Here is a 213690-nt window from a genome sequence, read left to right on the forward strand (position 1 = left end):
GGGGCGCTGCAGATGATAATGGCTCTGAGTGGGGCACAGGGCTGCGGACCCCTAAATAAGCGCGCTTCTCTCTGGGGGGGGCGCCAGCAGCAGCTCCTTCTCCTGTGCCAGGCTGTCCAGCTGGTCCTCCTGCCGGTGGCCGCGGTACACCCTCAGGAAGGCCAGCACCGTGAGGCCCAGCCAGCTCAACCAGGACGCCCACAGGCCGAACTGCAGGGGTGAGGAGGGTCCAGGCTGGGGCCAGCCCCTCCTGTGGCTCCTCATCCCTGGCAGAGGCCAGGACACCGCCCCCACCAGGGTGAGAAGTCTTGGGGAGAAGCAGGGTTGGGGGGAGCATGCTCTCTGCACAGCTGGGCCTTGTATCTGTGTGGGCAGCCGGACAGAGACTCCTGGGAACTGCCAGAAGCCAAGGGCCGACGCAGGTGGGGGGCGCTGGGGTGTCAGGGCACAGCCCTGCTCACTAGCCAGTGTCGCCTCCGCAAGTGTCCCCTCCAGCCCAATGTCCCAGCTAGTTCACACTTACAACCTCTCCAAGGAAGACCCGCCCACAGTGTAGCCCCGCCCACCTGTCATCCTCCCCAGGGGAGGCCCCGCCCACACCTGCCTATAACCTGCCCATAACCTGCCCGCACCTGCGCTGCTGAGAGCTGGTCATAGAAGGCCGAGCTGTCCCCGTCCAGCTCCAGGTCCACGTCCTGCAGCTCTTTGCAGCTATAACGCAGGAGGAGGAGAGGCTGACTGCGGGCAACGGGGCCCCACTTCACCCTCAGGAGGAGGGGGTGCCTGCCGCCTCAGGCCCACCCCTCCGCGTCCTGGAGGGGACCCTGCCCCCTCTGTCCTCTGCATGCTGACCCCCTCCCCACCGCTGGGGGCCGGTGTGTGAGCAGCCAGGGTGATGGGTGGCAGGGGGCGCACCTGTGGGGCACAGTGCCCTTCTCAGTGACAGCATCACACCACATGGTGAAGCCCACGCTCACGATGGTGCTGGCGATGAAGACCACGAAGACCACAGACGCGCTGGCCAGCAGGGTGAGCAGGGCCTGCAGCAGGGTGCTAGGAGAGGGCTGCGTGGGTACAGCAGGCCCCCCGGACCCCCACAGATCCCCAGGACCCTCTGCCCCCCCCAGGGCCCTGGCCCACCAGCACCCCTGGACCCTCTGCAGACCTCTTTCAGCTCAGAGACCCCTTTCCTCCCCTGCCTGCTCTGGGGACAGGCCCAAGTGGCATCTAGAACACGGGGACACCGGCTGGGGTGCAGGGCCCCACACAGCAGGTTCTGGGATGAGCGGTCATAGCACCCGCCCCCATGGGCATGGCTTCCCCCGTCCCCCAGGCCCAGCCCCCAACCAGATGGAATGTCCCCCGGGGCGGCCATGCATAGGGTCAGCATCTCCGGGGTCCTGCCAGCCTGACGAGGGGACCGCGACCTGCGTGGGGCGCACTCACCCGTGGAGGCCCCGGCAGAGCAGGAAGAGCGCGCGCCAGGCCAGCGCAGCGGCAAGCAGCAAGGACAGCGCGCCGGCCAGCAGGCCCCAGCGGCAGGCGGAGGGGGGCCCCCACTCCTGCACCCAGAAGCGCTGGCGCCCGGGCTCGGTCAGGTTGGCGCTGAGCCACAGCCCGGCGGTGAAGAGCAGGCAGCGGCCGCGCAGGCCCTGGACGTGCTCGGACAGAGGCACCAGCACCAGCGCGCTGGACAAGAAGCCCAGGAGGCTGCAGACGCACTGCGCCAGCAGGAGGGCGCGGGGCGCCATGGGGGATGGGCCGGGGGCCGGGGGGACAGGGAGGCTGGGGACGGGGCGGGGGCCCGGGGTGGCGGAGAGGCGATGGGGGACAGGGTGGAGGGGTGGAGCGAGGGACAGCGGACCAGGGGCGGGGTCACTGGGGCTGGGGGGCCGCGGCGCAGGCTGGGGGAGGGGCGCGGATGGGGGCTGGAGGGCCGCGGTCCGAGCGGGGTGGGGGGAGGTAGGGGCGCAGCCCGGCCGGTGGGGGCCCGAGGGTTGAGGCCCAGCACCCAGAGTCCCGGCGGCAGCGGTGGTGGAGCGGAGGCTGCGAGGCTGCGCAGTGGCGGTGCGTGGGGTCGGGAGGGGGGCGCGACGCCGGGACGCGTGCGTGGGGTGGTGAGTGGTCAGCGCGGCCGCGCTGGTGGCCCTGGGGTCCCCATCGCTAGGTGGTGGTGGGAGGAGGCCGTGTTGGCGCCCAGGGCTTCCAGGCTGCGTGTATCCCCACCCCTCACCCACCCCCCCAGGTGAGGGTTCAGGACGAGAATGGCCCAGAATGGGGGTCCTGGAGAGTGAGCCTGGGGAGGGGGTGGAGCGGAGGAGGCAGGGCCCTGGAGGGGGACAGAGTGAGGGCGTGTCCTGGCCGGAGGGCTGGTGCTTACGGCTGAACCACCTTTTTAAAAAATATTTATTTATTTCCTTTTGCCCTTGTTGTTTTATTGTTGTTGTTACTGATGTCTTTGTTGTTGGATAGGACAGAGAGAAATGGAGAGAGGAGGGAAAGACAGGAGGCGAGAAAGACAGACACCTGCAGACCTGCTTCACGGCTTGTGAAGCGACTCCCTGCAGGTGTGGAGCCGGGGGCTTGAACCAGGATTTTTATGCCAGTCCTTGCGCTGCCACGTTTGTTTTATTGCCAAAGCCAGCAAGCTTGTCCCCAGGAACCTAAACTGAGGTCGCCATGGCCTCTGCAAGCTGAGAGCTGTACACTGGTCTCAGGGTGCCTCTCCCACTCAGAAAACTGGGATCCCTGTCACCTCAGATGACATCTCTTCTACAGCTAAACTTTTATCACCTGCAGGTGTCACACCCACACTGACCATCATCACAGGAACTCAGGAAGTCCAGCCTCTCCCCCAGAGTGAGCAAAGATGGGACCCCCACCCAGTGGGAGGACTGAGCACATGTGGGGGTGTCACACTTGGAGGATTTGGCCAAATATGAGAGACTGTGGACAGTGAGAGGCAGATCACCCACAAGAAAAGTCCAGAGAAGCTGGGGAGAGCTTATACTTGGAGCCCCAAGGGCAGGGCCCCCAGCCCAGGTGGGCACAGAACCCGGAGACAGAAGGTGCCCGCAGCCTGAAGGTGCCCGCAGTCTTGGCTTCCCGCTCTGCAGATGAGCTGGGTATGTTACAGCCAGGACACCAGACAAACACAGAGCAGAAGTTTGCAGAGAGACAACTAAGTGCATGCACACAGTTCGGGAAGAGAGACCCTTCTGAGGGGACAAGGAAGTCAGGTGACAAGAAAGCAAAGGAGAACAAGGCCTGGCCACGGTCCCCACACAGCCATGTGACAGGGCTGAGCATGCTCTGCTCTCTCTCTTTCTCTCACTATAACACAAACATGCTCAAGAAAGGCCACCAGCTCTCCACAGCAAAATAAGGTGGACTGGTGGGTCATCTGACAGACAGCGAACATGGAGGCGCGGCCTCTGACCACCAGACATGGAGGCCATGACTCCCCAGATGAGAGAGCTCATGAAGTGACCAGCGGGCAGAGGAGTGGAGACAGCAGGAGTCAGGCGGTAGCGCAGCGGGTTAAGTGCAGGTGGCGCAAAGCGCGAGGAGGGCAGAAGGATCCCAGTTCGAGCCCCGTGGGGAGTCGCTTCACAGGCAGTGAAGCAGGTTTGCAGGTGTCTATCTTTCTCTCCCTGTCTCTGTCTTCCCCTCCTCTCTCTATTTCTCTCTGTCCTATCCAACAATGACATCAATAACAACAACAATAACAGTAATTACAACAATAAAACAAGGGCAACAAAAAGGGAATAAATAAATATTAAAATATTTTTTTAAAAAGGAGTGGAGACAGCAGGCAGCAGAGAACTCTCCGCAGAGACCTCTCCATAAAGACAAAAACACAGAGGTGCTCTATGGGGGAGGGGGGCTCCTGGTGCAAGCAGTCCCCAGAAGCTGGAGGCCAGGAGGGGGTAGGGAGACCCACAGGCAGGCAGGTTCCTGAGCCCCACACAGACCAAGCGTCTGGTATTTGTGACACGTGAGTCCCACACGAGCATAAATAAATAACGGGGTGTGCAGAGAGGTGTGAATTATTAAACAGAACAGAGAAAGCTGTGTCATTAAAATTCGGGAGAGCCATGGGTAAAGGCTGGACGGGCCCCAGGGGAGACACTGAGGACACCACCAGGGAAGGTTCCAGAAGCCAGAGCTGCCTCACCTGGACCAGGACACCGGAGGGGCCCCAGGACCATCCCCAAGCCAGCCTGATCTTCATAAGGTGGAGGCAGTAGTCGGGGAAGTGGGAGGGGACAGTGCTGCCCCTCAGCTCCCCCTGCCCACTTTCCTCTCTGAAGCTGAGATGCCTCCAGGTGCCCATCCACCCCCCACTTTGCGTGTCACCTTGTTCCAGCCTCCCCCACCCATGGGAGAGAGGATGTGCTACCAATTCACTGGGAAATGCACCAGCCCTTGCTGGAGCCCAGAGAAGGGCCAGGGGGTCCCCATGTCCATGGAGGTGTCCTGCCTGCTCCCTGTCCCAGGTCACCAAGTCTGGAGCTGGGGACACCCGTATCATGGGGAAGGTCCTGTGGTCTTCTATGGCTGTGTGGCCAGTGGCTGAGGCTGGCCTGCAACACCACAGAGGCTCCCCACACCCCTGCCCCTCCCCAAAGCCACCAAGTTCCTAGAGTCTAAGGAACAGCTCTGTGCTGTCCCCTGGCCAGCCTGCTGGCTTTGGTGTCCCCTGCCACATCCTGGTGTCCCAAGTGCCACCTCTGTGGTGGGGCTCCTCTCTCCTCCCGGCCTTATCACCAGCTGGCTTGCTTTATTTTTGCCCCTCACCAAACCCCCGGAGGTGACAGGGGCTCACAGCCTCACCTCTCTATGAACCCCTGTTACTTTCCTTTTAATTTTTTTTAGAGAGACACATAGGGCCCCTCTGTAAGAACTCCCAAGCCCAACAGAGGTGCTCCATGAAGGGTGCAGGATGGGGGGGGGTGTCTCTGAGTCCCTGAGCCCCACAGCAGTGGCCCCTCTGCCTGACCCACCCCCCCACCATCCCACAACCCCGACCCCTGGGCACAGGCAAGGGGAGGGGTCGTCTTCTGCACCCCAGTCTCAGGCAGGCCTGGTGGGAGAGCGAAGCAGTCTCCTGGCATGAATGTTTAATTAGGATTAATATTGATGAGCTGCAGTGCTGGGCCAGCCTGCTGAATATTAATACCCCCATCCGCTGCGTGCCTCCCCCCCACTTTCAGGGCTGGGGAGGGGCTCTGGAAGGGTCATTCCTGAGAGGAAGTGCTGGTCAGACCCCCAGAGCCCCCCAGACTACAGGAGCCCATAGTCTTTCTGCTCCCCATCAACCCCAGCACACCCCCTCCTTGAAAACCTCTTGTCTGCAAGCAGGGAGTGAGAGGGGCAGCAGACCTGCCTCCCCTGGGGCCCAGCTACAACCACTGCGGGTACCCGGGAGGTGCGGCCCCGCGGTGGAGCGCGGGCGCCCTCGTGTGGCCACGGCCGGCATGACTGAAGGAGGCCAGTTCGGGATGGGAAGCGGCCGGGTGGGGCGCACCGGGCTCAGCCCACACCTCACTTTACACAAAATAACCCAAGTTTCAGCCCTCCTCCCCTCTGCAGGGGGAAGCCTCAGCAGTGTTGATACAGGGATGCAGATGTCTTTCTCCCTCCCCCTCCAGTCTCAATTTCTGTCCTATCCAATAAAAGAAAAAAGAAAACTTTTTAAAAAGTGGGGGGTGGGCTATGGTTCATCATCCAGGCTCTGAGCCCAGTGCTAACCCTGGCGGCAAGTTTAAGAAGAGAGAAAGAGAGAAATAAAGATGAAAATTTCTCTAATTCGGAAAATAAAGGAATTTGTTCCTGGCTGCATCTACCTCAGATGTTAAAGACAGCGGCAGGAATCATCCTTAAAAGAAAACAAGGGGGGTCGGGCGGTAGCGCAGCGAGTTAAGCGCAGCGCAAGGACCGGCATAAGGATCCGGGTTCGAGCCCCCGGCTTCCCACCTTCAGGGGAGTTGCTTCACAGGTGGTGAAGCAGGTCTGCAGGTGTCTGTCTTTCTCTCCCCCTCAATAACATCAATAACAACAACAATAATAACTACAACAATAAAAAAACAAGGGCAACAAAAGGGAATTTTTAAATAAATATATTTTTAAAAGATAATAATCTTTTAAAATATTTATTCCCTTTTGTTGCCCTTGTTTTATTGTTGTAGTTATTATTGTTGTTATTGATGTCGTCGTTGTTGGATAGGACAGAGAGAAATGGAGAGAGGAGGGGAAGACAGAGAGGGGGAGAGAAAGACAGACACCTGCAGACCTGCTTCACCGCTTGTGAAGTGACTCCCCTGCAGGTGAGGAGTTGGGGGCTCAAACCCGGATCCTTATGCTGGTCCTTGTGCTTTGTGCCACCTGCGCTTAACCCACTGCACTACCGTGCAACTACCTTAAATATATTTTTTTAAAAGCCTCTGACTGAAATAAAAAAAAAAAAGATTGAGTGGAGGTAGATAGCATAATGGTTATGCACAGAGTCTCATGCCTGATGCTTCAAAGTCCCAGGTTCAATCCCCCACATCACCATCAACCAGAGCTGAGCAGTGCACTGGTGTAAAAATAAAATAATTTAAAAGTAGGGAGTCAGGCAGTAGCGCAGCAGGTTAAGCGCACATGGCACACAGCGCAAGGACCAGCATAAGGGTCCAGGTTTGAGCCCCCGGCAGGGGAGTCGCTTCACAGGCAGTGAAGCAGGTCTGCAGGTGTCTATCTTTCTGTGCCCCTCTCTGTCTTCCCCTCCTCTCTCCATTTCTCTCTGTCCTATCCAACAACGACATCAATAATAACTACAATAACAAGGGCAACAAAAAGGAATGAGTAAATGAGGAACTAGAGCATTGCTCTGACACATGTGGTATTGGGTTGAGCTCAGGAAATCATGCGTGAGAGTCCAAAATTCCAGCTACTGCACCATGCCCTGGACCATGTGGACAGGACATTTAGAGGTCCCATGTCACCATGCCTGAGGACCCAGGTTCAAGCCCCTGCTCCTCACCTGAAGGGGGAAACTTCTGGAGCAGGAAGCAGGGCAGCAGATGTCTCTCTTTCTCTCCCTGTCTCACCATCTGTTTAAAAAAATGACTGTTGGGAACAGTGGAGACACACAGGCACTGAGCCCCAGCAGTAACTTTAGTGACAGAGAGAGACACAGAGAGAGAGAGGTTTGGGGAAAAAATGATAAAATGTGAATTCCATTGTGCCATGTCTAGAAGAGCGAACTTGGAAGCAAGAGATCCTGAGTTAGATCCCAGCGGCACAAGTGCCAGAATGATGCTCTGGTCTCTCTCTTGTTAGGGTGTCAATAATCAGGCCCCAGGGGGTGACACACCTGCTAGAGTGCACACATTGCCATGTTCAAAAACCCAGGTTTGAATCCCAGTCCCCACCTGCAGGGGGGAAGCTTCACAAGCTATGGAACCCAAGAGACAGGTGTCTTTCTGTCCGTCTCTCTCCCTCTCTACCTCCCCTCCCCCCTCAATCTCTCTGTCTCTATCCAATAATAAATAAAATTTAAAAATTAGGGAGCTGGGCAGTAGTGCAGCAGGTTAAGTGCACATGGCACAAAATGCAAGGGCCGATGTAAAGACCCCGGTTCGAGCCCCCAGTTCCCCACCTGCAGGGGGGTCGATTCATAGGCGGTGAGGCAGGTCTGCAGGTGTCTATCTTTCTCTCCCCTCTTTGTCTTCCTCTCCTCTTTCCATTTCTCTCTGTCCTTCCTATCCAACAACAACAGCAGCTATGACAACAATAACAACAACAAGGGCAACAAAATGGGAAAATGGCCTCCAGGAGAAGTGGATTCATAGTGCACTCACTGAGCCTCAGTGATAACCCTGGAGAAAAAAAATAAAAATTGGGAGTCAGGCGGTAGCGCAGCGGTTTAAGCACATGAGGCGCAAAGCACAAGGACCAGCCTAAAGATCCCAGTTCAAGCCCCTGGCTCCCCACCTGCAAGGGAGTCACTTCACAGGTGGTGAAGCAGGTCTGCAGGTGTCTATCTTTCTCTCCCCCTCTCTGTCTTCCCCTCCTCTCTCCATTTCTCTCTGTCCTATCCAACAACGATGACATCAACAACAATAATAACTACAACAATAAAACAACAAGGGCAACAAAAGGGGATAAATAAACATTTTTTAAAAACTAAGTGTCCACCAGCTTTTTAAAAAAAAATTAAAATTAAAATTAATAATAACTGAGACAGACTAAGGGGATGTGCTGAGAACAAGCTGACCCCTCACCCACACAGGAAGAACTTCTTACTCGTACCTGCACTGGACACACATGACCAGAAATATCTCTGAATAGACCACAAATCCCAACTCTTATCACGCCAGAGGTATACCCTGGGCCAAGACCCTATCTAAGGACCTGCCTGTCCCAGGGCAGGCTCCTCGGCTCCCCGCAGCTATAGTTAAGCTCCTCAAGCCCTCCCCCGGCTATGACATTAAATCTTTCCTTTCTCTACACAGCTGACTCTACTTGCCTCATTCCTAACAATCACCGGGACTGCAGGTTGGGGGGGGGGGGGGGGGCTCTGTCACCACTGTGGAAACATGGGCGGCAGTGACCATTCTGGCCACCAGAGGGCACACTCACCCCAAACCACATGGGGGTCCCCGCCCCTGAGCCGATGGAGACCATGGAGACCAGGGCTCCCCCCCACCCCTACTGCCAGGGACTGTGGGGGACACAGGGACAGGGGACCCCGATGCCTGATATGGGGGTCCAAGGGTCCCCCCACTACCTAAGACAGTGTGGGGGGACAGAGGTACAGGGCCCCCGCTGTGTGAAATTACCTGAGATGCTGTGGTGGGCAGGGCGACATAGGACCCACTTGAAATGGGGACTGGGGGGTCCCTACTCCCCTCCCTCTCTCCATTGAGCCCCCCAGCCCAGTGCTCCCCCAGCTCTGCCCTCCCCCTTCCCCGCTCCCTCCACATCCAGCCCCCCAGTGCTGCCCTCCTCCTCCCCCTCCAGCCTTCCCCCAGCCCTGCCCTACCCTTCTCCCCCCCACCCCAGACAGATGGCTGGAAGGCCTCCTTCTCATTCCTTCCGGAGCGTGACTCAGACCTGCTCTGCGTCCTGCAGCACCGCCCCCCCCCCAGCATTCCTGGGGGGCCGGAAGTCACCCTGGGCCCTGCTGGGTGCCGGCTGGCTCCAGAGCCCTGTAAACCCCTTGACCCCTCCTCTGAAAACCCCACTTGTGTAGTGCAAGAGGGCAGGTCTGCGGGTGCTGGGCCAGATGGGGATCTAGGAACACACCCGCTGGACCTCATTGCCGCTGTGTCCCCACACACCGGGTACCCGCCAGCCCCAGCATCTAAAATCATTAGGCCTGCTCAGCACCCCAGCTCGGGCCCCACCCAAGTCTGGGGACCAGTTTTCAGCGTCCAGGTCGCCAGCCCAGGGCTCCCCGCCCTTGGGAATGTGGAGGGAGGCACCCGCCCCGCCCCCGCCCCACCCCCGGGCTCTGACTCAGGCCCGCACGCCTAGGAAGGACCCGCCTCTGGGGGGCTGCGCAGAAAGGCCTGGTCTGAATCAGCAGGGCACCTCCAGGACTGGCCTGTCACACTGCTGAGGGGATGTCAGCTGGGGCCAGCAGGGCCCCCCCAGGACTGGCCCAATCACCAGGGAAAGGTCTGAGCTCCCGGGCTGAAGTCACCCATAGGCCTCTCCAGCTAGGTACTGGGTGCAGATCACATGCTCATCACTGGGCTCGGGCCCAGTCCCCGTGGGCTGTTCCCAGACAACCCTGCAGGGAGCCTTTAGAGCCCGGCATGCTGCACCCCTAGACCTGGCCACAGTTGGGGGGAGCCAGCTAGCAAGACAGCCCAGGAGGACTCCTCCTGCACCCTTGGCAGGGCCTGGCACACAGCAGGTGATGGGTTGGGCTGCTCCAGAGTCTTGGGCCACGTTCCAGGGGACAAAGGAGCAGAGATGCAAGGGCCATGGAGGTCCCGGGATCCATGGAGAGTGGGGGGTGAGAGGAGCCCTGGGGTGCTGACCTCTGCCCTCTGGGGGGAGGGAGTTTGTGGGGAGGGCTATCTGTGGGGCTGGGGGACACAGGATACCCTTCCACCTCCGGCCAGCATTCTGGAAACTTCTGGGGAAGGAGCGCTGTGATCACAGGGCTTCTTGTTGGGTGTAGGGTGAACCCCCACACCTCTGCCTAGCAGACAAATCTCCACCGAGGCCCCAGAGAGAGCAAGTGGAAAGAGGGAAAGAGTGGCCAGTGGGAGTCGGCGCTAGGGGATAGGAGCAATGGGCAGGGGCATTCTGGCTGTCCAGAAGCGGGGCAGGGGACAAGGAGTGGCCGGAAGGCAGGCAAGCCTCTGCCCTCAGACGGGTTTCTTTAGCGAGATGCTGTTCCTGACTCAGGGCCCTGCCAGCTGCCCACCTCCAGGCCACATGGCCTCAGGTTCCAGGTCCTGCCTCTCCATCCAGTCACCTGGGTGGGGGGAGGACCAGTGTTTCCAGCTCCACCCTGAGCTGGGGGCCCGATCTGGAATTTCCAGGAAGACAAGCTGAGACCTCCTTCTAGAATGGTTGAGACAGCCCAGGAATGGCTTCCATGAGGGCGGTTGGGGCCAGCAGTGTTCTGAACAGGGGAACAGTCCACCATCCACGAAGCCCCAGCAAGAACCCTGGGGTTCCATCCTTGGATGGGTGTCCTTCCATGGGGGGGAGCCACCCGCCTGCCAGCACCCTCTCCCCGTCTCCTCTCAGCATGAGAGCCAAGGGCAGGGTGATGGAAGTGCTGGCCGTGCAGGCCCAGCCACTGCCCCCACCCCCAAGCCCCCCGTGCACCCAGTGACCACACTCACAACCACCTTGTCCCTGCCACCAGCACCGGGCCAGGTCAGCTGCCTGAGGGGAGAGCTGGCCTCAGAATGGGTGGGCGGATGGCTGGATGGGTGTGTGTGTCTCTGGGTTGGTACTGGGTGGGTGGGTGGTAGAGGGAGGGATAGATGGAGGAAGGGGAGGAAAGGAAGGATAGAGGATGGATAGAGGAGTCGGGTAGTAGCGCAGCAGGTTAAGCGCAGGTGGCACAAAGCACAAGAAGGATGGATAGATGTGGATAGATGGTAGATGGGTGGGGGGTCTCCAGGGTGGTCACAGGGGGTGGGTGATGGTTGGAGGACAGATGGACACTGCATGGTGGGGGGCAGCAGCTAGGGCTGGGGTGCTTTCACGTCCCTCCACTCAGCTCAGAGGTGTCTGGGCAGCCCAGGGTGTGTGTTAGAGAAGAGGTTCAGGAACTGAAACCCAGGCCAGGCCACCCTGGGCCACTGAGGCAGTTCCCTTCTGCCCCACCCCCACCCCTGGTGGCCCACACCCTGCAGTCAGCCCAGCCCCCCCCCCATCTGACTTGGGATACTGGAGGGGAGGTATGGGTGTGGACAGGGGACAGTGGTTGGGAGGTTATCTGAGCTGGGGGAAGGATGTGGGGTAGGTCCAGGCAGCTTCCAGAATGTCTCTCAGAGTCAGAGGGGCTGGGCACGCTCAGGAGGCAGAGAAGGAGGGCTTCCTGGGGGCCAGGCTGCACCCCCCCCCCCCAGCTCTGCATCCAGCTCACTTACCTCCCCACCACCCTCCGCCTGTGCCTCGGAGCCCTGTCACCTCCGTGTCACCTCCCTTTAAAGGTCTCATTTGTCGTTTACAGATGGGGAAACTGAGGCTGGACAGGACCCATGCAGGGGCCAGGGAGAGGGTTTCCTCCAAGACTGGACAGTGGGCTCCCAGGTGAGAGGTCAGAAGGGGGCTGTCCATCCAGCCTCCTGGGACAGCTCCTTTGCTGGCGAGTGTGGGGGTCCTGCAGGATTGGGGGTACAGAGTCCACAGTTCGCAGGTTTGATGGAGCTGGGCTACGGAAGGGCACGGCCATCCCTGTGTAGGTAAGGCTGCTGGAGGCCAGGGGACAGGACAGGCCATCAGGGACCCTAGGGAATGAGTGAAGGGAGCTATCTCTGTATCCCTGGGGTTTGTACGGAGGAGGGGTGAGGGCCTCATCAGGCGGGGGCTGCTGGCGGAGCGTCCTAGCGGAGGCCACCCAGCACTGGGGGAGGTGGCCCTGTGATAGCGCTCCACCCCTCCTATGCGGGCCGGGAACCCCCTCCCAGCTCCACCCCTCCCCAGAAGCTCCGCCCATCCCCCAGCACCTCCCCTTCCTCCCGGCGCCCTGAGCCCGAGCGGAGCTGTAGCCTGAGCCCAACCGGGAGCCCGAGCCCAAGGCTGCTGCCCAGCGCTGCCCGGTGAGTCCGCGTCTGAAGTCCGGTGGAGCAGAAAGGGGGGGCACGGGCGCAGGGGACTGTCCCCTCCTGGACTCAGCCGACAGGTGATGTCGGAAAACTCACTCCACCTCCCTGGCACCTGGACAGCAGGGCCCCCCACGGCTGCACCCCCAGACTTTGGGGAGCCGGTCCTCTCCTGCCCTGCACACCAGCCCGAGGTGGAGACTGTGCCGGATCCCCTGTCCCAAGACCCCTTCCAGGAGGGAGGCCTCAGGGATGTGGGGGAGGGGGCTGTCATGGGCATTCCTCCTGGCCCTGGGGTGTGCTGACCACTCACGCAGGTGGGGGGTGGCCTCAGTGCCCCCCCCCCACCTCCTGGGTCCCGGATGCAGTGACAGTCTGCCGGGAAGTAGCAGTGGGCCAGAGGTCACTGCTGGCCTGGAGTGGGTATGTCCCTCTTTGGGGCCCTCCCTCAGCCCCCAGGTGGGTGCGCCTGGGCCTCTCAGTACTTCCACCCTGTGCTCTGAAGGTGGGCCCCCTCCACAAAGAGCCCCAGACCCCTGCTGTGGCCACAGCACTGGGAATTGGTGGCATTTGGTCAGCAGCCAGTGAAGAGGCTGCAGCTCTAAAGTCCCAGGTTCAGGCCCTGGAGCCGCCAGAGCCGGGCAGCACCTGGGTGAGAGAGAACGGTGGCAGGGCAAAGGCCAAGTGGCACTGCCCTGTTCCCCCTGCTTGGGTGGCCTGGGAGGGGCACCCCGTAACCCTCTAGGCAGCGTTGGGGTCGGCTCTGCTCCTCCTGCTGGATGGATGTCAAGTGAACCCCCACTTTGTGGGGGTGCCGACAGGCACGCTGTTAATTGCCCCACCTCTGATGCCTGTCTTAAATAGAGGTGCATTGTTCTCCCGGCTGGGACTTGGGGTGGTGTGGTAACTGCAGTGGGCGGTAATTGGGGGTGCAGCACCGTGGGTGCAGCTCTGGGGGTGGGCATGCTTCCACATAGGCCCCAGGTTCCCAGCACCCTGACACTGCCTTGCCCTCACCTCAGGCTCTTGCCGGGAGTCTAGGGTACCCCACTTCAGGCCAGGGCAGGCAGCCAGGCCTGGGCTGGTGGTAAAGTCAGGTCACCCCACACGGGACCAGGCTGAGGGCTGCCCGGGGACTCCCAGCCTCACATGAGGGGAGGCTCCCATCATCTTGCAAGGGGCATGGAAGCAGGAGGCAGGTAGATTGTCCCCCAGGGTACCTCCCTGGGGTGAATAAGTGGGGAGGGGCTCCCCTAGCCTGACCAGAGCCCTGTGTACTGAGGAATGAGTGAGTGACCACAGGAGGGCCACCAGCATGGAGACAGCCAGCCCTGGACACCCTGAGCCTCCGGTGGGTCCCCTGGTTAGCGGTGTTGGGGTGTGGGGGACAAGAGAGCAGGGCCGAGGCCGCATTCCCTGCCTGTGCCTCACCCCTGCAGCTTGCCTTGGCGGGGACCTGCCCCAGCCTGCCTAGGCCCCGGGGGCTGTGTGCCTTGGTTTCCCCCCACCCAGGAGGTGCCCCTGTGCTGCCCGCCTCCCCCCGCCACCCCATCCCTGTGTCCCCATTTCTGCTCCAAGCACAGCTCAGCAGTGCTATCCCCACCTGCTGCCACCCTGGGCCACCCTGCCTGCCGTGGGCCATGCAGCAAGATGGGGAGCCAGGCCGGGTGGCGGGGGGCCCTGTGCGTAGGCAGTGCTGGCCAGAGCTCAGCCCCAGAGCAGCTGGGGTTTCGTGTTGAGAGAAGAGTCCAGTCCAGTGGCCTGGCTCCGCTGATCTGGCTTAGAGCTCACTCCCCACCCACCCCCACCCCATGCTGCCCCAGGGACACTGGGGGGGAGGCAGGGATGGTGGCAGTTTTGGGGTGCAGCATGACATCCTGCTGCCCAGGCCAGTAGCCAGTGGGCTGTCCCCTGCCCTACCCTAGTGGCAGCCCCTGGCACTGCTAGGCTGTGCCAGCTCCCCCCACCCCCCAGTCAATGCTCAGCTTTGTTCTCTGCCCACCCTCAAACACACAAAGGCAGCCTCCAGCTGGGCCTGGGGGTCTTGGGGCAGGTGGGGGCTGGGCTGGGGGCCCCCTGGGCAGACACCTCCCCTCCTGCCTACTCACAACTGCGGGCACACAGCAGCTACCTCTCATTTCTGGTCCCCTCTCTCAGAATGGAGCCAGGCCGAATGAGGGTTTTGGGGTTAGCCTAAGGTTTGCGGGCACTGCTGGGGGGCTGTGGGCAGTGCCTGGCTCCAACCCCTGCCATCCACCTGCAGGCTGCTGGCTCTTCCCTCCACACCCACCACAGTGCCACACCTAGCGCTCCCCAGGCCACAGTGGAGGGAGGTGACAGCCACAGCAGCCACTGGGCCACCAACCTCCTGGGTCCCCATGCTGGGCCAGGTAGTCAGGCCCCTAGAGGTGCCCCAGAGCCATCTTTGTGGGCAGGGAGACTGGGAGACCTGGCAGGGCAGCTCTATAGCTCTGTGAGGCAGGAACAGGCCCCTGAAGCCAGGTGGAAGTGAAAGCCTGGCTTCCTGGTGGTGCCGCCACCCTTCCTGCCCCCCCCCCTGCCCAGCAGCCATGCGGGGGAGGATAGGCCCAGGATCCTCTGGGTCTGTACATGCTCCCCCAGCAGGGCGGCCTTCCTGTGCCCTGGCTGCCTTCCCCACCCACCCTACCCCCCACCCCCACCCCCACCCCGCCAAGCCCCTGCCTCCACTTCCTGCACTTCTGTTCTTGAGATGGAGGCCCAGCCTGGACCCTCCCAGCCAGATGGCCAGTCACAGGCCCTGTCTGAAGCTGAGGGAGACTGGGGCGCTCACTCGCACCCCATCACTATGTTGTGCCTGGCTCCCCCAAGAGCCCCCAGTACCTCATGAACATCTGGGGGGGGCATCTACGTCTGGGGGACTATTCCATCCTGGGCCCTCTGCCCAAGTGGGCTCACAAGGACCTCTGGGTCGCTGCTGAGAAGATGCACCCCCCCCCCAGGGACATACTCTCACCACCCCAGCCCCCAGCTCCTGCACTGCCAGCAGCACAGTGTGGGGTTGCCAGGCAGTGGGAAATGTGGGTTCCTGCAGGAGCCAGAAATAGAGTGCAGCCCCACCCCCAGTTCCGGAATCCCGCCCACCTGCCAAGCTGTCTGTGCAGCCCCCTCACCCCACTGACGCAGCTACCCCCAGGTGCCCTAGTCCCCGGCTGCCCCTGAGGTGGAGGGATGGGGGACACTGCACCCCCAGGAGAGCAGGAAATGGTGCCCTGCCAGAGCTGTCCTCCTGGGACCTTGGCCCCCACCAGCCCCTCCAGGCAGCCCCACATGCCTATGGGAAGAGCTCAGTGTGAGGTGAGCCTGGGGACTTCCTCAACATGTGTCTGGGGGCTTCCTCACCTGAGTCTGGGGGCTTCCTCTTTGTGAGTCTGGGGTCCTCCTCAGCTTGGGTCTGGGGGCTTCCTCATTGCAAACCCCTGTGCTGGGTCAATGGGACACTGAGGTGTGTTGCCCCCTCAGCCATCAGAAGTCTCCAGAAGCCTCCTCCCACTCCCCAATGTCCACAGAAGAGTTCTGTGAATCTCAGGCACAGGCTCTGCCCCTGGGCCTGAGCTTCTGGAACATTCCTGAGCTTCCATCCTGCCCCTCCCCCCAGGCTGCCCTGCCCACACTGAGAGACAGTGCAGTGGATGCTCAGGCTAAGGGCTGCGGGCAGCACCTACATTCCTGAGCTCTCCAGGCCTCCCGAGGGCCTTTTCTGCACCCTGCTGGGCTACTGTCACATAGGGAGGATCTGGGACAGTCACCCCCAGGGCTGGGGTGGGGCCAGACTGTGACCAGGTGGCTGTGTGCTATCAGCTGCCTGCCGTCCCTCTGTGCTCAGTGGGCCCCGGGCACCTGCCACCTGGGCTGACAGGGCAGTGTCTCCCCACAGAAAAACGGGGCTCAGTGGGAGTGGGAAGCTGGGGACCTGCAGATGGGGGGAGTGAGTGAGGTGGGGAGTGAGTGGGGTAGGCCTGCAGGAGGTGGAGGGACCCCTGTGGATAGCAGCGGATGCCCATGGACACTGGGGGGCAGCAGTGCAGCCCGGCCCCAGGGGTCTTGTCCTCTTCCACAGCCCAGGGCCAGAAGGGCCCCACAGACAGAGTTGGGGGGATTTCCTTTAGGAAATTCAGTGGATGGTCAGCGGCAGGGGGGGCAGGGAGGAGCACTGGAAGCTCTTGGGAGGCAGTTCTCTGCAACTCTTGTAGCGGGGCGGGGAGGGGTGGGAGCTCCTGGAAAGCTTGTGGTGAGTCTACCCCATGACCACTGGGGGTGGGGCGAGAGGGCCAGCCCATCTTAAGTTGCGTCACCCATGGAGGGCGGTATCTACTGAGGCTGGGGACCCTTGGCAGTGTTGGGGGCAGCCCCTCCATTTGGAGGCCGCAGAGGGCTGAGCCGGGTCTGTCGGGCAGTACTCAATGATGAGAGACCAGCAGCGCACAGGGGCCAGTCAGAGGCCAGGCCTTGAAGGGGTGGGAAGAGGCAGTAGGAAGGTCCTGAGCGTCTGGGTGAGTGGACAATGGGGACCAGGTGGCCAGCGCCTGGGCCTTGGGACCACTGGGAGCCTCTGGTCCTCCACCAGCTAGTCCCCACGTGGGACCCCAGCTGTGGACACCACTGCCCTCAGGGTGGCCCACAGCTTAGTGCCAGAGGGGCAGCAGGAGGGGGAACTGTGGCCCAGGCTGGTCACGCGGGCCAGTGAGGCAGGGCTGTGTGCACAGGCAGGGGCCTGCCCACTACGCACCTGGTGCCCCCTCCAGCCTGTTCAGCCTTTCCTGCAGGGCCTGGGGCCTGACTCTGCTCTCACTCCCCTGGGTGACCCCAGCCCCATCTCCTGCCTGCAGGGGGGAAGCGGAGGCAGGACCCCTGCTGGGCTATGAAGGCAAGGTGGGCACAAGGTGATGTGGGTGCCCTGCCTTGCCCCAGCTCTGCTGCCTTCCCCTCACACACACAAAACAGAAGAGCAAGCCTTACATGGTCGCAGACGGCGGCCCCCAGGGGCTGCACTGGACCGTGTCCAGGCAGGGCTCCTGAGGGCATGAGCAGAGAGCCTGCCTGCCCACTTGGAGGGCAGTTGTGAGATGGGGGCCCTTCCGGGCTACTCCTCCTAGCAGGCCTCTGGGCAGGGCCACACCTGGCAGCCTGCCCCTATGGGACTCCAATCCTGCCCCCCAAGTGGGCAGCACTAGCCCAGCCCTGCAGCCAGCCTCTCTCTCTGCTGCACCCCAGCCCTCCAATACTGGCTGGAAGAGCCCTCACTTGCACTGGCCAGGGGTGTTCCTGCCAGTGTGCCTCCTCAGTTGCTATGGTGATGGGGGGGCAGCGGGCACAGGGCTCAGGGACAGGCCCTACAGGCTGAGCGCCTGTGCCACCAGTTTGGCAGGATGTCGGTGAAGGATGGCGCCCAGCGCAAGTGGGCGGCACTGAAGGAAAGGCTGGGCCCCGCGGATGCGGACCCTGCAGAGGCCAACCTGGAGAGCGCGGGCCCGGAGCTCTGCATCCGGCTGCTGCAGATGCCGTCTGTGGTCAACTACTCGGGGCTGCGCAAGCGTCTGGAGAGCAGCGACGGCGACTGGATGGTGCAGTTCCTGGAGCAGAGTGGCCTGGACCTGCTGCTCGAGGCCCTGGCGCGCCTGTCGGGCCGGGGTGTGGCCCGCATCTCGGATGCGCTGCTCCAGCTCACGTGCATCAGCTGCGTGCGTGCCGTCATGAACTCCCAGCCCGGCATCCAGTACATCCTCAGCAACCAGGCCTACGTGCGCCAGCTGTCCCAGGGTGAGGCTCCCCTACCCAGACCTCCTGGAATCCCCTGGAGCCAGAAACAGGAGTCCAGCAGCTGAGTGGGCCCTGGGCATGGCCCCAGTTGGCAGAGCCCCACCACTTCAATCAGTTCTGGCCCTCACCTGCAGAGGGCACGCTCCACCTGCCCCAGACACCTCAGGGGTTCCTGCTAAAGTGGGGTGTTCAGGTGGGAGGGAGTGAAGGTGGGAGCAGCCTGGACAGGGAGGGGCAGCTGACAGGGGACGGTGACCCCGTTGAACCTCCTGGCCCTGCCCGGCAGCCCTGGACACATCCAACGTGATGGTGAAGAAGCAGGTATTCGAGCTGCTGGCGGCCCTCTGCATCTACTCCCCCGAGGGCCACACCCTGGCCCTGGACGCCTTGGACCACTACAAGGTGAGCTGGGGCTCTAGCCACGCCCATCACATACTGAGCCCCCCACCCTCTGGTAATGCCCACCCTCCCATTGGCTCTGCCCCTGCGGTCATGCCCATCTGTGCTGGCTCCGCTCACTCCGTGCTGGTCACGCCCACTGCAGACCGTCTGCAGCCAGCAGTATCGCTTCAGCGTGATCATGAATGAACTGGGCGACAGCGACAATGTGCCCTACGTGGTCACCCTGCTCAGTGTGGTCAACGCCATCATCTTGGGCCCCGAGGACCTGCGTACCCGCACCCAGCTGCGCAGCGAGTTCGTGGGTAATCACCATTGCCAGCCTGAGGGGCGGGGTGACTGCCCTGGGCCCCCACCTGCTGCAGGACCCTGGACATTAGCTGCTGTTAGGGCAAGCTGGCTGGGCAGCCCCGCTCCCCGCCCCCGTCCCCGCAGCCTTCCACCCCAGGAAATGACAGACTGTTTTGGGTGGTGGAAGGGGCCCAGGGGACTCCAAGGGTCTGAGCCATGTCGACCCCACTGTCCCTTCCTAGGGCTGCAGCTGCTGGACATGCTGACGCGGCTACGGTGAGTCCACCCACCTCCTGCACATGGGTGGACGGACTGGCTGGGTACCCTCACCCCCTGACCAGTCCCCTGGGAGGGTACAGGCAGTAGACAGGCCCTGCGAGCCTGAGCCCACCCATCAGCCTGCATGGTGCACCCGGGTGGAACCAGAGATTCCCATCCATATTCTCTGAAATACAAATTCAGCAGGGTGTCTGGGGACCCACAGGCCCACAGCTCAGGGTGGGGCCTTCCAGGGCTGTGGGGCACCCAACTGAGCCCCCCTCCCCACAGAGACCTGGGGGACGCGGACCTGCTGATCCAACTGGAGGCCTTCGAGGAGGCCAAGGCTGAGGACGAGGAGGAGCTGCTGCAGGCGTGTGGGGGCGTCAACATGAACAGCCATCAGGAGGTCTTTGCCTCTCTGTTCCACAAGGTGGGCTGGGCAGACCCCAGGCCTGCAGGGGTGGGGGCAGGGGGGCGCTGCAGGGCTGAGGGCTGCCCAGGGCAGAGGCACTGACCCTGCCTGGCCCCCAGGTGAGCTGCTCCCCAGCTTCTGCGCAGCTGCTGTCAGTGCTGCAGGGGTTGCTGCACCTGGAGCCGGGTCTGCGGGGCGGCCAGCTGCTGTGGGAGGCCCTGGAGGGGCTGGTGAATCGCGCAGTCCTCCTGGCTTCTGACGGTGAGTAGCCACGGCGCTGACTCAGACCCCAGCTCAAACTGCACTCTCCCCCCCAACACCACCAGCCCACTGCAAGCCTTGTCCCTGACCCGCCTTCCCCACAGCCCAGGACTGCAGCCAAGAGGACCTGCTGGAGCGACTACTGGCCAGCAGGGGGCGGCAGCGGCCCAGAGCCCTGGGCAGGGTCCACAGGAGCGTCCAGGCTGACATGGGCCAGCACCCAAGAGACAAACCCCCTGCCAGCACAGACACTCTGAGGGCTGGAGGGACAGCACCATCCCCTCCACCACTGCCAGGCCAGGGGGTCTCACTGCCCCCAGCACCCCCACCCCCTCCACCACTGCCAGGCCAGGGGGTCTCACTGCCCCCAGCACCCCCACCCCCTCCACCACTGCCAGGCCAGGGGGTCTCACTGCCCCCAGCACCACCACCCCCTCCACCACTGCCAAGCCAGGGGGTCTCACTGCCCCCAGCACCCCCACCCCCTCCACCACTGCCAGGCCAGGGGGTCTCACTGCCCCCAGCACCCCCACCCCCTCCACCACTGCCAGGCCAGGGGGTCTCACTGCCCCCAGCACCCCCACCCCCTCCACCACTGCCAGGCCAGGGGGTCTCACTGCCCCCAGCACCCCCACCCCCTCCACCACTGCCAGGCCAGGGGGTCTCACTGCCCCCAGCACCCCCACCCCCTCCACCACTGCCAGGCTCAGGGTGCACAGTCCCACCCCCACCTGGCCCCCCTGCCCTGGGCAGCGTGGAGGACATTATAGTGGCCCAGGTAGACAGCGGTCTAGGCTCTGTGTGCACTCCCAGCCACCGGCTGGTGCACCCCCCCACCCTGCGCATGAAGAAGCTCAACTGGCAGAAACTGCCTTCCAGCGTGGCACGAGGTGGGCCAGAGGGACAGTGGGGACCCCAGGCTCCCCCACATGAGGGGGGTGGGAACCCTGGATGCCCCAGGAGAAAGGGGAATGGACCCTGGAACAGATGGGGGTGGGGTCCCTGGGTACCTCAGGAGGGAGGGGATAGGGATCCAAATTTCCCCTGATGGAGGGCAGGGACCTTGGGTGCCCATGAAAGGGAGGTGGGTGGCAACCCGAGCTTCCCTGGACAGAGGGCAGTGGAGACCCCAGGCTCCTCCAGATCGGAGGGGAGTGGGGTCAGTGGGGTGGGAGGCAGGGAAAGGGCAGAGGTCAGTTCTGAGGCACTGCTCGGATGGGGGTAGGCATCTGCACTTCAGGGTGAAAGTGCAGCTTGGGTGCGTGTAGGGCTCCCAGGAGCATTTGCTGTGTACCCACCCTGTCCCCCAAGACTGACCACCCACTGCCCCTCAGAGCACAGCTCCATGTGGGCCTCGAGAGGAGGCCAGCCCCTGGAGCCAGATCTCAGCAGCATCGAACGCCTTTTCTCCCTGCCGGCCGCCAAGCCCCGGGAGCCTGCAGCCCCCACCAGGAGAGAACCCCGAGAGGTAAGGAGGGGACCCCACAGCCTGGAGAAGCCCCAATGTGAGGAGAGGAGATTCCAGGTGGTGGGGATGGAGGGGACCCCACAGCCAGGAGGGTGCCCTAGGTTGGGGGGGGCTTGCATGAGGACGGGGGAACACTGGCGGCCCCGTGTCTTCTAGATCACCTTCCTGGACTCCAAGAAGAGCCTGAACCTCAACATCTTCCTCAAGCAGTTCAAGTGGTGAGGACTGACCCCGCCTGCTCCTGGGACCCATCCACCTCACTGTCCCTTTGCTGCTGCCCCTGGGAAGTGCAGGTCCCATCCCTGGGTGGTGCCAGGGTCTGTCCCTTTGGGCCCTGAGAACCCACCCACCCCACCCCACCCCACCCCCGCCCCACCCAGAAACTGAGCCCCAAATATGGCCAGGCCCATAAAGCCAAAGACAGCTGAACTCCCCTTTGTCCCGAGTCCTGGCTGAGTCAGGCCAGCCCCCTCCCTGTGCCTGGAGGATGCCCAGAAAGTCAGAGGCTGGGGAGTCGGGCGGTAGCACAGCGGGTTAAGCACATGTGGCGTGAAGCACAAGGACCGGCATAAGAATCCCAGTTCAAGCCCCCGGCTCCCCACCTGTTGAAAGAATAATGCAAACCAGGGGGCCAGGTGGTGGCACATCTGGTTAAGCACACATATTACCAAGCCCAAGGACCTGGGTTTGAGTCCCCACTCCCCACCTGCAGAGGGAAAGCTTAACAAGTGATGAAGCAAGTACGCAGGCGTCTCTCTTTCTTTCTCTCTATCTTCCTGTCCTCTCGTCCTCTCTTAGTTTCTCTCTGTCCTATCTAATAAAAATTAGGAAAAAGAAAGAAAGAAAAGAAATGGCTGCCAGGAGCAATGGGTTCTTAGCACCTGCCACAAGCCCCAGCAAATAACCTGGTGACAATAAAAAAAAAAAATGCAAACCATATAATTTTTAATCCTGATCCAAGACTCCCCAATTTTTTTTTTGTACTTTTTTGTTGGTATCTCTCTCTCTCTTTCCCCAAGTACTGCTCAGCTCTGGCTTATGGTGGTTCTGGAGACTGAACCTGGAGCCTTTGGTGCTTCAGGCATGGAAGTCTTTTTGTATAACCCCTATGCTATCTCCCAAGTCCCCAGCATATATTTTTTATACCTTTACATACACCACACACACACACACACACACACACACACATTTTTCCCCCTTTGAGTTATTTAAAAGTAAATTTCAAAACTGACTCTCCTTTACTTCTAAAAACTTGAGTGTGTGCTTCTGAAAATCAGAGATACTCTGAATACAAGCTCAGTGCTATGATTAAACTTGGGACATTTACATTGCAGGGCGCCATCATCTACAGGCCTTATTCAGCTATACCTGCAGCCTCACTAGTTGAGTGCACATGTTACAATAAGCAAGGACCCAAATTTGAGCCCCCCAGTCCCCACCTGCAGAGGGAGAGCTTTGCGAGTGATGAAGCAGGGTTGCGGGTGTCTTTCTCTATCTCTCTCCCTCCCTATCTCCCCCTTCCCTCTCAATTTCTGGCTGTCTATATCCAGTAAATAAAGATTTAAAAAATTATGAAATAGGGAGTTGGGCGGTAGCGCAGTGGGTTAAGTGCAGGTGGTGAGAAGTGCAAGAACCAGCATAAGGATCTGGGTTTGAGCCCCCGGCTCCACACCTGCAGGGGAGTCGCTTCACAGGTGGTGAAGCAGGTCTGCAGGTGTCTATCTTTCTCCTCTTGTCTCTGTCTTCCCCTCCTCTCTCCATTTCTCTCTAACAATGATGACATCATTAACAACAACAATAACTACAAAAATAATAAAAAAACAAGAGTAAAAAAAGGGAAAATAATAAAAAAAAAGTTTTAAAAGGGCAGAGGTGGAGCAGGATGGGACTGTGCTTATGCCTGAGGCCAAGGGGGGCCCAGCAGGATGGTCAGGGTGGGGGGCCCAGTAAGGACTCACCACCACCCCCATCCCAAACCTTGCAGCTCCCATGAGGAGCTCACAGCCATGATCCAGGCAGGGGACACATCCCGATTTGATGTGGAGATTCTCAAGCAGCTCCTCAAGCTACTACCAGAGAAGCATGAGGTGTGCTGGGTACTGGGTGCTGGGATCAGCCAGGGACACCCGGGTGCTGGGGGTCAACCAGGGAGACCTGGGGTGCTGGGAATCAGCCAGGGAGGACCTGGAGTACTGGAGTGCAGCCAAGGGGGGACAGAGACAGGAAGCTGTAACCCACACCTGCCCCCCACCAGACCGAGAACCTGCGAGCCTTCACGGGAGAGCAGAGCAAGCTGGCCAGTGCTGACCGCTTCTACCTTCTGCTGCTGGCCATTCCCTGGTGAGCTGGGCACCTCGGACTCAGGGCCACATGGGGCCAGCTTGTACAGTCTGGCCCCCTGATGTCCTGGAGGGCCCCTCTGTCCATCCCACCTGTTCCAGGAGGGGGGTGCCCCACAGGAAGCCTGCTGTCCCCACAGCTTGTCAGCATCCTCCAGGAGCTCCCCTAAAGCCCCCTGCCAGGGCCCCCTAGGGCCCTCCAAGATCCCCCAGTAGGACTCTCAGTCCCCCTTTCCAGGACCCCTGGAGCCCACCCCCGACACTCGTTGCTAGGGTCCTGGGAGAGCCCAGCTCACCTGGCCACCCTGCCCCTCCCCCCAGTCACCAGCTGCGGGTGGAGTGCATGCTGCTGTGTGAGGCCTCCTCTGTCTTGTTGGACACGGTGCAGCCCAAGGCCCAGCTGCTGCTGGCCGCTTGTGACAGTGAGTAGGGGGGGGGCGGGAGGGAGCAGGGCGACCGGCTGCCTGGAAAAGGCCACAGAGGCCGCAAGCCACACGCTGCAGACACTAGTCTCACCTGTCAGCTCACACACACCTGTGCACACTCACCTGCACACAGCTGGGCACTCACCTTTGCACACCTGCACACATCCATGGCCCACACACTGAGTAGTCACAGTCAAGGGACTGGGACACAGCCAGACTTGGGGAGTGGTTCAGGGGAGGAATGAGCGGGACTGAGCCCCTCAGCTCCCTCCCCTGCCCACAGGCCTGCTCACTAGCCAGCAGCTGCCCATGTTCTGCCAGCTCATCCTGAAAATTGGGAACTTCCTCAACTACGTAAGCGCACTGCCCTGCCCGCAGGAACCCCTACTCCTGACTCCCCATCCCTGAATCCCCACCCACCCCCACCCCCACCTCAGGGCAGCCACACAGGGGACGCCGAAGGCTTCAAGATCAGCACACTGCTTAAGCTCACAGAGACCAAGTCCCAGCAGAGCCGGGTGACGCTGCTGCACCATGTGCTGGAGGTGGGACGGGCGTGGGGGGGTGGTCACCAGGAGAGCAGACTCCTGAGCACAGGGAGTGGGCTCAGGGAACTGGGGGTGCACAGGGCAGCAGGGGTGCAGGAGAGGTCGGGCACACGGATACGCAGCGGTTCTCATGGTCACGCACATCCCAGGAGGTGGAAGAGAGCCACCCGGCCCTGCTGCAGCTGCCCGAGGACTTGACGCTGCCCTCTCAGGCCGCAGGGTAGGTCCCCCCACCTGCCCCCCATCCCTGTTCCCCATCCCCGCCCCTACAGACCAGCTACTGGTGGGGGGACTTGTGCCCAGCAGACCCAACCTGTGATTCAGAGGGGAAACAGGTCTCCAAGAAGCAGGGGAGCAGGCTGCCCCCCCCCAGGAAGCAAGCTGGAGTCCCCCGGTGTGTGAGCTAGGGTCCAGTTGGGGTGCAGGTTGGGGTTCCCCCAACATGGTCCAGGCCTAATCCCCCCCCCTCAGGATCCACCTGGAGTCCCTGCGTTCTGAGCTGGACACCCACCTGCAGAAGCTAAGGCAGATGGTGCGTAGGGTGGGAACCTCTGAGCCTGAGGTGCAGGAGCAGTACACCCAGCGTCTGCAGGCGAGTAGGGTCTGCTCCCCTTACCCCTACACCGGGGCCAACAGGTTAGCCCCCCTGCAGGCCCCTGCCTCCCCCAGCCTATACCCCCATAAAGCCAGCCCCTCACAGCCTCTGACCCCCCTCACAGCCTGTGCCCCCCTCAAGGCCAGTCCCCTCTCACAGCCTCTGTCTCCCCAAGGCAGCCTGAAGGCCCCCTTGCAGGCTTTCTGCCCTCCTCACACCCTGTGCCCCCCCAGCCTGCCCCCTCACACTCCGTGTCCCCCCCCCCCAGGCCAGCCTGGAAGCCTCCCAGAAGCTGGCCATGCTGTTCGAGGCTATTGAGCAGAAGAGGCTGGAGCTGGCTGCCTATCTATGCGAGGACCCCAGGCAGCTGTCCCTGGAGGACACCTTCAGCACTATGAAGGCCTTCCGCGACCTCTTCACCCGGGCCCTGAAGGTGGGCCTACACCAGGTGAGGGATAGGAGTGGTGTCCACCCTGTCACTCACAGGCCTTGTCCCCCAGGAGAACAAGGACCGGAAGGAGCAGATGGCCAGGGCTGAGCGCAGGAAGAAGCAGCTGGCTGAGGAGGAGGCACGGAGGCCACGGGGCAAGGACGGGAAGCCGGGTAAGGGGAGCAGGCCAGGGACCCAGGGATGCAGACTAGGGGCCCAGGAGAGCAGGACTGTGACCTGGTGACTTGGGAGATGGGACTCCTGGGGGCCTGTGGACAGAGGGTGCCCTGGGGTGGGTAGGCCTCTGTGATCTGGCCCCTTTCGGTCCCGGAGGCCCCTGGGCTTGGAGCTGCCCACTGAGCTCCAGCCCTCAGTCAGGAAGGACGTCGGGAAACAGGAGGAGGTGTGTGTCATCGATGCACTGCTGGCTGACATCAGGAAGGGCTTCCAGCTGAGGAAGACAGCCCGTGGGCGCGGTGACACAGAGGGGGCCAGCAAGATGGCCGCGGCAGAGCCCCTCAGAGACACTGCTCCTGGTGAGGCCCAGCTTCTGCTCTGGATTCCCCAGGAAGGCCCAGGGGAGGGGTGCCAGCAGACAGAGATGGGCCCCTTCCCCTGACACCCCTGCATCCACAGCAGCTACCTGTGATCCTGGAGGAGCTCCCAGGGGCCACAACCTGGATGCCACTACGGACAGGGAGCCCTGGGACTGGGACCTGGCAGACGCTGCAGCCCCCAGCCCCCAGCCCAGTGGGGACTCCTCAGATAGGCGGTCCTCCTGGTATGAGGATGCCAGTGAGGTCCTGGTTCCTGAAGACGCCTGGCCAGTGATACTGGGCAGTGACCAGGCCCTGAGAAACCTCAGCTTCTCCCAAGACAAGCCCCCCACAGCCCCACGGGGTGTCTCCCAGCCAGACACGGATGGCACTGGCCAAGACCCTGAGGACACCAATGCCACAGGCCCCAGCAGGAACGAAGATGAGGATACTGCCCCAGATTCAGCGTTCGACATATCCCTGGACCAGTCCCTCTCTGAGGACGCAGTGACTGACTCCTCAGGGTCTGGCACGCTCCCCAGGTCCCGGGGCCGGGGCTCCAAGGGGACAGGCAAGCGGAAAAAGAAAAGGCCCTTGAGGTCCCAAGAAGGTAACCACACAGGGGAACAGAGACGTGGGGGGCTCCCAGGACCCTGCCTACTGCACGAGGACAGTAGTCCTTGCCTGGGGGGTCACCCCTGCCCCCCACCTGCCCTGGGGCAAGCAGGGTGGGCTGTGGATGAGTGGCTTCTTCTGTCCGGAGCAGAAGTGGTGCCCGCTCCTGCGGCCCGTCAGACAGACAGACAGTGTGTGACCCAGTGAGGTAGGTGGGTGACACTAACAGCCCGTGCTAACCCTCCTGCTGGTGGTGGCCCCGCCTCCCTCTCGCTTGCTGGGGCTCCTCTGAGGGTCTCCCTGGGACACCCTGGGATGGGTAGTGAGTGGGTATGGCCAGGGCTGGCAGCCTCCTTGGTGACCATGGCCAGTCAGGACTTACCGGGACCCCTCCAGAGGGGCTGGTGTCCGCGCCACTCTCTATAGCCCAGGTGCACCAGCAAACCCTCTTGGGTGAGGGCTGCCAACCACAGCTGTGTGCCCGCTGCCAGTGCGAGGTGGCCAGAGCTCCGCTGGGCTCTGACACTTGGTGGGGCTGGGGAAAGAACTGGGGGCCTTTCCAGCCCCCTTTCATGTGGAAGAACTTCCGGCTGAGGAAACTCCAGGTCAGGGACCCCCCCCCAAGAAGCAGGGAAGCCCCAGAACTGCACACCAGCTACTTGAGGATGCAGTGTCTCGCCTCCCAGGCCTGCCCCCAGCACCTCCACATCAGGAAGACCTCACTGCGGGTCCCCCACTACCCACCAGTGGGTCCTGGCCAGAGTGGGGGCCCACAGACCTGTGGCTGGCGGGGGGTGACTAGGGTGACGGGAACAGTGGGGATGGGGGCTGGATGAAGTATGTGAGCTGGAACAGTGGGCCTTGGAATCAGAGCCTGGGGTCAGAGGGTCCCCACACTGGAGCTCGGAGGCAGTGCCAGGACCACAGCTGAGCTTAGGGATAGGATCCTGGCACTGTCCCCAAGGCCACCCTCAGTTTGTCCCCTCCTCCCCCACAGGCTGCAAGCCCAAGCCCAGAGCCCAGTGAACAGCCCTGCTGGGTGGCAGGGCCGGATTCCACACTTGGTGCCTTACTGCGGGAACCTCCGGAGCAGGCACCTCTGCCCCTCCACAGGCGCCCCTCCACCCCTGCACACCCGCTGCTCTCCCCATGCCCCTCCTGCCTCAGCACCCACACTGAGGGGCAGACCCTGCCCCCCACCCTCAGAGCTGTGTCCCACCCTTCTGGGTGGCTGAGGAACCTCTGAGAGCCTTCTTTGGGGTGCAGTGGGAAGCAGGGCCCTGAGAGGGGGCAGACTAGCAGCCCCCCCATACCCCCGCAGGCCATCTCTCCACCATGACCTGACTCAGCACTGGCCATCAAGCTGTCCCACTCTAGGGGCCAGCTGCCCCAAACAGAGGGCTGCATCCTGTCCTCACTCTCCATGGGTGTCCCACTGGTCACAGTGAATAAAGAGCTGACCTGAGCTGGCCTGAGTGTGTTGTGGTGGGTGGTGTGGGTGGGCTGCATACGCTGGGCTGGGCTCCCAGCCCCTGAGGGGGTATGTGGCTGGACAGCACAGGGTGGTGCAGGGTGTGAGGGTAGGGCTGAGGAGCTTTGGGAGAGGAAGCCCCTGCCTGTGCTCCATGCCACTCACAATGGGAGCAGCTGTGGGCCTCAATGACCTCCACCAGCATGTTGTGACTTCTCATAGTTTATCACTCATCACCCCTGCGCCCCTCCCCACACCCCTCCCAGGCTGCCTCTATGGAGCCTCTGTGGGAATCTCCCCCAGATGGAGCCCAGTGGTAGCATTACTGCTTCACCTGAGTGAGACCCTGGGTCACCAATTGGGTCCTGACCTGGGACTTCGTGGGGCTGCTCTAGTCACCTGCCATGGGATGGTGTGTGGGTGTGTGGTGTATGTAGTTTTGGGGACCAGCACAGGGTTTCTGGCCTTCTGCAAGCAGATGAGTGGAGACCCTGGGTTGCTGTGGTCCCCCAAGGGTGGAGAGCCAGGCAGTGGTCTGAGGGCTCCGGGGACCCCAGGGTAAGTGGCTACAGTGCCTCCACCACCCTGGGGGCAGGCCGTTCTAACTATGGCTGAGCCTTGTGACTGGCGGGTCCCCAGCTGTTCACCTGGCCACCAGCAGGCTCTGGCCACTGCTAAGGGGGCAGAGTTTGGGCCTTCAGGCCCCCTCTTTCCCTCGCAGAGCCCTCACTCCTCCTAGGCCCCCCAGCTCCTGCAGAGCCCCTCTGTCCCCCTGGGGCCCAAGGAGCCTCTCAGTATCCACTGCCCTCCTAGAGCCCCTCAGTCCTCCCCTGGGCCCCCTAGAGCCCCTCAGTCCCCCATGGATCCCACAAAGCCCCTCAGGCTCCCCTGCTTCCAAGAGTCCCTCAGCCCCTTCTGGTTCCCCAGAGCAACTCTCACCACCCCTCAACCCCCAAGTCCCTGCAGAGCCCCTCAGTCCCCCTGGTCCCCCAGTCTGTCTCTCCCTTTGGGCCACCCTGAGAGCCTCTTCCCTGGGCCCCCCATGAGCCCCTCAACCCCCCATGGCTCCCAACCCCTGCAGAGCCCCTCTGTGACCCCATTCCCTGAGCCCCCCCCCCCAGCTCCCTCTACTCCTCCTGCCACACACTTGGGCTCCAGTATCTGAGCTGGTCTCCCTGCCCCCCCTGCTGGTTGTGCCTGGGAAGAGAGGCGCACTCTCCCCAACAGCTCAACCCAAGGGCCCCTGGCTCAGAGTTGGCTCCCACAGAGGGGGGTGCACCCCAGGGGGTGAGATCTTGGTTCCAACTGCTGTCCAGGCCAACACCCCTACCTAGCCCACATCCACATGGGGGTGGGGCTCTGCTCCCCCAGCTGGGATCCCCTAGATCCTGCCCAACCCCCACCCCTGCCAGGTGAAAACCACAGTTCTGCCTCCTCCTCAGATCAGACCACCACCACCACCACCATCCCCTCCAGGCTGGCTGGTCCACAAGGGCAGAGGCATCAGAAGCAAGGACACAGGGACTGGCTTCACAGCTCCCCTCTGCAAGGGACCTGAGAGACCCCAATTCTGAACTGAGGCTCTGGAAGCACCCACAGTTGCCACTCTGACCAGGCAGGAAGAGCTGAGCTGGGTGCCAGGCTCCTGAGGTCACCCTGCGTCACTGGGCCCGCCCCCACCAGCCCCTTTTAAGGCGGCTCCCGGCACTGGGCCGAGAGCACAGCCAGCGCCATGTCTGGGGCCCGAGCTTCCAACGACCGGCCCCCGGGCTCCGGAGGCGTCAAGCGGGGGCGGCTGCAGCAGGAGGCGGCGGCCACCGGCTCCCGGGTGACCGTGGTGCTGGGCGCGCAGTGGGGGGACGAGGGCAAAGGCAAGGTGGTGGACCTGCTGGCCACGGACGCCGACATCGTCAGCCGTTGCCAGGTGGGGCTGGGTGTGGGACCCCCACCCTGGCCAGCCAGAGGGACCCCCGCCCTGGCCAGCCAGAGGGACCCTGACCCCAGCCAGCTCCCCCAGCCAAGGCCCCAACTCCCAGCCAGCACCCTTTGATGGGACCCCCACCCCCTATCAGCCCCCCAGTCAGGATCACCACCCTAGTCAGCCTCACCCTCAGTAAGGACACCACCCTCAGCCGGCCATCTCCCACCTCCAGCCTTGGCCAGCCCTCTAGACAGGACCCTCCCCACCATGGGTCAGCCCAGGACCCCCCTCACTGGCCAGCTCCCCCATCCCAACTAGGAGCCTCCCCATCAGTCAGCCCCCTGCCCCTCCCTCACTCCAAACCGGGGATCCTGCCCTCACTGCCACCTACCCCAGCCAGCCTACCCCACAGCCACCCCAGATAGGGACACCCCCCCCTTGGAGACACCCTGCCACACAACCACCCCAGCTAGGGACAACCCCTTGGGGACTCCCTGCCCCACAGCCACCCCAGCCGTTGACACCTCCCCCCCAGAACACTGGTTCTCATGCACACACCCTTCCAAGTACACAGCCCACACCCCCATCCCCCCACCCCTTCCATGCACACAGCCCATACCCCCACTCATACCCTAACAGGCACCTGACACCCCCACCCCTGCCCCAGAGGGCCCCCCTTCTCCCCCGCCCCCAGCAGTGGCTGGGGCCAAGCTAAAAATACATCTGCTGAGCTAGAGACATCGGATCTTCGGGGCACAGTGCCCTGAGTGTGACACTGAGCCCTCCTCCAGTGGTCGGGGGCCCGTACCCTCTTCCTCATTGGCAGAGACCACCAGCCTGAGGTCCCACGAAGGGGGTGTGCAGCCAGGGCTGAGAGCCAGGGGCCAGAGATGAGTGCCGTGGGACGGGTGACAGACGGGCAACTGCGTCAGTGGAAGGGGGCAGGACAGTCTGGGTCCTGAGAGCAGGCGGGGCATCCTGGGCTCACACAGGGCATCTGACAACCTGAGGCTACTCTGTCCCCTGAGGGAGGGGAGCAGCCCCTTGGAGCCAGAGTCACCAGGCCACACCTGCCACCTGTAACCAGCTGGTTGGCAGGTGCAAAGGTCAGCTTTGGGGTGCCACTGCCAGGCTGAGGGACATGGGGCACTCTGAGCCCCTCCTTCCTGGTCCCAAACCCGGCCTGACAGGGCCACCCAGCCTTCTGCCCCTGTCCCCTGAGCCAGGCCTGTGGGCTGGCCCCTCCCTACCCAGCACCCCCTTCCCTACATCCAGCTCGTGAGCAGCCTCGGTCACGGCCACCTCCGGTCCTAAAGTGATGGCACCTGACAGCCAGCTGAGTGTTCTCTCCCTGTGCCACTCTGCTTCCCATAGATGCCTGGAACAGGATGAATGATGGATGGATGAGTGGATGGGTGGGTGGGTGGGTGGATGGATGGATGGATGAGTGGATGGACAGATGAACAAATTATTGAATGGGTGGATGATGGGTGCATGGGTGGATGGATGGATGGATGCAATGATGGATAGATGGATGTGATGGATGGATGGATGGATGGATGGATGGATGGATGAGTGGATGGGTGGGTGGGTGGGTGGATGGATGGATGGATGAGTGGATGGACAGATGAACAAATTATTGAATGGGTGGATGATGGGTGCATGGGTGGATGGATGGATGGATGCAATGATGGATAGATGGATGTGATGGATGGATGGATGGATGGATGGATGGATGGATGGAATGATGGGTAGATGGATGAACAATTTATTGAGTGGATGGATGATGGGTGCGTGGGTGGATGGATGCAATGATGGATAGATGGATGTGATGGACGGATGGTTGGTGGGATGGATAGAATGATGGATGGATGGATGGGTGGGATGATGGATAGATGGATGTGATGGATAGATGGATGGATAGATGGGATGATGGATGGATGGATGGATAGATGGATGGATGGGTGGAATGATGGATGAACAAATTATTGAGTAGACGGATGATGGGTGGGTGGTTCGGTGCGTGGATGCATGGGTGAAGAAATTAGCTAATGAATGGGTGGGTGAAAGTATGGTATTAAGAGCTGTGAGCAGCAGCAGGGTGGGTGTGGTGGGGTGTCACGAAGGAGACAGTCCCATGTACAGGCTCACTGGGGTCCCTGCTCGCTGAGGAGCTAGATGCATAGGGGGTAATGGGGGGGCACAGAGGCAGATGGGGAAGACTCAGTCCCATCCCTTTGTCTTTGGGGGCCTGCCAGGATGCTCTGGGTGCTATTGGGGCAGTGGGGGTTTTAGCCAGCAGGCAGCTGACTCTGGGGTACCCTCAAGGGCTCAACACTTCAACAAGGAGGTACTGTTCCCCCTCACAGAGGCTACCCCCTCCAGCAGGTAAAGCCTAGGGTGACAGTAGGGCTCAGGACACCCACCTTGCCTAGCACCCAGCTGGCTCATGCCCCCATAGTGGGGGGGCAGACCTGCTACCTGGGCCCCTATGACTGGGTCACCTGCCACCCACAGTCCCACAGTTGCTCGTCGGCTCTCCTATTCCTTCTAAACTCTGGCAGCACCATCTGCACCCTGGACACAGAGGGAGAGCACTGGAGAGACAGAAGACCCCCACATATCCCCACCCAGCCTGCCACCACCCGTGGGTCTCCGGGATTGCCTGCCAGCTGGGCAGACCCAATCATGGGTGTGCCCACAGCAACCCCAGGGATCCCAGCCACCAGCCCTGACTCCACACTGCGCCCAATGTCTGTGGAGACCCCCAGCCCCTATCTCCACAGAGGCAGGTCTGCAAAGGACAGTCATGCCACCTAGAAAGGTGATGTAGTAGAGCCCCCGACTGACTATGCCCCCAGCCTAGGACCCCAGAGCTCCTGGGCCACGGGGATCCCCAATGCGTTGAGTCTGAGAGGGAGAGGATGTATCACGGGGGCCTGTGCTGGCCGGGGGGAAAGGGGGCAGGTCAGCTCTGGATGCGGCAATTCTCTCCAGGGCGGCAACAATGCGGGCCACACAGTGGTGGTGGACGGCCAAGAGTATGACTTCCACCTGCTGCCCAGCGGGATCATCCACACCAAAGCCCTCTCCTTCATCGGTGAGTGGGACACCGGAGCTGGGCTGGGCGGGAGATACAGGGAGCCAGGGCCAGGATGGGAGACAGGGACCCGGGGCTGGGGTCGGGGGTGTGGGAGGCAGGGACCCCAACTCGGTGCCCTGCAGGGGTGACCTGCTCAGCCTAACCCGAGGTTTGGCTCCAGCTGCCATGGGACCCCAAACTCCCCAATTCTCTGTGTGTGTCCCCATGGAGGGTAAGTGTGGATGGAGCCATTCTGTCCCCCACAAAGTGGTTTCCATGGCCCTTACTCCCTCACCTGCTGGCCTCTGGGGTCCCTGAGGCCCAAGCTTGCCCATTTTGTCCCCCAGGCCCTCCCTGCAAGGTGTCTCCTCCCCACGCCCCCAACTCTGTGCCTCTCACATTCTCCCAATGCTTCTGTCTCTGTCCCCTGCGTCCTGCCCTGTGCTGACCGTCCTCCCAGGTCAGGCTGTGGCTCCAGCAACTGGCCTCTTCCCACTCTCCCACAGACGGGGTGTCCAGTGTGTCCCCACAGGCCCATCAGCCAGGCCATGGGGAGGGGGGGGCAGCAGGACTCAGGGCCAGGAGGCCTGCTGATGGGAGAGTGCTCTTCAGCCCCCTGGGGTGGGTCAGGGACAGCTCCAAGTCAGGGCAGCCAGACGGCGCCGAGCTAGGTGGCCGTGCCAGGCCCGCAGCTGCCCCCAGCCCAGCCACGTGGTCCCCGCAGGACACCGTGGCATTTAGGTGACCTTTCATGCTCTGTGACCGTCACCATGAGTCATTCTCGTCTGGACCTGTGGCTGCACTGCGGGCCCAGCAGACATGGCCAGGGGTGTCCAGGAGGTTGAGCCATCTCCGAGAGCACACCCAGCCTGTCACTCCCATCTGCTGAGGCCCTGTCCCTGTGATAGGCTCAAACCCCTGCCCCCATGCACGTCCCCTGGGACTGTGCCCTTTGTCCTTCACGTGTGGCTGCTGTCCTCAACACATGTCGAGGCCCCTCAGGTGGCAGCCCGTGGCAGAGTTACCCCCAATAGCAGGGTGAAGCCAGGGGGCCAGACTTGATCTCTGACCCCAGGGACAAAGGCCCTCGGTCCTGGTGACAGGTGACTCCATATCCCCGACCCCTGCCTTGTATCGCAGGCAATGGCGTGGTGGTGCACCTGCCCGGGCTGTTTGAGGAGGCGGAGAAGAATGAGAAGAAAGGTGGGTCCTGCTGCCTGAGTTCTGGGGGGCAGCCCCTACGTGGCGCTCAAGGAAGAGCAGCAGGCGAGGAGTGTGGCATCCAGCCAGGAGGGGCCCAGTGCAGGGAGGTGGGGTGCTGAGGCGCAGGCCAGGCTCCACACTGGGCTCTAGGAGGCAGCAGGCAGCCAGCTGGGGTCACAAGGGGGCCAGTAGCTGGCAGGTAGACAGGTCCCAGAGAGGCAGGGCCCTGGGGCAGGCCAGCCTGGGCAGGGGTGCCATGATGAAGGGGGGACATGGCTGCCTGCTGAGCTGAGTCCTTTGCCTGTCCAGGACTGAAGGACTGGGAGAAGCGGCTCATCATCTCCGACCGGGCCCACCTGGGTGAGTGTCCCTCCAGACCTGGGGGAGGCCACACTGTTCATCTGTCCATCCTGGCAGCACGGCTATGCTAACTGCTCTTACCACCCATCTGCCCAGTGTTCGACTTCCACCAGGCGGTGGATGGGCTGCAGGAGGTCCAGCGGCAGGCCCAGGAGGGCAAGAAGTGAGTGCTGGCTGGGTAGATGGCTCTCCGAGGCCTGTCCCCCGTCCCTCACCTAAGCCCCTCTACCTCCTACTCACACACACCCTGCATGGGCACCATCTGCATGCCCCCACCCCCCCCTGCCTACATCCCTGCCCTCTGCCCAAACCCCTGCCTATATCTCTGTTTCCCTGCCCCCTGCCCATGGCTCCTGCTCACACCCCCTGTTCATCCATGCCCGTGCCACCATCCACTCTGCCCACTTCCCTGCCCCCTTGTCCACCCCCCTACCCCCTAGTATTGGCACCACCCGGAAGGGCATTGGCCCTGCCTACTCGTCCAAAGCCTCTCGCACAGGCCTGCGTATCTGTGACCTGCTGGCTGACTTTGATGAGTTCTCCACCAGGTATGGGGGGGCCAGGAGTGGGGGGGAGGAGCCGCCGGGCAGGTGGTGACGGTAACTCCCCAAGGTTCAGGAACCTGGCTCGCCAGCACCAGTCCATGTTCCCTACCCTGGAGGTTGACGTGGAGGCTCAGCTCAAGAAACTCAAGGTATGTGAGGCTGCCGGGGGTGGGGATGGGATGGGGGGATGCTCCTGGGTCACTGTCCACACACATAAGTCACCCTGGCCCAGAGAGCAGGGCCAGGAGCACTGAGGGTCCCTAGCTCTATGTGACAGAGACCAGTCTCACAGCTGGTGCTGTGGGGGGCTCCCTCATTTCCTAGGGGCCTAGTCTTAAACCTGGAATCCCAAATACCCACCGCTCTGCATGGGATCTGGAACTGCTGTATCTTCTGGGGGCAGGGCGGGTGGCTGGGAGACAGCCCAGCTTCCCCCTCCCTGGGGAGGGTGGGAGGCCTTAGCCTCCTGCTCCCAGGGCTTCGCTGAGAGGATCCGGCCCATGGTGCGGGACGGGGTGTACTTCATGTATGAGGCACTGCATGGCCCCCCCAAGAAGATCCTGGTGGAGGGTGCCAATGCCGCACTCCTGGACATCGACTTCGGTAGGTGGGGCGGGGGGGGGGGCGCTGGGCTCAGTCCCTGGCTTCAGCAGACAGGAGGAGACAGAGCTGAGCCGGGGTGGACTTTCACCCTAAATCTTAGGCACCGCCTAGAGTACGGCAGCCCTATGCCCCACACCCCTGAAACCAGCCCTCATCCCCCGCAGCCAGCCCTCACCCTACAGCTACACTGCTCTTCATCCCTAGCTAGTCCATGGGGTCCTGGGAGGCAGTCAGTGAGCCGGGCCCCCATCCCTGCAGGGACCTACCCCTTCGTGACATCCTCCAACTGCACGGTGGGCGGCGTGTGCACGGGCCTGGGCATTCCCCCCCAGAATGTGGGTGAGGTCTACGGCGTGGTCAAGGCCTACACCACTCGAGTGGGCATCGGTGCCTTCCCCACAGAGCAAATCAATGTGAGTGTGGGGGCGGGGCAGGTGTGGGTTGGGGCCAGATGCCCCCAGGCAGGCAGGGGCAGGGGCAGGGTGGGGGCTGGGTACCCATGCTCTGTGCCCAGGAGGCCTCACCTGTGAGCATATCCCAGCAGCTGGGGTGGGGGGTGCAGGGGTGAACCCACAGGAGGCAGGTACCTTCTTGGTTCCCCTGGATGGCAAGCCACATTCCCCCTTCTGGCACAGGAGATCGGGGACCTGCTGCAGAACCGGGGGCATGAGTGGGGGGTGACTACGGGCCGGAAGCGGCGCTGCGGCTGGCTGGACCTGGTGATCCTGAGACATGCCCACATGGTCAATGGCTTCACGGCGTGAGTGCCCAGCCCAGGAGTCCCCCCCATGCCACAGAGACCCCTGAGCACAGCCATGGGGTCTCCAGGGGGCTCTAGGGGCATCTGTAGGCATGCGCTCTGGCCGCTGAGACCCCAACAGCCCCATAGAGGCAAACATGGCCAGATTCCCAGGGCAGGGGGGGCGGGCTGGCAGTCCCCGGACCACTGGCCCTCAGTGGAGCTGGCCCTGGCAGGCTGGCCTTGACCAAGCTGGACATTCTGGATGCCCTGGACGAGGTCAAGGTGGGTGTCTCCTACAAGCTCAACGGAAAGAGGATCCCTCACTTCCCAGGTGCGTGGGGCTCCCCACTAGGGGATGGATAGGGTGGTGGGCCCTGTGCCTGGGGACCAAGAAGAATGGGGCAGGAGGGTGCTGAGGGACTGCAAACTGGGGGAGTAGAGAGGCAGGGGCAGCACCCCAAACCTGGGCCCAAACAGAGGTCTCAGGGATCCTACTTCAAGCACCCCCTTTGAAAAAGCATTAAGGCTACATCCCCCTAACTTCCAATTGCTCTGCTTTCGGGGGCACCTCCTCCCTGTAGCCAGGGGTGGCTGCCTGAAACCCCCTAGTGACAGTGGGTGCTTGCTCTGCAACCTTCTGACTCCACTGACCCATGACTTCTGTAACCCACTATCAAGCAGGGTGGTGGCTCTGCCTCGAGGGTTCAGTTCCTTAGGGTCCCTGAGCACTTCCCAGCAGCCCGCAGGGCCACCCTGCTGGTCACTCAGAACCTTCCAGCAGCTCATCCAGGAAGCCCAGCTGGAGGAGAGCCCCACCAGAGGATGGGGCCCAGCTGCTGTCCTTGAGACTGGCCTTCCCTGCCACCAAGCCCCAGGCCACGGGGACAGACACCCATGTTCATGGGTGTCTCCACAGCAAACCAGGAGATCCTGCAAAAGGTGGAGGTGGAATATGAGACGCTGCCCGGCTGGAAGGCCGACACCACGGGCGCACGGAAGTGGGAGGACCTGCCTGTCCAGGCCCAGAGCTACATCCGCTTTGTGGAGAACCACGTGGGCGTGGCGGGTGGGTTTCTTCCCCCATATACACTGCCCCTGCCCACACCCCACCCCCACCAGCGGAGCTTACCTGCCTCTCCCCTGCAGTCAAGTGGGTCGGTGTCGGCAAGTCCCGGGAGTCCATCATCCAGCTGTTCTAGCCTGGACAGTGGTCCAGCTCTGCCTGAGGACCAGCACCTCTGACTGCTGAGCCAGATGGAGAGAACCCAGAAAAACTCGGTGCTGGGATCCAGACCCTGGTGTGAGCAGGTCCACAATAAACATACCGTGGCCTCCAGACCATGGTGTCAGCATCATTCTTTGCTGCCCTTCTCCTTGCTGCTTAGTTAGGACCAGGGTAGGGGCTTGGGGCTGAGTGCCAGGCTGGCTGTGTTCACAGGGCAGCACGGAGTGTGTGGAGTCTGGGCTGGCGGCTGCTAGCGACCCTGGCAGAGCAGTGCATGCATGAGGCCCCCTGCTCACACCCCCAGAGCCAGGAGACAGCTGCTGGGAAGGGTGCAGGACTTAGAAGCATGACTCCCGCTTGCTGGAGGCTCTGCCATAGTTGTCCAGCAGAAAGTCCAAGGCACCCACCACTGCCTCTGGAGCCCCGAGAAGCCCCACCAGCCACTCTGTGAGTCCTGGGCCGCCTGCAGTCACTCCCCTATCTGGGGGTCCATCCAGAGAGCGATCGCCTATTGGTTCCATTTCTAAGAGGAGGGAGCCATGGGCTGGCCCAAAGACAGGCCAGCTCTGACCATGTCGTCCAGAGAAGGGCCCAGTGCCAGAGGCTTGGACAGTGGCCGGAGGGGGCCTGTGACTGCAGGCGCTAGTACAGTGTTCCCAGCAGCCACCAGGCTTCAGGGACTCAGATTCAGGCTTTATTTCTATTGTAGTTTGGGTTTTCTTTGGAGTCCTGCTGGCTCTGTTCCCTGTCCCATAGGCTGGTGGCTCCTGTCCCCATCCCATAGGCACAGCTGTCACATTAAAAAAAAAAAAAAAAAAAAAGGAGTCAAGTCTTTGACAGCGAGCTCCATCCATAGTTGGTGGCAGCTGTCCTGGTGGGCCGTCCAAGCTCCTGCCTTCCTGGTCAGAGGGGCAGCCCCCTTAGGGGCACTCAGGCCGCAGAGCCCGTGGCTCCTAGGTCTGTTAGACGTCAAATGGTGACGTGGTCTGTTGTGTCCTCTGGAAACCGTCCTTTGCTCTAGAGCCAGTGATGTCACATCCGAAGTGACATTATGTGAGGACATAGCTTCATGCACGTGCGCACACCACATTTCCAGAGACATCGTGCTGTGCGGCTCTTGACATCACACTCCCAGGGCTGACGAGTCAGTGAGTCACGTGCGTGTGGGCAGGGACTGTGCACGCCGGCCCAGTGCACTGGTTGCGTTGCCAGGACGTGCAGCGGCTTTCTCTGCAACCCCTAGAGCTATGAGGATGCTTTCGAATTAGACACTAGTCACCAACGACACAGCCACGGACAGAGGCGACTTTGGACGGACGCCGCGAGTCGCTCGCAGAGACGCAGGGCTCAGCGCCGGGCCCCGCCCCGCCCCGCCCCCGCGAGCCGCCAGCCTATCGCGCGCCGCTGCCGAACGCTGGGCCCCGCCCCCAGCCTCATTTTTGGCCTATTGCGTGCCGTTCCGTAGTCCCGCCACCACGCTGCTTCCCGCCGCCGGTCACGCACCGCGCCCCCCGCCAGCCCCGCCCCCAAACACAGCCTCAGCCTATCACACGCCGCATGCTTCTAGGCTCGCCCACCGATCTGCTCCGCCCGCCTATCACACGCCTGGCCGCGCCCCGAGCAGTTCCCGCGCCGCGCCGCGCACGAGCCCCGCCCCCGGCGTCGCCGACCTATCCCGCGCGGCGCCAGGCGGGCGCGCGAATGTGACATCAGCGGTCCGCGCCGCTGCCGGCCGCGGCCATGCCCAAGCGGGGCTGCCCGTTCGCGGACGCCGCCCCGCTGCAGCTCAAGGTCCGCGTGGGCCCTCGGGAGCTGAGCCGCGGCGTGTGCGCCGAGCGCTACTCACGGGAAATCTTCGGTGGGTGTGCGTCGGTCTCCCCGCCGCCGCTCGCCCTTGCGGGCTGCTCAGCACAGAGCTCCGGTACCGGACACGGGCCGGGCGGGGCAGGGACAGCAGGCCTCGGGAGTGCCCCGGACCCCGGCGTCCGTGCGGAGGGTCCCCTGACTCCTGTGAAGGACGGACCCTGTGTCTGGGGGGACTGGCTTCATGGGCTCCCCGCAGGAGTGGTCGCAAGAGCAGCGGCTCTGCGGGAGTCGAGTGTGAAAGTGTGAGGGGTCGGGGGGCAGGGCAGGGACGGCTGGAGCAGAGGCCGGAGAGCAGGCAGTCGGGCCGGAATGTCCGCCGATGGGTAAGGGGCTGGAGCCCTGTGTGTGGTCGCCCGGGGGGCCGCGAAACCCAGGCTGCTACCACTGAGCGTTGCCTGCGGGTGTCGGCCTCTTCCTCTCCGGCGACAGCTGCCACTACTCCCACCCTCGAGCCCACTCAGGGCAGGAGTGAGCGAGCTGTGGCTGTGAAGACGGGTGCAGGGCCTGAGCCAGGGCAGTGAGCGCCGCTCCATCACAGGGTCGAGTCGGGGTGTGCCGCAGAGGTCAGGAAGGTGCAGGTCTACTTGGGTCGGGGTGGGGGGGGCGCGCGCGGCTGCAAGGTGACCAGAAGTCTGGCTTGCCTTCCAGAGAAGACCAGGCAGCTGCTGTTCCGGGGAGCCCAGGCCTACACAGACCACGCGTGGGAGGAGGGCTGTGCTGTCGTCCAGCTGCCAGGGTCCCCGAAGCCTGGCCCCACCGAGACCCCACGGGCCGCACGAGGCCAGATGCTTATCGGCCCGGACGGCCGCCTGACCAGGGCCAGAGCCCAGGCTTCTGAAGTGGGTGAGTGTGCTGGGTGGTTACCACCCCTTCTGTCGGGATGTCCTGCTCGGGCCCCCATGTGTGGGTGTCCCCATCCCTACCCTCTCCAAGGCCCACTCTTTGGGGCACACGTGTTGCATGGGACATGCATGCCGGTGACGGGGGTACCTTTCCTGCAGAGCCATTGAGGGTACACAGACCCTGCTCCTCTTGTGTGCGGGCTGCCGACGGGAACGCCGCGTGCAGTCAGTGTGAGCGCGCCCTTTGTGGACGGTGTCTGCGCACCTGCAGAAGCTGTGGGGCCCCTGCCTGTGCCATGTGTGCCCTTGTGGAGTAAGTGACCCCCCCCCCAGACCCTCGGGTCCTCACCTGGCCTTCCCCATGGAGCTGCTCAGGTTCCAGGAGGTGTGTCTCCCCGGGGGGGGGGGGGCAGCAGGCACCGCCCCATCTTTTGGCCACTCTGGGGTCGGAGGGAGAACTGAGCCACACAGTAAAGCACATGGCGGGGACCCAGGGGGGGCTCTGCTGATACAGTTGATAGACTCACTGTGCGCAGCAAGGAGCACCTTGGCATGAGAGTGGGGGTCAGGCGTGGGAGTTGGTGCGGTGGCTGGAGCATTGCCCCTGTGAGGTCCCAGGTTTGATTTCGTGTGCCTGTGTGCCAGAGTGGTGCTCTGGTTCACTCTCTCCTCTCTCACAAATCAATCTGAGAAGAATAGGAAATATGGTGTCATGGGCCAGTGAGATAAGTCCCGTGTACAGTGCACTGACCTTGGCCCCACTACACTAAAGGAAGCTTCCCTGTTGTGGTCTGTCTCTTTAAAGAGAGAAAGTTTGGGTCAGCTGAGTCCTGCCTCCAAGAGCAAGCATCGAGGGCCCAGTGTACAGGGTGATTCTGTCATCCAGCCCAGCCGAGTCCAGTAAGGGTTCAGGACACAGGATGAGGTGCTACCTCTAGGGCAAGAGCTCCAGGAGCCCCTGCCTGCGGGCACTTCGCTGCTCTGACCCTGCCTTCTCTCCCTACCCACAGCTGCACTGAATTCCACGAGAAGGTTCTGTGTGCCAGCTGTGCCGTGCTGGAAGCCTGAGCGCCCTGAAGAATTGGTGGGAGGGGGGTAGTTGTCTTCCCGAGGGCAGAAAGAATAAACCTTTATATTTGGACACAAGCACTCACTTTTTCCAGGGCGGACCTCTGGGTGGGAGGATGGGGAGAGTTGGCCCAGAGACAAGGATCATCTGGGGCCACTCATCTGTTGCAGACCAGTGGCGTCTCCTGTGGGGGCTGTATCTGTCACCTGCATGAGCAGCACCCCAGGGGCATACCCTGTCCCCTCCACTGGATGGGTATCTGAAGGTCTCACCACCAGTGTCCCTGAGTTACCGTAGGGAGCCAGGCCCGCCCACCCACTCACACTCCCCCCAGGACCGGAGCAGCCTCACACTGGGTCACCTGCCACCCAGTAAGACCAGCCACAAGGTTGAAAAGCCACTTTTATTGAGAATTTGGAGGGAGGGGCTCGTCAGAGTAAAAATACTAGAGTGGAACGTTGTAGAAAAATGCTGCAGCTTGGCGGCGGGGCGGGGGGCACCCCCAGAGGGCAGAGAGAAGCGCTGGGAGGAGGACAGGTGCTGGAGCCTGAGCTGGGGACAGCCGGCTGGCGCCCTTCACTGAAATGAACCCGGAAATAGGACAGCCCAGAGGGTGATGGGCCACCTGGCTGTGGGGGTACCCGGACCCCAGGCCCAGCTTGGGGCCAGCATCCTCTGGGGGGCCAGACCAGGGGCCAGCTGGCCAGGGGGGAGGGTCACCAGCCCGAGTGCACGTGGGTGGCAGCTGGATGAAATAAATAAACCTGGCCGGCTGCAGCTTCTGTCCCGCAGGCCCGGCCTCCCGCTTAGTCCGGACAGGCTTCCTCACCCGCTGCCCTTCTCAGTCCTGGGTCCTGTGCCTCAGGCTGTGCCGCTGGCTGAGTAGGAGAACTGGGGGAAGTGGGGTCTCCGCTCGCTGTCCCCACACTCCATGCTGTCCTCTGCAGGCAAGAGGCACTCAGGCGGGGAGACCGAGGCAGATGGGCCCAGCCCTCACTCCCGTCCCCACAGCTGGCCCCGGCCCTTAGCCCGGCCCCCACCTTGGTCCGGCGGTGTGATGGTGATCATCTGTGCTGTGAACTCCTCGTCAAAATAGCGCGTGTCTGTCTCCGAGGTCACCTGTGGCTTGAAGGGTGGGCTGAGCTGTGGGGAGACAGGGCGGTGGGTGACCACTCAGCGCATGGGCACGGCCGCCCAGGGCACCCAGGTCTGAGCAGGCTGGACACTGGCAGCCTGCTGACCAAGTGGGCAGCAACCCAGGGCTTCAGGCTGCAGTATGTCCTGTCCCGCCCCCAGCCCGCCAGGCCCACCTTCTTCTCGTACACGTCCTGCCACACGATGCTGGCGAAGAAACGGTGCTGCATGATCTCCTTGGCGTCCTCGGAACCGCCGCCCAGCCTGGGGACATGCCAGGGGACTGTGACCTGCTGCCAGCCTCCCCGGGACTGTGGGGCTATGGGGGTCCAGCCTGGGTGGGTACTGGCTGGAGTGTAGCGACAGCAGGGGCCATCTCTGCTCAGACACCCCCACAGGCGCACCTCTGCTTGGGGTCCTTCTTGAGCAGCCCGGCCAGCAGGGACTTGGCCTCGGGGCCGAGCGTGCGGGGGAAGCGGATCTCCTCCATGAGGATGAGCTCGAAGAGCTTCTCGTGGTCCTGGTTGTAGAAGGGCAGGCGGCCGCACAGCATCTCGTACATGACCACGCCCAGCCCCCACCAGTCCACGGCCCGGCCGTAGTCGTTGTCCTCCAGAACCTGGGGAGAGATGGTCATGGCACAACGGGTGGGGTACTCAGGGTGGGGGGACAAGAGAAGGCGGGACGGGGTCAGAGGGCATAAGGGAACGGGAACGGGGCTGTAAGATTCAGGAGGACGCGTGCAGGGGGCGGGAGACACAGGCTGGAGCCTCAGGGTTGGGGAGACAGTGGGACAGGCAGACACCTCGGGGGCCAGGTACTCGGGGGTGCCACAGAAGGTCTTCATGGTGGCCCCATCCTTGATGCCCTCCTTGCACAGCCCGAAGTCGGTGATCTTGATGTGGCCGTCCTTGTCCAGCATGAGATTCTCCAGCTGTGGGGTGGGGATATGTGTGTGTCAGCGGCCCGGACCCCCATCCCACGCTGGCCCCCAGCTCAACTCAATCTCCCCACCTTGAGGTCCCGATAGACCACGTTCTTCTCTGAGTGCAGGTAGTCCAGGGCCGACACGATCTCGGCGCCATAGAAGCGGGCTCGGTCCTCCGGGAACACACGCTCCCGGGACAGGTGGAAGAACAGCTGGGGGAGAAGGGTGGGAGGAGCCTGACCCCTCGCCCCAGAGCCCTGCTGGGGCACAGACACGGCCCCGCCCATCCGAGGCTCCTACTCTGGCACAGGCACAGCCAAGCCCCCTGAGGCCCTGCCCACCCTGGCATAGACACGGCTGCCCTGAGGCCTTGCCTCCATCACACACCTCACCCCCGTTGGCATACTCCATGACAAAGCAGAGGCGGTCGTGGGTCTGGAAGGAATATTTGAGGGCCTGCAGGGAGAGACGTGTGGGTAGGTCCCCCATAAGGACTGGGCTCCAGCACCTGCATCCGTGGCCGCGGGGCCAAGTCACCTCACCTAGTCACCACAGATGGGGGGGACCCCAGGACCCCGCCCAGCAAGAGGGCAGTGGGCACTAAGGACACAGGCCATGACTGCAATAGATCCCATGGCCTCTGCCCCTAGGGAGGGAGCAGGAGCAGAGGGCCGAGGAGTGGAGACTGGGGAGGGAGGCAGGACCCTGGGCATCTTGGGCTCAGAAGGGTCCTCAGCCCTAGATATCCAGCAGCCCAGCACTCACAGTCAAGAAAGGGTGGCGGGAGTTCTGCAGGACCCGGTTCTCCGTCAGTGTGTGGGCCACCTCGTCCTGCATAGCAGACAGTCAGTGGCCAGCCCAGCTTCCACCTGACCCCTGGCCCCTCAATCTGCCCTTGCTCACCTTGGCCACGATGACTTCCTTTTTGAGGATCTTCATGGCGTAGTAGCGGCCGGTGGCCTTCTCCTTGACCAGGATCACCTTCCCAAAGGTGCCTTTTCCCAGCAGCTTGAGGTACTCAAACTCATTCATGGTCTGCGGGGGGAAAGAGGGATGTAAGGACAGTGGGCAGGAAGGGGCTCGAGACAGTGGACAGGGAAGGCTCAGGGAACAGTGGACAGGGAGGGCTCAGGGGACAGTGGACAGGGTGGACTTAGGAGACAGTGGGCAGGGAGAGCAGAGCTGGAGAGGACATAGGCCTGCCTTGCCACCCTAAGCACTGTGGTCTGGTCCTTGGGGCCCTCAGAGGCACAAGGCTGTGATTCCAGGTCTGAGTGTGTCTTGTAGATACCCCCCAACCCTCAGGGCCTCACCACGCGGTGTTTGGGCTTGGCCAAGGCCACCTCCATCTCCTCAGCCCCTGAGTTGTCACTGGGTGAGCCGGAGTGGAAGTCCATCATCTCTTCCTCCTGCTTCTTGAGCCTGTCGGCTACCATCTGGATGGCTGTGGTCCACTCCTCCCTGGGGGTCAAGGGGTTATAGCTCAGGCCCAGGAAGCTAGAGGGGTACCCACATGCTGCAGCCCCACTGGACACCCCCATGCACAATCCTCCCGCACCGCTCCTCGGGTGTCTCCACGTGGAAGGTCCTCTCGATGACCGTGGTCCACTGCAGGCAGCGAATGATGAAGGTATTGGGGCGTGGCCGCTCAGTTTTCATCAACTGGCACTCTGGGGGGAGGAGGTGTCACAGATGAGCACCCCTGGGTGCCTCCATGGGGGAGGCCACGTCCCGTCCCTGCTCAGAGGCCAACCCGCCTCCCCGTCCCTCCCTCCCAGAGAGGAGCTGGGCCCAGGGAGCTAGCACAAAGAAGCAGTGTTCTGAGTAGGGGGCCCTCCTAGGACCACTCAGCTGCCCCCCAGCCTCAGGGCTTGGAGCTGGGGTGCACAGGGACCCTGAGTATGGGCCATCTTGCCTGGGGCGCACCTAGAATAAGCACACTGGGAGCATATACACCTGGGACACCGCACACCCGAGACACGCCTACCGGCACATCTACACCTGGCAAGAGGCGCGCCCAGAGGACGTGCTCCTGGAACCAAGTAACACCTGGGGCACAAGTTTCTGCAGCATCCCTACCTAGAGCATGGGAACCCCCGACACACACCTGGAGCACCCACACCTGGGACACTCCACACTGGAGCCATGGCAGTCAGCACATCTACACCTGGGGAGAGGCACACACACACACACACACACACACACACACACACACACACACACAGCTAGAGGCCCCACTGGGAGGCCAGGCTGAGGGCAAGAGCAGGCTGTAGGCTCATCTGCTGGGCCTGCCCTCAGATGACCAGTGGCCAAACGGTGTCCAGGGGGTAGCGTCCAACCCGTCACATCCAGGCACTGAGAGGTGGGAGGAGGATACTGGGTCCAGGGCTGGCAGGACGGACGGCGTGCAGACCAGCAGCCGCCCCAGGGAAGGGGCTTGGCCAGCCTCCCTCTGCCCTGGGCTGGCAGGACGGACGGCATGCAGACCAGCAGCCACCCCAGGGAAGGGGCTTGGCCAGCCTCCCTCTGCCCTGGCCCGAGTACTCAAGTTAGTCAGCCCCAGGCAGGGGATACTCACGGGCCACAGAGAAGTTATTGAGGGGACACTCTCGCTGCTCTGTGTCCTGCGGCCGCTCCTTGTAGCCAATGAAGGTCCCATCGTTCTTGAGCAGGAAGTACCTTGGCCGCCACGTCTTGATGTACTCTCCTGAGAATGGAGGGCTGAGATGGATCGCAGGGCCGAGACCCTGCCCTGCAGACCCCAGACGTCACAGAGCCCCCTCTCTGACTGTCCTGGCACAACAGGGAGGCACCTGGGGGACACCTAACCGGTGGGGAGTGAAGTGGATGAGAGGCCCTCCAGTAGGGAGCCTCCCTGGAGGCAGCAGCAAGGGCCTGTGGGCCCTGGCAGGTGCAACAGCCACCACACAGCCTTGCTGAAACAGAGACCCCCCCCATCCCAGGTGACCATGGCAGCTGGTGGCCCACCCACCGGCCTTGGGCCCCCAGCCCTCCCATCCCGGCCGCCATGGGGCGCCTGGGAAGCGGCCCTGGGTTCCGCTCCAGCAGCCTCAGCCGGGGAGGAACAGCAGCTGTCGCCGCGGATCCCGGCGCCATCATTTTTCACACTGACACCCAGAAAAAATGCTCCATTTACATTTTGCAGAGCAAGGGCTTTACACAACAGCCCAAATTTCAGAATCAGGCCACCGCTTCTAGGGGGTCCTGCCATGTTCCCCAAATCGGGTCCGGCTCTGACCACTGAGAGTGCCAGCGGCCAGCTCCCCCCGCTGGGCTGACGAGGGCAGGCGCAGGTCACCTTCCCACCCCGGTGGCCTCCACAGACCCAGTGGCTGCCCCCAAAGCCCCACCCACCCTCCCCAGAGGCCCCAGCACAGCAGTGCAGGCAGCGGCCAGCGGGTGGGGTAGGGGCTGGGCCCCCCTCCGCTGCACAGTCTGGTGCTGTCGGGCCTGATGGAGTGCCTCCCAGCCCACCAGCTGCCGCTCCCCAGGAGCTGACTGAAGGGAGACGGATGAGGCCTCAAGCCTCCCTCCCTCCCTCCCCAGCACTGGGCACAGGCCACACCCACTACCTCAGCTTCCCAGGGGGTAGGGGGCCAGGGACAGAGAAGGATCCCCAGCTGGGTAGGACGCACCCCCACAGCCAAGTGACTACAGCTGTGGTACCCCACCCACACACAGGGTGACGGCCCTGCAGACCCTAGCACAAATCCCACTGGCCTGGTCCGCATCCCTGATGGTCCCCTCTGTTGCCCAGGACCTGGGGGTGTGGGCTGGAGGCTCCCTCCCCCCTACTCCACCCACAGCCCGGATCTCCAAGACAGTCTGCAGGGCCAGGGACAGTTGGTCCAGGCCCACTTCTGCGCCTCAGGCCGTATGCCCCAGCCACGGTGTGGGCACCCAGGGTGTCAGCCAGCACTCCCACAGACACCCAGCTACATACTGCAGCTCCTGTTTCTCCGACAGAGACAGAGAATCAGGGAGAAGCTCACGGTCCCTTCACCATGGTGGGACACATGGCCGACCTTCAGCTCTACCCGTCCCCGGCACCCTGTCCCTGGTACCCCGTCGGTGGTAGGCACAGCAGTGGGTAACAGGCGGCTGGCATGGCGCCAGTGGCAGGCAGCTTCTCCACAGCAGAGCGCACCCAGCACCCAGGAGACAGCTGACGGCCACCTCAGGCCCCACACATCTATCGCCCAGACAGCTGCAGCCTGCGCACGGCCACCCGCCCACACTCGGAGGGGCAGCCCTATCCCCAACCAGCAGCATCCCCTGCCCAGCCCAGCCTAGCCCTTGTGCACAGCCTCTGTCCCCTACCCAGTCAGTACCTCCAATCCAGCACTGTCCCCAGCCCAGCAGCCTGTGTCCTTGTCCCCATACCCGCTGGGGCACTGACTAAAGTAATGGCAAAGTCCTGAGATTGTGGGACCCAGTGCCAGGCTGTGGGGGTACCCCACTCAAGCCAACCGGGGCCCTCTGGTGACCAGTCAGCACTGACCCCCTCCCACCTGCAGTGACTCTCCTGAGGGGCCGTAGTCCTCCCAGTCCAGAGGCTGTCTGCAGTCTGGAACACCCCAGGGCCATGGGGAAACTGAGGCCAGCTCAGGGGCCAGCCAGGCTCTTGCCAGCTGACCAGTTCTGCCACCTGGTGCAGGGCCAAGGCCACTGGAAAGGACCCTGAGGGCACAGCCAGCATGATACTCTTTCCTGCCAGGCCAGGACAGCTCCTGTGTAGATCTGAGTCCCACCCCCCACCCACGGCTGCCTGTGGGTCACCTGGCTGCCACAGGTACTGGGGTCCCCGCACCCCAGTCCTGCCCCCCCCCGGCATATTCAAGCTGTGGGTCTCAGAGCACCTTCCTGGGGACACAGCTCTGTCCCGAGTCCTGGCCCAGACACAGGGGCCCCCACACCTCCAGCTGGACCTTGCCCACCAGCCTGAAACTGAGCTGAAGTCTGAATGGGTAGATAGGCCTGGCTGCACCCAAGAGCTGGTCCTGAGGCCCTGAGGCAACCATGCCTGGCCTGGTGATAGAGGCTTCCTGGAAGCAGGTCCTGCCCTGCGGGCTCCCCTCCTCCCCACCAGGGGCCAGCCCTGGCTAGCAGGACCCTGGCCCCGGAAGCCGCTGGGGGGCGGCAGTGACCCCTGGCCCTAGCTCAAGGCCAGCTTCCTCTTTTGTTGTTTGTTTAAATGAAGCTCAAGGCGCCTGAGAAACAGGAAACAGCCTGGCCGCTACCAACACGGCCACTGCCCGAGCGAGCCCAGCTCAGTTCACTGAGACCTGCCCTCAGGGGCAGCTAGGCCTCCCCCATCCCCATGGGAGGGCACCCCCAAACCAGAGCCCTCCCCAGGTCCAACAGACACCTGGGGACAAAGAGGATGAACAGACAGAAGCCAGAGTGGCAAAAGTGGCCAGGGACAGCCTGGGGGGGGGGGCAGGGGTGACAGGCCGGCTGGGCACCAGGAAGGCTGTGCCTGACCAGGTCTTCACACCCGCTCCCACAGCCAGAGCTCAGGGACCCACACGGGGGTCCAGGCACCCGCAGAGCAGCCTGGACCAGCACAAGCTTCTGTCACCAGCCCGGGGCGGGGCAGGCACGGTCACGGGAACGGACAAGGAGACTGAAAGGGCCTGGTTGGGGGCACCGGACACAAAAGTGGGATGCCCCAAGGCAGGAGACCACAGCCACTCAAGACTCAGCACTGTCCCGTGTATGCCCGTGTAGCTGCCCACAGCCATGCCCTGTCAGCCCTCGCCTCCTCCAAGTCCTGAAGCTTGCTCTGCTGGGGAGCTCCTGTGCACCCCACAAAACCCATGTGTGGTGTGCTAGCCTAGCCCTCCAGCCAAATCCACCTTAGGAGGGGTGTCCCCAGGAATCTACTGGATGATGGGGTGGAACCTGTACCCACCTGTACCCACCTCTCCGCTCTTCCACAGGAAGCTGGGCACACCTAGGTTCAGGGTCTGAGCTCTGCAGCCTGGCCAAGAGGCCTTCCCTGGGGATCGTGGAGGGCCTTGGGGGTCTTGGGGTACATACAGTGCCAGCCTGTGCCCATGGCCCCTCCTGAAAGAGCAGGCTGGGAGCTAGCAGTGTAGTGCCCCCTACCCACCTGGCACTCACCTCGTTTGTGAAGCCAGCCTTCCTTGACCACAGCCACGTCGTCTGCCATGGCACCCAAGGCACTCAGCGGGCAGTGCCCCCGCCCCGCCGGCCGCCCGCAGCCTCTGCAAGAAGCAAGCACAGTGAGGTCCCTGGCCCCTACTCCCCCCCCCACCCCATCACTCCCATCTGAGGCCCCTTCTCCAGGCAGCACCCAGGGTATGGGCCCACCTGGTGAAGGTGCCTGTCTGAACAGGCATCCCACCACAGGGGCCCCGAGGGGACAAGAGGTTCAGACAGGGGGGCTGAGGAAGGGGAGGGCAGGTAGCCAGCTGGGACAGGAACCCCAGGGCCCTTAACCACAGCAATGTGCCCCCCCCCCATCCTGCCCATTCATTCAGCAGCCTCCAGCTACTCAGGGCACAAAGAGGCTCAGAACCGGTAGGTGTGTGCCCCCCCACACACACACCCCGTGGTCACGGACCCACAACCACACATCCTGGGGGGCCCCATGGGGGAGGGGACGGCGGTGGTGTATGTAAGACCCTAGCACCCTCACATGGGCCGGGACAGACTCCCAGACATCCCTCAAAACCCCAGAGTACCCAGGAAACAGCATTGGGGCAGGGGGCTTAGTTGGGGGAGGGGGGAGCTATGTCTGCTGTGAGCCCCTGGGACAGGACCCAGACAAGGAGTTCCCCCAAGACAAACCCCAAACGAGGAGTACCCCTCAAGACAGGCCCCAAAGCCCCCAGGGCAGGATGGAGAACTGGGATGCCCCAGGACAGGCCCTCCTCCAGGCCACCAGGACTTGCAGTGGCATGAGGTCCCTGGGTTGGGGGGGGCGTGTTCTGGGGGACCCCGTTGGGCAGCTGGCACATGGGACAGCTGTTTGGGGCCGCGTGTAAAATGCACCCGCTCAGGAAGCCGCCACACCAGCTCCCAGGCTGCCCCGGGCTCACGGGCAGGGGCGGGGACCCGGGGAACCCCATTTCCCGGCCCCTGCACCCCGAGGGCCTTGGCCATGGCCCTGGAGCTCGCCGACACGCCGCTCCGGCCCGTCCAGCTGCAGGCCGCAGGTCCCCGGGCCCAGGCCAGCAGGCGCCGAGCGGTGGCCGGGGCACAACGGTGTCCGGCCCGCGCCCTCCCGCCACTAGGCCCTCCAGGAAGCGCGGCCACCGCGCCCTCCGGCCCCCCCGCCGCCAGCCGGGAAGCGGGGTGTCCGCCGGCTGCGCCCAGGCCCCCGCCCGCGCCAAGGTCACGCAGGCCGCGCCCGCCGCTTCCTGGGGGGACAAAGGGCGGCGGCCACTCACCGGGCGCGTCGGGGCGCGAGGCGGGCCTGGCCGGGCCGCTGCCCCCGCGCCGCCCGCTCCGCATGCCCGGGCCCCCGCCTGGAGGCCGCGCGGCCTGTGCTGCGTGTCGCCTCGCTCCCCGCCGCCCGCGCCCCGGCCGCCTGGCCCCGCCCACATCCGCCTCCGCCGGCAGGAGGGGGCGGGGCGGGGCGGGGCGGGGCATGGAGGGGACTTGGCCAGGCATGGACGCGGGGCGGGGGGACGGCTGGGCAGGAGCGGGTATGGATGCATGGCCACGCATCGATAGGGCAGGGGCAGGAGTGGGCAAGGAAGGGGGCATGACCGGGCATGGTCAGAGGGGAGGAAGGAGTGGGTATGGAGAGAGGGTCATGGCCGTGCATGGACGGGGCGGGGGCAGGGGCAGGAGTAGGTACAGAGGGGCGCATGGCCGTGCATGGACACTGGTGGGGCGTGGGGGTGGGGGGTTAGCAGGACTCTGGGGACGGGGCATGTGGGGAGAGGAGGCTTGGTTGGGGCACAGGACTTCAGTCATGTGAGGCATGGTCAGGAGCTCACAGGGTGCAGAGTGGGGGTGATGAGGGCTGGAGTGCAGGGAGGATGGCGACTGCGTGTGGTGCTAAGGGGTACAAGGTGTGGGAACAACCCGGTGACATTGGGGTGGTAGTGTTGGGGGTATTCAAGCAGAAAGGCTAGGTGGGGGAAATCCCGGGGTGAGGGTGCAGGGATTCAGGGTGGGAGATCAGGGAGGACTGGGGTGCAGACCAGGAGAGGAAGGGGTACTTGTAAAGCGGGTGCAGGGACATAGTGAGATAGGCTAGGGGACACAGCAGGGGGGCAGACATGGGGGAGCATTATACAGGGTCATGGGGGGTGCTGCACCAGGGCTGCCTGATACACAGAGGTACCCACCACATAAAAACCCAGGTCAGACTCCTCCCTCAGTTTCCCCAATGCCCCCTTTGCCTGGTCCATCCCACAGGTTCTGTTTACACATCTCCTCCAGGCCACTGTTGGGGGTGAGAGGGGGGCTCTGAGTCTGCCCTGGGGACCCAGCCCAGGACTCTGCCCTGCACCCCACAGCCACATGCCAGTCCCCCACCCCCTGTCTTGCTTGCCATATGGTAGAAGGACTTGGTTCCTGGGGAGCCTTTGTGTCCTGCTTGCAGACTCAGAGGCCAGCCCCCCCACACACACAGGGGTCCTTCCCTGCCCTGTCCTTCGTGAGGGTTCCCAGCTATGGCCTCTGCTGCTCCTAATGACCCCAGCTCTGCTTCCGGGGACCTAGTGAAGTGCCCAACTGGACACAGGCCTGTGGGCCACCCTATCCAGAAAAAGCTGTCCCTCAGTCACCCCAGAGCCTTCCCTAGCATGCCCAGCCCCCTACTGGAAGGCTGGGGGGGGGTTGTCCTGCACACGGCAGAATGGCCAGGATGGACATGCCCCTGCTGCAGCCAGGTCCAGGCTCATCATGTGGGGCTCCCTGCCATCCCGCTTGTACCTGGGGTGCCCAGACTGTCTGCAGTCATGCCCCCCAGACTGTCCTCCCAGGGCTGGGCCGGCCTCTGCCTGTGGGGCCTCCTGCCCTTGAAAACCCCCCCGCAAACAGATGGTCCATTGTCCCCACCACCACCACGGGGATCCCCTGGCCAGATGTTCCAACAAAAAGTGCTACAGCCTGTTGCCTACTACAGCTGGCAGGCAGGAACAGGGCACCAGCTCAGGGGCAGCTGCAGGGCAGGGCAAAGGCCACATTGGCCCCAGGTCCCAATCTTGTCCCTCTACCTGTCACCTCCCAGGCTGATCAGGTGGGTCTCAGGACTGCTCAGGCAGGGTCCCCAGAATTTAACTCAGATCAGGCATCCCCCCTACGTCCCAACCCAGCAGGCCCAGGGGTCCTTGGACACCAGCCCAGGGGACACGTCTGGGGAGGTGGGACAGGGAGGATCCATGGGCTCAACCCCTGCCCAACGCAGGGACTTCAGGGTTGTGGGCAGCACGGTTGCATGCTGTGTGACAAGAATGGGCTTGGGGACCAGTGAGTAATTGCCCTACTTGGCTCCCAGAGGTCAAAGGTCACATCCAGGCAGGCCCTGGGCCAGGAGCTGGGGCTGAATCATTATGAGTGGTGGTGGTGGGTGGGGGGACTTGGCCCCCCAGATTTCAAGAGCACCAGAACCAGGGTGCCCACAGCCAGGGTGTCCAGGCTCCAGCAGGAACATCTTGCTCCAAGCATGTGCTCCCGTGAGTAATCTGTTGCACCCGGCAACCCCCACCTCTTCAAAGGGCTCTGGAGGCCTGGGTCTGGCCCTCAACCCCTGTTGGCAGGTCCCTTCAATCTCCCTACTTCTGAGATGTGGGCTTCCAGACCCTTGGCACCTCAGCTGTCTCCCAGAGGAGTCGGGGAGCCCAGCCAAGGATCTAAACAGCCTACAGGCTCCAGGCGCCCACCTCCCACAACACCCAATACAATACCCTCAGTTGCGAGGCCAATCCTCAGACACCTCACAGCCTGCTCTGGGCTCCCAGGATGCCAGGACCCCACCCCACCCGACCCCCGTGGTATTCCCCACAACAGCTAGTCCTGGGTTCCAGGGTCCCTGGGAGCTCCAGATGAGGGGTGTCTTCCAGGGCCAGTGGGGAGGGGGGTTGTGCGCCTGCAAGGCGTAGCTCAGCAGCCAGCCCACTCGGGACCCTTATGGGGGCTCCTTCGCGAGGGGAGTGTCAGAGCGGCCCCCACCCGGGCGACTCAGCTGGTGCAGCGGTGGGATGACCTCAGATGTGCTGTGGCTCTGGGGTGTCGCCTATGCCCCCCTCCTCCCAGACCCTCCTAACACTTCCATCCCCATTGGATCCTCTCCCTCCGACCCCCCACTCATTCTGCGCCCGCTGGGCGGGGCGCCCTGGCCAAGGCAGGAGGCGCGGAGCTCAGAGCCTAGCGGCCCGAGGGGGCGGATGGGGGGCGCGGGTGGGGGGCGGGCCTGGCTCCCCGGCTCCGCCTGCACTGTCTTAAATGCAGCCGCGCAGTGTCTGGCTGCTGGCCCTACAACGCGGATCAGGGTGCGGGGTGAAGTGGAGAACCTAGGCCGGTGCGGTGAGACGCGGCTTGGTGTGGAATTCCTGGATGTATGCTGGGCGGCATGGAGATCCCAAGTCATTGCGGGGCGATGCGGGGCGGCTTGGAGCCCCCAGCACACTGGGGGGCGGGGCGGGGAGGTGTGGAGTTCCCGGGCCTAGGAAGAGCGGTGCCGGGCAGCATGCAGCCCCCGGGTGTATGCGGGGCGGTGCGGGGAGGCATGGAGCCCCCGAGTCAATGCGGGGCGGCGCGGGGCGGCGTGGAGCCCCCGAGTCAATGTGGGGCGGCGCGGGGTGGCGTGGAGGTCCCGGGCCACGGCGGGCGTGTGCTGGGCCGCCTGCGGGCACAGCGGGAGCGCGGGTTCCTGTGCGACTGCTGGGTGCAGGTGGGCCCCGCGCGCTTCCCCGCGCACCGCGCCGTGCTGGCCGCCTGCAGCGGCTACTTCCAGCTCTGCTACCGCGACCGGCCGGCGGGCGCCCGCGATGCCCTTCGGCTCAACTGCGACGTGGTGACCGCTCCTGCCTTCGGCCGCCTGCTGGACTTCATGTACCGCGGCCGCCTGGATCTGCGCCGCGTGCCGCTGGAGGACGTACTGGCTGCCGCCAGCTTCCTGCACATGCACGACGTCGTCCAGGTGTGCAGGGGCCGGCTGCACGCGGGCAGCCCGCCCCAGCCCCGCCCGGGCGCCCCAGCCCCGCCACCGCCATCGCCACCGCCCAGGTCCAACCCGCTGGACCTGTCCCTGAAACCTGGCCGGAGTGGGGCCCCGGGGACGCCCCGTGGGCAGGACGCGCCGGGACACGAAGACCCCGCGGGGCCTCGCAGCCCACCGCGGGCACCCCTGCTTCCCGCAGCGGCGCGCGGGCCCTCCGGGCTGTGCCGGCTGTCCCCGGCTGCCCAGGACATGCAGCCGCACCCCCGCAGCCGGAGACCACCCGACGGCGCGGCGCCCACCTGCGCTCGGTGCGGGAAGGCTTTCTCCTGCGCCTATACGCTGCGGCGGCACGAGCGCACGCACTCCGGCGAGAAGCCGCACACCTGCCCCCGCTGCGGGCGCGCCTTCCAGTACGCGCACAATCTCCGCCGCCACGCCGTGGTGCACACCCGCGAGAAGCCTCATGCCTGCCGCTGGTGCCCGCGCCGCTTCACGCAGTCCGGGGACCTCCACCGCCACGAGCGCAAGTTCCACAGCGGCCTGGCCACCGCCCCGCTGGCCTGAGCCCCAACCACGGACTGGGTGGACTGTTCCGGAGCATCTCTGCCGCACGGTCCCTAGGGGACCCTGGCTCCGCGGGGTGCTGGTGTGTGACCCCGCCCACGCCCCGAGAGGCTGCCGGTCGGTCCCCAGTTCAGGCTGCGCTGCCCCGTGCGTCTCCGTTGGGGGGCGTGGAGGAACGGCCCTCCCACCGGGTCCCCGGCTGCCAGTGCCAGCAGGACCTCACGCACAGCTGCCGGCGCGGGTGCGTCCCCAGCGGGGACCGCAGCAGGAGCGGGACAGCAGGAAGCTGAGAGGCTGAGGGGGAGGGGTCCGGACCCACTGTGACCAGGGCCAAGCAGGGGCTCTTGGGAAGGGTACTCCGAGGACCCTGTGGTGCTGAAGGTCCCCTGGCAAGGGATGCAGGTGCCCTGTACCAGGAGATGTGGCGTTTGTGGGATCTCCTTCCCTCACCCGCAGGGGCTGCCTTGTCCTCAGGGGCTGGGTTGTGTCTTGTGAAAAGGGAGGAGGCTGCCCCATCCAGCGGGGTTGTGGGGTGTCACAGGGCTGGGAACACAGCTCTTCCTCCTCCCCTTAGATGCGGTGTCCTGTTCCCTCAGCTCCCTGGGCCCCTGAGACCCTGACCAGGGGTGTTAGTGTGTGACCCCACCCATGCTCTTCTGGGGTGGCTCGTGGGGGTGCTTAGGATGAGGGCCACCCCCCCCCCACACACACACACCGCTGGTCTGAGTGTGCTCCATGACCTGGTGTCCCTGTTTGAGGCAAAGGTCTTCCTGGGGCATGATACCAGGTGTTACATGGTCCCTGTCTTTGCTCAGCAGGGAAGCAGTCACTGATGCTGTCCCCTCTCTGTGTGGTGGGGATGTGTATATTGTATCCAATGATATAGAAGCGAGAAGCAGCGGTGGGACAGTGTGGGGACGCTGCCATATTGGTCCCCTGTCACCCTGCCCCGTGATAGTTTGTATGTGAGTCCCTGTCCTCACCCTCTTTAAGTGGCAGTGGTGACAATAAAGCCCACCCAGGTGGACTGTGTGATTATTGCCAAGGACAGGTGCATGGGGGTGGGCACTGCTGGGGGCAGTGAGAGTAACTGGCAGCTCTGTCCCGTGGTCACCACCAGCTGTGTCCATGGGGGCTGTGGCAGGTGGTCTTTTGCCCGCAGGGTCAGTAGGACCCCCCCTTGCCTTGGGTCCTTGAAAGTCACATCAGCTTAGGCATGGTGGGCAGGAGGGGGCTCACTCAGGGTCCCCAATGACTCCTGGCGGCCCTTAAGCCTCCTCAGACCACTCTGAGTACCCTAGGTCTTGCCATTCTGGCCCAGCCCACTAGACCAAAGCTGCTGTTGCGTAGGGCAGTCCTCCCCCCCCCTTGGGCTCCAGTAACCAGGCCAGCTCATAGTAGGGGGGACATCAGGGGGCTGGGGGGTCACTTCGGGGACCTTACCTGCTCACACTCAACTCTGCAGCAGTCACCAAAGCTGTGGCCTTCCCTATGCTGCATGGTAAACTGAGGCACATGAGAGGAGCTGCACTGGCCAGGCTGCAGAGTCAGCTGGTGGCCACCCCGGGATTCCTTCCCAAACCTCAGGGACATATTGCCTGGCCCTCGATGCCAGGCATGGTCCCCATACTAGACCTGGGCCTACCTGAAGGCGGTAGTACTGTGGGGTGGAAAGAAGCAGGGGCCCACAGATGATTCTGGAAGGTCCACGGTTGAGACCGCAGGGTGGCAGCATGATGATGGGTACCCCAACACCTCCACCACCTTTCCCCCACCACCTTCATCATCCCCACACAGGGTAGGGGTCAGGTGTGGCATCACCTGGGGGCCATTCTTCTGTTTGCATACTCGCCACATGACCTCTCTCACCTTTCTCTGCGGGCATTGTCTCAATCCATCATGGCCATCAAAGGACACTCTGAATCGGGCTTGTGTTGCTGCCACACTTGTCCCACCTCTGGCTGCCACCATCACATGTCCCGCAGAGACCCAGCCAGCACTGCTTTTCACAGATGCAGCTCTCACTCCTTGTCCACAACAGCAGGGGCGGGGGTGGGGGGTAGACTGGACCGGTGTCGGCTCCCTGCAGATGAAGCTCAGAGCACAAAGCACATGCAGCCCTTTGAAGGACGCTGCCCCAGAGCCAGTGTTCCCAGTGCCACCCAGCCAAGCAGACTTGGGATGGCCACAGTGAGGGAGGACAAAGGACCCTGCTTCCCCCTTTCCAGGTCCCAGAGGGAGACAGAGACTATACCCGGGTGCCCCTCAGGGCCAGAGACAGAGCCCAGGTCCTCAAGCACGGTGAAGCCCACTCTAGCAGGTGGCCCTGGTTTACTGTGTGTGTGTGTAGGGGGGACCAGGGCAGGCGGGCAAGGCTCACGTCCTGCCACCAGTCTACTGCCCTTCCTGCCCCCTGGCCGCAGACCACCTGGGCAGCAGCTTCTGAGACTGTCCCCTTCCCCTTCTTGACCCTGTGTGCGGGGGTGTGGGGGTCTCCACTGCAAAGTCGGACAGTCCCCCCATCTTCTGGACCATTCCCGCAGATTTGCATGGAGGATCACTGAATGAATGTGCACGGGCTCCAGCCGGGGGCCCATCAATCACACCAGCTCACATTCCAGCCTCTATTTCACTGTGGAGCGGCCACACCAAGGCATCACTCCACCTGTGTCCTCAGTGTCATGGGGTTCCCGTGTGGTGATGGGGCTTGAACCTGCAGCCTCACACCGGGTCAGCTATGCTCTGCCGGGTAGACCAACCCCCCCCCCTCGTCCGCCTTTTAGACTTGCTTGTTTGTGCTCCTTTTTAAAAAAATTTTTTTTCAATTATATTTATTTTTTATTTACTGGTTAGAGACAGCCAGAAATCGAGAGGGAAGGGATTGATAGAGACGGAGAGACAGAGAGACACCTGCAACACTGCTTCACCGCTTGCAAAGCTTTCCCTCTGCAGGTGGGGACTGGGGGCTCAAACCTGGGTCCTTGTGCACTGTAACATGTGCGCTCAACTGGGTGCACCACCACCCAGCCCCTCTTTTTTTTTTTAAATTATTTATTGGATGAAAACAGAAACTGAGAGGGGGAGATAGATCCCTGCAGCCCTGATCCACCATTTGCAAAGCTTCCACCATGCAGGTGAGGAGTGGGGGCTCGAACCTGGGCACTGTGCATGGTGTCGTGTGTGCACTCAACTAGGTGAGCCACTTGCCTGGCCTCTTCTTTCTTTAAAAGGCTGCGTCCATGTTCCCTCCCCTATGCCCATATCCCCTCTTTTCAGGTCCTCTGCATCCATGTTCCCTCTCCCGTACCTAGGTCCCTGCTGCCCACGTCTTTCCCCATGTCCAAGTCCCCTGGGCCCATGTCCCCCCCTTCATCCAGGTCCTGTGTCCAGGTTCCTTCTATCCAGGTCCACTCCCCAATGTCCAGGTCTCCCCACACACCCAGTTCCCTGCTGTCCAGGTCTTCCCCCATGTCCATGTCCCTACCTTGTGCCCAGGTCCCCCTGTGTCCAGGTATTGGTTGTCCAGCCTCCAACCCCGTGTCCAGGTCTCTCCCCTCCAGGTACTTGCTGTCCAGCACACCCCCCTGACCAGGTTCCCCACATCCAGGTCCCTGCTGTCCAGCCCCCTGCCCTGTGTCCAGGTCACCCTTGTTCCACGTCCAGGGACCACTGTGTCCATGCCCCCATGTCCAGGTCTCTGCTTTCCAAGCCTCCCTCCATGTCCAGATCCCTGTGACCACGTGCTCTGCGTTCAGGTTCCCTTCATGTCCCCTATGTCCAGCACTCCGTGTGTCCCTGTGTCCATGTCCCCCCATGTCCAGGACCCAGCTGTCGAGTCCCCCACCCCCGTGTCCACCCACCTCCCCAGCCGTGTCCATGCCCCCTTTGTCCTGTCGCCCCCCCCGGGTGTCCATGCCCCCCGTGTCCACGTCCCTCATGTCCAGGACCCCCCATGTCCAGGTGCCCCTTATCTCCAGGTCCCCTCCTGCGGCCACAGCTGCCCTCCTGACGGTTCTGCCCCCCATCCCCACGCCACGAGATCCGAGGGACATAGAGCAGAAACGCTGCCGGGGTCCTCAGTCCCGTCGCCGCCCACGGCCACTCCCACCCCGGCCCCCAGCAGCCCCCAGGAAGGTGCAAGACCCAAGACCCCACCCTCCGACAGACAGAAACCACCCACCGGAAGTGACATGTGCCACCTTTGCAGGGCTCTCGAGTCACGTGAAACGGAGGCCTGCGCCCACCGGTCCGCCGCAAATGGTAGCCGCGGCGCCGCAGGTTCCGGCCGCGCAGGTTCCGCCGCCGCGCACGCGCGCTGGGTCTCCTCGGGTCCCGCTGTCTGCGCGCTCGCGGGCGCCGCCTTGTGGTCGGTGTGTACCTGCCTCCCGCCACCGGTGCAGGAGGGATGGACCGACGTGGCAATTTAACAAAGGGCTCAGCTGGGAGCTCATCTACCTGGGGTCTCGCCTGTTCAACTCAACCCAACCTCCCCGGTCCCCCGCCTCTAGTGTCACAGCAGGGATCCCTGTCCCCCTCCCTAGGACCCCCACTGTCTCTAGCTCCTCCATCTGTAGGTGGGTCTGATGGGCAGCCTGAGAACATCCTTGGGTGTTCCTCAGCTGGGCTCAGCCTGGCCACCACTAGGTCAGGGCTGGTCACTCACATGCAGTGACCCCCAAGTGGTTTTCTCTCCAGAGCCCTGCTCAACTCTGGCTCATGGCCGTGCTGAGGGTGAAACCTGGAACCTCTGGTGCCTCAGGCACGGAAGTCTGCCCATCCTTTCAAAAGATTTGTTTGTATTTGGTCCTCTCTGGGGCTTCACCGATTGGACTGACTTTCTGAGATGGAGACACAGAGAGGGGAAAGGCACACACGACTCTCCCTCCAGTGCAGTGGGGGCCAGGCTTGAACCTGGGCCTCCCACATGGCAAAACAGCACACTGCCCAAGGGAGTTACTTTGTCAGCCCCAATCCTTTACTTACTTATTTAACCAGAGCCCTGCTCGCTCTGGCATATGGTGGTACGGGAGGTTGAACCTGGGACTTTGGAGCCCCTGGCATTCAAGTTGCTTTGCATAATCATTATACTATCTACTCCATCCTTTCTTTTTCTTTCTTTTTTTTTTTTTTTTGTGACTGGAGAGAGAGCTCCTCTAGCTGGGTGCATACATTGCCCTGCATGCAGTCTCAACTTAAGCCCTGAAGGCATGCAGGGGGTCCCTCCTGCCCTCTCCCTCTCTCTCCTTTCTCCCCCTCTCCCTCCCTCCCCACCAACAGCACCAGTAGCAGCAGCAGTATAAATTAAAAGGAAGGGGAGCCGAGCAGTGGTATGCTGGGTTAAGAGGGACCCGCACAAGGGTCTGGGTTCTAGACCCTGGTCCCCACCTGCAGGGAAGAAGCTTCACAAGTGGTGACGCAGGTCTGCAGGTGTCTATCTCTCTCCCTTTCTATCTCCCCCTCCTCTCTCAATTTCTCTCTGGCCTACAAAAGAAGAAGAAGGAGGAGGAGGAGGAGGAGAAGAAGAAAAAGAAGAAAGTAGTGGAGGAGGAGGAGGAGGAGGGGGAGGAGGAGGAGGAGGAAGAAGAAGAAGAAGAAGAAGAAGAAGAAGAAGAAGAAGAAGAAGAAGAAGCCACCAAGAGCAGTGGATTTGTAGTGCCAGAACCAAGCTCCAGCAATAACCCTAGAGGCAAATAAATAAATTAATTAATTAAAAGGAAGTGGCTGAGAGCAGTGCACAAAACTTGCATTGTGAGGTTGCAGGTTCAACTCCCAGGACAGCACAGGTAGAGAGGCACTATGTGTTTGCTTAAAATATAAAATAAATCATTTTTAGAAAAAAAACTCTGGGTGTTGAAGCAACTGATTGAGTGCACACATTACATTCAGTGTACAAAGACCCGGGTTCAAGCCCCCAGTCCTTACCTGCAGGGGAAAGCTTCACAAGTGGTGAAGCAGTGCTGCAGATGTCTCTTTTTAAATTTTTTAAATACTTATTTAGTTTCCCTTTTGTTGCCCTTGCTTTTCATTGTTGTTGTAGTTATTATTGTTGTTATTTATGTCACTGTTGTTGGATAGGACAGAGAGAAATGGAGAGAGGAGGGGAAGACAGAAAGGGGGAGGGAAAGACAGACACCTGCAGACCTGCTTCACCACCTGTGAAGCGACTCCCCTGCAGGTGGGGAGCCGGGGCCTCGAATTGGGATCCTGACTCCGGTCCTTGCGCTTTGCACCACCTGTGCTTAACCTTGTGCTTAACTGCCCGACTCCAACTCCCAGGTATCTCTTTTTATCTATCCAGCTCCCTCTTTGTTTTCAACTTGTTTCTATCCAAAATAAATAAACATGGGTGAGGGAGACAACATAATGGCCTTGCAAAAGACCCTCCTGCCTGAAGCTCTAAGGTCCCAGGTTCAATCCATAGCACCACCATCAGCCAGAGCTGAGCAGGGCTCTGGTCTCTCTGCCTCTTCTTCCCTCCCTCCCTCCCTCCCTCCCTCTTTCTCTCCCATTAAAATAAATAAACTGAATTTTTAAAAATTCTTTTTTCAATTATTCATTTTATTTTTATTACTAGAGCACTACTCAGTTCTGGCTTACAGTGGTACAGGGGATTGAACCTGGGACTTCAGAGCCTCAGGCCTGATGGTCTCTTTGCATAACCATTGTGCTGTCTACCCTGCCCAATGAAATATATATTTTTATTTTTTTAATTTTATTTATTTTCCCTTTTGTTGCCCTTGTCTTTTTATTGTTGCTGTAGTTATTGTTGTTGTTATTGATGTCATCGTTGTTGGATAGGACAGAGAGAAAAGAGAGAGGAGGGGAAGACAGAGAGTGGGAGAGAAAGACAGACATCTGCAGACCTGCTTCACCGCCTGTGAAGCGACTCCCCTCCAGGTGGTGAGCTGGGGGCTCCAACCGGGATCCTCATGCCGTCTTTGCGCTTGGCGCTGCGTTGCCGCCTGACTCCCCCAATGAAATATTTTTAAATAAATAATAAAATAAAATAAAATAAAATAGGAGCCAGGTGGTGGTGCATCTGGTTAAGCACACATATTACAGTGTGCAAGGACCTAGTTCAAGCACTTGGTCCTCACCTGCAGGGGGAAAAGCTTCACGAGTGGTGAAACAGGGCTGCAGGACTCTCTCTGTCTCCCTCTCTATCACCTCCTCTCTCTATTTCTCTCTCTCTATCTAATAATAAATAAATAAAGATTAAAAAGAAAAAAATAATAAAGAGAGGCCCCAATGGCCCCCGCCGCTTAGACGGGGAGAGGCTTCCTCCCATGGGCGTGGTGGGGTCCCTGCAATTCATTGCATATTCTGCTCTGCACTCCCTCCGCATGCCGGCATGCCCCACCTACCTACCTGTATCCCGAGCCTGCTCACCTGGCCCCCCGGGGCCCGCACGCCCCCTGGTGGCAAAAGGGGAGGTGCGGTGAGTGAGTGAGTGAGTGAGTGAGTGAGTGAGGAGTGTGTGAGTGAGTGAGTGAGGAGTGAGTGAGGAGTGTGTGAGTGAGTGAGGAGTGAGTGAGGAGTGAGTGAGTGAGTGTGTGAGTGAGTGAGTGTGTGAGTGAGTGTGAGTGAGTGAGTGTGTGAGTGAGTGTGTGAGTGAGTGTGAGTGAGTGAGTGTGTGAGTGAGTGTGAGTGAGTGAGTGTGTGAGTGAGTGTGTGAGTGAGTGAGTGAGTGAGTGAGTGAGTGTGAGTGAGTGAGTGTGTGAGTGAGTGTGTGAGTGAGTGAGGAGTGAGGAGTGTGTGAGTGAGTGAGGAGTGAGTGAGGAGTGTGTGAGTGAGTGAGTGAGTGTGTGAGTGAGTGTGTGAGTGAGTGAGTGTGTGAGTGAGTGTGTGAGTGAGTGAGTGTGTGAGTGAGTGAGTGAGTGAGTGTGTGAGTGAGTGTGTGAGTGAGTGTGAGTGAGTGAGTGTGTGAGTGAGGAGTGAGTGAGGAGTGTGTGAGTGAGTGAGTGAGTGAGTGTGTGAGTGAGTGTGTGAGTGAGTGTGAGTGAGTGAGTGTGTGAGTGAGTGTGAGTGAGTGAGTGAGGAGTGAGTGAGGAGTGTGTGAGTGAGTGAGGAGTGAGTGAGGAGTGTGTGAGTGAGTGAGTGTGTGAGTGAGTGTGTGAGTGAGTGAGTGTGTGAGTGAGTGTGTGAGTGAGTGAGTGAGTGTGTGAGTGAGTGAGTGAGTGAGTGTGAGTGAGTGTGTGAGTGTGAGTGAGTGAGTGTGTGAGTGAGTGAGTGAGTGAGTGTGAGTGAGTGAGTGTGTGAGTGAGTGTGTGAGTGAGTGTGTGAGTGAGTGTGTGAGTGAGTGAGTGTGAGTGAGTGAGTGTGTGAGTGTGTGAGTGTGTGAGTGAGTGAGTGAGTGTGAGTGAGTGAGTGTGTGAGTGAGTGAGTGTGTGAGTGAGTGTGTGAGTGAGTGAATGAGTGAGTGTGTGAGTGAGTGAGTGAGTGTGTGAGTGTGTGAGTGAGTGAGTGAGTGTGAGTGAGTGAGTGAGTGTGTGAGTGTGTGAGTGAGTGAGTGTGAGTGAGTGTGAGTGAGTGAGTGTGTGAGTGAGTGTCTGTCTGGGGAGGGGGTGGTGGCTGTGCGAGGGGCCAGGCGTGCGCCCTGCTTGGCGACCTCTTGCTTTGTCCTGCCTTTGCTTCTGGCTCACACATGGAATCTGCGACCTTCCCTCTGGGTTGATCTCCCAAGCCGACCACCACACGGTCTGTTCCTAATGTGTTTTAACTCATGCACATGAGCTCTGTCCAATTCCTAAAATTTAAAAGAATAAGACAGTGATTTTAGGGGGAGTCGGGCGGTAGCGCAGTGGGTTAAGCGCTGGTGGCACAAAGCGCAAGGACTGGCCTAAGAATACGGGTTCGAGCACCAGGCCCCCCACCTGTTGGAGAGTCCTTTCACAAGCAGTAAAGCAGGTCAGTAGGTGTCATTCTCTCCTCCTCTCTGTCTTTCCCTCCTCTTTCGATTTGATTTCTCTCTGTCTTGTCCAACAACACATCAATAATAACTACAACAATAAAACAACAAGGGCAACAAAAGGGAATAAACAAAAATAAATATAAAAAATTAAAAAGTGCTTTTAAGTCTATTTATTTTCATTTAATTTTGATAGGACAGGAGAAATTGAGAGGGGCAGGAGAGAGACAGACACCCACAGACCTGCTTCACCGCTCCTGAAGCTTCTCCCCTGCAAGTGGGGAGCGGGGGCTTGAGGGAGGGTCTTTTTGTACATACTGTAATGTGTTTGCCCAGCCAGGGGAGGCACCACCAGCCTCAATAATTGATGATTTAAATTTTTTTTTGATTATTTAAAATTAAAATTTAATTTAAATTTATTTATTCCCTTTTGTTGCCCTTGTTGTTTTATTGTTGTAGTTATTATTGATGTCATCCTTGTTGGATTGGAGAGAAGAGTGGAAGACAGAGGGGGAGAGAAAGCTAGACACCTGCAGACCTGCTTCACCACCTGTGAAGGGACTCCCCTGCAGGTGGGGGGCCAGGGGCTCGAACAGGGATCCTTGCGCCAGTCCTTGCACTTTGCACCACGTGTGCTTAACCTGCTGCGCTACTGCAAGACTCCCGATTATTTTTAAATTTAACTCTCACTGCTCAGCTATGGTACATGTGGTGCTGGGGGTCAGGCCCGAAACATCATGCATGCAAGTCCTGTGATCTGATGCTGAGCCGTCTCCTGGGTCCTCACAGGTTTCTGGTGCCTTCCAAAGGGATTTATGCCAGGGCCGTGTGGTAGCCTGCCAGGGAAGCAGGCAGGAACTCAGCACATGCTGTGCCAGAGAGGGGCAGCCCCCCCCCACGCCTGCCTGCCACCCCGAGTCCCAGCTTGCTTTACAGCCCAGCAGAGATCAAAATCATCTTGGAAGTGTGCTGTGCTCCAAGCAGGCTGTGAGACTGGTTTCTCCAGGTTCTGTGGCTCAGAGTCTCAGACGGGGAAGTCATAAGCCCAACATAGCAGGGCCCTGGGGTGGGGGCGTGGGGCTTCCTGGCGCAAAGCAGCTGAGAAGTGAGGATTATCCAAGAGAGATGGGGCTGCCAGGCCTGGAGTAGACCCCAGGGTGCAGAGCAGGGTGTGGAGCTGCCAGCCGGCTTTGCAGCAAGAACCTGGGTCTTTCAGAATGTTCCTGAATGGGCAGGGCTAAGCCAGGTACATTCCCCGCCACAGCTGAGTCACACAGGTTTGTGTAAGCTTCCTCTCACACAGGTCAGGTGTCAAGAGAAAAAAAAAGAAAAGAAACCCTGTGTCTGGAGATGCCCGCTCTCTCGGGGTGGTTCTGCCTAGTTGGACGGAACTGGCTCTCCTGCCTTGCTCGCTAGTGTCCCATGAGGGGCAGAGCCCAGCGGACTCCTGCTGCCACTGTGCTATTTTTTCCACCCACCCTGCAAGTCCACAGTAGGCATCACAGCTCATTAGACCATCTGATTTTGAAATTCTTGAAGATTTATTTTATTATTTAGAATATTTGAGATGAAGGGCCAGGGAGATGGCAAAGACTCTCCTGCCTGAGGCTCCGAGGTGCCAGGTTCAATCCCTAGCACCACTGTCAGCCAGAGCTGGGCAGATGTCTGGGGCCGGGGGTGGGGCATAAAATAAAACTGTATGGGGAGTTGGGTGGTGGCGCAGTGGGTTAAGCGCACGTGGCGCAAAGCGCAGGGACCGGCGTAAGGATCCCGGTTCGAGCCCCCGGCTGGCTCCCCACCTGCAGGGAAGTCGCTTCACGGGCGGTCAAGCAGGTCTGCAGGTGTCTGTCTTTCTCTCCTCCTCTCTGTCTTCCCCTCCTCTCTCCATTTCTCTCTGTCCTATCCAACAACAAAGCAACGTCAACAACGGCAATAATAACCGCAACGAGGCTGCAACAACTAGGGCAACAAAAAGGGGAAAAAATGGCCTCCAGGAGCGGTGGATTCATGGTGCAGGCACCGAGCCCAGCAATAACCCTGGAGGAAAAAAAAAAAAAAGAAAAAAAGAAAAGGCGAGGTGTTGTGGTCTAGGAGGTGGTGCAGTGGTAAAGCTTTGGACTCTCAAACATGAGGTCCTGAGTTTGATCCCTGGCAGCACATGTGCCAGAGAGATGTCTGCTTAAAATAAATAAAAATAAAAAAATAAAACTGTATGAGAGGAGAGATTCATGGGAGAGAGCGAGAAGCCAGGAGGCCAGGTGGCAGTACATGTGGCTGAGCACACATATCACTGTGTGCAAGGCCCTCAAACCACCCTTCCTGCCCCAGATGCACTGGGTCCTGGGCTAGAGGTGCAGGCTGAGGCAGGGAAGGCCCAGAGATGCCTGGGAAGGGCAGATGCCCTGAGGGTTCTGAGCACAGCAGCACTTCACCTGTCTGCCCAGGGGGCGTCCTGAGAAAGAGAAACTTAAAAAAATTTATTTATTTATTTATTTATTCATTCCTTTTTATTGCCCTTGTTGTTTTATTGTTGTAGTTATTATTGTTGTCATCATTGTCGGATAGGACAGAGAGAAATGGAGAGGAGGGGAAGACAGAGAGGGGAAGAGAAAGACAGACACCTGCAGACCTGCTTCACTGCTTGTGAAGCGACTCTCCTTCAGGTGGGGAGCCAGCTGGGGGCTCGAACCGGGATCCTTACACTGGTCCCTGTGCTTTGTGCCATGGGACTTAATCCTCTGCGCTACTGACTCCCGAGGAGGCACTTTAAAAAAAAACAAGGGCAACAAAAGGGAATATATATACAGGAATAGACTTCTCTCCAAGTAGCTGTTTTGGCCTTTCTCGAATTACCCCCTCAGGCAGCTTCCTACCGTCCACTCTCAGCGCTGGGAGGGGCAGAGGGCAGGTCCAGAATGGTTGTTCTCAGAGCCTGGTACCTCCCCCCCACACAGCCCAGGGGCCCTGGAGGCTTAGCTTCAGCCCAACGGGTCTGAACACTCAGGTCCTACTGTCCCTGATGGTGACCCACAGACTCTCAAGAGGCCTGGTTAGGAATGGGAGGCTGGCTGGCCATGAAGCTCTGGTGGGGAGGGCTGGGGGACTGGGCTGTCCTGTGAGCCGGCCCCTCCTTTCAAGACTCCCAGCACTGGGGTGAGATGCATGCGTGGGGGATGCTGACCTCCAGGGGAGAGCTGGGAGTGGGCTCCCCAGGCTGTGGCCACCCTTAAGGCTTATCTACACAGTGTGTTGTCATTTGTAACCTCCTCCTACTTGGCACATTCTCACTGCGTCTGGCCTTGTGTGCCCTGAGCCAGGGTTTGGGCCTAGACTGTGAGAGGGTGGCTTGTCTGTACTCAGTGCTGTGGGCTCCAGGGTTTACATGGGGTTTACTGTAGTGACAGGCAGGGGCCCATGGCCATGGCTTTGTCCAGTGCCATTTATTTATTATTATTATTATTTTATTTATTTATTTTTTTACCAGAGCACTGCTCAGCTCTGGCTTATGGTGATGCAGGGGATTGAACCTGGGACTTTGGAGCCTCAGGCATGAGTGTCTCTTTGCATAACTATTATGCTATCTACCCCTGCCCTATTTATTTTTCAAGATTCATTTTGTTTATTATATATGTGAGAGGTCCCCATGAGATCGAGAGGAGAGAGAGGGAGAAGTCAGAGCACCCCAAATGTGTACAGTGCTGGGTATCAAGCTGGAATCCTGTTATCACCTACCCCGCAGCCACCTCCCCAGCTGCCCCAAAGCCCTTTATCAACAGAACCTTTTCCTGTGTGGATTTCAGAAGCCCAGGTGATCAATGACCACACCTATCTGTGACAGCGGGATGTTCTAGTCAGTTCTGGGACGGCGTCAGACCCTGACAGGGTTAGGCCCTGTGGTGCTCTGCATTCCCCCGTTTCTGTCCAGAGCAGTCGGCTCGGCTCATGATGGAGCAGGGACAGATGTGCAAGCCCATGTATGGCCGCTGGGCCAGCCCAACACCCCTGTGGCTCACCACTATCAGTGTTGTCTTTTTCCCCAAAAGATTGTTACTTATTTATCAGTGAGAGAGAGAAAGGAAGAAAGGGGACAGTCACTGGCACATTCAATGCCAGGGCTGAGCTCAGGCCTCATGTCCTCCCCCCTTCCCCAGGTTGCTTGAATTGGTTTCTTTTCTTTTTTAATATTTTTATTTTATTTATTTAATAGAGACAGCCAAAAATCAAGAGGGAGGGGGGATAGAGAGGGAGAGAGACAGACACCTGCTTCACCACTTGAAAAGCTTTCTCCTGGGGAGTCTGGTGGTAGCGCAGCAGGTTAAGTGTATGTGGCACCAAGCGCAAAGACCGGCGTAAGGATCCCGGTTCGAGGCCCCGGCTCCCCACCTGCAGGGGAGTCGCTTCACAGGCGGTGAAGCAGGTCTGCAGGTGTCTGTCTTTCTCTCCCCCTCTCTGTCTTACCCTCCTCTCTCCATTTCTCTCTGTCCTATCCAACGACGACGACGACATCAATAACAACAACAATAAAACAACAAGGGCAACAGAAGGGAGGAAGAAGCAAAAAAAAATTTTTTTTAAAAAAGCTTTCCTCCTTCAGGTGGTGACTGGAGTCTTGAACCCAGGTCCTTGCTCATTTTAACATGTGTGCTCAACCAAATGCACCATCACCAGGCCCTTCTTTTTTCTTCTCTCTCTCTCTCTCTCTCTCTCTTTCTTTTAATGGAGAAAGACCACGGCACCACAACTTCCTCTAGTGTGGTGGGGGCCAGGTTTGAACTTGGTCACACATGACTCAGAATCAAACTGTCAGGAGTCCGGAGGTAGCACAGTGGGTTAAGTGCACATGGTCCGAAGCGCAAGGACTGGTGTAAGGATCCTGGTTTGAGCCTCTGACTCCCCACGTGGAGGGGAGTCACTTCACAAGCGGTGAAGCAGGTCTGCAGGTGTGTCTTTCTCTCCCCTCTGTCTTCACCTTCTCTCTCCATTTCTCTGTCCTATCCAACAACGACGACATCAATAACTACAACAATAAAACAACAAGGACAACAAAAGGAAATAAATAAAAATAACAACAACAACAACAAAAAGAAGCAAACTGTCCAGGTGAGCCATCCGCCAGCCTGAAGCAGCGTTTTCACTGGGCAGAGGGTCCAGACCACCCAGCATCGTGAGGCACCCACTCCTGCATCCTTCCAGACACCCCTATGCTTCTCATGCTGACCCTCTGTCCCCATGGCCCCCAACCCTTTGTCCTGCCTGCCTGTGACCCTCCTGGGCCACTCGTGTCCTTCCACTGTGGCCACTGACCCCTGTCCAGCGCCATGCTGTGAGCTTAAGCCAGGGAGCCCAGGAGGGAATTCTGGGGTGGGGGGCAATTTCTGCTTCCAGAGTCACCAGCCCCAGCACCCAGTCACCTCCGCTGCAGCCCTTTGCTGGGAAAGTCCCCAAACTCTAGCTGGAGGTCACCAGGAGATGGGCTGGGGGGAGGCAGGTTTGGACAGTCTCAGCCCCTCCAGCTCCCCGCCTCCTGCCTCCACTCCCACAGCCCTGGGGCCTCCCCAGCTTTGGGAACCACCCGAACTGCTTCTCCCCCGGGCACCCGGGACCCCACCCCGCACTTTGCCAAGAGTCTAGAGTGGGGGCGGGGAGCGAAGACAGTGGTCTCGATGGAAGAAGCCCAGAGGTCAAGGTCCCCATTGGGGGAAGGCCTCACCGGCGCACCCCCACCGCCGCCGCCCAGCTCGGGGACAGGGAACCCAAGGCAGTGAGCGCCCAGCCCCAGTCCAGCGCCCACCCAGCAAGGCGCCCAGCCTCCACTCCTACCCTGCACCCCTTCTTTGGGCGCGCGGGTCAAAGGTCGCGGGCTCCCGGGGAAGTTAGGCATTAACCCGCGGGCACTGAGCCAGAATGCACCAGTGGCGGGGGGGACCCCAGTCAGAGGGGGCGGGGCCCCCGGAGTGGAGGGCGGAGGACTCTCATTCAGAAGGGTCTCAGCTTAGCGGGACCTACAGGGGCGTCCCCGACAGTAGAGGGAGACCCTACCTACAGGGAGCCCCAAGAGTAGAGGGGGGACCCCCAGAATAAAGCGGGCAAGACCCCCCCACCTACGGGGGACCCCGAGAGTAGAGGGGACCCACACCTACGGGGAGGCGCCGAGAGGAGGGGACCACTCGAAGCAGAACTAGGAGACCCCAGCAGGGGCGGGGGCTTTGGGGGCTCCCCCTAGCCGCTCACCTGGCCCCGCCCGCACTAACCTGGCTTCCGGGGCGGGGGCGTTGCGGGAGGCGGGTGTTGCGGGGGGCGGGCAGGGGCGGGGCCTGGTCGGGCGGGGTGGCCGCCGTAGACGTCAGGGACCCGCGGAGGCCGCCGGGCTCGGGCTCGGGCTCGGGTCTCGGGGGGTCGGGGCCCGGGGGGCCCGGGGCTGGGGGCGCCGAGCAGGTAGGACGTGAGGCCGGGAGGCACCTGCGGGGACCGGGCGCGGGGGACACAGGGGACGCACCTGGCGGGGAGGGCTGCGGCCGCGGCGTCTACACGGCCGTGGCTGGGGGCGGGCAACAAGGAGGGGAAGCCCGCGAGCGCGGTCGCTGAGACGGGGGTCGCGGATCCCGGGCCTCCCCCCACCCCAGCCGGCCTGCTCTAGCCTCCCGGCCCTCCCTCTGCCCTCTTCCCCCTCCTCCCTCTCTCTTTCTCCTCCTCCCGCCCTGCGCCGGCCTGTGCGGCCTCTGATCTGCCTGCGCCGAGGCCCGGCCGGCCCCTGCCCGGCCCTGCCCATATCTGGCCGGCCCTGCGCACCCCTGCCCGGCCCTGCCCGCCTGCCACAGGCTGCTGCTTGCCCCCAACCCACTCCTGATGGCCCTTCCTCACTCCTGTCACCCCTGCCCCTCCCTGCCCATCCTTGACCATCTCTGTCACCCCGTCCCTTCATCCCACCCCTAGTGGTTCTTATCTGCCCCGGTCATCTCTGTCCATCTGTGCCCACCTCTGTCCTTCAAGGCCACCTAACACCCCAGTCCATCCCTGTCACCCCTGGTGACCCTTACTCACTCCTGTCACCTGGTCTGCCCCACCCTTGCTGCCCTGTCCCCTCACATACAGGCCGGTGACTCTGGCTGGACCAGGAGGGACAGGTTTGGGGGGTTGTTATTCTCCATCCTAGCAGCCAGGCCAGGCTGTGAGGGGGCATCCAGGGCTCCCAGGGTTGGCCTGGGGGATGGCACTGACTAAAGGGCAGGGCTTGTGGGTGGGGCTCCCTCTGGTGATTGCTGAGAGAGACTGTGTATAGGGGGTGCTGGCTGGGGTGTCACCGTGACACGCTGTGTGTGTCCTCAGCAGGACCCAGAGCAGGGCTGCCTTCTGGGCTGGCCCTGGTGCAGGGGGGTGGCTCCCTGTGGAGGGGCTCACATTGGCTGAGCACCCCCTGCAGGAAGGAAGCTGAGGCCCCTGGAGGCCCCTGTCCTTGGCCTGCATGGGCCCTGTCACCTCCCCACGCTTCGTCAGCAGGCCCCTGCCCATGGTGGCTGCTATTCCAGGGCCCTGGGCAGGACTCTGCTCCCACCTGCTCTCTGAGATCCCCTGCCCCCAAATTCAGGGCCAGGCTTGCTGACCCAGTCATGCTGTGTAGCCTGCCTGGGCTTGTGTGGGCCTGGGCTACGCGTCTGTCTATCCTGTGTGTATTTCTGGGCTGTATGTAGGCCTGAATATTTTTTTCTAATTTTATTATCTTGATAGGCTAGAGAGAAATTAAGGGGGAGGGGGAGATAAAGAGGGAGAGAGAGACCTACAGTCCTGCTTCACTGCTCATGAAGCTTCCTCTCTGCAGGTGAGGACCAGGGGGCTTGAACCTGGGTCCTTGTGCATGGTAACATGTGTGCTCAATTGGATGTGCCACCACCTGACCTCCATGTGAGCCTGACTTGCTTGTATATCTGGGCTGAACGTGTCAGAGCTGTATGTGTGTTTGTATCTCCGTCCTGCTTGTGTGTGTCAGGGCTTCTTGTATGCCTGGCTGGCCTGTGTGTGCCTGGCCTGTATGTGTCTGCCTTGTATATGTGTCTGTCTTGCATGTGTGCCTGGTGTGTGTTTGTCTGTCCTGTGTGTGTGTCCATGTGAGAGTGTGGACACACGCTACACAGCCTGAGTTGTCCTGGGTCCTGACTGTCCTTGGCTCCTTGGCCTTCTGTTCTGGACCCCAGAATCTTGAGTTCCACAGAGCCCACTTACCTGGGCGCCCCGAGGCTGCCTGACTCCTGCCCACTCACCTGCTTTCCTGGCTTTGTAGCGTAGCACCCAGTGGGGGATGTGACCACTCAGCCACCTGGCTCGGCCTGAACCTCTCCCCCAGCATCCAAAGTGTCCCTGTCCCACAGTGTGTGTGTCCCTGAGCTGAGAGAGAAGGCAAGTGGCCACCCAGGGCAGGTGGGGATGCTCTGACCACTGCCCCCCCCCAGGGCAGGCTGGACCAGAGCCAAAATGAGCGTCACCTCCTGGTTCTTGGTGAGCAGCGGTGGCACCCGGCACCGGCTCCCACGGGAGCTCATCTTCGTGGGGCGAGACGAGTGTGAGCTGATGCTGCAGGTGGGTGCATGCACCTCAGGCTGAAGTAGAAGCTTCTGGAAAGCTTGTCCATCCCCATTCTCTCCGTCTGGGGCCGACCTGATGGCCGACCTCTGGAGGTGGCCCCTAGCTGCCCCTCTAGGCCCAACCCCGTCTGTCATTGAACTGTTTCCTCAGCTACCTGAGCCCTGTGCAGGAAGCCAGCCGGACCCCACCTCGGGTCTGTGGGCTTGCTGGGGGGCCTCCTGGGGGCAGGGGTTTTGGGGGCCAACTTGTTCCCATAGCCAGGGATTCCTGAGGGGGTGGTGGCATGGGCGTAGCTATTGGAGGGTCCTTGGGGGAGAAGGTGACAGTACGGGAGGGGGGACAGGGGCTGTCAGGAGATACCAGGCCTGGCCACAGGATACAGGCCTAGCAAGGATGTGGCCCCCCAGGGGGGCTGCCTACCAGGCTATGAGGTGCTGTGTCCCAGAGCACATGCACCCTAGGGTGGCATGACCTGATGGGCGCCTTCGCAGCCAGCTTCCTCTGGGGACAGTGATGTGGGTGTGAAGTGGGGCAGGTATGCCAGCTGCTCTGGGTGTGTGGGGGGGGCACTGGTTTGGGTGACTGCAGGTGGGCAGAACTGGTTCAGAGCTGAGTGCCATGCTGTGCCTGAACTGTGCCCAGCTGGCCAGACCCTTTCCCTTCCGCCTGGGCAGCAGGGACCTGTCCGCAGTGCTGTCCCTGGCCCTGTAGTCCCATGGTCCCTGGCCTGGGCAGCAGGGTGGGCAGTTCTGGAGCCAAGCTGCAGGCTGAGAGGGAACATGCTGGTGAGGAGTTGTGTGCGTGTGTGTATGGGGCGTCCAGCGTGCCAGAAGCTAGGCACAGGGGCCTGTCTGTCCCTTGCCCTGTCTATCTCCAGGGCTGTCTGTCCCCAGGGCTGTGTGTCCCCAGGTCTGTTTGTCCCCACAGCTGGATAGAGGTTGTGAAAGGTTTGGCTGTGGTCTTTCATCTTGACCAGCTGGGGGCTGGTGACCCCGGAAAGTGTGATGTGAGGGTGCCCAGGTGCTCAGCCAGGGGTGTGGGATGGGCAGATGCTCATGCCCCTTAGGGAGGGTGTGTGCCTGGAGGGGGTCTGGAGGGGCAGCCTGTTCCTGCCACTGGCTCTGCTCCAGCCTAACCGTGGGGTACATGACCCCATGATCCGAGGGCCCAGGAGTGGGAATGTGGAGGAGGCCCTGCGGCCTGACTCTGAGGCCACCGTCTGTCCAGTCCCGCAGTGTGGACAAGCAACACGCCGTCATCAACTATGACCATGGCAGGGACGAGCACTGGCTCAAGGACCTGGGCAGTCTCAATGGGGTGAGGCCCCCCAGGACCTCTGTCCAGGGCTGTGGGTGTGGGGTGTGGAGGTCCTTCAGAGAGACTGTGGGGCCTGGGGTAGTATCAGCCTGGGGGATCTGGGGGAGCAGCCTCAGCCTGGGGGTCGGGGGCCACAGCAGCAGCCTGGCTATTTCCTGGTAGACCTTTGTGAACGACACCCGCATCCCGGACCAGAAGTATGTGACCCTGAAGCTCAATGATGTCATCCGCTTTGGCTATGATATCCTTTCTTCCTCTGCTCCCCCTCCCTGGCTAGTGCTGGGGGGCCCGACCGCCTGTTGAGGTGCTCCTAGCTCTAACTCTGGTTTTGGGGCCATCCTGCCCTTGTCCACAGGGCCTGGTCCTGCCTGAGCCCCAGGAGTAAGGGGCTGGTGGGTTGAGGGGTAGTGGGATAGACACTCGGCCTGGCCTCTGGAGGTCCTGTCGAGCTCTGAGCTCTGGCTGCCGTGTGCTGCCCCCAGGACAGCATACCCAGCCCCCTGTGGTGTGGACACAGCTGCCCATGGGGTGTGGAGGCCACCAGGCTTCCAGGCCCCTGTGAGTCAGGCCTCCTTTGGGTTGAGGTTCTGTAAGGCCACCATCCATGTCCACTCGCTGACCGAGTCCTCCTTAACATGGCACATCCCAACATGTATGTGCTGGAGCGTGTGGAGCACCGGGTCCCTGAGGAAGCACTGAGGGTCAGTGCCTGGCCCAGTGGGGTTGGGGGGAGCCAAGCATGGCTAGGGCCGGGGATGGTTAGGGCCAGCATGGGGGTGGGCTTCCTCTTGGGAGGCTGCTGGTCCCCATCTGCATTGACCTGTGGGCCACCCAGGGAGCAGGGTGGCCCGGCCAGAGTCCACATGGAACAGTACCCAACACACATGTGAATCCTCAAATGCGAGCACACACATGCGCAACACACAGACCCATACACAATGCAGATCAGTGCACACACGTTCAGACCCATGTACTCACATGCACGCACACACACATACCTCATGGCACAGCATATACACGTGCACACAGAAGCATCAGTGCAGTGTTCTGATGTGTGTGTTGCCTACATGTGCATGTGTGTTACACGGAGCCACACATGCTGACATGCACTGGCATGGCAGTGCTGCTGCAGCAGATGTGAGCTCCCAGCTCCCGGCTGTGCTGACTCTCCAAGGCCTATCCACTTGGGGGTAGAGCAGATTCCCCTGGGCTTGTGGCTGCACCCCCAAGAAGCTCTCCCCAGCCTAGGGTGGCCCACAGGTGTGGGTGTGGATCCCTGATTCCAGCTGTTCATAAGTGAGACTGTCTGGACAGGAGCCCTCACCTGCCCACTGCCTGCTTCCCCCAGCACGAGAAATACAGCAGCCAGCTGCAGGGGAGCCTCCGGGGTCCTGTGCCCAAGCAGGGGGAGACCCTGTCTGAGCACACGCCTTACTGTGAGTCCTCAAACCCCAGGCCAGAGAGAGGGGACCGGAAGCCTGGAGCAGGTAGGCAGTATTCCCTCAGGGCTGTGAGGGAGGGGCAGGGGACATACCCCCCCCCACACACACACACCTGCCATGCTCCCTTGTTGGCCCCAAGCCCAGGCACACCTGCATACACAGACATGCCCTCTGCCATTTGCAGAGCCAAATGTGGGCACCTGTTCCTCTAGGGGCAGGTTCTGGCGGCAGAGGGTCAGACAGGGTGGCAGGGTCCCTTGTTCCAGGACAGTGCTTCCCAGGGTCAAGCCTTCCTAGACAGCACCTGGTCAGGGCTGGAGGGTTCTGTGAGTGTCTGGGGTCAGAGTGCTTGCCTCACTGGGTCCTGGGGGGCCCCCCAGCCCAGTATGCGCCAGCTCTGGCTCCCCCGGGTGCTGGGGCCATGCAGGCAGCCTGGCCGTCTCCCCTGCAGACCCCATGGCCTTCCGCACGCCCCTGTATGGGCAACCGTCCTGGTGGGGCGAAGACGACAGTGGCCTCCCACCTGAGGACCGGCGCCCCGAGGAGCCCTTCCCAGGTGGGTTCCAGGGGCCTGCCCCGGGGGCGGCGGGACGGGTGGGTAGATGGAGTGGCTCTGCTGAGGACATCTCCTGCCCTAGAGCGCCCCCGGGAGCCAGGTCAGCAGGAACGGGGCCCCTCTGGCCCCCCAACCACCGCGGAGCCTCAAGGCTGCGCCTTCCGCCGGGAGCCCAGCTACTTCGAGATCCCCACCAAGGAGGTGCCTGCAGCTGCACCCCCAGCACCGTTGGGGACACCCCCTGGGGACGGGGCGCCTGTGGTGCAGAGCCACGCCTCCTTTACCATTGAGTTCGATGCGGGCAGCCCCGGCCAGGTGAAGATCAAGGACCACGTCACCAAGTTCTCTCTGCGTCGGCCGCCGGGCAGGGAGACTGCGCCCGTGGAGGCCGTGTCGGCCGAGACCAAAGTGGCCGACTGGCTGGTGCAGAATGTGCCAGGGCTGCTGCGGCGACCCGGGCCAGGGGATGACCTGGTTAGCACCAAGAGCGACCTGCCCACCCAGGCCCGCACACTGCGGGGTGAGAGCCCGGGCAGAATGGGGTGCATCATGCATGAGGTCGGGGGGCATGGGGAGGCTCCAGGCCCCAGGGATCCCCAGCCTCGGGTCAGTGGAGGGTGGGGAGGCCACAGGCCCTGGGAGGGAGGTCCCCAGTCTTGGAGTCAGATGAGTATGGGCATGGGGAAGCCACAGGCCCCAAGGGTCCCCCGCCACGGGTCATTGGGGGGGGATCACAGCTGAGAGTGGGTTCCCACCACCAGGCCACCAGCACCAAGATGGCACGCAGAGCGACTCAGAGGGCCCGGCAGCTGCAGGGGTGACGCCCACTGTGTCCACGGCGGGGGAGGCCATTGGGGAGCAGGCACGGCTGCAGCGGCAGATCCGACGGGACCCCCAGGAGCTGCTGCACAACCAGCAAGCCTTCGTCATTGAGTTCTTCGAGGACACACCACGCAAGAAGCGCTCACAGTCCTTCACGCACATGCCCGCTGGGGACCCCAAGGCTGAGCGGCGCCGTGGGCCAGGGCCAGGTCCCCCGACTCCATCTCGGGGTGCTGGTGGCCCTGGGCCACAGCGGGCCAGCTCCCTGAAGCGGGAGAAACCTGAGGAGCGTGGGGGGGGCCCCACCCCGGCTCCCCGAGCTACCACCCGCCCCTTTGGCAGTGTGGGGCGCCGCTCCCGTCTGACACAGGACTTTGTGGCCCAGGCCCCACGGGAGAACTCCCCTGCTGCACGCACTGGACCCGAGAGGGGCCCCCCCGTGCCACCTGACCCCCCACCGCCCCGCGGGGTTAGCCCTGAGGACCCCCCGGCCCCACCACCACCTGCTGCCCCTCAGCTGGCCAAGGCACGTGGTCAGGATGAGGAGGATAGCCTGAGTGACGCGGGCACCTACACCATTGAGACGGATGCCCAGGACGCGGAGGTGGACGAGGCCCGCAGGATGATTGACCAGGTGCCCTTCACACCCTGCCCCCCGCTTCTGCTTCAGGTCCTCATGTGCTGACCAGCCCCCCTCCCCTGGCAGGTCTTTGGAGTGCTCGAGTCCCCGGAGCTCTCCAGGGTGTCTGCAGCCACCTTCCGCCCAGTCATCAGAGGGGACAGAGAAGAGGCCGGAGCTGGAGCTGTGGCCCAGCGCCTGGCCCTGCTGCAGGAGTTTGCTGCCCGGCCGGTGGGTGGCGCCCTCCAGGGGTCACTGCAGGTATGTTCTGGGGCCTGAGGGCTCACCCCGCAGCATGTAGGGGGCTTCCAGGGAGGCTGCAGGTATGTCCAGAGGGCTGGGGCTCACACATCACCTGGTGTTGGGACCTGAAGCCAGTAGTGGGTGGGGGTCACCTGTTGGCTACGCAGCTGTGTCAAGGCCTGACCACAGGGCCTGCAGACAATCCCTTCCTGCCCTGGCAGAACCTCCCAGTGCCTGGCTCCCCTGCAGCTCAGAAGTGGGTGTCCCGCTGGGCCAGCCTGGCTGACAGCTACTCAGACCCAGACCCGGCAGGTGAGCAGCAGCCATGTGGGAAGACCTGGCCGAGGGCAGTGAGAGCCACTAAGCCCCAGCTGATCACACCCTTGTTCTGCAGAGGATGGCACAGGGCAGCGGGCGGCCGAGCTAGACGGGGCCCCGCCTGCACGCCAGCGCCGCCTGCTCCCCCAGCTGCCAGGTGACCGAGCAGCCAGCCCCTCCAGCCCTGAGGCCACAGGGAGGAGTGGGCCTGGCCCACCAGTGCCCAGTGGGGAACTGGCCAGCAGTCCAGCAGGTCAGGAGGACCTGGAGCCAGACAGCCTCAGTGACGCCAGTGGGTCGGACGGCGGGCGCCAGGATGACTCTGGGAAGAGTCCCCGGGAGGGACCTGCATGGACGCGGCCCCAGCACCCTCCCCGTTCCCTCTGCCCTGGAGACCAGAATGGGCCAGCCGCCGGCCACCAGCAACCTGGGATGGCCGCTGTGGGGGATGCCACCCAGCCCAGTCCTTCGACCAGGGATGGCCTGTATGTGAGCTCCAACGGCAGGATGGTCATTCAGCTGCGGGCGGCGCGCTCCCCTGAGGCCCCAGCCTGTGCCCCCCAACTGCCTATCCCCAGCCACCCGCTGCTGCAGGACCTGGCCGCGGCCCGAGCCTCCCGCATGGAGCCACACACGCAAGACACACACTTGATCCTGAAGGACACTGAGATTGCGCTGGCTGCCCTGGAGGCACGGCTGCGTGGCCGAGCAGCGGAGGACCCTGAGCCTGTGGGGGCCATCCCACCCCGGCGGCCTGAGGACTCCCTGTCTGGGGACTCAGATGTAGACACGGCCAGCACGGTCAGCCTGCTCAGTGGTCAGAATGGGCCCACCCCCCCCACACCTGGGGACCCTGGTGGTGCCCGGCTCCCTGAGAAGCAGCTGCGCCCACTTGGCACCCCAGACCTCGGTAGACGTGCTGGTGAGCACCACAGCCACGTGTCCCGGGGGTCCTCAGACTGCCCGGAGGAGGAGCAGGGCCCTGGCACTGCCCGCCTGCCCAGCTCAGATGCTGCAGCTTCTGACCTGGAGGCCCCCGTGGGGCGGCCAGGCTCCCGGCGCAAGCCCTCAGCCCTGTTGCCAGCTGGCAGGGAGGAGCAGGGCCGCGGTGTCCAGAGGGTACAGCAGGCCCTTACCCGCTCCAATAGCCTCTCCACCCCAAGGCCTACCAGGGCATCCCGGCTGCGCCGTGCCCGGCTAGGTGATTCCTCTGACCCTGAGGCCCTGGATGGCGAGCGGCCACCTCCTGCCCAGCCCGAGCCAGGGCGGCCGGGTGTGGATCAGGGCCGCAGGCTGACTCGTCTGGACATCCTGGCCATGCCCCGCCGGCGGGCCGGCTCATTCACGGGGGCCAGTGACTCGGAGCCCACCACCCGTTCCGGCTTCTCAGGCCGCAGCATGGAGTCCTTCTGCACCAACCGCAAGCCCACCATGGCTGAGGCACGGGCGGCTGCTAGGAAGACTGCCAGCTCCTCCAGTCCCCGCCAGCCCTTCAGCCGGGCTCGGCCGGGGAGTGCACGGTACTCCTCATCCAGTGAGTATTCAGGGAGGCTGGGCCGCTTCCTGAAGCAGCACAGCACAGGGCCACGCCAGCCTAGGAGCCTCTGTCCCTGGGGGGTCTCCCCGCTCAGGCTGACAGCTTTCCCCAGGCCCTCGCAGGGTCAGAGATGCTGGTACCCCTTGGCTCTGGCCACTGGGTGACTGATACTGGGGAGGCAGGCGTTGACCAGTCTTGGTCCTGGCGTCTGGGTTGGGCCATGTGGCTTTCTAGGTGGGCTGGTGCACCCTATGTCCCATCAGAGGCCCCAAGTGGCCCCTGGATGCTGCCCTCCCTCCTCTTGTGGTAGACATGGACGGCACTGGCCTCCCTCTTCCCCCCACACCCAGCAGTCGCCTTCCCAGCAGGTTTGTGCTCAGGGTGCTGCTGCCAGGTACTGTTGCCACCCAGGTGCTGCTGCTCTTGCCCCAGCACCCAGCCCTGGCCCTCCGCACCCAGCTCCCCAGCCTCTGGTCATCCAGCCCTGGCCTGCACACCCAGCCCCTGGACCTTGGCCCTCCGGCCCCTGAACCTACCCCAGCCCCAAACCCCAGCCCAGACCTACACCCCTGGCTCCTTTCCCTGTCCCCAGCCCCCATCCCCCCAGCCCCCTTCTCCCCAACTACCCTTGGTATCTGGACCCCTGGACCTGGATCCCACCCCCTACACCCCGGCCCTCATCTGTCACCCTTGTTTCCCAGCCCCTGGCCCTCAGTGGTCCCATTTTCAGGGCCTCATCCCTGCAGGTCCCCTGGGGCTGGGTGCAGGTGCGACTGGGGAGGCTGCTCAGCCTCTTCCTGGGCTGCAGCTTCAGGTCATGGCTTTTAGGTGGGGGAGCTGGGCTGACAGACAGGGTAGAGTAGGGGCTGTAGGCCCCCCCCCCCAGGGCCCCCTGCACTCAGGCCTTGGCCACGTGGGCAGCTGAACTTCGGGGCATCTGCTGGAGTCCCCTCCTTGTCCTCCTGGCGCTCGGCTGCAGGCTCGGGGGTGTCTCCAGCCAGACTTAGGCACTGAGCGCTTCTCCTGTTCTTGCTTGGGAACTGATTTGCTGGCTGCAGCTGCCCGGCGCCGCCAGCACGGCTCAGATTGCACGTCCACGTCTGAGGAGGAGTACGGCTCCCACCACGACTCCCCCAAACACACCCGCTCCCACGCCTCCACAGCCACGCAGACCCCCCGACCCCGGGCTCCTGGCCCCCAGGACTCGGATGGCGAGGAGCAGCCGAACCCCTATGGCTTCATCGTGCAGACAGCTGAGATCGCTGAGATTACCAGGTGGAGGCAGCTGGGATTCCCCTGCCAGGGTGGGCAGATAAACAGATGGGTGGGTAGCTAGAAGGGTGAGTGCGTAGACAGCTAGGTAGATGGACAGATGGCTGGGTGCTGAAGTGGATGGATGGGTGGTGGGTGCATATTAGGTGGGTGGCTAGTTTGTGGGGTGTATGTTTGCCCTTTGGGGGTGCTATCTGTGAACTCCTCGTGTGCTTGTGTCCTGTGGCTGCAGGCTGAGCCAGACACTGGTGAAGGACGTGGCTATCCTCGCCCAGGAAATCCATGATGTGGCCGGAGACAGTGATTCCCTGGGCACCCTGGGGCCCGGCCGCAGCCCCTCCCTCAATCATGTGCCCAGTTCCCCGGCCTCCACCATCTCCGCCCATGAGGAGGTGAGGGGTTGCCACCAAGGGGGTTGCGGGGGGCAGGGGGCTGGGAGCCGAGCTGCCCACACTGCCTGCCCACATTGCCCACCTCTGCCTACAACGCCACCCCAAGCACACCACCCTCCCAACACTGCCCGTTCACCCTGCCTTCTGCAGCTGGTACAGCGCATCCCCGAGGCCAGCCTCAACTTCCAGAAGGTTCCTCCGGGCTCACGGCAGGCTCGGGACCTGGACCAGAACATGAACAGCCGCCGTGAAGATGCCCCAACCAACAAGGCCCGGCCCCGGAACCGTGAGGAGGCAGGTGCCCAGCGGGAAGTGCCCTGAGCCTGGGGGGTGGGGTGAGGTCCCAAGCTCATGCTCTCTTTCAGGTGATCTTTGACAACCTGATGCTGAACCCTGTGTCCCAACTGTCCCAGGCCATTCGCGAGGACACAGAGCAGCTGGCTCAGAAGATGAAGTGAGGCCTGGCTGGCGGGTGGGGTGGGGGTTGGTAGGAGGGTGGGAGCAGCTCTGGGTTAGGTCCCAGGGGTGGGGGCTGGAGATGGGGATCCTGGGGAGAGTGCTCCAGGTGGGTGCCCAGGGTGGGGTCTCCCCACCTTCTGACACCCCTGGCTGCTTATGGAGCCCACACCTGTGAGGTCACCCACCTGTGCTGTGCTGTGCCATGGGGTGGGGGGGGGGCGGTGGTGGTTGTGGGGTCAAGGTGCCTTGCCGTTTGTGTCAGTACCCACACTTTCCCCAACTCCAGCCCCTGAGCCCACTTCTGCCTGAGTCCCTGTGGCATGGAGTAGGGTGCCCGGTGTCTGGGATGCCCATTGTCATATCCTACCCTCTAACCCCCCCTCCCAGAATCCTCTTCCAGAACACAGGGCGGACTTGGGAGGACCTGGAGGCCAGGATCAATGCTGAGAACGAGGTGCCCATCCTGAAGACCTCCAACAAGGTGGGCTGCACCCCCACCCAGGAAGCCCCTCTGCCCACCCACATCCCCCAGGGAATATTTCTCCCCCAGCCCCAGATAAGCCCCTTCCTCTGTCCTCGGCCCCACCCTAGCCCCAGGGACGCCCCCCTACTCTTCTTACCCCTGTCCTCCAGGAGATCAGCTCCATCCTGAAAGAGCTCCGGCGTGTGCAGAAGCAACTGGAAGGTGGGTACAGGTGGGGGGCAGGGTGGCCCTGCAGCCAGTTACCCCCCCCAAGTCCCTATGCAGGTAGGGGCCTGTACCCCACTAGCCCCCTAAGTTCCCAGGCAGATGGGAACCTGCACCCCATTAACACCCTAGGCTAGGCTGTTGGGGGCCTATACCCTGTTAGCCCCCCGAGTCCCCATGCTGGTGGGTCCTGCAGCCTGGCCGGGAGGGTGGGGACCTGTACCGTTAGACCCCCAGGCAGGGTGGGTGGGGACCTGAACCCATTAGCTACCCAGCTGCCTGGATGAGTCAGGCACTGACACAGCACCCCCCTCCCAAGTCATCAATGCCATCGTGGACCCCAGTGTGAACCTGGACCTGCTTACTGGGAACCGGGGCTCCGTGGGCACCACCCTGGGGAAGAGCCGGCCTGTCCAGAGCCCGTCCTCACCCCCCACAGGGAGACTGCTGCCCCTGAACAGCTTCTCGAACACCCATTGTGGCTCCCCCGGGCTCCCCGACCCAGCTTTCCTCCCTGAGGCCGAGAGGTTCCTGATATAGGGGCACCCCCTGCAGGCACCCCAAAACCCCCATGTGCCATACACCTGGGCACTCTGCCCTTCCCAGACACTGCCCCCCCCACTCCGCTCCACCATCTATCAGCCTCGACTAGGGTGCTGAGTGTCCACCCTCCTCGCTGTCCCTTCTGTCTTCAGTTTACAGAGTGCCCCTGTGCCATGTGTCCCCATGCCATGTGTCCCTGTGCCCCCAGGGGACCCTCCCTGGCTCCTGGCCCACCCATCACTGCCCTGCCCATGTCCCTGGGCATGGGGTCCTTAGTGCCAAACTTGGAGCTGGGCTGGAGGGCAAGGCATGACCAGGTTCCCGGGGCCCTAGCTGTCGCTGCCTGTGGAGAGGGGGTATGTGGCGCTCATGGGGGTGTTGGGGCAGGACCCCTATGGCCTGAGCCCCCTCTCCAGGCTGTGGGCCAGGCCATGCTGCCTGAGGCAGCTGACACTGGACACTGCTGCTCCCTGCCAGAAGGGCTCCCCTGGAGTGACCAAGCCCTAGCTTCCAGAAGCCCTGCCTCCTCCCCCAGGCCTGGCTGTGGGCATTCTCTGGTGCCCAGCCTGGGTGCAGGGCAGCTGGATTCTCAGGGGTCCCTTGGCTGGAGCCCCCTGAAAGGCCACTGGACATGGAGACAAAGAGCTGCAGAATGTGGGGGTACAGGGTGTCCTGCCAGGGTCCTGGGGCAGCAGAGCTGACAGTGGGCAGGGCAGTGGGCCCTGCCCCCACCCCATGATGGATAGAGAGGTGCTAGCCACCCCCCTGCCTGTCTGAGAGGCCTGCCCCTGCAGCAGCCACTGCCCTGCCCGCCGTGGTGACCCCCTAAGTATCCTACCCCCCACCTATAACTTTCTTTCAGCACCCCCACCCCCCAGCCTTGGTGGTTTGTTGTGTCTTTAAGAAAATGGTTATTTTATATGATTTATCATAGATTTGTTCTATTAAATCATTCTATCATGTCACAACTGTCCTCTGGTGCCTGGCCTGCTTTCTCCCTGTTGATGTTTGGGGGGGCTGGGTCCCCTGAGGCCCACAGGAGGACATGCCCCCAGGGCATCATGAGGCTTGCGTGCTGTGGACACAGCATGCTCTGGCTGGTGTCCATGGCACTCTGCCTGTCCCAGATGTCCTGGGGGGGACCCCAGAGGACTGAGACAGGCAGGTGCCCAACAGAGCCTTTTCTGACCCAGCCTTGAGCCCCCAATGACCCTGGGCAGCGCCTCTGGCCAGAACAGTCTGTGTTCACCCCACCCCAGCCCTGTCCCAGCTGCCTGTCCATGACCCGCTCTGAGATGCTGTCAGGCAGCCTTTTGTCTGAAAGCACGTCGGCCCTGTGCCTGAACTCCTGCTGACCAGGGGAGCTCCGTCCAGTGCTGACCCCTTCCTGTGCCAATCCCCTGAGTTGGGCACATCTGAGTGGCCTGCACGCTGGTGTCCGATTGTGGGGAAATCATGTCTGTTCATAAAAGTATACTTTGGGGCCAGGTGGTGGCGCACCTGGTTGAGCTGAGCGCACGTGTTACAATGCGCAAGGACCCAGGTTCGAGCCCCTGGTCCCCCACTGCAGGGGGAAAGCTTCACAAGTGGTGAAGCAGGGCTGCAGGTGTCTCTGTCTCTCACCCGCTCTATTGCTCCCTTCCCTCTCGATTTCTGACTGTATCTATTCAATAAATAAAGATAATAAAAATTTTTTTAAAAAGTGTACCTCAGAGACTGGGGAGACAGCATAATGGTGATGAAAAAGCCCTTGTGCCTGAGGCTCTGAGGTACTAGGTTCAATCCACCACACAATCCATCAGAGCTAAGTAGGGCTCTGGGGAAATAAATAAATAAATAAATATATACATATATATATAAAATATCAATGCCTTACCAGTTAAGACTTTTCTTCAGTCACTGAAGCCTTTGGATATCTATCTATCTGTCTGTCTATCTATCTATCTATCTATCTATCTATCATTACAATGTACAAGGACCTGGGTTCAAACCCCCAGTTGCCACATGCAGGGAGGAAGCTTCATGAGTGGTGAAGCAGTGCTGGCATCTCTATCTCCCTCTCCCATCTCAATTTCTCTCTGTCCTATCAAATATAAGAAAAAATAAGATAAAACATATGTGTCTGAAGACCTGAGAGGTGGTACAAAAGAGAAAGCACTGGACTCACAAGCACAAGGTTCAGAGTTCCATCCCTGGCATTGCATGTGCCAGAGTGATGTTCTGCTTCTCGCTGGGAGTAGGGATTGACCTGCCAATGCCCTTGTTCAGTGGCAAAACAATTACAGAAGCCAGACCTTCCACCTTTGGCACTCCATAATGATCCTGGGTCCGTGGTTCCAGAGGGGTAAAGAATAGTAAAGCTTTCAAGGGAGTGGATGAGATACGGAGTTCTGGTGGTGGAAATGTTATGGAATTGTACCTCTCTTATCTTATGGTCTTGTCAATATTTCCATTTTATTTTTTATATTTATTTATTCTCCCTTTTGTTGCCCTTTTTGTATTGTTGTTATTGATATTGTCGTTGTTGGATAGGACAGAGAAATGGAGAGAGGAGGGGAAGACAGAGGGGGAGAGAAAGATAGACACCTGCAGACCTGCTTCACTGCCTATGAAGCAACTCCCCTGCAGGTGGGGAGCTGGGGGCTTGAACCCAGATCCTTAAGCTGGTCCTTGCACCTCTCGCCACATGCGCTTACCTTGCTGTGCTACCGCCCGACTCCCTCAATATTTCCACTTTATAAATAAATTTAAAAAACTGAATAGCACCAAAATTGAAATAAAATAACATAAACAAATTCCTTGTGGAGATAGCCTCCCTCTGTAGGTTGCATGGCTGAAAGCTTCTGCCCCCAAGCCCCAGATCAGAGCCCCCACTGTGAACAGAGCTGTGACTCACCCAGACCTGTCCCTTGTTGTTGGGGACAGGAACCAGAGTGACAGCCTGGCTCCCTGGCTGCTGTGTTGGGAACCTCTCTGGGCCTGGGTTCAATCATTGATGGGCATGGTGGCTCTCATAAAGCCCTGTGATGTTAGTGAGGGAGGTGGAGAGTTGCCCAGAGGTGGACGGTAGCATCCCTGCGCTGTGGGCATTACACCAGCTACTCCCGTCACCACCCACTGTGGAACCTGCCCTGAGGGACAGGCCCACAGAGGCTCCAGTCAGCTGCAGCCCAACCCCCAGGCACTGGTTACCTCTTAGAGGGCAGTGTGAGCTCTGCTTGGAGCTCTGCACACTCTGCATGCAAGGCAGTGTGAACCTTTTTTTTTTTTTTTAATACTTTTTAATTAAGTTATTATTGGATAGAGACAGACAGAAATTGAGAGGGGAGGGGGATATAGAGAGGGGGAGAGACAGAGAGAGACATCTGCAGCCCTGCTTCACCACTCATGAAGCTTTCCCCCTGCAGATGGCAACCAGGGGCTTGAACCTGGGTCCTTGTGCACTGCAGTGTGTGCGCTCAACCAGGTGCGCCACCACCAGGCCCTAGTGTGAACCTTCTTGTCCTGCCCACATAGCTGAGGGGACAGCCACACCTCGGTCTTATAATAGCTCAGGACTTGAACTCAGGGTCCCAGGCTTGCCAAATGCTTTTTCTTCGGGGATGCTTCCTGAAACATAGCAAGTGAGGCCCTAGGATGGAGCCAGGTAGGGGGAAGGGGGCTGAGCCATGCTGGGGGCCATGCCAGGCCTGTGGGGTCAGGACCTGGACTCTGTCCCTCCCCCCACTGGGCAGGGCTTCTACTAGGGGTGGAGTAGGGGTGCGGGGGTGGGGGGGGAGGGCAGGGGGCTGAGGCAGGACCAAGAGGAAGTGCTCAGAAGGAGAAGTGGGCAGACTGGGTGCTGAGCCTGAGAAGGAAAGTGCCAGCTGCAGTGTTTGGCTGCATGCAGGAGAATGGACGCCAAGACAGGCCGTGCAGAGGTGAGTGCTGGGTGGTGTGTGTGCCGGGGCTGCATGTCGGCTTCCCCTGCCTGCAGCCTGCCCTTCCTGCTTGGGCCTCCCCGTGCACAGGCAGACCATGTGTCCAGCCTGGGCTGGGTCCTAAGCTCCCACCGGAGGGCAGACGTGCCCCTCCACCCCGTGCCCTTGGCAGGGATGCCTCCGTGTGAGTGACCAGGTGGATGCCCAACTCCAGTCCTTCCTAGGGGCCACCAGAAAGGGAAGCTCCAGGCTGTTCCAGGAGAGGTTGGCTGTAGACTTGGTCCAAGATGAGCTGAGGGCCACGGCAGCCGTGCCTACACCTGTGAGCCAGGGCACAGAGGACTTTGGGTGGGGGGTACTGGGCCTAGCTGCTCCTCAGAGTTGGGTGGGCTGTCTCATGCTGCTGGCCTTAGTGACCCTCCTCAGGCTGCTTCCTTTGGGTGTCTCTGTGGGACACTATGGCCAGTTGATCCAGCTAGGGAGCACATGCCCTGCGTGGGAAGGCCATGAAGACCCAGGATCCCCCTTGGTGGCACATGAGTGCTTCCAGTGCCCGAGAACACAAGCCCTCATCCCCTGCAGAGGGGATGCAGAGACCACCTCACCTCCACCTACTGCCACCTCCTGCCACCCACCGGCATCCACAGTTACCCCATAGGCACTGGAGCCTCTGGACCCAGGCACGAGGGCCCTGCCATGCCTGCTGAGTGGACAGCATGGGGTGGACAGTATGGGGCGCTCTTTAGGTAGAAATGGTAGGGCTGAAAGAGTAAGCAGAACCATCTCCAGGGCTCCTGGAGTCACTGAAACAGGAACTGAGACAGAACGACAGGGACAGCCTGACAGGAACCGCCAGTTTCACACATGCTCTGGGCCACTCTCACTCGCACAGATCTCACACACACACACACACACACACACACACACACACACACGCACAGTGCATGCTCAAAAACACGTGTACTCATAGGTCACGTGCTGACATGCACAATGCATGTATGTGGGCACACTCACAGGTACACACACTGACATGCACACTGGTGACCCATGGGCAGAGTGGTCAGCATGTAAGAGAGGGGCCCTGGGCACAGCCAGCCACAGAGGGCCTGGGGTCAGTACTTTAGTGAGCTACTCTGTGCCTGTCTTTGGGGGACCCGGGAGGAAAGCCACAGCTGTGACCATGGCCCAGTGTAACCCCAAGATGCCTGGTCCCCAGCTGACCATAGCCCAGGGTGGTCCAGGACACCAGCACATAGGCTCACCACCACTCCCTCTGTCTCTCCCCTGCCCCCCCAACTGCACAGGCCTCCCCCTAAGATGGGGGTCACTGGGAGCAGGAATGTAGCCCCCACTGCCCGGGACCCACACTCCTCTCACTGCAGGTGCTGGGGACAGTGGTCTTGCTGCTGGGAGCCCTAGCTGTCACCTACATCCTGTGGCCGGTGCCCCCACCAGCCCCCCATGGCCAGGGGCAGCAGAGCGACTCCTGCCAGTATGTATGGCGTGGGGTCTGGGGGTGGGGGACACTCTGCCCCAAGTTGCGGGGGACACAGGGCAGGGCTGCTAGCAGGCATGGGCCGGGGGCCTGCACAGCCCTCCCCACATCTCTTCCCAGGCTGGCTGGGCAGGGAGAGGTGCCGGGCTGCCCCTCAGCTTGCCGCTCCCGCTCCCCATTCCCACAGGCTGGTCCTGGTGGAGAGCATTCCCCAGGACCTGCAGGTGGCTAGCAGCCCTGCACAGCCCCTGCCTCAGGCCTGGCTGCAGCTGCTGGATGCTGCCCGTGAGAGTGTACACGTGGCCTCCTTCTACTGGTCACTCACGGGTGCCGATATTGGGGTCAATGACTCGTCCTCCCAGCAGGTTTGTTCCTTATTCAGCAACTGCCCACCCCAAGACCCGCCCACCCCTGAATGGCCCTCCACCCCTGGACAGCTGTCCACCCTGGGGCGGGCGGGTCTGGGGGTGGGCACTTGCTGGGCCTGTCTCATGCAGCCGCCCCCAGGGAGAGGCTCTTCTGCAAAAACTGGAGCAGCTACCTGGTAGAAACGTGTCTTTGGCCGTGGTCACAAGCGAGCCCACACTGGCCAGCAACTCTACCGACCTGCGGCTGCTGGTCGCCCACGGTGGGTCCCATGAGAGGGTGGTGAGGGTCAGGGAGCCTGGATCTGAGAGAGGCTGGGGGTGTGTTCGGGGAGTGACCAGGGTCAGGGTCAGGAGTGCCAGGCTGGTGGCCCAGGGGGACCCTAGCTTTTGATCCTGGCCAATCCCTGTTTGGCCACCTACAACATGGGGGCAACAGCATCCACTGGGTGGGGCTCGGAGCACAAAAGGAAGGTCGAGATGTGCCCAAAAATCTGTGGTTGAGTCCAGCAAGCTTACCTGCGCACCCTCCGCCAGGAGCCCAGGTACGGCAGGTGCCCATGCGGCAGCTCACCGGGGGCGTCCTGCACACCAAGTTCTGGGTGGTGGACCAGCGGCACCTCTATGTGGGCAGTGCCAACATGGACTGGCGGTCTCTGACACAGGTGAGGTTGGGCGCCTACACCTGGGGGCTCTTCACCCTGTACCTAGGCCGCAGCACCCAGCACCCCGGGACCCACCACCCTGTATCTAGGGTCTCTTCACTCTGCACCTCAGGCCCCAGCACCTTCCACCTGGACCCCAGTTGGACAGGTTCAGAAGGGCTCGTCCCTGGGCTTCTCTGCATGTCCCATGGCCTTTTGGTGATCAAAACACCTGGCTTTTTGCCTGACAAGGTTCAGGGAAAACAGCCCCCCCCCCATGTCTTCTTTATGGACTCCTGCACCTGTGGGCATCCCTGCAGGTCAAGGAGCTGGGTGTGGTCATCTACAACTGCAGCCAACTAGCCCGGGACCTGGAGAAAACCTTCCAGACCTACTGGGTGCTAGGGGCGCCCCATGCTACGCTCCCCAAACACTGGCCTGGAAACTACTCCACCCACATCAACCGCTTCCACCCACTTCAGGACAGTTTCTCTGGGCTACCCACCACTGCCTACCTCTCGGTACTGGACAGAGGGACCCTGGGGTCCCCAGGTGGGGGGCAGGGCAGCTAGCCAGTGATTACGATTTGGGAAGGAAGCTAGGGGAGGTGTCTTGCCAATCCTGCCCATGCCAGGGGTGTGTGTGCCCACCGGGATGCCCAGGAGAGGGGTGGTCGCATCAGCCAGGAACAAGCCCCTAGGTGTGGACCCCTAGCACACGGCCCTGTCCTTCCCCTGCAGCCAGGCCATCTTGGAGCGGGAGGTGGCTGTCCCTCCCAGAATGCAGGCTGCCCTGACCTGCAACGACTACCCGCTCCTCTTACCGAGCAGCCCTACTCTCCTGGTTTTGGGTCAGGGAGGGCAGGTGCGCGGAAGTACAGGATCTGACCAAAGGTGGCAGGCCCTCAGGGACCCCTTCCACACAGGCCTCCCCGCCTGCCCTCTGCCCCTACGGCCGCACCGGAGACCTGGACGCACTGCTGGCTGTAATGGGGGGCGCCAGGGAGTTCCTCTACGTCTCGGTGATGGAGTACTTCCCCACCACCCGTTTCAGGCATCCCACCAGGTGCACAGCTGGGCAGGGCTGGGGTGGCATGACACCTGGGTCGGGGCAGGACCTAGCAGGAGCCTGATCCTGGGGGCGGGGAGCCTGGATCTGGAGGAGGAGCCTATGGTCCTGGGGAAGAGCCTGGATCTGGGGGTTGAGCTGGGGCCAGGGGGCGGAGCCTAGACTTGGAGACAGAGCCTGGATCTGGGGGAAAGGCGGGGACCTGGGTAGGGCTCCGCCCTCCTGGTGACTTAGTGATGAGCAGCTTCTGGGGCGTCTACTCTTCTGTTGGGAGCCCCCTTTCCTGGCCTTGGCCAAGCCCCCGACTCTGTCCCCAGGTACTGGCCAGTGCTGGACTCAGCGCTTCGAGAGGCTGCGGTCAGCAGGGGTGTGCATGTGCGTCTGCTGGTCAGCTGCTGGCTCAACACCGACCCCCGCATGTTCCCTTTCCTGCGGTCACTGCAGGCCCTCAGTGACCCTGCCGCCAGCATCTCGGTGGATGTGGTGAGACAGGCTGCCAGCGGGCTGGGGCTGGGAGGGGGCGGGGGCTTTCCTGTCTCACAGCTTGTGTCCCCAGAAAGTCTACATCGTGCCGGTAGGAAACCACTCGAACATCCCATTCGGCAGGGTGAACCACAGCAAGTTCATGGTCACCGAGCGGGCAGCCTATATCGGTGAGTGTGGCAGACAGTGGCCTGCGGGAGGGGCCTGGCAGTGGCACCCGGCTCTGAGGGGCTGCAGCCCCAGCCCGCTTCCCCCTAGTGGACAGTCACCAATGCCCCTTCCCCACCCCCTGCAGGCACCTCCAACTGGTCGGAGGATTACTTCAGCAGCACAGCTGGAGTGGGGCTGGTGGTCAGACAGGACCCACCTCACAGCTCCCCCGGTCCGGCCCCTGTGCAGGAGCAGCTGCGGCAGGTGTTCGAGCGGGACTGGGGGTCCCCGTACACTGTGAGCCTGGATGGACAAGCCCAGGGCCAAGACTGCGCATGGCAGGTCTGAGGGGCAGCCAGCCCTTCCTGGCTCCCCAGAGCTCCCCACCTCCTGTCCACCATCCTAGGACCCCCTTTGGACTGCCCACAGATCCACGGGGACATGCTCTGCTTCCCCTCTGTGTGCAGGTGAAGCCCTCCTATGCTACCTCCTCCAGGGAGCCCTCCAGCTATCCTTCCTTGGCAGCAATAACAGAACATTGGCTCAAAGCAGCTGCTGGAATCCAGTGGCCTCCCTGTCTGTTTCTGTACCTTCTCTGTCCCCAGGCTGCAGTTCACCTGGACTGTCAGGGCTCTGCCCATGTGTCTACCTCGCCTAGCCCCACTTGGGCAAAGGACAAGGGTGGGCACAGCAATTGACAGCCCTACCTGGGGGCCCTAACCCAGGCTTTTGACAGGGGCAGGGGCAAAGGGGGCAGGTCTGGATGTGGCTAAGGGCTGGGGATGAATCCAGGGCTAAAGGGGGGAGTCCAGGGCTGAGGGGGGTTGTGGTTTCTGGGGGCTGGACTGTGTGAGTGGAGTCAGAGGCCTGGCTTGACAGAGGGGGGATGGCACAGGTTGAGAAGAGCCTCCTACAGGCCTCACCTGCCCCAGGCTAACACTCTCAGTGGGCAGTCTCCAGGGGTCTCTCCAGGGCCACTGCGCATGAGGGAGCTGAGAATGACCTATCCCTGGGCATGGTGCCTCTTCCCTGCCCCACCCCCAAGCATGTTCTCGGTGTGGGGCGCACAGCCCCTTGGGGATGGAGGCTGTGCATGAGGGGAGTGGGGCCTTGGCTGGTCCTGACCTTGGCAGACCTCTCCCCAGCTCAGAGGTCTGGAGGGTTCTGTGCCCCTGTGTGGGAGGCTGCCCGCTACCCCCAGAGGATCCAGAGTCTGGTAGCCCAGGCTGGGATGTGGCTACCCGCTGGGGGTCTCACACCCTTGCCAGCCATTTCTGAGGACAAAGCATGGTCTCCTGGGGGGCATGCCTGAGGTGGCAAGGCCCCAGGCTTCTCTGCCATCCTACTGAGACTGTTGGTGCCTGTGGTCCCTGTGGCCCACATGCCTGAACCCCATCTCCTGCTGTCCAGCTGCTGGCTCAAAGACCCTCCCCGTACCCCAACTCTGCTTTGCAGAGTGAGCCAGGAGGGAGGAGAAGGGGACCCCCAGACACCACACAGGATGCAGCCCTGGAGGGGAGAGACTTTATTGCACATCCAGGGGACAGCAGGGTCTCCAGTGCCACCAGCTCCCCAGACCTGGGTCACACCCCAGAGCACCCTGAAGCTTGCCCATGAGAAAGAAAGGGGTGAACGGGCTATAAGTGGGTAGGGGTGGGGTGTCCGGGATGCAGGGGTACAGAGGTGAGGGGAACACAGAAGCAGCGGCGTATCCTGTCCCCATGAGCATTGGGCAGGGACACTGTGGGACACCCCTCTTCATGGAAGCTCCTATGGTGGGGTTCTTCAGGGCTTGCTGGGGTCCCCAAGACCTGCTGCATGTGGCTGACACTGGTGGGCTCCTGGGTCCTGCATGACATGTGGGGTGGGGGCTGGGAGCCCTGCAGACCTGCTGGCAGTCACAGCTCCTGGCCCCTGGGTGCCCCAGGCTTGGCTGTGGGTGCAGACTGGGCTGTGGGGTCTTCCTCCTGCAGTCTCCCAGCCTCCCCTTCTCCCAGGGAGAGGCTCTCTTGGGTGTCATAAAAGGTGACAACCTCCTCAGGGGGCTCAGGTGGACCCTTCTTGGGTGAAGAAAAGCCCAGCCTGGGCAGGCGGAACCAGCTGGCCCGTTGTGCCTCAGGCTGTGTGAGCACTGGGCCTGGCCCAGGGGGGTGCTGAGGGGGCTGAGTGAGCACTGGGTCTGGCCCAGGGGGGTGCTGGGGGGGCTGAGTGAGTACTGGGTCTGGCTCAGGGGGGTGCTGAGGGGGCTGAGTGAGCACTGGGTCTGGCTCAGGGGGGTGCTGGGGGGGCTCAGCACCCTGGACCTCCGTGGAAGATGAGAACCCGATGTTGGGGAGCCAGAGCTGGAACAGGCCAGACACCCTCTTGCTTTGGGCCTTCTCTTGAGGGCCCTGGCTGGCCACTGCCTGGGCTATGGTTACATCCTCCAGGGGAAAGTCGAGAATCTCTGGGGGTTCATCCTCAGAGCAGCTGTCAGAGTGCTGCCCACCCGAGGGGGCCCCCAGCTCCCCGGCGCTAGAGGAGAACACTTCAGAGGGCTCCCTGGGGCTGACTCTGGGGGGTAGCTGGGGGGCTTCTGGCCACTCCCTGCTCTCCCTTTCATCCAGGCTGACCAGGCACTCAGGCACTTGCAGGGGAGGCTCCTGGATGCTCTCCCTGAGCAGGGAGAAGCCGTAGGAGGGGGTCAGCACATGGGACGTGGAGATCTCGGCTGCCCGGACCACCTGAGAGACCACAGCAGGGGGTGCTGGGGGGCCCCTCATGCCTGCTTGGGCCTGGCTGCACACGGCCACCTCCTGACTTTGCACCCGGACCCTGGAGATGGGGAGGGCTTCCAGGCTGAGGGTCAATACACCTGGGGGCTCTCTGGGGCAACCCTGTGGCTGAAGCCCACTCTGGAGCCCCCATACCTCCCCTGCTGTGGCCGGGGTGAAAATGGAGGCCTCAGGGCTGGGTGCAGGGAAGGTGAACCGTGGGAACCTCAGTTGGGGGAACCTCACCTTGACCACAGGGTCCACCCAGGCTGCCTCCACAGCCACCAGGGTTACAGACCTGGGATCCTCCATAGGGAGGGAATCCTCAGTGCCCCCCGCATCCCTGCCCAGCTCCCCCCAGGGGACCTCTGCTTCTGAGCGGCTAAGAAAGCCTTCTGTGGGGCGGCTACCATCCTGAGCGAGCTGGGTATCCGTCATGGGCTGGCAGCTGCCCACATCCAGATTCCTGTGCAGAACATTTGCATATGGGTCGATCCCCCCCTGCACATCTGCCTCAGGGGGCACTGGCAAGGAGGGAGCCTCCCCATCCGGGGGTGCACAGGCAGTCGACCCTGACACCCTGGCCACACCCCGCTGCTTGGAGGAAGAAGAGGAGGAGGAGCGCCTCAGGCTGGGCAGGGGCCACGACGGCATCCAGAACCATCCAGCAGGGCCCCCCACCTCTGGGGGGCGGGTTGAGCTGCCCCCAACCCCCTCAGGAGGTGGGACCCCAGTGAATACACACATATCCACCACACTCTTGCTCGGGGTAAGGTCATTTCTTGCCATGTCCACATTGGCAGGTGGACCCTTGGCCACTTCCACATCCACACTGAGGTCTGTGTCCTCTGGGTAGGATGTGGGGTCCACTTTGGTCCCGGCTGCCTTCTTTGGGGACCTCCGGAAGGATGGAAGCTTGATCCTGGGCATCCGCAGGGGGCCGCCCTTGCTGTCTCGCTCAGTGCCTTCATCCCCAGCTGCAGGGTCCTCAGGGATCCCATCCTTTCCTGGGGCTGGTGGGTGCTCAGAGTTGGGGCCAAGCTCAGGGTGTCCAGGATACAGTGAGGGTTCGTGGAGGGCACTGGCCTCATCACTGGGTTCAAGAAACCTGAACTTGGGTCGATGGAACTTGGGGAAGGTCACGGGGCCAAAGTTGGCAGGAAGAAGGAGCTCCTTGGGCCCAGAGGTTGGTTCAGGAGGGGGCCCCACAGAGGCAGCAGGGCCTGGGAAGGTCACGTGAGTGAGCAGGCCATTCTCACTGTTTGAGAGAGAGAAGCGCTCAAGCACAGTGGATGGAGGAGTAGGCAAGCCTGGGGTAGATACCCCAACAGACCAGTCATAATAGGCAGCCTGGGGGTCAGCACCTGCCAAGTAGGACCCTGTAACAGCAGGGCAGGGAGGCTGAGGACCCCCAGAACCCTCCTCCACAGAGGCAGGAGCTGAAAGCATTTGTGGCATTTTAAAGCAGGGCTTCTGAATCTTCCCATTGTCACCAAAAGACGCTGAGGTCAGACTGCCTTTCATGCCAGCTTCAAAATGACAGACACCCACAGGGGGCTTGGGTGCAGCAGGACAGAGAGAAGATGAGGGAACTGAAGCAAGATCAGCCTGAGGAAAGAAGGGCAAATCCTCTACCAATGGAGGACTAAACACAGCCATAGACACAGTAGGCATTTTGAACTTGCTGTCCTTGGGGGCCAGCTCCTTGTCTGCCAGGGAAATGTCTGCCTCCAGTGTGGCTCCTGGGACCTGGGCATCCACCTCTACACCCAGTATTGTCACCTCTTGGTTGGGCAGAGTCACCTCACTCTTCTGTCCCTTCAGGTCCACCTGGGGGCCCTCGATGTCCACCTTGGGGGCCTTGATGTCCACCTTGGGGGTCTTGATATCCACCTGGGGACCCTTGGGTACCTTGAAGCTTGGCATCTGCACCTTGGGCAGATGGGCCTTGACTTTAGCCCCCTCTGCCTTGCCCTTCAGTTCAGGCCCCTCTTCCTCAGGCAGGGCCACCTCCAGCTCAGCACCTGGCAGAGTCACATCTACAGAGGGAACTTGGATGTGGCCCTCAGGGACACTGACCTCTCCTGTCACAGAGGGCAGGCTGGCCTCCAAGCTCACCTTGGGTGAGGGCACGTCCATGGTGCTGCCCAAGGCCTTGGTGCCGGCAGATATGCCAAAGGAGGGCATCTTGAACTTGGGCATTTTGAATTTGCTGTCCTTGGAGGCCAGCTCCTTGTCTCCCAGGGAGATGTCAGCCTCTAGTGTAGCTCCTGGGACCTGTGCATCAATCTCCACACCTGGTATTGTTACCTCTTGACTGGGCAGAGTCACTTCCCTTTTATGGCTCTTCAGGTCCACTTGGTGACCCTTGATATCCATCTTGGGGGCCTTGATGTCTACCTGGGGTTCCTTGATATCCATTTTGGGCACCTTGAAGCTGGGGGCCTTCACTTTGGGCAGGTGGCCTTTGAATGTTGCACCCATGTCCACATCCTGCAGCTCCACCTTGGGAACTGTACCCTGGGCCTGCTTCACGTCCACCTGGGCTGTCTTCAGGTCTACATCTGCAGATGGGAGGGGCATGGAGAGGTCCCTGCCCTGCAAATCAGCCTGGACCCCAGGAAGTTTCATGTCTGCATCAACTGAGGCCTCTGTGTGCTTGCTGGATGCAGACATGCCAAAGGAGGGCATCTTGAACTTGGGCATTTTGAACTTGCTGTCCTTGGAGGCCAGCTCCTTGTCTCCCAGGGAGATGTCTGCCTCCAGTGTGGCTCCTGGGACCTGGACATCCACCTCCACACCCGGTATTGTCACCTCTTGGCTGGGCAGAGTCACCTCACTCTTCTGTCCCTTCAGGTCCACCTGGGGGCTCTCGATGTCCACCTTGGGGGCCTTGATATCCACCTGGGGACCCTTGACATCCACCTTGGGTACCTTGAAGCTTGGCATCTGCACCTTGGACAGATGGGCCTTGACTTTAGCTCCCTCTGCCTTGCCCTTCAGTTCAGGCCCCTCTCCCTCAGACAGGGCCACCTCCAGCTCAGCCCCTGGCAGAGTCACAGCTACAGAGGGAACTTGGATATGGCCCTCTGGGACACTGACCTCTCCTGTCACAGAGGGCAGGCTGGCCTCCAAGCTCACCCTGGGTAAGGGCACATCTACGGAGCTGCCCAAGTCCTTGGTGCTGGCAGACATGCCAAAGGAGGGCATCTTAAACTTGTGCATTTTGAACTTGCTGTCCTTGGAGGCCAGCTCCCTGTCTCTCAGGGAGATATCAGCCTCCTGTGTGGCTTCTGGGATCTGACTGTCCATCGCTGCAGCAGGCATTGTCACCTCTCGGCTGGGCAGAGTCACCTCACCTTTGTGACCCTTTAGGTCAACGCCTATGTCCGTCTTGGGGGCTTTAAGATCTACTTGTGGGCCCTTAATGTCCATCTTGGGGGCCTTGATCTCCACCTGGGGGCCCTTGATGTCCACCTTTGGGGCCTTGATATCCACCTGGGGACCTTTGACGTCCACCTTGGGTACCTTGAAGCTTGGCATCTGCACCTTGGGCAGATGGGCCTTGACTTTAGCCCCCTCTGCCTTGCCCTTCAGTTCAGCCCCCTCTCCCTCAGACAGGGCCACCTCCAGCTCAGCCCCTGGCAGAGTCACATCTACAGAGGGAACTTGGATGTGGCCCTCTGGGACACTGACCTCTCCTGTCACAGAGGGCAGGCTGGCCTCTAAGCTCATCTCAGGTGAGGGTACTTCAACAGAGCTGCCCAAGTCCTTGGTGCGGGCAGACATGCCAAAGGAGGGCATCTTGAACTTGGGCATTTTGAACTTGCTGTCCTTGGAGGCCAGCTCCCTGTCTCCCAGGGAAATGTCTGCCTCCAATGTGGCTCCTGGGACCTGTGCATCTACCTCCACACCTGGTATTGTCACCTCTTGGCTGGGCAGAATCACCTCACTCTTCTGTTCCTTTGAATCCACCTGGGGGCGCTCAATGTCCACCTTAGGGGCCCTGATGTCCACCTGGGGACCCTTGATGTCCACCTTTGGGGCCTTGATATCCACCTGGGGACCCCTGAGATCCACCTTGGGTACCTTGAAGCTTGGCATCTGCACCTTGGGCAGATGGGCCTTGACTTTAGCCCCCTCTGCCTTGCCCTTCAGTTGAGGCCCCTCTTCCTCAGGCAGGGCCACCTCCAGCTCAGCTCCTGGCAGAGTCACATCTACAGAAGGAACATGGATGTGGCCCTCTGGGACACTGACCTCTCCTGTCACAGAGGGCAGGCTGGCCTCCAAGCTCACCTTGGGTGAGGTCACGTCCATGGTGCTACCCAAGTCCTTGGTGCCGGCAGACATGCCAAAGGAGGGCATCTTGAACTTGGGCATTTTGAATTTGCTGTCCTTGGAGGCCACCTCCTTGTCTCCCAGGGAGATGTCAGCCTCCAATGTGGCTCCTGGGACCTGTGCATCAACCTCCACACCTGGTATTGTCACCTCTTGGCTGGGCAGAGTCACTTCCCTTTTATGGCTCTTCAGGTCCACTTGGAGACCCTCGATGTCCATCTTGGGGGCCTTGATGTCTACCTGGGGTTCCTTGATATCCATTTTGGGCACCTTGAAGCTGGGGGCCTTCACTTTGGGCAGGTGGCTTTTGAATGTTGCACCCATGTCCACATCCTGCAGCTCTACCTTGGGAACTGTACCCTGGGCCTGCTTCACGTCCACCTGGGCTGTCTTCAGGTCTACGTCTGCAGATGGGAGGGGCATGGAGAGGTCCCTGCCCTGCAAATCAGCCTGGACCCCAGGAAGTTTCATGTCTGCATCAACTGAGGCCTCTGTGTGCTTGCTGGATGCAGACATGCCAAAGGAAGGCATCTTGAACTTGGGCATTTTGAACTTACTGTCCTTGGAGGCCAGCTCCTTGTCTCCCAGGGAAATGTCTGCCTTCAGTGTGGCTCCTGGGACCTGGGCAGCCACCTCCACACCCGGTATTGTCACCTCTTGGCTGGGCAGAGTCACCTCACTCTTCTGTCCCTTCAGGTCCACCTGGGGGCTCTCGATGTCCACCTTGGGGGCCTTGATATCCACCTGGGGACCCTTGACGTCCACCTTGGGTACCTTGAAGCTTGGCATCTGCACCTTGGGCAGATGGGCCTTGACTTTAGCCCCCTCTGCCTTGCCCTTCAGTTCAGCCCCCTCTCCCTCAGACAGGGCCACCTCCAGCTCAGCCCCTGGCAGAGTCACATCTACAGAGGGAACTTGGATATGGCCCTCTGGGACACTGACCTCTCCTGTCACAGAGGGCAGGCTGGCCTCCAAGCTCACCCTGGGTGAGGGCACATCTACGGAGCTGCCCATGTCCTTGGTGCTGGCAGACATGCCAAAGGAGGGCATCTTAAACTTGTGCATTTTGAACTTGCTGTCCTTGGAGGCCAGCTCCCTGTCTCTCAGGGAGATATCAGCCTCCTGTGTGGCTACTGGGATCTGACTGTCCATCGCTGCAGCAGGCATTGTCACCTCTCGGCTGGGCAGAGTCACCTCACCTTTGTAACCCTTTAGGTCAATGCCTATGTCCATCTTGGGGGCTTTAAGATCTACTTGTGGGCCCTTAATGTCCATTTTGGGGGCCTTGATGTCCACCTTGGGAGCCTTGATGTCTACCTTGGGGGCCTTGATATCCACCTGGGGACCCTTGACGTCCACTTTGGGGGCCTTGAAGCTTGGCATCTGCACCTTGGGCAGATGGGCCTTGACTTTAGCCCCCTCTGCCTTGCCCTTCAGTTCAGCCCCCTCTCCCTCAGGAAGGGCCACCTCCAGCTCAGCCCCTGGCAGAGTCACATCTACAGAGGGAACATGGATGTGGCCCTCTGGGACACTGACTTCTCCTGTCACAGAGGGCAGGCTGGCCTCTAAGCTCATCTCAGGTGAGGGTACTTCAACAGAGCTGCCCAAGTCCTTGGTGCGGGCAGACATGCCAAAGGAGGGCATCTTGAACTTGGGCATTCTGAACTTGCTGTCCTTGGAGGCCAGCTCCCTGTCTCCCAGGGAAATGTCTGCCTCCAATGTGGCTCCTGGGACCTGTGCATCTACCTCCACACCTGGTATTGTCACCTCTTGGCTGGGCAGAATCACTTCACTCTTCTGTTCCTTTAGATCCACCTGGGGTCCCTCAATGTCCACCTTGGGGGCCTTGATCTCCACCTGGGGGCCCTTGATGTCCACCTTTGGGGCCTTGATATCCACCTGGGGACCCTTGACATCCACCTTGGGTACCTTGAAGCTTGGCATCTGCACCTTGGGCAGATGGGCCTTGACTTTAGCCCCCTCTGCCTTGCCCTTCAGTTCAGGCCCCTCTCCCTCAGGCAGGGCCACCTCCAGCTCAGCCCCTGGCAGAGTCACATCTACAGAAGGAACATGGATGTGGCCCTCTGGGACACTGACCTCTCCTGTCACAGAGGGCAGGCTGGACTCAAAGCTCATCTCAGGTGAGGGTACTTCAACAGAGCTGCCCAAATCCTTGGTGCCGACAGACATGCCAAAGGAGGGCATCTTGAACTTGGGCATTTTGAACTTGCTGTCCTTGGAGGCCAGCTCCCTGTCTCCCAGGGAAATGTCTGCCTCCAATGTGGCTCCTGGGACCTGTGCATCTACCTCCACACCTGGTATTGTCACCTCTTGGCTGGGCAGAGTCACCTCACTCTTCTGTCCCTTTAGGTCCACCTGGGGGCCCTCGATGTCCACCTTGGGGGCCTTGATATCCACCTGGGGACCCTTGACATCCACCTTGGGTACCTTGAAGCTTGGCATCTGCACCTTGGGCAGATGGGCCTTGACTTTAGCCCCCTCTGCCTTGCCCTTCAGTTGAGGCCCCTCTTCCTCAGGCAGGGCCACCTCCAGCTCAGCCCCTGGCAGAGTCACATCTACAGAGGGAACTTGGATGTGGCCCTCTGGGACACTGACTTCTCCTGTCACAGAGGGCAGGCTGGCCTCCCAGCTCACCTTGGGTGAGGGCACGTCCATGGTGCTACCCAAGGCCTTGGTGCCGGCAGACATGCCAAAGGAGGGCATCTTGAACTTGGGCATTTTGAACTTACTGTCCTTGGAGGCCAGCTCCCTGTCTCTCAGGGAAATGTCTGCCTCCAGTGTGGCTCCTGGGACCTGGGCATCCACCTCCACACCCGGTATTGTCACCTCTTGGCTGGGCAGAGTCAACTCACTCTTCTGTCCCTTCAGGTCCACCTGGGGGCCCTCGATGTCCACCTTAGGGGCCTTGATCTCCACCTGGGGACCCTTGACATCCACCTTGGGTACCTTGAAGCTTGGCATCTGCACCTTGGGCAAATGGGCCTTGACTTTAGCCCCCTCTGCCTTGCCCTTCAGTTCAGGCCCCTCTCCCTCAGGCAGGGCCACCTCCAGCTCAGCCCCTGGCAGAGTCACATCTACAGAGGGAACTTGGATGTGGCCCTCTGGGACACTGACCTCTCCTGTCACAGAGGGCAGGCTGGCCTCTAAGCTCATCTCAGGTGAGGGTACTTCAACAGAGCTGCCCAAGTCCTTGGTGCCGACAGACATGCCAAAGGAGGGCATCTTGAACTTGGGCATTCTGAACTTACTGTCCTTGGGGGCCAGCTCCCTGTCTCCCAGGGAAATGTCTGCCTCCAGTGTGGCTCCTGGGACCTGTGCATCTACCTCCACACCTGGTATTGTCACCTCTTGGCTGGGCAGAATCACCTCACTCTTCTGTTCCTTTAAGTCCACCTGGGGACCCTTGATGTCCACCTTGGGGGCCTTGACATCCACCTTGGGCGCCTTGAAGCTTGGCATCTGCACCTTGGGCAAATGGGCCTTGACTTTATCCCCCTCTGCCTTGCCCTTCAGTTCAGCCCCCTCTCCCTCAGGAAGGGCCACCTCCAGCTCAGCCCCTGGAAGAGTCACATCTACAGAGGGAACTTGGATGTGGCCCTCTGGGACACTGACCTCTCCTGTCACAGAGGGCAGGCTGGCCTCCAAGCTCACCTTGGGTGAGGACACATCCATGGTGCTGCCCAAGGCCTTGGTGCCGGCAGACATGCCAAAGGAGGGCATCTTGAACTTGGGCATTTTGAACTTGCTGTCCTTGGAGGCCAGCTCCTTGTCTCCCAGGGAAATGTCTGACTCCAATGTGGCTCCTGGGACCTGGGCATCCACCTCCACACCTGGTATTGTCACCTCTTGGCTGGGCAGAGTCACTTCCCTTTTATGGCTCTTCAGGTCCACTTGGAGACCCTCGATGTCCATCTTGGGGGCCTTGATGTCTACCTGGGGTTCCTTGATATCCATTTTGGGCACCTTGAAGCTGGGGGCCTTCACTTTGGGCAGGTGGCCTTTGAATGTTGCACCCATGTCCACATCCTGCAGCTCTACCTTGGGAACTGTACCCTGGGCCTGCTTCACGTCCACCTGGGCTGTCTTCAGGTCTACGTCTGCAGATGGGAGGGGCATGGAGAGGTCCCTGCCCTGCAAATCAGCCTGGACCCCAGGAAGTTTCATGTCTGCATCAACTGAGGCCTCTGTGTGCTTGCTGGATGCAGACATGCCAAAGGAGGGCATCTTGAACTTGGGCATTTTGAACTTGCTGTCCTTGGAGGCCAGCTCCTTGTCTCCCAGGGAGATGTCTGCCTCCAGTGTGGCTCCTGGGACCTGGACATCCACCTCCACACCTGGTATTGTCACTTCTTGGCTGGGCAGAGTCACCTCACTCTTCTGTCCCTTTAGGTCCACCTGGGGGCCCTCGATGTCCACCTTGGGGGCCTTGATATCCACCTGGTGACCCTTGATGTCCACCTTGGGTACCTTGAAGCTTGGCATCTGCACCTTGGACAGATGGGCCTTGACTTTAGCCCCCTCTGCCTTGCCCTTCAGTTCAGGCCCCTCTCCCTCAGGCAGGGCCACCTCCAGCTCAGCCCCTGGCAGAGTCACATCTACAGAGGGAACTTGGATGTGGCCCTCTGGGACACTGACCTCTCCTGTCACAGAGGGCAGGCTGGCTTCCAAGCTCACCTTGGGTGAGGGCACATCCATGGAGCTGCCCAAGGCCTTGGTGCCGGCAGACATGCCAAAGGAGGGCATCTTGAACTTGGGCATTCTGAACTTACTGTCCTTGGAAGCCAGCTCCTTGTCTCCCAGGGAAATGTCCTCCTCCAGTGTGGCTCCTGGGACCTGGACATCCACCTCCACACCCGGTATTGTCACCTCTTGGCTGGGCAGAGTCACCTCACTCTTCTGTCCCTTCAGGTCCACCTGGGGGCCCTCGATGTCCACCTTGGGCGCCTTGATATCCACCTGGGGACCCTTGACATCCACCTTGGGTACCTTGAAGCTTGGCATCTGCACCTTGGGCAGATGGGCCTTGACTTTAGCCCCCTCTGCCTTGCCCTTCAGTTCAGCCCCCTCTCCCTCAGACAGGGCCACCTCCAGCTCAGCCCCTGGCAGAGTCACATCTACAGAGGGAACTTGAATGTGGCCCTTTGGGACACTGACCTCTCCTGTCACAGAGGGCAGGCTGGCCTCCAAGCTCATCTCAGGTGAGGGTACTTCAACTGAGCTGCCCAAATCCTTGGTGCCGACAGACATGCCAAAGGAGGGCATCTTGAACTTGGGCATTTTGAACTTGCTGTCCTTGGGGGCCAGCTCCTTGTCTCCCAGGGAAATGTCTGCCTCCAGTGTGGCTCCTGGGACCTGTGCATCTACCTCCACACCTGGTATTGTCACCTCTTGGCTGGGCAGAATCACCTCACTCTTCTGTTCCTTTAAGTCCACCAGGGGACCCTTGATGTCCACCTTGGGGGCCTTGATGTCCACCTTGGCTACCTTGAAGCTTGGCATCTGCACCTTGGGCAGATGGGCCTTGACTTTAGCCCCCTCTGCCTTGCCCTTCAGTTCAGGCCCCTCTTCCTCAGACAGGGCCACCTCCAGCTCAGCCCCTGGCAGAGTCACATCTACAGAGGGAACTTGGATGTGGCCCTCTGGGACACTGACCTCTCCTGTCACAGAGGGCAGGCTGGCCTCCAAGCTCACCTTGGGTGAGGGCACGTCCATGGTGCTGCCCAAGGCCTTGGTGCCGGCAGACATGCCAAAGGAGGGCATCTTGAACTTGGGCATTTTGAACTTGCTGTCCTTGGAGACCAGCTCCCTGTCTCCCAGGGAGATGTCGTCCTCTAGCATGGCTCCTGGCACCTGGGCGTCCATTTCCACAGAAGGCATTGTCACTGCTTGGCTGGGCAGAGTCACCTCACCTTTGTGGCCCTTCATGTCCACCTTAGGAACCTCGATCTCCATCTTAGAAGTCTTGATATCTACTTGAGGACACTTGATATATATTTGGGGTGCTCTGATGTCTATCTGGTTACCCTTGATGTCCACTTTGGGTACCTTGAAGCCCGGCATCTCTACTTTTGGTAGCTGGGATTTGACTTTGGCCTTCTCTGCCTTGCCCCTCTGGTCAGACCCCCCTCCCTCCGGCTGGGCCATCTCCAGCTCAGCCCCTGCAAGAGTCATATCTATAGAGGGAACTTGGATGTTGCCCTCTAGGACACTGACCTCTCCTGTCCCGGAGGGCAGGCTGGCCTCTAAGCTCACCTTGGGTGAGGGCACGTCCATGGTGCTGGCTGCCATCCCAAAGGAGGGTATCTTGAACTTCGGCATTGTGAACCTGTTACCTTTGGAAGTTAGCTGTTTTTCTCCCGGGATTATGTTCACCTCCTTGCTTTCACCCTGTCCATCTGCCATTGCCCTCTGCTCTGTCTGTCCTTCCTGTGGTTTAGATGTGCCTCTTGGTGTCTCCTTCACTTTTTCTTTGGACACCACAAACTTTGGTGTGTGCAGCCTGGGGAACTGGATGTGTGGCTGTGTGTGTTGGATTCCTGTACTGCTCTTTCTGTGTGAGTCTGGCTGTGAACCTTCCCCCAGTCCTGTATCTGGTTCCTGCCGTCTCTCCTTGTCACCCTCACCTCTACCTCTCTGGACCAAGGCCCTGCCAGCCTTCCATCCTGGCTGCTGTTCCCTTGCCATTTCTGACTGTTCAGGTACCCTGCGTGCCAATTCCCATGCCTCCCTGCCTGGCTCTGCCTCCTTTTCTTCCCCGCTGCTCTGTGTCACATTTCTGGTGTCCTTCTGTCTGTCATCCCAGGTCTCTGTCTCCTGCACCACTTGATAGTCCTGCTCCCCAGCCTGGGCTGCTAGGCCAGGGCGTGGGGCCTGAGCTGGGCCCTTCCCAGAGCGCATCTTGAGCCTCAGCTTCAGGAACCTCCTTCTGTTTTGGCTGCCCAGGCCACCTCTCTGTTCCCGCTCATCATCTGGGAGCTGTGCCTCTGTGTCTGTGCTGGTGGGGGACAGGTCTGCTGTGTCCCCTCTCTCATAGGCCTCAGATGAGCTGTGTGACCTACGGGGCCCTGGTGGCCGGCGGCTCCTGATGGCCTGGAACTTGGGCCAAGATAACGTGTCCTTGTGGGCGCGCCGGCCCCGGCCCTCTCTGGGCTGGGCAATGAGCCTCTCGTGGTCCCTGTCCCTCTCCAGTGTCTTTGTGGGTGTGTCTGTCAGGTTGTCTGCAGCATCTCTGTCCTAAAAGACAAGAATGTGTGTTGAGACACAAGGACTGACACTGGGCCCCCGAATGACTCGGACATCCCATGTTGGGTATCTAGCCAGGAATTTGAGACTGTGTGGAAGCCACAGCTCGGGTCAGAGGCAAGTCGGTGGTGTGGCTTTGGGCCACCAGCCTGGGGAAGATCTTCGTCCCAGGGAGGGGATGTCATACATGAAACACATCAGAGGAGAAGTTGAGAAATGTGTGCCCCCCCCCAAGACTGACAGGAGGAGCCCAGGCTGGTGAGCACAGACACTGGAGACTGGCAGCAGAGGCCAGTGTGCTGTGGGTTGGGGGCTGTGAGACCGACTCTGAATTGGGAAAGAAAGCACTGCAAGGGGAGCCGGGCGGTGATGCAGTGGCTTAAGTGCACATGGCAAAAAGTGCATAGACCGGCATCAGGATCCTGGTTCGAGCCCCCGGCTCCCCCACTGCAGGGCACTCACTTCACAAGCAGTGAAACAGGTCTGTAAGTGTCTATCTTTCTCTCCCCCTCTGTCTTCCCCTCCTCTCTCCGTTTCCTCTGTTCTACCCAGCAACAATGCCAGCAATCACAACAACAATAATAACAAAAATGACAACAATAAACAACAAGGGCAACAAAAGGGGAAAATTTTTGTGTGTGTGTCCAGAGTTATTGCTGAGGCTCAGTGACTGCATTACGGATGCACTGCTCCTGGAGGCTTCCCCCCCTTTTCTTGCTCTTATTGTTTATTGTTGTTGTTATTGCTGTTGGACAGGACAGAGAGAAATCGAGAGAGGAGAGGAAGACAGAGGGGGAGAGAAAGATAGACACAGATAGATCTGCTTCACCACCTGTGAAGTGACTCCCCTGCAGGTGGGGAGCTGGGAGCTTGAACTGGGATCCTTACGGTGGTCCTTGCGCTTCGCACCATGTACGCTTAATCCTCTGCGCTACCGCCCAGCCCTCAAAGGGAAAATTTTTTTTTTTTGCCTTCAGGGTTATTGCTGGGGCTCAGTGCCTGCATCATGAATCCACTGCTCCTGGAGGCCACTTTTTACCCACTTTTGTTGCCCTTGTTGTTGTAGCTTTATTGTGGTTATTATTGCTGTTGTTGATGTCGTTTGTTGTTGGATTGGACAGAGAGAAATGGAGAGAGGAGGGGAAGACAGAGAGGGGGAGAGAAAGACAGACACCAGCAGACCTGCTTCACCGCCTGTGAAGCGACTCCCCTGCAGGTGGGGAGCCGGGGGCTCGAACCGGGATCCTTACTCTGGTCCTTGCGCTTTGCGCGACATCTGCTTAACTCGCTGTGCTACCGCCCGACCCCCCCCCAATTTTTTTTAAGTTTCTTTTAAAAAAGAAAGAAAGAAAGCACTGCAAGGGGAGAAGTGATGAGAGCAACAGTTGTGGGGGTTGGTCAGCCAGTCTCTGGCCTTCACCTGTCTCTCAGCCGCTCCAGGCAGCAGTGGCCGGCGGAGCTGGAGCCGCATGCGATATGGCTCTGAATACTGCAGGATCTTGAGTGCGTCTTCATACTTGACATTCTCAAAGAATATGGTCGCACTGAGCAGCTGGTCCCCTAGAACAGAGGTGTCCCTACCTCAGCACCCCCACCGCCAGCCGGAGGTCCTGGTCTCAGTAGGGCTTGAAACCAGAGGCTCCCAGGTCACCCATGCAGGGAACAGATGACCTCTCTCTCTCTCTCTCTCTCTTAAATTAATTGTATTTGTATTTTTATTGTTTGTTTGTTTATTTATTTATTTTAACTGTTCAGCTCTGGCTTATGGTGGTGCGAGGGATTGAACCTGGGACTTTGGAGCCTCAGGCATGAGAGTCTGTTTGCATAACCATTATGCTATCTACCCTCCGCCCTTATGCTATCTACCCTCCGCCCATATTTGTCTTTTTAAATACTTATTTATTTTGTGTAGACACAGAGAGAAGTTGAGAGGAAAGGGGACGATTAAGAGGGAGAGAGACAAAGACGCCTGCAGCACTGCTTCACCACTTGTGAAGCTTCCCCCCTGCAGGTGGGGACCAGGGGCTCAAACCTGGGTCCTCGCACATTGTAATGTGTGCGCTCAACCAGGTGTGTCAACACCTGGCCCCTGCTTGCCTGGCTCCTCTCTATCCCACATGCAACAGACATGGGACAGGCTGTCATACACAGGAAGAGGTTCCCTCCAGACCCCAGCTTCCCCACCACAATGAGATACAGGTAGAGCGGCCCCCGGTTCTCATGCAACAGCCCCCCCCCCCATCTGGCCTGGGGACACAGGGCAGCACCTTCTCTCAAGCTGAAGAGTTTGGCTGCGGGGGAGTCCTTCAGCACGTGCTTCACAAAGATGCCCTTGTCCCCACCGCCTGTGATGCTGTAGCCACTGACGCCAGCCTCAGCCTCCGTCCTCAGGGTCACTTCTGTCACCTCCTGCACGGAAGTATGGGCATCACTGCAGGCTATTTGCCATGGCTCTGGTGGGGCCTCTGCCCATTGTCTCAGCCAGGTGACACACACAGGGGCAGGAAGCAGGTATGGTGGCCTGGTGAGTGGTGTCCTTGTCCCCTTGCCTGCCTGCCAGAGGCTGCAAAAGATGGCATGTGGCTGGACAGCAACTGGGGACACTGGGTTTGCAGCGAGTGGCAAGCTGACCCCAGCCCCTGGACCAGCCGGGCCCTCCACCTGCCCCCTCCTGAGCTTGTGATTGGGCAGAGCCCTGGAGGCAGTGCAGTCAGTGTCCCTCCCCCACAGGCCCTTCCCTCCCTCTCACCCATGTCCCTCCCTCACTCCCTCCCCCACCTCTGCCCGGCTCATCCTGGAAAGTGTCCTGGAGTCCCCCGACTCTCGCTTCCACCAGGACCACCGTCTCCCTGAGGAACTGCTCCTTTCCGAGGTATCTTCCTGCAGCCAGACAGAGGGGAAAATGGGGTGATAGGCCAGGTCTGCCCAGTAGAGAGGGAAGACCCAGGTCAGGGCCACAGGCACCACAGAGGAGCAAGCTGACAACATGCAGGGAGAGGGCCCTGGGCTCAGCCGCTCCCACCTAGTGCTTCAACCCACTTCCTCAGGGACCAGGGGAGATCCCGACCCAGCTTTGCGCAGAAAAACAGGGGAGTGCCTGCTGGAAGCCATGTGCTGTGAGGCCTTCTTCTCTGTGTCTCAGTCCCCCACTGCAGGACCCCAAATGGTCCCCTGAGATGGCACAGGTACTTCCTGTGTCCCCATCTCCAGAGTGTCCTTCTCTGTTCTGGATGGTCTTAGCCTGGGGTCCCAGGCAGGTGAGGGACTCAGAGGCCAACTGGGATAGACAGCCATAGTGGCAGGCCAGTTAGGTGTCTTGGTGATAAAGGTAGGGATGGGGGCATGGCCTGTCCCCTGGTCCCCAGGTCCTCTGTCAGCTCACCTGGGTCCCTAAGCCGGCTCCCTCCACACAGTCGTAGACAGGAGAGGAGCCCTGGGGCCGAGGGCGTATGATCTCGTCCCCTTCAGTCACCTGCAGGAGAGCAGCTGGTCACCTGGGCCACAGGCTCTGGCCAAAGTTGGGGGGGAAAGCAAGTGGGCCTCACTTACCGAGGGGTCTCCTTCCTCTGTGGCATCTGGGTCCTGGAGCTGCAGCCGTCCACCAGATGCTGTGGGGGAAACCAAGTCAGCAATTGAGGAGGTTTTGGGGGTATGGCAGCCCAGGGGAGGGGGGACAGGTGACGGGGAGTGGCTTATATCACACCCCTTGATACACACGTCTCTGCTTCTCTCTTTGAATGAACAGGGGAAAAAAGAAAAACATAGAAAAGACATATTTAGTGTCCCAAAATATATAACCCAGTCACACTTGTCTGCTAGTCTCTGTGAGCACAGGTATAAGTAGACAGTTAAACTCACCCTACATTTATATCCAAATCCTAGAACTTACAACATCATGTTATAATCATTTCATCTCTCTTACTATAACATTACCTAGCACCACACTGAAATGAGAAAGGAGACAGGATTTACTTCACCCTGATCAAGTTCAAGTCCTGGCACCACACGGGGAGGGGAGCCGCTCTCCTTCTTGCTTTGGTTTCTCAGAGCTGGGGCATCACATGTGTGCAGACCCCCATTCCCAGATACAGAGTGTCTTAAGTGGACAGAGACAGAGGAAGAGATGGAGGGGGGGACAGGGAAAGAGAGAGAAGGAAAGTGACATAGGGGGAGACAGACAGAGAGAGGGAGACAGAGAGGAGGGGAGAGTCTTGGTGATAAAGGTAGGGATGGAGGCATGGCCTGTCCCCAGTCGTAGACAGGAGAGGAGCCCTGGGGCCGAGGGCGGATGATCTCGTCCCCTTCAGTCACCTGCAGGAGAGTTGGGCGGTAGCGCAATGGGTTAAGCGCACGTGGTGCAAAGCGCAAGAACCGGCATAAGGATCCCAGTTTGAGTCCCCGGCTCCCAACCTGCAGGGGAGTCGCTTCACAGGCGGTGAAGCAGGTCTGCAGGTGTCTATCTTTCTCTCCTCCTCTCTGTCTTCCCTCCTCTCTCCATTTCTCTCTGTCCTATCTAACAACGATGACATCAATAATAACTACAACAACAATTAGAGAAAGGACAACAAAAGAGAAAATAAATAAGTAAATTATTAAAAAAACTTTAATTAAGAAAAAGGTAGAGTGAGTGGGTAGATGAGATAATATAATGGTTATGCACAAAGAGTTTAGAGCTTAAAAGTCCCAGAACCCAGGCTCCATGCTCAGTACCACCCAGAACCAGATCTGATTAGTGCTCTCTGGTAAAAGAAAAAAAAGTAGAGAGAGGGGGTCAGGCTGTAGCACAGCAGGTTAAGTGCACATGGCACAAAGCACAAGGACCAGCATAAGGATCTTGGTTTGAGCCCCCAGCTCCCCACCTGCAGGTGTCTGTCTTCACAAATGGTGAATCAGGTCTGCAGGTGTCTGTCCTTCTTGCCCCCTCTCTGCCTCCCCTCCTCTCTCGATTTCTCTCTGTCCTATCCAACAACAGCAATGACAACCATAACAACAACAACAACAACAAAGGTAACAACAAGGGCAACAAAATGGAAAAAATGGCCTCCAGGAGCAGTAGATTCGCAGTGCAGGCAATGAGGCCCAGCAATAACCCTGGAGTCAAAAATAAAAAAGTAGAAAGGAAGAAAGGAAAAAAAAAAGGTAGACATAATAATATCTGAACATTCCTAGTTGGTATCAGAAAAACAGCAATGGACGAGAACTAGGCCTTCCCCCTCCTCCAGACTGACCAGAGAAGCTTGTGGGCTTGAGTGGAGAGAACTAGGGAGGGAGTTCTTTTCAATGGGCTGCATCGAAAAGGGGCTGTTGCCCAGGGATGTGGCAGAGAAAGGGACATGGAAAGTCATGCCAGGAAACCTAAGCCTCCTTCTGGAGATGCTTGTGGCCCAGAGGTTTTTTTTTTTTTTTTTTTTTTATGATTTAACATTGATTTACAAAATTATGAGCTAACAGGGGAGTTCTGTGCTCCCATTCCCCCCACTGGAAATCGCAGCCCTTCTCCCAAGGTCACAGATATGGGTTAATTATTACTTATATAACCATACATACATATATATATATATATATATATATATATATATATATATATATATTTGCCCATTTTCCTATGGTCCTGCCTTCTCTTACATTCTTTTTTATTTTATTTTATTTTTACTTATTTATTTATTTTGCCTCCAGGGTTATTTCTGGGGCTTGGTGCCTACACTACAAATCCACTGCTCCTGGAGGCTATTTTTTCCCTTTTGTTGCCTTTATTGTTTATCATTGTTGTTCTTCTCTTTCATTCATTTTTTTTTCTTTTTCTTTCCTTTTCAAATGAACTATTTATTTAAATATCCTTTTTCTTATTTTTGTGAGGATTTTTTTGGTCAGTCCATTATTTATTTATTTTTTAATATTTATTTATTTATTTCCTTTTGTTGCCCTTCTTGTTTTATTGTCGTAGTTATTATTGTTGTTACTGGATAAGACAGAGAGAAATGAAGAGAGGGGGAAGACAGAGAGAGGGAGAAAAAGACAGACACCTGCAGACCTGCTTCACCACTTCACCACTTCACCCCTGCAGGTGGGGAGCTGGGGGTTCGAACGGGGATCCTTACACCGGCCCTTGTACTTTGCGCCAACTGCACTTACCCCGCTGTGCTACCGCCCGATTCCTCTATTTATTATTTTTATTACAAGTTGTTTACAAAATCATAAGGCTAGTGTTCCACACTGTGCCCCCCGCCCAAGTTCTGTGCTTCCACCTTCCCAACTAAAGGATACAGTAACATCTTTTCCTTATTGCAGCATAGCATTCTATGATGTATATATCCCATATATATCTTTTTAAGATTTTATTTATTTATTAATGAGAAAGATAGGAGGAGACAGCGAAAGAGCCAGACATCACTCTGGTACCTGTGCTGCTGGGGATTGAACTCAGGACCACATGGTTGAGAGTCTAGTTCCTTAGCCACTGCGCCACCTCCCGGACCACATCCCATATATTCTTTATCCAGTCTGTCTATGGGCATTTAAGCTGCTTTCTCTCTGATTATTGTGGATAATGAAGCTTTGAATATAGGAGTGCATATATATTTGAAGACTCCACCCTATGGGCATATGAAATGGAAACAAGATTACAGTAATGGAACTACATAAACAAAGAGGTTTCCACATAACAAAAAACAAACCATACAAGGATAAACAGACAACCCAGTAACGGAGAGAAGATATAATGCACATCATACATCTGACAGGGAACTGATACCAAACATCTACAAAGAAACCATCCAGCTCAAAAACAAACAAAAACAATACAAAATGGGGAAAAGAACGGAGTAGTTTTCTTTTTTTTTTAATTTTTATTTATAAAAGGAAACACTGACAAAAACCATAAGATAAGAGGGATACAACTCCACACAATTCCCACCACCAGAACTCTGTATCCCATCCCCTCCCCTGATAGCTTTCCTATTCTTTATCCCTTTGGGAGTATGGACCCAGGGTCATTGTGGGATGCAGAAAGTGGAGTCACACCTACACCTACTCCTACTCCTACACCGACAACAACACCTATTGTTACTTACGAATGCCTTTCTTTTTCCCCTCTTCTCTCTCTGGTCTTAATAAAACTCGGTCTCAAAGCTCTCTAGTCATGCTCCCCTAACATTTCTTCCCTTCTGGGGGTATGGACTGAAATTATTTTTGGGGATGAAGAAGGTAGGAGTTTTGGCTTCTGTAATTGCTTCTTGACTGGACAGGGTCAATGGCATGTCAATCCATACCCTCAGCCTGTTTGTTCCTTTCCCATGTCAGGTAGGTCTCTGGTAAGGTGAGGGTCCAGGACACATCGGTGAGGGATGGAACCTGGGTCGTCAGCATGTGAGGTGTGTGCTCTTCTGTCAAGCCACCTCCTCAAGGTATTTTGTTTGTTTACTGCTCAGTCCTGGCTGATGATGGTGCTCGGAATTGAACCTGGGGCCTCAGAACCCATAGCAGGAAAGTATTTTTGCAGAACCGCTGTGCTATCTCCCACAAGATCCTTTCAACTCTTCTTTTTTTTTTAATATTTATTTTATTTATTTATTCCCTTTTGTTGCCCTTGTTGTTTTATTGTTATAGTTATTATTGTTGTTGTCATTGTTGGATAGGACAGAGAGAAATGGAGAGAGGAGGGGAAGACAGAGAGGAGGAGAGAAAGAGAGACACCTGCAGACCTGCTTCACCACTTGTGAAGCTACTCCCCTGCAGGTGGGGAGCTGGGGTTCGAACCGGGATCCTTATGCTGGTCCTTGTGCTTTGCGCCACCTGCGCTTAACCCGCTGCACTACAGCCCGACTCCCTCAACTCTTAACTTCTTCAGAACATTTTATGAGATACAAATGGGTAACCCTGCTGTTTGTCCAGAGCCCTGTTCAGCTCTGGTTCACAGTAATGCCGTGACTGAACCCGAGAACTTAGAGCCTCAGGCCTGAGAGTCTGCCACTGTGCTGTCTCCCTGCACTTGGCAAAAATGTTTTGCAAAAAGCCAGAGATGCTAGGAGATGGCTCATACCCAGAGAGCTGGCCTTGCCATAGGGTGGGACCTGGGTTCAAGCCTTGGAACCCCATGGAGCTCCATGGATGGTGGAGTGGTGCTCAGCATCTCTAAAAAGCAGACAGAGAAAACTGGACTGGGGAGAAGTATTGGTGGTCCATGCTGAGAGCTCACAATGAGGCCTGGCACACCGGCTAGAGCCAAGGGTGGCAAAGGGGAGGGGGCAAGGGGACTCCTGCTGGCTCCAGTGTTACACCCCTCAACCAGGTTAGCACCCTTGCAGGGAGGGCTGGGAGGGAAGGCAGAGTGCTGGAATGTTCCAGGGCCAGTCCTAGCATGGTTACACAACAAACTCGGTGAAGCAATGAACAGTGACTGACCGGTCTTGTGCGTCAGGCAGGAGACAGCAGGGCTCTGTGCCTCTGCAGGGTACAAGATGAGGGACGCACCTGGCAGCCAGCAATGACCATGTACAGGGACCCAGGTTCAAGCCCCGGTCCCACCTTCAGGGGTAAGCTTCACAAGCCATACAGCAAAGCTGCACAGTCTCTCTGTCTCCCTCCTTCTCTCTCTCCTACGCTCTATTTCTCTCTGTCACTACTGAAAACAAAGAAAAATAAAAGGGAAAAATGGTCTCCATTAGCTGTGGAGTCATGCAGTCACGGAGCCCCAGGGATAACTGGTGAAAGGAAGGAAGGAAGGAAGGAAGGAAGGAAGGAAGGAAGGAAGGAAGAAATGAATTAGAGAAACATGGACTGGCAAGCTATCTCGAGTGGGCAGTGCATTATTTTGCCATGTGCTTAACTCATGTTTGAGCCTCTAGCGCATTGGAAGGAGGTGTTGTGTCTCTTTCACTCTCTCTGTGAAAAATCATCCTGGAGCCATGAAGCTCTACTGATAATAGAAAAAAAATCAGTGAGAAGGGGCTGGTGGTGGCACCTCAGGTTAAGCACACATAGTATGAAGCACAAGGACCCAAATGAGGACCCCAGCTCAAGCCCCTGACTCCCCACCTGCAGGGGGGTCATTTCACAAGTGGTGAAGCAAGTCTGCAGGTCTCTCTGTCTCTCCCCCGCTCTGTCTTCCTGTCCCCTCTCAATTTTTCTCTGTCCTATCCAATAAAAATGAAAAATGGCCACCAGGAGTAATGGATTCATAGTGCAGGCACTGAGCCCCAGCAATAACCCTGGAGGAAAAAAAAAGTTTTTTAAAAAAGTGAGACAGTGGTCCCAGAGGTGGCGCAGTGGACAGAGTGCCGGACTCTACAGGCACAAGGCCTCAAGCTCCACTCCCAGCAGCACAGGTACAGGAGTGATGAGTGGATCTCCTTGTTCCTCTCCTATCCCATTAACAAATAAAAAATTTTTAGGGAGTCGGGTGGTAGTGCAGTAGTTAAGCGCAGGTGGCGCAAAGCATAAGGACCAGCATGAGGATCCCGGGTCAAGCCCCCGGCTCCCCACCTGCAGGGGAGTCACTTCACAAGCAGTGAAGCAGGTCTGCAGGTGTCTGTCTTTCTCTCCCTCTCTCTCTCTTCCCCTTCTCTCTCCATTTCTCTCTGTCCTATCTAACAACAAAGACATCAATAACAACAACAATAACTACAATAATAAAACAACAAGGGCAAAAACAAAGGGAAAATGAAAAAATAAATATTAAAAAAACATAAAATTTTTAGAAATCACTAAATATATAAATAGATAAGACAGAGAAGTGGCGTCAGGCTTCTCAAAATGACTGGCACGATTAAGGAGGCAGTAGGGGGACTGGCTGCTGCCCTCACAAGACATGGCGGGTGTCTGCAGGAAGGGCGCCCTAAGGTGGGCCTGCAAAGGGCCTCACAAGGATGAGGACAATGGCAGCTGAGCCCCCTCTCTGTCCTGTCCAGACACTATCACTCCCAAGTGGATGCCCTGTGGGTGCCTCATAAGGAAACTGAGGTGGGGAGAAGTTGCTCACATGAGAGGGGGAAGGGATTACAAGGAGGAGGCCCCCCCAAGTGTCCACCCCACATAGATGCCCCTAGACACGCACCACCCCCAGGTGTCCACCCACCCAGCCATCCACTGAGGCTCAGGACTGTTTGCTCCAGGACTGAGGACAACAGCTTCCTGGGCATCAGGGTCCCACCAAGGCGACCCTGCATCCCCAGCAGAAAGGGTGGAGGAGGGGCTGCCAAGGACTTTACCTCAGGTGCAAAGCCCGCCACCCCAGCCCTCCCCTGGCAAGTGTGCCCCTGGAGGGAACAGATGCAACACTGGGAGAAGGGGACCCCCAAGGACCCCACCCTGAGAAGCTGCTCCTCCAGTCCTGCCTCAGCACAGCACCCCGTGGGTGTTAGGGCTGTACCCCCAAACCTGCCCCAGGCAGTCTCAAGGTGTTGGGGCCTATAGGGAGGCATCAGCAGGGGAGGGTGGTTCCCCAATCTGGGGAGGAGGCGGGGTGTCACATGAGCCCCACGCCAGCACCCCCACCCCTCCCCCCTGACCTCCATAAGGCTAGGACAGCCACTCTGGAGGAGTAAGTGACAGGGGTGGCCCACCGGGGGGGGGGGGGGTCCTCTGCACCCCTTCGGAGGGGCACACGGCAGACATATTCCTGTATCCCCAGGGGGAGGAAGGTGTCCTAGAGCCCCCAGAAGCCTGGCTGCAGCCCCCAGCCAGCTCTGTGATATCACCCCCAGCCACCAAGGTCACCTGCACTGACGGGGCATGCCTGAGTCGGGTCCCCCCAAGCCCCCAACCCTGGCCTGTCCTCATGCCTGGCACCCTGCCTGTCCCACCAGCTCCCACCCAGCTGTCTTGTTCTCACTCCCCAGGGCCTGGTCCCCCACCACAGGGAGGGATGATGAGACTGGGGGAGCTGAAGCCCAGGGCACCTGTAGGGTGTAGACCGGGTGTTTGTAGGGTAACTAGCCACTGTGAGGAGTCCTGCAGGGAGGTGCCTGAGGGGAGGTGGGCTGGGAGGGAACAAGTGACCCCTCAGGGGTTAGCAACCCCCACCTCATCTCCCAGGAAAGCACTGCCCCCACCCTTGACGCCTGACTGTCATGGGACTGTCAGACTTTCCAAAGCAACACCCATAGGCGGAGGTGGGGGTTGGAGAGGCTGCCCACCCCTCCCTGATGTTCCCTGATAGCCACGCCCCTGCCTCTCCCCATACACCCCTCACTACTCCTCACCTCAGCACCTTCCAGGCTACAGCTGTCCCCTGGCCTGACCCCCACTCCCGCTCAGCCCCCTGATGCCCTCTAGGTCCTGTACCCACAGCCAGGCTCACTTCACACCCACCACTTCACAGGCTCACCACACCGCACATCTCAGCCCTTTGCTGGACAAAGGCCCCAACTCAGCCTGGACACCCCCATGGCCTGAGCTCCAATGGCCATGCTCAGCTCCCTGGAGCCCTCCAAGCTGGCCAGGCTGGCTGTACTTCTGCACAGGGAAACAGAGAGACAAACTCCTCTGGACCCTAAGGGGCTCAGCTGCCAAGGACGGCACCCCCACAGTCCTGCTCCCCCCTCCCCCCACGTACACACACACACCTGCAGGGAGTGCTGGATGGGCTCTGGGTAGCCTGGGGCCAGGCCGGGAGGGACAGCAGAGGCACTGAGGGTCCCACTGACTGAGAGGCTTGAGTCCAGCAGACAAGTGACCCTGGAGCCTGGAAGGCTAAACTCCCTCCACAACTGGGGGGCGTGGCTGGCTGGGTGCAGCCTGGGGGCCCCACCTCCTGCCCCAGCCTAGGCAGCTGGTTGGGGCTGGATGCCTGTCCAGCTTTGGAGGCTGACTCACACAGGTCCCTCTGGACTGGCTGGTCAGTGGGCACCCCCAAATGTTAGAGAACTCTATGGGCAGGCCTCCCTGTGGGCCCTGGGCAGAAAAGGGTTGGGGGCAGCCACAGGAGGGGGTGTGGGGGCAGCAGACAGCCTAGGCTGAATGAGGGTTCAAGGAGGGGGACCAGGTTGAATGGGGGTGCAGAGAAAGGGCACCCAGGCTGAATGGAGGTTCTGGAAGAAGAGGGAACCCAGGCTGAATGGGGTGCAGAGAGGGGGGAGCCCAGGCTGAATGGGGGTTCAGGAAGAAGGGGGAACCCAGGCTGAATGGGGGTGCAGATAATTGGGTGGGGGAAAAGCCAGGGCAGGATGAGGGTTCTATGTCGATCTCCTGCTGGGGCTAAGCACACCCCACCCAGCATCTCCAGCCTAGAGGGGGCTGTCAACCTTCAGGGAGGTATAAGGGACCCCCACCAAGCAGAGCCCAGGCCTGCATATAGTAGTAGGCTATGGGGGCGGCCAGTAAGAGGCCAGGACACACCCCATTCCTGGAAGGGGGGACTGCACCAGGCCCCCTAGAACCCTAAAAGTCAGAGGGCCTGACAGCGGCACACCTGGTTGAGTGCACACATTACCGTGTGCAGGTATCTGGGTTCTAGCCCTGCTCCCCACCTGCAGGGGGAGGTTTCACGAGTGGTGAAGCAAGTCTTCAGGTATCTCTATTATTTTTCTCCCTCTTTATCTTTCCCTCCCTTCTCAATTTCTCTCAGTCCTATCCAATTAAAAATAATAGAAGAGAAAAAAGGAAAGAGGCCACCAGGAGCTATAGATTTGTAGTGCTGGCACCAAGCCCCTGATAACCCCGCTAGCAAAATAATAATAGTAATAATAATAATAAAGAGTCACAGACAGCTCTGTGACAGCAAGACAGGAAGGTATGCTTCAGCCCTTTCTGCCCTGGGCTCACTTGGGAAGGACCTTGTGTCACCTTCCTGGGCAGGGCAGGCTGAGTCAGTACAGGCCCAACCAGCAGAAAGGGGGGTGCTGGCACAGACAGAGAAGTCATGCCTCACCTGAGCCTGGGCACCCCAAACCCATCAGGCCCCTCTACCTGCAGAACACCACCCCTGCCCCAGGCACTGGCCATAGGAAACTTCGGCTGTGGGATCCCCACCTCACAGCCCCTCTGCTCTGGGTCCCACACTGGAGCTTCCCATGGATGCCCCCTCCCAGCTCAGACCACAGACCCTGTCCCTGGCAGAACCGCAGCCGCTGCAGAAAGGTGGGTAGCAGAGTGCAGGCTGCTTAGCACCCTGTGACCTCAGAGGGCAGGGTCCAGGACCACAGCCGCCAGCCCAGCTCCCAGGGACTCCGCCTGTGGCTCTGGGCTCCTGGTGGTCAAGCAGCAGGACCTAGGGACACAACTCCCCTGGGCGTCACCTGGGAACTGGGCTAAGGCAGGCAGGTGGATGGGTGGCATTCTCTGAGGATGTGTCATGTGCCATCTGTGGGTGCTATTGCCACCCAGGAGCAGGGCCTGGGGTTCCCCAAAGCCAAGAGTCCTTTCGTGGGGAGGGCAGCCATTCTGACATCTCAAAATGGGGGGGCCAGGGGGTTGGGCAGTAGTGCAGTGGGTTAAGAAAGCGCAAGGACTGGTGTTAAAGATCCCAGTTCGAGCCCCCGGCTCCCCACCTGCAGGGGGGTCGCTCCACAAGTGGTGAAGCATGTCTGCAGGTGTCTGTCTTTCACTCCCCCTCTGTCTTCCCCTCCTCTCTCCATTTCTCTTTGTCCTATCCAACAACAATGACAGCAATAACAATAACAACAATAAACAACAAGGGTAACAAAAGGAAAAAAAATAGCCTCCAGGAGCAGTGGATTTGTAGTGCAGGCACAGAGTCCCAGCAATAACCCTGGAGACAAAAAAAAAAAAAAGAAAGAAAGAAAGAAGAAAGAGAGAGAGAAAGGAAGAAAGGAAGAAAGAAAGAAAGAAAGAAAGAAAGGGGAGCCAGGCACCCAGAGGCATGGGCAGACCTGCCCTCATAGCACCCCCTAGGGCCTGTCACCTATCGACACTGCCCAGCCATCAGGACACCCCTGCCCCCCAGCTCTGCCCCCTTTGTCTCTGTGCTGGCAGGACTCCACCCTCACAGAAGACAGGCAATCGGAGAGAGCGACATCACCTGTGTCAGCCCCTCAGGCCTCTGTTTTCCATTTTAGGAAGGGCTCTATTAAATATTTATCTATGCTGCATGCGTCTGGCTTCCTGGGCATGTGCTACTCAAAACAACAAAATCAAAGCAGAGGCACTGGCCTTGTTGGAGATCCCCCCGTCCCACCCCACTCAGAGTGACAGGAGGGGGTGCAGCTGGTCCCCACCCCACCCCCCAAGCTGCCCCACAGTCTCTCAGCTCCCAAGCTCTCCAACAGCACTGCCCCAAGGAGCTGGTCTCTGCCACTACTCCCTTCATCTCCAGGACCCCCAAGTCCCTCAGGCAAACTGCCACCTCCACCACACCCCACGAAGCTGTAGCAGTCCCCCCACACATGTCCCTCCAAGATTCTTACACTATCCTCCAGTCAAATGTTCCTTCCTCCAGGGAGCCCACCCTGACTACATGCAACTGAGGCTGCACTGATGGCAGAGTCAGGGAGAGGCTGGCTTTTCACTCCTGCAGGGGATGGCAGAGGCCCATGGCCAGTGCCCCCACCTGCCTGTGGTTTTCTCTTCACACCTCCCCACGTCCAGCCAGGCAAGTCAGCCCCAGGCTGAATCTGAACTCTCAGCCATGGAGGAAGGGCACAGAGCAGGAGGGTCTGAAGGGGACTGGGGTGCATCTGGAAGAGGCAGCTCCTGACAGGAGGCATGGCCAGAGGGAGGAAGCCCCAGACACCCTGGGCTGGAGGGGGCACTTGAGGGTCCCCTGCCTGGAGGGGAAGGCCAAGAGAACCCCCACCAGTGCCATGGTGAGCAGGCTCTGGCTCCCTGAGCTGGAGGGGCCTCTGTTGGGGGGTTGCCCTCACCAGGAGAAAACCCCAGCCCCTCATGGCTCATCTCTGTAACGGGGCCTCCAGACACAGTGGGGGCCTCTCAGGTAGGCTGAGGGCTCATCCAAGCTAGGGTTGCACTGGGCCAAAGCAGGAAGGCAAAGTATGGCTGCTAGCCCTGGGGTGTGGTGAGGCAGGCAGAGCCCTACAGGTGTGTTCCCAGAAGCCCCACCAGGGGGCGCATCCTGCTACAGTCTGGAGAGAAGGGGGGCGCAGAGGCGGAGGCTTGGGAGGGGAGCAGGTGTTAGGGCCTGGCAGACACAGAGAGCCAAAGCCACCAAGACCAGTGACTTCATTTCCAAGGAGTGGACAGCTTCCTGACCCTGACAAGGGGCGTGTGTAGACAGGGAGCTCCCAGGGGTGAGCCGGGACTGGGGCCTGTGGGGCTGCCAGCACACCTCTGCACAGCTGGAGCTGTATGGCCCTGGGCACCCACTATGGGAAGCAGGAGACAGAGCAAAGACCCCCACACTAGACCTCGGGGGGGACTTCAAGCCCATCATGTCCCCTGTCCTCCCCTGCACTGTTCAGGGCAGACTGGAGCACCCTGGGCTCTCCTTAGTTCCAGGGAAGTCCAAACAGGTTGGCAATAAAGAGGTGCCCAGTGCCTGCTCTGCAGACCTGCAGACCCCTCACTGGGAGCAAATGGGCAACAGGAGAAGCTGCAGCTGGAGGGGTGTGCCCTGGCTAGCCCCCCCCCCCCGGCCTGCAGCCTGCCCCAACCCCCTGCCAGCAGTGGGCAAGGTGCCAGGGTGTGGCAGGCTGCGGTATTGCTGCCCCAGTGGGAGTACTGCCCTGCCCCGCCCTAGCCTCCCAGATGCTGGACGCAGGGCACCTGCTGCCCATGCTGCATCCAGAGGTGGGGGCACTGAGCACTGCTGGGGGCACTCATGGGTGCATAGGTGACACCCATCTCCCCCTTCCCAGGACTACGTGCCCCACTGACCTAAGCCCTGACCCCCACTCGGGTCCCTCACCATACCTGAGGCATCAGGTCTAGTCTTCCCCAGCCCCCACAGAGCCACACCTAAGACCAGGCCAGTGAGGTGCAACCAGGCACTAGGTCCAAGCAGGTCGAGGGCAGTCCAAGGCAGGCAGCTGACCCCCAGGGTCCTGCAGGCCTGGACCCACCCCACCCCCGTGAGGGCAGCCCTCCCCAAGAGGCCACCTTGGGACCAAGACAGCGTCCCAGAGGGTTACAGCCGGGGAACAGTGACAGGGAGAGGCTAGGGGCAGCAGTGGGGAATCACTGAGTGCGCTGCGGAGGAGGAGGTGCAGGGGGTTAGCTGCGGGGGAGTGAGCAATGTGGCTGATGAGGGTGCAGGGGACAGGGGAAGGCAGGGGGGCAGCTGCGGGGGAGTGACCAATGTGGCTGACGAGGGTGCAGGGGACAGGGGCGGGGAGTCGGCTGCGGGGGGTGACCAGAGGGGCTGGTGGGGGCGCAGGGGACAAGGACAGGCAGGGGGGCAGCTGCGGGGACAGGGACAGGCAGGGGGCAGCTGCGGGGAGTGACGGTGCAGCTGGTGGGAGGTGCAGGGGACAGGCAGGGTGTCAGCGGCGGGGACCCCAGCGACCCGAGGCTGGACGCGTGCTCCTGGAGCGGCTGCAGGCGGGGAGGCGCACCGCTGTCTGGGGCTCCGGCCCAGGTGGGCAGCACCACGTGGAAGCAGTCACACATCGCGGCCGGAGGGCAGGGTCCGCTCGCGTCCGCTGCAGCAGTGGGCCGCCCGGAAGCGGGCTCTGGAGCTCAGGGTCCTGCAGCACCGCCGGTGGCCGGCCTCGGACTGGGGACAGAGCCCACGCCCCAGACCCCAAGGCCTGACACCCGGCCCGCCCAGCGCACCGCCCCTGCGGAGCCCCGGACCACGCCCCGGACCAGGCCCCGCCCCAGACAGCCCAGTGGCTGAGCCCACCAGACCACGCCCCACTAAAATCACGGCCCCGCCCCAAGCAACTCATTGGCTCCACCTGCCGCAAGGTCCTCCCGTCACACCAGGCCCCGCCCAAACTCCTCCCCGTTGCCAAAAGACCCCGCCCCCAAGGACCCTGGGGGTTTTCTGGCCCCGCCCCCTGACCAGGCCCATCCCCACCCTCCCCTCCCCTAACTGGGTCACTGCAGTAGGTGTCCCCGCGTTTGCCCTCCCAGTGTGGAGGGGTCCGCAGTATAAAGCGGGGCATCAGGGGTGCAGGAGGGCGCGGGGTGCAAGGCCCGGGCTCCGGAAGAACCCTAGGGGAGAGTTGCTTCTGGAGGGCTACAAGCCTAGGGGTTGGGCCAGGGTTCTGGGTGAGGTGTGACATCGGCCCCCAGGGTTGGGTCCGCCTTGAGTGCTACTTGGAGCAGGGCGGGGGCTGAGGGGCCCCAGCGGGTGTACATAGGAGCGCCTGGTCCGGCTGGCGAACAAGGACAGGGGCACCTGCCCAGAGAGGGCGGTGGCGGGGAGGGCTAAGGACAGACACGCGCAGACCGGCAGACAAGCCCAGAGGGAAAAGGTACTGGTCCCCGCCTCCCGGCCTCCCCGCTTCCCGGTAGCCGGCTGCAGCCGGGCGGGCGGCCAGCACAGGGTAGCCGCGTCCCTGCCGGGAAGAACCCGCAACACTGGCAAGGGGGGGAGGGCAGTTCTCCTCGGGTGGGGTTCAGGCGCCACGCCTTCTACCCTGGGTCTCTCTGCCACAGAGAGCAGAGCATCTCAGGCCCAGACACCCTGTCTAGCTCTCCCTTGGGATCCAGTCCCCACAGGGCTGTCTGTCTCTGGTGTGGCCCCATGTCCATCATCTTCAGGGGCGATCAGCCTGCCCTTCCCAGGTGTGAGCGTGATGAAGGGCCTGACACCAGGGCATAGACCCAGCTGAGAAATGTTCAGACCCCCGACGCCTGTGCAGACAATTATCTCTGCACCAAGTTTACCAGTTGGGGTAACACACACACACACACACACACACACACACACACAGCAGGAGGAGAGGGTCAGGTGGATGCTAGGGGTGGGAGGTCTGGCCCTGCCCTGCACTTGGAGGGGGCCCTGAGACCCCAAAAGGATGGTGTGGGTCCCTTCGCCCTTGACCTTGGTGAGGTCAAGACTCAGAATAGGGGTGGGCTGCCCATCCTTTGATACCAGCCCTCCACTCCCCCCATGATGTCGGGGAGACAGCAGGCATCCTCACCTGGTAGTCACCCACACCACATATCTAACTGCTATTTGGGTGGTGATGGTGGGGTCTCCAGCCCACAGCCCTCTCCTGGGTGGACTACCTAAGGTGGGTTAAAACTGGGGGATCCCAGGAGTCCAGAAGTAGCACAGCAGGTTAAGCGCAGGTGGTGCAAAGCGCAAGGATCCCGGTTCCAGCCCCTGGCTCCCCACCTGCAGGGGAGTCACTTCACAAGCAGTGAAGCAGGTCTGCAGGTGTCTCTCTTTCCCCCTCTCTGTCTTCCCCCTCCTCTCTCCATTTCTCTCTGTCCTGTCCAACAACAACATTATCAATGACAACAATAATAATAACCACAACAACGATAAAACAACAAGGGCAGCAAAAGGGAAGAAAAAAATAGCCTTGAGGAGCAGTGGATTCGTGGTGCAGGCACTGAACCCCAGCGGTAACCCTGGAGGCAAAAAAAAACGAAGAAGAAGAAGAAGAACTACAACAATAAAGCAACAAGGGCAACAAAAGGGAATAAATATTTTTTTTAATTAAAAAAAAAACTGGGGGAATCCCCTGCTGGGCTCACCCCTTGTGGCCAGTGCGCTCCAGTGGGCTCCTGGAAGCCTTCCATTTCCTCCTGCTGGTCTCTGGTGCCCTGCTGGCAAGGCCACAGTATCTGTTCTGGGACCAGTTTACCCCGCCCCCCCCACTAGCCCCACCATCTACAGTTGTCACCCACTGTGGGTGCTGATGGAGGTTTTCTGCTTTGACCCAGGCCACAGGCACACACAGGAGGCACTTACTCACTGGGGCTGCAGCATGCGGCCCAGAAAAGCTGGGCATCAGGCTTGAGGTGTGGCTGCAGCCCTGCCGTGGCCCCCCTCCCCCCTCCACTAGAGTGCAGTGATTGATCCTGTGTGACAGCTCAGGCAAAAATAGCCCTGTATTCATCCCTGTAGTGCTGGAGACGGACATTCCACCCACCCATCCTTTGCCTGGCTTTGGGGCTGCCCTGACTCTCACCCTCGTACCAGAATCGGCTCCAGGTCTCTGAGCTCCACTCCCCAGGGACCCCAAGACAGATCCCAGAATGCAGTGGGGGTAGCCCCAGGTCCTGAGCACCCACTTCCATTTAGGCCTGCCCTCACTGGCTGTTTCCCCACCAGAACATGGGAATCTGCACTGGGACCTGCTCCTGCCTGCGTCACCCTCAGCCCAAGGTCCTGTCAGCTCCCTGGGCTACATAGCCAGCTGTGACACACAATATTGACCCTGTGCTCCAGGCTGTGGAGGGTTCCAGCAGGTGTTTAAGCAGAGCTCTCACCACCGCAGACCCTCGGTTCCCCCCTAAAATCCCTCTCCTAGGTTCTGAGGGTCAGCATGAGTTCCTTGGGGCACCACACCAAGCAACTTCCATCCTGGGCCTGGGGCCTTGCTCCTGACACACAGAGTCTCTCAACGGAGCTGAGCGGGTGCCCTCCGCAGGGGAGGGGGAAGGAGGGCACTCTCCCCACCACCACCCAGTGCAGGCAGGGGAGGGGAAGGAGGCTGCAGCTTCAGAGCATGAGCTCATCTGAAGGCTCTAAAATTAAAACGTTGGCGTCTTGGCCGAAGACCAAGACTGCAGTGATTCTTTTTATTTGATTTATTTATTTAGGAGAGAGGGAAAAAAAAAAAAAAGCAAGAGTACCGTTCTGGCACATGTAGTGCCAGGGATCAAGTCGGGACCTCACGCCTGAGCGTCTGCAGCAGTGTGGGCGGAAGGGGGAGCCGGAGCCCAGAATGGGGGTCGCTGGGGGGACTTAGGGAGGCTCGTGCGGCGGGACCCCTGGGGGTCTGGAAAGGGGGACTCGGGACTGCGGGGACTCTGGGGCTGCAGCAGGCTGCTGAGGGTCGCGTGGGTCCGGGCGCCAGTGGGACCTGCGCGCACGCGTTCAACCCGGACTTAGGGGACCGCCCTGGGCCTGGCCCCGCCCACGCGGCGCCGTGGTATGACGTCACGGCGGGCGCCGGAAGCGAGCTGGGCGTTCTGTTGCCGGTCAACGAGCGCGTCTCCGTGCCCCGGGCGGGCGAGGCGGCGTCTCGGCCAGGGTAGGTACCGGGGCCGGAGGAGTACAGCGCTGCCCGGCCGCCCCCCGCCATGCCCGCCTGGCCGCTTCAGCTCGCCGCGGCGCCCGGAGTCCTGGAGCCCGACCCCGACCCTGGCGAGCGGGGCGCTGCCTGGGGGGACTTCCAAGGCTTCTGGGGTCCCGAGCCCGCGGCCTGCCCGCCGCCCTACGAGGTACAGTCCCCATCGGGACCCCACTCCCTCCAGGGCGGCATCGGTGGTCACCGTCGTCCCTGCTTTGCCCCTTCCCGATGGACCCCAGTGGCAACCCACTCGGATCAAAAGGGCTGGAGGGGGACAGGGTCAGGGCTGCCTCTTCCATTTGGACGTTTGGGAGGCAGGACTTGCTTCCTTCCGAGTGCACCTCTCGGAGCAGTCCGAGGACGAGGGAGACCGCACCCAGCGTGGGGTGTACAAGGTGACGCCAGAGTCCCAGCCACCCTCACCCACGTTAGGGCCTTCTAGCATCAGGTCTCTTCCCAAGGCGCGCCAGTATTGTGGCAGGTGGGGCGAGGTGGCACCTCCCTTCACCTGCCACAGGAGTCAGTGTCTTCCCCTTGCCCTGTGTCGAGACCCCGCGGTGTCTGCAGCTACCCAGTCAGATGGCAACGCGCTTTGCTCGTCTGTCTCACCAGCACTAAAACTAAAACTGCATATTCACCTCGCAGCCCAAACCGAGCTACGAGAGCATTTTCAGGTCTGCTTTCCGGGATATGCCGGTCCCGCAGACCACCGAGGACACTCCCAACCTGGGCCACCTCTTAGAAGCCAGCAGCGAGGACAAACCTGAGCACTCACTGGTAATGAGCTTCGCCCGGCCAAGTTTCTCAGAGCGACTCTTGCCTGCCTTTGCTCCGTTAAGTGGCCACACACAGCCTTTTGTTTCCAGGGGTCCAGGGACGTGTCTGCCACCTTTCCAAGGCTGCAGGGTCCTCAGAGGGATGGCCATGGCCATGGCCATTTCTCTTACCCCAGCAAGCTCACCTGGAGCCAGGTGGACCAAACAGTGCCATCTCCCTGAGTCTTAGTGAAAGTTTGGGGGGTGAAGGGAGGTAAACATGGGTACTGGGCTTCATGGAACATGTTGTGGCACCTGTGTGTCCTGAGCCCTGTCACATCAGGGGGACAGAGGCATTGTCTGAAGAGGGCAGTTTCAGAAGATGCATCCCCCCACCTCCCAAACTGGGGACATGCAGGTGAACCCACAGGCTGTGTGCCAGGTGGAGAAGCTGGAGTCCCCCAAATGAGGATATATAGCTTGACTGATGTCCCTGGTCTCTTGGGCCCAGCTGGGCTGCACCTGTGGCATTACACGTACACCCGAGCCATCAGGACATGGAGGCTGGGGCCTGGAAGGGACCCAGCCCTGCCCAGATGGATAATGTCTTCTGGAGTGTGGGCCTGGGGAGATAGGCTAGGGTAGAGCTCGCTGGGCTCCAGAATATTCCACCAGCCCCTCAGTGAGTCTGGCATGAGCCCTACCTCCTAAACCTTTAGGCTTTAGCTAGTTTTTTTTTTTTTTGGGGGGGGTGGGACCCCAGAGCTGCTGCTCAGGACCCTGGTGAGGGCTGTCAGAGGCAAGTGCAAAAAGATCTGAGGCTTCTAGCAGTCTTTGAATGCTGCGTTTGTCCAGTTCCAAGTCAAGACAATTCTGGAGAGCTCTGCAAAGCAGCATGGCCCCAGCTGCTCGGTGCCCCTGGAGCCTGTCTCGCTGCTGGGAGAACACCCTTCTCGCCCTGGAAATGTACAGCTCAGGGGAGAGGGTTTCCTACAGGACTGGCTCAAGGGATGGGGAGGGACATCCCAGCCCACAGTCAGCTGCCTCTGGCCACAGCACAGATGCCCAGGACTAGGGTGGTAGGCATCATTTCTGGGAAAGTGGGGCACATCATCATCCTGCACTGGCCCTAGACTGAAGCACTGCCCCCCCCCCCACCCACACACACATACACACACACCAAGCTGTGGGAGGCAAGCTGTGCTCTGGGCTGGCTTGCCCTGGATAGAAAGTGATGCTACCTGCCAGGGGGCCCCAGCCACAGGAAGGACAGGTGTATGCAGCCCAAGGGGGACTCCAGGCAGCTGGAGCAGAGCAGGGGCAGGCCCAGTATGTGGAAGGGAAGGCTGCTCCTCGGAGCCTCAGCAAAGCCTCAACTGTCCCTGGGTGCAGGAGGATGGAGTGTGAGGAGGTGCCTCGAAGGAGGCCGACTGTCCAGATGACTGCTCAGGGTGGGGCACCATCCTGGAGGAAGGGCAGGCCAAGGGCATGGAGTGGACAGGCCTCTCAGGGTTCTGTCTTCCCAGAGCCCCGTCTGGAGGGGTGCCGACCTCAGAATGCCAGAGGTGCCAGGCCAGGACAGCCAGAGGGGCCTGGTCCAGACCACGGTGAGCACTGCCCCCAGCCATGCTGGAGGCACAGATTACAGTGCCTGGGTAGAGGAACTGCCCAGCAGGGAGGAGCCTTGGCCCTGATGCCTTTCTTCTCCACAGCTGTCTGGGGTGCCAGGCAGTCTCTCTCTGAAGCCCCCATCTCCAAGGCCCAAGACACAGCAGTTTCATGCTCCCTGGAGCCTAGCACTGGTGTGGTTGCACAGGGATGCTGGGTGACAGCAGGCCTGGCCAGGACATCTCCAGAGGCACAGCAACCCCCCTTGAAGTGCCCATGCAGGGCTGGTGCTCACTGAGAAGGGGCATCCGTGGGTTACTGTCAGGTGCTGGTCGCCCAGCCCAGGGCTAAGGGAGGGAGGGGCTGCTTCCCTAAGTCCCTGGAGACCTCAGGAGGGCCCCTTTTCCTGACAGGCCAGCTGGTCACAGGTATGGCCCTCCACAAAGTCAGGGGGCCAACCTCCCCCAGGTTTCATTCAATAAAATGGCCTCTCTCATTTCCTTCTGATTTGTGCTGTGCAGGGCTTGGTGAAGAGACCAGTGGGGACAAGGACAAAGGCTGCAGCGGGTAAGAGTTCCAACGCTCATAAGGGTTGTCTGTGCCTCCACATGCGCCTTAGGACTGCCTTCACCCCAAAACGGGTGGAGTAGGGCTTCCCACTCACTCCCTCTTTCTAGGACCTGTGCCACCCAGGAGTGCTTTGTGAGCCCAGCGCCACCACCCTGCTGCCCTGGGTCCCACGCTGTCAGTGGGCCCCTCAGCCATCAGGGTGGGGAGACAGAGGGGCCAGAGACCCCACCTCACTTGGCAAAGGGCATGAGCACCAAGGGGGCCCGAGTCAGCAGGCAGGACAACAACACTGCAGTCCGGTTCGAATACTCCATATGCCTTGAAGGCTGGAGGGGGCGCTCTCAACCCAGACATGGGAGAGGGGACAGGGACACTAGTCTCAAACTCTTCAGCATTTCAGAACCAACCAGCAGCACCCCTGCCTGCGTCCCAGACACAGCAGCCCTGACATCAGGTGGAACAGGACTCAGCCCCATGGTCTGTGGCAGAGCGTTTAATCAGAGATGCCGTGGTCACATGTGCGAGAGCCGAGCCCTGGGCTCCAGTGAGGCATGAGAAACAGGAAGTGTGGATCAGGAGCAGGAAGCCTGACTTGTAAACCAACTGACAACCTCCAGCTATGGGGTCAGGTACCCGATGGCACCGAGCCCCCAACACGGGCCTCTGCAACTTCCAGCCTGTGCCCGCAGCCAGTTCGGGGGGGACCTGAGCTTCTGGCCCAGTGCAAGGGATCCCATCCTCAGAGACAGCCCCAAGGGCACAAGCAGTGTTTCCGACGCCCTGGCCCAGCTGTCCATGGGGCACAGCGAATGGACCGTTCAGACCGCATGGGGGTCTTTAGCAGCAGTGTCTGTAGAAAAAATATACTTTCCAGAAAATAGCTGAAAAAATCTAGAGACAAAAGTATAAAAAGTTTAAAAATATATCTTAAGGCAAAACACTGCCCAAAACAAAACTTAATTTAAAAAGGTTCATCCAGCTGAAGTCTGAGTGGCAGCTGACAGCCAGATGACAGGCCTGGGCTACCAGGGAAGCCTTCTGGGCATTTTCCAAGACTCACTCTGTGTGGTTCAGCCTGGGTGCTGTCTCATGTCTGTCCTTGGTGCTGCCCATGGCAGCCTCAGGCCTCCACCAACACGCCCAGCACACACTCCTGCTCACCCAGGTCCGCCTTGCAGCTAGAGCCAGGGGTGGTGGTGGCTGTGGGGGCAAAACCCTCAAGCCCCTCCCCAGGCGTGCTGGCCACCATCCCTGTCAGTACAGCATCCAGGTCATAGTAGGGGCTGTCCACCTCAGAGAAGAGCTCCTCCACGCAGCTCGGGCTCTTGGCCTCCAGCGTCTCGAAGATCTGGCCCAGTGACTTGTGCAGGCCACCTCTGCCCTCCCGCAGGCCGTCCCCCTCCCAGGCGTCACCTGGTGGGACGAGAGCAGGCACGGGAGCTCCCTCCTCAGCACGGCACAGAATGTCTGTGGAGACCAGATGCTCAAGGGGCATGGGCCCAGCAGCTGGGGGTGTCGCCCGCCACGTGCCATCCTGCGTCATTTCCTCTTGGATCTGCCGGACTGTGTTGGCGATTAGGACGGAGCGGCAGAGGTTGGGCTCCACCAACATGTGGCACAGCTGCAACTTGACCAGGGACATGTCCAGGAGCGACTGGCGCTGTAGGCGATAGGAGGGTGCCCTTGGGCCGCCAGCAGCCTCATCCTGCTCCGTGCACTTCCTCTTCAGCCCCCGCGCAAACATCCTGCCTGCAAAGCCCAGGACAGCGATCAGCATGTCCCCAAGGTTCCTGCTCCAGCCAGACACCCTACCTCCAAAATGGGCCAGGGGTCCAGAGGGAAACCAAGTCCTAAAGACCTGAAGGAACATCTCAAGCTGGCTCTGGTGTCACTGAGAAGACTGGATGGGGGAGGGGGCTGACCTGCCACTTAGGGACTCGGGCCTGTTGGGCAGGTAAGCTGTGGGTGCTAATGCCCAGTCACTCCGCAGGTTAGAGAATGGTAGCACAGCCCTGTGTCTGCTTCATCAGGGCCCCAGATACCTCTGGAAAGGAAGTTCCTCAGCAAACATATCTGAATATTTCAGAACAGAACGGCTGCAAATGCCCACAGAGTTCCAGCTCCCTCTGCAAGACCATGTCCCCTAGAGGCTTCCAGAAGCATTTCAAAAAGAAAGCCCAGTGAGTTCAGGCCCAAAGCCAAGTCCCTGTCTGCAGAAAAGGCCAGCCACCCTGCCCACCAACTCCCACAGGAAAACAGGTACCTGTTCACATGCTGGTGGGAACAGAACACCTCCCTCTCATGAGGCCTGGGTGGTAGGCCTGCCACCTGCTGATACCCTCTAGACCCTGCTCTGCAAAAGGATTTACCACTACACTCCTCAGGACCAAGCAGCAGTCACAGCACTTGAGGAAATGAGTAGGGACTGCACCAAGGGCACCAGAGTGCCCCCAAACTGTCTAAGAGGGCTTTCCAAGTTTATTCTCTCTGGGACCATCTTTTAGAAGTGTCTGGCTTGTGGTACTGCCAAGCCATTTTGGATGGTGAAACCTGCTTCTGCCAACAAGACCTAAAGTAGAACTCAAGTGCTCCCCTGCTCACCCCACCACCCACTTCTCTCCACCCAGGGAACCACAAGTTAGGTCTGCCATGTCCAAGTAGGTGGGTGGAAGGAGTAATGGGGGAGGATGGGTGTATGGATAGATGAACACAGGGGCAGTTAAGAGGACACTGATCAGGGCTGTCAACTGAAGTTGGGCGGTACAAGAGGTTGATGACAGGCCCTCACGGATGTCCAAAGTAAGTCTTCGTGGGGACCGGGGGGCAAGTGGAGCCTGCACCAACCATTCCCTGCCCAAAGGTTCAGAAGATGGAGTGGCCCCTACCTGGCAGTCACTTCACAGCCCCCCAGCGAACTCTTTTAATGCTTCTTCTACTCAGGACCCACTGCAGAGGGTCAGTGCCAGAGGATCATTACTTTCCCCTCAGGAGGCTGCGGGCTAGATGGGGCCGCAGCAGGGAGTGTAGATGCAGCCCTGTCTCCTTCTCAAAGCAGGAAACCACCCTCCCCCCCGGGGCCGCCCTCCAGAGCCCCTGTGCAACCCCGACCCATATCGGTTCTCCCCCCAGCCATGTCCTGCTGCCCTTACATTCCCCTCCAGACCCCTGCCACCTCCTGTTCTCCGAGCCCCTGGCCCCGATACTTTCTGAACCCCGAGCTCCAGGCCCCACACCGCCTCCAGCTTCCTGAACCCCGAGTCCCCGGCCCCTAGACGCCCTCCGCCTCCTGATCAACGAGCCCCCAGACCCCAGCCGCCTCCTGCTCCCCAGACCCTCGCCGCCTCCTGAGTCCCGGCCCCCCACCGGCACCCAGACGCCCTCTGCCTCCTGATTCCCAAGCCCCCCGCTCCCAGGGCGCTCTAGGCGTGAAGGAGGGCTGGCTCTGCGTCCGAGTTCGCCCCTCCCCGGGATCCCCCGAGAACCAAGGCCGCGCTCACCTGGCCGCCCCGCGCTTACCTGGCCGCGTACGCGCGCCGCCGCGGTGGGAGGGGCCACCTGCCGAGCGGGGCGGAGCTTGGGCGCCCACAAAGGACGTCACGACTCCGTCGTCGTCGAGGATTGGCCGAGAGAGGACAGCGGGGCCTCCGATTCAAACCATGGGCGGGGCCTCGAGACCAGTTCCCGCGCGGAAGCGTTGGCCGTTGGGACCGCCCCGCCCACCGCTCTCCCAAGTCTCCCTGCGCGGCCCTCTGTGCCTGGGCCTATACCTGGGGGCGGGGCTAGCGGGGTGTGGGCGGTGCTTCGTGGCGGGGCGGGGAGGTGGGCGGGGCGTTAGGGATGGGCAAGAGTTGTGAGGACTTGGGGGTCACCCAGGTGGACATTAGGGGAGCAGTAAGGGAAGGAGGGCGGCTCCCTGGTTTCCTCCAAGTCCCCCACGTTCCTTCTAGGATTCACCAGGGTCCCTCAGTTCCCCCCATGGTTCCTCCCCAGCCCCCTGCAATTCCCTCCAGATCCAGCCCCTCTTTCCCTCCAGGGTCACCCCAGGGCCCTGTCTGAGAGAACTGGGGGAGTCGTCCCAGGGGAAGAGGTTCTGCTACCCGCCCAGCAGGCAAGGCTTGGCGGGATGCTCCCTGTAGGAGGGCCTGTCAGAGCCTGCTGGGGGTGCTGTGCCCAGGAGAGAGCCCAGTGGGCGACAGGGCCCCGGGGAGCTGGGGCGGGGCGACAGTCTTTCCCTCTGAATGAGACGGCTGAGGTCCCATGGGGTGGGGGCAGACTGTGTGGGCCGGGTAGTGTCCTCCCCAGAGAGTGACCAGCAGGTCCCTGGGGAAGCAGGCCTGTCCCTTCTGAGGACACCATCTGGGACACAGGTGCCCTCTGGTGGCCTCAGGGATGCAGAGCTGGCCTGCAGCTAGGTGGAGAGGCCTTTGTCATGGAGGGTCTGCCTGGAAGGGGGTGCCCCTGGGGTTCTCCCGGAAGGGAAGCACCTGGAAGGGGAGCCCACCCACAGGAGCAGGGTAAGCAGTCCCAGCACCACGACACTGGCCAGCTGTGCACATTGGTGCCCCTGCTGTGACCCGGCCCCTTTGTCACTTCCTCAGTGTCCAGATTCCTGTATCACGTTTTCTATTCCCCAGCGAGGGAGCCCTCAGCCCAGTGAAAGCAGAACCTGAACCCCTGTCCTCTCTTTCTCTCCGTGTCTCCAGGAAGCAGCCCCAGCCATCCTGGAGGTGTTTGTGGAGACTCTGCCTCTCGATGTCTTTCTTTTTTTTTTTTTTTTTTTCTCGATGTCTTTCTATCTGTCTCTGTCTCTGCCCCCCTCTCTTTATGTCTGTGATCTCTGCCTTTGACTTCCTCTGTCTGTCTCCCTGCCTCTATGGTCTCTTTCTCTGCCCTTTTCTCTCTCTTCTTATGTCCTGAAAAGCACCCCAGAGCATCGGCCACCCCCCTTGGCTGACAGGCCTGGGACCCCCCTATGGGCCTGGTGCCCACTGCCCCTCTGGACTGCTATGCCCAGCGCTGTGTTCATGACTGCCTGGCACTCCCACAGTGGGGTCACAAGCCAGAGCGGGGCTGAGCCACTCTCTCCTGACCAGGAATTCCTGGCCAGCACATATCTACCTGGCAGTGCCTGGGATGGAGGCAGTCACACCACACCCCATGTGGGGCCTGGTCAGGGCACCCTGGGCTCACCTGCCAGCACTGTTCTCCAGGTGAGGTCTCATCCTGCTGCAGACAGGGGCCTGGCAGGGCTTCCCACCAATGCAGTACTCATAGAAAGCAATGCTTGGGTCCTGGGGCATGGCCTCTCACCGCCCCAGGCAGGGGGCCAGGACCAGGGGCAGGGGCTGTAACTTGAGTGAGAGGGGGCACCTCCCAGGACCTGCTCTGGGTGCATCCTGGGAAGGAGCCTGGGAGTGTGGGGCATCATGCTGTGGAGGTTCAGCTGGGGGGGGGGGGCTTCAGGATGGAAAGGCCAGACCTCAAGATGATCCCCCTCCTCCCTGGGGGCCAGCAGGAACAGCTTGAGAAAGAGAAGGGTGGAGGGAGAGAGAGGGGGATGAATGAGTGAGTGCATGAGTGAGTGGAGGGACAAGTGGAGACTGTGAATGCTCCTCGACCCTAGACCCTAGGGCTGAGGTGGTGAGTGATGCGGGATAGGCTGTGACAGTAACCATGGGAACAAAGGGGTGGCCCAGGTTGGAGTGCAAGGAGGAAGGTGGGCTGCCAGGCCCCCTCTCAGCTGTGTCGCTGATGGCCCCAGAACACCACCATCAGGAGGCCTGGCCGGTCCTCTTGGAGCTTGCCCCCACCCCCACCCCCATACCAGAGGACACACCCCCGCAAAGGTGAAGTGACATTATTTCTTTTAAGAAGGAAGTTGGGGCTGACACATATTTGTGTGTATTTATTTCTCAGCTTCCCTTTTTTGGGGGGTTTCTGTGGTGTGGGGGGCTAGAACCCAGGCCTCACACACTCTAGTGCACACTCAACCTTTGGGCCGCCTTCCCAGCCCAGAGCTCATCCCCATCCTTCCACCTCCCCATTCTTCTGTCTCTCCATCTCCCCATCTTTCCCTTCCTCCATCCCTCTCTCTCGCCATCTCCCAACCCCTCTATCTCCCCATCTCCCCAGACCTCCATCTCCCTATCTCTCCATCTCCCCATCCCTTTGTTTCTCCCTCTCCCCATCTCTCAGAAGAGGCTGGAGGCCACCTGAGGGTGCTCCTCTGTACTCACCCAAGGAGGAGCAGCTCTGAAGGACCAGGGAGCTAGGTTAACTTTTGTTATTTTTATTTTTAAAAGACAAAAGATTTGTACAATATGAAGAGAAACCAGAGTATTTTTACTTAAAAGATTTATTTATTGGGGGGGGGGGCATTTCAGTGGCACCTGGCATAGTGCGATGAGTCCACTTCTTTTTTTTGCCTCCAGGGTTATCGCTGGAGCTCGGTGCCTGCACCATGAATCCATTGCTCCTGGAGGCCATTTTTTTCCCTTTTGTTGCCCTGGTTGTTTTATCTATCATTGTTGTGGTTATTATTATCATTGCTACTGTTGGATAGGACAGAGAGAAATAGAAGAGAGGAAGACAGAGAGGGGAAAGAAAGAGAGACACCTGCAGACCTGCGTCACCACCTGTGAAGCGACTCCCCTGCAGGTTGGGAGCCAGGGGCTCGAATCGGTATCCTTACGCTTTGCGCCATGTGTGCCTAACCCGCTGTGCTACCGTCCGACCCCCAAAGAGTCCACTTCTTTTTCTCTCTTTTTTTTTTCCTTGCCAGAGTATTATTCATCTCTGGCATGTGGTGGTGCGTGGGATTGAACCTGGGACTTTGGAGCCTCAGGCATGAGAGTCTGTTTGCATAACTGTTATGCTATCTACCCTCCACCAAAGAGTCCACTTCTTATCTATGTACCATACCCTGGGCCAAAGCCAGTGACTTCACTCCTCCATGGGAGGTCAGATGGGACATGAATTGACTTTAGCTGTGTCCCTTCCAGCCCCATGGCTCTGGGTGAAGCCATTCCTCTTGGCCTTGATGTGGAGCCATGCCAGGCAGCCTCATCTACCCAGAGTCCTTCTGCCTCCCCCCAGGCACACCTGGCTGAAGGATTCTTTAACCTGCCTGCCACCTCAGGCAGGGCCCATTCCAACAGGAGCACCCAGACCTTGGAGGGCCGGTCACTTGAGCTGCCTCCCAGCATCTCCAGCAGTCACAGGCACCCTTCTGTCCCCTCACGCTCATTGTCACCGCCGGGCTGAGAAATGAAGTCCCTCCCTGTCCTGTCCAGGTGCCCACCCCACCAGTCCCAGGAGCAGGAGTGGTCAGATGTCCTCGTACAGGGAGTCCAAGGGGCAGAGCTGACCCCCAGAGGGTGCCCCGGGCGAGCGTGGCTCCTCCAAATCCTTGGAACCTGTGAGCTGGGTCACCTCTGTCCCTCGACTAGTCAGCCACCAGCACCCACGGAGCCTCCCCGCCTCCTGGCGCAGGTGGTCGCTGACCAGCACGTAGAGGACGGGGTCAGCCACGCTGCTGACCGTGCAGAGGCAGAGGAAGGCCACGAAGGCCGTGTACAAACGCTTCTCGAAGGCACACAGGGTGGGGCAACAGTCGTGGTAGTAGGAGTAGGCGGCCGCCCGCAGCAGCAGCACCACGTGGTAGGGCGCAAAGCAGCCGAGGAACAATAGTAATACGGCCGCAGCCAGTCGCCGCGCCCGGGCCTTGCAGGCGGCACTCAGACCTAAGCTGCGCTGGACACTGCGCCGGATGCTCCAGGTGGCGGCAGCCAGCACGCCCAGGGGCACCGCGAAGCCCAGGGCGAAGCGCGCGTAGTAGTAGCCGGCAGTGGTGGCGTCAATGGGCAGCTCGTCGAAGCAGGTGTCGTTGCGGCCAACCTCGGGCAGCCCGACCAGCACCTGGCCGTGCACTACGCCCACTAGCACCAGCACTACCGTGCACACCAGGGCGGCAGTGAGCGGGCGACGCCTGGCACGGCTGGCCAGCGGGTGGGCCAGGGCCAGGGCGCGGTCGCAGGCCATGCAGCAGAGCAGCAGGATGCTGGCATACATGTTGCAGAAGAAGACAAAGGCAGTGAGGCGGCAGGTACGCCGGGCCAGTGCCCAGCGGTGCTTGTTCTGGATGTACAGCGCCCACAGCGGCAGGGTGCCCACGTACAGCAGCTCGCACAGCGCCAGGCAGAAGATGTACACAGCCAGCACGTTGCCACGCCGTGCAGCCAGCAATGCCAGCCCAGCCGCCAGCCCATTGGCGGGCAGCGCCAGCACAAACACGGCGCTGTAGACAGTCACCAGCGGCAGGCGGCTCTGCTCGTACAGCAGCTCCAGGCCCGGGCACTGCCCGCAGGTGCTGGAGTTGCTGGCAGTGGAGGACCCTGCAAGGCACCAGGACACTTAGGGCAGCACCAGACCCCCGCTGCTCATGCCTGAGGCCATTAGGGCCAGGCAGAGGGTTCCTTACAGCCCTGAGCCCCCACCCTCCTGCTTTTTTCTTCTTTGACACTTGGCATCACACTATGAATCCGCTGCTCCTTTTTTTCCCTTCTAACTTTTTAAAATAATTATGTATGAGAAGGATAAAAGAGGAGAGAGAAAGAAACAGACATCACTCTGGTACATGTGCTGCTGGTTAGAGCTCAGGGTCTCATGCTTGAGAGTCTGTTGCCTTATCCACTGCACCAGTTCCCGGACCACTTCTTTCTAATTTTTATTGGATAGGACAGACAGAAATTGAGAGGATAGGGAGAGAGAAAGAGAGACACCTGCAGATCTGCTTCACCAGAACTCTTGGCCTCTTTGAGCCCTGGGAGGGCAGAAAGGGGTAGGACGATGAGAGTACTCAGGGAGCAGGCACACCGCTGAAACCAGGGGAGCCTGAGGTGGCTGGAAAAGCCAGGAGCCAGGATGCCAAGAGGCCCTGCTTCCAGCCCCAGGTGTGTGTGTGAGGGGGCTGCTTCCAGGTCCACCTGCGCTGGAGGGACTGTAGCTCGCTCTCTGACTCTCAAGCTGTGAAGTTTCTAGAAATCTCTCTAGCCCCTCCTGCCTGTGTTACCCTGTGGCCACCCTGCCTGGGGGCCCCATCACTGCTGTCATTCCCCCCCACACACACACACACCTCAGCTGCTGGCTAGAGGCCCCAACCTGCCACCCCCTCCCTGCCTCACCCCCGTCCCCACAAGGGCTAGGTCACAGCCAGACCCCCATAGGCTGCCCCTTCCTGCAAGTGCATGTGTAGACCTCAGAGTGGGGGTGAGGACTCCCCAGGCATGTCCCCTGGCTTGGGCCACCCCCGTGCCCCCCACCCCGCCCCTTCCTTTTGCAGAGCCTGCAGGCACCAAGGGCCTTCATCCATTCCCACCAATTTCCTCATTTTTGTCTTTTTTTTTTTTTCATTGCTGTGCAGAGAAACAAACCCAAAACTCTGCACATGTGTGAGGCTGTGGATGAATGTCTTCTTTCAGAGGGAGAGAGAGGTGAGAGGTAGGAGGGGGAACCACAGCACTGCTCTGCCCCCACAGATACCTGCAGGTGCCATGGTGGTGCTCCCATGTGGCACCAGGGCCCCAATTTGGGAGACAGAAGGGCTCACCCATGTGAGACCCAGATGGCCTGTCTCTCTAGCTCAAGACCCTGCTTTAGAGGTCAGGATCCCCATGACCAGGCAGGGTGTGGGCCTTACCTCCCATTCTGCGTCCTCCTGGCCCTTCTGTGGGGGCTCTGCAGCAGCTCTGCAGCCCTGGGTCCCAACCTATGACCTGTGCATAGAGGGCAAAAGGCTGATTCACCCAGCAGCCGCTAGGGACCCCAGAAAGCGGGAGGTTGGCTGCCACCACGACCTGCCCTGTCTGTGGCCTGAGACGGACAGCCAGCCAGACCAAGAACACTCCCACTGCCCATCCCGCAGTCAACGCTTCCCCCATCTCCACCAGCAGGCACCCATGGGCTTCTTTTTTTTTAAAATTTTTTATTTATTTACTAATGAGAAAGATAGGAGGAGAGAGACAAAGAACCAGACATCACTCTGGTACATGTGCTGCCAGGGATTGAACTCAGAATCTCATGCTTGAGAGTCCAATGCTTTATCCACTGTGCCACCTCCTGGACCACACCACTATGGGCTTCTAAGAGATTCTGGGAAGAGGGATAGCACCCTGTACCACCCCCAGGGCCACCACAGGTACCGGGAGGACCCAGCATCTGCCAAACCACTTCTGCAAACACAGGGGAAGTGAAGTGCTGGGCAGGGCTCCTGGAGAGAGCAGTGCGGCACTGGTCCGAACTGAGTGCCTGCCTGGGAGGGGGCGCCCAGGACATTGACCAGCCAGCTCAATCCCTAGCAGGGCCCACAGGGCCACTCCCCAGCCTCCAGGCTCGACCCTGGACTCCTCTAGTAGTATCCTGACCTGGGACCTGGGACCCATCCCCATGGGCACCGGTCACCCCTCTCCCAGGGTCTGCCTGAGCTCTGTATCTGCCACCCCAGTCTTGGTTGCACTCAGCCTCCTCTTAACTGAGGCCACTCCCTGCCCTTCTCAGGGTGACCCAGCCTAGTGGGGTTACCCACTGGTGACAGAGAGCCCTGGTGTCCAGGCTGCCCACCAGGTCTCAGAAGAACATCTTGCTCTTGCTGAGAGCATGTTTCAGTTTTGTCCCACGCTGGGACAGACAAGCTATTTTTTTTGTGTGTATTGTGTGTGTGTGCCTCCAGGGTTATTACTGGGGCTAGGTGCCTGCACTACGAATCCACTGCTCCTGGAGGCTATTTTTCCCATTTTGTTGCCCTTGTTTTTGTACATGTAGTTGTTATTATTGTCATTGTTGGATAGGACAGAGAAATGGAGAGAGGAGGGGAAATCAGAGAGGGGGAGAGAAAGATAGACATCGGCAGACCTGCTTCACCACTTGCGAAGCAACCCCCCTGCAGGTGGGGAGCCGGGGGCTCAAACCAGGATCCTTACACCGGTCCTTGTGATTTGCATCATGTGCACTTAACTCACTGTGCTACTGCCCAGCCCTCCAGACAAGCTATTTTAAACTGCTGTTTCAACTTTTGTCCAGGTGCTTCCTGCCACCCATTAGGGCACCCACATCCCGCAGGTCTGGGCCCTCTCCCTGCTGGACAACCCAGAGCATTTCTCCACCTGTCTCGGATACATTCATCAGCTGGGAGCCTTGGGCTGTGGAATCTCCCCAGAGCCCGTGCCTGCCTCCCCTCCCACCAGGGCTTGGTTCCTGTTCCCATAGTTGGCTCACTGTGTGCTGGACCTCCAGGCCACTGGCAGCAACCAGAGCTGCCTCCCTCACCTGTTGTTTTATTCTTTCTTAGGGAGACAGAGATAGCAGTCTGAGAGGTCAGTGGTTAGATCCGGGAACTTGTGTCTGAGGTCTCGAGTTCAATCACTGGCATTTTATATGCCAGAGTGACTTTCTCTCTCTCTCTCTCTCTCTCTTACACACATACACACACACACACACACACACACACACACACACCCTTCTCTCAAACACTCTGCTTCTCCTTTTAGAAAGAGAGAGGCATGCTGAGAGATACCACAGCACTGCTCCACCACTCACGAAGCCTCTTTTGCATAGTTCTTCCTTGGGGTGGCTGGAGGCTTAAGCCCAGGTTTTTGTGTGTGGAAATGTGTGTGCTCCACTGGGTGAGTCAGCCCCCAGCCCCTGATCACAAAGGGTTGGTCTTTGTCTCCCTACATTTCTCCTTTTCAACTCTCCCCTGGGCACCTCTGCTTGCTGATGCCACCTGGATGACTCCCAGACTGCAATGCTGCTGCCCCTGCCCCCTGTCCCATCCCAACCCCACAGCAGCATCCTCACTCCCTGTCTCCAACCCTCAGCTCACAGCCCACATCAGCACCTCTATCCCCTTCCCCAGCCCACAGCAACACCCCTGTCCCCAGGTCCTCAGCCCACAGCAGACCCCCCAAACACCAACCCCACCCCGGCTGCCCAGAGGGAAAGGAGCAGTGCTTTACACCCCAAACAACCATAAGGTGTCCCGAAATTCCAGGAGACTAGGAAAAGGTCAGGGGGAAGGCCCAGGGGTGAAGTCTGGGTCACTGCCTCTCCAGCTCCAGGACCAGTAGCCATGGCTGAGAATTTTCTAGAAAAAGTCCCAGGAGCACAGAGCTGCTAAAAGAACTCTGGGAGTGACTGTCCCTTGGCTGTGTCCTTCCCTGGCCCCCGTGGTATAGGTGGTGCCTCTGTACTCCCGTGGGGAGCCCCCTGAGGACCCTCACACTCCCCCCAGCACGTGGACCCTGACTTACCCGGTGCTGTGGCCCTGTCGCCTGCTGAGTGCTTGCAGGAAGTCTCAGACCGCAGGCAGCCTGCTGGGCGGGGCGTCTGCAGGGCGGGGCCCCTACTCAGCCCCCATCCAGCCCCCAAGAGCTTAGTGTCCCGGGCCCCCCAGCTCCCACACCCAGCCCCACCCACTAGCTCAGTCTCCCCTATAAAGACTTGGGGCCAGGCCCCCAGACCACAAGGCTCAGAGACACATCCACCAGGGTGCAGCGGGCCTAGAAACATGCACCACTGATAGGGGCCAGGGCAGGGGAGCCCCAAGTAACCAGCAAGAAATGGGCAGGGAAGATGGCACAGGTTACCCTCTAACACAAAGGACTTTCCTGCCTGAGGCTCCGAGGCCCTGGGTTCAGTCCTCCGTATCACCATCAGCCAGAGCTGAGCAGGGCTCTGGAAAAATTATGGTGGTGGTGGTGCTGGTGAGATAGCATAATGGTTCTGCAAAAGACTCCTGCCTGAGGCTCTAAGGTCATGGGTTCAATTGTAGGCACTACCATCAGCCAGAGCTGAAAAGGGTTGTGGGGAAAAGAAAGGAGAGGAGGGTAGAGAGGGAAGGGAAGGAGAGAGGGGAGAGGAGGGGAGGGCAAGAAAAGGTAGCTGTCCCCCCACCCTGGGGACATGATGTCCTGCCCTGACCCTGCCCTGTGTTGATAACAGGTCACTGAGTAGGAAGAGCATGTCCCAGGACCCCACATGGCAGAAGACCCCACACCACTGGACAGATGTATCTGAAAGGAGGGGTGACGGGGCTCACAGGTCAGCCTCTTCCTTAGGCCCCATAGCCTGCAAAGGGGAGCAGGGAGCCAGGCCTCTGACCATCCTGGATCCTGGGGCTGGAGTCATGCGCACTCACTTACCCGTTTATGGACAGGCAGCTCCAGGCAGGACATGATGCCACTGCCACCAACCCAGAGCCCTTGCCTTGGGGCTACCCGGAACCACCCTCCCAGAGCTGAGACAGGGTCCTCCCATGTGTCCATCAGAGGTTCTTTAAAAAACACTAAAGTTCTCTGTTGGGTGTGTCCCTGTTGCCCTTCTGTGTGAGCTGGTCCCTCCCAGTGGTGGTCAGTTCCAATAGGTGATCCTACCCAGGGGAAGAGGGGAAAAGAGGGGAAAGAGGGGGAAGAGGAATATTTGACATTCACACTAATGTAAAATATTATTAGTGTAAATGGGCTGTCAAGTGATGCTTTCTAAAGCTTTGGGAGGAGGAAAAGGCACTCCGAAACACACGTACTAATTTTGCTTTTAATTATGCAAAATGCTATTTATGGTTTGAAATTAGGCTGCCTACCCTCATGCTCCTGGGGTGAGCACCCTTAGCAGGGCTCAGACCTGGGGACAGGGTCCTCCCCCTGCCAGGCACTCAGCTGTCCTTATGGGGACATGGAGGGACTTTCTCAGTCTGTGAGGGAGAGGGAATACGGTGATTCTGAAAGTCCCAGCATGGCAGTTCCTCTGACGTCCAAGTGAGTCATCAGTGGGGGCCTTTAGGTCTCATGGTATCATCCCAAGGTCAGTTCTTGCTGAGAGGGGAGCCCCTGCACTCCTCCCCACAACCTTATGGCCTTGGGAAGCCCCTGTCCCACCTCCTCCTGCTCCCAGGTGCAGGAAGGGAGTGGGGAACACAGAAGACCTTCCTTAGAACCCCCAAATGGACACAGGAGTTGGGGGAGGAGCATCCCAGACAGACCCTCCCTCAGCAAGGACACCAGTACCCACAGGAGCTCCTGGGCCCAGCCTCGGGTGGGTCATAGGGCTGTAGAAGCCACAGAAGCAGTAGGGAATGAGGAGTAGTGGGGGCTGTGGGGGCCATGGGGAAAGGAGAGAGAGAGAGGAGAGGAGGTGAGGAGAGAAAGAAAAGGCAGCTGTCCCCCTCTCGTGGGGACAGGATGTCCTGCTGTGGCCCTGCCCTGTATTGGTGGCTATGGGGACTGTGGGGGCTGTGAGAGCCTCAGGGGTTGTAGGGGTTTTGAGGGCTTTGGGGATATGGGAGACTTCAAGAGTTGTGGGTGGCTTGGGAACTGTAAGAGCCTTTGGGAATGTGTGGCCTTGGGACTGTGGGGCCTTGGGGATTGTGGGGATTCTGGGGGACATAGGAGCAGACAGGAGAGAGGTGGCCAGAGCAGCCTTAAGCCCTGGGCAGGGTCAGCACCTCCAGGGTGAGCCAAACCGTTAGATGAAGGGGTGTGGCTGCCTGAAGCTCCTGGGTGGAGAGGACGCCCCACAAGAGGGTAAGAGGCTGCAGGGTAGAGTTGTCCAGGGCGGGCAGCTAACCACAGGAGGCCCTGGGCTCCAACAAGATCAGGGAGCAGCTCAGCGAGCAGAGGACAGGACTGGCAGGCTGAGGCTCAGTCCTCCAGCTGCACTTGCACCCTGGTCTCTCGATATAGACAAGGCATGACCTTTATTTTTCCCACAGCACTCCTCAGCCCTAGCTGATGGAGGTGCTAGGGATTGAACCTGGGACCTCAGAGCTTCAGGCAGGAGAGCCTTTTGCAGAATCACTGTGCTGTCTCCCCACACAGATAAATGATCCTGAGGAGCCAGAGGGACAGCTAGCTGGCCAGGTATGGCGCTCATGGGTCCAGGTGTGACTGGACCGAGGGCAGTGTGTCCAGGTTGGGCAAGTGTGCTGACAGGCTCACAGGGAGGGTCTGTGGACAGGGTGAGGCCTCACTGGAGGTGCAGACCTGGGTGCTGGGTGGGGTGTCTGTCCTACTCCTGCAGTGGGGACTGGGGGCGGCCTCGGGGACAGTGTGGGGGCCCCACTCGCTCAGGAAGCTGCCTGGTTTTCTCAGCAGGGCATAGAGTGTTCAGCCACTGAGTCCGAGGTCCAGTGTTGAAATTCAGGAGACAGAGAGGTAGGGGCCCCTGGCTGAGCCAGTGGACAGCACATGGGGGCAAGGACAGTGTGGACAGGCCTCAGGCTCCTCTAGGTGTTCAGAGTCCAGTGCCCAGCCCCTCAATATGGACTAGAGTGAAGGGTGCCTGGGGCATGGGGGGGGGGGTCCAGGGGAAAGTTCAGTGGCTTCACACAAGTGGCTGTGGGGGCCAGACCCCCAAAGCAAACTGGCTCCTTCTCACGCAGAGCTGGCCTCCACTTCCTGCCCCACCCCCCCTCACCGTGGGACCCTGGGTGGCTGGAACAGACAGGGTCAGGAGAGGGTGTGATTCTCATCCTCCCACCTCCCCATTCCCACTCCTTGTCTGTGAGCCCTGCTAGACTGGGGTTATGGGGAGATGTCAGTCTGAGGGGGGGGTGTGGTGCTACAGATGGCATACAAGCTGGCCGTGTTTTCAGGGGCCTCTGGGAGAGGGGCACTTGGTGACGCTGTGCATCTCAGAGGTACAGGACCCCAAGGCCATGGACACCCATGGCCTCCTCCCAATTTATGCTCAGAAGTCCTGCCCAAGTCACCAGGGGTGCTGGCCACTTCTGAAGCCCCTGGCTCACTGGGGGCTGCTCCATGGGTGCAGTGCAGCTGACCTCCCTGTGGCCATGTCCCCTATCTTGCCCCCCAGCCATGTCCTGTGGTCATATGTCTGAGCTGTGTCCCTCAGCCGTGTCCCAGCCTGGTCTCTGAGCCCTATCCTGTGGCCATGTCTCCAGTCGTGTCCCCCAGCCCTATCCCTGAGCCCTGTAGACTGTCCTGCATCACGCCTTTCCATGGACTCTACAAAGTCCTACATGGGAGGTCACACCAGTAGTGAGCAGACCACGTGCTTCTCTCTTCTGGAAAGTTCCTCTTGGCTGCTGGGCCAGGCTGCCTACCAAGGATGAGGTAATCAGGGTGGGCAGTGGGTCAGCTACCTCAGCCCCTCCTGGTGGGGAGGCGGGGTCTTGCCCAGGTGGAATTGCTGAGCAAGCAGCAGGCTTCCGGCCGGAAGATGACATCCTCCTCCTGCGTGTGGCTGTGGCTTCCTGGTGGTGGGGTCCTGGTGACATCTGTGAGAAGCACAGGCCTGGTGGCCATGTGGGTCCTCTTCCACCCGGGGTGCTCATGAGTAGTTCCTACAGGGCTTCCTGTGGGGAGAGGTAACAGGCATCTAGACGCCTTCCCACCACCTTGACCTTCAGTCTTCAGGGCTACAGCTCACAAACAATATCCCCAGTGGGCAGGAGAGATAGGGAGACAGTGGACTTGGTGGAGCCTAGCCACTTGGCACTGTGGGGCAACATATGCCTTGAGGTGAAACCCTTCTGTGTCCTAGTTGCAAATCCAGTTCCCAGCCCGACCAACCAGGCAGCCTTGCAGAGACAGCAAGGGACATCACTCAGGCACACCCTCAGGTTCCAGCCCTGGCAGCACATGGCAGCTTCAAGTGGAGGAGAGGGGCTGTGGACTTTGTGTCCGTGTCCGTATCATACTGAGGAAGAACAGTGGGCCAGGAGCAGTAGTACCCTGCAGACACAAATTGTGCCACCCATCTCTCTCACTGTTCAGGTGGGGAGCACTGACTAGGGAGCTGACTTGGGGTTTTTTCACTGCTCAGGCCTGGGGATGAGCATGGAAATGTCCCATAGGCCCCAGCAGGCTAGCCTTTGTGACCAGCCTCCCTCACCCCCCACAGGTGTCCCCTGACCACACCCGCCTCTGAGCTGCCCCCCACAGGCATCCCCCTGACCACATCTGCTCTGAGCTGCCCCAGCCCTGTTCTTCCTGCCGCCACCTCCACAGGGAGCTATGTCCTTCCCCCTGGGGAACCAAGGCACACAGTCCTCCCCAAGACCCTCAGTGGGATTTCCCACCTCACCAGTCCTGGTGGGTGGCCCAGCCATGGGTCATGACCCCTGTCCCCCCCCCCCACAGCCCCAGAGCCTGAGGTCTGCCATCCAGTGGACACCGGCCACACCACTGGTGGCCACCAGGGGGTGTCATGCTTTGGTGCAGCGCACCTTGTTTCTGGGAATTGGGGCCAACTCTCATGGGGGGAGACTCCCGGCTTCCTGAGAACTCGGCTGGGCAGGCTAGGGGGGCAGTCCAGTGGGAAAACCTGAGGTGGAATGGGGCTGACCCCCACCTGGGCTGGGGTCCTGCTCCCTGAGCTGCCTGGACTTGCATTGCCCTGCTGCTTCCCTGTGTGTGGCATGGGGGCGGCCCCTGACTGGGCCTCGGTTTCCCCATCCCCTTGGGGACCCTAGGGCCCCAGAGGGGGAGGCAGCTCGGTCCCAGGGATCCCACGTAGCCCTGGCCTCCTGGCACCCCAAGCCGGAATGTGCCAGCAGGTCCCCAGGGCATGGATTCCTGTCTCAGTGGGCGAGGGCAGGGCCGCTTCCCGCCCTTTGATCCCTGCCAAGCTGAGCCAGAGGCACGCCCAGACCATGCCAGTCAGGCCACAGGGGAGGGAGGCTGGGATCCGCCCAGGTGAGCACCCATAATGCAGCACCCCAGGCTTCCCTACCCTCTAACGGGGCCCACAGTGGCCCCCACCCCAGGGTACCTGGAGTTGGCCACACACTGGCGTCAGGGGCTCCACTTGTCCTGGGCCTCAGCTCTAGCCTCAGAGGGATAGTGTGGAGGTACAGCCCCCCAAAGGGCTTTTGTCATGCCCCAAGTGCTGAAACCTTCCCAGTTCCCAACCACAGGTGCCTGGGTTCTGTGGACCAGACCCCTGTGCCTGAGCTGGCTGCATCCAAATACAGTTGGGGGGCTGGGGGGGTCAACCCTGGGTGTCAGCTGCTCTGCTGGGAGGTGACACCCAAACCTCTTTGCCTGATGAGAAGACACAGCCCCTCCCATACACACACACACACACACACACACACACACACACACACACTTCATGGCTTCTCCAGCTTTGTGGCTCTCAACTCCAGGCCACATATGTGCAGGCCCCACCCTGGGCCCATGGACTTGGGTGTCCCTCTCCTGAGCCCCACCTGCTTGGGCAGGGGTGCTAGGGGCGGGTCAGGATGCATTCCCAGGACAGCAGGGCCACAGACCATGGGGCCCTCCCTGTAGGCAGGCCGTTTCCTGCACCATCAGACAAGCCCATGCCTGCTCCCTGCGGGGGTGGCCAGGGAGTAAAGGGGCTTCCTGACCCCTGCACCAGGCCTCAAGAGGGGGGGAATCCAACTGAGGGGAGCCCAGGCAGCAGGCCCTGTGGCCTGAAGAGGCTAGTTGCCATGGGTCCCTGAGGGGATCTTGGCAGAAGGGACCCACTCAGGCTGGCAAGCACCTTCCCACATGCTAGGGGGACCCACTCACGATGGCAAGCACCCCCCCACATGAGGGGAGGGGATAAATGGGTCTACCAGGGGGTGGCTGGGGGGGTCCCACGTGGTCTGTGGTGTTTCCATCTCAGGCATCCCCCTCCAGGCAGCCTCACCTGCTGGGGCAGCATCCTGTATTAGAACTGTCCCTCCCCCAACAGGGTCTGGACACCCCAACTTTCCCCAAAGGCAGATGCCCAGACCATGTCCAGCAGGGTCAGCTGGCTGCTCCAGAAGCAGCCTGAGAGCAATGGGGTGGGGAACAGCCAGAGGGGGAGTATTCACAGGGGGAGGGGGCCAGGGAGGGAGAGTAAGATGAGGGCTCTGCAAAGAGGCCCCACAATGGGAGGGCCTGAGCTGGAGAGTGTCAGGGTGCACTTATGTCTGCTACTTAACCACCCACGTGACAAACAGCTCACATGCAGGAAAAGCCGTGCACAACCACGAAGAATATATCACACATGTGCACAAAACACACTGCACCACACATGCCAAGTCACATCACACACATGCAAACAGCACAGAAAACGCCACACCGTATACCATGTGCATACATGTAACCCAACACTCAGACCACACGCACCCACAGCACATACAGCACCCCACACACACACCACCTGCGAGCTCAGGCACGCCCCACATTCCTGACCTGATGGTCTTGGAAGAACCCAGAATCCTGTCCCTCCCTGACCCCCAGGGCTCAGCCTGCGGTGTGACAGAGGACACCAGAAGGGTCCACTACTGTGTGGGCACAGGGGTCCACAGCCGTCTCTAGAGCCAGCCCACCCTGGATGGAAGGCCTCACCTGGATGGGGTGGGGGCTGCTGGGTCCGGTGTGGGCAGCTTCCAGTGGGCTGAGGCCCGCCCACTGCTCCTGCTCCTACAGCCTCCAAACCCACAGGAATGTAGGCACCAGGGGAGCAGCAGGCAGCAGCCCCACACCGCCCTCTCAGCTGGCCCCTCGCCTGCCTTTCACTGACCACCGTCTAGTCCATTTCTCCTGAAGCCTGTGGGGACATCTGGGGGTCCCCAGGCAGCTGTCTGGACTCCAGTGGTAACTCCGGGGGATCCTGGGGCCCTCCTCCTGTGTCCTGTCCACAGGTGCATGGAGTGTCCTGCCCACTGTCCTGGGAGGCCTCTGAGCCTGGTCAGCCCTGCTTGATGGCTTGCTGACACCTCTGTCACTTGCATGCAAGTGTTGTCTGAAGTGACAGGACAGTCTGAGGTCCTCTTCCTCCAAGTCCTCAAGTGAGGGTTGCTTTTCCTTGTCCTGCTGTGCCAGCTGGGTATTCCAGGCCCTCCCTGACTGGCACAGTGACACAGGGCCTGACACACCCAGCCTCTGGGGATGCACAGGGTCCCTCCTCTGCCACAGTGGGGCTGTGAGGGGGCAGCCCTTATCTGCTGAGAGGACCCAGCTCTTTATCCACACTCAAAGAAGCACATTGCAGGAGCTAGGCAGTAGTGCAGCTGGTTAAGTGTACATGGCACAAAGCGCAAGGACTGGTATGTTGTTAAAATCGTTATTGTTATTATTGTAGTTGTTATTACTGCTGTTGTTGGATAGGACAGAAAGAAATTGAGAGAGGAGGGGAAGACAGACGGGGGAAAGAAAGATAGACACCTGCAGACCTGCTTCACCACTTGTGAAGTGACCCCCCCCTTCAGGTAGGGAGCCGGGCTGGGCCAGGCTCGAACCAGGATCCTTATGCTTCACACCATGTGCACTTAATCCGCTGTGCTACCATCCGGCCCCCCATAGCTTTTTTTTTTTTTTTTTTTTCCTCCTCTAGGGTTATTGCTGGGCTCGGTGCCTGCACCATGAATCCACCGCTCCTGGAGGCCTTTTTTTTTTTTTCCCCTTTTGTTGCCCTTGTTGTAGCTTCGTTGTGGTTATTATTATTGCCCTTGTTGACACAATTAGTTGTTGGATAGGACAGAGAGAAATGGAGAGAGGAGGGGAAGACAGAGAGGGGGAGAGAAAGACAGACACCTGCAGACCTGCTTCACCGCCTGTGAAGTGACTCCCCTGCAGGTGGGGAGCCGGGGGCTCGAACCGGGATCCTTATGCCGGTCCTTGCGCTTTGCGCCACCTGCGCTTAACCCGCTGCGCCACCGCCCGATCCCCCCATAGCTTTTCTTTATCTACCAGCTAATCTGTTGTTTCAACTCTCTGCTTTCAGAACATAGAGAACTAGGCTCTTTCCAAAAAGTAATTATTCATTACTTTGTCTTATTCAAAAAATAACTGGTACAAGATGTGTCTTTCGTGGCCTGGGAGCAGATAACGTGCTGGACTCTCAAGCACGAGGTCCTGTATTTTAGCCCCAACATCATATGTGCCAGAGTGCTCTCTCCCTCTCTCTCTCCCTCTCTCATAAGTAAATAAGTAAGACATAAAAAAGACCTTTCCTGGGAGTCAGGAGGTAGCCCAGCGCACGTGGTGCAAATCGCAAGGACCGGCATAAGGATCCTGGTTCGAACCCCGGCTCCCCACCTTTGGGGGAGTCGCTTCACAGGCGGTGAAGCAGGTCTGCAGGTGTCTGTCTTTCTCTCCCCCTCTCTGTCTTCCCCTCCTCTCTCCATTTCTCTCTGTCCTATTCAACAGCGATGACATCAATAACTACAACAACAACAAAAACAAGGGCAACAAAAAGGGAATAAATAAATATTTTTTTAAAAAAATTTTAAAGGCCTTTATTAAAAAACAAATTTAGGGGACAGGGAGGTGGGTCTGTGGGTGTCTGCCTGTGTGTGAAGCTCTGAGTGTGACCCAGCACAACGTGAATCAAGAAAGACAAAGGGAGCAGTATGAACAGCGGAGTGGTGTTTTGCTGTCTCTTGAAAACATTAAGAACCAAATGTGTTCCTGAGGGTTTATACTTTGGCTTTATAATGGTACTGGAATGATTTTCCTGTTTCCACTTTTAGGTGCTTTATTGCTTGAGTAGAGGAAGGGTATTGACTTTTGTATAATTCTCTCATACTCAGAATCCAGGCCAAATTGCTTTATTGATTTCAATCTCTTTTCCCCTATACTTGCAGGTTTTCTAAGTATATAATTATATCATCAGCAAACTATCAACAAAAGACTATGGCTTCTCTTTTTCATCTTCGTAGCTATTGTTACAGCTGTTTCGGTTATTGTACTTTCTAGAATCTCCAAATATATTAAATAATAAGCTTATGTCAGGCATCCCTGTCTACTCCCTGGCTTTCATCATGAAGTCACACCGCTCTGCCTTTCATTATAGCACTGCTACTGACTTTGGATAAGTGGTTCAATTATTACTTTCAGTATTGCTTTAACGTGGTATCAGGGCCTTGTGCACGCATGAACCACCACCCTAACAACATCTAAGTTTTGTTTTTTTAATATTTTATTTATTTATTTGATAGAGAGATGCTGAGAGAGAGGGAGAGAGAAAGATAGACACCTGAAACCCTACTTCACTTTTATTTATTTATTTTTTGCCTCCAGGTTATGGCTGGGGCTCAATGCCTGCACTACAAATTCACTACTCCTGTGGCCATTTTTATATATTTTTTATGTTTTGGGTAGGACAGAGAGAAATTGAGAGGGGAGGGGAAAATAGAGAAGGAGAAAGATAGACACCTGCAGACCTGCTTCACCGCCTGTGAGACAACCCCTCTGCAGGTGGGGAGCTGGGGGCTTGAACCAGGATCCTTGCATGTCCTTGTGCTTCATACTATATGTGCTTAACCCAGTGTGCCAACACCTGGCCCCCCGCCCTGCTTCACTTCTAGTGAAGCTTCCCCCGCAAGTGGGGATTTGGAGGCTTGAATCAGGGTCTCCATGCATGGTAGCGTGTGCTTAACCAGGTGCACCACCACATGGCCCCCATGTTTTGTTTTTACTTTATTCATAATTCAGAAATTTTGGAGAGATAATTGCTGGGTTTTAGTTAAAAAAAATTCCAGCATCTCCTACATAATATTTTTTGTTTTCCAGTATCTTTTGTACTATTATTTTAAGATTTTTTAATTTACAAATGAAAGCGATAGGAGGAGAGAGAAAGAGGAACCAGAGCATCACTCTGGTACATGTGCTGCTAGGGATTGAACTCAGGACCCCATGACTGAGAGCCCAGCACTTCATCCACTACACCACCTTCTGTACCACTGTTGTCCAATATCTTGATGTCCAGCACATGCTGATGTTAAAGTTCCCATGCCTGAGTGGACTTGGCCCAACTTGATCAAGAGTTTTCTTTAATTTGACCTTTGCTATATTTTATTTACTACTACCTATTTATATAGAAATGTTGCTCCTATAGGCAACCATTAGAGACTATCAGTGAGTTTAAGGGATGATACTTGTTGTGTTTTGGTTTTTTTACAGCTCTTTCTGACCTCACAAAAAATAATCTGGGACATTGTCCATGTTTTTTGAAGGCCTGACATAATTTAAGAACCATGAACTTATATGTTCTTTAAAGTGAAAACTATAAACTTGGCTATGAAGCTGGTCATGACTTCTTCTTCTTCTTCTTCTTCTTCTTCTTCTTCTTCTTCTTCTCCTTCTCCTTCTCCTTCTCCTTCTCCTTCTCCTTCTCCTCCTTCTCCTCCTCTTCCTCCTCCTCCTCCTCCTCCTCCTCCTCCTTCTTTTATGCTTCCAGGGTTATTGCTGGAGCTCAGTGCCTGCACTACGAATCCACTGCTCCTGGAGGCCATTTTTCCCATTTTGTTGTCTTTGTAGTTGTTATTGTTGTTGTTGGATAGGACAGAGAGAAATGGAGAGAAACGGGGAAGACAGAGAGGAGGAGAGAAAGACAGACACCTACAGACCTGCTTCACCTCTTGCGAAGTGACCCCTATGGCAGGTGAGGAGCTAGGGGCTCAAACCAGAATCCTTATGCTGGGCCTTGGGCTTTGCGCCACGTGCGCTTAACCCACTGCACTAGCACCCAGCCCCCGGTCCTGACCTTTTCCAAGGAATGAGCTAAAGGCATTTTTAGTTTTCCTATGCCAAAGGGCCTACTGAAGCTTATCACCTTCCCTTGGGTGAGTTTTGGAAATTGATATTTCCCCAGGCCTTCACTCATTCCCTCTGAGTGCTCAGTGCTCTGTCCAAGTGCTTTCCCTGTGGCCTCTGTGATGCTCCCGTGTCAACACTCCTGTTTCCTTGCTCATGACTCACCTTGTCTATTTCTGCCCATTTCCCCTCTTTTCTTTTCTTTTTTAAATTATTTTATATTTATTTATTTTCCCTTTTGTTGCCCTTGTTTTTTTTTCTTATTGTTGTAGTTATTATTGTTGTTGTTATTGATGTTGTCGTTGTTGGATAGGACAGAGAGAAATGGAGAGAGGAGGGGAAGACAGAGAGGGGGAGAGAAAGACAGACACCTGCAGACCTGCTTCACCACTTGTGAAGTGACCCCCTGCGGATGGGGAGCCAAGGGCTCAAACCGGGATCCTTACGCCGGTCCTTGCGCTTCATGCCATGTGCGCTTAACCCGCTGCACTACCGCCCGACTCCCCATTTTCCCTCTTTTCTTTCATTACTCTTCAGCTGTGATTATGAATCGACCTGGAGGACTGATAGATAAATCTGTTGGTGAAAGGATTAGTTCACTTTTTCTACTATTTGTAATGGCTTATTTTACTTAATCCACATGAGGAAGCGCCTTCCCAAACTCCACCACATGCAGCATCAGGGATCAGACTGAGTTCTAGCCCTGCGGTCCCATGTGTCCTGGTCAGCTTGGGGACAGCACCCTTTGGAAATGTTCCTGCCATCATAGGGAGCTGTAGCAGATTTGGGGGATACTGGGGTGCCATCAGCTCATCCATAGCTGAGCCAGTTCCCCACAGGCCCACAGGGACCCTGCCCATATCCCCACCCCTGCAGGGTCCAGGTCTGGGGCTACAGTCAGTGGCTCTGCACTGTGGATGTGGGTCCCGGGGGCTGTCAGGGATGTTCCCTCCAGATTCCGAGTCTGCAGAGGGTGCTGGGGATCCTTGAGGAGCACTGTCTTGCCAGGTGGCTACACAAGGAGCCCCCTGCCCCCTGTGGCCCCCACATTGGCCTTCTCCCAGGGGAAGTACCCTGCCCAAGGACACAGCTCCTGACCTATGACCTCAGCTCACCTGTTTGACCCATGATCTCTATGTCCCAGAGGCAGCCTCACTCACTTCCACTGTGCCCATTTATCCTTCTGTAGCTCCATGGAAGTTTCCAAAAGTCCCCAGGCAGCCTGGTGGTCAGGGGACTGGGAAGCCCACCAGGGTCAGTCCACTACAGGGACAGCAGCAGGTGCAGACACCAGGCCTGCAGGGGTTAACGAGCCTGTGCGTAAGGCTCTGCTTCTGCTCCCGGGCACCTTCTCAGGAGACTCAGCCAGCAGCGCTGTCGCCAAGCAGAGCCAGCGGGTGCAGCCCCTAGGGGCACCGAGGAGGCAGCGGGCAGCCCCAGGGTGCTGGGCGGGAGTCATGTCCCGGGCTCCCCAACACCACCACAGCCCTGCTCCCACTCAGACCCTGGTCAGGGGTTTGAGGTGTGTCTCTGACCCTGCCCTGTAGCCTAAGATCCAGGACCGAGCTATAGAGGGTCATAGTGGAAGTCTCAGAGCCCCCTACCCTGAGTGGACAAGGTATCCATGATGACTGCACGCCATGGGGCTCCCCAGGATGAAGGGGACATGCTGCCCAGATCCTACCCAGACCCAGAGATGGTGCCTGTCCCTGTCCTGTACCCTCAGCTGTGTCCACTCCACTCATGTCCCCTGCCTCCAGTCATACCCCCCAACTATGTCCCCTTCCCCCAGTCCTGTCCCCTGCTTCCAACCATGTCCTCTGCCCCCAGCCCTGTCCCCTCATTGCCTTCTATCCTCTTGCCCCAGCCCTGTCCCCACCACCACCACCCCACTTCAGCAGCATGACTCCCTCCCTGACCGCACTCACTGACTCTGGGTGGCATGTGCAGAGGCCAGTTTCTGTCGCTCGCAGGTCCAGGTGTCTTTGGTCCAACCTGCAGGTCTACCTTCCCTCCACCCACCAACCACCAGGCTGCAAGCACTCCTCGGTCACAAGTCCCCCCGCATGGCAGCCTGGTCCTCTGTCCGAGGTCCTGGCTTCATCCCCGGTCTGTGATCAGCTGCTACCCATGGGTAGAGGGGCAGAACTAGCCAGACACAGCACCATACCACCGGGTGCCACTCCTGTCTCAACCTGGGCAACTGGCAGCTTCTGTCCCTCTGGGGAGCTTCGCTCACCCCCAAAACCGGGGAATCCACTTACTTGCCCATTCCTCTGCATCCAACCCCACCTTTGCACCCACCAGCCCCTATGCACCCTGCCCCCCCCCGCACCCCAAAGAACAGGTAGGCCAGCAGGGCTGAGTTACTAAATCAAATATACAGTGATCGTTTAATATGTACATATGTACAGAAATGCACTTTCACGAGGGAGTGGGCGGCAGGAGCCCAGGGGAGAGTCCGTGTGAAGGCACTTGTCACGAGCTCAGGCACTGCCCCGGCTGGTGAGCAGGGCAGCAGGGAAGGGCACTTCTGAAAGCACAGTGGCAAGATCTCAGGGCTCCTGGGGCATATGGGTGGTCATCGGTGGGAGCCCTATGCCCGCCCAGGACCACGAGCCCCAACAAGCACAGGAGCCGCCATGCCGTCATCCGAGGTCCCCAGAGCCAGCCGCCAGCCACGGGCCACAAGACAGGCTACGGTGGTCCCACCAACAGCCTGGGTCCCCAAGAGGCAGGGCCTGTCTGACGGCCACGGTCCCACCAACGGCCACAGGCCACGCCGGTAGCCATATGGGTTCCATGGCTCTTTGGCCTGGAGCCACGGAGAAGCAAGAGTGAGGAATAAGAAGGAAGTTCTGTAAACAGTGCGCCACCTCTGGGGACAGACGTTAGACAGCTCGGTGGAGGACAGACAGCGCTGCTCTCTTGCCACGGCGTCAGGACACACGGGAACAGTACAAAAATAGCCACTACAAAGGATGGGCCCTTCTCCACCCAACAGCTACCCAATAATTTATACAGGGTCCAGGAAACATAGAAAATAAACATTTGTTTTTTGGTTTTGGTGGGTTTTTTTACACAAAATAAAGGAACTATGCACACGGTCGGTGGTCCTGGTAGGCGGGCGGGCCTAGGCCTGGTTCAGGCTGCGGCCCACGGCACGATTGTCCACCTTGGGGCCCGCTGCCCAGCGCGTGGGTCTGGCTGGGCTGCATGGGTCTTTGGTGAGTTTGTGTGGGAGGAACTTCTGGGCCTCGGCGACAGCCTCTCGACCCACATCCTCCTCATCCTCGTCGGTGGGGCCCGGGCCAGGTGGGGGCAGCAGGTCCTTGGGGCCCGACCGTGAGATGGGGTTGCGAATGGGGTTCAGAGGGGCCCACTGGTTGTTGGTGCTTTCGTCTCGAGGCAGCCGGCTGCGCTCCCGCTCTTTCCTGCGTTTGCGGGTCCACCACACGCACACCGCCACGCAGGCCGCGCACAGCACACTGAACAGGCCGCACAGCACGGGCACCAGCACCCCTGGGGGTGGGGGGGTTGGGGGGAGGGTCAGGGGTGGGGTGTCCATGCTGAGGGGGCTTCTCTGCTGGGGACGGGGGGGGGAAGTCAGGGTTGGGGGCATCCACAAGGGGTATGGAGTCTATGCTGGAGATGGAGAGGAAGGGAGCGGGACTGCGGGTGGGGGATCCATGCTGTGGATAGGTATGTGGGGCATCATGCTGGGGAGTCCATGCTGGGGATGGGGAGACAAGGGGGCCAGGCTGTCTACTCTGGGGGTGGGGTCGTCTAAGCTGGGGATGGAGAGCCTGCTCTGTGGTTGGGGGGGCACTCTAGGGGTGGGTGCATCTACCCTAAAGATAGGTAGAAACCATGCTGGGGATGGGGGAGCAAGGTTAGGATCCACACTGGGGATGGGGGCATCTGCATGGAGGAATCAGCCCCGGCCGGGCCACACCTTCTCACCTGTCGAGGAACTGCCCACCACCAGTGTCTCCACCTTGACCTCTGAGACAGCCAGCAGTAGTGAGCTGTTCCCCCGCTGTGTGATGGCAGCCACAATGGCGTGTGCCACATCCTGAATCAGGCTGCTGTCCTGTAGGTCCTGCGGTGGGCTGAAGGACTGAAGGGGCAGGGGGTTCAGCGGGGGTCATGGGGAGGACCTGTTAGCTCCTCAGCTCCAGCCCCCTCCTCTGGCATCCAGGACTACACTCCTCCCTGGACACACGGCACAGCCGGGTCACCCACACTCACCACAGCCACCATCCGTGACTACACCCTCCCTGGGCACACGGCAGAGCCTGGTCACCCACACTCACCACAGCCACCAACCGGGACTACACCCTCCCTGGGCACACGGCAGAGCCTGGTCACCCACACTCACCACAGCCACCATCCGGGACTACACCCTTCCTGGGCACACGGCACAGCCTGGTCACCCACATTCACCACAGCCACCATCCGGGACTACCCCCTCCCTGGGCATACGGCAGAGCCTGGTCACCCACACTCACCACAGCCACCATCCGTGACTACACCCTCCCTGGGCACACAGCAGACCGGTCACCCACACTCACCACAGCCACCATCCGGGACTACACCCTCCCTGGGCACACGGCAGAGCCTGGTCTCCCACACTCACCACAGCCACCATCCGGGACTACACCCTCCCTGGGCACACAGCAGACCGGTCACCCACACTCACCACAGCCACCATCCGGGACTACACCCTCCCTGGGCATATGGCAGACAGGTCACCCACACTCACCACAGCCACCATCCGGGACTACACCCTCCCTGGGCATATGGCAGACAGGTCACCCACACTCACCACAGCCACCATCCGGGACTACACCCTCCCTGGGCACACGGCAGAGCCTGGTCACCCACACTCACCACAGCCACCATCCGGGACTACACCCTCCCTGGGCACACAGCAGACTGGTCACCCACACTCACCACAGCCACCATCCGGGACTACACCCTCCCCGGGCACACGGCAGAGCCTGGTCACCCACACTCACCACAGCCACCTCCACCTCGCTGGCCCCTGTGGACGGCCGGTCACATAGTAGCACCAGCAGGCGGTCTCGGGCCACTGACCTGATGGCTGGCAGGGCACGGATCCCTGAGCAGATGGCCCCCACAGTGGTGCCCTGGACAGGGGGTGGGGGAGGCAGAGAAGTGTAGCGTGGGAGTGATCAGGGCCAGGCCTGCAGCCTGAGGGTAGCACAGGGCAGCCTGTCCTGAGAACACGCCCAGTGGCTGCCATGCCCACATCCTAGTGTGTATGTGGGGCAACCCAGTCCTGTGCACACCCTGCAGTAGAAAACAGCCCCCTAGAGACAGAGGGGTCTGCCGAGCTTTGAGCCCCCTCCCAGGCACCCCGGCAGATCCACCCACTTAGCTATGAGCCCCTCCTCAGGCACTCCCGAAGACCTCTCATCTGAGCTCCCCCCACTGGTACTGAGGCAGAAAGGGCCTGAGCAGGACTGCCCTCAACTGCGGGCATCCCCAGAAGTCAGAATCCAGAGCAGGGCCAGGGCCGTGGGGACAGGAGCACTGGAAAAAGGGCCAACTGGTCTCAGTGCCCCTCAGGCCTGCACCCCTGACACCAGAGCCCCAGAGGGGGGTACCAACTCACCTGGGGCACCTGCTCAAGGTTGAAGTGCAGGGTGAGGCGGGCGCAGTTGTTGTCTAAGTGGCGGGAGCGCGGCACGCAGGGGGTGCCGGGTGGCAGGGGCTCCTCAGTCCCACACTCACCCCAGGCCGCACAGGGTGGCTGCAGACACTGGCCGGGAGTCCTGTCCAGGCACCTCTGGCCAGGTGGGCACTGGGCACGCAGGGTGTCCGGAGGGCCTACCAGCAGGCAGGGCTTCTGCCCACACCACACCTGGGAGTACACACACAGGCTGCCAGGTCAGCGGAAAGGCCCAGGCCCGCGTTCCGGAGTCAGAGGGCAGAGGGCAGGCCCACCTTGCTGCAGTCTCGGCGGCCATCCAGGCAGCGGCAACTGTTGCAGTCCTCCAGCCAGGAGCTGCCGTGCGGGAAGGGCGCACCCCGTGACCAGCAGGGCCTCCCCAGGAAGATCACTGCGTCAGGGTCAGCAGTCAGCAGGGCACGGGCTGCCCACCCACCCACCTACCCACCCTTGGGCCCCCACCCACCATCCTGGCACCGTTGTCCTGCCCGGCCTGGTGGGCAGCTGCAACGATAGCCATTGATCTCGTCCACGCAGGTGGCCCCATAAGCACAGGGGGAGGACTGGCACTCGTCAATATCTGTGGGAGGCAGGGGTCAGCAGGGGCATGGGAGGGACAGAGGCCAGAGCAGCAAGTGCCTGCCTGTGCCATGCCACCCTGGGCCCTCACTCCCTTCCCACAGGTCTGCAGGGATCCCCAGATGGGGCAGGGGACGTGTCTGAAGGGACCCTGGCCAGACAGGAGACAGCCACCCCCTCCCGACTCACTGATGCGGCAGTCTGGGCCCGCGAAGCCCGCAGCACACTCGCAGCGGAACCAGTTGATGCCATCCACACAGAGGCCACCATTGTAGCTGCAGGGAGAGGGGTGTCAGGGGGCCCCCCGTGGCCGAGTTCCCCGCCAGCCGGCCTGCAGGGCAGCCACTCACCACGGCAGGGGGTTGCAGTCGTTGGTGTCTGCGAAAAGGAGGAGTCAGTCAGGCCAGCCCTGTGCACGGCCCACCTCCCTCCCAAGTGGCCAGGATGGGCTGTAGTGCCCTGGAGCCCTGGGGATCTGTCTGGGGGCCACCTTTAGCCGGAAGAGGGCACCACCTCAGGGAGAAGCAGACTGGGGCTTGTGTGATGGGGAGGAGGCTGATGGGACAGGAGTGGTCCCAAGCTAGAGGGGGCTGGGAGGAGCTTCGGGTTAGGGGCTGGACTGGGTGTCAGTGGGTTTCTCGGGCAGCCCCTTGGGTCCCAGCTCACTGTGGGTGCAGGTGTGGCCCTCCCAGCCATCTCGGCAGATGCAGGAGAAGGAGTCCCCACTGCCTACACAGGTGCCCCCATTCATGCAGGGGTTGGGCAGGCAGCTGCTGTTCTTAGCTGCAGAGAGAGGAGGGGTCCTGGCATCCTGCCCAGGTACCTCCCCCCCAGCCCCTTCCCACCCAGACCCTCAGCCCGGACCCCACCCCAGCCCAGGCACCACTCCAACCCCCACACGCAGCCCCTACCCCACCCCCAGACCCTGCCCTCACGGATGTTGCAGGTGCTGCCCTTCCAGCCAGGTGGGCAGGCGCAGTGGAAAGTGTCCCCATTGTCATAGCAGGTGCCGCCATTGCTGCAGGTGTAGGCATCACACTGGAACTCACCTGCAGGCATACGGCAGGTAGGCACCCAGCAGGCGCAGACAGGCTCCCCGGGCCCCCCCCCCCCCCGGGGTCCCCAGGCTGGCACTCACGCGAGTGGCAGGTCTTGCCCTTCCAGCCATCCACACACGCGCAATAGAAGTCACTGACCAGGTCGTAGCAACGGCCGCGGCTATGGCAGGGATCGGGGAGGCAGTCGTTGGGATCTGGGGGCGAGGACGCCAGTCAGCAGGGGTGGCTGGCGCAGGGAGGAATCCCGAGCAAGGAGGCACAAGCTGGACCCCGAGTGAGGGCAGAAGCCAGACCCCTGGTAGCCAGTGGAGGGGTTGAGGCTGGGCATGGGTACCCTGATGGCCAGTGAGCGGGGGCTGGGCTGGGGGTGGGGCAGCACTCACTGGTGTCACAGAGCTCGCCCTCCCAGCCGCTGGGGCAGAAGCAGCGAAAGGCATCCACATCATCGATACACGTGCCTCCATTGCGGCAAGGCCGGCTCAGGCAGTCGTCAATGTCTGTGGGGTGGACACGAGGGTGCTCAGGACGGTAGCTGTGGTCCACATCTCATCCACTGCCCTCTCCACTGCCCCAGCCACTATCCTTCCTAGTCCCCATCCATGGCCCCATTTACTGCATTTACTGTCCCTGTTCCCTGCCCACAGCCTCCCACCAGCCCCAACCAACACCACTCACTCTCGTGGCAGTAAGTGCCTGTGAAGCCACTGTCACAGACGCAGGAGAAGTTTCCCCCAGGTAGACTGACACAATGTCCGTGGGGGCCACACACACTGGATGGTACAGCGCCAGCCACCCTGGGCCTAGCCTCGGACCCACAGCCATCGATCACTATAGTGGGAGGAGAAAGGTCAGGGCCTACTTGGCAGGGTTACACCCAGCAGGCCCCGCCCAATCCTAGGCCCATCCACTCATAGCCTCACCCAGCTCCACGAGCCCCTATCCATTCTGAGACCCCGCCCACCCCCACAGGGCCCACCAGTCCCAAGCCCCACACCTCCACAGGTCCCTCCCGGGCATGGCTCCCGTGCCTCCGAGCAGTTCTTGCCACCCATGTGGTCAGGACAGGCGCAGTAGTAGTCACCCTCCAGGTTGTAGCAGCGTGCCCCGTTCTGGCAGGGGCTGGGCTCACAGAAGTCGATGTTCACCTGCGAGTAGGATATTGAGGATGTAGCCAGGTCACCTGCAAGCCTGCAGACCAGGGCCAGATAGCAAGCCGGAGCCCACTGGCCCGCTGGCCTCCAGGGTGGCTGTTGCTTCTAGCTCCTGCCTGCCCATCCACCCTGCTCTCCCACCTATCAGGAAGGCCTGCCCTGCCCATTCTAGTGGTCAACCCGTCAGGACGTGGGTTGTTCTGAAAGTAACTGGCTTCTGGCCGCCCACTCATTGCCCTGTAGTTTCCCGCCCTGGCAGGTCAGAGGGAGGTGGGAAATCCTGCCCCGAGGCCCCCAGATCCCTGCACCAGCCTGTCTGGGTCATCACGGGGGCGTTCAGAGGGCTCTGCTTTTTTACACAGAGAAAAAGGTGGTGGTGGTGGTGGTGGTGGGACACAGCCCAGAAGCTTCCACTAGAGCAGTGGGACCAGGTTCCAGTCTGGTCACTGAAAATCTGCATGCCCAAGTGAGCACTCCTGCAGCTACTAAGGTAGGGGCCCCAGGAAGGCCAGCTGGGGCTCCCAATTCACTCCAACAGCAGGGCCTCCTCCCAGGACACCTCTTCTGAGGCCTGAGCACCCCTCCGCCCCCAACTTTGGTCCCAGGAGGAGCTCACCTCGCAGAGTGGCCCTGAGAAGCCCTTGGGGCAGTGGCAGAAGAAGCCGCCCACCAGGTCCTCACAGAGCCCGCCTGCAAGGCAGGGACTGCTGGCACACTCGTCTAGCTCCAGCTCGCAGTGTCGGCCGCCAAAGCCCCGCGGACACACACACTGGTAGCCATTCACCAGGTCCTGAAGGCCAGGGGGACAGAGGGCATGGGGTGAGACTCTGCCAGTCCTGAAGCCCCATGGTGCCCTCCTTCCCCCACCCACCACCTGGCCCCTCACCTTGCAGGTACCCCCGTGCAGACACTGCCCACGACAGTCGTTGACATCTGAGGAGCAAAGGAGGGAGGAGAGGAGGAAGGAGGGAGGGAGGGAGGAGCAGTCAGGGCAGGGTCCCCTGGCCCCCCAGCCGCCCACCCCGCACCCGCCTGTACTGACTGATGTGGCAGTTGGCGCCCTTCCAGCCCGGCAGGCAATCACAGTAATAGCCACCAATCAGGTTTTTGCAAGAAAAAGCGTTAAGGCACGGCCGCCCGTCACACTCATTGGCGTCTGTGGGCGAGACAAGGGAGCGATGGGTCCCCGCAGACCAGCAGCCCACAGCCAGCCACATGCGCAGCACAGTCCATGCAGGTACCCCCGCCCCCCTTACCCAGCTGGCAGGTGGCCCCCACCCACTGCTCAGGGCAGAGGCACTCGAAGCCGTCCACCTGGTCCACGCAGGTGCCCCCGGCTGCACACGGGCTGGACATGCACTCGTCAATGTCTGTGGGCAGAAGAGGACCTGAGAGGGGGGTGTCAGGAGGGGTAGCCTGGGGGGGGTGTCTGCAGGGAGCAGGAAGTCTGGGGATCTGCCTGCAGGAGGGGCCTGAGCCAGGGGGCCTGAGGGGGTGTGTGGCTGAGCCAGGGGGAGTCTGTGGGGGGGAGTCTGCAGGGGGGAGCCTGCAGGGGCTGCCTACAGGGCTCCCGAGGGAGGCAGGTCCATAGGCCCATGCACACTGCAGGGGGCAGCCCACTCGGGCCCCAGGGTGCCAGCTACATGCACTCACCCAGAGCACAGGTGGGCCCACTCCAGCCCGAGGGGCAGTGACACTCGAAGCCGGAGGGCACCTCGTGGCAGGACCCCCCGTTGGCACAGGGGTTAGAAGCACAGGCGTGTTCAGCTGCAAGGGGTGGGTGGGCCAGAGGAAAGGTGGTCAGCCCCGATGTGTTTCCACCAGGCTTGGCCACCAGGTCGTGTACCACACTCAGGAGCGTGTCCAGATGAGGCCCCACCCTGCCACTTGCCCCCACCACCCCGCCCCACCCACCGCTCACCCCCACGCACCCCGCTCGCAGTTCTGGCCCGAGTAGCCCTGGGGGCAGGCACAGCGGTACTGGTCCGGCTCTGCGTTGATGCAGGTGCCCCCATTGACACAGGGATGGTGGCTGCCGCAGTAGTTCAGGTCTGGGGGCAGGGGCAGCATGAGGGGTGACCGTGAGGAATGCCCAGAGCCCCGAGCCCGGCCACCGTCGCCCTACCTTTGTTGCAGAGAAGGCCACCCCAGTTGGTCTCGCAGTTACACTGCCAGGGCTCCACGCAGCTGCCGTGCATACAGCCAGGATAGGGGACACAGTCGTCACAGAAGCGCCCCTGCCAGCCGTAGCTGCACCTGGGGGTCGGGGCAGGGGTGTGAGGGGGCCAGGCCCAGGCCAGGGGCCACCCTGGGTTGGGGGGTTACGAAGGAACCATAAGCCACCCTGCGGAGGAGGGGTATTATGAAGGGACCAGACCCTGGCCAGGAGCCAACCTTGGGGGAGGTTGTTGTAAGGGGTGGGGGGACATGGAAGGGCCAGTAGCCACCCTGCCAGCAGCCCACGGGCACTTCCCGGGCACCGTGCAGCTGTCCAGTCACTCCTTGGGCTATTTTGGGACTTGGCCTGAGCGGGCCCAGGCCGGCGCCAAGAGAGGGAGGCGCCACGGGACCCTAGGCAGGTGGACAGCTATGCAGGGCCTCAGAGGGTGCTCCCCAGGGAACACTGGCCCCTGAAGCTCTCACAGAGCTGACCAACACAGGGTGGGGCCGCACCACCCCAGACGGCCCCCCGGGGGCCCACTCCCCAGCAGACATCAGCGTCCCCCCTGGAGACCCCGCGGCTAGTGGCGCCCACCCTCCAGGCCCTTGACAGGCCCCAGGCTCACAGAGGGGACTACAGCGACACTCAGGTCACTGTGCCCCACAGTCACGTGAGCCTTTCCAAAAGGAAACACCTCTGTCCTCCCCAGACCTGAGGCCATGGAGGGGCACCGTCTGCTGGGGGAGGAAAATTGAGAGACACTGGCTGGGCAGGGCTGGGTCGGGCGGGGCCCCTGAGCCGGGCGGAGGCGCAGCAGGAAGGCAGGGCCATCTCCGTATCCGCATCCGGAGGGACAAGGGACGCTGAAACCAGAGCCTCAGCCGGCAGCTGGCTGCCGTGGGGGAGGCCCACCTCCAAGCCTACCGCCCGCTTCCTGCGGGGCTGACCCTCACCCAGCCCAGAACCCCCAGCCTGCTGACCGTACCTGGACCTGGCCAGTCTCAGAGCTGGGGCTGTCTCCTACCCACCCCCGCACTCCAGGTCACCGTCCTAACCCAGCGGCCACTCCTGCACCCTCATACCCACAGTGTCACCAGCACCAGGATCCTCTCATCTCCAACCCCTCCCTCCTTGACCCTGCTTCCCCAGGCCCCTCTCCCACTGCAGGGAAGTCGAGTGCCCTTGGCCCCACACTCCAGGAGGGTGGTCATTCTCACCCCTTCCACGGCCCAACTATCCCTAGGATCCCCAAGGCCTAACTCCAAGCCCATCCCAAGTCTCCACTTGCCTCTCCAGCCCTTCTGCTCTGTGCTCCAGCTCCAGATGCAGACTAGAGTGCAGTTGGTGGCCAGAGGGTCCGTGGGGGACCCCAGGAGTGCCCCCCACACTGGCCTGCATCCCTGCCCAGAAACCCCCTGCCCAGGCGGGCACCCAGGGGAGGAGCACTCACCTGCACTCACCCGGCACGGAGCACCGCCCATGGAGCAGGCTACAACCCTGCTTGCACACAGCTGCAAAGAGAGCGGGGTGGGGGGGTGGCTTCAAAGCTGGGCAGCTTCAAGCCTGGCCACACCTAATGTGTATTGGGTCCTGCTACCTACCTGAGACCATCTGTGCCCATCACCACACCCCAGAGACCTTCCTGTGTCCTTCCCCACATCAGAGACCCTCCTGTGTCCATCCCCAAACCCGAGACCCTCTTGTGTTCCTCCCCACACCGGAGACCCTGTGTCCTTCCCCACACCAGAGACCCTGTGTCCTTCCCCACTCCAGAGACCCTGTGTCCTTCCCCACTCCAGAGGCCCTCTTGTGTCCATCCCCACACCAGAGACCCCACCTGTGTCTTTCCCCACCCCAGAGACTCTACTGTGTTCTTCCCCACATGCAAAGACCCTCTTGTGTCCTTCCACACACCAGAGACCCTCCTGCATCCTTCCCCCCACCAGAGACCCTCCTGCGTCCATCCCCACACCAGAGACCCTCCTGTGTCCATCCCTACACCAGAGACCCTCCTGTGTCCATCCCTACACCAGAGACCCTCCTGTGTCCATCCCCACACCAGAAACCCCCCATGTCCTTCCCCATACCAGAGACTCTTCTTTGTCCTTCCCCACCCCAGAGACCCTCCTGTGTCCATCCCCACACCAGAAACCCTCCTGTGCCCATCCCCACCCCAGAGATGTCCTTCCCCACCCCAGAGATCCCCATGTCCTTCCCCACCCCAGAGACCCTCCTGTGTCCATCCCCACACCCCTGTGGCCTGTCTCCACCCACACAGGCCTATGGTATGGGCCCCAGTTCCCCCCACCCCTCCTGTACCCATCCACTCCTTCTTATGGCCCCTTGTCCCTCCTGTGTCCACCCACATAGTCAGTGGCTTCATCTCTCGTGCATCCACATCTCAGCCCCATCTCTCCTGCATCTACCTGCTCAACCCTATGGCCCTCCTGTGTCCACCCACTCAACTCCAGGGCCCCCTGTCCCTCCTACATCCACACACTCAGCCCTGTGGCCCATGTCCAGCTGTGAACCCAGCCAGCTCACCGTCCTTGCACTCCTTGCCCATCCAGCCGTCCATGCAGGCCTTGTTGCCATACTGATCGCAGGTGTAGTGGCCGAAGAAGTCATCGCGCGGCCGGCAGAGCTTATTGCAGGAGGTGCCGTAGTAGTTCTCACCACAGCGCACACGGATACGCAGCTCCAGCTGGGCCACATGGCCACTAAAGCGCAGGCTCTTCCAGCGCTCATCCGGCGTGATCATACCCGTGTGCGACACCCGTTCGATCAGTTCGTCTGGGGGGTGGCGGGCCATGTGAGAGAACACATGAGATCACAGTGGGCCACTGGGACCTTGGCCAGCCACATGAGACTACGGTCAGTCACATGAGAACCCAGCTGGCCATGTGAGAATGTGAGTCCACAATGGGCCACACAAAAACATGTGAGACCATGGCAGGCCATGGGAGACCACAGCAGGCCCCTGCCCTCTTCCAGAGCTCCCTGGTTAAGAGCCACCATCCCTATCTGCCCCCGCCCACCCCTCCCCGCCATCTTCCTTCGGTGTGTAGGGCACCATGGCCGCAAAGGGGACAGCTCAGCCAGAGCCAGCAGAAACAGCCAGAAGGGCCAATCACGCACAGTTCAGCTCTGGGCCAGAGCACCAGGGATGCCGTGCTCCACAAAGGCCGCTGTCCTAGCACTGGGCCTTGGCCACTCATGCCTGTGGACAGCTGCCCACACACCCCACGAGTCACTCACCATCCAGGCTGGTGGAGTTGTCCCAGTCCCAGGCTTCCACAATGAGCGTAAAGGAGCGCTGCAGACAGGAAGACGGTCAGGGCCCACCACCTCTGCCTGGCTCAGGGCTCAGGGCCTGCCCTACCTCTGTCTAGGTCAGGGGTCCCCCACCTGCCTGCTTGCTCACGCCCTCTGCACAGGTCAGAGGCTAGTCCTCCAGGGCGCGGGAGAAGGGTGCCCTCCAGGGTGGGTTGTAGGCCTGGTGCCCTGAAGCCGAGGGCCAAGAGCATCCAAGGGAACCCTGGGGAATCTGGGCTCCTGCTGATGCCCTCTCACCTGCCAGTCCCTCTCCTGGAGGGGAAACTGAGGCCCACAACTGTCCACACCACCTTGACCAGGGCCTCCTTCAGGATCCTGATGCCCATCCTCCCTCCTGAGTGCCTGAGGCCCACTGCTACCCTCTGGACTGCGCTATGATCGCCAGCCCCCAGGTCTGCCAGGCCAGGGACACTGCTGTGGGCTCTGCCCCCAACCCACACCTCTGCATGGCTGACCACAACCCACTCTCACTGCTCACTCCCTCACTCTGTCCACACAAACCTCCAGCTGGTGAGCACGTGGCCACCCCACACTAGGACACCCATGTCCCCATCTCAACCACAAACAAGCTCTGGGCCAGCAGGGTCCCCTTACACCTGTGGTGGCCGGCAAGAGCTCAACCCCAGAAGGCCTCACCCACCCACTGACGAGTCACTACCCATCCACACTGCCCGCTCACACCTCTCTCATTTCCTCAATCCACTCACTCCTTCCCCCCTCCAGCATTTTCATTCATCCCTCCATCCTGCTGTCCACATATTCGTTCCTTTGTCCACCTGGACTCGTGCTCTCTCCTCTCTGCCTGTGGCACACACAGGCAGCTTGAATGGACAGCAGTGGGCTAGACAGTTAGCCACAGGTCACACAGTCCTGGGAGGATGACTTGGGGGTGCAGTGGGGGAGCAGCTGGCCAGAAGGGCAGTCAAGGGCCCAGGGCTAGAAGCTAGGACAGGGATGGGGTGCTGGGGTCAGGCTGAGGAGCTATGGACCCTGTGTTCACCCTGAGAGGCCCAGGCAGAGCCAGAACCCCCCACACACACACACACACCTGCAGGCACCCACCCCAGGGACACAGGCCGGCTGCACACCTGGGCTCCTCGAGGCTCCAGGGAAACCCCACGCCGGCCAGCAGCGCAGGTAAGGTTACGCAGGGCTCCGGTTACCTGCCCGAGGGATGCCCGCCCGCCAGCTGGGATCCTCCACCTGCAGCATCCTGACACCCTGAGCAGGGGGCGCTGCCCCTCAGGAAGCCCCCTGTCCTGTAAGGGCCCCCTGCTCCCCCAGGATGGGAGTCCACCTACTCTCTCACCTGAGCGCCCCCTCAGGGCCAGGGCCAGCACTGGCTCTCTCAGCCTGACTGTCGCCTGGAATGGACAGTAGGGCTAGACAGGGCTCAGGGGCTGGGAGAACGGCCCTGGAGAGCAGAGGACCTGCCCCGCCAACAGGCAACCTGCTCCCCAGGGTCTGGCCACATCTGCGGCCACACACGTGCCTGCCCTGGCCCCCCCAGGCATCCCCAGAGTCGGAGTGAGTCCTCCCCCACTTCTCAAGGTGCCAGGGCAGCGTAGGGCTACCCCAGGGTTCAAGCCACCCACAAGCCCACACAGCAGCCCAGACACACGTGCATTTCCTGAAACCTGAGATCTACAAGGCCCTGCCCAGCATACTGTCTCTTGAGGAGGCCTGCCCTCCATGTGGCCCACTCTCTAGGGGTGGTCTCGGACTCTGGAGCCAGCGGGTGACCAGCTCCAGCTCCCCTGGGACTCAGAAATACCAACCTCCCCCCCAGCTCAGGGTCACAGGCTCCCCCTCCCCCCCAGAGCCCTCAATGGTCACTGACCAGGCCTCCCAAAGGCCTCAGTCACCCCTACAACAGGACCTAGAGAGTAGGGCAGAGACTGGGGTCCCCAGGGTGTTCAGGACTAGGTGGGGCAGAGCCTCTTGGGAGCAAGCATGGTGGGGGGGCTTGTGCTAGGCCTCATAGCCAGGCGCCTGTGTGCCCAAGAGAGCAGGCCACAGAAAGGCTGGCGCAGAGCTGGGCTAGCACAGGACACAAAGAGAGAGTGGACACTGCAGCCGAGCCTAGCCACCCAGATCCAACAAGCCAGAGCCAGCGCACGTGCGTGTGCATATACACATGTCCACATACCTGTGTGATCACGTGGTTCACCCAGCCAGCAGGGGGGTGGGGGAAAGAACCTCCCAATGCAGACTCTGGGTCCACCCACCCTGGCCACCTAAAAGTCAGCCCCGGGGATGAGGCAGGGTCCAGTACAAGACGGGACAGGGCAGCTTAGGTGGTAGGGACCTGCACCCAGGCATCCTGGCTATGCCCCATACCAGGATGGGTGCTCCACACTGCCTGGGGGCCCTTCTTGCCCCCACTGACCTGCCCTGTCAGAGCAATAGCCTGGAGGACACCCCAGCTTCTGCACGCCTGTATCCAAGGACAGAGCTGGACTTGCACAGACGGCCTAGCCGCGGGGCTGAGTGACGGAAATGCCAGTGTGCATCACCGTGCCCACAACCAGGCCCCACGAGGGGTGGAGGACAGAGCCACCCCCCCCACACCGATCCCCCCGAGCCTCCTGAGCCTCATTAGGGTCCTAGGGTCACAGGGGAGATAGGCTGGGGGGCCAGAGCCTAGACCTGTCAAGCTGTCCACCAACCCACTGGCCAGCTGGGGTAAAGCCGCACAGAGAGGGGTGCGTGGCGGGCGGGTGCATTCCTGCTGCCTCCCTGCCCCCACGGGCGGCTGCCAGCACCAGCAGAAAACACATCCTCAGGTAGCGATTAGGAGCCCGCTGGCCCTGGCCCAGCGAAGATGACAGGCTGCAGCCCGCTCAGACCTGCCTGCCTGCCTGCCTGCCTGCCTTGGGGTGCGGGGGCTGGCCCAGCGGAACTGCCCGCCCCTCCTGGGCCTGCCATCTGGGGGGCATGCTCCCTTGAGGCCATGGGGTCAAGGGGCATCCTCGTGGCCAGCAGGCACTGAGGCCATGTCAGGGGGGCACCTGAGAGAGAACAGGCTGGGAAGCGGTTCTGATGGCCCATCTGAACTCAACTCCCAGGCTCTCCAGCCCCAGGGAACCAGGGGACCAGGGACACAGGTCAGGCCACTGGTGGATCTGGCGGTAAGTTCTAGGCTAGAGAAGTGCCCTGACAACACCCTGCTCCCAGAGGGCACTGTCCACCTCCTGGCATCCCCTGGACCATCAGGCTGCCCCCAGGCTGGCCCTGCACGCAGGGTTCCCTCCATAGCACTGAGCCCCAGGGATCTGGGAGAAGGTTTTGGAGAGCATGGATGAGGCATCCCGGACACAGGCACCCCAGACCAGGGCTGCAGCCCACCGCCACCCTCCTCCTTCAAGACAGGGACAGCGGTGCCACCGCAGGTCACAGTGAGGGGGACACCGATCCCTCCCCCGCCCCACCCTGACTGGCGTGCCTGTCTGCCTGGGGACCCCTCCCGCCCCCCTGCAGGAAGCGGGGCGGCGCAGGCCGGCCTGGGGCGCTCACTCGCTCGCTCGGCAGGCCTGCCCTGACCGGCCCCAGCACGCGCAGCGCACATGCCCCGCCGCCACCCGCTGCCAGACGTACAGCCCCTCGCCCCCCGAGCCCACGTGGCGCCCCCGCGCACGCGCCCCATGCCGCCCTCCCCCAGGTGCGGGGCGCGCGCACGTACCGGCCAGGCGAACTGGAAGGGGATGACGACGAGCCCCGGGGCCTCCGCACCGCCTGGCCGCACCCGCGCCCGGTCCCTCGCGGCCGGCAGGTGGAAGGAGTTGCCACCCAACACGGGCGTGGCGCCGTGGCCGTAGCTGCAGGACCCCGTGGGCGTCACCTGCGTCTGGTACTCCTTGAGGCACACGCGCACGTACGTGTCGCACTCGTCGTGGCCGCAGCCCCCCGTGCGCGCCGGCCGCCCGGCGCCGTCGCAGCAGGCGCCGCTCAGCAGCTCCCCGTTGGCGTTCAGCAGCGCGCTCAGCTGCAGCTCGAAATAGCCCAGGGGCCGCGCCGCCTAAAAATAAGCGGAGAGCGCGGGAGGCAAGGGCCGGCACCCAGCACCCGGGGGACGAGCACCCAGTACCCCGGGCCGGCATGCAGCGCCCGAGGCCCGGCACGCAATACCCCTGGGACCAGTACCCAAGCATGCTGGGGACTGGCGCCCAGGCACCCTGGAGTCCAGGTACCCGGGCACCCAGGAGTCCGGGCACCAGGGGCCTTGGCACCCCGGAGCCCAGCACCCCGGGGCCCAGACGACCCGGAGCCCTGGCACCCGGGCCCCTCGGAGGCCAGCACCCGCACCCAGGCATCCCGGAGCCCAGGCCTGCAGGCCCCCGCCCCCGCGCCCGCCGCCCCTCACCTGCACGCACAGCGCCAGCAGCAGCAGCAGCAGCCGCCCGGGCAGGCGCCCCCGGCCCCGCGCCCGCATCGCCGCCTCCGCCTCCCGGCCCCGCCGGCTCCCAGCGCCCGCGCCCGGTGGAGCGCGGCCCGGCTCGGCTCGGCGCGGGCGGAGGCGGCGGCGGGCGGCGGCCTCGGCGGGGGGCGGTCCGGCGGCGACGGTCGGCCCGGCTCTGCGCCCGCGCTCCCGGCGCCGCACCGCAGTCGGCGAGACTGACAGCTCGCTCGCCCACTCGCCGGCCGCGCCCCTGCGGGAGGGCGGGGTGGGGCGGGGCACCGTCCTTTAAAGCCGCCGAGGGCGCGCGTGCGGGCGCCGGGCGAGGGCGAGGGCGAGGGCCGGGTGGGGCTCCGCGCAACCCGCCAGGAGGTGCCACCCGGTTCCCAGGGCCCGTCCCCTCGTGCGGGGGGCCTGCCACCGGCGCGCTCCCAATCCCAGGCAACGGTCTGCTCCCCTGGGCTTCGGGACGGTTCCCGCACGCCCCCAATGTGGGAGGTGCTTCCCGCGCGCCCCCTAGTGCACGGGACTAACCCCTCGCGCGCCCCCCTTGTAGGGGTGCTTCCCGCGCGCCCCCTTGTGCGGGGAGGACGCTCCCCTCGCGCGCCCCCACGTGTTCCCAGGGAAATTAACCTCATCGACCCCAGTCCGTGGGCGGGCGCCGCTTCCCACCAACCTCCTCTCCTCTAGGCTCCGCGCTGTGCCCCTCCCTCTGCGTGTGACCCCTTACCCCTCTTAGATCTATGACAGCCTCAACACCCCCCCGCACTGTGTGCCCCCAGGGTGGGGGGGGACATTGGGGAATAAAGGCTATTTCACACCCACACAGGCTCCTGCTATCCCTGTCCCGACATCTCACCTCTGACCCTCCTGGACACCTCAAGTCCTCAGCACCCCTCCACACAGCCCACAATCACAGCTCCCTCCTGCGGGGTGGGGGTGCCGTGCGGTGGGGGACCAGGCTGAGGCACTGCACCCGAGGGACCTGGTGGTCACCTGAGCCCAGGTGCAAGCAGGGTAGGGCCAGGCTCCCCTCCACTTGGGCACCACCTCCTCACTGGTAGTCCCCAAGATCCCTGGGCACTGCCCCGTCGTCAGGCTGGAGGGGAGTCTCAGCCCATACACAGGAAGGCCCCGGGCACCTCTGCCTGGTTGAGGTTGGGTTGGCAGTCATAGCCCCCCACACCCAGGGATTGTGGCAGCCCACAGATAGGTGGGCTAGGGTCCTGGAGGGGGGGCTGTTGGGGCCCAGGAGTGGCTGCAGGACATAGGCAGGGTGGGGGCGGGGGTCTTCCCACCTGGGCTTCCTGCTCAGACCCCAAAGGGGGCTCAGAAACAGCAAGGGTGATGGGCTTGTCCCCTGTGGGGGAGGGCAGCATAGGCAGTCTAGCAGGGAGGCGGGGGCAGCAGTGGGGAGGGGGCTGGGGGCTAAGGAGGGAACTCCAGGCATACAGGCGGAACTGGAGAACAATCCCACGGCTCCTCCCTCCACCTCAGAGCTTCCTGCCCCACTGTTGTGGTCCAGCTCACACCAAGACGGCTGCTGGCAGGATGCTCTCCTTGGCCCAGCTGCCCAATCTGGGAGCTGAACCCCATCCCAGCATCTCCCCATTCTAGCACTCACATCCCAGCACCCCTTATCTCAGCACCTCCATCCCAGTATCTCCCTATCCCAGGACCGCTCATCTCAGCACTCACCTTACAGCAGCCCTCATTCTAGCAATGTTCCCAACACCCACATCCCAGTACCCCTCATCCTAGCACCCCTTATCCCAGCACACCTCATCCCAGTACCCCACATCCCAACACCCCTCATTCTAACACCACCTTCCAGCAACCCTCATCCCAGCACCCACATCCCAATCCAGCACCCCTCATCTCAGAATCTTCCCATCCCAACACCCCTGAAACCAGCACCCACATCCTAGCACCCCAGAACCCACACCCCAGGGTCCCATCCCGTGGCAGACAGCCTTCCAGCAGCCCTCTGCTGGCCTGCCCTCAGGAGCATAGCAAGACCTCAGCCCTGCAAAGCTGGGGAGAGCCTGGTGTGTCCTTGTCAGCCTGTCAGGCCATGTGCAGCTAGAGGCAGGAGCAGACACGGGGGGGGGGGGGGGCACAGACCCAGGGGGGCAGGTGTGGGCCTGAACCCCATGCCAGCTGGGGCTTGAAGCCTCAGGGCACATTCCTACCCACTTCCAGCTGCCCCTGAGGACTTGGGGTGTCCTTAGCCTGAGGGCCAGGGCACTGGGGGGCATGTCTGGGGTGCCCAGGCTGGCAGGCACGGGGTGCTGGAGCAAGCTGGGCTTCCGCTGGTGATGCAGGTGCTAAATATAGCAGCCAGAGGGGGGTTTCCGGTTACCGCCCCCAGCGCCCGGGGAATCGATGCCAGCTCCATTAGGCTGGGCTGCTGACCAAGGGCGGGTGGGGGGCAGGGTCAGCGACTGTCCAGCCCCCCACCTGCATGGAGCTGAGGTTCTGGCTCCCCCATCCCCACTGGGCAGCTGAAGCCCCTGCTCTGCAGGGATGCCCACCCATGCTCATGTTACCTGTGCATTTGCATACAGGTGGGGCAGCTGGGTGCCTCTTGGTGCACCCCCCCCCACAGGAGGGAGGAACCTAGGACACCACACTCGGCCTGGGTCAGCCGAGGTCATCAGGGAAAGGACAAGGGTGTAGCAGTCAGCCTCAGCCCAAGGTGCCCTGAGGAAAGTGGGGTCTGGGGAGGGTCACTGGGCAGGTGCAGCACGGCTCCATCCCACCCCCACCCATGGGAGCAGCACCTCCTGGCTCAGAACCCCCTGGTCAGGGCACTAGGGGCAAGGAGGGATGACAGAGGGTCCCTGCGCTCCAAGTCTGCTTGGCCCTCCCTCCACGAAGTCTGTAGGGTCCTGACACCAGACCCCTGCCCTCACAGTGCTGCCCACAGCAACCCCCAAAGCTGGTACTCAGTGGGGTCTCAGCTGGCGTTGGGGAAGTGCCCCTGGGTGCTTCATGGACAGAGAGCCTACCTGTGATGTCAGACGCCTGTCCCCCCGCACCCAAGGACCCTGGGAGGGATTGCAGCCTGGCCAGAGAGTCCCAGCTCACCTGAAGGTTGGCTTGGCCACCACGCAACCACTACCCACCTGGCGGCTGGGCTGCAGCCACTCCCGGCACCTGGGCAGCCCCCTGGGAGTGCTCAACATCCCCCCTCCAGCCTGGAAAAGGTGGACATGGCTGGCCAACATAGTTTTATTGGGTCCCCAGGCCAACCCACCTGACAGACCCCACCCATTATGGGGGCCCCAGGCCAGGTGCCACATGGCTGAGGAACCAAGAGATGCCGAAAAGGACACCCAGCGTCTTAGGCACAGCCGGGTCCTCTGCGAAGGCCTGGGCACCCTGCAGAGGCAGGTGCACCACCTGGATGAGCTCGCCTTCCTTCTCCAGGCCCCCGCCTGGGCCCTGCCGCTGGCTGTTGGTCACCTCAGCGTAGAACATGGTCTGGCTGGAGCAGGTCACTCCCACGCCGGCCCTGGAGAGGAGCAGGCAGTGGGAGGAGGGCGCAACCTCTGAGACTGAGCTGAGTGGGGTCCACCCATCTGGCAGAGAGGACAGCCCGGCCCCTTCATCCAAGGGACCCCCATAATGGGTAGGGTCTGCAGGAAGCCGGGTCCAGGCAGCTGGGGCCACTCCCTGGTGGGCAGGGGCTGGGGGCTGGCAGGGACAAGCAGGAGAGACTGGGGGCCACTGGCTGAGATGGAGCCTGACAAGGGGCCGAACAGAGGCTGGCGGGGTGGGAGCTCAGGCTAGCAAGTTCCCAGCCTGAGGCTGGAGCTACCCTTGGCCGGACGCACAGCACAGCACCCAGCCTGCACTCTGGCTGGGCCCACCCAGGCTGACCTTGCCCAGCTGCTTCCTCGGCCTGCCCCTGCCCTGCAGAGCCTTCCTGAGGCCCCTTCCGCCGGCCCGCCTTTGATGGAGCAGGGTTTGTGGGCTTCCAGCCACTTTCACCAACACCGCTTGAGAAAGGGCTGGGCGTGGCCTCTGGCACTGACCACTGGGCTCTGCTGCCGGCGCTCAGCAAGGTCCTCTGCCGATGACATCACACAGCGCCTGGGCCTTCCTGGCCTTGTCCCCGTAAGGGTGGCACGTGAGTGCCATGTGTCCACTCGACCCGCAGGCACAGCTGTCCCGGCTATGAAACCTATCTTGTCCAGCACATTCTCTAAGGACTAAAGGAAGTGGTCACTGCCCAGAACCCTTCATGGCTGCCACACCCTGGGGTCATGGTCATCTCCGAGGTCAAGCTCAGGATCTCTGTATGTGGCCAGCACTGGGGCGAGGCCAAGCCTTCTGGCGGGCTACTCCACCAGCCATCCCTGCCCTCATTGACTGGTCAGGCCTGTCCTGAGCTGCCCACCTTCAGCATGTGGGGAGCTCAGCCCACACAGAAGGTGGTGCACACAGGGACCCAGGGCTGGTCACCTTCCTAGAGCCAGGTCACCACAGGGAGACCCTGGGCCTGCGGGGAAGGGGGCCCTGAGTGGGGACAGTGACCTAGGAGGCAACCTGGGCCAGGAGCTCCCAGTGTGGGGGACTCTGTGACACTCTCCTGGTGCCCCAGATGGCACTGCGGTCAGGGACCATCCCAGAGTCTCTGCAGCTGGACTGGGTGCCACCCCAATGTCCTCTGTGCTGGGAAGACGATGGCCCAGCTGCAGGTCTGGGGAGGAATGCCGTCCTCCTCTCAGGCAAGTCTGAACCCCCACTTCTGCCTCCACCGCCCCAAAGGCAGCAGCTGTCTGCCCAGCCACCATTGCCCCCCAGGGTAGCCCAGGATTCTCAGGGCTGTCTTCACCCTATGGAGGAGACCAAGGCCACCCCTTTCCAGGTGGAGAGAAGGGGGGACACTCACTTGTAGGTGGCCACTCGGCGCAGGGCTGAGGGTACCAGGCGGTAGCCACACTCCTCCCACACCTCCTCACACGCTGCCTCCTCCAGCGATAGTCCTGGCCGGTCCACTAGCCCTGCACACAGCTCGTGGGTCACTCCCACAGAGCCAGGCAGGCTGGGCAGTGCCCGGGGGGCATCCTGCCCCACAGCCAGAGCTCCTGGGAAGTGGCGCTCCACCTCGCCTGCATACACAGCTGGCCAGAGGGTGGATTTGTCAAGGCTCTCCTGGGATGCCCCCCGCCCTGCGCCCGCTGAGCTCACCTGGTTGCCACCCCCCTGCTGGCCAGGCCTCCCCTGTCCCCTGGGCTCCACTGCCCCTGCCCACTGGGATCACCTGCCCCCTCCCTCCTGCTGGGCTCACCTGGCCGGAACTGCCTCACCAGCACCAGGCTACGCTGAGAGGTGTTGAACAGCAGGACAGCCACACTGTGGGGTGGGGGACTCAGGCAGGGGAAAGTGCACCCCTGCTCAGGGCCTCATTCAACTGTGGGCATAGCCTATCTGGTTGGTGGTGGCAGTGGGTGACAGATGGGACCTAAAGCCCCTGCTAGGCCACCCCCAGATGGTCAGGGGGCGTCTGCTCAGCCCCAAGACTTGGCTGACCCCTGGGGGAAGGGGAGCAGCCGTGGCGACTCAGTTCCAGCCAGGCCTCACCTGTCGTGTGTCTTCATGAAGTCCCATGACTTCTGGATGCCATTCTGCAAGGGGCGGGGGGCAGGGGGCAGTCAAGGCCTAGGACAGCCCCCTGCTCTCACCCTGACCAGGGAGACTGAGCCCCCTGGCTGGGTGGCAACATCAATAATGTGAGGTAACATGCCCCTGCACGCAAGACCCAGGCTTGGATGGGGGCCTTCACAGGGCTGGGGGGGAGGGGGGGCCTGCGGGTGGCACTACTCCAAGCCCAAGAGGTGGCACTAGAGTCCCAGACATTCATGATAGTGACCAGTCACCCTCCTGGGCCTGTAGTCCTGTGCATCCCCACCAACTGCTCCCTTAGCTGGACACGCTGGCCCTCGGACAGCCAGGAGCTGGAGCTGGTGGGTAGCGGCTCAGAATGCCTGCTGAACACCTCAGGCTTAGCTTGGGCCTAAGCTGGCCCTCTGCCACTCCTCTGGCCCTGCATGGGTGCCCTGCCCCAGTGTGAAGGGACACACACCCGCTGCCCTGGCTGCAGAGAGAGGGTCCATGTGGCAGCTGCTGGAGGGCTTCCTGGAGGAGGAGGTGGGTCCTAGAAGTGAGGGAGGGTGTTTGGACAGGGTGGCCTACAGGCAGGAAGGTGGTGTCTCCAGGGTAGTGGCCTGGTTTCCAAGGGGAAGAAGGGCCCATGTCCTGCGTGTTGGCCAGGCTGTCCAGGAGGCCGGCGAGAGGCAAGCCCCAGCCTGCCCGAGCACTGGTCAGGGGCCACTCTGGACAGACCCTCCCTGCCACCTCCCTGGGTGGGGAGTGTGTCCTTGCAGGCCAGAACCCTCGATCAGGAGCAGGGGACTCTGAGCTCGGAACAGAGAGGCCAGCTGAGGCTGCACCCCCCCACACCCCCCATGCCTCCAGTCCATCTGCTGCATCTCCCCTCATGGGGGCTCTAGGTGCAGCCAGCACCACATCCATTGGCTCAGAGTGGCCTTGGCCTTCCACTGCCCACACAAGCAAACTGAGCAGTTAGGGGGGCCCAGGCCTTCCGCTGCCCAAGCCCAGAGCCTTGGGAGGGCTGTAGCCACCAATAGGCAGTCCCACCCCAGGCTAGGAAGAGGTCCCCATGTGGCCCGCACTGACACCCTTTCTGTCCTAGACCTGTGCTGCTAACCTGTACTGCCCTGCCCCCACCCCCCGCCCCAGCAAGGCCTCTTATAGGGAAGTGGGGTGCTGGGCCTCTCTCAGGACAGGGGCCAGGACACCAGGCTCTGGGCGCCAGGCAGTGGACAGCCAAGGAGAGACAGCCAGGCTGAGCAAGGAGGAGGGCAGACATCAGCCACCCAGTCAGTCTCCCTGAGAGAGGGTGGGGCACCTTAAGAGGGTTCCCTCCAGCACTGGGCTCCTCCACACTATCTGGGCAGCCCAGAAGTCCCACCACAAAGAGACAGAGGGGCTACAGAGGGTGGGAGACCCCTCAGGGTGATGAGGTCCCCAAGTGTCTCTCCAAGACCTTCCAGGCCGGGTGGTGAGTAGGGACAGAGTCCCAAGCTGAGGGTGGGCCTCTGTGGGTGGGCGGGGCTTTCTGCACGTGGGCAGGTTCCTTATGTGGGAGGAGCCACCAGAGGAGGCTCTGTGGGCGGAGTGTCTAGAGGCTGACCCCCCTCCTGGGGGCGGGGCCATCACGGGGCAGGGCCTGTTTGTGGGCGGGGCCATCACGGGGCAGGACTTGTTTGTGGGCGGGGCCACCACGGGGCAGGGCCTGTTTGTGGGCGGGGCTTCCTCCTGTGAGCGGAGCCTTCTACCGCGTCAGTCTACGGGTTGATCCCCGCTCCTGCTAGGGTGGCGGGGTGCGGGGCCGTTATCTATAGACCGACCCCTCGGGTGGGGGGGGCGCCCCTTTTGATGGCGGCGCCTCGCTAGGGGCGGGGCCTGTGCGGGGCTAAGCCTTTCTGCGGGCGGGTCCTATGTGGGCTGACCCCTCTGCGGGGGCTGGGGGAGCCTCTCTGGGGCGGGGCGGACCCGCGGCTCACCTGGCGGTAACGCATCGTGAGAGGCCGCAGGTAAGGGGAGGCTGCGCAGGGGCCCACGGCCGCCTCCTCGATGCGCTCCATGGTGCCGGGCCGCGGGCGGCGGGGTCGGGCTCCGGAAGCAGCCTGGGCGGCGCGGGCATGCCCAGTGCGCAGGGGCGGGGCGGGGCGGGGCGGGGCGGCCGGTGTCCTCCCGCGGGCGGGGCCCTGGGACTGGGCCTGGCCTCGGAGGGAGAGGGAAGGGAGGGCAGCCTGGGCACACCGCACTCCCTCCTGGGTGAGCCCTCTTCTCCCACCCAGGACAGTGGCAGGGGCCTCTGGCCGTAACCCTCCTCACACACTGAGCAGAGCCCCTAGGAGCACCGCCCCGCGTATACCCCTCGGATCGGGCAGCCCAGGACTTGTGACCCACTAGACCACCAGACAAAACAAAGCGAGGGCCAGCCCCTCCCCACTCACCCCTCCCCGTGCAGTGCCCTTATCTCAACGGGAGCTGCGAGGGGGGAGGGCGGCCACATGTACTCTTTCCCAGGCGCGGAGGCCCCCCCCACCTGGTATCCGCTGCTGTGTCGCAAGCCCCCCAACTCCGTACTCAAGTAGCCAGCCTGCACCATTACCCCCACAGGCCCAGGCTCGGTAGGCACCCTCCCCAGGGACTCTCGGAACTGGGACCACCAGCACCAGACGCACATACCCCCTGTGTGCTGTGCCAGGTGGGAAGTCACCTCTGCACTGGGCGTGGCAGCTTCTCCTGGCAGGACCTTTCTGAAATGGTCGGCTTGTCACCAGGTGTCCTGTCACCCAGCCCGTGTCCCTGCAATTACTTCCCAGGAGCCTGGGCCAGGAGTGATGAGCAGTGCCCAGCCAGTATCCCAAGTTGCAGGGGTGGGCTGGGTGGCCAGCCACTCACTGATGGAGCATCTGTGGGCTGGACCAGGGTCCTGCTGTCAGTCCTATGGAGCCTTGGTCTTGAAGGAAGCTGCTGGGCCTGGAGCCCCAGGAACAGGCACCCTGTACATCGAGCCCTCCAGAAGGCTCAGGACAATGCCTTTGCGTGACAGCTGCAGAGAGAGCCCCCCTTCTTGCATTTGTGCTACAGGGAGAGCCCTCCCGTGGGCCATTGGGACCCCCTTCCATATCTCAGGGAGAGCAGCAGGGCTGCTTGGAGAAGGGTCACAGAGGTGGGCAGGTGGCAGCACAGGGTAGGATGAGGGTGCAGAGACACAAGGCAGGACTCCCCACCATCTGGAGATGGGCTGACTGGACTAGAGCCATTGAGGCAGCCCCTGAGAAGCAGGATCCTGTGGGGGCCCCTGGGGTCTTTTCCTTCTGAAAAGTGGGGTGAGGACAGGGATCAGGGGGAAATGGAGCTCTGTGGCCCCCTTGTGACACCCCCAGTTGCTGCCCTTCCCCAACACCAGACTCTTGCAGGGTCCTGGTACTACCTGTGCCTGCCCAGTCTGTCCTTGCCCCCTTTGCAGGGAGCCCCTTGTCACCCCCAGGGTATGCCTATGTGTTCTGGCTGCCCCCGCCTGTGTTCCGCTGTCCTGGGGCTGCTCCTGACAGGCCAGGGGCTAGGAGACAACCATGGTGGAGGGGACCGGAGGCTGGTCATCAAGGTAGCCTGGCCCAGGAAGGAGGCTTGCTTACCATCCAGACACACACCTGCTTCTCCAGCCTCAGTTGTGTGTGTGTGTGTGTGTGTGGGGGGGGTTCCTCCAGCCTCAGGCATAGGAGGGAACTAGGCCTGATGGTGGGCAGGGGTGCTGCTGGCAGGATGGGGACTGACTCCCAACTTTGGGGGTCTGCAGCTTGGCGTCCTTACAGCCTATGGGTCAGGCTTATCTGTGTGGGCAGCTGGCAACCTGTCCCCACAGGAGTGCCTCAGCCCAATTCAATGGCCATTGTCCACGGCCCCTTTGTTCAGGAGCGGTCACTTCCTGCAGGGCTGAACAGCGGCTGGGCAGGAAACGCCCCCAGCCCAAGTCACTCAGCCTGGCCTCGCACCCTGGCTCCTGGGGACCCCATTCTGCTGGGGGCGGTATGAGGGGGGAGTCTGGCAGAAGGGACCCCACCCAGTGTCTGCCCCTAGCTGGGCAGAAAGGCTTGGTAGGAGTTCCAGGGCAAGGGCCTGGTCCCCACTGCATTCCTACAGAAGGCCTCCCACCTCCCTGCTGCCCGTGCCTGGCCACTTGTCCAAGTGCCAGAGACAAAGTTGCCATAGGTGTTTCCCATGCTGGGTCTGAATCCTGTAGGAAGATGAGGGGCTGCAGATGACAGGCAGCTTGAATGGCAGGGTGCTGGGCACTGCAGCCCACCCCTCTGAGGGCTTCCTCCTACTTTCCCCAGAGGGGACAATATATAGAGTTCCATCCACCACCCCTACAGCCCCCCCTTGTGTTGCTTTCTTGGGGGTAGCCACGGGCTCAAACTCGTGCTTATGATAAAGTGTGCACTCAAAGCCATCTTCTATACCACCGTCTGAAGTGCAGTGATTTACTAGGAGAGAAGAGGGGGGGTCCATTCAGCTCTGGCATGAAGTGGTACTGAGTACTGAACTAGCAGCCAGAGGGGGTCTCGGTAGAGAAGCCAATGGGTGGGCAGGAACAGGGGGACTGGCCAGAGAGTGGACCTGGCTGCCCCTGGGCCAGGTGTGGGCGGCTCCCTGAGGCTCTGGGTGAGTCAGGGCTGACTGGCCGCCCGGCGCCATAGGGGCCAGGCAGTGCTGGCCACAGGAAGCAGCCGTGCTGATAAAGGCTGTCTGCAACTCGACTTCCTGTGGCAGACTCGGCAGGAGGGGCCACCCGAGGAGGAGGGGCGTGGGCAGGGGGTCCGCAGGAAGGGCAGCTGTGGGTCAGGCTTTTTGGGCTGGGACGGTGAGGCAACACAGGCGAGCCCCATCACTCCAGGAGACGAGAGCCTTTAATTCCTGATGTGGAGACACCACAGCATGGTCCACCATCCCCCATGTCCCCACTCCTCAAACCCAGGTACTGTAACAGTCAGGGCTGCACTCCGTAGAGGTAGCCACTTCCATCTAAAGTGTCCTGGAATGTTGTGCTTGTTGAAGTGTTGAGGCATGGTCCCAGGCTGCCTGCCATGTTAGTGGCCACATCTAGCCAGCCTCCAGGGGCCATACCAGCCTCTCCTGCTGTGTGGGCAAGGCCACATGTCCACTGGGCATGCCCTGGGCCACCTGCCTGCCGAGCCTGCACAGCTTCTGGTCAGCGCAAACCCAGGGCAGTGCTGGTGGAGAGGCAGGGTGTCCCTCCCGTCTGGCGCATCCACCGCATGGGCTGGGATGAGGCTTGGCCCCTTGACCATATGGTCACCTCCCCCAACCCCTCTCTGGTCTGGGCAGGTCAGAGGCCCTGAGGCAGGACAGGTCAAGGTCAAGTGGAGGAGGGGGTGGGCCTGCCCCAGGGACCATTGTGCCTGGACAATGCTTCCCTAGTGTCCCTCCCTGCACAGGAAGCCATAAAGCGGCCACTTTGAAGGCCCTCAGCTGCCCTCCCTGCCCACCAGCCAGGCCCAGGCATCTCCAGGGAAAGGCTGCCCAGCAGGCACGTAGTCCAAGCCCAGAGCCAGCTTCAGGGTGCCCTCTGCCGCCTACAGGCAGACACTGCAGCCTCCCAGGGCTGTGTCCTAGAGCCTGGCCTGGCTGTGTGTGAGGAGCTAAAGCAGCCAGCGGGGTCTCTTGAGGCTGGAACCCTGGTCTCTGTCCACCCTGGCTAGGTCCAACCTCTCTTATGTCCGTGGTGTCCACGAGGACCAGCATCCAACCTGCAACCAAGCTTGGGGGTGGTCTCAGGGTCCCCCAGCTCAAAGTGGGAGCAGGCTCCACAGATGGTCTGGGAACAGGAGACCCTGTGCTTAGAGGACAAACACTGCCAGGACACCAGGGTCCCACCTGCAGCCTGGACGGAGGGTGTGGGTATAAGTGCTGAGCACATGAGGCCTCTGGGAGGGGGTGAGCGGCCAAGGGGAGGGCTGGGACTGCCACCCAGGGTACTGGACACCCTGCCCCTCCACCAGCACTGCCTCAGGCCACCTATACCAGTGTGTGACCCTCCAGTCCCCTGACCTCCGTGGCTATTCTCATAGTCCCAGAGAAGGCTGGGGAGGATCCTCCTCAGGGGATCCAGCACCAGGAGGCGCCATACAGGGGGCCCCTGGGTACTGGGCAGGAGCCCCCACAGCTGGCACCACAGGGCAGAATCACACAGCAGTCTCATCTCTGCCAAAGGAATCAGTCTTTGTTCTGCGCTGGGACCCTGAAAGGCCCGGCCTCCCCTGGAACAGGGCTATGGGAGGTCTGCAGTCCACCTTCTCCTCTGGGGCCTCTCAGCTCCAAGGGGCAGCACCTCGGGGACACTAAACTAGTCCATGGCCTGGGGAGCAGGCACAGCCTGGGGTGCACCCTAGCTCGGGGAGCAGTGTAGCCTTCTCCTGGCCTTTCATCTTGCACTCAGGGCCATGTCATGGCTGGTAGCCCTGGGCCGGGAGGCCCTTCAAGGAAGAGGACCACACTCTGCTTCTTCAGGGTGAGGCTGGAGCAGGCTGGGAGGGGTACTGGCAAGAGCCTTGCTGACGTCCATCCCAGATTCCCCGTGGGCAGAGAAGCTCCTTCCTCCTCCAAGGATGGCCCACAGGGTCATGTGGTTGCAGGGGCTGCAGGCAGCAGGCAGTCCGGGGCACCTGGCTCTCAGTAGCCGTCATCCTCGTCCCCATCACAGCCATAATCTGCAGGGCACAAAGGACTGAGGGGCGGCCAGAAGCCTGGGCCCGCGGCTATAGTCTCTCCTCCAGGCAGCAGCCAGGAGTGGATGGCGGGCACCCGGCTTACCGTCGGCCCCCATCATCTGCAGGGCGCTGACGCAGGGCTCCCCATCCTCCTCCTCTGCCTCCTCGTCTTCTGCCTCCTCCTCTGCGTGGTAGGACACTGGCCCACTCTCCACCACCACCGTGGCTGCCACCCCGGGCCTGGGCAGCTCAGCCCCCAGGGCAGGGTTGCTTTCAGGGGGTGCAGTCTGGAAGAGGGAGACCATCAAGCTTGGGTCGGGACCCAGGGGCTGCTGTGGGCACCATCACCCCAGGGAGACCCAGCTCGCTGAGGCTCAGCTGGCGTGAAGCCACAGAGCTGCCTGGCAGGAGACTGCACTCAGGGCACCCTGAGGTCCTGGCCCACACCCCACCCTTCCCCCTGCCCCCAGACCACCTCCACTCACCCATCCTGGGAACAGCCTAAGCCAGCTGCCCCCACAGAGGGCTCTTGGGACCCCACAGCTGGCCTCCCCCAAAAGTGCAGGGGCTTGAGGTGGTGGGGGTAGGACTGGGCATCTGACTGCTGGGCTGCACTCCACCCTCTATCCTCAGAGGACAGCCCCCGCTGGCCAGGACTGGCCTGAGGTCACCCCTCCCCACGCACCTCTCCCACAGCTGCCCTCTTTGCTGGCTGCGTGGACATAGCTGGCCTCAACCTAGAAGAAAACATGCACCCTAAGACCTGGCCAGACTGCTATCTGGACACAAGGCCCACGGCCAGCCCACCATCCGGAACCAGGGCTCAGCCACAGGACCCAAGGGGGTTCACAGCCCTGGATCCTGTGTGTCCATGTGGCTTTCTCAGGGTCAGCGTCCTCCGGCCCTCCTGTTGGCCCCACACCGGCCAGCTGAGCACTGGGCCTGTTTCCACTGAACAGGCCAGAAGAGCCAGTCCATTGGCATACAGACACAAGGTACGGGTACCAGCCACGTGACCCTGGATACCAACCCACAGCCCTCAGAACTGCACCCCATGTGCCTGGCTGTGATACCCTGTGCTATCAGGCTGGAGCCAGCAGAACAGGAAGCACATGCCCCCCAGCCCTCCCCCCCACACACCTCTTGCCCACATTGCTGCTGGGGGGGTCGGGCCTCCTTGCCCGGGACTTGCGGGGGGGCCGGCGGGGCCGGGGCTGGCCCTGGGTGGGGGCCTCCTCAGGCAGGGGGCCAGCACCCTTGCTATTGAGGTCTCGCAGCACACTGTAGTTGATCTTGCTGGACAGCTTCTTCTGCTCCAGCATCCTCTCGATGGCCTCCCCAGCTGTGCTCGCCAGGATTGGCTCCTTTCGCTTGCCGGACTTCTTGGGCTGAGGGACACTAGTGCTCAGATAGGCTCTGAGGGCAAGTCCCAACCCCCCACACACTGTGACCAGATGTGGAGGCCACAAAGGAGTATCCCATCCTCAACCTGACACTGGCACAGGGCTGTCACCATGACACCAAGGCACACCAGAGCCTCAGAGCCAGCTGTCCCTGATACTCACACCAGGCACAGGGACCAAGGTTGGGGCTGTGGTGGGGGCTAGGACTAGGGACAGCACAAGGTCTGGGGTGGGGGTCACAAACTACCTTGTGCTCTTTGTAGATGCCTAGCTCTTTCTCCTTGGCAATTCTTGCTTCTTTTTCTAAAGAAGAGGAGTCAGCATCAGGGCAGTATAGGAGGGTGTAGGGGGGACAGACAGACAGGGCAGAATTGAGGGCCAGGTCCCAGGTCAGGCACCATGGAGATAAGAAGCACTGGGGCAGGTATGGGGGGTGAGGGCAGTGAGGGTCTGGGCTGGGCAGCCAGGCGGGTCTGTGAGGGATTCACCACGTTGCTCCTGCAGGTACTCGGCGTTCTCCCGCATCCACAGCTCAGCCTTCACCCGGGTCTCCGCCTCATTGAGGATGTACTGGGCAGAGCACAGCCAGTCAGGCCCTGCCAGCCACTTGGCCAAGGGCAGGGCCACCCACTTGTGTGAGGGTCCCATAGCCCCATGTCCCCAGCCCCGCACCCCCAGTCCCCCAGGCATGCATCCTCAGCACGCCCATCCCCCAGCCCCAGGCAAGGCCACTCACCCGATCTATCTCCAGGTCATCGATCCCGCTGAGGTCAAGCTCCCCATCACCAGAGGCATCCTCTGCAAAGAAGCCATATCAGCCTTGGTGTGGGAGTGACTTCCTGCCACTCACAAGTCACCCAGATTTCTCAGGCCTTGTGGTCCCAGTGTCCCTCCCCTGCTTCTGGCCAGAGGGTTGTGCCAGCCCCAGAGGCTGGGCTGGACACAAGTATCCTGAGGCCTGTGGTGGGTCCTGTAAGTCTTCGTGGCCAGCCTGCAGTTCCTTGTAAGGCCCTGCTACAGTGGCCTCACTCTTCAGGGTCTGGGGTCAGAGCCTTGGACGTCTATGTGCTCAAGTCCTGAGCACCACCTGCCACAGCTGCAGGACCAGACAGTGGGCAGGGGCCTGCCCTCAGCCTGCACAGCCACCTGGACAGCTACAGCTGACCCCCCCCCAAAGGTGTCCCCAAGGGTCCTGTGATGGACACTGTCTCCCCAGTCACGGGGGCAAGGAGAAACCTGTGGACTGACCCACTGGGCATGGGGGAGGCAGTGGTCAGTGTTCCAGGCCTGTGTTATCCCTGCCATGGCGCTGACTGCCCCCTCACCCCCTACTCACTGGTGTCACCACTCTGAGAGGAGATGCACTCGCGGATGGAGTCCGAGATGCCCAGGCTGGCGGCTGTGGGCAGCGGCCCAAGCAGGGCCTCCAGGTCAGGTGGCCTGCTGTCACCCTCAGCACCCACTGGGGCCTCTGAGCCCCCTGGGGTGCCACACAGCTCTCGGTAGAAGTCCTTGTTCAGGTGGCTGGCAGCCACTTCCAGCTCCTCATCCTCCGTGTCCTCCTCACCAAACAGGATGGCATCCTCCATGGAGCCTAGGCCACAATGCCACACACATCACAGACCTCCCAGCTGTGGCCAGCCTGGGAGCAGCAAGGGGACACGAGGACCCCTGGGTGTGACAAGCGGGCACTAGACCTGCCATCGGGGGGAGCCAAGTCTCCTTAGAGGTGAGAATATGTGTGCTGGGTTCACAGCTCACTCAGCAGAGTACGTGGTGCTCAGTCACATACAAGGACTTGGCTTGGCTCAAGCCCTGACATCACATGAGCACCTGCCCCTGGGAGGCCTTGTGTGCTGTGGTCTGTCCCCTCCCCCCTTCTGGGGTGTCTATCCCCTCTCCCCTTCTGTCTCTCCTGTACTGTGTCTCACCCTCTCTATCTGGAGTTACTATGAAAGGAATAAGAGTCTTGAGGGTGGTCCGGGAGGTGGCGCAGTGGATAAAGCATTGGACTCTCAAGCATGAGGTCCTGAGTTCAATCCCAGGCAGCACATGTACCAGAGTGATGTCTGGCTCTTCCTCTCTCCTCCTATGTTTCTCATAAATAAATAAATAAATAAAATCTTTAAAAAAAAAAAAAAGGGAGTTGGGCTGTAGCGCAGCGGGTTAAGCACAGGTGGCGCAAAGCACAAGGACCGGCATAAGGATCCCGGTTCGAACCCTGGCTCCCCACCTGCAGGGGAGTCACTTCACAGGTGGTGAAGCAGGTCTGCAGGTGTCTATGTTTCTCTCCTCCTCTCTGTCTTTCTCTCCTCTCTCCATTTCTCTCTGTCCTATCCAACAACAACAACAACAATAATAACTACAACAATAAAACAACAAGGGCAACAAAAGGGAATAAATAAAATAAATATAAAAAGAGTCTTGAGGGGCACAGGAAGAAGAGAGAGTCCCATCTTGTGAGCGACACTGCAAGAACGTGACAGACATACTCCCAAACCTGGCCACACCTATGGTCCCGACAGGGCCCATACCCGGCCATCTGGCAGAGCCGGCAGATGCAGGCCAGGGCTGGGGCCAATGACAGGGCCACCCCGCAGAGCTCCAGGCAGACGCCAGCTCTAGAGGGTGAGCAGACGTGCAGCCCATTGCCCGTTCCCGGGCCACCACCTGAGGACACGGCCAGCTCTGACTTCATGGCCCCTCATGCCCACAGAGCAGGAGGCACTGAGCAGAGAGGTGAGGGGACTGCACGCCCATTTGCAAAGCCCCAGGGACTCAGCGCTGCTGGAGAGGCAGGTGTCCATCTCCCCAACACACATCCTGCTCCTCCAGATGTCTGTGTGTGTGTGTCCAGAGAGGCCACCCGGCTCAGCCGAGCCCAAAGCCCTGGCACTCAGGAGCCCAGTGCAGCCGGGGAGGGAGGGAGCACGGCCAGGAGACACTGAGGCAGCCCATGGGTGGCAGAGGACCCAACCGGACTCACCGTCCTGGTTTAGGCTGGCCAGTGCTCCTTTGGCCCTTGGTCGGCTGTTCTCAAGCTCTATCTCGATCTCGTCCTGGTAGGTGGAAATCTCGCCTGCCGGGGATGCAGGGTGGGGGGTTTTGAGGGGCCGCACAGGTGGGACGGGATGAGGGGAGGTACAGGGTGGGTGTGTGTAGGGGTGCACAGGAGAGTTGCAGGGGCCATGCAGAGGGGGCTCGGGGGGGCGGGGGGTCAGGAGCTCACCCTCCACCTCCTCTAGCTTCTTAGACAGTACTTGCTCCAGCTGCAATGAGAGCACAGTCCACTCAGCAGGGGTGGTGGATGGAGGGGAGGAGCCCCCTCAGCCCCCTCCCCCCGCCAAACCACCTCACAGGCGCAGGTAGGGGCACAGCCTCAACCCTGGTAGGGAGAGGAGGCCCAACCGGCAGAGAGGGATGCGTCATTCAGACCTGGGGAGGCATCACGCACCCCAAGAGGGCAGCCTGTATAGGCTCAGGACTAGCAGTCAGGTGGGTGCTCCCTGGGCCCTAGGGCCCAGCTGGCCTGTCAGCTCTCACATGGATAGAAGCATTTGGCAGAGACACGAAGTATGGAACACTCAGCCACCAATAGTTCCTGCCTGGACAACAGACCAAGTTTGATCCCCAGGGCTGACCCAGCCTAACCCCAGGCCTAATTTCTAGACCTGATCCCTGGGGGTCTGAACCTGCCTGATTCCTGGGTCTGAGCCAGCCTGATCCCCAGGTCTGAGACAGCCTGATCCCCGGGGCTGATCGCTGGTCTGAGCCAGCCTGACCCCCGGGTCTGGTCCCTGGGCCTGGCAGACACACCTGCTGTAACCGCAGCTTCTTCTGGCCAGCTGTGTAGGATGGCGGGTCACATTCCTCCTCCAGGTCAATCTTCATGAACTCGTCCACTGTCAGTTGGCTGGTGGGAGTGTCCTCGAATTCCGTGAGTCTGCAGCGGAGCAGGAGGGAAGGAGGCTGGGCGATCATGACAGCGAGGACCATGACTTCCCCGTGTTCTGCCCACACAACTCCATTCTGCCCAGGGTGGGACTGGCCTTAAGGGCTATGTTGGGAGGCTAAGGTGGGGCCCAGCAGGGACTGGGGGCTTGAGTCGGCCTGAAACCCCCCCCACACACACACACACCCGAGCAGGGCATGGACAGCTCAGATACAGGGGAGCTGTGCCACCAGCGGGGGGTGGGGGTGGGGGTGGGGAGGGGGCTGCTCCATGCCTGTTTCCATTACCTCATGGAGCTCAGCTGGAAGGTAAAGGGGTGTGGTCCAGGGGGAAAGGACATAGGGCATCCTAGTCAGGCTGTCAGGCAGTGGACAGAGCCCCCCAAAGCACCTGACAAGCCTAGTTGCTGGATGCTGCTGCACTCACACCCCAACATCCACCAACTCTTAGGGGGAGGGAGCCCCGAGTGGGGAGAGCCACAAGGAGGAGGGACCCTGAAAGGCCCCACCCACCTCTTGCGCAGGGTGGACTCGCACACCTTCACCACACTGATGACCTCCTTGACTGTCCTCCGGAAGTCGTGCATCCTAGCAGCCACCAGGAGTGCTGGGAGACGGGAGGGGGGAGGAACAGGGCTGGAGATCACCGGCAGGACTGTGGGCTCTACCAGCAGTTTTCGCCTGTGCTGAGTTTGCAGTTAAAAGGTACCATAGCACCCACATCTGTCCAGGCTCAGATCTGGGCAAACGAGCTGCTGGGAGGGCTGGCCGGGGCCGAGGACACAGAGTGCAGAGGAGAGGGATGTGGCCTCAGGGAGGTCCGGCTCTGCAAAAGCCAGGCTTGGAGCTGGCATGGGGCTCTGCGGGGGCCCCAGGCAGCAACCACAGCAACATGCAAGTGGGTGGCTACAGTCAGCATGAGAGGACTACCTGCCCCGCAGAGCCCTGAGGGCCGCCGGCCCGTGTGCATCCAGTCCCGCTTCATCCTCTGCAGCAGCCGCAGGGCCGTCATGGACACCTCGTGGTTCTTCTCCCCAAACTCCAGCAGGTGTGCGAAGCGTGGGATGTACAGGCAAGGGTCTGCCGGGAGATATGTTCAGTGCTCCTTCCTGAGTCCCCGCAAGAGGTGGGTCCCATGCCCAGGGGCCAGCACACCAGCACACCCGTGAGGATACACATGGGGACACACCCTAAGGGAGGCGCCTCTCAGATCACTGGGAGGCCTGGGCCGCGACCACACACACCAGCACGTCCCTATACTTGCCCAGTCCCCTCAGTAGGCTGCACAGCCCCACCTGCTGGCCCCTGGTGTAGGTGGAGGGAACACTGTGGCGATGCAGTACTATAGGTCCCGACTGACTGTCCCCCGCCTTCTATTGTCTCCCAGTCCCTATTTTTCTGGAAAGATGTCCAGACAAACACTCCCTGAGGTAGAAAGAGGTTCCCCACGGTCAGTTCTACAATCAGGCTAGGTCAAAAGGCAAAACACAAGCCCCAGTGCCAAGGGACACTAAGAGATGAGGCTAGGGCCTGCAGGCCTCCACACGGGGCAGCACGGAAAGGGACAGCAGGGTGTGGTGACCTCAAGACACAGAGGATGGGCCCAAGGTGCAGACACCTTGAAAGAGCGAATGGAGCGCTGAAGGGCGGGTACAAAAGGGGAAGAACCACAGCAGTCAGTGGGTACCTGGGAGACGGGAGACACACCTGGACACGGAGCCCTCCACCTTGGGCCCCTCCTAGCAGATGAGCCAGAGCCCAGGTCCCTTCAGCACAGACCTTCACACCTGAGCCCACCTCTCAGAGCCACCACGAGCCACAGCCAAGCAGTGCCCTGGCTCACGTGGAATAGGGGCCGGGGGGCAAGCTCATCCCGTGCGCACAACTCTGCCACTTGCAAGGAGACATGCCCAGCCCTTGGCCACCACAAGGAACACCTGCTCTGGGAAACTTCTTGAGGGAGCCATGGCGTCTCTGACCTCTGTCAGAAAGAGAATCCACAGGGTGTGGAGGAAGCACCTGGTCAGGGAGCCCCAGGACAGCTCTGGTAAGAGAAAAGGCTGGGCACCCCCCGCAAGGGGAAACTCTACAGGCTGGAGCTGTGCCGCAGGTATCTCCCGCTGTCTAACTCCCGACCAGAGAGAGACAGAAAAGGTAATGTGGTTACTGGGAATGATAGGTTCCTTAGACACTAAGGATAACCCTGACGGCAAAAAATAACTATAAGTGGATGATAAAAAGGCGGGGCAATCACTTGAGCACAGTGACCATGCCCACAGCTCAAGACTGGGGCTGCCCTCTGCCGCCAGGGGGAGGGGGAAGCCACTGGGTGACCAGAGGTTTGGCAGTGGTGGCTGGAGAGCGGTGGAGGGCCACACAGTGGACAGCTGAGGCCAAGTGGGGACAGCAGACCCGAGGGGATAGTAGGCAGGGCAGGAGAGAGGCCCATGGCAACTGGGAGGACACACAGACCTCAGTTTTCCTGCAGGAGCCAGCCAGTGCTGAGCGGACAGGGCCTCTTCCCAGCAGCAAGCCCCCAACTCGCCACAGGCAGGAAAGTGGCCACTTACTGACCACCAGGGCCTGTACCCTGTGCTCTCCAGCGAGGCAGGGCACCGTGCCTGGCCAGCTCAAGCCCGGCTCCCACGGGGCGGGACTAGGGCGAGGGGCGGGGCGCACAGGGAGAGGACTGAGGGGCGGGCGCAGCGACGTGGGGCGGGGACGGGGACAAGGACAGAGCGGAGAGGAGCCGAGCCGCCGGCCGCCTCAGGCTGCTGCCCCTGCCCCTGCCCCTGGCCCTGGCCTGCCTGCAGGGCCGGGTGGCGCAGTGCCTAGCCGCGCTGCTGGTGCTGCCCCCCCCCCCCCGCTGCCCAAACCCCGGCGCGGTCCCCGGGCGAAGATGGCCGCGGAGCTGCTGCCCGCTCTGGGCGGCGCCGACCCAGCCCCTAGCAGCGGCTCCAAGGAGGCGCCCTGCTGCCCGCCGCCCGCGCCGCCCGCGCCCCCGCCGTCTGCACCAGCAGCGCGCACCAACAACCCCGAGGGCCCCAGCTGGCAGGCGGCGTACCCCACCCTACGCGAGCGGTGAGACCGGGACCCCCTCCCCCCATTGGACCCTCATCACGCACTCCGCCGGTGGAGCCCCCATCTCTACACCTCCAGTGAGGCTGGGCCCCCATCCCTGCACCCCTACCCAGCCTGAGCCCCCATTCTCTGCCCCCCAACTGGTCTGAGTCTCCACCCTCTCATCCTCTGCCCCCCAGTACCTGTCTGCCCTCACCCCACTTATTCTCTGCCCCCCCACCTCATCCCTTTTTAACCCCCCCTCCCACCACCCTCCCCTGATCCTGCAATCCCCTCAGTCTCTGCCCCCCACCCTGCCCCTTAGCCTTTGACCCTCAGCCTCCTTCCTCCCCAGCTTCTACCCCCTACCCCTTGACCCCCTCAGCCTCCCACCCCTCCCTGAGCACACTCCACCCACCCCCTTCAGGAACACGCTCATGTTCAACAACGAGCTCATGGCGGACGTGCACTTCGTCGTGGGCCCCCCAGGTGTTGCCCAGAGGGTGCCCGCTCACAAGGTGGGTGCCCAGGGACCCTGCCCCAGTGGCCTGTGGGTATGTGCAGTGGGTAGCCAGCTCAGAACATCTCTCCCCCTAGTATGTGCTGGCCGTGGGCAGCTCTGTCTTCTATGCCATGTTCTACGGGGACCTGGCCGAGGTGCAGGCCGAGATACACATCCCCGATGTGGAGCCTGCTGCCTTCCTGACCCTCCTAAAGTAAGTGAGAGGGTCCCCACAGCAGCCTGCCCGCCTCTCTGCAGTGGCCTCGCCCCCAGTGACCCCCGCCCTGCCCGCCCAGGTACTTGTACAGCGATGAGATCCAGCTGGAGGCAGACACTGTGCTGGCCACGCTCTATGCGGCCAAGAAGTACCTGGTGCCTGCGTTGGCCAGGGCATGTGTGGGCTTCCTGGAGACCAGCCTGGAGGCCAGGAACGCCTGCCTGCTGCTGGCGCAGAGCCGGTTGTTTGAGGAGCCTGAGCTGACACGTCGTTGCTGGCAGGTGATCGACGCACAGGCTGAGGTAGCGCTGCGCTCTGAGGGCTTCTGTGACATCGACTGGCCCACGCTGGACACTATCGTTACGCGGGAGGCGCTCAACGCCAGGGAGGCTGTGGTCTTTGAAGCCGTGCTGAGCTGGGCAGAGGCCGAGTGCCGGCGACAGGGGCTGCCCGCCACACCAGCCAACAAACGCCACGTGCTGGGTCCTGCATTGCACCGTGTGCGCATCCCAGCCATGTCACTGGAGGAGTTCGCCAATGGCGCAGCCCAGTCAGACGTGCTGACGCTGGAGGAGGCACACAGCATCTTCCTGTGGTTCACAGCAGCCAACAAGCCGGCATTGGCCTTCCCACTCGCAAAGCGCCAGGGCCTGGCCCCCCAGCGCTGCCACCGCTTCCAGGCCTCTGCCTACCGTGGCAACCAGTGGCGCTACCGAGGGCGCTGCGACAGCATCCAGTTTGCTGTGGACCGCCGTGTGTTTATTGCGGGGCTGGGCCTATATGGCTCCAGCGCGGGCAAGGCCGAATACGGCGTCAGGATCGAGCTCAAGCGCCAGGGCGTGGTGCTGGCTCAGAGGCTCACGCGCTTCCTCTCTGATGGCTCCAATCTTACCTTCCCCGTGTGGTTCGAGCACCCGGTACAGGTGGAGCAAGATGCCTTCTACACGGCCAGTGCCGTGCTGGACGGCAGTGAGCTCAGCTACTTCGGGCAGGAAGGCATGACAGAGGTGCAGTGTGGCAAGGTCACCTTCCAGTTCCAGTGCTCCTCTGACAGCACCAATGGCACTGGAGTGCAGGGCGGCCAGATCCCAGAGCTCATCTTCTACGCCTGAGCCCAGAGGGTGAGGCAGGCAGCTGGGCCAAGGGACGCCGTATGGGCATCCACCAACACAGTGCATGGTGCAAGGCAGGGCTCTTCCTCCAGCCAGCTGAGTCCCCAGCTCCCCACCCCATGCTTTGACAGGCTGGTGTACAGCTTAGGTGTGGGCAACACTCCCCAGGCCCTCTCACTGCCTGGACAGGCTGGCACTCAGCTCAGCTGTGGCAGCACCCCGGCACTTCCCAGCAGTGCCCCACCAGCAGGCACGCAGGCCCAGACTCTGGAGCTTCCTCTAAGCCCAGGCCTGCCTGTCAGATCCAGGGTCAGGGCAGGCGCTCAAACTGTTTCCTACTGAAGCAGGTTTTCACAATAAAGTCCTAAGGAGCTCCATGTGTGAACAAGCAACGATAGCAGTGCTGGGGGTGGGGATGGGCTGCAGCTGGTACAGCTGTGCAGGCCACGTTCCAGAGGTGGGGGCTCTGGGTCCAAGCGCAGACCCCAGGCCCCAGGCTGTGTCTACACCCACACCCACATACAGTCTCCTCAGCAGGGAGGGCACAGCGAGTAAGCCCCCACCCGGACTCCAAGAGGCTGTGTAGTTAAAGTAGCTCCTGCCTAAGGGAACCCCAGCACAGGTGTCATTGCCCAGCACCCCTCACACACACACCCCCTCACCGATGGCAGGTGCGTTGATGCACAGCTCTCTGGCCAGAAGCAGAAATGTCTTCCCCAGCACGTACACATTCACCTGTGACAGGAAGGACAGAGGGGTGACAGTAGGAAGGACCTGTCGCTATCCCCAGAGCTCCCTGCCCCTTCAAGCCCAGAGACACACCCAAGAGGTCACCAGAAGGGGGATAGTCAGGCCCTGGACCTGTGTCGTCACCGTTCCAGGGCTCACGTGGCACCTGCTAGCATCACGGGTGGAAGAGGCACAGGGGTTGTAAACCCGGAGCCCAAGGCCCTCCCACCGCCCTGTGCCAGGTCCTCCTTGGTCTCAGCAGGCTCCTTCCCGGACACTGCCCGGACAGGGCAATGGCTCCTGAACAGACTTCGGGTGAGAGACCTGGCTGTCTGGATGGCTGTACTGCTTGTTTTGTGGAGTCTGGGCTTCACGGTGCCCTACAATTACTGCCCTGGCTGCACTGCATTCGGATAGACCTTCCTCCAGGGCAATAGCCCCTCCCATGTGGTGTGGAGGCCTGAAGCAGGACAGCATGCAAGGCGAGGCCGGTGTCCTATCTGCTGGGCCATCCTCTTAGCTCCAGGAGACCTGCATCCAGTGCAGCCTTATGCAGATGTGGCTTTGGGGCAGGAGCCCTGGCTTTCTGGAGGGGCTGCGCCCCACCCATGGGCGCAAAGGGATGAGCCAGGAGCGCTGGAAGTATGTGCTCTCCCTCCTCACCCCCACCCTGCTCCGTCACCAGCGCCTCTGACAGGGCTGCTATGGGCCACCCAGGCAGGGTGACAACCAGGTTACCACCAGCTCCCTACAGGCAGGGTGTCCCTGAGCGGCTGGGTGCCTGCACCACTCTCAGTGGCTCTTTTTCCCTTTTCTTCAATGGGAGAAACTGAGAGGGGGTGGGGAGACAGACAGAGAGAGGGGCCAGGTGGTAGTGCACCTCACTGAACGGACATGTTACAATGCACAAAGCCCCGGGTGCCAAGCCCCCAGGTCCCACCTGCAGGGGGAAAGCTTCACAAGTGATGAAGCAGGTATGTAGGTGTCTCCCTCTCTATCTCCCCCTTCCTCTCAATTTCTGGCTGTCTCTAGCCAATAAATAAGTACAGATAATAAAGAGAGAGAGAGAGAGAGAGAGAGAGATGCCTGCAGATCTGCTCCACCGCTCAGGAAGCTCCCCGCCGCAGGTGGGGAGCACAGGCTCAAACCCAGATCCTTGTGCAGGGCTGCAGGTGTCACCACCCGGCCCCTACTCTGACGTGTTCCTCCACCAGAAACTTTCCTGAGAGCTGCGCACGACAGAGCCCGGCCTACCTGCAGCAGGTCACTGAGGTCCAGCAGCATGTCTGCGGCCAAAGTCAAGGAGCACCAGGCAGGCTCACAGCCTTGCCACCCACAGCAGGCCGACAGTGTTGGGCAATAAGGGGAGACAGCAGCACAGGGGAGCCCAGAGAATGGTTCCAACACCCCAGCACTGAGTGACAGGGGCATGGCTGGTCCCTAGGTGTCAGAGCTGGCAGGGTGGGGTGGGGGCTGCTCCAGGGCTTGGGTGTGCTCACTGCAGACGTGCATACTGACAGCCCACCCCACCCCTTTAGAATCTACCCTGTGACCTGGGAGTCCCTGCCTACAAGTGCCTGCCTATCTGCCCATGCCCTGAGCCCAGATGGCCAGGAGCAAGAAGGCCAAAGCGGCCAAGCTGAGCAGCACCCTCACAGGTCAGGTGATGGGTGCGATGGGACCACAGGGAGGAGGGCCACCCTCAGCAGGAGTAGATGACACTGGAGAGATGCTGGAGAAAGATACAGCTGGGTGCTCCAGGCCAGGTTCTGGGTTCTATCCCAGGCACGGTGGGACAGAGGGGACAGAGGAGCCTGGGCCTGCTCTCCTGCAAAAAACCTCTCAGGGAAAGGTCAGAGGAAATAAGTCTTTAAAAAGATGGGCTGCCCATGCAGAGCCTAGGGCAGTGGAGCAGTGCTACAGGTATTTCCCCTTCTGTCTCTGTCCCTCTGTCTCTCACCTTCTAGCAAAAAACTGAAAAAGCCAGAAGAAGCAGTGGCTCCATTGTGCAGGCACTGACCCTGAGCCTGAGCAATAACCCTGGTGGTAAAAAAGAAAGACAATGAGAGAAAGAAAGGGAAAGGAAAGAGAGAGAGAGAGGGAGAGGATCAAACACCCCTCTGGCACACTCCATCGACAGTGCTACCACCAGGCCACAGGAGTAATCTAACGACTAATATGCTACTCCGGGTCACTCCCTGAGGTCTGCTGGAGACGTGCTCTGAGGGAAAGGGGATTTCCTGATCCTAGTGAGTCCTGACCCTGGAGCAGAACCTGCGACTCAAAGGGCAGGGGACACAGTCATAGGAAGCCGTCTGTGGCCCCTGCAGGAGCAGATGGCCGAGGGCTGGGAGAGGAAGCGAGGGCTAGGGGAGGAGGAAAGGGTGCTGCTCACTCAGAGCGGAGAGGATAGCCACCTGAAGCCAGGACCCGAACCACGCAGGCAGAGGAAGCCTGTCAGGAGGTGAGCCGGGCCCTGTGTGTGTGTGTGGGGTACCCCATGAGGGGCACAGGATGTTCTGAGAATAAAGGAGCAGTTGGCCACACACACAGGACCTGGGTTAGGGTCAGCTGTTCTGCAGGAAAGTGGAGACCATGCACCCACACACTGGGGAGGCTGACAGGAACCGCATGCCCTGCTCCCTGCAGCTGTGGCAGCCAGCCTGGGTCATCCAGGGCCAGGAAGGCGAAGGGACAGGGTGCCTGGAATGGGCTGCAGACCACACTCAGGCCCCCAACCCGGGCTGCTGCCCCATGGGGAAAGTGGCCTGGACTGCAGAAAGCCTGCCCCGAGCTGTCCTTCTCCTTCCCACTGGGCCGCCGTGCAAGGATACGGGGCGTGCCCTCTGTGCGGCACACCAGGTAGAGGCAGGCGGCAATGACGTGGGTCATCTTGCGGCCTCGAGTTAGGTGCTTGCTCACAGCCATCTTGAAGAAGTTGAAGGCCGTGTCCAGGCAGTGCTGGTTCAGCTGCAGCTGGTTCCCCAGGTGATGGATCTGCCGCCGCCCTAGAGCACCAGGGGCATCACTGCTGCCCAGAGAGCCTCAGACACCCCCAAACAGATGGAGAGTAAGAGCCATCTGCATAGTTTCCTCCCATCTCTAGCACAGTGGTTGTATTTTAGACTCTCCTGCCTGAGTGTCCAGGTCCCAGGTTCAGTCCTTAGCACCACCAGACACCAGAGCTCAGCAGTACTCTGGTCCCTCTCATTTTCCCTAAAATAAACTCAATAAATATTTTGAAGAAAAAAATGAAAAGACAACACACAGTGGAAGAACACTTTCTGATAATCACACTACAAAGAAGAGCCTTGTACCAAAAAGACAGGGCACGGAGATAGCATAATGGTTGTGCAAAAAGACTTCTATGCATGAGGCTCCAATGTCTTGGGTTCAATCCCCAGAACCACCATAAGGCAGCACTAAGTAGTGCTCTGGTTAAAATAATATAAAAGAAACACACACCCCCTGGATTGTCTGAACACACACCCTGGATTGTCTGAAAAGTCAAGATGTATTTTTCTACGCCAAAAAAAAAAAAAAAATGCATCAAGACTTTCCCAACAGGAACACATATACATCTTGCCTGGGAGGGGGACAGTGAACTGAGTGTTGAACTCTCAAGCGTGAAACACTGAGTTCTATCCCCAGTATTACATGTGCCAGGGTAACTGATGCTCTGGTTCCCATCCAATCCCCCCATTAGTAAAAATAAATAAATCTTTGGGGACAAAAAGAGAGGGGCTGGGTGGTGGTGAACCTGGTTGAGTGTACACATTACAATGTGCAGGGACCTGGGTTCGAGTCCATGGTCTCTACCTGCAGGGGGAAGCTTCAGAAGTGCTGAAGCAGGTCTGCAGCTGTTTCTCTCCCTATTTCTCCCTTCTCAGTTTCTCTTTGCCTCTGTCGAAAAATAAATAAATAAAAACATTAAAAGGGCTGAAGAGACAGCATAAAAGTTCTGCAAAAGACTTTCATGCCTGAGGCTCTGAGGGTCCAGATTAAATCCCCAGCACGACCATCAGCCAGAGCTGAGCAGGGCTCTCATTTCTCTATCCTTCTCTCTGTATCTTTTTCTTTAAAAGTAAGTAAAGAGGGGGCCAGGTGGGAGTCGGGCAGTAGCACAGTGGGTTAAGCGCAGATGACACAAAGCACAAGGCTGGTGTAAGGATCCTGGTTCGAGCCCCGGCTCCCCACCTGCAGGGGAGTCACTTCACAGGCAGTGAAGCAAGTCTGCAGGTGTCTGTCTTTCTCTCCCCCTCTGCTTTCCCCTCCTCTCTCCATTTCTCTCTGTCCTATCCAACAACAACAATATCAACAACAACAATAACTACAACAACAAGGGCAACAAAAGGGAATAAATAAATAAATATTAAAAAAAATTTTTTTTAAAGAGGGGGCCAGGTGGTGGTGACTCAGTTAAGTGCACATATCACGTGTGCAAAGATCTGGGTTCAAGCCCTTGCTCCCCACCTGCAGGGAGGACATTTCATGAGTGGTGAAGCAGGTCTGCAGAAGTCTTTCTCTCTCCCTTTCTATCTCCCCTTCCCTCTCAATTTCTCTCTGTGCTATCAAATAAAATTAAAAGTAGAAAGAAAGGAAGGTCTGCCAGGAACAGTGGATTTGTAGTGCTGGAACTGAGCCCCAGCGGTAATCCTGGTGGCAAAATAATAATAATAACAATAATAATATAAGTAAATAATAAGATATTAAAATAAATCAAATATGTGTGTGAGAGATTTTTGCCTAAGGCCCAGAAGTCCCAGGTTCAATCCCTGGCACCATCATAATCCAGAGTTGAGCCAGGGCTCTGGTATAAAGAAAAAAAGATAAGAAACAGAGATCTTCACATTACGCTAAGACGACAAATGGCCCAGGGCTGGGCACAGGTGTCTCCAAGCTTTGGGTCTGGCACACCTGCAAAGAATAGGCATCATCATGTGCCGGTGCTCCTGGCACAGGGTGTCTGTACCCCCGAGACTCACAGGGGCAGCCTACATGGCTGAGCAGCCCTGGAATCTGCAGGAAGCAGGAGGCCGGTGATGGGGGGGGGGGGCTAGAAGTGACTGACAGTGTCTGGCTGCATGCCCCCACCCCCCCACCCCTCATGGAGGTGAGCTCACCGTTCTGCAGGGTCTGTGCACGGGACTCCTTCCCCAGGTTCACATGGAAGCCGCCGCCCAGGGTGGGGGTCTTGCCAGCACCTGCAGAGCAGAGCAGTCAGGGAATGCAGGACCCCGCAGGAGCACCACCCGCTGTGGGGTCAGTCTGCAGACACCCACCATGAGCACAAGGACTCAAGGGGAGGGGCTCAGGGGCCAGACCTGCACTGCAGCCAGCAGAGGCTCTGTCCTGGGGCAGGGCAGAGATGAGGGGCATGGATGACCAAGGGATCAAAGCCCAAGCGCAGAGGGCAGTGGGCTGCAGGGCCCCAGAGCCTGGGCATCCTCAGGTTGGGGGCCAGGGGACAGGCAGCACCCTCATGGGTCCAAGCCCCTGGGTGGGGCCTGGCCAGGGCCCACAGCCTCAGCTGAGAGGAGGCCTAGCTCAGAGGCAGTGCTGGCCACCCTGGGTCTCCAGGACCCTGTCCACAGCCTCCTGGAGCCCCACTTTGTGTGGCCTGTAGTCCTCCCTCCCGGGGCTGCTAAGACTTGTCCCTACAGAGCCGTCTACACACACACACACACACACACACACACACACACACACACGTGCTACAGTCACCTATACATGCACCATGTGCACATGAGGACATACTGCACACGCCTGTACCCATACACACGCCTATACACACGTGCACATGCACAGAGGCACTGTGTACTCTCTCTCAGGAAGCGAAAGGCACCCTAAGGTGAGTTGTGGGGGGGGAGCTACAATCTGGAAGCAACCAGCATCCTGACCTGAGATACCCACTTTCCAAAAGTGAAGGAAGACATTCCTGCTGCTCACGATAAAATAGATCTTGACAGGAGTTGGGCGGTAGCGCAGCGGGTTAAGTGCACACGGTGCAAAGTACAAGGACCAGAATAAGGATCCCGGTTTGAGCCCCTGGCTCCCCATCTGCAGGGGAGTCGCTTCACAAGTGGTGAAGCAGGTCTGCAGGTGTCTTTCTCTCCCCCTGTCTTCCCCTCCTCTCTCCATTTCTCTTTGCCCTATCAATAACATCAATAACAACAATAATAACTACATCAATAACAACAATAATAACTACAACAATAAAACAACAAGGGCAACAAAAAGGGAGTAAAAAAATAAAAAGGGGGTCGGGTGGTGGCGCAGTGGGTTAAGCGCATGTGGCGCAAAGCGCAAGGACCGGCGTAAGGATCCCGGTTCAAGCCCCCAGCTCCCCACCTGCAGGGGGGTCGCTTCACAGGCGGTGAAGCAGGTCTGCTGGTGTCTATCTTTCTCTCCCCGTTTTCCCCTCCTCTCTCCATTTCTCTCTGTCCTATCCAACAACAAACGACATCAACAATGGCAATAATGATAGCCACAGCGAGGCTGCAACAAAAGGGGGAAAAAATGGCTTCCAGGAGTGGTGGATTCACGGTGCAGGCACCGAGCCCAGCAATAACCCTGGAGGAAAGAAAAAAAAAATTTTTAATTAAAAATTAAAAAAAACAAGAGCAACAAAAGGGAAAATAAATATTTTAAAAAATTTAAAAAATTGATCTTGACAAAGAAACAGAAAGAGCTGAGTGCATAGCCTTCCAGTGTGACACAGTCTGGGGCCCTGGACCAGCTCAGACTTCACACAGCTCACACACACACCTCATACATTTCACACACTCACTCACACACTTCCTCTCACACACGCACTTTGCACACCTTACATACTTCACACACCTCACACACATGCCTCACAACTTAGCTCACACACATACTCACTTCACACACACCTCACGCATCACAGGCACAGTGCTGCCAGGTCCACCCTCGGGCTGCAGAGACAGTGGTGCTGGGAGAAAACAGGGCTCCCCTGGGCCTGAGGCTGCTTGATGCAGAGCCACAGGAGCCTGGGGACCTCAACTCTGGCTTACAGTCCCCGGGATCACAAGGACAGCTGAGGGAGCCCAGGAAGAACACTCCAGTGACAGTGCTGTGGCAGCCCTGACACTCATGGCACGTGTGGAAGCCCAGCCCTCAGCCCCTGGCCCCTCTGCCCAGGTCCCTAGATGTTACTCAGATGTGGGCCCCGTAGGAGAATAGGGAAGGCCATGAGAACAAAGCCAGGGCTCCAAAAAGAGCCGCCAAGTACTCATGCAGGAGTAACAGAGGCAGGCGGGAGGGGTCACTGAGAGAAAGGGCCATCACAACAGATGCTGCAGGCGTGACCAGAGCTCTGCCTGCTGACCACCTCAGAGCAAAGGGGCCCAATCCATAGTTGACACTCCCCAGACACACCAAATATCCAGCACAGATGCCACCACCTCGGCCACAGAGAAGGAAGCCCCCAAGGTCCAGGTGCCCGGGGAGCCCAGCAAACAGTCCAGATAGAACAGCATCATTGCCAGTTGTGCCAGGAGGCAGGGGAGGAGGCTCAGCTTGTCCTGTCAGGCAGTCACCCTGGCAGCATAGTCAGACAAAGCCACTGCTACATGCAGAAAGACGAAGCAGGCCCAACATACTAACGTAGGCACAGCAGATGGGATGGGAGGCTTGGGAGTCAGACTCCAAACCCCCCAACACACAGAAGAGAGCACTGCAGGACACTCCATAAGGTCTGCTTTGGAAATGTAGTTTGAGACTCAAGCCCAACAGCAAGGCCAAAATAAGTCCACGGGACTAGATCAAACCAAGAAGCTACTGCACAGCAAAGGGAACCATCAACAGACAAAAAAGATGCCTTACTGCATGACAGAATACCTTTACACACTATATACAGCAGACCAGGGACCAAGAACCAGCACATACAGAGAATCCCTGGGCGGAGGGTAGATAGCATAATGGTTATGCAAAGACTCTCATGCCTCATGCCTGAGGCTCCAAAGTCCCAGGTTCAATCCCCAGCGCCGCCATAAGCCAGAGCTGAACAGTGCCCTGGTTAAAAAAAAAAAAGAATCCCCAACACTCAGCAACAAAAAACAGCCCCAGTGAAAATCGGAGAAAGATCTGAACTGTTTCTTTAGCAAATTAGAGATTCAGATGGCCAGAAGACACATGAAAAAATGCTTGAAGTTACTCATTATTAGAGAAATGCAAATCAGAAAACAATGAGATACCACCACACAGATGTGAGAATGTCATGTATTAAAAAGAATAGCAAGAAGCAGTACTGGTCAGAGTGTGGAAGGAACACGCTTATACTGCCGATGGCAACATTACTGGCCCAGGTCATGTGCAGAAAAATCTGAAGATACTTCAGAACATTAGACATGGGCCCTATATACGACACAGCAATTCCCTAGGCATGTATCCCAAGAACACAAGTCACCCATCAGAAGCGACTATGTGCACCTGCTCACATCAGGTCATTCTGGATTTGTGTACACACGCACCAACGGATACTGCACAGCTCTAAGAGCCAATAAAGTCAGACTGCTGAGACCACATGTTGGCTACACAAAAAGACTTTTTAAACAATATTTATTCATATATTTGTTCATTTACTTACTAGAAAGTGAAAGAGGAGGGAGACAGAACGAGAAGCAGACTAGCACTCTGACACATGTGATGCTTGTGACTGAACTACAGACCTCAAGCTTGAGAGTACAATGCCTTACCCACTATGCTACCTTCTGGGCCGCACAAAAGGATTCTCATGATGACTGAGGCACCAAACAAAGGTCCCAGGTTCAATCAACAACACCACCACAAGTAAGAGCAAAGGATGTTCTGGAAGAGGGGCTGGGCGGTAGCACACCAGGTTAAGCACATAGCACGAAGCGCAAGGACTCGCGTAAGGATCCTGGTTCCAGTCCCTGGCTCCACATCTGCAGGGAGGGTCACTACACAGGTGGTGAAGCAGGTCTGCAGGTGTCTGTCTTTCTCTCCCTCTCTCTATCTTCTCCTCCTCTCTCAATTTCTCTCTGTCCTATCCAACAAGAACATCAATATGACAACAATAATAACCACAACAACCATAAAAAACAATGGCAACAAAGGAAAAAAAATAGCCTTCAGGAGTAGTCAATTCGTGGTACAAGTACCAAGCCCCAGCAATAACCCTAGAGGCAAAAAAAAAAAAAAATTAAAGTAAAAAGACTTTACTTAAAAAAATAATAGTGGTCCAGGAGGTGGCGCAGTTAACTAAAGCATTAGACTCTCAATAATGAGGTCCTGAGTTTGATCCCTGGCAGCACATATACCAGAGTGATGTCTGGTTCTTTCTCTCTCTCCTATCTTTCTCATGAATAAATAAATAAAATCTTTCAATAATAACAACAACAACAATAATAATAATAAAATAAATTTTGCAGAGGAAAAGCATCATGACTTAGGGCTGGCTGAAAAATTTCCCAACAAGAAGGCAGAAATACAAACCACGGAAAACCAAGATCCCTGTGGCTCCTCTTGCTCTGGCATCTGAGACGGCCTCCTTTCCCATTTGGAAAGAAGGGGCTAAGTAACGCCTTTAAGATGTCTGTACGGGGAGTCGGGCAGTAACGCGGCGTGTTAAGCACAGGTGGTGCAAAGTGCAAGGATCAGCTTAAGGATCCCGGTTCCAGCCCCAGGCTCCCCACCTGCAGGGGAGTCACTTCACAGGAGGTGAAGCAGGTCTGCAGGTGTCTGTCTTTCTCTCCTCCTCTCTGCCTTCCCCTCCTCTCTCCATTTCTCTCTGTCCTATCCAACAACAATGACATCAACAACAACAATAATAACTACAACAATAAAACAAGAGCAATAAAAAGGAATAAATAAATAAAAAGATGTCTGTGCTTAAAAAATACAGAGATGGGAGTCGGGCGTTAGCACAGCAGATTAAGTGCAGGTGGCACAAAGTGCAAGGACAGGCATAATGATTTCGGTTCCAGCCCCCGGCTCCCCACCTGTGTGTGGGGTGTTGCTTCACAGGCTGTGAAGCAGTTCTACAGGTGTCTTATCTTTCTCTCCCCGTTTTCCCCTCCTCTTTCCATTTCTGTCTGTCCTATCTAACATCGACATCAATAACAACAACTACAACAATAAAACAAGGGCAACAAAAGGGAATAAATAAATGTTAAAAATAATACAGGGGTGTGGGGACAGGAGGAAGAAGCCTTGTCGAGTTCACGACTGTTAAGGTAGCAAGTATAAGGGGTCTTTTTTTTTTTAATATTTATTTATTTATTCCCTTTGTTGCTCTTATTGTTTTATTGTTGTAGTTATTACTGTTGTCGTTGTTGGATAGGACAGAGAGAAATGGACAGAGGAGGGGAAGGCAGAGGTGGGGAGAGAAAGACAGACACCTGCAGACCTGCTTCACCACCTGTGAAGCGACTCCCCTGCAGGTGGGGAGCCGGGGGCTCGAACCCAGATACTCAACTCCGATCCTTGCTGCTTTGCGCCACCTGCGCTTAACCCGCTGCACTACAGCCCGACTCCCAGGGTAAGGAATCTTTATTTAATGCCTCACCTGTAGTCCTCACCACTCAGTCTCACTGAAATTGTTGCTTTCCCTTTACTAAAACAAGTGCTGTTCTTACATTTAACCAATAATGAATCTGGTACCAAAATGTGTACCCCCAAGGAGGAATTATCTCCAAGAGGGGCTAAGAACCCGGTTTAGACGAAAGAAAAGATGAAGTTAGGGCCCAGGATACAGCATCACGGTTCTGCAAAAAACTTTTCAGCCTGAGGTTCCGACGTCCCAGGTTCACCACCATAAACCAGCACCACCATAAACCAGAACTGGGACCGGCATTTCTGGGACCCAGCCTGGTCCACTGAACTCCCCGGACCGAGCGCAAACCTGACTTCAGGACCTCTGGAACGCCACCCAGGAAGTCCTGGCGCCCACCAGAACCTCCTCGGGACCCTCCCCGTCCTTTCGGGGACCCACCGTCCAGAGATACGAACTGGCCCACGGCCGAGGCGCCGCCGCCACTATTCTCCACGAACTGGACCTCGGACACGATGATGTTGTCCTCCAGCACCGAGCCGCAGGCGGTGCACACGGCGTCCCCGCGCGCGGAGTCCAGTTCGATATCGGTGCCCCCGCACCCGCGGCACACGCGGCCCGTCATGTCGGCGTATCCCGGGCGGCCGGCTGCAGGCGGGTGCGGGTGCGGGTGCGGGCCCCGCGCTGGGACAGCCCTCGCTGTGGTGCGGGCAGGTGCAGCTGCAGTACCGCCCGTGGGGCACGGTGTCAGTGCTGGTGCTCGGTGCAGGTCCCGGGAGGTAGTCGATACGGGGCTCTGTGTGGAGCTCAGTCCCAGTGCTCAGGGCAGGTGCTCGATGCCCGTCCCAGGATTCAAGACCAGACCCGCTGCCGATCGCAGTGCTCAGTGCCGGTGCTTAGTCCCGGTGCTCACTGTCCGTCCCCGCACCGACCGCAATGCTCAGTGCCAACGTTCGGTCCCGGCGCTGAGCGGATGCCGATGTTCAGCCCCAGTGCTCGGTGCGGGGCTCGGTCCCGGTGCTCAGTCCCGGAGCTCCAGTGGCGCAATCGGTTAGCGCGCGGTACTTATATCGCAGTGCTCAGTCCCGGTGCGGATCGTAGTGCTCGGTCCTAGTGCTCAGTCCCTGTGCCGATCGCAATGTTCGGTGCCGGTGTTCAGTCCCAGTCCCGGTGTTGGGTGCCCGTGTTCGGTCCCGGTCCCGGGCCCGCTCGCCCGCCCTGACTCTCGCGAGGCCCCGCCACCGATTCGCAGCCGCAGATTCGCCGCGCGTCGAGCCGCGCCGCCCGCAACGGCAGCACGGCGTGGGGGGGCCGGGCCCAGAGGCGGCGGGGACTTAGCAAGTAAGCCAAGATCTCAGCCCAACGCCGCTTCAGCTTCGGAACCGGAACCGCCGCCTCTCCCGCCTCTAGAGCATCTCACGGGGCGGGCGGGCCCTCCAGAAAGCCGCGGCCTGCGATTGGATGCGGGCCCGCAGGGGGCGGGGCATGATGATGACAGCAGCCTGCGACTCAAGGGCCGAGGAGGGTAGCCTGGTAGGCGGGGCCTTCACGTTGAGAGGATACAACGTTGGGCTCAGGAGGTCTGCGATTGGACCAGGATATGTGGGCGTGGTCCGTATGGGCGGGGCTTCAGCAGAGCGAGGCTGGAGGGGCGGGGCCCGTGTGTGGGCGGGGCCCACAATTAGTGCTGCCAGGAATTGAACCTGGTAACTATATAGATGCAGACACACAAGTATTCTACCACTACACTATGCTATCTCCCTAACCATGTTTACAAAGTAATTATGGGCAGGGCCAGCAGTAGCTCAGTGGGTTAGCAGTGGCTGGTCTCACGTATGAAAATAAATGTGACCCCACCTTTTAAAAAAAGGAGGGGTCAGAAGATAGCAAAGCGGGTTAAGTGCATGTGGCAAGAAGTGCAAGGACCAGCATAAGGATCCTGCTTCCAGCCCCCAGCTCCCCAACTACAGGGAGGTCACTTCACAGGCGGTGAAGCAGGTGTGCAGGTGTCTATCTCTCCCTATCTCTGTCTTCCCCTCCTCTCTCCATTTCTCTGTCCTATCCAACAATGACGATATCAATAACAACAATAACTACAACAATAAAACAACAAGGGCAGCAAAAGGGAAAATAAATATTTAAAAAAAGAGAAAAGTTTATTTTACATTGTGAGACAGAAAGAGAACCAGAAAAATGTTCTCTGTTTATACATATCTGATATACATGATACAAGGGATAGAACTCTGGACCTCATTCATGTGATCCCAAATCTGACCACCTCTTGGGCCACAAAAATAAATGTCATTTATATTTTTTATTTGTATGTATGTATTTTTTCCTCCAGATCAATGCTCAGCTCTAATTTATGATGGTGCTGGGGACTAAACTTGAACCTTTCCTGCCTCAGTCATAAATGTCTTTTTTGATATCATTGTTGTTGGATAGGGCAGAGAGAAATGGAGAGAGGAGGGGAAGACAGAGAGAGGGAGAAAAAGATAGACACCTGCAGACCTGCTTCACTGCCTGTGAAGCGACTCCCCTGCAGGTGGGGAGCTGGGGACTCCGACCGGGATTCTTACGCCAGTCCCTGCGCTTTGCGCCACATACACTTAACCCACTGAGCTACTGTCTGACTGCCATGAATGTCTTTTTGCATGATCATTATGCTATCATCCCATATTAACATATACAATTTACTTATGAGGGAGAGAATCAGATCATCACTCTAGCACATGTGACGCTAGGAATTGAATTTAGAACTTCATGCCTGAGAGTCCAACATTTTATCCATTTTGTCCCCTCCCAGACCCTCCCCAGCCTATATTTATTTTTAAATTATTTATGGGAGTCAGGAGGTAGCACAATGAGTTAAGCACAAAGCACAAGGACCGGCTTAAGGATCCCAGTTTGAGCCCAGCTCCCCACCTGCAGGGGAGTCACTTCACAGGTGGTGAAGCAGGTCTGCAGGCATCTATCTTTCTCTCCCCCTCTATCCTCCCCTCCTCTCTGTATTTCCCTCTGTCTTATCCACCAACAACGACATCAATAACAACAGTAATAACTACAACAAGAAAACAAGGGCAACAAAAGTGAATAAATAAATATTTTAAAATATATATTTAACTTTATTTATTTATTTTTAGGTAGAGACAGAGAGTGACAGAAACCACAGCATCAAAGCTTCCTTCAACACAGTGGGGGTTGGGTTCAAATCTGGGTCATAAGCATGGCATGCAGCATGCTATCCAGGAGAGTTATTTTACTGGCTCCATTTTAATTTTTTTTAATATTTATTTATTCCATTTTATTGCCCTTTTTTTTTTTTAACCAAAGGACTGCTCAGCTCTGGCTTATGGTGCTGCAGAGGAGTCAAACCTGGGACTTTGGAGCCTCAGGTATGAGAGTGTATCTGCATAACCATTATGCTATCTACCCCCCATTGCCCTTGTTTTATGTTGTCGTTGTTGGATAGGACAGAGAGAAGTGGAGAGAGGAGGGGAAGACCAAAGTTTGGCTTCGTGCGAAGATTATAGCGGTTTTGAAACCAAAGAAAGACCCAACACTGGCCACCAGCTATAGACCAATTTCTCTCCTCTCCGTGTGTTACAAACTCCTTAAGAGGCTGCTTCTGTCACGTATTTCTCATCTTACAGAGAAATTCCTATCACCCGCCCAAGCTGGTTTCCGCCCAGGAAGATCTACCTGCGAACAAGCCCTGGCCCTCTCAACTTACATTGAAAATGGATTCCAGAAGAATTTAAAGACGGGTGCTGTCTTTGTTGATCTCACAGCAGCCTATGACACGGTCTGGCACCGTGGTCTCCTGGTCAAGATCTCAAGATGCCTGCCTCCATGGGTGGCCAACACTATATCGTTTCTTCTCCAAAGCAGAAGATTCCGGGTGCATCTGGGTGACAAGTCTAGCAGATGGAGACCTGTCTCAAGTGGCCTCCCCCAGGGCTCTGTTCTGGCTCCTACGCTATTTAATATTTACATCAATGACCTCCCAGAAACTTCTTCAAGGAAGTTCATCTACGCCGATGACATCTGCTGTGCAACTCAGGCATCCAAGTTCGACATCCTCGAGGAAACACTCACGGAAGACATGTCTCTGATATCTGATTACTGTAAAAAATGGCGACTAATCCCTAGCACTGCAAAAACGGTATCATCTGTTTTCCATCTACACCATGCCTCGGTCTCACGTGAGCTTAATGTGCAGCTTGGCGGTATGAGAATCCGGCATGAAGCCCAGCCAGTCTATCTTGGCGTTACTCTCGATCGCACTCTGTCATTTCACAAACATCTCATAAAAACTGCAGCAAAGGTGGGCGCGAGGAATCACATCATTGCAAGACTGGCCAGCTCCTCATGGGGCACGAGCGCTTCCACACTACGATCATCCTCTCTGGCATTATTCTATTCCACTGCAGAATACTGTGCCCCAGTATGGTTCCGTAGCCCCCATGTCCACTTGGTCGATTCCAAATTATATTCCTCCATGAGGATAATTTCTGGAACCATCCGTTCCACCCCGGTTCCATGGCTGCCAGTTCTTAGCAACATCGCCCTGCCAGATATTCGTCGGGATGCGGCATCATCTAAGTTCATTTCCCATGTCTGCGCTCGACCGGACCTGCCGATATACGCGGATATCTTCGCCCACCCTGTCCAACGCTTGATGTCTCGTCACCCAATCTGGTCCCCTACGCCTACACTGAACTTCTCTGTTCCAGTCTCTTGGAAACAGAGTTGGCAGTCAGCTGAGGTAAAGAACAAACACCTCATCACAGACCCCTGCAAGCGTCAACCCGGCTTTGACCTGGCACGTTATGATTGGGCCCTCCTCAATCGCTATCGAACAGGCCATGGCCGGTGCGCCACTATGTTCCATCGCTGGGGAGCCAGAGACGACCCGAACTGCCCCTGCGGCTCCAGACAGACTATGACCCACATAGTCAACGACTGCCACCTCTCCAGATTCAAAGGAGGTCTCGAAACTTTACATCAGGCTCAACCTGACGCTGTTGACTGGCTACGGAAGAAGGGCAAACGCTAGAAGAAGAAGAAGAAGGAGGGGAAGACAGAGAGGGAGACAGAAAGACACCTACAGACCTGCTTCACCCCTTAGATTGTAATGCGACTCCCCTGCAGGTGGGGAGCCACCGGGGGCTCAAACCAGGTTCCTTACGCTGGTCCTTGTGCTTTGCGTTTAACCCACTGCGCTACCACCCAACTCCCTAATTTTTAAAAAACTATTTATGTATTAACACAGAGAGGAGAGAAAGAACCAAAGCATCAGCTACCAAACTCATGCAAAGCCTATCATAATCGTGGGCCCCTAAAAACATGCCTAAAATAGACTTCCAAGCTTTCTTCCACCCTAAGATCCCTAATCTCATCTGCTCTTTTCCTGCTTCTTGGTTCCTGTTTATTAACCATTTTGTCTCACTTTATGTCCTGCCACCTTCCAGACACCAAGTTTCAGATGCTATCGTAATTCTATCCTGACTTCTCTGGGTAGACAACCTCACGAGTATATCTTGGAACCTCATCTCTCCAGAGCCCTGACCACTAGGGAAAGGTAGAAACAGGCTGGGGCTATGGATCCACCTCCTAACACCCACATTCAGCAGAGAAGCAATTACAGAAGCCAGAACTCTCACCTTGTGTACCCCCAAAACAACTTTGATCCATAGACACAGTGGGGGAGAAGTGTTAGGAGGAAGAGAATAAGAGGGCTCTGAACTCCAGCTCTATCAGGTCTCACAGAGAGAGAGGACTAAAAGGGGAGAGAGATTTGCATGTAGCAATAGGGTTATGTGTGACTTGGGGGGGAAGAGAGGATGGGACCTGGAAGAAAAAGAAGGAAAATATATACAAATGTAGACAGATAGCTGTAGAAATGACAACCCATGTCTGCAACCTTGAGAGAACTGCAGTGCTTTACAATGGAGGAACTTGGGACTCATAACTCTGGTGGTTGGAACAGTGTAGATTTATACCCCTGTTGACATGTAACTTTGTAAATCAATACTGACTCGTTAAAATAAAATTTTAAGGGGTCCAAGCAGTAGTGCAGTGGGTTAAGTGCACATAGTGTGAAGTGCAAGGCCTGGTATAAGAATCCTGGCTTGGGAGTCGAGTGGTAGCACAGCGGTTAAGTGCACGTGGCGCAAAGCACAAGGACAGGCGTAAGGACCCCGGTTTGAGCCCCTGGCTCCCCACCTGCAGGGGAGTTGCTTCCTAAGCGGTGAAACAGGTCTGCAGGTGTCTGTCTTTCTCCCATATCTGTCTCCCCCCCCTCCATTTCTCTCTGTCCTATCCAACAACAATGACATCAGTAACAACAACAACAATCACTACAACGATAAAAACAACAAGGCAACAAAAGGAAACAAATATATTTTTTAAAAAGTATACTGGTTTTAGCCCCCAGTTCCCTACCTGCAGGGAGGTAGCTTCACAAGCAGTGAAGCAGGTCTGCAGGTTTCTTTTTCTTTTTTTTTTACATTTATTTATTTTCCCTTTTGTTGCCCTTGTTTTTTTTTTTATTTATTGTTGTTGTAGTTATTACTGTTGTCATCGTTGTTGGATAAGACAGAGAGAAATGGACAGAGGAGGGGAAGACAGAGAGGGGGAGAGAAAGATAGATACCTGCAGACCTGCTTCACCACTTGTGAAGCGACTCCCCTGCAGGTGAGGAGCCAGGGGCTTGACCCAGGATCCTTATGCTGGTCCTTGCGCTTCGAGCCACGTGTGCTTAACACGCTAAGCTACCGCCTGACTCCCGGTCTGCAGGTTTCTATCTTTCTCTCCCCTTCTCTGTCTTCCCCTCTTCTCTCCATTTCCTCTGTCCTATCCAACAACACCAGCAACAATAAGGGCAACAAAATGGAAAAAAGTGGCCTCCAGGAGCAGTAGATTCATAGAGCAGGCACCAAGTCCCAGCAATAACCCTGGAGACAAAAATAAATAAAAATAAAATTTTTTTTAAAAAGGAAAAGAAAGGGGAGTCGGGTGGTAGCACAGCGGCTTAAGCACATGTGTTGTGAAGCACAGACTGCCATAAGAATCCTGGTTCTGGGAGTCGGGCTGTAGTGCAGCGGGTTAAGCGCAGGTGGCGCAAAGCACAAGGACCGGCATAAGGAGACCGGTTCGAACCCCGGCTCACCTGCAGGGGAGTCGCTTCACAGGCGGTGAAGTAGGTCTGCAGGTGTCTGTCTTTCTCTCCTCCTCTCTGTCTTCCCCTCCTCTCTCCATTTCTCTCTGTCCTATCCAACAACGACGACAACAACAATAATAACTACAACAATAAAACAACAAGGGCAACAAAAGGGAATAAATAAATAAAATAAAATATTAAAAAAAAAAAAGAATCCTGGTTCAAGCCCCCGGCTCCCCACCTGTAGGGGGGGTCACTTCACAATTGGTGAAGCAGGTCTGTAGGTGTCTGTCTTTCTCTCCCCTTCTCTGTCTTCCCCTCCTCTCTCCATTTCTCTCTGTCTTATCCAACAATGATGACATCAACAACAATAATAATTACAACAATAAAAAAACAAGAGCAACAAAAGGGAATAAATAAATACATATTTAAAAGAAGGAAAAGAAAGAAGATCCAGAGCATTACTCTGACACCTGTGATGCTGCGGATTGTATTCAGGTTTCCTGCTTTAAGCCAATGCTTTATCCACACTGCCATCTCCTGGGCCACTAAACAGCGGTGCCCTTTCTGCCATGGCTGGGTCCCTCAGAGCAGCCTCAATATGGGGAGGATATCCCCTAGATGAGACTGATGTAGTGACATCTAAAGAATGCACCCTGTCACCCCACACACACTACACACACATGTTCAGTCACCACATAGACCCACATTGGCAGCATATCTGCAGGCTACATCCACTTGTTTATTTATTTTTTATTTATTTATTTATTTATTTATTTTGCCTTCAGGATATCGCTGGAGCTCAGTGCCAGCACTACAAATCCACTGCTCCTGGAGGCCATTTTTTCCATTTTATTGGACAGGACAGAAAGAAATTGAGAGAGGAGGGGAAGAAAGAGACAGAAAGAGGAAGACATCTACAGATCTGCTCCACTGCTTGTGAAGTGTTCCCCCTGCAGGTGGGGATCCAGGGACTCAAACCCAGATCCTTGTACAGGTCCTTGTGCTTCATACTATGTGCACTTAACTGGGTGTGCCACCGCCAGGCCCCTCTCCACTTGTTTATTTTTCTGCTGGGGCTTTGCTGGGACTTCTGCTCGCATGATTCCACCACACCAGGTGAGTCCTTCTCCTTCTCCAAAATGGAGACAGGGAGAGACAGAGAACAGAAGACACCAGAGTACCACTACCTCCTGAAGCTTCCCCTTTGTGGTGGCCGGGGGCTCTTGCTAAAGTGCGTGCTCTGTGTGGTGAGTCACTGCCTGCCCCTTTATTTAGTCACTTAAGGTTGATTTATTCTTTAGGCTGAAGAAATAGTGTAATGTTTATATAGAGACACTTATGCCCAAGTCTCCAAATTCCCATGTTCGACCCCCTGCACTAACATGAGTCAGAAGTGAACAAAGCTCTGGCAGATATACATATCCACTAATGGGGGAGAGGCAGAACATCTCTGTGGCATATGCAATCATGGGAGCAGAGTTCAGCACCTTGTGCTTGAGAGTCCAATACTTTATACACTGCACCACCTTCCAGGAACATTTTATTTATTTATTTATTTATTTATTTATTTATTTATTTATTTTACTTATTTTGGCCTCCAGGGTTATCACTGGGACTCAGTGCCTACACTACAAATCCACTGCTCCTGGAGGCCATTTTTTCCCTTTTGTTGCCCTTGATCTTTATCGTTGTTGTCATTATTATGATTGTTGTTGTTATTGCTGTCGTTGTTGGATAAGACATAGAGAAATCGGAAGTTGGGCTGTAGCGCAGCAGTTAAGTTAAGTTAAGTTGGGTTAAGTTGGGTTAAGCGCACGTGGTGCAAAGTGGAAGGACCGTCAAGGATCCCAGTTCGAGCCCTGGCTCCCCACCTGCAGGGGAGTCGCTTCACAGTCGGTGAAGCAGGTCTGCAGGTGTCTATCTTTCTCTTCCCCTCTGTCTTCCCCTCCTCTGTCCATTTCTCTTTGTCCTATCCAACAATGACGACAACAATAATAACTACAACAATAAAACAACAAAAGGGAATAAATAAATATTTTTTAAAAAGACATAGAGAAATTGAGAGAGGAGAGGAAGACAGAGAGGGGGATGGAAAGACAGACACTTATAGACCTGCTTCACCACTTGTGAAGCATCCCCCC

At 59.7% G+C, this 213690-nt stretch overlaps 16 protein-coding genes across 28 annotated transcripts in view; 8 read left to right on the forward strand and 8 right to left on the reverse strand.

Annotated features, from left to right (window-relative positions):
* TMEM179 (transmembrane protein 179) overlaps window positions 1-2137 on the reverse strand; it is a 2600-nt gene extending 463 nt beyond the window's left edge. The window contains exons 1-4 of the mRNA XM_016186073.2: window positions 1447-2137; window positions 916-1053; window positions 633-711; window positions 1-210 (exon numbers count right to left, since the gene is read on the reverse strand). The exon at window positions 1-210 is cut by the window's left edge and continues 463 nt beyond it. Of these exons, the coding sequence (XP_016041559.1) occupies window positions 52-210; window positions 633-711; window positions 916-1053; window positions 1447-1751 (681 nt within the window). The 5' untranslated portion in view covers window positions 1752-2137 and the 3' untranslated portion in view covers window positions 1-51. The remainder of the gene's footprint in view (window positions 211-632; window positions 712-915; window positions 1054-1446) is intronic.
* Window positions 2138-12188: 10051 nt separating this feature from the next.
* INF2 (inverted formin 2) lies at window positions 12189-28131 on the forward strand. Its single transcript, XM_016186114.2, has 22 exons — window positions 12189-12284; window positions 17687-18086; window positions 18373-18488; window positions 18631-18790; window positions 19019-19052; window positions 19326-19467; window positions 19569-19710; window positions 19815-20600; window positions 21045-21178; window positions 21335-21396; window positions 23163-23265; window positions 23433-23518; window positions 23839-23939; window positions 24226-24296; window positions 24380-24487; window positions 24640-24710; window positions 24962-25082; window positions 25354-25518; window positions 25586-25688; window positions 25890-26051; window positions 26152-26661; window positions 27664-28131. Exons 2-22 carry the CDS (start codon window positions 17696-17698, stop codon window positions 27690-27692), a joined length of 3597 nt encoding a protein of 1198 aa, XP_016041600.2. The 5' UTR covers window positions 12189-12284; window positions 17687-17695; the 3' UTR covers window positions 27693-28131.
* A 1716-nt stretch (window positions 28132-29847) lies between these two features.
* Window positions 29848-37931, forward strand: ADSS1 (adenylosuccinate synthase 1). The gene is made up of 13 exons (XM_007518362.3): window positions 29848-30061; window positions 33056-33158; window positions 34281-34343; window positions 34653-34703; window positions 34800-34866; window positions 35144-35251; window positions 35316-35397; window positions 35725-35851; window positions 36110-36264; window positions 36487-36611; window positions 36827-36924; window positions 37510-37659; window positions 37740-37931. Exons 1-13 carry the CDS (start codon window positions 29870-29872, stop codon window positions 37790-37792), a joined length of 1374 nt encoding a protein of 457 aa, XP_007518424.1. The 5' UTR covers window positions 29848-29869; the 3' UTR covers window positions 37793-37931.
* A 1586-nt stretch (window positions 37932-39517) lies between these two features.
* On the forward strand, window positions 39518-41675 carry SIVA1 (SIVA1 apoptosis inducing factor). Its single transcript, XM_007518364.3, has 4 exons — window positions 39518-39676; window positions 40333-40527; window positions 40686-40839; window positions 41537-41675. Exons 1-4 carry the CDS (start codon window positions 39559-39561, stop codon window positions 41592-41594), a joined length of 525 nt encoding a protein of 174 aa, XP_007518426.3. The 5' UTR covers window positions 39518-39558; the 3' UTR covers window positions 41595-41675.
* A 306-nt stretch (window positions 41676-41981) lies between these two features.
* AKT1 (AKT serine/threonine kinase 1) lies at window positions 41982-51440 on the reverse strand. Its single transcript, XM_060181130.1, has 14 exons — window positions 51097-51440; window positions 49805-49908; window positions 46236-46364; window positions 45216-45327; window positions 44971-45118; window positions 44561-44692; window positions 44423-44488; window positions 44045-44113; window positions 43744-43869; window positions 43535-43663; window positions 43134-43348; window positions 42906-42993; window positions 42636-42738; window positions 41982-42536 (listed from the first exon to the last, which is right to left on the reverse strand). The coding sequence occupies exons 1-14, from the start codon at window positions 51423-51425 to the stop codon at window positions 42457-42459; spliced, it is 1830 nt and encodes a 609-aa protein (XP_060037113.1). The 5' UTR covers window positions 51426-51440; the 3' UTR covers window positions 41982-42456.
* Window positions 51441-51881: 441 nt separating this feature from the next.
* On the forward strand, window positions 51882-56426 carry ZBTB42 (zinc finger and BTB domain containing 42). The gene has a single exon (XM_060181162.1). It carries the CDS (start codon window positions 54222-54224, stop codon window positions 55386-55388), a length of 1167 nt encoding a protein of 388 aa, XP_060037145.1. The 5' UTR covers window positions 51882-54221; the 3' UTR covers window positions 55389-56426.
* A 14162-nt stretch (window positions 56427-70588) lies between these two features.
* Window positions 70589-84049, forward strand: CEP170B (centrosomal protein 170B). Of its 6 annotated transcripts, XM_007518408.3 has the most exons (20): window positions 70643-70731; window positions 72113-72195; window positions 72741-72867; window positions 74101-74190; window positions 74353-74431; window positions 74833-74891; window positions 75539-75677; window positions 76084-76188; window positions 76271-76708; window positions 76950-77644; window positions 77717-77890; window positions 78094-78184; window positions 78267-79724; window positions 80786-81002; window positions 81232-81391; window positions 81542-81685; window positions 81757-81845; window positions 82238-82331; window positions 82484-82535; window positions 82858-84049. In XM_007518408.3, the coding sequence occupies exons 2-20, from the start codon at window positions 72149-72151 to the stop codon at window positions 83076-83078; spliced, it is 4479 nt and encodes a 1492-aa protein (XP_007518470.2). In that variant the 5' UTR covers window positions 70643-70731; window positions 72113-72148; the 3' UTR covers window positions 83079-84049. The 6 variants fall into 6 exon arrangements, with proteins under 6 accessions (XP_060037087.1, XP_060037088.1, XP_060037090.1 ...); XM_060181107.1 differs by lacking the exons at window positions 82238-82331; window positions 82484-82535; window positions 82858-84049 and having other exon boundaries at window positions 70641-70731; window positions 76060-76188; window positions 80891-81002; window positions 81542-81845; XM_060181103.1 differs by lacking the exons at window positions 82238-82331; window positions 82484-82535; window positions 82858-84049 and having other exon boundaries at window positions 76060-76188; window positions 81542-81845.
* Window positions 84050-86895: 2846 nt separating this feature from the next.
* Window positions 86896-91767, forward strand: PLD4 (phospholipase D family member 4). The gene is made up of 10 exons (XM_016186119.2): window positions 86896-87001; window positions 88384-88493; window positions 88684-88861; window positions 89004-89124; window positions 89399-89526; window positions 89826-90026; window positions 90431-90570; window positions 90891-91056; window positions 91130-91226; window positions 91352-91767. Exons 1-10 carry the CDS (start codon window positions 86975-86977, stop codon window positions 91552-91554), a joined length of 1371 nt encoding a protein of 456 aa, XP_016041605.2. The 5' UTR covers window positions 86896-86974; the 3' UTR covers window positions 91555-91767.
* A 949-nt stretch (window positions 91768-92716) lies between these two features.
* Window positions 92717-122192, reverse strand: AHNAK2 (AHNAK nucleoprotein 2). The gene is made up of 10 exons (XM_060181375.1): window positions 122024-122192; window positions 109110-109168; window positions 108943-109032; window positions 108339-108440; window positions 107828-107969; window positions 106981-107120; window positions 102735-105551; window positions 97977-101753; window positions 97479-97913; window positions 92717-97436 (listed from the first exon to the last, which is right to left on the reverse strand). Exons 1-10 carry the CDS (start codon window positions 122076-122078, stop codon window positions 93105-93107), a joined length of 11949 nt encoding a protein of 3982 aa, XP_060037358.1. The 5' UTR covers window positions 122079-122192; the 3' UTR covers window positions 92717-93104.
* A 970-nt stretch (window positions 122193-123162) lies between these two features.
* LOC132535466 (uncharacterized) lies at window positions 123163-128531 on the forward strand. Its single transcript, XM_060181377.1, has 5 exons — window positions 123163-123205; window positions 125203-125629; window positions 127279-127389; window positions 127950-128030; window positions 128136-128531. Exons 1-5 carry the CDS (start codon window positions 123163-123165, stop codon window positions 128164-128166), a joined length of 693 nt encoding a protein of 230 aa, XP_060037360.1. The 3' UTR covers window positions 128167-128531.
* A 547-nt stretch (window positions 128532-129078) lies between these two features.
* Window positions 129079-132271, reverse strand: CDCA4 (cell division cycle associated 4). 2 transcript variants are annotated; one of them, XM_016186075.2, is made up of 2 exons: window positions 132118-132271; window positions 129079-130350 (listed from the first exon to the last, which is right to left on the reverse strand). In XM_016186075.2, exon 2 carries the CDS (start codon window positions 130343-130345, stop codon window positions 129722-129724), a length of 624 nt encoding a protein of 207 aa, XP_016041561.1. In that variant the 5' UTR covers window positions 130346-130350; window positions 132118-132271; the 3' UTR covers window positions 129079-129721. The 2 variants fall into 2 exon arrangements, with proteins under 2 accessions (XP_016041561.1, XP_007518473.1); XM_007518411.3 differs by having other exon boundaries at window positions 132099-132186.
* A 2703-nt stretch (window positions 132272-134974) lies between these two features.
* GPR132 (G protein-coupled receptor 132) lies at window positions 134975-140966 on the reverse strand. Its single transcript, XM_060180911.1, has 3 exons — window positions 140907-140966; window positions 138299-138374; window positions 134975-136994 (listed from the first exon to the last, which is right to left on the reverse strand). Exons 2-3 carry the CDS (start codon window positions 138303-138305, stop codon window positions 135928-135930), a joined length of 1074 nt encoding a protein of 357 aa, XP_060036894.1. The 5' UTR covers window positions 138306-138374; window positions 140907-140966; the 3' UTR covers window positions 134975-135927.
* A 13553-nt stretch (window positions 140967-154519) lies between these two features.
* Window positions 154520-171068, reverse strand: JAG2 (jagged canonical Notch ligand 2). 5 transcript variants are annotated; one of them, XM_060181168.1, is made up of 26 exons: window positions 170500-171066; window positions 169819-170154; window positions 166059-166116; window positions 165345-165593; window positions 164251-164311; window positions 162765-162895; window positions 162571-162690; window positions 162293-162406; window positions 161896-162009; window positions 161682-161795; window positions 161526-161572; window positions 161256-161429; window positions 160483-160633; window positions 160164-160316; window positions 159872-159985; window positions 159569-159682; window positions 159366-159479; window positions 159097-159213; window positions 158781-158808; window positions 158620-158705; window positions 158318-158431; window positions 158127-158242; window positions 157795-158043; window positions 157175-157306; window positions 156117-156273; window positions 154520-155675 (listed from the first exon to the last, which is right to left on the reverse strand). In XM_060181168.1, the coding sequence occupies exons 1-26, from the start codon at window positions 170566-170568 to the stop codon at window positions 155287-155289; spliced, it is 3621 nt and encodes a 1206-aa protein (XP_060037151.1). In that variant the 5' UTR covers window positions 170569-171066; the 3' UTR covers window positions 154520-155286. The 5 variants fall into 5 exon arrangements, with proteins under 5 accessions (XP_060037151.1, XP_060037153.1, XP_060037152.1 ...); XM_060181170.1 differs by lacking the exon at window positions 161896-162009; XM_060181169.1 differs by lacking the exon at window positions 161682-161795.
* A 2684-nt stretch (window positions 171069-173752) lies between these two features.
* On the reverse strand, window positions 173753-178289 carry NUDT14 (nudix hydrolase 14). 2 transcript variants are annotated; one of them, XR_009547241.1, is made up of 6 exons: window positions 178131-178289; window positions 176125-176168; window positions 175832-175896; window positions 175433-175664; window positions 174573-174749; window positions 173920-174049 (listed from the first exon to the last, which is right to left on the reverse strand). XR_009547241.1 is itself a non-coding variant. In XM_007518413.3 (5 exons), the coding sequence occupies exons 1-5, from the start codon at window positions 178209-178211 to the stop codon at window positions 173809-173811; spliced, it is 663 nt and encodes a 220-aa protein (XP_007518475.1). In that variant the 5' UTR covers window positions 178212-178288; the 3' UTR covers window positions 173753-173808. The 2 variants fall into 2 exon arrangements, 1 of the variants encoding a protein (XP_007518475.1); XM_007518413.3 differs by lacking the exon at window positions 174573-174749 and having other exon boundaries at window positions 173753-174049; window positions 178131-178288.
* Window positions 178290-181031: 2742 nt separating this feature from the next.
* On the reverse strand, window positions 181032-205830 carry BRF1 (BRF1 RNA polymerase III transcription initiation factor subunit). Of its 2 annotated transcripts, XM_007518368.3 has the most exons (18): window positions 204823-205830; window positions 198968-199048; window positions 196679-196852; window positions 195099-195130; window positions 193778-193850; window positions 189155-189304; window positions 188738-188831; window positions 188090-188216; window positions 187503-187542; window positions 187260-187352; window positions 185610-185867; window positions 185010-185071; window positions 184762-184843; window positions 184521-184576; window positions 184011-184258; window positions 183556-183607; window positions 182974-183157; window positions 181032-182870 (listed from the first exon to the last, which is right to left on the reverse strand). In XM_007518368.3, the coding sequence occupies exons 1-18, from the start codon at window positions 205004-205006 to the stop codon at window positions 182833-182835; spliced, it is 2028 nt and encodes a 675-aa protein (XP_007518430.1). In that variant the 5' UTR covers window positions 205007-205830; the 3' UTR covers window positions 181032-182832. The 2 variants fall into 2 exon arrangements, with proteins under 2 accessions (XP_007518430.1, XP_060037196.1); XM_060181213.1 differs by lacking the exons at window positions 193778-193850; window positions 195099-195130; window positions 196679-196852; window positions 198968-199048; window positions 204823-205830 and adding an exon at window positions 190697-190878.
* On the forward strand, window positions 190929-193492 carry BTBD6 (BTB domain containing 6). The gene is made up of 4 exons (XM_007518367.3): window positions 190929-191305; window positions 191712-191802; window positions 191882-192000; window positions 192083-193492. Exons 1-4 carry the CDS (start codon window positions 191124-191126, stop codon window positions 193113-193115), a joined length of 1425 nt encoding a protein of 474 aa, XP_007518429.3. The 5' UTR covers window positions 190929-191123; the 3' UTR covers window positions 193116-193492.
* Window positions 205831-213690: the final 7860 nt, after the last annotated feature.

This window comes from Erinaceus europaeus, chromosome 22, assembly GCF_950295315.1.
Source record: "Erinaceus europaeus chromosome 22, mEriEur2.1, whole genome shotgun sequence".
NCBI lineage: Eukaryota > Metazoa > Chordata > Mammalia > Eulipotyphla > Erinaceidae > Erinaceus > Erinaceus europaeus.

Excerpts from the sequence above, each read along its gene's own strand:
- ADSS1 (XM_007518362.3), top strand. The coding sequence starts at position 29,870 with ATGTCTGGGGCCCGAGCTTCCAACGACCGGCCCCCGGGCTCCGGAGGC. Across the intron at positions 33,159-34,280 it reads CAAAGCCCTCTCCTTCATCG|GCAATGGCGTGGTGGTGCAC; the intron begins GTGAGTGGGACA and ends CTTGTATCGCAG. Across the intron at positions 36,925-37,509 it reads GAGGATCCCTCACTTCCCAG|CAAACCAGGAGATCCTGCAA; the intron begins GTGCGTGGGGCT and ends GTGTCTCCACAG.
- BRF1 (XM_007518368.3), bottom strand. The coding sequence starts at position 205,006 with ATGACGGGCCGCGTGTGCCGCGGGTGCGGGGGCACCGATATCGAACTG. Across the intron at positions 188,217-188,737 it reads GAGTCCACCCTGCGCAAGAG|ACTCACGGAATTCGAGGACA; the intron begins GTGGGTGGGGCC and ends GCTCCGCTGCAG. Across the intron at positions 185,072-185,609 it reads CTCTCAGAGTGGTGACACCA|AGGATGCCTCTGGTGATGGG; the intron begins GTGAGTAGGGGG and ends GCTTCTTTGCAG.
- INF2 (XM_016186114.2), top strand. The coding sequence starts at position 17,696 with ATGTCGGTGAAGGATGGCGCCCAGCGCAAGTGGGCGGCACTGAAGGAA. Across the intron at positions 23,266-23,432 it reads TACTACCAGAGAAGCATGAG|ACCGAGAACCTGCGAGCCTT; the intron begins GTGTGCTGGGTA and ends GCCCCCCACCAG. Across the intron at positions 25,519-25,585 it reads TCTTCACCCGGGCCCTGAAG|GAGAACAAGGACCGGAAGGA; the intron begins GTGGGCCTACAC and ends CTTGTCCCCCAG.
- CDCA4 (XM_016186075.2), bottom strand. The coding sequence starts at position 130,345 with ATGTTTGCGCGGGGGCTGAAGAGGAAGTGCACGGAGCAGGATGAGGCT.
- JAG2 (XM_060181168.1), bottom strand. The coding sequence starts at position 170,568 with ATGCGGGCGCGGGGCCGGGGGCGCCTGCCCGGGCGGCTGCTGCTGCTG. Across the intron at positions 158,706-158,780 it reads GACTGCAACCCCCTGCCGTG|CTACAATGGTGGCCTCTGTG; the intron begins GTGAGTGGCTGC and ends CTCTCCCTGCAG. Across the intron at positions 158,243-158,317 it reads AGGACAACGGTGCCAGGATG|TGATCTTCCTGGGGAGGCCC; the intron begins GTGGGTGGGGGC and ends ACCCTGACGCAG.
- SIVA1 (XM_007518364.3), top strand. The coding sequence starts at position 39,559 with ATGCCCAAGCGGGGCTGCCCGTTCGCGGACGCCGCCCCGCTGCAGCTC. Across the intron at positions 40,528-40,685 it reads AGCCCAGGCTTCTGAAGTGG|AGCCATTGAGGGTACACAGA; the intron begins GTGAGTGTGCTG and ends CCTTTCCTGCAG. Across the intron at positions 40,840-41,536 it reads GCCATGTGTGCCCTTGTGGA|CTGCACTGAATTCCACGAGA; the intron begins GTAAGTGACCCC and ends CCCTACCCACAG.
- AHNAK2 (XM_060181375.1), bottom strand. The coding sequence starts at position 122,078 with ATGTGTGACTGCTTCCACGTGGTGCTGCCCACCTGGGCCGGAGCCCCA. Across the intron at positions 109,169-122,023 it reads GGCCGGAGCCCCAGACAGCG|CATCTGGTGGACGGCTGCAG; the intron begins GTGCGCCTCCCC and ends TTTCCCCCACAG. Across the intron at positions 101,754-102,734 it reads TGGATATCAAGGCCCCCAAG|GTGGATGTCAAGGCCCCCAA; the intron begins GTGGACATCGAG and ends AAGGCGCCCAAG.
- NUDT14 (XM_007518413.3), bottom strand. The coding sequence starts at position 178,211 with ATGGAGCGCATCGAGGAGGCGGCCGTGGGCCCCTGCGCAGCCTCCCCT. Across the intron at positions 176,169-178,130 it reads TCACGATGCGTTACCGCCAG|AATGGCATCCAGAAGTCATG; the intron begins GTGAGCCGCGGG and ends CGCCCCTTGCAG. Across the intron at positions 175,665-175,831 it reads GGTGAGGCAGTTCCGGCCAG|CTGTGTATGCAGGCGAGGTG; the intron begins GTGAGCCCAGCA and ends CCCTCTGGCCAG.
- CEP170B (XM_007518408.3), top strand. The coding sequence starts at position 72,149 with ATGGTAACATGTGTGCTCAATTGGATGTGCCACCACCTGACCTCCAT. Across the intron at positions 81,686-81,756 it reads GGCCCCGGAACCGTGAGGAG|GTGATCTTTGACAACCTGAT; the intron begins GCAGGTGCCCAG and ends GCTCTCTTTCAG. Across the intron at positions 82,536-82,857 it reads TGTGCAGAAGCAACTGGAAG|TCATCAATGCCATCGTGGAC; the intron begins GTGGGTACAGGT and ends CCCCCTCCCAAG.
- AKT1 (XM_060181130.1), bottom strand. The coding sequence starts at position 51,425 with ATGCCCGGTCATGCCCCCTTCCTTGCCCACTCCTGCCCCTGCCCTATC. Across the intron at positions 46,365-49,804 it reads AGGCTGGCTTCACAAACGAG|GAGAGTACATCAAGACGTGG; the intron begins GTGAGTGCCAGG and ends CTCCATTCTCAG. Across the intron at positions 42,994-43,133 it reads AAGAAGGACCCCAAGCAGAG|GCTGGGCGGCGGTTCCGAGG; the intron begins GTGCGCCTGTGG and ends GCATGTCCCCAG.
- ZBTB42 (XM_060181162.1), top strand. The coding sequence starts at position 54,222 with ATGCTGGGCGGCATGGAGATCCCAAGTCATTGCGGGGCGATGCGGGGC.
- PLD4 (XM_016186119.2), top strand. The coding sequence starts at position 86,975 with ATGGACGCCAAGACAGGCCGTGCAGAG. Across the intron at positions 88,862-89,003 it reads ATGACTCGTCCTCCCAGCAG|GGAGAGGCTCTTCTGCAAAA; the intron begins GTTTGTTCCTTA and ends AGCCGCCCCCAG. Across the intron at positions 90,571-90,890 it reads CGTTTCAGGCATCCCACCAG|GTACTGGCCAGTGCTGGACT; the intron begins GTGCACAGCTGG and ends CTCTGTCCCCAG.
- LOC132535466 (XM_060181377.1), top strand. The coding sequence starts at position 123,163 with ATGTCCATCATCTTCAGGGGCGATCAGCCTGCCCTTCCCAGGT. Across the intron at positions 123,206-125,202 it reads TCAGCCTGCCCTTCCCAGGT|GGAAAAAAAAAAAAAAGCAA; the intron begins GTGAGCGTGATG and ends TTTAGGAGAGAG. Across the intron at positions 128,031-128,135 it reads GGGGCCTGGTCCAGACCACG|CTGTCTGGGGTGCCAGGCAG; the intron begins GTGAGCACTGCC and ends TCTTCTCCACAG.
- BTBD6 (XM_007518367.3), top strand. The coding sequence starts at position 191,124 with ATGGCCGCGGAGCTGCTGCCCGCTCTGGGCGGCGCCGACCCAGCCCCT. Across the intron at positions 191,306-191,711 it reads TACCCCACCCTACGCGAGCG|GAACACGCTCATGTTCAACA; the intron begins GTGAGACCGGGA and ends CACCCCCTTCAG. Across the intron at positions 191,803-191,881 it reads AGAGGGTGCCCGCTCACAAG|TATGTGCTGGCCGTGGGCAG; the intron begins GTGGGTGCCCAG and ends CTCTCCCCCTAG.